Source organism: Myodes glareolus, chromosome 4, assembly GCF_982192425.1.
Source record: "Myodes glareolus chromosome 4, mMyoGla1.1, whole genome shotgun sequence".
Lineage (NCBI taxonomy): Eukaryota > Metazoa > Chordata > Mammalia > Rodentia > Cricetidae > Myodes > Myodes glareolus.
In genome coordinates, this window is record NC_142029.1 from 69,635,946 (window position 1) to 69,924,303 (window position 288,358).

The 288,358-nt window shown below is 45.8% G+C and overlaps 1 protein-coding gene across 2 annotated transcripts; it reads right to left on the minus strand.

The window, feature by feature from the left end:
- Positions 1 to 9,602: 9,602 nt before the first annotated feature.
- Positions 9,603 to 153,466, minus strand: Ubash3b (ubiquitin associated and SH3 domain containing B). 2 transcript variants are annotated; one of them, XM_048416799.3, is made up of 14 exons: positions 152,998 to 153,466; positions 47,342 to 47,395; positions 46,384 to 46,570; positions 43,235 to 43,433; positions 40,229 to 40,398; positions 33,547 to 33,755; positions 27,689 to 27,821; positions 26,118 to 26,238; positions 24,427 to 24,549; positions 22,139 to 22,231; positions 19,271 to 19,415; positions 14,520 to 14,626; positions 12,656 to 12,765; positions 9,603 to 10,940 (listed from the first exon to the last, which is right to left on the minus strand). In XM_048416799.3, exons 1-14 carry the CDS (start codon positions 153,123 to 153,125, stop codon positions 10,803 to 10,805), a joined length of 1,917 nt encoding a protein of 638 aa, XP_048272756.2. In that variant the 5' UTR covers positions 153,126 to 153,466; the 3' UTR covers positions 9,603 to 10,802. The 2 variants fall into 2 exon arrangements, with proteins under 2 accessions (XP_048272756.2, XP_048272757.1); XM_048416800.3 differs by having other exon boundaries at positions 47,338 to 47,395; positions 152,998 to 153,189.
- Between the last annotated feature and the right edge of the window lie 134,892 nt (positions 153,467 to 288,358).

The window sequence follows — 288,358 nt, forward strand, 5'->3', positions numbered from 1 at the left end:
CAGACTGCGACTGTTCAGTGGGCGGAGAGAAATGAGGAGGGAGGGCCACAGTGGTCATGGTGCCTTTCAACTGTTTTCTAATGGAAGCGTATGTGGTGGCCACCTTGTCGGTGGGAGGCCTCATTAGTGAGAAATAGTTTCCCCATGACTTTTCTAAGTTCTTAGCCGGACCCTAATAACAAAAGACAGCGTAAGAAGAGAAAATAGCTTGCCTCCCTGTGTCCTTCACATGTGCATGGCCATGGGAGACACCAGCGAGGGAGCAGGTCTCACTGGGGTGACTTAGAACTCTAAAATAGCATTTTCAGCAGTGAATAATGGAGTTAAAGAGAAGCTGCAACATAGTATAAAAGGATGGGGGGGCTCAACAGACAGCTGTGGGGTGGGGGCAAATGTGTGGGGAACGAGCTGGTAAGAAATGGCTGGTTAACAAAGCTCTTTATGAAGTTCCTCTGGTGCCCTCTGGAGGCTGGTAAGGGTCTAAACTTGTCACCTGCAAATGACTGGTGTGTTCAGAGCACGGGGGAGGAAGATACCTTAATACTCGATGCTGCGCTTTTTGGCAAAGACGGTGAGGACAGAGACTGCTTAATTTCTCGTTGATTGTTTTTATCTTCTTAGGTGCCTCAGCTCCAAATCACCCTTCTACCAGAGAGGCATGTTTGGAAGGGACATTTTCTGGGGGAAGATCACAGTTCCATGAGAAACACGAAAGGTCAAGAAAAGTGTGTCCACCAGTCTGTAACTGTGGTTTCCATTTCAAGAGATCTTTGTGTTTGGTTTCATTACTCCCAGGGACTAACATGGGATGGTAAGACAAAGAGGGTCAGATTTTAGAGAAGCAGGCATGCTTTCCAGTGCTGGCACATTGTTATCCTGGTGTAACTGTTGGCAGAGGTCAAAGCTAAGAAGGAAGGAACTATTAAAATAGGCCACAGATGGACATCTTAAGGGTCAGAACACACGGGATTTTCCCAGGAGCAGAAGCTACGGGGGTTTTTCTAACAGCTACAGAAGGCCCTTCACATTCATGTTGACCTTTCACGCATGCTCTTGTGGAGAACCCTGGCCTTTCCTGGCCTGACACCGTGGCTCGCCTGTTTCCCAGCAGCAGCGGCTGCTAATTCACACTGGGGGCAGGCTTCTTCAAGGACTGTTGTCAAACTTGCCATGGGGGTTTCTAAGCTAAACCGCCAGCTTTTGAAATCACATATGGATCCATAAAATGTTTCTCATGAGCAGCAGAGGTCGTGAGATGACAGTAGGCGTGAGAGAGATGGAGCCTGCATCCCGACACTCTGCCAATGGCGGTCACATCACCTTAGCATATTTATTGCCTCTTCGAATCAACTTCCCCATCTATAAGACGGAAAGAATAGTCATGGCCCAGGGACTGGGAGATCCAAATTAAACATGGTACCCTGAGCACCTTGTGGTAGAGAGATCTTCAGACCTAGGGGCTGGGGTTGCATCTCAGCAACTACGGCAGGCTGGGTCGGCTTGGAAAAGGGCACTGCCCTCGTTATGGGTAACTGTCAAATTGACACAGCCATCACCCGAAGAGGGAGTCTCAGTGGACAGATTGGCCAAATCAGACTGGTCTGTTGGCCAGTCATGAGGAATTCTTGTTTACTAATCAATGGCAGAGGGCCCCACCCACTGCAGGTAGCACTATTCCCTGTGCGTATGGTCCTGGAATGTGTAAGGAAGCTACCTAGCTAACCATGAGCTTGGGCAAGCTGGGATGCAGAAAACCTCTGTGTTTTCTGCTTCGAGTTTCTACCCTCACTTTGCTCAGTGTAGGCTATGACCTGGAATTGGAAGCCAAATAAATCCCTTCTCATTCTAAGCTGCTTTGGTTGTGGTGTTTGTCATGGCATTGGAGATAAAACTGACAACTAGACTTCTGCCTTTAAGACTTCTGCCTGGAAATTCTGCCCCAAGCTTTCATGGAGGTGGGGGTTTAATTGAATCAAATAGACGATTCTGGAAACAGCCCAAATACGAGTTGATTTTAGAACAAAATTGTCCTGCCTTGAATGTCTAAGGCCCTGACAATCTCTAGTACCTTAGCAAAGAAAAGGAAAAGAAGGTGAGGAAGAAGGCAAGAAGGAGGAGGAGAAGAAGGGGATTGGCTGTAGCTTAAATGAATGACTGTAGGACAGCCAAGGTCACTTCCAGGTCCCAGCTCACAGATAGGTGACTGTTTCCATGTTTTCACCTGTAAATGAGGCTAGAGGCAAGTCATGAATCTCTAACTATGTTCTGAAAGACCCAAGCATCCCACTGGTGCCTCGGGGTTCTGCAATATTCTCATGAAGTTTCTTGAACAGTTTTAGGTGGCCATAGTGGGTGCATGTCTAAAGCCTGCCCTCAAGAGAGAAAGGCAGGAAAACCAGGAGTTTGAGGTCAGCCTGGGCTACATACATAGTTCTGTACCATCCTGGGATACATGAAAGATGCTGTTTCAAAACCAAAACAATCGAGAAACAAACAAAATGAAACAAAAAGATTTAGACTGTGAGTCTGGGCGCCAAGAACCACGCTGACATGATTATTGATTCTCAGCTTTAGGGCTTCTTCATCACGTGACTGTGTCATGTGACCATGGACAAGCTATTAAGTATCTCCAGGATTCAGTTTCCTCTTTCTTACATCAGAATAGCAGTGCTGTCAAGAAGACTGGAGGTGCACAGGTGTTGAGGAGATGGCTCAGTTGGTAAAGTGATTGATGTCACAAACTTGAGGACCTGCGTTTGGTCCCCAGAAGATACTTAGCAGCTAGACATAGACCCTGCACTGAGGAGGCAGACAAGAAGATCCCTGGGGCTTGCTGACAAGCCGGGTTAGTCAAATCAGAGAGCTCTAGGTTCACTGAGAGATCCTGTCTCAAATGAATGTGGAGGGGCCAGACATTGTGGTGTGTTCCTTCACTTCCAGCACTTGAGAGGCACGCTAGTCTCTATGCATTAGAGGCCACCCTGGGCTACATAAAGTTCCAAGCCAGCGAGGATTATGTAGTGGGAGTCTGTGTCAAAAACAAACTGTGGAGTGGCTGGAGGATGGTTCGGAATGTTTAAGGCTACTGGCTGCTTCTGAAGAGGGCAGGAGTTCAATTCCTGACGTCCACATCAGGCAGCTCATAGTCATTTTCCAATTCTAGGGAAGCCAATGCTGTCTTGTAGCCTCTGTGGGCACTCATACACACAGACAGATGCATATCCACACTGAAATAAAAATAAGATGAGGCTGGAAAGATGGGCTGCTCTTCCAGAGGACCTGGGTTCAATTCCCAGCACCCACATGGCAGCTTACAACTGTCTGTATCTCCAATTCTAGGGTAGCTGACACCTTCACACCAATGCACACAAAATAAAGTTAAATAAGTTATAAAAAATAAGGTGAAGAGGGGTTGAGGACAAATCTAACATTGCTCTCTGGCTTCTACACGAATGCGTACATACCTGATCACACATGGACATGTATACACACACATGCACACACACACACATCCACACTAAGCAAATTAGTTAGCAAACAAATAAATGAATGATGCATGTGACAGGGCATGGTAAATACAAATGTTCAATAAATGCTGTCTGTCACTTAGCTAATCCTAGGCAGTGCCATCTCTGAATCTATTATCAGAGTCTGTTTTTGTGCCAGACTCTGTGAGCTTCAGATAACATTCCCATACTTCACTGTGCTGTGCCTTAGCATTTCTCAAACTCTTCTGCAAAGGCCAAAGAGTAAAACCTGAGCCGTTCCTACTATTAAACTCTGCGCTGGGAACTTCCACCAAATATTCCTTGCACAGTCCCTTTGCCATAACCAGCCAGTCTGTTCAACTGTCACCGTCTCAGGGTCTCTGTTTCTGAGCACCCCACCCAAGAGAGCATCTCCTTGTCTGAATCTCTTCCAAAGTCATTCTCCATCCTAGTGGCTGATGGGTCCCCTCAAAGTTTCTATGCAAACTGTGTATTCACAGTCTGTGTCTACTTCATAATGGCCAACACTTGGCTTTCTCCTCTGCTGCTGCAGTTCCAGGGTCCCTACCTTATGAGGAACATGCCACTCAGTGAATCTTGCAGGACAAATGAGTCCATTATATCTTACTGTCTTTTTTAACAAAAATGAACACTTATTTTTACTGCTTATTATAGTTACAATTATCAGCATCATATTATGGGTGAGGGAGGGCTGCATGGCCACAGTTTCTTGGGAGGGCAGAATCGAACTATGAGTTCTCGAGATAAAACTCAGGCTGGCTTTCATGTCCAGCATTTTCCCTACTGGGCCATCTCAATGGTCCTCTTACTTTCTTTCACACAATGACTTCGTAATACCGGGCCTGTTTGCCTTGCAAAATCATTACCAAGGATAAATGAAAGCAATTTAATTATGCCACATCGCATAAAAGGATGGGGTAGATCAGGCAAGCAAAATTTAACCATGTGTGCTGGTGCATGCCTGCAACATTGGTACTCAGAAAGCTGAAGCAGGGGGATAGCATGTTTGAGGCCAGACTAGGCTACATGGTGAGAACCTGCCTCCGACAAACTCCCCAGCCTCAACAACAGGGATGACAGGAAGATCCCCACAGAAGCCAGCCAACACATCAACTTTCACCATTCTTTCTACAGTAGCTCACTCATAGGGAAAAGAAAGAGACAGTATCCATAGGAATGAGGCTTTCATTCCTCACCCCTCACATTCCTGGGCAAGTGGAACATTCCATGAGTTTTATCTTGGCCTTAGAAAAGCAGTTATCTATGTATTAGCACATTGCATTTTGTTATCATTGGCAGAGGGTATCAAGTATTTTATATCTCTTTCCCATTTGATTCTTCAAAGCATGCTGGCAAAAGAAAGAAGGGAGGAAGTGAAAAGGGAGTGATATAAGAAAGGAGAAGGAAGGGAGGAGAAAGGGGGGACATAAGGAAGAATCATTACTGTGCTCACTGATAGGTGAGCTGAGTTGGAAGCATGCAGCAACCAACCCGAGCCAGTGTCATGCCCAGCTTTGACCCTGGCCTGGGAGCACTGCCCTCAGACTTCTTCCCCAGCGATAGGTAGACCTTGTGGACTGCCCCAAGAACACAGGGACAACTAAAAGCTGAATAAACCAGGCTATCTTTTCCTGGAAAGAAGCAAGCAATCTGAGGTTTATGTGTGGATTTCTGGAAGATGTACTATTCTATTTGAGAGGAAGATGTTTTCGGTGGGGGAAAAGTTCCTGACCTAAGGACAAAGCAAACCCTGCACACAGCAACCTGAACCTACACTAACGAGAAGCGCCACATCTTGCTGATGTCAGCCTAAGCAGATGCAAAGCATGCTGACTGATTTTTCTTCTGGATGTGCAGCCAGCTTTTGCACACATCACAAAAGGGCAAAATGAGTTTGGGACTCTTTCAAGCAGAGAAGAGCTAAGAACAAGCCAGAGGGCTAAACATAACCTGATCTTTTGTGCAGGCTCCAACATTAGCTGTTATGTATCCTCAGGAAATGGATTCCACCAGGGTTGAGGATGGCTGTGCTGATGAAAATTTATATCCATGTACTGGACACAAATTTGCTTTCAAAGCTTATTTTAAAATCTTATTAGCTTAACATAAAATTTAGAAATGGAGCCTATGAGTATAGAACGTATCCTTAGCTAGATTTGTGCACCCGTCCCGTGTTGCTGCAATTTTTGCTCGGTGGCTGATGCTTGGTACACCGCACCTTTTTGAAGTGGTCACTGATGCGGAATGATGCCAATGGGGTTCAGAGCTGCCCCCCTCAAATATGTCACTTTGGTATCACTGAGGATTGTAAGATGGAGTTTGAAAATGACAACAAGAAGGTCACTCCATTCTCTCTCAAAGCAGATCATAAAACCTACAAAGGATGTTCCAAGTCCCTCCCTTAAGCAGGACCCAGAATTCTCCTGTGATAGGACTATTACTCCAACAACTGAGAAAAGGGGGCTTTCTTGTCTCTGATGATACAGGGAAACTAAGGAGAAACCAAGAAAGCGGCATGGCTGCTGGCAACTTGTTCCAATTAGATCATATCATTAGATCTATTGTGTTTCTCCACACCCTCCAGTTGCCCTCGAGTTTAGCATTAAAACACTTAGGCTTTATCCCTATATGGTGGTGTGTGTCTGTAATCCCAGCCTTGGTGAGTGGAAATAGGGCATCAGGAATTGAAAGCCATAAAACCAGTTCAAGGCTAGCTTGGGTTATGCGAGTCTCTGTGTCAAAAAACATAATTGACACCAATTATATACAGTTTGTGGTTAGGTTTCAGTGGGTCTTCATTTCCTTATGAAGTGTCCCGTGCTCCATAAAAGTCAAACCTGTCCACTTTTCTCTGGTTAATTTGTATTTGCCACAGGAGCCTTGGCCCTGATCAGTCGCTGGAAAGGTATCCTATGTTCCCTACAGTTTGCTGAGGATAAACTGGAGGCGCCATGGAGAATGCTCTTTCAGTGACTATTGGGTTCTCATCTCTCCATCTGGATGCCTTGCCAGAAAGGACCCGAGGTCCATGGAGTTGCAAAAGGATCCCCCTTTCAATTAGTAGCGAGCATCCCTCTGACTCTCTGTTGGAAGAACCACACCTTTTTTTCCCTCCAAGACAGGGTTTCCCTGTAGCTTTGGGGCCTGTCCTGGAACTTGCTCTGTAGACCAGGCTGGCTTCGAACTCACAGAGATCTTGCCTGCCTCTGCCCCTGAGTACTGGGACTAAAGGTGTGCGCCACCACGGTCCCGCAAGAGTCAGACTCTTAATGGATGCCAGCACAGTCACAGTGACCACAGTTCCATCCCAAGACATGACAGAAAGAGACCACACCACACTCAGGATTTGATTTCCAGTTGCTCTGGATCAACTGAGGACACAGTTTCTTTTTTATTACATCATCTATGGACCAATCCAGTGGATAAGGTCCTGGAATGCGATGACCTGATCACGATGCTGTCACAGCTCTATCAGGAAGATCAGCTTCTCAGCCAGCAAGCACAAATGCCGCGGGTAGGGTACAAGGAATTTGGCGGTACAGCTAGGCGCGGTTTTCTCTCTATTTTCGTAACTACAAACTCCCCCCCCCCAATAAATACACTGGGATCACATAGAAAAGAAGTGACACAAAAGTCTTATAGGTGAGAAAGAAACGGACACGCCTTCCCAACACAGCAGGTTCCGATGGCGTAGGCACAACTCAAAGGCTTTGGGATGCTTCTCTCATCTCAGTGGCAACCAAAGAACCACATACATTGTTTTCATTACACACATGTATCTCCTATGGAGTCCACGAATAGCTGAACAGCCACAAAGTTTCCGTGCAAGTAATGGCGGTTAAGGAGTACCAGGCGAAAACCTGAGAGAACGTACTGTCTATTGTTTGACTACTAATGACTCTAATTTTCAACCTACACACAGCAAACCCAATACTTTACGTATGTAACAGCCCAGTTATTTCGTTTTGCGTTGAGAGGCAATGCCTGTGGTCACGTTCCCAGAAATCAATGGGGAAGTGTTACAAAAGCAAATCCATTTTAGTCGTGTGTTTAAAGATGAAAGGCACCCACCTAGCAACCCCATCCCCATCACTTGCAACATGGACGTTCACCTAAACAGATGCTTAGGTCAGGCTGTCCCCTGCCCTCCTTGCCAGTCTAAACCCCTTTCCCCCTACCCCCTCACTTGGCATGTGTCTGATCACAGTTTAAATGCAAATCTCCAGGAGTCCCATTATCCAACCTTGGGCAAATTTGGTACAGTTGACTGTGCCGACCCTGTGTTGCTTAGGGGGAGGCTCATCTGTATTCTGACACACGAGTAAACTGAGAGTAGATTCAAAAGAGCAGTTCATCATTGCTGTGAAATTAAAGCCAGCGCCTAGGTGACAGAGGAATGCCATTCTCGGAGCACAGAGGCAAACTTTTCTACAAAGGCAGTGAGATAGGAACTTCTCTCCCTGTTGTTCACTGAGTTCCCCATGGCATTAGATAACTGGAAAGAGAGTTCCCATTCTTGCAGGAATACAGCTTGTAGAGTGGAAAAGACACACCCAGGGCAGTGCTGCACACGGCAGGAAGACCATCTACAAGTATTCCAAACAAAACTGGCAAGAGAATGATCAACAATTTACCAAACCCACATGGCTCCAGAAGGCATACTTTTAATTAATTAATTAATTTATTGCAAAATCATCTTTCAAATATTTAAAAATAATTCTTTGGTTAAAATATAATTAAACTAAGAAGTAGAAAATCTCCCAGGCCTTTCACGACAGGGTAAAAAATAACCACCTCTCTCAGCCATCAGATGGCTACTTAATCAGCCATTCAGACTGCATGAATCTGAATGCAAAGGGAAAGACACATTTATCTGAAAGCTATTGTCACCCTGGGGTGAAGCAAAGGGCTCCTCACAGCCAAGCAGCGATGGTGATGAGAGCCTGGGAAAAGGAGAGCCCCAGTGTGTCCATTAACATGCGCCAAGGATTCCCGTTAGTCCACAGAGGAAATCGCAGGGACAAAGTCCTACCTAGGAACGATACTGGAGCATGCACACACTTGTGAAAGCAGGACGCTGTTCAGACAAGTAATACCATAGTAAACCTTTTCCTTACTTTCATCTCCCTTGCTGTATTTCAGATATCAGACAACTTTCAAACACTTACCAAAAATTTCTTTTATTTCTGCCTTGTCCCTGACTCATTCCTTCTCCCAAATATCATCTGAGCTAATAAACATGAGTCGCAGAGCAAAAAGAACTCAGGGTCTGCTGCCCACCTAGAACTTTTGTACTCATATCAAACCCAATACAACACATGTCTCTTTACACGCAGATTCGACGGACTGCTCAGCTGGAGCTGATATTTAATATTTTAAGTAGGTAAGAGTGCAGTAAGATGCCAATTGAATACAGATTACCCAGCCATTCTGATAAATAACTTGGGCAATTAAGCTTTTCTGTACTCAGGAGTTTTCCATTTAAGTTCTTCAGAAACTTTCTTCAGGTTCTGTCATCTTTGATTCTGTCGAAATTGCCCAGGACTGTCTATAGTGGATTAAGGACAATGGGACGTGGCCCAATCAAGAGAATTTCATTTACCTAGATGCTTAAGACCAAGGTAACTGAGAGAGATGGGGGAGAAGCTGGGAGGAACTGTTTTTGAGAAGCACAGACACTGTCTATGGCATTCTTTATAGAGTCAAGGAAATCTGATGCTTTAGTGGGAGCACCCAATCTGGGGAGGTGAACCATGGGGATCCGAGTGAACAGTGGGTTCACAAGAACGAGTGACGGGGACATTACAGTGGCTGCACTGTGACTTCTCCTTTGAGACTTTTAAATCAGAGTCTTTCCTCCAAGGTATTTTAAGGTTACAACATAATTAATGCGTCACCATAGGGTTACATCCATGCCAGAAGCTGGGCCCGGGTTCTTTCCGTACTGGCAAGAATCACAACTTATTTATCAAAATGTGAAGCTGACGACATATTTCTCAAAGTGTCTTACTTGCTACAGAGAGAATGATCTCACACCAGGTTACTGTCTGTGGCTCTAGTGGCTATTCACACAATTAAAAAGACATTGATAAGTGATGTTTAGGCTTGATTGCCATTTATTCTTCCTTTAAATACACACTCTCTCTCTAAATACACGAAGTAGGTGTGATGAGAGTCCACAGGCAGGCTGCGACTCTCAACTCCCTTCAAGCAGCCCTTCCTCCCGTCTATTTTCAATTGTCACAAAGAAGCAAATAAAGAGGACAGCAAAAGGACCTGTGACTGTCATCATTCAAGTCAGTCCCCTGGTTTCCTTAAATAACCTAGGACTGGTTTCGCCTATGGATATTCTGCCACAGCTGCCACAGACTGTGCATGTCCAACTCGACCATCGGTACACCTTCTAAAAACAGCCATATTGCACAGGAGTTTCTTGCTGATCCAAATAATGAATCGGACATACATCTGTCCAGATGTCGATCTCCTTAACTGCTTGACACAGTCCAGAGCCTGGTGGAAAGGCAGATCTTGATTCAGACTGGCTTAGAGGTTTCACAGTTCATGGGGTTACCACAGGGGTAGTTTCAATTTGATTAATATTCTGCAAGTCACCGTACCTCCCATTCAATACATCACACATTTTCTTTATGTCCCCCTGAGTATCTCAAAGTGCTTTGGAGAGCAGAAGTGCTTCTTTCCCCATTTCACAGATAGAAGCATGAAGGACCAGGCTGAATGGTGGAGTCCTTAAGTACGAGCCTTGCACATTAGCGAATGGAGCCTGCTGGGGGTGGAATCTGCTATACGACCCGAGGACTAGTCTTATGGTTTCTAGTAACCACCGAAGCACTCCTTGACATGGCTTTGCCTAACTTGCAAATGGAATACAAAAGACTATCCTATCCCCAGTTGGATTCGAGACACAGTCTTTCCTCTTGCACATCTCTTGAGGGTGGGGGCAGATCTCTGGGAGGAGAGTGAGGCTCTTTAGCCATGCATAGCCTGAAGAAGGGTGGTAGTCTCTGCTGCAGCAGGTGCCCAGTTTAGGAAGACAATTCTCCAAAGCCATGCTAGCTAGGCAAGTCCAGAGAAGATGGATTTTGTTCTCCTTCTGAATCATGCCTTTCTCTCATTGACACACACAGTCTCACTGTAAGACTCCTAAGCATGAAAAGAAATATGCGAAATGATTCTGAACTGTCCAGGTCAAATGCAATATGGGCTTTCTCTCTGCTCCTGGACATCCTGAGGACTCATCTGCAACAGGCCAGTTCTTCCCATCACTCAGGCATTTTATTCCTGCAGCAAGGTCTCTCTCCAGTTGAAGCCCCCAGTGGGTCCATGGGTAAGGGGAAGGATGGGCGGGTCTGTCAGCTGCCATATTCCAGTTTCTCCCAATTCTTCACAGGAACAAAAGCCTAGGTATGGTATCTGCAGTGAGAGCAGCAAGGAAAGGGGAGAGCAGAAGACCAAGAGTTAATTAATGCCTTCACCCTCGTGTAGAAGGAAACAAACTCTCAAGAGTTTCCAGGGCACAGTGGCAGAAATGGAAGTAAAACCTTTCAAGTCAACAAACAATCCTAAATGGATGGGACTGGTAAATCTAAGGCAACAGTGTGAGTTCCTGATCAGCAGGATCTGGTCAACAGTGAGTACCCCTACTTCATGATTACAGATTGCTGGCTAATAGCATTGGAGGAGAGAACAGAAGCATGCATGATGCTGCCTTAACCACAGGGATGCATTCCAGGTTCTAAGCTGATGTCTGAAATTTGAACAGTATCAAACCCGGTGTATGGTTTTTCTCCTATATTTACACATCTATTATAAGGCTTAATCTATAAACTAGACAGAATAAGACCACCACCAATAATAAATAAAACAGAATCGTTTTAACAATATACTATAATATCAGTTATACGAATGTGTTCACCTCCACCCTGCCGGTATCTTACTGTATAATACTGTATTTTCAGACCCAAGTTGACCTCAGACTTGGGGAGAGATTAGAGTAATGCAATTGTACCAAAGATTAAACTCCAAATTGTACATCAAGTTTAAAAGGCATACCAAGAATTTCTCATTTTCTATTTGGCCATAATGGGAAAGAATATTCAAGTTTTTTGAGTTAGGGTCTCAGGTAGTCCAGATGGGCCTTGAACTCATTATGCAGTTAAGAATGACCTTGAAGTCCTGATCATCTGGGATCTATTTCCCAAGCACTGGGATTATAGACATGTGACACCACACCTAGCTGATTATTCAACTTAAAAAAAAATGTGTCACCTTTAATCCCAGCACTCAGGAGGCAGAGGCAGGTTGATCTCTGTGGGATGGAGGTCAGCCTAGTTTATAGAGCTAGTTCTAGGACAGACAGGGTTACACAAAGAAACCTTGTCTTGAAAAAAAAATTAACAAAAAGAAAAAAGAGAAAAAGTGTCAACTTTGTCTGATCTTCTTTGGGGAATCCTGCACAAGCACTTGTGACATTCAGAGAAGAAACCACGGGCTGTCGAGGCAACTCAGAGTTTATCTTTGTGTTCAGTATCCAGCCATAAGCAAGACAGTCAACCCGCCCCAGTAGATTACAGACTGGTGGGATGGATGTATACGTAAGGGAACATTTTTCTTTTTAAATAAGAAAATTGTGATTGAGTTTGAACTCTGTCTGAAGGGAAAGGAGACAGCATCCTTGCGTGAAGCGGCATGGGTGGGGGCTGGGAGGGGGGGATGTGGCTGATGGAAAATACAGGCAAAAGGAAGAATCCAGACCAGAGGGTAAGGTCAGCCTCCTAGACTTCTGTCCTCCCTTGGTCCCGAGCTCATCTTTCAGCCTGGTTGTTTTCACATGCTGCTTCCCCTGGCCTGCCTGCTGGGCCCGCTTTTCAGGCTAAGATCTCGGTTGCATTCGTACTTGCCTCTGCTTACAGTTCTTAGATCCGCCATTAAACCTTTTCCTCTTACACGGTCCTAATCAAATATCCTACAGAGTTCCACTTGCACACATCTTGGCTGAATGAATCAGTAAACGAGTCTTCCCAGCTCAGTGAAAAATTCTGCTTCAGGGAAATTAGCTATCAGCTGGTCACAGAACAGTTACAGAAATGCAAAGTACCACCGGCCCCATGAATGTGAGAGTGAATTACCTTCCGGACCATTTGGACGAAGTCCTTGGAGTTCTGCGGGGACAGGCCTTGGAGCTGGCAGGTACAGGCTTCGAGGGAAGATGCATGGGCCACAATCAGAATGTTATTTCCTAGGAAATGAGACAGGCTCATTACCCCAACCGGCTCACTCACTACACACCACATATACATATGCTGAAATCACAGTGCATGCTATAAATAGTTATGATTATTATAAGCAAATTAAAAATTTTAAAGAAATCTAGGGATAGAGTTCAGTGGTAGACATCTCTGGAGTGCACAATGTCCTGGACATTGCAAAGAAATAGGCAAATTTGGGGGCAGAGACTCTACCAAAACACACCTCTTCTAAAAATGTTCACAATAATATCTAATACCTTGTACAGCATAATAGTATCTAATATACTGTGTGATAATTTAAAAAGAACTGAAAATTATTTTCCAAAGGAAAAAGTAGAAAGAATCACAGATTTATAAGAAGTCATGCCCCCACATACCACCGGAGTAAGGAGGTTCATGTCTCTTCACCCAGCCTCCCCCATGATTCCATGCTTCACGATATAACATTTGACCATCAAAACCATGGATAGAGATGTGGGTACAGTTCACGATTCCAATCTCACCAGGCTCATCAGCACGGTTTTGGGTGTGAGCATACAGTGTTTGGTGACGCCCTCCCATGCATACATAACTATCACCACAAGTGAGACACAAGCTTACTGGTCTCTGTCTGCAGGCTCCCTGTGTCGTGTGATGTTTTACCCTTTATGAGGGGCCCGCCATACATCTATCAATCAATCACACACAGAGGCTTATTCTTAATTAGGAATGCCCAGCCTTTACGTGGCTTATTTCTAGACGGCTTTTCTTAAATTATCCCATCTACCTTCTGCCTCTGGGTGTTTTCCTTTTCTAATTTCTGTACATCTTTCTTTCGCTCTTACTCTGTGGCTGGCCGGGAGGCTCAGTGGCTGGTCCCTGCTGTCCCCCTCCCCTGTTCTCTCGCCGCTCTCCTCTTTGTCTCTATCCTCCTTCTATTTATACTCTCCACCTGAAAGCCCCACCTATCCTTGCTCCTGCCTTGCTATTGGCCATTTATCTCTTTATTAGGCCATCAGGTGTTTTAGACAGGCAAAGAATCACGGCTTCAAAGAGCTAAATAAGGGCAGCATAAACAAAAGCAACACACCTTAAAATAACATTCCCCAGCATCTCTGAGCCAGCCCCTCTAATACAGTTTTAAATGTCGCCACTGCAGAACTGTGAACACTGGAGACCTCACAGCTGAGACCACACCTCAGGTCACTCCATGGCCGTGAGTTATCAGTAATAACAGCAGTGTGGGACCATCCATACTCAGTTGCCCATGACTACCCGCTGTTAACATCTGCATGTACATAGCTGCAATGTTTGCCCTTCGAGTATAAGTGTATTAACTAAAGCTTATGGTGGGCAGATGGTCCCAGGCAGCATCAACTATTTGATCAACTATTCGAGACCCGTCTCTGAGAGGCAAGCAGTGTATGCATTTCTGTGGACGAGTTTGTGTCTACACAACGATCCCCATCCTGGATCCCTGCAGGGAGATGGTACTATTCTAACTGGGCATCCTCCCCATAGGATACATTGCAAAGCCCAGCTTATTTAAAGTAGTAACACCATCTACCGGGTCCCTGTGCAGCACTCACGTTACATGCACACAGGCTATCCCAAATGGAACGTGAAAGGCTCGACAAGAGAGCCTGGGAACATTGTCTTTCCTACTAAATTGGAAAAAGCAAATTCAAAACACCCTCAAACAGCTCATAAATCACAAAGGAGAGATGCCCACCTGTGGAATGGGGTCCCAAACAACTCCACCTACCTTTGCTTTTACATTCGCTTATTATCTCCTTCGTCACTTGGAAACTTCTGCTGATGTAGGTGTCATAGGATTCAGAAATCACTAATTTGCTGACTGGGATGTGAGGTCTACAACGGAAAAGCAAACAAAGGAGAGGAAACATTCTGACGTTTTGATCCCGAGATAAAGGAACATGATATCACTCTATATACTTCCAGATCTCCTGGAAGAGCCCGTGTTTCTATTTCCTCATTTCTCGGGAAAGAAAGGGGTGCAGGGCAGATAATTTCCATCAGGAGGATGCTGAGGCTTAAAAGTTATGGGTGTCACACACAGTGACTCAATGGAAAAGGGAGGCATTCTGTGACTGTCTTACCCACAGGGACACACTTAAGCAGACTGCACACTTTTCCTTGGCATCACTGGTCACTGAGGGTCCTAACCATCTGGCTAATGTGGAGCGAGGTGGAGACTGGTCCCTCTGTACAGATCACCTGGAGGGCTTGAGCTTTCCTTGGCGGCTTTATTCACAAAGAGCTGCAAGGAGCGCTCAGAAAAACCAGTGTGCTGTCCATCTATTTGTGAGTCAGTGAAATCTCCATCAGCCACTTCCCTCCTCTTTGCATCTTATTTTAAACTATGCACCCAGCACCAGGAAAAGCCCGAGAGACATAACAATGAATTTCATTTCTCCACTTGAGAAACTCTCTGTGTGGACCAGGTGGGGATGCTATAGAGGGAAACCATAACTGTGAGACACAATCTACAAGGGCATTTGATAGGAGAATCAAAGTATTCACCATGGTGACCAGTCACCCACGCCCATGGGGAGGGGTCTGGTCCATGAAGTATTTGTCTTATCTATTTCCTATACCTTTTCCATTTTCTTGTGTCTTTAATTGTTGAATGTGTGGTGCCTGGTACAGGTGGTGTTGAGCTAACTTCACAAGGCATCTTGATTATAATTTTGAAATAACTACTGTTAAAATTAGTCCAGAAAATATTTACTAAGAGGCCCCTGGGTGGCAGGGCTCTCTAAAACTGCACAGTCTGCATGCTTCTGGTGGTGCCTTCCCAGCAATACTTGCATACAATCTAAATCTCTAGGTGACAAACTGGCTCTGAGGTGACAGCTGACGCGCTGTGTCGTTAACTTCTCTCAGAGTCCATATTTGAAGCTGAGTCTTAGACGTGCCCTGTGAACTGAACCTCTTACACAGGACAACTTCCGAGAGTGTTCTCTTCGAGATCACCCATCATAGCTGGGCAGGCCGGCACAAAAATGAAATTTAAGCACTCACGGGGCTAAGGCACGAGAACTGCTAATGGGAACTAAAGGCCGGCCTGGGTTACACAGCAAACAGACCAAACAACCAACCAACCAACCAGCCAACCAAACACGTAAATAATTGGTCAACCAACCAATTAAACAACAACAACAATAACAAAACCCCAAAGCCTGTCCATCTGGTGTTCTATTTTACTATCAGGAAATCCAGAGGGAACTTGCTTTTTCTCATCTTCACTCAACAGGCCTTCTTCTCCCAGGAGGAAGCTTCCTGATGCCCACCACTCGACTCTTTCCCAGAGGACACGGACAGGCAAGAGTCACCACCACTTAGGAATGGACATCTTTGTTCTGGAGGATATTCCTCTTCCTGGCCTTCTCTGTCCACGCCCACCTCTGATGCAGTTCCACCATCAGTGATTTTATCCTGTCTCCCAGGAGCTCCTCCCCTACCCCCATGCTGTAACAAAAGGCCACGCTGTCTGGTCAGGGAGTCACTCTGTGGGTGAGACCACACTGTCATGGTATCTTAGGACCTAGCTCTTCATCTGTTCTTGCCTTTGGCTTCTCCCAGCGTCTTGAAGGATGTCCTGATGGCTGTGAGGCAGAGTCCAAGTTTCTCCGATGAGCAGGACCTATCACACTGCTAACTATACCTACAAGGCCCTGCATCACCTTTAGAGTTAGGTCAGCTTCCAACCACTTACTGTACCTGGAACTTGAAGGGTTCCCTGGCAGTTCTCCCAGCATTCTCCCATGGCCACCCTCTTCTCCAACCTGTACTAGTCCAATCTGCAGTGCAGGCTTTGCCCTGAACTGTACTCAAAGCTCAGCCCGCTCGCACGCCGCATCCATGGCCTCCTTCAGTCCCCTGTCCTCCCTGGCCCTCCCACTACAACTGAGTGTCAGGGCCCTGTACTCTGCTAGGAAGTGTTTCCCAGTGGGCAGAATATTTTGTTTTTGTTTTTCCTTCTTGTATTCTTGGCCCAGCTCCCTCACCTGCTTTCTACACATAGCAGCCCACAGGCTGCTATTGCTACCTGTGGATGATGCCTAGCTATATAAGCTATTAGCCTGATGTGGTTTCCTCACTTAGCTCCCAGTCCTTCCCTTCTCTTCTGCATGGCCCTTGTTGCAAGGAGTCAAGACTCTTTCTTTTTATTTTCCTAAAAAATCATTTACTTATTTAATTTTACGTATATGTGGCCGAGTGTATAGAAGTGTACCATGCATGTATGGGAGCATGAAGTGCTTAGAAGAGGCATCAGATTGCCTGGAAATGGAGTTACAGACAGTGGTGAACAGTCACGAGAATGCTGGGAACCAAGCACAGTTCTTCTGCGAGAGCCCATAACCACTGAGCCCTGGAGGCAGGGCTCTGGAAGCGAAGCATGCTTGGCTCTGATTATATTGACTCTTGGGGGAGTTTCTGTGTCACCATGTGAGCTTCATTTACTTGATCCAACTGTCTATTCCAGTGGTTCTCCCCCTTCCTAATGCTGTGACCATTTAACACAGATCCTCACGTTGTGGTGACCTCCAACCATAAAATTATTTTTGTTGCTACTTCATAAATGTAATGTTGCCACTATTATGAATCGTAATGTAAATATCTGTGTTTTCCAATGGTCTTAGCAGACCCTGTGAAAGGTTGTTTGACTCCCAAAGGGTTCTCAACCACAAGTTGAGAACTGCCGGCCTATTCACTTGGTGCCATTCATGACAGTGGTCAACTCTACCACACTGCCTCTCAAATGCTTTACTTTTGGCTTTCTCAACTTCTTCGTGGAATCAGAGGCTTCCTATTCCTACTCAAAACTGGCAGAAAATGTGACGCTCAATTTTAAAATGGAAAAGGAAACCTAGACTAAGGACCATGTTTTGATCTAGCAATTCCCGGGATTCATCCTGCCTGCACAGCTCGTTGGTGTATGACCTGGGTGCACATCTGGAGTGCAGTGGAAAGCTCAGCGGGAGCACATCTGTAGAATTTGTAGGTCATCCTGGGAAACAGCGTGGAACACATGCTCAGAGGAAACTAAAACCCAGTCACCGCACGAGGACTCGGAGAGGGCTGGGTGGAGACAGGGGAGGGCTATTTCACTAGTGCCAGCTGCAACCTGACCTTGTTCCCAGGCAGAAAGGTGACGGTGTTGGCACAGGGACAATAGTCTATTGCTATTTCTCCCAAGTAAGAGAAAAACAGTAGCCAGAGAGTGGACAGAACAACATGTGAGGTGGACTAGTGATGAGTCCAATTTAATGGGATGTGTGAGGAAAGCTAATTCCCTTAAGACAGAGCTGAGTGACTGTGTTATCTTAGCTCCTACCCACAGAGCAGAAGACGGGATATGGAGAAGGAGATTCTCTCCCACCTTGTCCCAGAACTCAATGGATTATTCACAGAAGGAGGCCAACAGAGACCACAGGGAAGAAAATTCTATATGTAATGGTCAGTCTGCCAAATTCTGTCCTAAGAAAGAGGAATTTCATTTCTTACTGAAAATGGTTGTGATTTCTGGTCTTTCCTCAAAGCATTTGGGTGGGTTTTTTGATAGGTACTGCCATTGTATTATTATTGGTTAATTCTTTACCAGGCATGTAGATTGTTTACCTGAGGGCATTGAAAAAACATTCTAGCACAGAGTATGGTCTAATGGAAAGAGCAATAAACAGGACTGGAATGGCTACAAGGCAGAACACACAGAGCCGGAGACACAGAAAAATATTAATAGATGTCAATTTTTTTTTACTACAGTGATGTCATCATTATTATTTCCATGCATGATCACAAGACGTTTTACCATAGGCAAGCCGCTTGGACTGTCATATAGATAAAAATGGCTTTCTGGGCTGGGAACAGGGTTCAGCAGAGTGCTTATATGTCCGTGTGCATGCGGACACACACATCTCAGTTGCTTTCACTTTCCAAGATGATAAGAATAACAAATGAACATAGGAGAATTAAAAATCCAGGAGAAGGTGGATGTGGTGGCCCGTGCCTGTAGTCACAGTCCTTGGGAAACACACTCAGGAAAGTCACGCCTTCCAGGTCAGCCTGGGCGATATAATGAGACCCTGACTCAAGAGGATAAATAAGCAAGTGATTTGGAAGGTCAAAGGTAGAAATGGAAGGTGCTCCACTGTTGCGTCCCAGAGTCCCACATCCACTGAGCTGTTCTGTCCTCACTTCATGTGTTTCCCTAAAATACGAAATGTCTTTACTGCTACACTGATGTAGATATAATAAAGTTAGAAAACCTGAACATAAGAGCGGGTAGGATAAGAAGGCTAATTTATGCTAACATTAAATACAAGGAAACACTGAACTTCCCCAAGTCCTGGTTTCTAAAATTGTAGCTGATTTCTACCACCACGAACAATTCCACGGAGGTCATGTGAGGTCCATCATGTGCTTGATGAACATGGCGTGGTAACAGAGCAGGACACAGGGCACCAGGGAGACAGCAAGTTAGAAAGTTACCTGTAGGTTGTATCAACACTCAGGTTGGCCGCAGCTAACTCTGATGGCGGTATCCACGCCGGTAATGTGCTCCCAGCAACCCACTTTGTCCATTCAAATAAGCCCGGCTCGACCCGAATCTTTAAGTGATTGTCTTGTTGTAAACCTTAGGGATGAAGTAAAATGAAGATGAAGGAAGTCTCACTAGATCGTCAGTGGAAAAGAATGAACCACACGACAAGCTGTCACAAAAATTATAAGGCAGAGCAGGATGTGCCACGCATGCTTCCAAAGGAGGAAAGCAACCAAAAGTCCTACCGGGCTCTTAATGTCTATAACCACAATGATGCTACGCATGGCAGGAAAACCCTAATTGTGTATCAGTGGCATGGTAACCAACAGCACTCTAATTGGACTAAAGACCTGCTCAATGTGAGCAAAATCATGCATGGTACCAGAAACCTAGCCAACTACCTGGGGTTTGTGAAGTCACAGATCTTGGGGGAGATCCTACAACGTTACTAAACCAGCACAATCCCCAGCTACATCCTAAATATTCATCTGTAAACCCCACACAAGTATGGTCATTACCATCTATCAAGGAAACTTCTCTTTGCAACAGTTGAAACACATTACAGAAGACCACAACTAAACAGATGCAGAATTGTGGAGCCCAGTCGTAAAAGATCCATCTACAGAACCCGAACCCTAACCTACATCCCAAACCAACCACTCAGGTGAATCTTGAGAAAGAGGGAACAGGAAGATGGGAAGAAACAGAGGACCAGGGAGTTTATTACAAGAGTGTGTCTCCTAGGACTATCAGAAGATAAAGCCTCACAAACATGACGGGCTAACCATGAGCTCAACAAAGATGACGCCAGCAGACACGATGGTGGAGGGGGATAGGGAAGCCCACGAGGCCTCAACCCTACATAAGGAACTGTGAGCAACGGGGGAGTGTTGAGAATGGGAGAGGTGGTTTGCTCCAGGGAAGAGCATCTCCGATGGCTGTCCAATACTAAAGGGTCAGCCTGAAACCATACATACAGGTAGCACTGTACAAACGGGCCAGGTCGGGCTTACAGATTCAGAAAGACAAATGCACACTAACAGCTGATGAAGAAAGAGGCCATGAGAGAGAGTGGGGGGTGTAGCAAAGGGTTTGGGAGGAGGAAAGGGAGGGGGAGATGGTGTAATGGTACTCAAAATATAAAAAATATTTTAATAACAAGACCACGATTCCTTTCCTATTAGACTATATATCACTTCAGGTGGAAGCATACAGGTTTGGACAAATTTGTAAATTTGTGTTTTACAGTGTAAACCATAAATGTATTCAATAGGTAAACTTTACAGTTACACATAAAGCATGTGCTTAAAAAATAAAATACATTTTTGTTTACCAACAAGTGCATTTTTTTCTTCTTGCTGCACCTCCACCATGTATGCTGGTCATTAGCAGATTGAAGAGAAAGTTTCCCCTCCACAAGTCATTACCCAATCTGTCCAAGCTTCTGACTCCCTTTGTACTCATAGAAACAAAAATCTCGCTGTATACCCTCGGCTGACTTCATATTCTCGATCCTTCTGCTTTGGCTTCCTGTGGAGTGTCGGGATTATAGGTGTGCACCACCACGTCCCTCTCATTTCTACATTGTAATTCTTTCTCTAGTAAATTCCATGACATCATACAGAACAAAACTCAAAGCCTTCAGCTATTCTCGTGGCACCCACGACTGTCCAGTGGCTTATGCTGTACCTGAGCGTCATAAATACTCGCTTTGTCCATCAGGGAACCCAGTTGGACATTTACATGTGGCAGTGCACACGTTCTGTTTTATCGTAGTGTGATTCCCTGGGAATACAAATCTTCCCTTCAGACTCACTCAGCCCTCCTTACACCACCTTTAGTCCAGTTTCTCTGTGCATAGTGAGCACACAGACGCTTCTGTACTGAGAGGAAGGTTTACTTAAGGTTAAAGAACAGAGGACTCAAGTGTTGTGTCAAATTCTTTGCTGGCTTCTTTATTTCTGGCTCATTTGTTTGTCTGGCTCAAGTTCAGTCCAACTCCCCGCCTCCCCAGCCCCCATCTCCTTTCCAACGCGGGGAGAATAGAGATGGCTCGAAAACAAACTTCCATGGGTTTTAGGGTGAGAGCTGAGTACTTTTACAGTGCGGGGGCTTTTAAAGCCTTTCCAGTTTGTGGGGTACAGCGGTGCGCACCTTTAATCCCAGCACTTGGGAGGTAGAGGGAGGTGGATCTCTCTGAGTCTGAGGCCAATCTGGCCAACAAAGTGAGCTCCAGGCCAGTCAAGGCTACACAGTGAGACCGTGCCTCAAAAATAAGTGAATAAGTGAGTCTTTCCAATTAACCGAAGAAAGTAAGATGGCAATGATGTGGAATTTCCAACAGCTCAGCCACTGCTATAAACCAAAGGTAAACAAGAGATTTAACTGCTGAAATGCAGAGAGAGAACCATGTCTATATAAGGTGTAAAGATTTCTGTATAGCTACAATCCAACCAAGACAGCTTAAAATTCTTAGAGAAAAATGATTAGCATCTCCCCTCTATCTGGATGACATCGTTAGGAGTATGACTTTTGTTCAAGGTTTGCCACCTTGTGGAAGAATCCTCAATAAAAGTTCCAGATTTGTGTGAGCCAAGATGACTCAAGCCTGTAATCCTAGCACTCAGGAGACTGAGGCAGGGGGACTGCTGCAGGTTTGAGGGTAACTTCAGTTACACGCTACCTTGAAACCGTTTCAGTAAAACAACAACAACAACAAAAATAAACTTTCAGTTTTTGAAGCTTCATAACTCCGCAGTAAGTGGCAGGAAGCAGTCGGATGAGCTACATAAGCACTGTCGTGCTACAGGTCTTACCTTTCAATATATGATGTGCAGTCTGAACGCAGCGTAGGGATGGAGAGCAATAAACGTGATCAATAACGGTGTTACTTTCTAACAAGGCTTCACCTGCCAAGCAAATCAGCCGAGAATCAACATGACGGAGTCACTTGGGTTTCATCTTGACCCTTGATGGGACCATGCCAAGCAGATCCACACACCTCCCTTCCCCAGCAGCAGCTCACGGAGAGCCAGTAATGTCGACCAGACCCCTCATCAGTGCACCCATGCAAAGAGTGCCCTGAGAGAAGAGGCAAAGCAACACACCTCTTTATGCCTTCTTCTTTCTTTCTAGAGCCAGCATGCAACAAAATGCCCTCTTGGGGAGGCCTACTAGCAGGGTAATGCTCTGACCTCTACTGGGAAGATGCTGAAACCCGTTCTGTGATAACCCGGAGGGGGTTAGTCAGACTTTGTTATAATTCCAGTGTGGGAACCCAAATCTCAGCGGCCAGACTCTTGAACATCAGAGACCCAACTAATGCTTTAATGCTTCCCCATGCAATCCACTGCTTTTCTCTTCTAGGCAAGCCCTAAACATCTTCATGTGGGGTCGGTGTCTTCCAAGGACTTGGCTACCTTGCCAGTCCTTTCTCCTGACCTGACTCAACCTCTGCTCTAGAAATAAGAACAGCTCGCAGCATCCCATGTACTCTTTACTATTATTAGATTACTTCTTTTAGGCTGTTTCAAGTCAGGCTTCTCTGTGTATCCCTGGCTGTCCTGGGACTTGCTCTGTAAACCGAGCTAGCCTCAAACTCACAGAGATCCACCTGCTTCTGCCTCCCAGGTACTGGGATTAAAAGCGTGCACCATCGCCCGGCTTCCCCTGTAATGCTATTCATTTTTTAAAATGTATTTATTGTTGTTGTTGTTGTGTGTGAGGAGGGAGAGAGAGAGAGGAGAGCACATGTACATATGGAAGCCAGAGGTCAACTTTAGTTCCCTCCTCCCACCTTTGTTTAGGTTCTGGGGTGTGGAGGGCCGCAACCACATTCTCCATTGCTTCAAGGAACAAAGGTAGAGATTGACCACTGTGACCTCAAGGTGTGGTAGTACACGCCTTTGGTCCCAAAGCCTGGGAGGCAGAGACAGGCAGACCTCTGTGAGTTCAAGGTGATGTAGCACACGCCTTTAATCCCAGCGCATGTGCTTGGTAACTCTCTACTGCTGCGTCCCCGCCTACTTCCCAGGCATCATCTGGGATAATGGGCAGCGGACCAATCCAAGAGTGACACGTCAGAAGCAAGGACTGTTTCCTTTATAAGGGCTGGGTTCCCCTCATTCTGGGTCTCCGCTTTGGAAGCTGATGCTCTCCCTCTCAAGATGCATTAAAGCTTTACTGCAGAAGAATCCTAAGTGCCCCGCGTCGTTCTTGCTGGCGAGGCCGAGCGCGGGACACTGGGGACTGAACTCGCTCGCCAAGTTTTTGCTGTGTCTTTACTCAGTGAATCGTTAGCCACAGGGATCTCTCGATGTCTAACCTTGCGGTTTTGTTTATAATGTCTTTGATGCCAAAAAAAACCCCCCTCTTTCTTCTGTTCCTTCTTTACAGACGGCTCCTATGTGACCCCGGCTCACCTTGCCTCTTACTCATCCTTTCTTCTCCCTTCTCGGTCCCTCGTTGCTTCCTTCCATCCCTTCTCTTCTATTCTCCTCAGACTCTGTGTGGCTTGTTGTCTGGTCAGCCACACAGTCTGACAGCCACCCACAACACATACATGTGCGTCCATTCACACCTGGGTCCCAGTTACCTCATCCAGGAACTTGCCCCAAAGTAAATGATTGATAAATACGTATTGAATGACTGAGGAGTGCGTGGCATAGTTTCTGCACAGCCAGTACAGAAAACGCTTTCAGGGAACTGAACAGCATCAGTGAGTCACTGGGCCTGTGCAAATTCAGCAATGCCCCCGTACCTCTTCCTCACCTTCAGCACTTCTTACACCTGCTGGCAGATGCTGCTGTCTAGAGCTATCAGCTGACACATGACTAGACCAGTGGCATATGTAAACCAAGCCTGACTTCCCAGCTCTCATTCCTTGTCGGGATCACGTCTGTAACCAGCAGGGGCCTACCTGATATTCTAGGTCATCCTGGTCTTTAAGACCCTGTCTCAAAAAAACCAACAAAACAAATCCACACACACACACACACACACACACACACACACACACGGAAGTTCCAAGAAGTGCGTTTACACACTCATGGTGTGGGTCTGTCGAACGTACCAGGAGATGCTATGTAATCACAGGAGCCCTTACCCACTAGTCTTGCTTGCATACACCCAAACACAGTGATTGGCGCGTCTTTCTCGTAGTCTCGGAAGCCACCGCTCCGCTGAGGTAAGCTATGAGGCATGTTCAGGTTGGTGCGTATGTAGCGGCCTTGTGGGAGAAGAAGAGCAAATAAAGACCACATAGACTTTTTCTTTACTCGAGACATTCCTTGAGGATCCTGACCCCTCCTCCTTCTTGGTCAAAGACACTGAATGGAACTGTCTGAAGCCAATGGAAAACATCGAATCTGACACTTTTTCTTCAGTAAACTGACTTAGAATTCACCTTCCCTTCTGCTGATGAGAGCGATGAGGGAATTTCTCAATGAATATAACAACCAGACTCAGGCAAGGTTCCCATTCTTAAAATGCCACTCGAGTGAGAACCGAACCAGATGGGTCACAGTGATGCCATCGTGGGAACTCCGGTCATAGAATCAGCACGCGTCTCTGAACTGGTTTTGTTGTCTGAACGTGGGCAAGATACAGTGACTCTTTGTTACCTGGTACCTCAGCTTATAGAACGGGGTTACAAACACTTATCTTTTCCCTATAAGTTGGAACAATCAGGAAGGACTCAGAGATTCCAAAAATTTTTTAACTGCATGTACATGATAAGTACATGTACATAAAAGCAGCTTGACTGTGCCCCCTAGAGGCCGTTATGGGTATGCAGTGCTGTGCAGGCCATCAACCACCACTCCTTTGAGACTTGTGATGGATTCCAAGGGCCCCACTAGATGCCTAAAACCATACACAGTGACGAATCCTGAATAGACTACGTTTTTCACTCCCACAAAACACACCTATCATAACATTTAACTTATAAGTCAGCAACAGCAATAAGGAATAATCAAATGATAGACCACAATGCAAGTTACAAGAGATGGCTCGCACAAAACACCGAATTGTGATGCTCTTGGAATTCTTATGAAAGAGTGCTGTAACTACAGGACCGAGTGAAGAGAAACAAATGAGACTGTGACTGCAGATTTTATAACTAAGATGATAGCAGGTGAGAAATGGATAGGTACAATACGCACTGTGGATACATTGGACAAAGGGATGATGACCCAGATGGGACAGACTTGGATAGCCTGAGATTTTATCACATTACTTAGAGTGGAGGGATCATAACATAAAACAAACGGACTGCTTGTGTGCTGGCTAATTTTGCATCAACTTGAGTCATCTGAGAGGAAGGAACCCAAATTGAGAAAATGTTTTCATATGATTGGATTGCAGGCAAGCCTGTAGAACATTTTCTTAATTAGTGATTGATGGGGGAGGGCCCAGCCCATGGTGAGTGGAGCCACCCCTGAGCTGGTGGTCCTGAGTTCTATAGGAAAGCAGACTGAGCAAGCCATGGGGAGCAAGCTAGTAAGCAGCATCCCTCCATGGCTTCTGCATCAGCTCCTGCCTCCAGGTTCTTGTTCTATTTCAGTTCCTGTCCTGTCCTTCCTTCAAATGATGGCTGACAATGTCGAAATGTCAGTCAAATAAGCCCTTCTCTCCCCAGCTTGCTGTTTGGTCATGGTGATTCATCACAGCAGTAGAAACCGAAACGAAGAGAGCTTGTTTGAGACTTTCCACTTACTAGTCTTAGACCATGGTTAACTGTGGCTAGCTGAACCCATAGAGTCAAACTGGATGAATGGAGAGACTACAATCACTCACCTTTGGCATCAAAGCACTGGGATAGCCAGTACTTCCCGAACACAACATCCATCCTCTCCCCATGCCGACACACAAAGAGACAACGCTTCTGGGGCCCAGGCTGGCTGTTGACTCTCAGGGGCTGCAGGGGAAGAAAACAAGGAGTAAGCAGACACACTGTACCAACCCTGATGCCAAGTGAGCGGAGCTCTGGGACAAATGCTGCCAGTATATGACTCTGACAATCTCTCTGACCACCCTGAGTTCAGTTTGGCCTGCCTGTAAAGCGAGGATAGTAAACTACAGCCGTCATAAATTACTCTCAGGTGCCTAAGAGATGCCTGCAGGTGCTTTGAAATAGGAAGGATTGTGTAAGTGCCATGCTCTTTGCTGCCCCCTACTGTAACAGGAGGGTTACTCAAGGCACAGTTCATGGGCCAAACCTGCCCTTAATGTAGAGATGATCATCTAGAAGGGCAGCTATCTCCTCCAAAGAGATATGTCATCAGTTCCTTCTAGGAGGGAGAAATTCCATTGTCACAGGTGTCTGCCTCATGCCTAGTTTATATCCAGTGCCCTGCTGTGCACATTCCTTTTTCTACAATTTTATTATTTATGTCTATGGGTGTTTCGCCTGCATGCATGTATGGGTACCAAGTGTGTGCAGTGTCCACAGAGGCCAGAAGAATACACTAGGGCGGGAATTACAGACAGCTATAAACTGCCATGTGGGTGCTGGAGTTGAACCTGGGTCTTCTGGAAGGGCAGCCAGTGCCCTTACCTGCTTGAGTCCTCTCTCTCTCCAGCCACATTCTGCACATCCCAACCATCATGTGCGCTCTGCTATCTGACTGCATAGATTGGTATTTCTAGAATGGCCTCAGAGGGTTAAGCTGCAGCTTCTCAATGGTGCCTTAGGCAAGTTGAGTCAACTACTGGCTTCCACGGCTGCTAGCGGCACCACACAGATGTTTCCCCATCCTTCCTGCTGATGCGTTCCATGGTCCTGTTGCCTTGAGCTGCCAGGTCCTTGCTGACCACTACTCTCCCACTGGCTTCTTTTTTGCTTTGCCAGGGCTAATGGGTGGACTGGTGCTGTGGACTTTGCCACCTGCTCTCTTGATGTTGTTTAAGTCAAACCCTGGGCTCCAGACAAGTGTATCTCCTCCGTTTTCACCCTTAACACGCTGAATGTTCCACCTGTCTCTGTTTTGCCTGACAGCTCCTACTCCTTCCTCCAGCCTGGCTCCCAAGTGTTATCAATACACTGATGTATTCTCACGTCCACGCTAAGAACCTCACTCTACCGACACAAATATGGGTGTCATCCCTATTCTGAGAGAAAGCCTCCTCTTCCTTCCCTGGGATGGCCTTGCTTCCAAGCTCAGGCCCACATGGCAATGTCCACAGACGGCACCACTCACCCTTCTCTTCCTAGTTCGGGACTACTGTGTGTCTTTTATGACCTTGTGTACTTGTCTCCCCGTAAGGTTAGGGACCCTTGGCAAGAAGCAAGGTCAGTGCTGAGGATGGTCCTCAGAGCATCCCGATTAGATTCGAGGACACGGTGTGACCCCTGTGGTCAGCCTCACCTGCATGGGCTGGCAGATGATAGTGAGAGGTGTCGTCTCCCCGAGTCCTTGGTCCTCATACTGCCGCCTCTCCAATACCCCATCACCAAATGTGAGGGAGCTGGATGACACGGTGTTTAAGATGGAGTATGAACTGCAGAGAAAGGAGAGGAAGGGGTTAACTGCTTTGACCAGGAGTCATCTGCTGTGCTGTTCATGCTGAAGCTCGACAGGAGTATGGGAATTAGCACAAAGGACTGTCTGGTCACATGGTGTTTGGGAACCTGAGCAGGAACACCCATCCCCAGGCAAGAACATCTTGTTTTTGACTGAAGCCTCATAGTTAATAAACAAGGGGCGGACAGTTCTCAGAGCTGAGAACAGATGCACGCATCTCTTTGGGCAGGGATGGGGTCTAGTGATTCTAGGCTTATGAGGATGCCACAGGCAGGGTTGGCAGCAAAGACACGTTAAAGAATAATGAGGTATCAATTATGTACCACTGTTCCAGCTCTTTCTGTCGCTGCACTGAAACAAACAGTTCCCGCTGCCTTTAATCTTTTCCACAGCAATTTCCACCCGAGGGATGCGAGGGGAGACGTCTTCCCAGCACCAGCCGCCTGTGGCTATGAGGCTCAGGAGCAGAGCCTTACCCCTTGCCCCTCAACCTGCCTTCTTCAGCCTCCAGCACTGTGCTCGCCTCCACAGCAACTTCAAGAAGATGATGAAACACTGGGTTACTTCAGAGGAGCTGACTCCTGCCACATGTTTGGAGCTGTGAGCCAGGAGCTCTTATTTCTGACTACGCCACTGTCACTTTGCAGGCCCAGAGACGCTCTGGCTGAGGGCAAGACTGTCCAAACATGCCACACTGAAAATTTCTGCACACAGTACGGCTCTCCAAAGCTTTCTATAATGAGGGCTGCTATTTAAATACGGCCACTGGGCAGATCCAACAAACATCTCCTGGGTCACCGGGCAGTCTCAAAAGGAAGTATTTGAATTTTTAATTTCTCGCTCTTGGAAAGGTCCGCTGTGCTCATTCAAGTCTGGGTTTGTGTCTGTGGACCCTATGATATGTGCAGGCTAGCAAGCACCCACTCTGTAGTATTTGTCTTTAACAAGTATGCATATTAGAATTTTATGTTTGAATTTTTCCCATATTTTCTAAAATCAGTAAGAAAGCTGTTTTTCAGGTTTTTAAAAATTGCCTACCTCTAGTTTTTTGGTTTATTTGTTTTTTTTACATATATTCATTGTACACAGTACTTAGTTTCATAAGGACATTGCCATACAAGTACATAATGTACTTAGATGCTGGGTGTGGTGGCACACCCCTTCGATCACAGCAGTCTGGAGGCGAAGTAGGCAGAACTCTGAGTCTGAAGTCAGCCTGGTCTATATAGCAAGTTCCAGGACAGCCAGGGCTAATCAGAGATTCTGCCTGGTGGTTGTAGTTTGGGGTCACAAATATCTTCTTTCAAAAAAAATGTTGGTAGGCAGGCAGATCTCTGTGAGTTCAAGGCCAACCTGGTTTACAAGAGCTAGTTCCAGGACAGGTTCCAAAGCAACACAGAGAAACCCTATCTCTAAAAAAGAAAAACAACAACAACCAAGAGTTGATAATGTACTTCGACCATCTTTTCTCCCTCTACCCCACCTCCCCACCAGTTCTCTAAACTCCTTTAAACAGTCTTATGACTACGTTCATGTCACACCTATGTTTATATGTACATGTATGTGATTTTATGTCCCTGTATAAAATTCACAAGTAAGAGAAAACATGCAATATTTGCTTTTCTGAGTCTGACTTGATTCATTTAAGATAATAATCTCCTATTGTATCTACTTTCTCACAAGTGACATTATTTCTGCTACATCAAACCCCACTTATATATTGACCACACTCTCTGTATCGCTCCTCTGCTGACAGACACCTAGGCTGGTTTCATCATTTGGCTATTGTGACCAGTACTTCAATCAATGTTACTGTATGTTGCCTTAAAGTCTATGGTAAATACCCATGAGCAATACAGTCAGATCAGAGGTTAGAAGTTGATTGGATTTTTGTTTGTTTCGGTTTTCAGGAAATCCTATGATTTTAGGACTTTGGCACACCTTTTGCCCTTCGTAGTCTCCCATACCCCCGCTTTCCCCCTACAAATGACAAACCAATTTTTGTTTTCCTTTGAGACATGGTTTCATATAGTTAGTTCAGGTTGGCTTCCAACTCTACACACTGCCAAGCCTGGCTTTAAACTCCTGATACCCTGCTTCTACCTCCCAAGGGATGGGATTATAAGCATGCACCGCCATGCTCAGTCTCTATGACGCTGAAGATCAAAGCCCAGGCTTCAGGCGTGTCAGGCAAACACTCTGTCAATGGAGCTACGCCCTCAGTCTGACGGTACGTTCAGGTGAAGGTGTCAGACCCTGAGAGATTCGCAGCCCTGTGCACACCGATGCACGAAGGTGCTCCTGGCTGTACCCTGCTCCCCACAGACTTTCGTCCAGAGCCAAAGAACCAGGGGCCTGTATCTCAACAAGGCGTGTCTATTCAGTATGATGCACAGTCAAATTAAACCTGGTATGGGCAAATTTAAGTAACTATAGCTCAAGGAATCTGAGCCATTCACACACTCTAATAGGCCAGCTGTTCTCCTTTATTTTAAGCCCCCCAATGGCATACAACTGAAGAAGCTTCAGTCTTCCTGTCTGGCTCATCAAAGCTTCAGGCCTTCAACGTCTAGCTGTCTGGAATCCTGCCGACATCTCCCTTGGCCGTGGCTGTGACGTCTTTGCTTTATCACAGCTGGGAAGAAAATGATAGGGCCTTTTCTCTCCCCCCAGTTTCCTTGGTGAGGAGAATGGCAGCTTCCTTGCCGTCTTCAATGTCACTACAGTCAAAGGCCCTGGCTCCCCCTGAGACAGTGCAGGGACAGTGCCAGACCAGGGTGGAGAGGATGCAGGTCTGATACCCAGAACCCCTTCTCAGAGAGCAGGAAGATGCCAGTTCCTACCTAGAACTTGCTAGGCCTGTCTGAAGGCCAGAAACTCACCCTACTGTACAAGACAGTGGGCCAGCATCACCCAGAAGGTAGTTAGGAACAAACGACCACCAGGAAGAGCAGCCATCCAGAAGGGTGGGGAGCACCGGGTGGGGAGAAGTACAAAAGCCACTGACACCCCAAGTCTCTGGACGCTGCATTAACCCTTTCTACAGCTTTTCACGAAGCCAGCCAGGGTCCAGCCAGGTGGCTCACATGTCTCCCCAGGACTGTCCATCTTTGGTTAGGCCCCTGTGAGAAGATCTGTCTTACAGAGCTGAGCTATGCCTCTGTGAGTTATTTTTAGCCCTGGCGGTAAGCATTCAAGTATAGCTCACCTGTCGGGATATTTTTACGGAAGAGACCTTTAGTTTAATGAGGTCTGGTAAACATAGACAGAAAAAAAAATCATCAAAACCCTAGTGGGCGTTCTGTAGGCAGTACTGCAGGACAGTCACCACGAGCCTTGTAAAACTGTCCTTCCCTGGAGCCACCACACCTTCTACTCTCTGTGCAACGATTATCTCCTTCCTGTTGGCCCAGAGAAGTAACTCAGCTTGGGCAAAGTCTGCACCACTGGTACGCGAGAGAGACAGGATTTGGAAAGAAATTCAACTAAAACTCAAGTTCTTAATCACAGAGTCTCAAAGCCTAACCCTGCATTCTGACACTCTTTGCAGAGCCAGCGGTGAACCTGGTAGTTTAACTGAAAGCACAGTTCCCAGGAGATAACATCAACAACTATCTTCACAATAAGAGGTACGCACAGACCTTCCACGGTGTCCTGAGTAAGGTCAGTCAGTTTCCCCCATGGTGGATCCTGAGTTCTAGTTCAGGGAGGAGGGCTACACGGAAAGTCTTTAAGGGTGAGCAGGACTTCATGTGTGTGCTCCCCCACATCTAGCCCCCCTGCTTAAAAACGAGACCCACGAGCTGTGCTTCATCAAGCAAATTCTTCAGTTCTCAGTATGTGCATGAGCCACTTATTGGGGAGATGTTCTGGGAAGTGATTTGTCAGAACAGCAACGAGGTGAGCTTAAACCAAGCTGCTAGCTTGCTGCGTGACAAGATTCAAGGTCCCATCACTGTGTACAAAGTCCACCCCAACCCAAATGCTATGGCAAACATGACATGCGGCTGTAATTTGTTCTACTTGTATGTGTGTATGTGTGTGTCTATGTGTGTGTGTTGGGGGGAGGACACAGGCAACCCTGAATTCCTTAGGCACTGTCCATCTCTTTAAAAATGTATTATTTTATTTTTACTTGTGTGTGTGTGTGTGTATACACAAGTGTCTGTGTGAGGAAATGTGTATGGGCCCTCAATAGCCAGAAGAAGGGATCAGAGAGATTCCTTGGAGCTGGAGTTACAGGTGCTTGTGAGACGCCCTATAGGAGCTAGGATCTGAACACTGGTCCTTACGATTGAGCAGCAAGTGCTCTTAACTGCTGGGTCATCTCTTCAGCCCTCGCTAACATACTTCTAAAACATCTATCTATCTATCTCTCTATCTATCTCTCTCTCTATCTATCTATCTATCTATCTATCTATCTATCTATCTATCTATCTATCTGTGTGGGTGTAGGTCATACAACAACCCTCTGGAGTGGGTGTTTCCTTTCACCATGTTTGAACTTGGGACATTAGGCTCTGTGGCAAGGGTTTTTTTTTAACCTATCCACTAAGTCATATGGTTAGCCTTCACTTTCTTCTTCCTCCTCCTCCTTTTTTTTTTTTTTTTTTGAAGAGTCTCTCACTGACCCGAGACTCACTAAGTAGGTTAGGCTGGTTGAACCCGCCCACCTCCCATCCCCATCTCTACTTTCTTAGAGAAAGTCTCTACTGGAACTTTAAGCTTTACTAGTGTGATTTCTCCCAGACCTTCCTCATTTTCATGGGATAAAATGGTGATTAAAGTCTCAACTTCTATATTTTCAGCTTCAGAAACATTAAAATAAAACAAAACTGGATGTTTGTGGGCATGAGGCATCTGGATGCCTGTGGACTGGGGACAGAGTGGGGTGGGGTGTCACGTGAGGCAGAGGAAGGAAGAGTCTTCTTTCCTATCTTGAGTGTGTGGTTTGTCTGGGGACCTTCTTTGTTCTTTGCCTTCTGACAAAATAGGAGGCAGAAGTCACCCTGGTCTGGTCCCTTCTAATGGGAACAACATTGGGAAGTAAGGACACAAGGCTTTCAGGACTTCTGCCTCTCAGCAACATTGTCACACGGAAGAAACAAAACAGAGGGAAAACCAAACCTGCATGTGAAGCCTGGCGGCTGGATTTGAGCTCCCTGGATTAGGACAGAGAAAGCAGCTTTGTGTTCCTGTTTATAACCGAGACAAAGCTGGTCATACAACGTGATCCATTTTGGACACTGGACCCCAGTGTGGGCTGAGGACAGCAGAGTAGCAAGGGGGCAGGTGGCTATCACCTCAATAAGGAATGTGAGGAATTATGCTTGTTAAGTTCCAACAGGTGCCTGTCACCTTAAACACAGTCTCTGTAGCCTGGGCACATCCGTTCCAGGTCTGAAGACTTGCTTAGGGTGACCTAGCAAATGAGGGCTACATTTAGGGCTCCAGATTTTACAGTCTCTTTCTGCCATTGATCTGGCTGACATAGACGGAATCTGTCTAGCTGCTCTGAGAAGTGCCCCGCCCTCAGAGTAATGGCCCAGGTTGAAGCAGACAGAAGCCCAGAAACAGTCCATGCTTGGCACGAGATGTGGCTATCTTCCAGCCAGAGATGGAGAGCAGCCTCAGGCTGGCTTCCCAGTAGGAAGCCAACCAGGTGGTGTCGCCAACCGGGGCAGGAGAGTGGGTCTACCTACCCATGGAAGATCCAGGTGCTACACTCATCCGCCTTGGTAATGTAATTCTCCGGAAGCAGCCCCGAGCAGCCGGTGGTCAGCGAGGTGCCGTAAATCCAGCCCTCGCTGGTGCTGGTCTGTTCCATGGGAGACATAAAGATGAAGTCCCCAGGGACCAACTCCAGCTCGTCATCGTTCTGAGGGGAGTAGGGGTAGATCACCTGTAATGTCTGCAAAAAGGAGAGGACATGTGAGACCCATCCACCGTCCTCAGTGCACCTCAGGCACTGGACCAGAGTCTACACACACAAGAACCAAGTGTGCTGCGTACAGGAGTCCCTGGGCTCACAGGCTCCGGGTAGATCTGGCTCCTGGTCAGAAAGCACCTTCTCTTACCAGGGTCTTATGGGTAGGTGCCTGGTGCTCTACAACCTTCCAGACCCCCCATCCCTACCCCGCCAAGCCATGCTTTTACTTCATGTCAGGACTCAGAAGTAGGTTTCAGGAACTCATCAGAAACCTGAAAGGTTTTTCTGGGCAATTGCTGGGTATACCGACATTCATTTCCCCTGTTCTATCTGCTGTTCCGAGCACTGGGCAGATGGGAATTTTGCAAAGAAGCAAAGAAACTTGTCTTCTACACATGCTCACAGACAGGTCAGATGGAGAGTCAATTGTATGGCCCTTATTTATTTATTATTTGTGTGTGTGTGTGTGTGTGTCTGTCTGTCTGTCTCTGTGTGTATATATATTCCATGCTCTTGCATGCAGGATCCCTTGCAGGCCAGAAGAGGGCATCAAATCCCCTGGAAGTGGATACTGTATTGTGAGCTGCCTGTGTGGGTACTGGGAACCAAACTCCAGACTTCTGCAGGAGCAGTAAGTGCTTCTAGCTGCTCTGGAAGGATGGCCCTTTCTATGTGATTCATCTGATAGAGTAAAACAAACCCGTAACTTTAAGGTTCTTTAAGCCCTACAACTGTAACAAAGACCTTGAAAGAAAGCTCTTTCTCCCAGACACCAGTGTGTGTATCGGAGGGTAACCAGCTTCCACCAGAGAGCAGATGGAAGCCACATGTCCTTTCTCTGAGCTCAGACAAGACCCCCAGGGCACACATGAGGCCAGGCCATGTGGCTGAGTTAGCCTACTTGGAGGGGCTGCTTCCTTTTTTGGTGTGTAGAAAAGCATACAGCCCAAAGACTTTTTTTAAGCTTTAGACATTTGTTTTGTATTTTTTTAATTACCAGCAAGAGCCCTCAATAGGAAGGAAAATTGTACCCTATTTTATTTGTTTCCGGACAGCCAGAAAGGAGAGGGAGGTTTTCACAGCCTTCCATAAGACCTCAGAGGTGACAGAGACAGGCGTCTGGTTCTCATCTGCTGAGTCTTCAGCTTTGATCTCCACCAATACCTAGACTATGAAAGTTAAATGAGGTGCCCCAAGAAAATGCTGAAGGACTGAGGCATAGGTACTTCTAGGGATCCAGGGTTCCTGGCTCTTGACTGATGGTACTCCTTGCAGCCAGTCATGACCCTGGGGCCTGAGGCCAGCACTGGGTGGCCCTGTGAACTAACCAGCTGCTGACATCAAGGCGAGCCACCAAAACATGTTATAACGAAAGGGCTCTGCTGGTGAGGGGCTGAGATGTACGATCACCCTGAGTCTGAGGTTAGCCTGGTCTATATAGTGAGTCTAGTCAAGTCTGGGCTACAGAGTGAATTCTTATCTTAAAAGAAAACAAAATAAAGCATCAAACAGAACCAAATAAACCATTTTCTTCTGCAAAACTCTAAAGAAAAGAGCCAGGAAAATGGTTTCTCTCAGAGAATGAAGTTGATAATGCATAGGTTGTCTCCCTGGTGTTTCTAATGAGGGTGCGTGCTTCCGTCTCTAATTCTTCAGTTATCTTTAGTTGCTTGCTGGGCTGTCTGTCCTCTGCCCACCTCTGCTCTTCCTCTCCTGCCCCTCTCTGATGATCACGCAAGCCAAGGGCTCTGCTGAATTGTTTTTAAAAATTGTCTTAAGAGACAAAGAATTACTGACTAGACATGTCTTTCACATTCAATTCTGGTCATGAGACGATGCAGGGACTGGCAGCACTGCTGTTCTCGGAACAGGACACGGCCAACCCCCTCAGCTACCTGAGCACAGCTTAGTTCGGGCTCAAAATACCCCTAGCCTGGTAGACCAGCCTTCCCTCTGAAGAGCTCAGAGAAGTACCCCTTAATGCTGAGCATTCTGTCTCAGATATCCCTGGGAACATCAAAGCGTAAGGAGGATCAGAGACAATATATCCTAGACATACATTAGAGAGTCAGTAAATAACTTTGACTGATTGAATTTATAACCTAAAAGTCGAGGGAGTTCATAAAATTTAACGTTATAGCTGGAGGCTGGGCTTGTAACTCAGTAGTGGAGTGTGTGCTTGCGTACTCTGGGTTGGGGTACAGTTCCCAGCACCAATACACAAACGAACAATAACCCAGACTCAAGTACACTCTGCTGTTTTCCAACCCAAAAGTAGATACAAAAACTCAGCCCACGTCTGAGGGACATGAGACCTGGGCCTGACTTGCCCTATATTGTGCTATTTCTTTACTTTATGTTTCATGTCTGTTTCTTAGGATTCTTGAGAAATGGCTCAGCAGCTAACAACATGGGCTGCTCTTCCGGAGGTCCTGGGCTCAGGTCCCAGAACTCACAGGGAGGTTCACCACCAGCTGTAACTCCAATTTCTGGGGATCGGACACCCTCTTCTGGTCTCTATGGGCACAGCACATACATGGTACAAAGACATACATGCAAGCAAAACACCCATTCACATGAAATAAAAACAACAAATATTAAAAAAAAAGATTCTTGAGCCACGCTTAGTTTCCTCCTCCCTTGTTATACCACAGAGACCAACACAAAGGCAGCTGAACGGAGAGAAGCTGCAAGTGTGGGATTTCTTTGTGGTACCTGCCTTGTGCTAGCTGTTAGGGTAACTTCCCGCAGGTCCCCCACATCCTTGCAACAGTCTAGGAAAGATCTCCACCTTAGAGAAGGGAAAACTAAGAACTGGGGAAAATATATGCTTTCTGTGCACCCATGTCGGTGTGTGTAGGTCAGAGGTCGATGTTAAGTGTTTTTCAATTACCTTCTACTTCATTTTAATTGTGTGAGTGTGTATGTGTGTGTTCATGTGTGTCTGTGCATGTGTACCACATGTGTAGATGTCCTTGGAGACAAGAAGAGGACCAGTAGAGGCAGCTGTGAGCCCCCGACACGGGTGCTGGGAACTGAATTTGGGTCCTCTGGAATACAAGTGCTTGTAACTGCTGAGCCCTCTCTATCCCCACTCAGGTATACCTTATTTTTTGAGATAGGATCTCTCACTGAATCTGGGGCTTCCTGATTTGACTAGACTGGCTATGTACTAAACTCCAGGGATCCTCCTGTCTCTGTCTCCCAATACTAAGGTTACAGGTGCTTCCCCAGTACGGATTTTGTTTTCCTTCTGTGAGTGCTGGGGTACTGAATTCTGGCCTTCAGAGTCGGCTCTCTAGCCTACTGTTTGTTCTGCTTTTCAGCTGGTTGGTTGGTTCGATTTTTTTTGTTGTTTGCTTTGTTTCAGTTAAGGACTCAAGTGTCCCAGGCTGGCCCAGAACTCAACTGTGTAGCTGAAGATGACATTTAATTTCCAATCCTCCTGCCTCTGAGAGTACAGGTGTGTACCATCACACCCAGCTTCACACAACTGTGGGAACTGAATCCAGGGATCACACGTTCAAGGCGAGCACTCTACAGACTGAGCTACATTCCTAGCCCGTGAATGACGGAAACCGTAGCTGTGAATCTAACTATGGCTAAAATGAGCAAGCCAGGTTTGAAGCAGAAAATGGAGGCTCCGAAATGTCTGCTTTCTGTTTCTCTTCCCTACATGTCTGTGGCTGGTTGCTCTAAGCGCTTCTGCTCAATGTCGTCACGAACATGGAAGGCCCCATGTGGGCTGCAACCAGGCACCTGTGAGTCTGTACTTGAGAATCTGACACAACAGAAGGATATCACCTCACAGTTTTCCTAAGCAACACAGGCTTTGTTCTGTGTCCTTGCTTAAGTCAGTCTCCTTCTCTGGTCGTCATTTCCCTGGCTAGCACACTCTATCAAGCCTGCCTCCTGGAAACATGGAGGACGAGGGTGGGAGCATCACACACCCAAGGGACTCCAGAAGATCAGAAGACTCCAGAAAGGACCTAGAGGGGAAGTGGATGCCTTATCAGAAAAAAGAGTAATAATTGAGCTTTCACAAATAAGAGATAAAGGGGGCTAAGCTATTTTTAGAAAATAATTCATGTGGGTATTTCTGCCTCTGGCCTGCTGCACAGACTGAGCAGAATGTGCGTCGTGAAGAAGAGCAGTTACCCTTGGAGTTAGCTGGAGGGCGGTGTTCATTAGAAGACAGGCCCTGTAAAATTCCACAGCCACCTTCTCCTCTTACAAAGGTGACTTTTCCCGAGGCCTGGCACAATCACACCCCCTCCCCTCAACCTTTTATTCTGTTTTTGTCCTTGGAAAAAAGAGTCTGATGAGGCACACCTCTCTCTAGTATCCTTTAGGGCTCATTTGAGGTGATCCCAGGAGGTGCCAAAATTCTTAAGATCAGATTTAGTCAGCTTAGTCTGTCTCAGGAGAAACCAACAACCAAGGGTGTTCTCATCAGGAGGGTCAGGCCATGCCTGCCCTCAATACTCCCAAAGCGCCACACCTCGTGCCTGCCATACCTTGTGCCCCGAAGCTTTGGTTTATAGACTGGATCTTAATACTTCCCAAACAATCAGGTTGCCTGGGTGCAGCAAGAGGTTCTGTTTGTTTCTGGTCTCTATTTTTCCATGTTAAGAAAGCATTTAAGAAAAAAAAAAACCTGCCAAAAGGTCATGTATGCTAACAACAACCACAAGAACTTTGTTATTGAAAAGTTGGGGAAAATTGTAACTACAGCTGAAGAAATGTAATTAAATTGGAAGAAAGATCTTCATCTAACTCCAGTAGGTTCTCCACTAACCATGGGTTTCAGTCCAAAACCCAAAGGGTAGGCCTGAAACAGAGAGAGCCAAACATACCCTCTCTGTGCTGTGTAAGCGTTTACTAGAAGTTTGTTTCTATTTATAGCTATGGCCAAACTTAACTTATAGATAGAGGACAATAACCAATGATAAAAGTAGAGGCTCTAATAATACACTGTACTAAAAGCTATCTAAAGGCCATGAATTTGCGTATGTTTATATTGTATACGTTGCATAGGTACGAGTGTGTGTGCAAGTGTACACCCCTGTGTGCTTATACCTGTGTCTGTGCACACGTGGAGTCCACAGAAACAGGCTGGATGTCTTCTTCTACTGCTCTCCTCTTATTCCCATGATCCCGAAGCTCACCATTGCACGGGCGCTAGCTCCTAGGACTCATCTGCCTGCCTCTCAGTGCCGAGTGGACAGGCACGTGGGTCGGCAGGACTATTGGGAATCTGAACTCAGGGTTTCATGTCGGCACGGTAAGTGCTCCGACCCACTGGGCCATCCCCCAAAACATGAAACAATAGCTTCTGATAACTGAAACCATGACAGAAAGGGAAGCAGCAGGCACACAGGTCTGCCGTGTGTGGCCTTTCTTTAGACGGATCACCCACCGCTGTTGGTCAGAAGACCTCGGTTCTGCTTCCTCTCTGGTTCTCAACTGGACTGCTGTTCCAGAGCTGACACCTAACCTGAGTCTCCACTGGGATAAAAAGAAGATAACCGCTTCCCTCCTGACAGACTTATGACTGACTGGAAAGCCACGTTGATTATATTTAAAGAAGGATGCTAGCCTTATACCCATTGGTCTAGTGTAGGATTCCGTCACCCTCACTCACACCTTCCACTGTGACGTCTGCAACCTCTCACAAGGCACCAGGTGAGTTTTCTTTTTATATTTGTCTGCTCTCTCCTTTGCTGAACTCAAAGCTCTTTTGGTATAAATGTAGCCTGTGTGTGTGTGTGTGTGTGTGTGTGTGTGTGTGTGTGTGTGTGTGTGCATTCACTGGAGGTCAGAGATCGACTCTGGTTTCCCCTTCTCCCATGAGGCTTCCAGATGCAAACTCAGGTTGTCAGGCTTGATAGCATGCGCCCTCACCAGTCTCACTGGCCCTTACAACCACACCTCTCATGCTCTAGACATCAGCCTATCATCAAATACCTATGGATTTTGCCTTTGTAGGTTTTAGAGTTTGGTTTATTTTTGTGTTTATGTGTTCGACTCACCTCAGGTCAGGATAATACCTTTTTTCAACATCAAAGGCTTACATAAATATAATATTACATTTTCACTGATATATTTTCTGTCTATCCTCCATTTTATTTCTATGTCTCTCCAATAAGGCTGGCATGGCAGACAGAACATGGGGATGTTATCGAGATGAACCATGTCACACACGCTAAGCCTCTCAGGGAGTCCCCAGAACCTCAATAAAACCTGCCCAGTGACTCCTGGCCAAGCGCTCACCCGCTCCCCTTTAGTCCCTATCTTTCTGTGCTGCTTGGTAACTCCCCTTTGGCTCCCTTTGCCCTGTGTCCCACTGTTACTTCCCCTTGGTCTCCATCTCCCTGTGTTGCCAGCAGCAAGCACTCCTTGTTCTGCTGCTACCCCTGTGCCTGGGGATGTGCGGAGCTACAGGGGAATGTTACCTCATGGTTAGCAAACCGGATATCCCGAGAGAATATGGTGGCCACCCAGTCACACCCAAGCTTGACGTCGATGTTCTGGGCAAGTTTCTCTAGAGTGGGGAGGTGGCTGGCTTGGAAGTGGTATGCCAGGGTCACATGCAGCTGTTTCTTATGAGGCTCCACGTGCACTTCTGAAAAAGAGAAGATAGGGTTTGGGGGTTAGAATGAAGAAATTGCAGCAAAGCAGGAAACAGAAGAAAGGGCACAGAAAGGTGCCCCGAGATGTCCTGTTCCCCATATAACCAAGAAAGGAGGGGCACCAGTGAATTAAAGGGGTGGATCCCAGGCCCCGCTGTTCCAGAGATAAAAAGCCACATGACAGATGGCTTTTCTTCAGGAGCTGTGGATGGATTCCAGTTAATCTTTTAGGCCGACTCCTCCCGGCAGGTTTAGGGTTCATTACCAGCCCCATCATTCAGATGAATAAAAACGGGGACTTAAAGGGCCAAGATGATTACTGTGGAAACACAAGGAGGGTCTTGTAATGGTGTGATTGTCTTCGTCTGGGATCAAGTGTCCTGGATTCTGGAAATGTGGTGGAAAAATGAGGAGGGCAGAGACACTCGCAGTATAACAACACTAATCTGAACAGTTCTTTGTAGGGAGCTATTCTTGCATTATAGAGTGTAGCAGTCTTCCCTGCTTCTACCCACTGAATGCCCCGGGGCATCCCCAATGTCACAGCAACCCAATGCACTCCTCACATTGGCAAATGTCCCCTTGGGGTGACACTGCTCTGGGCTGGGGCCATTTGAAGTATGTATACCATTATTCTAAAATGCTAAAAATAAAGCAGAACAAATTGACTGACATGAGTGACATGTTTTTATCTCCCCTTTCTATGTTACATGAGCAATAATAACTGTCTACTTCCCAGGTAGAATAACGAAGAAAATGCAACAAAAAGAAATTAAGAAATTGGAAGAAACGAAGGAACTATAGCAGAGGAAGCTGATCTTTTGGGTTTGGGCTTTTCCATTATACTCCACGGTGTTTCTGTGGCGTGAGTCCACAAGGCAGGTGTTCGTGTTTTCACTACCCACACTCTGGGTCTTCAGTACTTGCTGAGGAAATGACTGCACATGGCTGAGTCTTCCTGAGCCACCCAGAATGAAGAACGACACTAAAAATACTCGTTGGAGGAATCTGGGTGAACCAGTAATTCTCGACTACACAGGCATTAGTTCTAGGGCAAAGACATAATGACCTACTTTCCACAAAGCTAGACCGGCTGGGTCAGGGCCATGCAGTTCTGCAAATCACCACCAGGGAGCACCACAGGGACAGAGCCGTGAAGTCACCAAGTTCTTAGTGACAGTAGAATCTCAGAGAGGGACTAGCTGTCTCTTTCCTACACGGAAAACAAGCTCTTTGACTGTCTCTGATTCCATACGCACAGTAAGACTCTGCCACAGTCCTGCTCATCTCACGTAAAAGGAATTTGGGGCTCGTGTTAGTTCTTGCAGTGATATAGTGGGCTGACAGTAGCTGGAGGGATTTAAAATAAAAATAAGTCCTTAAGGACAGTGGGGCAGATTTTCTCTTTGTTATTCTATCTCTTTGAAATGTTCCATCTCTCCGTTGACTCTAGTAAACCCAAGGCCAGTCCGTGGGAGAAAGGAGCTCTCAGAAGGGGGCCCCCAAACCACAGCGAGTGTTTTAAGGATCCACAGTCCTTTAAGAGTACATGTACTGTGACCCTGTAGTTCTGCAGTGGCTTCTGATTACACTCTTCCTTGGGCCCAAGCTCTATGTGGGGGCTTCTCCGAAGAAACGCCACACAAACAATATAAACAGCAGCGAGAACCGACACCCTACGGTAAGGTGCTGCTGAAGGCTAGGAGACAAAGGAGTCACTTCTGGGATTTGGCATGGGACTTCCTGTCTCCAGTCATTCCTAAATGTGTGGCTGGGGGGCTGGGGATACCCCCCCCCCCAGCTTTTCATTCAGTACTTGGACTCAGGGGCTGGGGATGCAGCTTAGCTCAATTCCGAGTCTATGCATGAGACCCTAGATTCTATCCCCGGGACCAGGGAAAACCAGACGTGGTGGTACACAACTGGAATCCCAGCACCCAGGAGCTAGACACAGGATTAGAAATCTACGGCCCAGCCTCAGCTATGCATCAAGTTGGAGGCCAGCCCGGGCTACATGAGACCCTATCTCAAAATAAACTGTACAGTAAACTAATCCTCTGAACCAACACTCTTCAACTTGAGGACTTTTTTCACGATCTACTAGAAAGTGGCTCTGCTCCACTGTGCCCTGTGCTGCGGAATGAACGGTCAGACCCAGATAAAAGCATGCAAGGGAAGGAAGCGCCGAGGATGAGAACAGGCTCTCTTAGATCTGGCTGGAGGAGACGGAGACACTACAAAGGGCTACATTTATAGTTCAGTGGGAACAGTTAAGTCCCTGGGAGTCATGACACAAGCCACGGGCAGACTCCTCAGTAGGTTAGCAGGACAGAAAGAAGTGTGACAAGTCACAAGGGACGTGGGGCATTCTTTGCCACACGGGTCCATTTCCACATGATCCCTCCACTTCCCGTCTCCAGCCCGTTCCTCTGCATAAGTTACCATCTGGTCATAAAAGTCCCCATATGTCTTATGTGGAAGGCTTGGTCACCAACCTGTGGTACTACTGGGAGGAGGTGTAATCTTGAAGAGGTGGAGCCTATAGGAAGAACTTGGGTTATTTGGGATGTGCCTTTGAAGAGGACATTGGGACCTCAGCCACTTGTGCTTACTGCAGACTGCCTTCTGGTCTCCTTGCAGTTAGCAGGTTTGTTCTACTATGCCACCCTACCATGACATTCTGCCTCAACCCAGGCGCAACCACCACTGGTAGAGAACTGTGGGACCGTGAGCCAAAACAAATCCTTTTCTCTTTGTAGGGTGATTGCCAGACAACCATTCCCATGTCTGCCCTTTTGACCTCTGACCTTGGGAACCGTGGGCGCTTACCAGTTTTGGACGCGGCCTCCGCAGCAAAGTCAGCAGCAAACTTCTTGAGGACCTCTGCGCTGTCTTCCTTGACGAAGAGCCCGATGAAGTTGGAGGAGGTGTAGAGCTCCAGGGGCAGCGGGGCAGAGAACTTACACTTCCAACGGCTGACAGTAGTCTGCAGGGCTTCCCCCAGTGCATCCACCTTGCTGTCCTCGCACTAGGCATGGAAAACAAGCAGGCTTCGTTACAGTCCAGGACAGAGAGAAGCCTGCCGCTGCCCCTTGGCACTGAGCACTCTGTCTGCCCCCAGAGAGCTGAGGCTGATCGTGCCATTACTTAACCAGCACTGCTGTCCACCAGGGAGGGAAGAGCTGCAGGCTCTCAATGATCCAGACACTGGTTATCCTTGGGCAAATGGAGCTAAGGGGTGCATCATGACATCTCTGCCCACTCCCCTTGCTCTACAGTGGCTCCTGCGAACCTTGCCAGAATGACATCTGATTGGTTAATCAGAAAATGAAAGGCAGGGTTGGGGTTGAGGTGTCGGTTGAAGGAAACACAATTTCAGAGGGGTAAATGGGAGCCTGGTAACAAAAGTTAGAAGCGATGTGCTGTGTACTAGGAAACTGCTAAAAGGTAGATTTTAGGGTTGAAAATAGGGTGCAGTGTTGAGAGGTCTTTCCTAGTATGCAAGAGGCCCTGAGCTCAATCCACAGAACCCAAAGGAAAACAAGAAGAGGAAGGCAGGAGCTAGTCAAGTTCTTACCACAGGTAAACAACGAGGATGGGTAATGTATATAGGACCAGCTCAATCAACATTCTATAACAAATGCATATATTCAACAGTCATGCTATATACTATAATATGTCAAATAAAAAGTTCTTGGGCTGGAGAGATGGCTCAGAGGTTAAGAGCACTTGTTGCTCTTGCAGAGGACCTACATTTGGGTCCCAGCACCCACATGGTGGTTCACAACAGCCTATAAGGCCAGGTCCAGGGAATCCAACACCCTACTCTGGCCTCTGTGTGCACCAGGCATGAAAGCGGTGCACAGACATACACATAGGCAAAGCACCTATAAACATAAAATAAAATGTATAAAAAACCCTAGCGGTTAGAGCAGAGGACATAGCTTAGACATACTTAGGTAGAGTGCTTGCCTGGTAGTAGGGAAGCCGAGGAATAGCTTAAAACTGGGTGGGAGGGCGGGGAATAAACTGGATGTTGAGGTCACATCTGAAAACCCAGCACCGAGAAAGGGAAGAATAGTGTAAGGTAATCCTCAGCTATATTGAGTTCTAGGTTAACCTGGAATACCTGAGACCTTGACTCCTGACCTTGAAAAAAAAAACACCCAAGACAGAGCTAGGGAAACAACCCAGTGTGAAAGAGTGCTTACTCTGCAAACATGAGGACCTGAGTTCAAATCCCCAGGACCCACATAAAAAGTCAGGCATGCTGGACGTACTCATAAGCCCAACACAGGGAGGCTGAGCTACCCCGAGTCTGATAGCTGGCTACCCAACCAGCCTACCTCTCCCGCCCCCAAGCGAGTTCCAGATCAGCAAGAGACCCTTTTGCAGGGAGTAAGGCAGAGGTAGATAGAGGAAGATGCCTGAGAGTCAAAGGAGGAGGAGTGTGTGAGAGTGGAGGGTGGCGGGGGGGGGCAACAAGCAAAGACAGGAACACAGCCTCCAGCGCTCTTTCTGCTGCTCCTTAGACAACTGCTGTCTCCACCTCCACTTCCACGATCATGGGGAAAAAGGAAGATTAAGTCTGGGAGTGGTGATGTCAGCCACCTACCCTCTTTGGAGGGCTGAGAGAAAGAATGAGTCTCTAAAACTCTGAATGCTTTTCTGCAAGATCCTGGCATGACTAAGAGGAAGTGACAGTTGATTTAATTCTCAGAGTGAGCTGCTAGAAACAAGGGGTTAGGAACATGTCTTCTACCTGAGACACACACGAACGGAGGCTACATTCGGAAAAAAACAAAGCAAAATGTACTTTGAAAAGGCTACCATCCTGTTTCGTGTGGAACACGTGTGGGTAGGTCAACCCCATTTCCATGAGAGTGGAAGTAGATGACGTGGACTTCAGACTTCAGGGGATGGAGGATTGATTTAGCCCCTAAATAAGCTTCTCCATAGACAGAGTGTGGATGAGGAACTGTGGCAGGCGAGGGTTATCTTTCAGTCTCTAGAAAACTCTAGTAAGACCCTGTGGTGCAGTCCACATGGGTGGAGAGGCTTTTCTTGTCTGTAACCCACTTATCTAGTGCCCCCCTCTCTGTTTCTTCCCCTCCCTGCTCTGAGAGCTGGCCAGTCACGGTGTCATATGCCCATAACCACAGCACCCAGGAGAATGAGGCAGGAGGATCAGGAATTCAAAGACCAGGGGTTTCAGGTCATCCTCTGTGATGCTGCAAGTCTGAAGCTGAACTATATGAGACACTGTCTCAAAACAACAGAAAGGAAAGAAAATAGCTCATGAGGAGTACATGCCACGTAAGCATGAGGATGTGGAGTTTCATTGCCAGAACTACATAAAAAAACTGGGTGGGGCAGCACGGGCGGTAATCCCAGCATCAGGGAGGCAGAGACAGGAGAAGCTCTGGGACTTATTGGCCAGCCAGCCAGCCTAGACTCCTTAATGAATTCCAGATTAGACTACAAGGTGGATGGATGGCTTCTGAGAAATGGCACTTGAGGTGGATCTCTGGAACACACACACACACGAGAGAGAGAGAGAGAGAGAGAGAGAGAGAGAGAGAGAGAGAGAGAGAGAGAGAGAGAGACTGTGACTCCCATCCTAAGCTAAGAGTGGACCGAGTAGACAGAAAGCATGTATAAAATTATGTCAATGGCTGCTCAGGTGCCAGGCCAGAGTGCTACCCACAAAGGCTCAGACTTGTCCTTCAGGTTGTGGAAGCGCATGGTTGTCCTGATGCACTAAACCCGGATGCTCCAAGCCTCAGCAGATGTCAGGAGTGAGCAACTAAGGTGAGGTCCTCGCTATGGACCACACTGACCCCTGGGGGGTCCACCCAGTGCTGAAAGCTCTTGAACATTTCCTTAGTCTTCTCGAACAGCTCCTATCTTCAGTCCAGGTCCCCGGGGCTGTCTGGGACACTGGGGGTGAGGGTAGGGAGAGATGCAACGTAGCTCACCATGAAGAACTGGCAGAGGGTGATGTGGGGGAAGATGTTGTGGGCCTTGTTCTTCCCACAGATCTGCTTGGACTGCTGCCAGAAGTCGGAAAGCTTCTGGGCTAATGGGCCAGTTGGGCGGAGGTAGAGGACGTACTCTCGTGGCAGGGGGTCATCCAGGAAGGGGTCACCAACATGGGAGAACAACCTGTGAGAGAAAGCCAAGAAAGCCTCACTGGAGAACAGTGCATAAGGAAGATCAGAAAAGGCAGGCCCATCCCTCTCCATGCTTCCAACCCCCAGGACTACACGGACAAGGATTTCCATTTGTGCTGGAAAGATCCACCCTTCGAAGCTTACACTCCCAACCAACTCTCAGATGGAGAGAGATGTCTGTTCTCCAGAGAGTGGTACGCTTCCTCATCCCACAACTCCCTAAAAAAACAAAAAACAAAAAACAAAAAAAACCCAAAAAACAAAACCCAAAGCTGCTCTCCAGGTTGCATCCTTGGGCTAACTTCAAATCCTGGCCCCACAGTGTTTTCACTGCACACCCTCTGTCCTTCAGCTTCCTCTATGCTGGAGCTCCTGAACCTCCAAAGCAAGAGGTAGCTCCAGGAAGGTGACCTGCGGGCTTCTCTTGGGAGTGACATCCTGGCAAACGCCTAAGTAGGACAGCTTTCTAATTGGCCAGCCTGGCCTCCACACATGGATAGTGAATCTTGAAGAGACTGGCAGGGCTTAGATAATGTGAGCCTCTATCTGGGACGATTTTGAAAGCCTTTAAACAGATCCAAGGAGATACACACACCCTGGGGCCAGGGCAGAGGAGGCAGGCCACTTGACAAACGGGCCTGTCACATTGGGCTCATCCCCCTCCTGGAAGGGTCCATTAGAAAAAGATTGCACAGCCGCACTCCTCACAGACATTCGCAGTTAATTACATGCTATTTTCTCAATTTATTTATTTCATACCAACCAGTCACATGCTGCTTGAACGCTTCTTCCTCCTGTGGATGCCAGAGCTTTTTGTCTGCAGAGAGAAATCAAATATCTATTGTTGGTATTTTTAGCCTTTCTCTCAGTTTCTCTCACTGGGGAGGAGTGGGCAGGGGGCGACATCAGAGTTTGTGTTCCCAGCACTGCTAGGTGGCATAGGAAAGACGCCTGAAGCAGCGGCTCCCCATGGGTCACAGGAAGGCAGATGGAAGTTAGGGCTCGTCATTAATTTCCACGTAATTAGCATCGGATTTGCATGCAGCCTGACATCCCTTACCGTCTATTTTCAGTTTCCACATTAGGGTTTTATTTTCGCTTCCCCAAAAGTTGTCATGTCTGCACTTCTCCTCCTCAATTTTCACCCACTCCTTTCCAATGACCTAGATCCCCCCCTCCACAGAGCAGAGTCTCACAGTCCTTGAGGGATGGGTGAGGAGGCGGAGCCTATGGACCCGGAGAGGTGGAGCTAAACATTTCTGAGGACACTTGGATAAACTCACTTCCTCCTTTTCCATGCCCCAACCACCCAGGTGGCTCCATCATCTCCAATTTTACAGACATCTTTGGGGACCAATGATATTGGATGAAATAGAGATGGCGGAATACCATTGGTTACTTCTGGAGAGACTGCTCATGGCCCTCCTGATGGTGGGCTAGCATCTACAAGAGACACACAGTAATGAAGCCCTGCACACAAGTTTTCCAGGAACACGGCAAGGCCAGGTCAGCCAGAGTCACAGAGTTCTGGGTTCAGAGCTGGCTTTGATGCTGACCTACGCTTCCATGGATTCATGCACACAGGCTTACAAGTTGCTACTCACTGCCAACGTTTTCATCAGCACCCTTTTGGGTGCTGGGAACCAGATTTACATGGTCCCTGTCCCCAAGGAATTCAGCCAAGCAGGCAGGAAGACAGGAGTAGTAAGCTAACTATCTGATTGCACTGGGGGCAAGAGGAATGGAGGGGGCTGGGTACAGTGGTGCACACCTTTGATTCAGCACTGGGGGAGGCAGAGCTCAGCTTGGTTTTCATAGTGAATTCCAGGCTACCTAGGGCTACATGGTGAGATCTTCTTTCAATAGTAGTAGTAGTAGTAACAGTAACAGCAATAGCAAGAGCAATGCAGGGAAAACCTGAGAACCTTGACAACACACAGAGTCAAATGACTGCTCCAAAGAGGGGCATTGTGAGCTGGAGAATATTGACTCCTGGGGAAGAGAGCGGTGGCTGCCATGGCGGAAGACACTGAGTGCCTCTACTCCGTCGTGGAATGTAAGCGGACTGATGTACATGGAGCCTTGGGCAGTGCTGACACATCACAGGTGGCCAGTCATTTTCAAAAGGAGTCCTCAATAAGTGATCATTTTCGTCCCCCTTCCAGTACACTGACTTGGGGTCCTCGGGAGAAGGGAAGGAATTCAAGGGGAACTGTTGCTCTTTCCGGGTATCCTTCTCCTGTTTGCCTGCGGCACCTGGGTCTTCCTTTCTCTCGAGACCCCTCTGTGGAGCACTTAGGACAATGAATACTGTGAGAGTCTCTGGGTCAGGCTGGGAGGGGCCTGAGACATCATTTGAGAGCCCAGTTTCTTCAGTCTACCAAGGGAAGCTCCAGTGGAGAGAAGTGGAGAAATCTCTTTCCAAAGCATCCTCCCTGCAGAGCACAGGGCCTAGAATTCTGTTAGCAGCTGAGAGCTAAGTCAGGCCTGGCTTTCCTCCCAGCCTGGCTCGCCTGTGGTCAGCTACCTGGGTGAGCACTGTGAAAGACAGGCCTACTCACTAAGAGGAAGTCCCCAAGAAAGGAAGCTGGCCAAAAGGCTGGCAGCCTCTTACCCTCACCACCTTTGAAAGGTACTCCCCAGGCCGAGACCCCTGCCTCCCTATTTTAGATAGACAAGCCACCTATACACAAAAGCCCACCAGTTGTGGGGAGCTGAAGGCTAGAAACTCAAAAGGATTTAATGTCCCCCAAAGGACTCATTGTCCCCAAAACAATCAGAATAAGGAAAATTCATTTTCAGCCCCAGACAATGTGCTATTTATATAAAGAATCCAATTTCTTTTTCTTGCACCCTTCCCCCCCGTGAAATATATCTGACTGAAATTTAATTTATTTCTTTGGAGGAGCCACGAGAATCCTCTGGAAATGAGAGATCTAATTAAGTTACGGTTTCCCTAACTTAAAAGGCTTGTTTTGGAGAAGGTTCAAAGGGAAAGAGTGGAGCGAGATAATGGAAGGTTTGAGTGTGATAAGTCTGCGAGAAAGGTTAAGGAAACCCCAACAGTTCTTTCTGGAGGGGACAAGAGGGAAGGCTTTCATTCTGTGGAAGGCATCACACTTAACACACCCTCTCTAGCGAGGGTCAGCTGTGTTGACTACAGCACAAAGGGCTGTGGGCCACGAGAGAGAGAGAACTTTCTAGAAGAAATACGTGTTTAACCTTTTAAAACCTTTCTGTTTAGATTTATTTTTACTTCATGTGTACGTTTTATCTGCATGCATGTATATGTGCTACGTTCTCGCCTGGTACCTGCAGAAATCGGAAGACTGCATTGGATCCCACAGAACTGGAGTTATGGGTGACTGTGAGCCAGCATAGAAACTAAGAAGCATCTAGTCCTCTGGGAGGGCAGTAAATGCTTTTACCTGCCCAGCGACCTCTCCGGCTCCCCCTCAGAAGGCAACTTGCAGGGGTTGGTGCTCTCCTTCCGTAAGGATTAAACTCAACTTGTCAGGCTTCGTAGAGAACACTGGTCCTGAAATGTATTTCTAAAGGTTTCTAGAAAGTATTTATATGCCTGAAACAGAGGAGTGAAATTCCCTAGGAAGGGAAAACCCCATTCCTACGGAGCCTAGAGGCCCAAAGCAACCTGGTTACAATTCGGATTGAGCCTGTTCCCAGAACTCTGCCCACAGAACAGACAGACACGGAACAGTGGCAGAAGCCTTCCAGCTCTGCTCAGCTGCAGAGCGAGTTGCCATAGAGCGCCACCCCCACAGCCCACCTCCCTGGGGCCAGCGCCAAGGGCAAGTGGGAGTGTGCCGAGTACAGTCAAGCATCTGCTCCCCTCAGAGCAACCCAGAGGCTGCAGAAGGTTGAGACCTCAGCAGAGAGAGAGAGCCGCCCCTTCAGCCTGGAGAGTCCAGTCCCGCCATAGAGTCTCAGCGGAGCACTGCTGTAGGGTGGCCTCACCTGAGACCAATTAAGTGGGAGAAAACCCATGAGTTCCTGACCTTCTGTCACATGGTACATTCCGGTCCTAACTGACATCTAGCCTTCCTTTGTAGCTGACTATGAAAGACAGCACCAAATCTCTGACTACTAAGGAAAGAGATGAACTCAGGCAACACAGAAGCAAAGACTGATGGACAGGTCCAGCAGGAGGAGGGCCCTAGTCACTGGGAGGAGCCAGTAGTGTCACCAACCAAACACCTAGGTTTGCTCCCTTTCTGCCCAAAGTCCTTCAGCTGCTCCCAGCTCCCAGGACCTTCAGATCTTTGGGTGTGGAGGTTATGCCCCAAAGTCATGCTTTAGAAAAAGGTTCATAAAGTACCTTTCCCACTGGCTTGCTTGTGGCAAACAGCGACAGCCTCTCTCTCCCTTCTTCTTCCCCCTACCTTCCTCACCTCAGTTCTTCTCTTTCTCCCAGGCCCTTCCCTTTTTCCTTTTCGTTGTCTCCCCACAGCTCCAACCTCCTACCTGGAACTCTGCAGGGAATCCAATGAAAGTGGAAGCCAAGCCAGTGCTGCCTTCTGATTGGTGGGCCTCCTTCAGGGCCCACAACCTCTGGTTTCCTTGAGCAAGAACTAGGCTGGTGTTATTTCCAGACACCACAAGATACCCTGCTCTCAAGTCCCTCCCAGACTACATTACTCCGAGCCAATGGTTCTTAACCTTCCTAACGCTGTGACCCTAACACAGTTCCTCATGCTGTGGTGACCCCCAACCATAAAATTACTTCGCTGCTGCTCCATAACTGCAATTTGGCTACTGTTATGAATTATGATGTAAATATCGATGATGCAGTAATCTGATATTTGATCTACAGGCTGAGAACGGCTGCAAAGGCACCATGCTAAGCTGGAAAAGCAACCATGAGAGCTCTTGGTGGTTTGAGGGAAGCAGCAATCTTCTCCCACCCTTGGGCACGATGTTTGCTACAAGCTCAAGCAGCATAATCACTGGGACTTGACTGGGATCCCCTACTTTCTTGCCCTTCGCATGGACCCCTCAGTTGCTACCCTGGTTCTGTGGAGTGCCGCGGGCTGAGACCCTCCTGCTGGTTCAGGTCCCTTGAACGGAACACCTATCAGGGTCTGCAGGATGTGCAGAGGAAGAAAGCAATGGTCTTGTTGGCAGACGGTTCACACATCGAGAGACATGCAAAAAGAAAAACAAAATCAAAAACCAAACAAAAGAAGAGGACCCACAAATGGTTTCTCAGAGGGGAACATGAACGGCTGTGACTGAGGAGGGCACAGTGCCAAAGAGCTCAGATAAGGGGGAGCCTGCCTCTCCAGTGGGGAGTCACGGATTTAGGCTACCCTAGGATAGGGTAAACTAGCCTTAAACTCAGAGATGCCAGGGGCTGTTTTAACGTGCTTCGAGGAAAACAGCGACGGTCTTCATTCACTGGACACCACACAAGCTGCCAGCTTAAGGCAGCCACACTCTGAGCATCGGCTGTGCCATGTTCCTTCAGCCTTCACTCTGTGCAACTGGAGTTCTGACAATTGTATAAGACAGAGTGAGGACGAAACTAAGAACCACCAGGATGTGACAACAGAAGAGGCCAGAGCATCGTGCAGTGCTTAATGGATCCTATTTCCCATCAGTGCCCCAACCAGTCTGAGTTCCGTAGAGGCCTCATGGACAGATTAGCAGGACGGAAAGGGTGTTTGAGGTGCTTCGCAAAGCTGTCTTGCCATTGCAAGACACTGAATGCTGAGGCCGTGGTGGAGACAGCTCTGAGGGAGAACACAGGACAGAATTCTGACAGCTTTGGGGCAAGGATGATGGGCCAGGAATTCAGGGTGTATTCTAAGATGATAGCCAGGCCAGGGGTCACGAACAGAAAGGCTGTGGAGTCTGCCGTTAGATATCCAGTACCTGAAACTTTGCTTCTCAGTTTGACTGTGACTTCTCTCTGTCTGTCTTTTGAATTACAACTGACATTTAATTTCCTGTCCAGGGATGATTTTCTGTTATTAACTGAGTGACAATGAAGGTTAATAAACACTGAACACACCCTTAACACAGGAGACAGGTTGGCCCGGACCTGAGGTCCCCTGTGGTAAGCCATGCCTTCAGAGGTAGGGCTAATGACTCAGCTGCCTGACACCTATAGCAAACCCAGCAAGAAATACGCAGAACGCATTTTTTTACTCAAAAGAGTAAAACCTTGATTCAGTGAACACAAAACGAATTCACTGAATTTCCCAACTGCAGACTAAGTCATCCTTATCCAAAATGCTGGGGGACCAGAAGTGTTTCCGATTCTGTGGCATTTTGGCTTTGAGGGTCCTTGCATAGACTAATGGTTGAGCATCAGAAAGCTGAAGAAGACCTGGAAGCAAAATGGTTGAAGACGCAAAGCATCATGATACTCAGAGGGGTGCAGAATTTGTTTAGAGCCTTTTGGATTTCAGATGTGGGGCTTAGAGACACTTTTCCTTGCTGTACCATAGACCACTCTGAGTAGCTCTCAGACAGAAATACAGTCTCAGCCCCTGCCCCCACCCCCCATTCTTTGTGCTCCAGTTGACTCTGTTCAAAAGACCTATTTGTAAAGAAAAGAGAAGACACAAGGGCAAGTACAGAATCCTCCTAGTGGATAAAATGCCCTATATAACCAGAATTAAATGAATTATATCTCTTCTCCATGTTGCCAAGACAACCGTACATTTTAGAAATATTTAATATGAACTCTAAGATGTAAAAAAAAAATTCTCAACCTGCAGGATAGCAATTGTTAAGTTTTTTTTCACACCTAACACATTTAATTGAATTAAAATATGACCCAATTAATCAGATGACTCTTTGCTCAAAATCAGTTTAACAGCCTGTGCCATTCTGGGCAAACATAGGTGGAGTCAATTCTGTTTTTCAGGAGAGTCCAGACATACAGTGAAGCCCCTGGTGCTGTAAGGGACAATGGAGAGATACTTTCAGAGCACTGTCTGTGTGAAACAATGGTTTTCCTGAGGACAGGGCCTCATTTAGCCCAGGCTGGTCTTAAAACTAACTGTGCAGCCAAGGATGACTTTGAACTTTGATGCTCTTGGCTCGTCTTTCCTGATGGTGAGAGTTTAGGATGTGCCATCAAGCAGGTTTTATGTATGTGTGTATAGTTTTTTTTGCCTGTGTGTACATAGGTGTACCATATGCATGCCTGGTGACCACAGAGGCCAGAGGAAGGAATCAGATGCCCAGGAACTGGAGTTACAGATGGTTATGAGCTACCACGTGGCTGTGGGAATCCATTTGTGGGGTACTGGGCCTGGAATCCAGGGCTTTGTGCATACAAGGCAAACTCACAGCCACAAGGAAACCTTTTTAATTTGGAGGTGGCTTTTGGGTAGAATTGTCAGGGGCATGGAGGAACTGTGGGCTTAGCTGAGCATCTGTGCAGGACCCGGGCAGCTTAGCATTGTGCCTGAGGCTGACAGTCACCTTGAGAGCAGAGGACTCAGGCTGATCTTCCAATTTTTTTTTCTCTCTCTGGTAGAAAAGTAGGATTGAGGAAGTGGGAAAGACTTTGCATACCAGGCACTGAGTACTTGTTACAACCTGCTGACAAACTACAGGTTGTCTGCCCCTTCTGATATAGGAGAGAGGAAGTTGCCCCAGCACAGTGAAGGGACCATTGCTATCCCGAAGCTCACCAGCCACACTGGGGGCTCAAGACAGGAACCTTCATACGTCAGACGAAGTCTTAGTTGCTGTAACGTGCTGAGCAGATGATGTCTGAGGTGGTGACAACGACAGCTGAGCTTGGTCGCCTTGTAAGTTGCTAAGTGAGGGGCTTGGGTGGTAGTGTAGTTAGTCCTTGTAGCATGAGTGTAAAGGCTCAAAGTAGAACCCTAGAATCCACGTTTAAAAACAAACAAACAGGGCTGGAGAGATGGCTCAGAGGTTAAGGACACTGACTGTTCTTCCAGAGGTCCTGAGTTCAATTCCCAGCAACCACATGGTGGCTCACAACCATCTGTAATGAGATCTGGTGCCCTCTTCTGGCTTGCAGGAAGACATGCAAGTGGAACACTGTATATATAATAAATAAATCTTACAAAAAAAAATCAAGCAACCCCCCCCCCAACACACACACACAAAAAGGCCAGCCATAGTGCTGCCTGTCCTGCCTGAGCTGCGGAACACAGACAGCTGAAACCTTGGGATTCCCTGGGCAGCCAGCCTAGCCTACTCAGTGAGTTCCAGGCCAATCAGAGGCACTGTCTCAATAAACAAGATGGATGGCTCCTTAGAAACGACACATGAGGTTGACCTCTCCTCGTCACATGTGTGTATACATATTCTACACATATTCTACAAACACACACCTACATGTATGTACACACACATACATACACACAAACCAGGGGCTGTCCAGATCAATGTATTAACACCACAATCCTTACCCAAGGGCACCCTGGTGGACAGAGCCAGGATTTGAAGCTGTAGGAGTGCCTGCTGGGGAGGCTTACTTGTGATTTGTACTGTAGAGACAAGGCCTACAAGTGGAAACTGTAGTTGCTCAGCCGGCTGCAATGGAATAATCTAGTGGTTGCCACAGTGGTCAGTGAATTAACAGACACTTTTAGTCTGTTAAACTTCCTCTTGCAAGGTACAACTCGCCGCAAGAACAAAATGGTCACTCTTCCAAAAACACAGGTGGAAGCATCCCTTATCACAAACTGCCAGATTTCAGAGGTGTTTTTCGGTTTGGGGGATGGTTCTTTGCACAAACATGGCTGGGTTCCTGCTGTGTTCATGGCTCTGTTTTGCTAGGAACAACCCCTGCCCAGCTGAGCACACATTCCCGTTGTTAATCATTGAAACTAGCAGCCCAGTGTTGGTTTACCCGAAACTTCCCTAATCTCTCGCCTTTCTGTGTGCAAATCAGTAGGCGGTCAGTTATCGCTTGTCATTTGCCATTCCCTTACACAGATAAAAGGGGGTGAAAGGTTGTGCGGAGTTACGATGGCCTTTCAGGACTCTACCCTAATATCTTTTCTGGCCTATTGGGTTACCAAGCATCTTTATCTCTTTTTCCTTTGAGACAGGGTATCACTGTGTAGCCCTGGCTGTCCTGGAACTCACTGTGGAGACCAGGCTGGCCTTGAACTCAAAGATCTGCCTGACTCTTCCTCCTGAGTGCTGGGATTAAAGGTCCCTAATCAAAACATTTGCAGTCCAAAATGTTCCAAAACTCCCAAATTTTGTGTATTATGTCAAAGCTTAAGAAAGTTGGAATTTGCTGGGCAGTGATGGCACACACCTTTAATCCCAGCACTCAGGAAGCAGAGGCAGGCAGAGCTCTGTGAGTTCAAGGCCAGCCTGGTCTACAAGAGTTAGTTCCAGGACAGGCTCCAAAGCTACAGAGAAACCCTGTCTCAAAAAAGAAAAACAAACAAACAACAACAATAAAAAACCCCAAAACAAAAAGTTGGAATTTTAGCATCTCTTAGGTTTCAGGTTTTGCAGATTAAGGCATGTGATCAACACCTCCTGAGATTGGAATTGCACAGTCTAATCAAGTAGCCTCGACAACTCTCCTCTTCCTGTCTGTCACCTACCCAAAGGACTTGCCTGAGCTGGCACCTTCAGGTCAAAGCAGGAACCCCACTCACTGGTATGGGTGACCTGAGGCCCAGCCTGGGGAAGGGTCTTGGCTGGTGGGTTACTAGTTCTGTTCCCTTTGTAGACTCATGGAAAAGTGATCGAAGATCTTCTCATTAGCCCAAGCTTGTCTAGACCTGCTCCAGGCTCCAGCTGTATTCCAGGCTCCATGGAGCTTGGCCACAGAGAGGGTGTCGACATGGGGAACTTCAGAGTCAGTTTCTCTGGGTCTAAGCCAGGCGGTTACCTTACAGCATCAGCCAAGGCTCTCCCTCCTCCCTGTCAAAACTGTGAGCACAGCCAAACCTCTTCTCAGTAGGAACAATGGGCATGACAAAGACATCTGAGGGGCTGGAGAGATGGCCCAGCAGTTTCTAGCACTTCTTGCTCTTGCAGAGGATCCGGGACCAGAGGTCTCAGAACCCACATGGTAGTTCACAAACCATCTGCAACTCCAATTCCAGGGGATCCAGTGCCTTCTTCTAGTCTTCCTGGGGACCAGGCACACACATGGCACATATATGTAATACAAGCAAAAACACTCAAACACACAAAAAAAATAAACAAAAAATAAAATAAGTAAATCTTTCTTTAAAAAGGTTTTTATGACTCCACACATAAAAAAAACACAAAACAAAACAAAAAACCCTGCTTATCTAAAGGGGAGGAGCATCCAGGAACTATTCATTGTCTCTGTCTCTCTGTGTCATCTCTGTCTCTCTTTCTCTGTGTCTCCCCCAACTCCATCCCCCTTTGTTTCTTTCTCCTTCTTCTTCCCCTCCTTCCCCCATCTCCCTCATGAGAATTGATTGCTTTTGCTTAATATTCATTTCTTTTGGACTGTACTCTTAATGAAGGCTCAATCCCACCACAAACCACAACCAGCCCGCTTCCCCTCTCTTCTTTTGTCTTAGGATGGCTCCAAGGCTGGGCAGAGCACATGAATGTGGGAATGGGAAGATGGATGTAAACCACACAGTCAAGATGACTGCAGGCACTTCAACAGCCAGACCCAGCATGCTCCCAGAACAACCAACTTTTATGTAACCCCTGACCTCACCACCCCTGACCTCCCAGGCTCAGGGTCTCTCAGAATCACTGCCCATCAACGGAGACATCTGTTATCCTACCAGCTACAGTAAGAACTCTAGAGATCCAGCCTCTTCTTCAGTTGGTAGTCAGAGGTCAAAGGAGCCTGAGGCAGTTGCTGGTGATCAGCTAAGAGCTATGCCCACCAAGAGCGGGCAGCAGTGGTGTTAGCAAGGCCACCTGGGGAAGTTCAGGGACCGGCCACGTTATTTCTGTTGTGAAGGAAAGTACAAGCAACCAACACTGATTTGCAACTGTCCTTTCCCCAGTCTGGTGTTTAATTTTAATGCTTTCAAGTGTGTGTGTGTGTGTGTGTGTGTGTGTGTGTGTGTGTGTGTGTATGAGAGAGAGAGAGAGAGAGATGAACAAGCCCATAGGAAAGTTGACAAAGAAAAGAATAATGTTTTCAAGGTATTTTGAGGTCCCCCCAGCCACCTAAGTGATGGTGACCCCTTGCCTGCAGGGAACTTGCCCTTGCTGCACCCTTTCCTTGACTTCTGAGGGAATAGTCTTTTCTATTAGGAGGGCCATTTCCTGGCTGTCCAATGGCATATGCACTCAGAAAGTTTGTCCGTGAGTCCAACCTCGTGAACTCACTATTCTCAAACTGATCCTGCCCTTCTGTACCTGGTCTCTCTTTCCTACCCAATAAAAAACGTTTATATTTATCACATTCACCTAAGGGAGTCCAACTACTTGCTAAGAACAGAGGTAGCTCAACCATACAAGCTCATCCCCGAGTCTTGGCACATGTCCCTGTGGGGTTTCCCCAGGGGGCTTTGAGAGGCCAGGAGAGAGGCCTGTCAATAAGCATCAACTGTAATGGGCAGACCCATTTCCGTCAGAGGAAATGCACCTAATGGAAGAAGATGTATTGATCCTGACGGCCTGTGTCAAAGTCAGGCTCCCAGTGGAGAGCCCTTTCAGTCAGCCCGGGTTAATGGCCTGACTGGATCTAATAATGCAATGGCAAGACTTTGGTTGTTGCCTACGAGGCTAGCTAACGGGGAGGAAAATGCACTGAACTTTTTCATAAAACTCATCAGAGAAAGAAAAAAGATGAGCTATTTGGGGAATTAGGTATGCAGGCCCTCCCTAGAGAATTCCAGAGAGGTGAGACTTCTCCATCCACATGCCCTCCATCAGGCAGCCTTCTCAGGGGGTGGTTAGCAGGAAAAATGTTGTTTAGGTTTCCAGGATGTTTATGTGGCAGAGCCCAGCCGCCCAGATGGGAGGCCTTGTTCTGTTCTTGCTAAAAAGAGCCGGGAGCTGTGTGGCCTCTGCTTCAGGGAGGCAGTGGTTTGCAGTTGGGAAACCAGCCATTAGCCCATGGGTGGCAATGTCACAACCGCACTTCCCCACGCTTTTAGGTGTCTCCAGCAGTGTCTTTTCCCCCACATGATGGGGGTGGGGTCGTACACAGGCTCAGGTGTGCTTGTCTGTTGTGTAAAAAAGGCTTGTTACGGGGAACCAAATTCTTCCTAGCTGGAAGACGACAGAAGGCAAGTTATTTCTCCCCAAGACTCAATTTCTGGATTTCTTAAGTCGGGGTAACTCTGCCCACTTCTTCAGGAAGGCTCACGGTTAAGATCAGGTAAGGCATTTGAAGAGCTCTGCGTGGTGTCTTGCATATATTAGACACTGAACAAAAATACCATCTGCACACAACGCCCGTGCCTATGAGCCCATCAATCTTCCCAGTTTTCCAAGGATAAAGGGAAGTTCCACGCTAAGAGAAAGAAGCATTTCAAGGTCAGGTGCTCGGTGACCCAGATTCTTTCTCAGCTGAAACCATCTATAACTTCAGGAAAGGTCTTGAGAGTGTTACAGATTTGGCAAGAGAGAAAAGCTTTCTAGATAGCCCAAGGCAAGGGGCCACGGTGGAAACCAAACCGTGCTGAAGAACGTGACAGAAAGTCTGCTAAGAGGATGGATGCTATGGCCTGGAGTGGCATTTAGATTCGGTAGAAAAGGGAGGAGTCACTGAGAGGCTGTGAGTGGGGTAAGGACAGGGGACAGTAAAGTGGCCCACCCCCTCCATCATCCAGGACAGCACTGCAGGTGGAGGTGTGTCCAAGGACAGTTCTAAAGAGAGGCTTGGGGGGACTGGGGAGATGTTCAGTGGGTAAAGTGACTGCTACACAGCATGGGATCTGGGTTTGAACCCCGTGCACCCACATAAAAGGCAGGCAGTGTGACAAGTGTCTCCTGTCCCAGCACAGGGAAACAGAGATAGGATGATTCTGTGGGCTCACTGGCCAGGAAGGTGAGTTGATCCGTGAACTTCAGGTTCAGCAAGAGACTATATATCCAAGACTAAGGGTAGATTTGACAGAGGAAGATGCTTGGTGTTGGCCCGTGGCTTCTACATGTGCAGTCACGCTGCACGCATGCGAGCACACACACCTTGGATCTCCAGTCACTACAGCCCTCCTTACAGGGTCCTTACTTATCACTCTGCTCACCGGAATAGCTTCTTAGAAAGAAGATGAGGGTTTCTAAAGTTCAGTTGCACAAGTTAAAGTAGTATTATCTATCCCCCAGGGAACCCGAGGCTCAGAAACAACTGCTGTCTTGCGCCAAGGAAGCCAGAGGCGCCATGACCCAGGAATGAGATGACAGATATTGCCATTCAGTCCAGTACCCTGCCCACAGCAGGTGCCCAGTAATATACGGCCACAGTTCCCACTTTGTGACTCTGTTCGCTATAGGGATTGGCTATTTCTGCAGGCTTTCCAATGCTTTTTTGTGGAGGGGTTTCTGAGTGTAAGATGGAGGTTAATTTTTAACCAGCCCCCTGGACTCAAGGTCACACTTAAGGTGTCTATCTTTGAAGTCTCATCAGTAAAGGTAGCCACCTCTTTTTTCAGGTTCTATAGAACATCACGGAGACCAGGCTATCCCAGAGGAACTGTGTCTGTTCTGAGAGTCATGCCAACCCTACAGAGGACAGCCAAGCTGATCTGGGAGGGAAATTTCACTGAATAATAAAGACTGTACTGCCCTCCAAGGTGCTGTGGAGAACGGGGTGGAGGGGGATGGTGGGGGTGGTGAATGTGGAATCACAGAGAGTTCCCAGAGTAATTCAGGCTGGCAGCCCTGAGCAGGGGCTCTCAGGGAAGATGCAGAGAACCCCTCAGGCAGGAAAAGGATAGAGCCAGGGAACACGTCACCCCAACACTGGGGTGAGGTCAAAACTGTGCTAGCGTTGTTTCCATAATCATTTCTGGGGTCTTCCTAAAAGTCCCATAGTTCGAGAGCAGCCGGCCATTCTAAGTTCATAATTTCATACAAAGGAAGGCAACAGGGAGGTGAACAGACATGCCAAGAACTACTCATTAGTTCAAGGAAAAGGCAAGATTAGAACCCACTCCTTCCTGGGTGGGGTCTAAGGTATGACTGGAGCTCAGAGTCAAAGTGCAAGAGGGTTATGGAAGCTGGGATTGCAAGCAGAGAGAAGTCCCCCCCCCACCCCGCCATCTCACACCGCCAGTCCCTGGAGGAACAGTGAACCGGGGTCATTTCAGGTTGCAGATGACAACAGACACTAACTTCTCTTCTCCTCCCCTCCCCACCTCCTCATTCTCTAACCACTAGAATCAGCTAAAAATACTTCCGCGGGGATGGAGTAAGTCCTCCCGAAATGGTTTCATCCCAGAGCTGCTGAAGAGACCGTGACTCACAGCTGCACTGGGTCAGAGGCACGCAGACTAGACTAGTCCTGGTCGTCTTTCTAGGACGCCTATGGGTTAGTCACCTTCAGTTAAGCTGTGGAGCTCATGGGGGTGGGGGGGGAGCAGGCGTTCTACAGACCATTTCCCGCATAAACAGTCGCACCAAACCCCTCCCCTGCCTCCAGGCCTGGTACTCTAAGGTTTCACAGAACTGGGAGGAGAAGTGAGGTTTGAGGAGATGGGATAACTTGGCTGGGTCACACAGATGACAAGAGGGGGTGGTGTCACTGCAGAGTCCTCCAGGAAGCAGGGTCGGTGATGGGGGTCGGGACCAAGGGCAAGTGCTGTGTTTCTGGGTATGGCAGTGCAAAGCAAACCATGCCCGAAAATGGACTTTCTACCAGACACCGTGGTGTTGCTTTAACATTCCATCATTTGTCTGCCCATTCATTCATCCAAACAACCCCTGACAAGCAAGTATTCAGCAGAATTCTGTCACCAGATGCTGTGTTAAGGACCGTGAATACACCAACTGGGAAACAAGGCTTCTGCGCTTGGGGAGACCATCTCAGCCACAAGTAGGTATAAGGAAGGGGAGGAGTTAGCGCTAATGGAGTGTTCGTTATACAATGTACAGGCATTGCTTCATGCAATCCTTAAGTCTTCTCTCTCTCCTTCCCTTTTAAAGAATATATTTATTCTTTGACAATTTCATGTCTTCATATATCTCGATCATATTCAACTCAAGTCCCTTCTCCCACTGTCCCCTTTCTTTCATCTCTTTTTCCTCGTCCTTCTCCTCCTCCTCCTCCTCCTCCTCATATAATCTCCTTTTAAAAATAAACCACTGAAGTCAGGTGGTGGTGGCTCACACCTTTAATCCCAGCACTCGGGAGGCAGAGGTAGGTGGAGTCTGTGAGTTCGAGGTCAGCCTGGTTTACAGAGCGAGTTTCAGGACAGGCTCCAAAACAACACAGAGAAACCCTGTCTCAAAAAAAAAAAAAAACCAAAACCAAAACAAACAAAACCCCCCATGGAATCCAGTTCTTGCTGTCTGTATGGGTGTGCATGCAGAACCACCCACTGGAGCGTGGGCAACCTGCCAGGAGCCATAAGCCCGAAGAAAAATGACTCCCCATCCCCCAGCAGTTACCAATTGCCAATAACTCCTCAGCTAGCAATGGAACATCATCAGCCCCTCTTCCATCAGTTCATCTAATTAATAAGCCATTTTTGATTCAATGGGTCACCTTCTACATGCTAAAAATCTGTAGGTAGAAAAGATACAGAAGGGCTTCAAGGCACAGTGCTTCATCGGGACAGTGTTCGACTTCCAAGCATGCCTGTGACTTCAGTTTCCAGAATCCACAGGAAAGTGCAGGGTGTGGTGCATGTGTCTGTGATCCCAGAGATGGGGAGGAGGAGACAGGCAGATTCAGCTAACCTAATTGGCTTCAGGCCAATGAGATGAACATTTTCTGAGGATGACTCCTGAGGTTGTCTCCAGCCTCCACACACATGCATGTGGTCCACACACACATCTGCACACACAGGAGCATGCACACACATACATACACAGTTTTTTTTTTAAATGAAAAGACAGTTAACGAAGGATCTAGAATCAATCCAAGCCATCTGTCATGGCTCTTATGAGCATGTGAAAAGCGAGTCTGGGTTTGGAGAATTTCTCTAAGGCTTCCCAGGAGGATGTTTCTATCATGACCTTGGAGATGTCTCTGCAGAGAAGCCAACTTCTGTCACCTCAGTGCTGCCAGCTGACACCCTGGGGAAGATGGGAAACCTTTTAACCACAAACTACCAGTCAAGCTCTACCAGAGAAGAGTGCCATGGTGCAACCAAATCTCACTCCGCTGGTCACTTATTTCAAGAGGCATCCATGGAGATCGAAGGCCAGCTAGTCAAAGGGCAAACCAACCTTGGGGTACGGCAAGACTTGTTACTGCAGACTTATAACCAGTACAACATACAGAATTCTAAATACAGAAGACCAAGCAACTCACTCTCCTGCTAGCTCCAGAGTAGGAACTGCCTAAAGGGAGAAGCACAGGGCACGTTTTAGGTGGCCTCCAGGACTTGCAAGTGGCTTACAGTCAACATAAGCCAAGAGGCTGGGCTCCTTCCTCAGTCCCACAGGCAAAGGGAAGTGAATTCTGCCAGCAGCAGAAGCAGCTTGGAGAAGGTTCCCGTACAGGCTTCCAGGTGAGAACACCCTGTAAAAGAAACGCTAAGCGCAGAGACACTAGCCGAGCAGTTCCGGACTCACAGTGTCCCGCAGACGCTATGAAAGAACACAGTGTGTTCGAAGCTGCTGAGATTTAAGGCTCGGTAAAAGAAAATGAAAACATCCAGCCTTTCAGATGGAGGACAGTAGGCATGAAAAGAACACTGAGCGATGTCTGGCTGTTATCAACACAAGAATGTGGAATTGCATGCATGACATAGGGGATATAGATCCTAGATCTTAGGAAAACTGCGGCCCCAATACCTCCTAGCAAGAGCACATCTCACCCCATCCCTAGCACCAGTGAAAACTCAATGTGGGTCTTTCTAGACCAAGGGTTGACAGAGTGGGACCTCAGCAGGAGGGAGCTGAGCCGTCACGATGTGAACTTCATAACCAGACAGATCTCTACCCTCTGGAGCCTCATCCCTGCCTGTGCAAACTAAAGCTTGTAGCATCTATTTGTCTGTGTGGAACGTAGGCAAGAGGCACAAGCTCAGAGACAGCATGGAGTCTGTGCTGTCTCCCAGACAGACTGCCAGCCGCCACCGCTACGTCTTCTTCTGTTTTGCCTGGTTAGGGCTATGCCTTCTTTGGGATTCTCTTGGACAGGATCTTTTGGCAATGTAGTTCTCTGCAGGGGCTCACAAGGTCCACGCTGTAGCCCAAATCCTAGGAAATTCTAACTGGTCTGTTGTAACTGTTCAGCAGCTCAGGGAGGCCAGGCACTGCTTCCTGAAATGATTTACTGTTTCCTCCTCTATGGGAATACTTGGCATTTCTAAGCGGGGACTTACAAAACCCACCAGGAAGTGAGAAGGGCCCCAAACTCTCCAGGCAACCAATAGTCTGCTTGGCCTAACTCCATGCTCCCCTCCCCCTACCAAGTCTTCCCTCTTTTGAGACTCAGCTTCCAGAGCTCAGGGACTGAGAAATCTCAAACCCTGGGGTACAGTAAACAGACCAGTGCTTTCTGAAGACTGGGGACCCTCAAGGAAGCCTTGCACAAAGGAGAGATTCCTAACGAATCTTACTTCCTACTGGGCTTCTGACTGCTCAGAGCCCTTTACTGTACAAGTCTTCCTCTCTGGATGCCTTAGTGGAGCAAGAAGCAGGGGCCAGGCGGTACTTATGAGTTTTATATTATGGACAGAGACCAAACAGCACATTTGTCTAATACTGCATGGCTTTGGTTATCTAGATCTGAGAGATGCATACTCTCCTGGTGTAGGCTGTGATAACTGTGTCCTGCTGCCCGAGGTGGCTGATAAAGAACAGAAATTTACGTGTCACAGTCGTAGAGTCTGAAAGTCTAAGGTCAGGGCCAGCCTGACTGGGGTCTGATGTGGTTCTCTTCCAGGGTGACGGAAGGGGAGTGAAGGAGCGTACTCTAGACATTCACCTATTATATCGCAGGAGTCAAATCCATGAACTCCTACACGACACTCAAGTAGTACTCTACACTCAGAATCCTGAACAGCTAAGTCACTTGTTCTAAATCACTTGTCCTAAATCACTTGTCCCATCCATGAGGGGTTTGCCTCTATGCCCCTATCATTTCCCAAAAGGAAATACTCAGTATATAGCAACCACAGAGTCTCTAAGTACAACATACATAATATAATACATGTGTGGACAAAGATAAGTAAATTCTTATTTTAGGATTCAATAGTGTGTGTGTGTGTCTCTCTCTCTCTCTCTCTCTCTCTCTGTGTGTGTGTGTGTGTGTGTGTGTGTGTGTAGTGGTATTTCATTTGTATTTTAATGAATAAAGCTTGCCTGAAGATCAGAGAGTAAAACTGCCCCACTGGTCAGTCTTATAGACCAGGCAGTGGTAACACACACCCAGTAGACCCTCTAGTTGCCATAGAAACCTGGCAGTGCATTCCTTTAATCCCAGTGGTGCATGCTTTTAATCCCAGCCCTAGAGAAGATTATAAAATGGGAGGAGACAGCTCTCAGCCTCAGTTTCATTCTGAGATTCCTGGAGGTAGGACTGTAATTTTCAGAATGAGGTAGAGGTGCGAGCCAGAGGCTGGCTGCTTTACTTTTCGGATCTTCAGGTTAAACCCCAATTTCTCTCTCTGAGTTTTTATTTATCATGCTTTATGTGTTTATTATTTGGATCAGACATGGTGGCACATGCCTGTAAGACCAGAGCTGATGAGGAGAACCACAAGTTTGAGGCCAATTTGGGACTACAATGTGAGAGACACTGTCCCAAAAAGAAGTGGGGAGGGAAAAGTAGGGAGGTAAAAAAGAAAGGAAAGAAAAAAAAGAAAGAAAAGAAAAGGTATGATATTTGGGAGCCAGTGCCCTCAAAATGTCAGGCCTCAGAGGCTATGGCCTACAGTGTTTCAAATGGAACAGAGACCCGCAGAGGTAAACAGTCTAGTGACAGGCAGTCAGGTGTCTCAGGTTCCCAACTGCTCTCTTGCACATTGACACTATGAGTCTTTTCCACCCAGAAGGGGCCGCTTGCTTTCCTTTTGACTTAGTCAACCCTTTGAGCTCCTGGGCAAGTACTAGTCTACTGGAAGGTGCTGCTACAACCTTGGCAGGAGGCAGAGGAAGCAGACCCTCAGCTTGCCTTTGGTCCTGCTGTGTGGCCACACAGGTTGAGGGACTGTTCCTCCATCTGAAGCTCTGCCCTCCCTAGGGCCCAGCTTCCTCCTTGGATTGCTTCCAGCTCTCCAGGCCTGGCCTTAGTTCTCCACAGTGAGGCACCACAGCAGCTGGGACCATTCAAGATGAGAGACAAAAGAGACAGGAGTCTTTAGGTAGCTCAAAACAGGCTCTACTCTAGACCTTAGGACCATGGCACTGGAGATAATGGGGGGGGGCAGAGGTTGGGGAAACAGCTCAACTTCCTTCTTTGGTAGGTGGAAGAAGAGAACCACAGCATAGACATTCAGAGCTTGGTAGAACAGGAAGTGTCCTGAGACGTCCCAAGTCCCCTTTCCTCTTTCATGATGCTCAGAAGGCTCAAAGAAGAAGACTATGAGGGCAGGATGGTGGTCTACACCGTGCTAGGCACGTCTGCTCATGTCACAGTATTGAGTTAATTCTCTGGGCAGGGCATTGAGACAATAAATAAGTAAGAAACAAACAGGTCTGGTATATCTAGCAATTCTCCTGCTTCAAGTGCTGGGATTACAAGCATGCACCACCATGTCTGGCTAAAGGGGGGAAAAAAACAAAGATAAGAAAACAGAGTCCTAGCAAGCAAGAGAGAGGCAGTTTACATGTGGAAGCTCCAGCTAGCTACTGGCTCACCTGCCAGGACAAGCTCTCCTGTTCTGGAGCAGGAAGAGGGGTTGACTTAGCTCTGAGTGGCTCTGCATGCATTTCAAGGCCAGATGCCCTCAAGTGTTTCCCCATGGTTTATTCTGACTGCTACATTCAAATGCTGCCCCCAAACGTGGTCAGCCTTGATTCCTGCTAGGTCAACATGTGGTATTGCTTATGCCGACATGGGGCCTAATTCCTTTTGTCCTAACTAATCAACTTTCCTCCTTAACCAGTTAACAAATTGCCCCAGGACGTCTGTGTCCAGTGTCCTCTGTAGAGAAGCAACATGGGCATTGTCATGCTTGGATACAAGACTCCACAATGAACTCCAAGTTCCAGGAAACAATTATATTAGTTAGGCTGTGAGTACCAGAAGGGAAGTAGAGGCTAGCCCGTGATCTGTGGCTCTAACAGCTGTCTTTAGCCAGGACATTTTTAGGAGAGTTTTCTCTCTCTCTCTCTCTGTCTCTCTCTCTCTCTGTGTATGTGCGTGCGCGCGCGTGTGTGTATGTTGTGTGTGTGTGTGTGTCTGTCTGTTTACTTGCCTCTCTCTCTCTCTCTCTCTCTCTCTCTCTCTCTCTCTCTCTCTCTCTCTCCTTTTCCCTCTCCCTCTCTATCTCCTGAATATAATTCAGCCAGGCTTACAGAGATAGGGCTGTGACTCTGAGTTGACAAAATACACTTCTGCACCCAGTTAGAGGAGGATCTTATGAGTCACTTCCCCTGCTTGACTTCCTCTTTCACTGATACAGTATCCCCGGTGGAGTGGGAGGGAGAGATAACCAGATCAGGGCTGGGACCTCTTTGGTGCTGTGTAAAAGCAGAGGGTGTGTGCTTGTGTGTTCCTTTCTTGCCAGCAGCTGCTCCTTCATTGCCCCGCTCCCTCCCCAATCAAAAACCCGATCTTCACTCTCCTTTACAAAAGGTTCCTGTCCTTCCCATGACAGGAGTTTAAAAAAAAACCCAAAACAAAACAAAACAAAACAACAACAACAAACCCTAATTGCACTCTAGATCAGGCGGGATGTGGAGAAGCCGAGAGGGGACAGAAGGGCAGTTCTCCAGTATTAAGAATCATGGCAGTGTGCAGTGAGCAGTAGGTATTGACTCTCATCAGTGTCACTCAGAGCCATGGCTTCAGCGATGTACACAGAGATGCAGAAGTACTGGATCGCATAATGTATCTTTCTCATCACACAGAGCTGGGAGCGGTGTCTGTGTGCAGTGGGGAGGGCACTGACCTATCTTCAAGGTCAAGTGAAGTCAAGGCACAGCCTGCTCACTGACCTAAGACCTGCAGATCGGCATTAGCTGCACCTGCATCCTTTCCGCCATCCTTTTGATGAACTCCTGTGCAGGTGGACAGAAAGGGGATGCTAGCGAGAGTCTAGTACCAGCAATATTGTTATGTGACCTTTGGCGTATCCTCCAGTCTTCTGGAGCTTATAGAAAATGGAAGGGGCTCATGGAGATCTCAGGCCTTCTCCAGTTCTAGTAGCTTATGTGTTTTTTCTGTGCTGTGGAGTCTCTTTCACCCACAAGGGGAGGAAGTGGGACTGTGGTTTCCTTAACCTTGAGCTGAAATGAGTAGATAAAACAGAGGTACGGGCTGCAGGGAAGGAAGGGGCATGAAGAATCCTCACTGGAAACTGGTATTAGATATCAAAGCAAGAGTCACGCTTACAATACTGAATGCTAGATAAAGCAGCCCCCACAAACTCTGGCCCCTTCCCCATGGGTGGAAGCTATAGGTATTTCTCTGCTCCTTCACTGTAGAAGGGACCATACAGTCTCTCTCCGAGCCACATAACATGGTCTGACACTTCCAGTTGCTGTCTGAGATGTAAACCAGATTGGGTTTCCCCAAAGACATCATTCCACTGGTTTCCTCAGAGGACTGGTTCTGAGACCCCCATCCTCCACACCCAATACACAGATGCTACAATAAATGCAGAGGCCTCTTGCAGAAAACGGCATGAGGACCCATGAGCGTCCTCCCCAATGCTTTATTTTCATTTTTTTGGTTGTTTTTTTGTTTTTAGACAGGTTCTCTCTATGTAGTCCTGGCTCCCCAAAACTTTACATAATCTCTAATGCTGATAAGGTCAAATGCAATGTATAATTACTATACTTTTATCATGTAGAGAATGCTAGGCAAAAAATCTGCATAAGCAGTTCAGACACACATTTTTCAATACTTCTGATCTGTGATTGATTCAATAATACACATGGACAAAGAGGGCTAAATGTATTGTTTTGTGTTCAGTAGTAAAAACCATAGGAAAGACTCAGAGAGAGCAATTCTTTAGAGCAAATGAGGAACCAGATTTTGCTTATTAAGAGTTTGGGGGCTGGAGAGATAGCTCAATGGTTCAAAGCACTTGTTGCTCTTGTAGAGGATCGGGGTTCACTTCCCAGCACGTACATGGCAGCTCACAACCATCACAACTAGAAGGTTCCAAGGGTTTCAAAGCCTTCTTCTGACCTCCCCAGGTGTCAGGCACACACATGGCACATATATAAACAAGCAGGTAAAATACCCATACACAGAAAATAAGTCCATCCTGTGCCTCGTTTGACTAGGACATTATTTCAGATGATCAGACAGGACTTGACTGAAGTAAGAGAGTTTGATTCTGTTTGTTACATATATACTCCGACTTGGTCCAGCTTGTTCCCCTCCCATCCCTCCAAACCAAATCTCTCCCCTTGAGTTCACCTGGTCTGTTGCTGCAGTCCCAATCACCCTGGCATTCTTTTATATTTATTCTTACATGCCTAGGTGTTTTGCTCGCATGTATGTCTATGCACCATGTGTGTGCAGTGCCCAAGAAGGCCAGGTGTTGACCCTGGAACCAGAGCCACAGAAGGTTGGGAGCTACCATGTGGGTGCTGAGGATGGAACCCCTGTCCTCTGGAAGAGCAGCCAGTGCTTGTAACTAAAGCAGTGTTTCTAACCTTCCTAACGCTGTGACCCTTTCATACAGTTCCTCGTGTGGTAGTGACCCCCAACCATAATGTTATTTTTGTTGCCACTTTGTAACAGTTATAAATCGTAATGCAAATATCTGTGCTTGCCAATGATCTTAGGTGACCCCGTCAAAGGGTCATTCAACCCCTGAAGGAGTCATGACCCACAGGTTGAGAACCACTGCTCCAAAGGCTGCTCTCACTGGAGGTGATGGAGCTAAGCTAAGGTGCCCTAGTGGTGGCTCTAGGGTGGAGGTCAGGGACTTGGCAACGGCTTTCCGGAGAGACTGGGAGCACCATTTGCAGTCATGAGCACCTGGAAGATGGTTAGCGGCTGCCGCAGGCCTATGTGTGTGGTCTCCACTCCTTCCTCTCCATAATGAGCACCATCTTCCAGCAGAGCAAGGCTGCAGCCGGGCAGCACTGCCTGTGTGAGGCCCCAGTCAGCACAACAGCTCTGGCAGAGTCTAAACAAATCACCCAATCAAAACACCTAATTACGGGGCAGGCTGGAGCCAGGAGGTGGGCCTTGTTGGTGGCCCTGATGCTTAGCAGTTAGGCTGAAGGCATCTCGGAGACCAGCCACAGCTGATCCCAGCTCCTAATCATCCACAGCTGATCCAGATCAGAATGATGTGGGTGCATTCTAAAGGCTGAGGGGGACAGAGAGAGCACAGCAGGCTCCTCCTCGCTGCTCCTGGGGCAGCAGAAGCAACTCCAGGAAGACAATGGAGGGAAGATGGTCCTCCGGGTTTGGGGTCTGCTGTTGGGGACCCAGCTGCCTCGTCTATGCAGAGACACCGCATCATTCCCACGATTGTACAGGGTGACTGCTGCCACACAACTTTAAAATTCTTCACTATTAGTCAAGCACCAAACAGGGAAACACGGTGAACAACGCACCTGCAAATCCAGGCTTCCCATACAGAGTTCCTGTCTTTAGGTGGTTCCCTACCCCTACCACCCTCATACCCCTCCCCTCATGTTCCTTCAAGTCTATGCAGTTATCACATATATGCCTAGTGCTCGGGCAACTTCCTTAGTGATATTCCTGTAAAACCAGTTTCCAACTGAGAAGCGAATCTCAGTGAGGCATTGGCTACACTAGTTGGCCTGTGGACGTGCATGGGGGGGTGGGGGTGGAGGGCACTGTTCTGGCTGCTGACATAGGAATACCTAGGGATTGGCTAGATTGGGTTGGCCTGTGAACATGCTTGGGGGTGAGGTGCAGGGCACTGTTCTGGCTGCCTTGATTGATATGGGAATACCTAGGCTGAAAGCAGGCAGCGCCATTCCCTGGCTTTCAGTCCTGGATTGTACAAGAACAGAGAAAGGTAGCTAGCTGAGCACCAGGCATGCACGCATTCATTCCTCCCTACTTCCTCCCTATTCCTGACTGTAGACATGATGTGACTAGCTGTTTAAGGTTCTTGCCTTGCCTTCCTCATTATGGAGGACTGCAATCTGGAATGGAAAGCTGAATAAACCCTTTCTCTTTTATAGATGCTTTGCTAGAGTACTCAACCCCAGCAGGACAAACGTAACTAGCACCCCGAAGATCTCCAAGGTTTGGTGTGTGTGTGTGTGTGTGTGTGTGTGTGTGTGTGTGTGTGTGTGTGTGTTTGGTTTTGGTTTTAGTTTTCATTTTTCAAGACTGGATTTCTCTGTGGAGCCCTGATGTCCTGGAACTAACTCTGTGGACCTGGTTGGCCTTGACTTCCGAGATCTGCATGCCTCTGCCTCCCAAGTGCTGGGATTAAAGGTGTGTGTAGCCATGAGCATGTAGAGTCTTACTGATGGGTCACAGGAGACTATGTTTAGTGAGGGTGCTCACTAAGATGGCAGTGGAAGAGTTTTGGTTGGGTCCTGAAAACTCAAGCAAAGAAGCATTTCCCCTGGAAGCCCCCTAGTTGAATCTCAAGGCTCTGCTGAGAGTGGACATTTTAGCAACGCTGAGTTGAGCTGGCAACCGCGAGGCGAATTCAGTGGAGTCCAGGCTCTCAGTTTCTCCAGAGTCAGTTCACAGGATGCCCTGGAGAAGAATGGTTTCTCACTGGCTGTGTTACGGAAGGATGGGTGGATTTAGCCCCTTGCCCCTTGAATGGCGTTACTGTGGATAAAAGTGTCTTAGTGCACACAGTACTGGCTGGGTGGAGGATTTGGCAGCACTGAGAGTTTAGATTAAAACTGCACAACTTGGGGGGGGGTATAACTGAGGATGTCATACGTGTGAGAAGAATGTCCAACATGTCTGATGGACATGCCAGACAGAGAGGAAAGGCTGTCATCTTCCATCGGGGCTCAGCCTATCAAAGGACCTGCACTGGAAATCCTTCTTTAGGTCAGACAGGCTGTCTTTGAGACACTGTACTCATTAATAAGCACACTGAATACAAATCCCATAACTTCAAGTCAAGACTGATATTTACTAGAGATTTAGGGAAACCTTTGTGAATACTTTGTGGATACTGAGATCTCACCATAAAGTAGAATGATATGGTCTGGGCTACTGGAGTAGTGAGACCCTGCCCCACCACCTATCCACCCCCCCACAAAGTGTGGGATAATAATTATGACCTCACTAATAAGGTGAAGTAGTATAACTTGGGGAGCTGAGTTTGAATGATATCCACTGTTGAGTATCGGGCAGCCTTTGGGTACTCTTCACAGTGCAGCAACCCTACTTCCTCACTGATCACACAGGATGTAATACCACACGGAGTTGTTTCGGGGGAGGTTTTACTCACACAGCACCTGATGTACATGGACACTCAGTGAATGTCCTCTGTTAATATTCTAAAGGCTCCAGGCAATGCCCAATGCAAATAACTGTGATTATCTTTCTAGGCAAGTGCTGCCAATACACAGAGTGCCTTCATATAGCAATAATTATCAGCTACACACAATTACAGCATTCACAGAGGCAGCTCCACTCTGGGATTCAGCTGGGAGATTAGTATCATTTGCAATGACTACATTCCAGGCTGCCAGCCTCACAAATTAGAGACCAACTGGAGACAGGCAGTACATGAATCAGCTGCTTCCCCGGGGAGGGTTTCAGATGGCAGCCAAAGCCACAAGGGATCCAACCTGAGAGCTTTCGATGTGTCAGCAGACGGCTCTTCCTCTCACAATGACAATAACCATCCTGTTACGCTGTCACGTGCAGTCTAGGGTGTGCACGGGGCAGGGACCACTCTGGGACAAAGAGAACACGCGATCATCCCAGCTGTCAGCCATGAAGATGTTCTCCATGGAAACACAGCCACCTTTGAGGACTTGCCTACTTTTCACCCACCCACTCTTCCTGACACTCACCAAGAAGCTTAAGGGGCAAGACAGCATTAAACAATCACGTGTTCAACAGGTTCAGGGATTGGTACACAGCTCAGAGCCGCTTAAGAGCTTGAGTGGCGACTGGGCCTTACCTTTTCCTCATATATCTGATCCTTAGACTGACCCTGGACAAGGTTCTTATTTCTTGTTCTGGGTTCAAAATCAAGTGTGGCAAGGAAACAGAAGCATTCAGAGAAGACCCAAGGAGAAGATAAGAGTGCTGTGCCGTGCTCCACACTGCCACACAGACAAACGAGTTAGCTCCAGAGAAGAAACTAGACTGTGGTTAGATGAAAATGAGCAGGCTGCTCTCCATCTTCACAGAAAAAAACAAGGAAGAACTTTTTTCTTTTTTCCTCAATTCTGAGCCACTGGGTGAGGTAGCTCTGTTTCTGTGTCTCTGCATCTCTGAAAGCCTGCAGCAGATAGGCCTGCTCTCCGTTTTACGGGATGGGGGAGGAGACATCCCGTCCTGGTTTCAAAGCTCAGGCCGGGTGTTTCTCCAGTCACATGTTGTTCTGTGCCCTTTCCCAGCTTTGTGTCACGCAGTCCTTTCGACAGTTAGGCCGCTATTCTGCCAGCTCATCTACACATGTCACCAGCTCATTGTCACCATCCCCGCTGCACAAAGGGGGAAACTGAGGGCTGGAGAGGGCAAACAGTATGTGCAAGGCAATATGTTTTGCAGAGACAAGATTTGAACCCAGGGAGTCTGACTGAAGGAAGTGTGTTCTGGGCTGCAAATTCTCAGCTGTCGTGGTATTTTTTTTGTTCTACCCAGGCTAAATAGCTCTACCAATTTTATTTGTGTCTCTATAAAGAGAAAAAAGTTCCAGCATCATTGTGACCTCAGGGCCCCTCTCTGGCCCTCCCCAGATTGGTTTTCTAATCTTCTGACGGCAGCAACTTAAAACCAACTAATATCACCGCAGGTGCTGACCCTATTGTTTGTGAAGAAACTAAAACACAGGTTATCTTGTTTTCTCTTCTCTATAGCCCTCATGGGGCTGACTGGGTGGGGAAAGACCACTTCAGCAGAATAGACAACTGTTGAAAGTCACAGAGCTACCACCTAAACTCGGGACCCAGTAACCTGGCCCTTTTCTCTCTTCCAGTATGTATTTTTCCCCTTTCTTTATTTATTTCTTTTTGGTTTTCAGAGACAAGATCTTGCTAGATAGACCAGGCTGGCTTTAAACTCTCCATCCTTCAGCCCCAGCTTTCTGAGTACTGGGATTACAGATAGACACCACCATGCCTGGCCTGGCTTCCCTTCCTGTCTGAGTTGTCGCAGCATGGTTCTCACGGCAGAGGACACTCCCCAGGCATTGGCTGCTGTCATCAAGTTAGCTCGCTCTGCTCATTCTGAGTGCATGCAATTATTCATTCGTTTTGCTCCCGAAGTGTGTGCTCTTGGAGTGGCTTCAGAAGTCTCTCAGCTACTGGTTCATGTAGCAGGCATGGTCGATCAATAAAATAACCAGACCAATTCTATATAAAGATTTGGCTTTTAATTAAAAGGGGAAAACTTACAAGACCCAAGATCCCACGGACACCAATGGAGCCGTAAAACCGATAAGGGGAAGGGGGAGGGGGCAAGGCACTTCGATCTTTTATAGCCCGAATGGCCACACCTTAAGCAGAATGGGATTGGCTGAGATTCCCCATCATCTCCCTCTTTGTCTAAACAAGATTGAACTAAACCCAACTCAACTATATATAGTAGGAACAGATATCAAATATAAAAAATTACAAATAACAAACAGTATAAAGCAAGAAACATATAACAAAAGTTTTACTAAACATTCTATTTCAAGGAGTCTAGATAATGTAGAGGGTAACTACAACTATCTAATCTTCAACTCCATCAAAGATCTGAGAAGGGAAATAATTATACTCAAGCAGCCCGGAAGTACAAGCGAGAAACTTCCGAAATGTGCAACAAATGACTGAGACAACTGATTACCTGGACAATTACCCAAAGTCTCGTTTGTAATGTTGAGTCAACCAACTTTGGCTACGACCTAACTAACTGACATGTCATTTTTCAAAGGCAAGGAACCTTTTAGAACTCTCTTACCCTGTCTTGGCAAGATAAGACAGTCCTGTTTTTATCCATTTATGGATATTCTATAATTCTGTCAGTGGTCAAGGTATGGGCTTTTTCTTTGCCCAAAGGCCAGTTCTGCCAGGAAGAAGACAATCTCCAAGTGGAGTGTCTTTGGTGCTCAACGTTCTCTCGGGAGTAGAGTGGTGATGCCAGGAGTGATTGTGTCTCGTTAGTATGAAATTTTAAGTTAAATTAAAGACCATTTTTTCACAGCTCTTCGAAGAGGTTGAAGATTATACTATCTATACTAAATGTAATCTCTATGTATCTAAGGAACCTGACTAGTCTAAATATAAGTGTGATAAACATATATGACTATTGATTTATAATTCTCGATATCTATCTAACTTGAAGACTAAGAGAAACTCCCCCAAGCCCAGTCCTCCCTTTGATAATATTACTCTGGATCATGACACTGTCCTACCTCACATTGCTCAGAGTTGCCACATCCCTGCCTGCTTCTCCTGCCCCTGCTAACATGGAGCCTGGGAAGCCGCCTCATTGTCCACGCATGTCCTGCAGTTTTCTGTGGGGCCCCGGTCCACTTTGCTCCTCTACTGGGGTGTTCATACCCTCTTAACTGAACTTGTTAAGACCCAGCTAAGGCTTAACCTAAGAGTCAGGAAATTTTCCAGAACTTTCTTTCAGAATCGCAAATCTCTCCTGGCAACTCTCACAGGTTCCTGATCTAGATTCCCCCAGAGCACTGTACAGTCCTTAGGGATAAGGCTCCGTGTCTTGTCTTAGCTTTGTCTTCTAACGGAGCACACATTGGATGCCGTGGCAATGCATAAAATAAGAAAGATAATGCATAAAGTCAGAACGAGGGAGCTGGTGAGAGCATGCTATTCCTCAGAGAGTAATCATGCTTGCTGCCCATGCCTGATGACCCGAGTTCAAGGCCTGGAAACCACATGGTGCAAGGAAAGGACAAATTCCTCAAGTTTTCCTGGGACTTCTGCACATTCAAGCACGCGTGCATGTGTGTGCACACACACACCACAAAATTAAAATACTAAAAACATTTTTAAACGAATGGAATGAATGAACCCTCTCCTACTGTGTGCTAGCCTTTTAGGTCCCATCTCAATCAGTTCCTTCCACATCCATTTTTTACGTTACATTGTGAACATTTCACTCCTGACACTCTGAGGCACAACGTAATATGTGCCCAGGGAGGAAGCACAACCCCCCGGGCACACAGTCCAGTCCTGGCAGGAGTCCTCGGCCAGCTTCCACCTCAGGTGAATTCTGTCATAACAAAATGTTTTGACTTCATGTGATCTGGAGCCGCTGTCTGTTTCTCTTCCACTTGCATGAGATCTTCCTTAGGGCAATTCTAGGCATGGAACCTTAAGAAAGAGCTCTGGAGCTGTCCACCCTCCATCTGCTCAGCCTTCTAGTGAGTGCTGAGTGTCTCAGAAGGACATGGCTTTGCGCTTGATACTGGCAGATTCAGCAAGAAACCAGAGTCTCTGCCCTCCAGGAGCTCAACTGAGAGCAAAGAAGAAAATCCCAACCCTTATACACACGTTCCCCTGCCACTTAAAACATGGTAAGGAGGAAAGATGAACTCGACCCATAGACAGCAACTCATCCGAGCAGAGGCCGCGAGGATCCATGCAATGTTGTCATCCAGGCAAAAAGAGAGGAGGGACCTAAGATGCTAGAGGCCACAAGGTCACTGACAAGTGGTAAGGGAACACTGGGCAGGAGAAAGCTGACAGCATTTTCTCAATAAGGGAATTTCTTTGTTCTCAAAAGCCTGTGCAGGTTGGCAAGATGGTCTAGGGAGTAAAGGTGCCTACCGGCAAACCTCAGGATCTGAGTGGCTTCTCTGGGACACACATGGTAGGAGGTGACAATGCATGACAGTTGTCCTCAGACTGCACAGGTATATGCCCAACCCAAGTAAAAAAATAATTTTTTTTAAAAGCCTGTTTTATAAAGCTCTATTCCTTTTTGAAATGAAGAAAAGTTATGACCTTCCTCTATTAACAACAGGAAAAAGTCCAGTCTCATATAAATAGTGCTGGAAAGACCCCTAAATGACCCCATTGTCACCCAGTAGTAACTATATCTGATACAATTTCAGGTATGCATGTGTGTATGCATGCATGCATACATGGGATTGGGGTTGTCTTCCCCCAACACTGTAAACTATCTGAGGTCAAAGATTTCGCTTGAATCGTAAGGACCTTAATCAGTCTGGGGTCCATGGAAATAGGCATGCAGACACTTGCTGAATGAACTGGCTGGACTCTGCTCCCTGCCAGGAACTGTCACATACCAAAGATAAAGAAATGACCTAGACCTTCAAGCTAGTAGGCTTGGGATCTATTCTGTGCTGTGATCTTATTTCTAACAAAGCCATTTTTGAAGTGGTAGGAAACTTTCTGTTTCAAAGATTGGGAAACAAAGACCTTAGACAGGCTGAGGAGTGAGCTTTTTAGACCGCTGGGCAGGAATGTCCCTGGTAAGGCAAAACTGCTGCCACCCTCCCAGCTAATCTAGCATCATCTCCAGTAGAAGCCCCAGCTGGCCTTCTGCAGAACAGTGACACACCCACTGTCATACACGATGCACAGGCTCACATGAAAAACACACAGGCTCATGTGATAGCACTCATACAATGCACAGCAAAACCCACAGCTGCACACAGAGTTATAGATCAGTTAGTAGAGTGATTGCCAGGCCCTGAGTCAACCCCCAGTGCTATCAAACAAGTGTACCAACAAAACAAGAGCCTCTAAGACAAGTGTGTAGCACCTGTAATCTTAGCACTTGGGAGGTGAAAGCAGGAAGATCAGGAGTTCAAGGCTAGCCTGGTCTATAAGAGACACTGTCTCAAAAACAAACAAGCAAACACCCAAACAAATAAACAAAGCAATCACACACAACACACAGTCTGGCATACTTTAATCACATAATTCCCGGCACACAGCTAGTCATGCATGTTCAAATAAACACCATGAAACACAACACAAGAAGAGAGCACCACTACACATGCTTAACTGCACACATCTATGCCCACGTACTCACCCATCACACACTGGCACGCATTCAGCCACATGCACACATAAACACACACACAGGCATGCATTCAGCCACATGCACACATAAACACACACATATACACACACTGGCATGCATTTACCCACATGCGCACCTAAACACACACACACACACACACACAGGCATGCATTCACCCACATGCATATCTAATCAAACACACACACAACCTTACCTACACTCAAACTCGCCTTCCTACTAAACACTCATGAATGCACACAGCACAAGCTCCCATGCTTACACTCTCACACGCCCAGCCTCAGCTGTTAAAGTGGTAGCACCCACATTTTCCGTCTGTTTCAAAACAGGAAACCTGCCGGGGGCAGGGGGTGTTGGTGATGAGAGAGTTGCCAAGAAGGGTCCAGGTGCAGGGCTAGACTCCGAAGGACACCATCTCTTATCTCCTTCCCAGACAGGAAAGCTGAGCTGGATAAAGTCCCGACTTGGCCCAGGTCCCACACAGGATCAGTCCTGGCTACAAAGGCTCTCAACAGCTCACCCGTGGAGCCACCCAAGTCACACAGTGTTTGCCCCTTGGCCAGCATCTTGAATTTGAGGCCAGATCATCTGGGAGGTTATCATGTGCCCATTTTACAGATGAGGAACTGAGAACAGAGCTTAAGTTTCTTGTTCCAAGGTCCCAAAACAGACTGGTCACCCAACTGTCAGGACGGTTACAAGTCTCCCATCCTGGTTCTGAACACAAGAGCTGGGCTTAGACGGCCAGGCATGGGAAGGAAAGAGAACAGCTGCAGGACCACCTCACCTCATGGCTCACATGACTACTTAGTGCACTGTACTCGCGAGGCTACACATGCTCACACTCTCTCTCTCTCTCTCTCTCTCTCTCTCTCTCTCTCTCTCACACACACACACACACACACACACACACACACACACGCACACCCTCCCTTTCATACAACACTCTCACATGCATTCTCTCTCTCTCACACACACATTCATACAACACATACATGTAATCTTTCTCATACACATTCAAATGTACTCTTTCAACAACACTCACATATACTCTGTCACACACATACTCTCTGTCTCTTTCACACACACACACACACACACACATCTACACATTCATACAAGCATAAGAAGCCATAGGAAAGTAATTATTTATATAGGTGAATGATCTTTGTGGATCTCTCTCTTTCCCCTCAGACAGAACAAATGTAGCCCAGGCTGGCCAGAAACTCCTTGTGTAGCCAGGGAAGACCTTGAACTTTTGATTCTCCTTTCTGAGTGCTGAGATTACAGGATGGCTCCACTACTCAAGGGTTAGTTAAGGGTTCTGGGGATGGAGCCCAGAGCTTTATGTGTGCTAGGCAAGCACTCTACCACCCCCAGCCCTTCCCTTGTCTATCTGAAAAAAAAATCATGAAAAGCATTTTCCTCAGCATCAGCCCTGTAGTGGGCATGGGCCTCCATGGTCTGGAAGCAGAGGTCCTTTGCTGTTTTCTATACACAGGGTGCTGGAGGGTGCAGTGAACGGTCTCAGGTGGCCTCCAGACCAGCCCTGGAGACTAGATCCAGAGATACCAGGCATTCGACTGGAAGGGGATAAAATGGAACTGAAGAAAAGGACCAGACCAGACCACACTCCTCCAAGACAGCCTTGTCATATGTGACATCTTTCACAGTCATCTTTGTTTCCAATCTCACATTCTGAACAACTGGGCTCTGCAGAGAGGAACAGCAGAGATCACAGGAAAGAGGATGGGCTGCTCTCAGGGGAAGGCCTGGAATTTTCTCTTCTGGAAACCTTCAGGATGGAGCATAGAGACACTGCACTTGGAGACTCTTGCCCTTCTCTTTGGCTCGCCTTGCTCGCCCTGTCTGGAACATTGTTCAAATCTCTCCTCCTTTCTCCAAGTCCCACCCTTTTCTTCCAAGCCCCTGCTGAGCCTTCCAGGCTTGACCATTCCCAGAGGCCAGACTATGGATGGTAACGTCATGCTGTTGGCCGTGTGAGGAAGCATCTAGCAGGGATACTAGATGCCTGAGATGACCTTGGAGGCCATCCAGCTTGTGTTGCTCTTTGTTGTGCTGTGTGAACAGAGAGGCGGGGACAGGATCATTTGGATCTGAGGCCACCACTGGGCTAGTTGGGCTGGATCTTGGTGGGCCAGGTTCCCGCTGAGTGCAGGAGAGCTGTCCCTGGGGAGCTGACCTGCTGAGGTTGGATGAAGCACCGAGGGCTTGTTCAAGGCTGGTTTCCATGGTCAGCAAAAAGGTTCAGGAAGCAGAACCCATGGAAGGAAGAGGGGAGGAGCTGAATGGGGCTGCCGACTCTGACGCTGCCAGGCCACCCAAGTTCAGGGAGTCCATGTCTGTGGGGCCTTAAAAGAGGGAAGAGGAGTGGCCCACTCCTGGCTATGGGTCTGTGCTGTTCCAAATAGAGGCTCTGGGACTTCCTACTCCTAAGAAACCAATCTTCTTCCCAGAGGATGCTGCATTTGAGGGATTTCTCATAGTGTGTGGATTCTTTAGGATGGATAACCACTCCTGGGACTGCCTTGAGTAGAGGGCTTGGCATGGAGTAGACAGGTCTGTCACACTCACCGTGCCAAAGTTCATTTACTAGTAAACAACACTGTCAAGCCTTGGTTGTAGGACTGTGTCTTTGTTTGGGTTTCTTTCTGCTGGTTGAACTATATCCTACAGATGTTGGTACGAGGGTCAAATAGAACATATTTTACAATTTGACGTTAGAGAAAGCACAGAATATAAAAGCCAGAGAAATTAAGATTTTACTCTGTCTGAGTTCCTACAGAATCTGAATCAAGTGACCATGTCAGTTTATAAATCAGCCCCGGGTAATGTCAATCTGCGGTACTTTCATATGTGTGACAGAAAGGGGGGCTTCTGGGCTTGGAGAGATGACTCAGTGGTTAAAGGCACCTGGTTCCAGGTCTACCCAGCTGAGTTTAACTCCCAATATCCTCCCGGTGGAAGGAGCCCGGCTACAAATTAACTACAAATTAACACATCATAGTTACATTGTGTCAGGCATTATAGATACCCAAGAGAAGATCTGAGGTGTATGGGAGGGCAAGTCTAGGTTACAAGCAAACACTAAATTGTACAGAAGGCACATGAGCATCCTTGGACTTTGGTCTCGGTTTGGCATGTGGATCCCATCCCTGGTGGGTACTGAGGAGAGACTGCGTTCCTCCTAGTAAGCAGTGACTAGTGTCTTGTGCTAATACTACAGCTACAGCTATGAGTGTCTCACCCTGTTTAGAGATACCTGGTCTATTATTATTTTGGATGTGTGTGCATGTAGACACTTGAGGTACAGATGTGTGTGTGTACCACAGCCCTCATGTGGAGGACAGAGGATAGTTTATGGGAGTTGGTTTTCTTCTTCCACCATGTGGGTTCTGGGAATCAAACTCAGATCCTCAGGCTCTGTAGCAAGCACTTTTCATCACTGAGCCATCTTACAACCCCAACCAGGCTTTTCCAAGTGCACGCTGCCTCATCAGACTACAGAAAAAAACAAAAACAAAAACAACCCATCTCTTTTTCTTTACTTGAGAAAACCCAGCTCCCATTCTGAGACTCAGTTCAAATGCCAGATTTGCAGTGAGTTTTTCTTGTGCCCACCCAACCTACTTTAAAGCCAGGTAGCTCCTATAACACCTGGCCACAACCTACTAAAATTATGTCTCTAGGACTCCAGAAAATATGGACTTGGTCCTAAAATATGGGAGCATTTTGAGTGCAATGCTAGGCATTGCTCTTCTCCACACCATAGATGTCATGCACTGAGCAGACACCCAATAAACAGTGACCGAGTGAGTAGAACAAAATAGGATCAAATGGTTTATGTGCACATGCCAAACATAAAGAGCATCCGACTCTACAGAAATATACCTGGGTTATTGCTTTTCAGAGGGTGGAAAGAAATTTACCCAAACCAGCTATCATGGAATACTGTGTGAAAGAATGCTGGAGAAGTAGCTTCCCATTCCTTGTGGGTCAAGACCTAAAAGTGTCCTGGGCATCTGATTCTTTTTCTCCCAGGACCCATCCCTAAGCACAAAAGGTCCAGCACTGAGACAATGTAGTGCGCAGAAGATAATCATCTCAGTTCGCCAAGCAGGGGGCAGGCAGAGATGCACTTCCTACCTCATCCTTGCTGCAGGGTCTCTGTCTGACAGCCTGAAACTCACTCCATAGTCCAGACTGGTCTCAAAGTCTCTCTCCCCAACCTGTCTTGCTGGGATTACAGGCATCTGCAGCCTTACCCTGCTATACTTAACTTTTCTTAGTCTTTTTTTTCTTTTTAAAAAGACAAGATTGCTGTTTTCCTCTAGTATAGCAAACTTGGGAAATCAATTTACAAGTGTTTACATGTATGTGTGTGGGTGTATTTGTGTTCTCATGTGTGGGGGCTCATGTGTGAGGGCACATGTGTGTGCATGTGTGTTAAGGCTGGAGGTTGCTGTTCGGTGTCTTTTTTTGATTGCCTTCCATTTTGCGGTGTCTTGCGGAACTCAGAATTCACTTATTTGCTACTCCGGTCACTAAGCTTTCCCCAAGACGCTCTGACGCTGCCCCGTGAGCACTGGAATAACGGGCAGGCTGCCACAGTCGCCTGGCATCTATATGGGTCCTAGTGATCTGCACTCTAGCCTGCACCCTTGTGGGGTAATAGGTTTGCTTTTCTTGGCCTTCAATGTACTTGTCTTAAAAACAGAGGGAAGCAAGACAGGGTGGAAAGGTAATGGTTAAAATGCTTCCTATGTGCCCAGTACTACCTTAGGTACTTTAGGTACTTAATATAAATGCCTAAGAAATTTTTCTTTTCTTTATTTTTTCTCCTCCTCCTCCCCCTCCTCCTCCTCCTTCTCCTCCTTCTCTTTCTCCCTCTTCCCCTTCCCCTTCCTCTTTTTCTTCTTCTGCCCAGCCTAAAATATTTTTTAAAATAAAATATAACTCAAAAGAGCCTCAGTGATAAACATTATTATCCTCATTTTGTTGATGAGGAAACTGAGTCAATGAGGTATGTTACCTAGCCAAGGTTAAAAGGCTGCAGGTATATTGCTTTAGTTCAATGCTAAAGTTCTATCAGCAACCACACAGCTCGCTCCTCCCCAGGATCCATTCTTCTTCCCACTACTATGACTAATTTTCTTTACGCAAGCCGAGTTGACCACTCGACTTCTTTAAAACTGCAAGCGTCTCCCCTGCATGCACAGAGGAATAGTTCATACTCAAGTAGCAAGGCCAGCATTCAACCACTGAGCCGCACCCCTGGTTTCACACTCTTTGGTACAATGCTTTGCTGCTGTTTTTCAGACAGGGTCTTGTGTAGTCCAGGCTAGCCTCAAACTCCCACTGCACCTAAGGGTGACCCCACCACAGCTCGTCCAGTCTCTTTTGAGTCATCACCTAACATTCTCTCTAATTCCGGTTTCCTCAGTTTGTGCCTCACCGTTGGGTGGAGTTCTGTCTCATTCCCACCAAAAAACCAAGGCATGGTCTCTTCCTCCAAAGAACTTCTCCTTTGCTTTTAAAAAGCCTCCCCTAAATCCTCAACCTCGCTTTTTTCTCTAGGGCTGGAGAAAGGACTCAGTGTGAGAAGTGCTTGCTGCAGAAACAAAGACTTGAGTTCTGATCGATCACTGTAGCCCACCCAGGAGGGTGGGGTGAGCAGATGCGAGCAGACGCAAGGGACGAAAGGCGGAAAGCAATAGAGGAACTCACCCACTTCCAGCCACACAAGCACACAGGGACTCAGACACCACCACGCACAGACAAAATAACGAAAACAGGATGACCACGGTAGCACACATATTTAGCCCCAGCATTCAAGAGGAAGAGGCAGGAGGATCTCTGTGAATTCTAGACCAGTCAGAGCTATAAAGTGAGACCCTGTCTTGATAATAAACAAACACATAAATAAACAGAATGAAGCCATTCTAACGTGACACTTCCCTAACACTGTCTCCTTCCCCTTAAGTTCTGAAATGGTCTTCCGGATCTCTGGATAATAATGGCTACCATTACTGAATATTTGGCTGCTGTCTAAATTGCACACAAGCATTCCAATTTATAGAGCTCGGTGTAAAATTAACAAGCTGTCCAAGGTTACTGAGGGAGGAGCCACGAGAGGAGGACTCACCGCACCCCATGTGATGGGCTCTATGAAGGTCACCTGACCTCTTCCCAGCGCTCCCCATCACGGACGTGCCTCCCCCTCTTTTACTTCCCAGACCCTGGTCTCCTTTGCTTTTTCTTCTGCTTTCTCTTCCGGCTCCATCTCACTTGCTCATATCTCCAGACACTTTCGTTGCCGATATTCCTTGTGGATCTGCCCATCTTCCTCTTTACCAGCCACACACTCTGCAGAAACCTGAGCCACTTCCTCTTGACATCCTAATCTTCAAATCCCATCCATTCTTTTCTCTCAAATTTTCAGCTTCCAGGGCAAGCTCCTCACTGAAAACTCCCCTTAAATACTTTGCCTACATAAAATCTCAGGGCTCAAAATAGGACTCATTATTTTTTCCCCTCCAAAGCTGCCTCTCTCCTACTTGCTCTGGTTAATGCCAGGCGATCTACCTGCATAATCAAGTTAGAAACCTCAGGTCCAGCCGGGCAGTGTTGGCGCATGCCTTTAATCCCAGCACTCAGGAGGCAGAGGCAGGTAGATCTCTGTGAGTTTAAGGCCAGCCTCCTCTATAGAGTGAGTTCCAGGACAGTTTGGGCTACACAGAGAAACCCTGTCTCAAAAAAAAAAATAAAAAAAAAAATTAAAAAAAAAAGGAACCTCTGGTTCATCCTTGGCTTCTCCCTGTCTCTCATGCCTTACTCTCCGACTATTCCAGCACTTAACAGATTCCCTGCCTCGAGTTTTGCCCTTTCCAACCAGCGACACCATCACCGACATGATTCTCTATCTCAGGAGCTCCCTGGTTCAGTCAGGATACACTTCTGCAACTGAGACACAGTGGCCAAGCCCCAGGCATCTATTTTCTGGCAGACTCATCTGCCTTTGGCTGTTTCTCCTCCCTAGTATGTGCCAGTCACATGAGACTATTTCTCGGGTTTTTCAGCATGCCACATTTGCTCGCTATGGGCTAGTAAACTCATAGTCTGTCTTCAGGACTGTCCCACGCCGGCGTCTCTGTCCACCTTTTCCATCCCACCGTCAGTCTTCTCCATGGCTTTGTCTGCCTCTGCATTCACTCCCGGTTCTCATGCCACCCTGTCTCTGTTTCACGGTACAGTGTTTGTCTTCTCGTGAATCTGGAGGAAAAGACTGTGTCCTCATTCTGAATGCCTTATCTTCCCGAATGATGTCAGTGATGTTTACTGGATTAAAATAGAAGGAGGCCAAGACACGTAAAGGCCAAGTTCTTGGACTTCAAAATATGAGGTTGTAGATTGACACTGTATGCCAAAACCAAAACCCAAAACCCCCAAACGAAAAACAAAGCTCCAGGGATAAGTAACACATTTCTGATGGGAAGGAGTGGAACACTTAGCAGAAGGAAGAACTGTGTTGTAGCAGTGGGTATTTTTTTTTTAACTAGGCATTTTGGAAATGGTTCACAATGCTGACGCAAGTGGGTATCAGGCAGACAGTACTATCAATGCCCCTATCTTCCTAAAGGCATTTTTCTTCCTGTCACGCACTGTGGTGGTCTGAATAAAAATGATCCCCATAGACTCATAGGGACTGTTATTATTAAAAGGTGTGTTCTTGTTGGAGTAGGTGTGGCCTTGTTGGAGGAAGTGCGTCACTGTAGGTGGGCTTTGAAGTTTCAAATGCTCAGGCCAGGCCCAGTGTCACTTTCTCTTCCTGCTGTCTGCCCGTCTGGATGTAGATCTCTCAGCAACCTCTCCAGCACCATGTCTGCCTTTTGCTGCCATGCTTCCTGTCATGATGGTGATGGACAAAACCTCTGATCTGGAAACCAGCCCCAGTTAAAGGTTTTTCTTTATAAGAGTTGCTGTGGTCATAGAGTCTCTTCACAGCAATAGAAGCAATCACTAAGACAGAAGTTGGTACCAGGAGTGGGTATTGCTGTGATAGGCTGGACCATGTTTTTGTTTGGAGGAACATGGAACACTTTGGGACTTTGGGCTAGACAAGCAACTGGACATTTTAAGTGGGGCTTAATGGGCCATCCTAGTACAAGTACAGAACACGGTGGTGCTGAGGGTGATTTGTGCTGTGGGAGCCTGGATCAAGAGGTTTCAGAAGAGAAGAATGTCAGGATGTGGCCTAGAAACCAGTTGTGTGAAATTTTGATGAAGAATGTGGCTGCTTTTGCCCTTGTCTGCGAAGGCTGCCTGAGATTAAATTGAAGAACTCTGAATTAATGGTATTTGCAGAGGCGATTTCAAAACAGCCCGGTGTTAACTGTGTTACTCCGGCCCGATTTTTTCAGATCTGTAATAAAAAGGAGCAAGCCAGTAAACAGCCCCCTTCAAAAGCCTCTGCATCAGCTCCTGCCTCCAGGTTCCTTCCCTGATTGAGTTGCTCTCCTGACTTCCTTAAGTGATGAACACCAATGAGGAAGGATAAGCTGAAAAAAATACCTTCCTCCCCATACTTTTTTTTTTTTATTTTGGTCATAGTGTTTCATTATAGCAATAGAGACCCTAATTAAGACAGGTAGCAAAGCACTGGAAAGGAAGGTGAAGTGCGCTGCCTTGGCTCCCACATGAGCCTCCGTGTACCTTCCTTTTCCTCTATCAGGTCTGCTCCGTGGCCTTACCGTCTTTCTCCTTTCAAACACACTGTCTACACTGTTGTCGGTGATTTTTCTAGAATGCAGGTTCAACTGCATCATTTGTGATTACCCCCTCAGGAACATCCTGCCATCCACAGATAAAATCCTTTCCACAGGTCATTCGGGGTGTTTCATGACGGTGCCCAAATTTATCCTTCTAGGCTCAACCCTGCTATTTCCCTTCCACACCTCCTCCAACTCCCCACAAACCTGACCTGGATACACTGATTCCTTCCCTGTCTTTGTATATGCCGAGTCCTGGGCCTAGAACATGGCTTCCCCATTCCCACACAGGAATGCCTTCTGTCTAGTTTCCTGTGGCTGAAGCAAATATGTCTCGATTGGTATTGCTGGCTTAACCTGCTGCTGGGGCTCTCAGAGCTGCACAGACAGTTGCCAGTCTTGCTTTTCTTTATTGAATCCAAGAAAGACCAGGTCCTTTGGTTTGCTTCTTTGACTCTGAAACCTACTGCATATCGGGTGCCACATAAGGAATGTGTGAAGCTCAGGTCACATGAGTGGTGAAGCAGGGCTGACCTTTGCTTCACTTTGTTTCCTCCTTTAGTGAGAAGACTGCTCCACTGACCTGTCTCTGGAAGTTGTTCTTGTCCAAGAGTTGAACAGAGGTGTGGGGATGTAGCTCAGTCGGAACAGTACCTGCCTAGCAGGCACGAAGCCCTGGGTCACATCACAGTATTGTTAAAAAAAAAAAAAAACCACAACCACAAACTGGGTTTGGAGACTCAGGGCTGAAATCCCAGTGCTCTAGAGCTGAGATGAGAAGGAGCAGATGATCAAGGTCACCTTGGCGGCAAAGGGGATTCTAGCCTAGCCTGAGAGCCAGGAGGCACTGCCAGGCAAAGATGGAACAAAGGGAAGGAAGGAGGAGAGGGGGAGGAAAAAGGCAAGCCTCACTTCTTTTCTGTCACGTGTTGTTCGGTTTTCTCTGTAAATTCTTTTGCCCGATTATCACACGCATAGTAATTGCAAATAACACAGTTGAGTAGGCTAAAAATAAGTGCATGCCAAGGGCAAATAAACAAAGGAGGACTGAAGGCCGCCGGGCCGGGCCCAGGTGACCGCCCTAATGGCAATCTGCTCCTAATGTATGCCGTGGCTCTTCGCTGCTCAGCCCTGTAAGTGCAAATAATTGCAGGCTGTCTGCACATTTGAAATCTCTAGAACCTTCAAGTGCGCCGTGAAGAAGACATAGAAAGAGCACTGGCCTCAAAGGGGTAAAAAAAAAAACCTCAATCCTGAATGGCTTAAGGAAAGGACAAATGAGTTTATATAAAGCTTGCTAAGGAAACAGGAACTCAGGAACTCAGAAAAAACGGTGACAAGGAAGGCCACAAAGAGAAATGCTGACCCAGAAAAGATGGACATGAAATCTGAAAGGGAAACTTTGGATACACACGTACGACCATCACTGATGGAAGAGTTTTTTGGTTTTTTTTTTAATTTTGTTTTTTGATTTTTAAGCCATTGCTAAAAAAGTTAGAGCTGAACTCATTGTGATTCTGTAAGACAAGCTTGCCTGATTGGGCAGGGGCATGATTATTCGTTCTACTGGAATTGCTTTAATGGGGCCTCCTTGATGAAAACAACATCTTAAAATACTCGCCCAGTAATGAGAAGTTATTTCAAGATGTGAACCAAGGCCACAGTTGCGGTGGGGTTAGCGTGCAAAGTATGCCTTCTTCTCTAGCCTGTTCAGCTGAGCTGGATGAACTACAGGCTGACAATTGCCCCTACCAGCCTGTCTGGACAGCTGGGACCCCAGAAGCACACTGGACCCCATAGGCAACTAGCAAATCTATGAACGGCAACCAGGTTCAAGGGTGGAGTCAGAGCACCGGGAGCTGCTCTGGAGCCTTGGCCTTGGCCACAACCACCCCCTGGCTCAGACAGAGTGCTTTCCTCTACTCCACCACGCCAAGCCCTTTCCAGGTCCTTCTCTTTTCCTTGAAGCTTGTTGACATGGCCCAAGTTGGTCACCAGTCCATGAAAACTAAACCCTTGAAGGACAACTCACAAGACAGCGATAAAGCATTTAAACCAGTCAATTCAGCTGTTCCTTATCCAAGATCCACCTCAATTGTCCCCTCCTTTGAGTTCCTTTACTGAATTCTCCAGGGCAGCCAAACACCACTTATTCTGAGTCTAAACAGTGCTTCTGATGTTCATTATCACACAGTTTTCTTCTTATTACTATAATCATTTGTTATATACCCGCAGGTACCTATTAAGCAAGGACTTCAGAGCTACTTCCTATTTTTATGGAATAGGTGCAGGAGGATTGTGGGAAATAAAACTTGTCTGTGGACATCCATTAAGAGACAAAAGCCAGACATATTGAATGGCAGGAGTCACTGATGTGAATCTTGGATTTGGGCCGAGCCTGGGTGACCACATAAACAGGCAGGCTGGATGGCTGGATTTTGCTTCTAGTGGCTTATCGCTGACATACTTGTTGATATTAAAACTCCCACTGCAAAGTCAATACCCTCACCCAGTCGTTGCCAGACATCTCTTGAAGCATGTATTAAACTGGCCACCAGGGAGCTGCAGAATTAATGGAGTTGAAGAAAGCATTTTGCATTTGTGATGATCTGGATTAAAATTTAATTGGTGTTTGAGATGGGATGTGTGGGAAGTTACTAAGGTTAGTATTCTACAACGAAGGAGAAACGCATATTCTGTCGTGTATGAAGCCACCTATTTGTTTACGCAGATTTACATCCACTCCCTTTATCCAGACTCACTTTGTATTTCCTATGTAGCACACGGAGGGGTTTTGAGTCTTTAAGGAGAACCAGGGCTGGGAAGATGGCTCAGCGGGAAAAAACCTGCTGTGTAAGCATGAGGACCCAAGTTCAGATCCCAAGCTCCCATGTAAAAAGTCGCATGCAGCATGGCATGTACCCAAAACCCCAAGCTGAGGATTTGGAGACAGGTCCAGGAACAGTGGGAAGGCAATCTACCTAGTCACTGATCTCTGGGTTCAGTGAAAGACTCTGTCTTGAAGAACACTGTGGAAAGGTAAGCATAGTTAAAGGCACATGCCTTTAACCCTGGCACTCAGTAGACAGAGGCAGGCAGATCTCTAAGTTCGAGGCCAGCCTGGTCTACACAGAGAGTACCAGGCCTGCCACCGATACAAAGAGAAACCCTGTCTCAGAAGAGAAGAGGAGGAAGTGGAGGAGGAGGAGAAATAGGTGGTGGAGAGCAATTGAGAAAGACACTGGACACCCAGCTCTGGCCTCCAAGCATGGACATGTGTACTCAAGTACAAACCAGTGCACACAAGATGAATGACACATGGGGGGGGGGCCCACTAATTACATAATTAACACTATGCCCTGATATCCCAACAAGCCCTCAGAATTGTGCTTGACGTTGCACGTGATGAACCCTCACCACAGGGAATTTCAGGAGGAGTTATGGTAACACGCAGTTGTCCCTCACTTATGACTACTGCAAAGAAAATGGTTAGCCTGGTAGTAAGAGCTCTTAGAGACGAGGAGATGAAATAACAGAGTGTGGCTTCTTCTCCACATCACAGGTGTGACAGCAATGCTTTAGAAGCTGCGATTGATGAGTTGCAGGAAAGACCATGGAACACACAAGCCTTTCTTCAGGTGACAGGAAGCACAGCTGAGAGCAAAGTCCTGAGTCTTAGGTGGGAAACAGAACACCAGGAATGCCCAGAGTAATGTGTATGCTGTATGTGTCTGTGTGAGCGTCTGTGTGTACAATTGCATGACATGGCCAGAAGAGGGCATCCAATTCCTTGGTGCTGGAGCCACAAGCTGTTAGGAGCTGCTCCATGTGGGTGCTGGGAACTGAACTCGGTTCCTCTGCAAGCACGGTGTGTGCTCCTAACTACTGTGTCACCTTTCCACCCCAGCGGCCCACATTCTTACTGTCTAAATGTTTAAAAGTCACAAGTCAAGCTGACTAACTGGTGAGTTAAACATATCCTACTTTCTTGCCTTCCACACCATATAGGCAGAGTGTGGTCAAAGCACTTCAGCGCTTGGGTGTTCTGTGCCAGAGCATGACATCTCAGGAAGAACAGAAATGTCTGCCCCCATGCACCTGTGATCTCCTCTGGACACTTTCTGCACCCAAGTGTCTGGATATACCAGAAGCAGGTCAAAGTTCTGCCCACGCTTCTACAGAAACTGTTCTTCTGGTCATCCTAGCAGATAGAAGCATCTATGTCCAGGAGGCTGGAGATGGGAAAGATGCAAGAAGTTGGTACCTAATATTCAGAGCAGGGATTTCTGTGGCACCAGGAGTGAGAAACAGAGGAACAGAGGCTCCAAGGAAATAAGCCTCCTGGGCCTAGGGCAGGCTCACAGAAGGACCAACATGGATGCCCTAGTCTAAGGGAAGAAACATGTACAAAAATTCTAAGTGAAACTAACAGAATAAAAAGTGACAGGAACCAACCCTGACAGCTCTCCTCCCTCACAGAGGACATGGTGACTGCAGACTCTTCTACTGAATCATGGCAGGGTAGATTGAGTGACAAGTTTCTGGGGTGGAGAGGACAGAGGGCTACAGACAGAGAGAGAGGGACACCGACAGGGCAATGCAAGCATTTGCATCATGGTGGGCTGGAGAGCTATTCTGTGCTGTCCAGAGATGTGAGGTGTGCCAGCATGTTGTGTCACAGTGAGGCAAAGGGGCTGACTTAGGATGGGGCCTCCCTGGGAGAATCTGGGGCTGCTGACCTAAAGCTTAGAGGAACCAGCGCTCCGGAAAAAAAAATACAGAGAACGTCTACGGGTTCATGTGGCTTCCATGGACTCATCAGGGACGAAATAATGGAGATCTGGGCGACACAACACAGACTTTGAGCAAACGCACTCCCATGCGGCACCCAGACTGCTTACACGTCCTCCTCCCTCCCAGATCTGCCGCTGGGTTCACACCTCCACCCTGACCCAAAGGGTTTCTGAGCTCCTTGCCCTATTTTTGAGCCTTTTTAGACTTTTCAAGCCCATAGAAAAATGGAGCGTATGTGATAGTAAACGTCATTGTACTCATCCTTGCTTCAATAACTACAAGATGTTGCTGAATTATTCATATAGCCAACTTGTCTTTCCTATAACATTTTAAGTGAATCCTAACCAACATGCTCTCTTACTCCAAAACACATAATGGGCTTTTGTTTGGTTTTTTAAAAATTGCATTGTGTGTGTGTGTGTGTGTGTGTGTGTGTGTGTGTGTGTGTATTACATGTAGAGGTCACAGAACAGCTTGCTGGAATCTTCTCTCCTACCATGTGGGTTCTGGGGAACTGAAATCGGGTGGTCAGGTAGCAGCAGGCACTTATACTGATCGAACCATCTTTGTGGCTGCTCTCTAGAGACATTTAAAGCCCACATACACATCAGCATCTCTGGCTGCTAAGCCTATTTCCGCCCTTCCCTTCCATCATCATATCTAACACCATGTCTCGGCATCACTGAGTATTAAGTCCACATTTATGTCCCCCTGATCATCCAAACCTTCTCTCTTAAGACTCAGTTACTTGGAATCAAGGTCAGTGAGGCTCCGACCTAATTCTGGCGGGAGGGAAAGCAAGGACAGAACCTGTATGGTTCAAATGTCAGGAGCTCTTACTAGCCTCGTGTTAAGTAGTCAGAGTCACAAGGTCAAAGCGATGCGGCTTGGACTGCTGGGAGTCTGGTCTCTGGTGAATCAAGTCCCAGGGAGAGCTGTGGGCAGCCAGGCCCCTGCTGCACAGACGGCTGAGAGTCACAGTCCTGAACTTTCCAGGACACCCAGGATTTGGGTCACTGAGCCACTGCAGACCTGTGATGAAAGCAGCTCCCTCCTTTCTGGCACTGCCTTCGCCCTTCCTGATTTGATCTTTTCGGTTTGGAAGGCCTGACACAGGCTGTGTGTGGTGAAAGAGCAGAGAGTTGAGACTGCATGCTGTCTGTCTCCACCTGGCTGGGGGGCTCGGGGCAAGGTCTTGTCTGTTTCCAAAGAGGAGGAACTCAGATATCAGCTCTGACATGTTATGGCTCCCAGTTCAAAAGTTGAGGGTAGCCACAGGCTGTTCTGCCAGGCTGCTAGGATCACTGTCTTTCAAACCCACCAGATTCTAACATGGTGGGAACCACACTGTCAGCACCTACCAAACACTGCTGGGTGACTCTCCAAGGCAGTCACCAAAGAGCATCCATCCCCCAGTGATCCAGGAACATTGCCATTCCAGGGGCCACAAGTCTCTCTCTGGACAGGCTACATTTTAAGCAAAGCTGCGGGGTGCAGAGGGAAGTTCTCCAACGTAAGAGAAGTGGTTATGGGTTCTAACGGTTCAGATCTGAGATAAAAACATGGGGCTGGAAGCTGCAATCCATGGTTTCCTGCTTCTCTACTTGAACCTTACACCAGTTAAGCCTAATTGCCAATCCCCACAACTTTCCCAACAGCAATGCTACAGGCAGATCTATGCCTATGCCAAGTCACCAAGGAGAGCATGTCCCAGATAGCACCTGAAGCTCTTTTGAGGGTCGGGGCTCCCCAAGGGAAGTTCACAGACGGGATAATGACCTCTACTTGTACTTCATGAACTCAGTGAACGGTTCCTGAAGACAGCTATAGATCCAACCAGCACAGCCTCACAGCACAGCGTGTCCACACGCCAAGGTCACAGGCTGGAAGGCGGGTCCCTTCTTCCCTTCCAGCTGTTTTTACTCCAGGTAAGAGCTGGGAGCCTTCAGGCTGGGACATTCCGCCAGAGGTTGTTGTCCTCTGCCTGGCTGGGTTGTGACCAAGGTCTCTTTGAGTCCTCGGCTAGGACAAGGCTTTCTTGACCTCACAGAACTGGAAAGGTTTTGAATCACAGCCCAGAATTTAGCAATTCAATCCCAAGCTCACAGCTGGGAGAAAATGGTTTTGCCTACTACCTAAGGACCAACGTAAACACACGGCTTCAAAACAAAGCAAAAGAAAACAAAACAACAACAAAACACTTCCAGGTAGTTTCCCAGGTAAACAAAATCCAAAGCCCTGTCTAAACAGTCAAGTAAAACCGAGGTCCTTTCTTTTCCATGGTGCACCTCAAGCCAACTGCACAGGCTAGGCAGTCCCCAAGGATGTCACCAATGTGTAAGTTTAGAGCTGAAGGAATCCTGGAGATCATCCAGCCTGGGCCCCCTCCCCCCACCCATTTCCTTCCTCTGAGCCTCTCTAGTGACCCTTGGAGAATGCAGGAAATTCTCTATCATAAGCAGAGATACCGGCTCTTTATGATCAGGGGGTGCTGGCAACTCAAGCTAATTGCACCCAGGCCTGGCTCACAGCTGGGATTTGGAGTCTTAATGCTTCCGTGTGGCTCTGCACATGTGGTGGAAACCAAAAAAGGAAAAAAAAAAAGTTTGCAACCAATTCCGGAGAGGCACTGGCAGCCACATGCAGCAGCAGGACTCCCCGGCAGAACTCAAGGCTCAAATCAGACACACATGGCCCTGGTAGACACCAGGGAGGCCAATTAAGGCTCAGAGGCCTTGACAGGAAGAGCTGGAGGGAAGGGGAATGAGGGAAGCAACAATAACCAACAACTTGTTAATAATTAGCAATCTAAAAAAAAATTTAGAAAATAAAGTCCTAGGACCAGTGAACACAAGGGAGGCTCCTGGCTGAGGAACCACGGCACAGGCACAGTTCCGACAATCCCTTGTACCACAAAGGGCCAAGTGGCTGGCGAATGTGAAATTCTAACTCTCCTGATGAACAGACAGATGTTGCCTCTGTTTTACAGAACTGGGAAGCAGAGGTGTCAAAGACGTTGCTTTTATCAGTTACATCCTAGGAAGGATACATCACGATAGAAACCGCCGTGAACGTACTTTTATTTTTTAAAGGCCTAGTTAATATGCTGGATACTTACTCCAAAAGTGCCCATCCTGTCTGTATCTGCTCACCCTATCTCATGTGCTCAGTTATACAATGAACTGTTGAAAATACGGGCAGGAAACTACTCAGAGCAATCTCCTGTGGAAGGGTCGCAGGCCAGCACGGTGGGGGAGCACTAGGTAGGGGAATGAATGTACAACTTTAATTTGTCCTGTGCGAGCCATGAAAATGCAAGCATTCAACAATCCAAACTATTGTGAAGCTACTCAGCTGAGCCTCCCATCTTGGTCCTCACCCCGCTGGGTTTCAGGGCAACGACCTAAGGTTTAGATGTGGAGACAGCGTGAGCCCCACTGCAAGTCTGGACACATGAGGGGCCTCTCTCAAGTTCACTGAGAATGCCAGGACCAACACCGGCATCACACACTTGTCTCTTGACCACAGATAGTGTCTGGGTTCTCTCCAAAGTGATGGATGACCTGGATTCAGATTTAATGGAGATGGGAGACAAGCTACCAGTCTCAGTAATTTCCTCCCTCCTTTCCTGTTCCTCAGGGCAAAAGCCTGAGTGCCCATCCTCTGCATAAGTCCTGTCCATCACTCAAACGATCCTTCCCATGATGCTGGCTGAGGTCTTTTCCTCACCTTTCACCCCCTGTCCACATTCACCTTGTATCACTTCCTGCCCAGAGTTTTCATGATGGTGGCCCTGCGTGTGCTGTCCCCTCTCTCAGGAATGCCTTTCTCTTCTGTTTCATCTGGGAAATTCTGCCTGACCCTTTAAGATCAAATGCCACCAACTCTTCAAGTCTCCTCTGCAGAGCATGGCCAGCCTGCTGCCTGCAGTCCCAAGGCCTTCTGGATACTTCTCTACCACAGTCCTTTCCATGACACCCTGCAGCTTTAAGTCGACGACGGCCAATGAGAGCAGTTTCCACATTCGCTTCCTTCTTAGCTCTGAACTCCTCAAGGCAGAGCCGCCACACCATGCTATCTTCTCTCCCACTGTTCTGCACACTCCACACAGAATTCAGCGAACCTCTACCAAACTCGAGGGAGCAGACACTCCTGTCATTTCACACAGCGACACACACTGAGCCTCAGACATAGAAGTTGCAAAGATGGGGCAAACATGGGGCACTGAAACCAGGGAGCTGCCTGCAGAGCCCAGGCTTTTTAAAGGTGAGCAATAATGTCTATAAATCAACTGATGGATAGACAAGCAGGGTCATATCGTGAAGGTAAAGGTCCTCTAGGTTGCCATTTCTAAAATCTCCAACGAATGGCCACGGGGGAACTATGAGCTGAGGGAGGCTGCTTTCAGAACCCGACACAAATGTATCAATTCCAGGAGCCCTCATGGCACAGAACCCACTGGAACAAAAGAACCAGAGAGACATGCGTTCATCCTGATGCCTAGAAGATCCATTTTCCCAGAGCCTCCCCAGGGCCACCCAGCAGCACTCATTCTGAAGTCTGTCCTGACTCTCTAACTCTAAACTGCAACCCATAGGAAAGAGGGAAGATTTCTCCCCAGCATGCCCTGTCTGTGGTCTGTGGCTTCAGCTCCAGGTTAGACAGTTTCCTGGAACTGGGTGAAAACAGCCACCCAGCCACGAAGGCTGTCTGGCCTGTAGTCTCCATGTTTCTGAAGGCAGAAGGCCTCGCCTGCTCTAGGTGACCCTGAGTCTGACTGTCACCGCTGGCTGATGGGCCCGGATACTGGGGCACACTAAGGCAGTCTGCAATAGCCCCCCGGAGCCTCTCTTCCCCCTCTTTTCCCAAACCTGCTCATGGTTCTCGGGGAGGAGCAACAAACTCTGGTCCTTCAGTGGGAAGCAAAAAAGGAAGAGGGGGGGAATCTACGTACACCTCAGGGTAACTGAGGAGGAGAACAGTCTCCAGGGAGACCGCAGTGGAAGTAGACGGGTTCAGGAACAAAGGCCTCAGTGCCACTGACTAACTTAGTGATGCAGAGCAAGTTATTTACTGTCTTTGAATCACATCTGCAGAGGAGTTTAACAGCTTCCTCATGTGCCGAGGGGAACAAATGAAGTATTATGTACAAAAGGGTTTAGTAATCTAAACAGTGTTTCCAGCCTGGTTCATTGTCAAAACTGCCAAAGGGTTTGTTTCTTTAATTTAATTATAGATGGCTGGATTCGTCTTAAGAGCTTGCTCAATTAAAATCTCCGGAGAAGGGCTTCAGGAACTCGTGTTTCAGAAACGTCCTGGGCGCTCCGGAGAAACTGTCACAACTAAAACACTGCACAGAGTCGACACCGATGGAATTCTGTGGTGAATTCAGAGGCCCGAGCAGCACGCGTGGAGGGCAGCACCCAGGGCTGTGTGACTGACGAGGAGAGCACTTCTGAAGGAGGCAACGTTCTGGTGCTCATGGAGAAAAGAAGCCCCCTGGCCTGGGAACACAGATAAAGAACTGCACAGGTGGCTCTACTGCCAGTGTGTATTCTAGGCAAAGAACACACACCATTCTCCTACCCCCACCACCCCGAGCCCAGCAGATGCAGAAGAGTCAGAAGCAAGACATCAACGCAGAAAAGGCCTCCCCAGGCAAAGACAATCACCAAGCCTTTGAATGCAGTCCTTATGCTCCTGGCATGCAGGAGGGAACACATACCAGCGGTCAAGGGAAACCTAAATAAGAAATGAAAGCCCCACAAGGTCAAGAAATGAGAGCAAGTGTCTTGCGCGAGAGATCCTCTGGGGTTGCCAGGCGACAGCAGGCTTCAGCTCGTCCCAGCTTTCACTGCCCCTCTGACGTCATCTGTAAAATGTTGGCGAAGCTTGTCTACCACAGGAAGCTTCCAGAGCAAAGGAAATAAGAGCTATGAAGGTTGCAGGACACTGGCAAAGGCCACGCACACACAACGCAACAGTATGTGCGTGTGTGTGTGCTCTTTCTATTTGTGCCGCAGGTGGGCATTTGGTACGTGTGCACACGTGTGGAATTCTGAAGTTGATGTTGTCTTCTTGGATTGCTCTCCCTCTTATGGTGTTGGGTCTGAGCCTGGAGTTTGCCATTTTAACTACTTCAGCTAGACAACTTGTTCCAATGCAGCCAGTGTGGGCTAGTTCCAAAGAGCCCCGACCTCTGCTTCTCAAGCACCAAGACCTCAGGTGAGCCACCACAACCACCAGCTGTGACCCAGAAGGGGGCTGGGGATCTGAACTCTGGTTCCTGACCTTGCACTGGAAGCACTTTACTTACTAGGCGGTCTCCCCAGCTCCACAATGCAACCTTCTGCTCTCTAAAAGTGTGTCGGCTGTGCTCGTGAGATGACTCAGTCAGCAGTGGGGCTTGCCTACCATATGTGAAGGTCCGGATTGGACCCTTGGGGCTCCATAAACCCAACATGGCTCCAAATGCTTTTAATACCAGCAATGAGGAAACAGAAGCAGGACGAACAAAAGCGCAAGTTTGTCCCTGGCATCGTAGTGAGCTCCAGGCTACAGGACACCCTGCCTCACTAACAAAAATAAATGCAAAGTGTGATGAGCGATGCACCATAACCCAGAAAAAAAGAAAAAAAGCTTCTCCAAGAAATGAAAAGGCAGCAACTTGCCTGTCCACACTGAACAATGTAAGGGTGCCATTCTGTGGCTCCCCAAGGGAAGTCTCCTTAAGACATCCTAAAGAGGTGAGAAGCATACCTCCAAATGTCTCCCAGAATAGATGAAGTATGCTCTGAGATCTGCAAACGTACCACTGAGTCTAAGAGGTTATGCTGTGTAATTTGGAAAAGGGTTTACGGGGCACAAATTGACTGGGGTAGGAAGGGAGACATTGTGGAAGGCCTCTCCAAACCACTAAGTAGCAAAACGTAGTTCCCGCCTCCCACCCATGCACCGCTGGAAATAACTTTAAGTAACATACATGAGAATGTCTGCTGAGCAGGAGATCTGGATCTGGGTCTTTTAAAGGAATGGTGGCCCAATGAGGACCCTTTCAGGGCAATCATCTTGGGACCCATTGAACTCTCAGGCCAGTTCACCCTGCCAAACATCCTTCGGTAGTTCTGAGCTACAGCAAAACCCTGCCACGGTAAATATTATCACCTGGAAGAGTCATTTAGGACACACAAAAAGGCCTAGAACTGCCCAGCCACCCAACTCCCCCACTTCTGCTTTTAAAAGAGTGTGGAAGATTCACTGACTGTATGTTAACAAAACACGATAAAGGGCTTGCCTGGTTATTTGGAACCTGTCTAGATCATTGAAGCTGACCCTAGGATACTGGAGATACAGCTCCATGGAGCGCTTGCCCGGCATGCACAAAGCCCTGGTTTGTCCTCAGGAACACACAAACTGGATGTGGCGACTCATGCCTGTAACCCCAGCACTTGAGAGACAGAGGCAGCAGAGTCAGAAGTTCAGGGTCAATGACCTTCAGCTGCATAGGAAATTCAAGGCCAGTCTGGACGACATGAAAGAGAGAAAAAGAAATCCCCTGAAACAAACAAAAAACAACTCCTCTGGAGCCATGCTCCCCCTTGTCAGACAGCTGGACACCTACCATGGACCAAATACTATTCTAGTCTTGAGGTTTTAGGAGTGAGCATGACTGGCGAATCTCTTTGGCCCCATATCAGAGGAAAGAGTGCACACAATAAATAATGTATGCATCTTACAGTAAGCATTCTCGAAAGGAATAAAGCAGAAAGGACGGGAAGAGACTTCTAGCTGACACAGAAAGGTCAGGTAGGCTAATAAATGACTTGGAAGCCATGTGGATTCCATAGGAACGCTCTTGGCAGGGGGACCAGAAGACATCAGAGGCCTGGAGCAGCAGCATCCTTAGAGAATTTATAAAATGATGCATACACATAAATTTAAATAAAAAAGACAGAGATCAGTTGCTTCAACACTGAATGAGCAAACAAAAGGAAGGCAGAAGACGGGATCCACAGAGTTAGCAAGGAACACTCTAGAAGAGATTTAAGGTTTTATTTTATTTTCTGGTTTGGGGAGGACAAGGTCTAATGCATCCCCAGGCTGGTTTTGAACTTACAATGTTGTTAAGTTGTCTTTGACCTTTCAACTCCTGATCTTCCTGCCTCCACCTGCCAAGTACTGGGAATACAGATATGTTCCATCACACCTGGTTTTATGCCATGTTGGGCATCAAACCCAGGGCTTTGTTCATATTGGGCAAACACTCTATGAACTGAAGTAGATTCACCCAGTATCTGTGTTTTAACAAGAACAGACTAGAACAACAAAATGACCACTTCCGAGATGTGGTCACTAGAATCCAAACACCAACATGGCAACACTTGTAACCTGGGCAGTGTGCAAGCAGTGTGGCTTGCAGATTTGACTGACATCTGGAAAAATGACTCACGGGGGCCCAAGGTGTAAGACTTGACCATCTTTGAGATAGGCACTGTTCTACTTGGCGATGGCAAACCCGAGGGGAGAGCTATGTTTGAGATGCCAGTCTGGCATTCCTATGATGTTAATCCTAGGAGTCAGGAGAGAGGATCAGGCTGGGTTGGGAGATCAGGACAGGAATTACCAATAAAATGGAAACTAAAGCCAGGAATCTGAATGAAACCAAGATGTTAATGGTTGGGGATGCCGGTCAATTGGCAGAGTACTTGCCTAGCACACACACAATGCCCTCAGCTGGATTCACAGCACCACATCAACCAGGTGTGTCGGTCCATGACTATAATCCCAGAATTTGGGAGGTGAAGGCAGGAGGAAGCAGGAGCTGAAGGTCACCCTCATTTATAAAGCAAGTTTGAAGGCCATGGTTTTCAGGCGAGACTCTTCCATCATTTAGAATGGGAGACGAATAACTCACAAAAAATCTGTGCAGAAGCAATTAAAGGAGTATATGGTCAGAGAGAGGACCCCTGGAAGATAACTGTGTTTAACAAAAATGTGAAGGAGGAAGGGTTCAGTCATCTTTATCTCCTGCTGGAGATGGAGGACGCAGCTGACCGTGGACAGGGCAATGCTGCGGGCACCAGTGCCCTTAGCAAGAAAGGAGATGATGGAAAACGGTCTAGAGTGTAGACAACGTTCTGAGAAGTGTTACTGTTAAAGAACGTGCCTTGATACATTAGGTTTGGCCAGAAAGGAAGCCGTAGATATGAGCTCTCAGTCGAAGCCCAGCTGTTCCCACCGCTGGAAAATTCTCGGCGGACAAGAGAGACCAGTGCTGATGATGTCATGGGGCATACGCTAGGCTTCTTACTCTTGCGGACAGGTAAAGAAGAAAAGGCAGAAGGAAGCAGTAAGACAGGAACGCAAGAGGACATCTAAGGCAGCAGAGGTTGGGTCCTCTTGATTTCTGTTCCATTGCAGCCTTCACAAATGTTAATGCCGCAATTCTCACACGCCCCCAAAAGTTTCCCAGTGAAGTCAGCAGGATTACTGGGTGTGAGTGGACATCTAAGCGGATGCTCTGACGTTCAGAGTGGGGAACTGGCTTCCCGAACTTCTCACTTAATAGCTGTGGTCTTCAACAAATGACTTTGACTTCTCTTAAATGGGCAGCTGGGATGGTGGACCTGACGTGAGATCATCATTCTGAGGAATTTTAGGACAGTACTGACACAAAGCCAGTGTTACTTCTGCTCTGTGTTTCCATTGCCCAAACTACTCAGAAGATTTGGGTCAGATGGCTGTAAGAGGCACATTCAACCTTCCAAATGTCTCAAAACACAGGCTCCAAGACATAGCTAGCTTTATATTTCTAGCTTCTTTTTTTTGCTTTTGGTTTTTTTTGTCAAGACAGGGTTTCTCTGCATGGCAACTCTGGCTGTCCTGGAACTCACTATGTAGACCAGACTGGCCTCAAACTCACAGAGATCCAACTGCCTCTGGCTCCTGAGTGCTGGGATTAAAGGTGTGTGGCCACCACCACCCGGCTTTAGTTCTAGCTTTCTGTTACCTTTTCACTGGTCCCAGTCTAACTATTTTCACAACAATAACAACAAAAGAATATGGTCATAGGCTGGGCGTGTTATTCACTAAGAAAGCCCTGGGTAACTTGCACACAGCCCTGAATTAAAAACCCCAGTGTTGCAATGCTTTCCCCCTGTACCCTACTATTACTCTCGATATAAACAGTATTTTATTGAGAGTCTGCTGGATGCTGTATTCATTTGTTTGTACTTTGGTCATGATACTAAATCCTTGTACAGTCCCATGAGGCACACGAGTGACTCCATTTCAAGGACCAGAAGGCTAGTCCTCCAAAGTTGAAGGAGTTGTCCAAGGCCAAAAGACCAGACATGGCAGAGCCCAGAGTCAAGCCTAAGCGTGTAGACACGGCAGCTCTCCCTAATTCCTCTCAGTACTATAAGTACATGCTATGAACTGTCACAGAGACCAGGCAGGACTCCACAGCTCTGGAAACACATCAGGGACTTTATTACAGGTTGTTCGGAACAAGGATAGTGACATCTGAAGTAGGCTGGGTATAGGGGCATCTCTTCTCTTGGGTGGCTTTAAATCCTGGGTGAGAAATACCCTTAGAGTTGAGCTTCTCCCCATGCAATGGTGGCCTAATGTCAGGGGAATGATGTCGGGGTGGGGGATGGGAGAAGGAAACCGGAAATCATTTGCTGATGCTTGACCAGGTCCTGTGAGACTTCGCAAAAGCTGCAGAACTGCCACCAACAGCCACAGCAGTTCCTGGAGAACGAGCTGCTCTGGGCAACTTCAGGGCACCTGTGCTGACACCACGGGGTGCAGCAGTGGAAAATAAGACACACTTCAAGGGGTGGTTTCCCCTCTGTTGAACACAGGGTACTCCAGAAGCTAATTATAGCCACTGTCTCCCCACCCCCACCGACAGCAGTCCTGGGCTGTTTGCAGTGATTCAACCATGCCTAATGCTTGTGGTGGGGACCTCAGGTTCCAGACTGCCTGGGTGTGGCCAGGGCATGCTTCTCCCCACACACCTGACCACTACCAGGAAATCTTTCTTGGGACTACAGGTTCATTATGCCCTGATTGTCTTGAGAGGCCCTAGAGTAGGATCACTTTTGGAAGCAGAGAGGGGGCCTACATCAAACTGTCTAGAATTTTCTACTCACAAGAAGGACAATGCAACATGGCAGAAAGTTCCCCTCCAAGTCTGCTCACCATAGTCTCTGAGATTTCAGTAATGGGGGGGGGTCCTGAGTAGTTCCTGAGATGATCAATCGAGATCTAGAAAGAGATCAAAAAGAGACAAGAAAGACAGAATCTTTCCTTGTCCTTCCTCTGCAACACTAGGGAATCCGCAGATAATCTGAGAAAAATATTGAGACCTAGAAACAGGGCCTCTGATACTGGGAGGCAGCTCCAAAGGAGCCCTCTGGAAGTCCCACGAGAGTGGCCTGGAATCTGAGTTTGCCCAAGGTTTGTTTAGCTCACTGTACCAAGGCTTCGGCTGTGTTGGAGGAAACTCAGGCTCGGAGTCTGTGTCAATCCAAGACAGAAAGGACAGGGATGACTATCAGTGAGTCACTCTACGGTGCAGAAACTGCAAGGCTGAGGCAGCCATGTCCAGGTCTTCTTCTAGGAGAAAAGTGGAGACAACCTTTTTCTCTCCCTTCCAGCGAGCTCTCCAGGATTCTGCCCTGTAGCCTGACTAGAATCTCCAATTGGACAATATTGAGGTTGTCATTCTCCTGGGGGTAGAGGGCACTCATGTCTGTAACCCACACTTCCTTTTAGAGCAGACCAGACTAAAAACTCTAAGCAGCTTCCTAGAGGCAACCTGGCCCCAGAAGATCAAAGGGCATGCAATGGACCAAGCACCAGAGGGGACAGAGATACCCACTCCAGGATGTCCACATCCCTACCTGTGCCCCAAGTTTTCCTTTCATCCTGGTTCTCAACAGTGTCCTCCCACCGATTCCTTGATAAAACTGTCTACTCTAGAGAGGACAAGGAGGCACAATCGAGAACTCCTGTCTAAGTTTTTCCGCAGGGTCTGTCCCTGAAAGAAGCTGCTGGGATGGTTAGCAGGAGGGGAGCACTAGACTCTCCCATTTCTGGAGCATTCCCAAGACAGGAAGATGCGACTTTGGTTAGAAGCTGAGTGGGGTTCATGGCATCCTGATCACAGAGTGAATGGCCCTAGAATCAGAGGTCCCTGGTAGCGGCTGAAGAATTCACCCTGCAGATTGAGAGCTTAGCTGGAAAGTCATGTGCTCAAACATAAACTGCTGCTGCCTGTTTAGATTTGAGTTTTGTAATTATCCCTCGATGAGAGAAGAGGCAAAAGCTGTGTACATCAATATGATGACTTTGGAGGATACAGAGAAGCAGAGGGGCAGAGGTGAGCAGAGAGGAGGGGCCCAGTAGTCATCACTGTGGACTTCCTCCTTCTAATGGCTCTCTACATCAGTAATCCACCCAAGAGGAGAGCTTTCCTAAGGCCACAGTCGTCAGAGAGGGTCTGCTGACCCAAAAGCTTACTGGACGGTGTCTTTAGACACTTTAAACGTAGCAAGTGAAAGACGTCATTCTCAGTGGCTATTGGCAGGGATGCTACGGAAACTCTTGACACAGTAAGTACAACACCTCATTCTCCCCGGACACTGACAGTGCTTCTGCATGAGGCAACCAGCTCTCATCAGTGGTGGCCATGCAAGGACCGTTCTGACTACAGAGTTTTACCTATCAGTAACAGTAAGCAGTAACGTTTCTTGGGTGTTATTTCTGTGTCAAGTGCCATGGCAGCATTTAGCACATCTAATACAGTTTTCAAGCAACTGTGACATAGGCATTAATTAGTATTGTCCCACACCACACATGAGCAACGGCGAAGTAGAACAGCCTGTACAAGGTTGTATGGACAATTGGTCCAAAGCCGCTCAGTTCAATGGCAGCACAGCCAGTATCCAGGGCCAGCGATGAGGTTCATCTTGTGTTGCCCCCATTTCATCTCAGGGTCTCTAGACAAAGCCTCTGGAGTGAAGGGTCCAAGTGACAATCAACTCCTTCTGAAGGAAAGGCAGGCCAGGGAGTTTTGGAGTTCCTGTCCAGTCTTAATGCTCAAATAAGGTGATTTAGCTCCAGGTTTTCATTAGCAAGGCTCAGCATGTAGATGGTTCACAGGAGGAAGATCAGGGTTATCCGGCTTTCTGGGTCTCAGCTCCAAAGTACAGGACCCCGTACCACTATTGTTCCTTCACCCTGGAGAGAAATCCACTTCTGGAGATGTAACTGCTTCTAAAAAGCCACATCTGTAGTAAGTGGGGGTAGTCTATGGCTGGGATTTGGGCCAAGAAAGTGTGTGGGAAGCCCACCAAGTCTTCCCCTGGCTTCTCAGAAGAACACTCAGGTTCTTCTGTTGAAGGTACTTTCTCCAGCAGGAAATTCCTTCACCTCCCTTGGTGGTCTTCCAGTGCGCAATAAGGATGCAGAATGTAAGAGAAAGTTAGACCCTCATGGTGCAAAACAGTCCATCCCTCGGGGGCAGGATGGAAGGGAGCAGGAGAGCATTGGAGTCCCTCTCATGTGACCTTCCATTCCCTCTGAGGAAATATCCAAATATACCCTGGGTGTCTATCGATCCAGCAAGCTCTTTGGGAGTGGGAGTGAACTGACCTCACAGTTCTCCCCCCAAAACTTCTCACCAGCCACCACCCCCTGGGGCACTTGAAGGACGACTAGGCCATCTGGTTCCTCTGTACTTTCCACATCCGAATAGTGAACATAAATTTATCTCCCAGTGCCTTCCAAACACACACAGCTGAATTCCACTGCTGACTTTGGCACTTGCTGCTGGTATCTGAGAAGAACAGATTCCACTAGAAAGGAAGGAGCAGATGCTGCAAATCGCTCCTCACTTCCACACACACACTCCCCGCCCCACACCGTGCCCTACATTAGCTGACAGTGAACAGCAAAGTAGGGGGACATCTGGCATGACTACTTCCACCTCGGCTCCAAACCAAGGGGAAGCTGTGGGTTCCCCTCTCTAGGTGGTCATTTGCCTGGGATGGGTATTGTGTAGACATCTCAAGCGGGGATAGAAAGGTGGATGACAAGAACCACGGGACTTGCCCTAACTTCAGAATCTTTCCAAACACTTGTCCTCGCAGTATGTCTGTGACAAGATGCATCATCAAGGGGGCAGCAATGGGACAATGGATATACATATATCCATTATACATATACATTGGGCTCATGTAATCCAGGCTGATCTTGAACTGGCAATCCTTCTGCCTCTACCTTCCAAAGTGCTGGACCTTACAAGAGGGTATTAACACTTCTGGCACTATTCCCATTTTAGAGGTGGAAAAATGAAGGCATAGGAGAGCAGTCAGTTTGCCTAATCGTAAATATAAGTTGGGTAGAGGCACAAACTACAGAAAGACCAATGACTCCTGACAGAGCAGGGTTGTAGGGCCCGTCTTCTCAGAGCAAGCAGGGCGGCAGCAGTTACCCGCCAGTTCACAGACCACTGGGTGGATGCCCAGGCGACAGTCCTAGGAACTTGGAATTTATGAACTAATGCATTTTGAAAACGTGTCGGCAGTGTGCTCACAGATCATACGGATTTGCTAACTTTTTATTCTCTCTAATAAAACCAGTCTCCAGTGACCCTCAGTCCACTGGAAAGGGGTGCTTAAGCAGCCAACGGTAAGACAGTCATCCAGAAACTTCTCGCCAGTCCCCTTCTATAAGTCATTTCTACACAGACTAAAGACAGTGTTGGCAGGATTCGGGACCCAAGTCATGGCTGGAGAGCATGACCCATCCACGCACAAAGACACAGAGACGAGCCACTGTCCTTGGCCTAGAGATACTGCAATCTGTCACTTGGCATGCATGTGATGCTCTACAGAGGCCCCACACCTGATACTCTCTATCTCACATCTTTTAATATGCCCAAGCTTCACGTTGTCATTTCTAGTGTACATGTATGTAAAATTATAATCAAGAATTTCAGTTCCTTCAAAGGTCTTCTGTTCTTTATATTTCAACATTTGGAGACAGATAAACCTCAACTAGCCCACGACACAATCTCTGGAATCAGTAACTACTGGAGGAGTCCTGTATCCAGGGTACCAGAGCAAACTGCAGAACGTCCCGTAGCCTGAGAGCATGATCTGTTAGTAACAGAGCCCCTTCCTCGGACCTTGTGGGAGGAGTTTCTCACAGCCAACAGATGTGCAAACAGACCTCTGACCACCCTTCAGTGTGCTGATAACCGAAGCCCTTATAAGGGCATGGTAAGGAGAGGACTGTTGAGTCTATTCTAAAAGGAGGTGATTTCTTACAAGCCATGCACACTTTCAAACAATGTTTTCATTATGTGTGTGTGTGTGTGTAGGGGGTATACATATGTTTGGGCATCATATGCTGCGGTGCACATGTGGAGGGCAGAGGACAACTTGCAAGTGTGATTCTCTCTCTCTAGAAGGTGGGTCCCAGGGATCAAACTCAGATCTTCAAACTTGGTGGCAAAGGCCTTCTACCCACTGAGCTATTTCATAAGCTCAGGGCATACTTTTTAAAATCCTATGCCACAGATCTGAATCCAGGGGTATCATTAGAACTAACGTTTCGGCCTTATGTAGCCCATTTATTGAGACCCTTTCTCAAACAAACAAGCCTACAAAACAAGGAAGTAAGTTTTATCAAATCAGGGAGTATGTACTTACTTATTCATTTAAAGAGGATCTCATGATATTGTTCAGGATGGCCTCAAACTCAACATCCCTTGAGCATACACCAGGGATTTAAAGAAAATAAAAATCTCCTTTCACGCTGAATAATTTGAACCCTTAAGAAGAGACACCAGGGTATCAGTTGTCTGATATTATAGACAGTCCACCATGTAGGTGTCTCTGTGCTTCAGTGGGAGCTACAGGAATTGATGCAACACCTGGGAAGCACAGGAATCAAGGACAGTTGACTCCATTCTTAGCAGAAGAACCAATTAACCCTCCAAGGATTCAGTAAGGCAGAGCAAGGTGAAAAAAACATCGTTGATGACATTGGAAGGTAGAGATGGAAGGCCAAAGAATTCATTTGTAGTCAATACTTACCTACTCACAAGAGTACCCAAACGGCCATACTGGCTACTCAGGTACTTCATAACAGGAGGGGATGCTCTGTGGTAAACGGGAACCTCCAGGGCCCCAGTGAAGAAGCAGCAGAATAATGACCATGTGAAGATTGTTCACTGGGGCAAAGGAAAGCAAGTGTCCATAGGCAGTTGACTGTGGACTCCGGGCTGATGGCCACTCACCTCTCTTTGTGATGCATGGGTCTGGGTGGCAAGTAGAACGCAGTTTATGTGTATGGACAAGTTGAGATCTAATCCAGACATAATTTTGACTAACTGGCACTTGCAACCTTCTACACCTGAAGTTATTGGTTTGGAACCCTAAACCAAATCATTTAACCGCAGGCCTTCATGTATGTGGCCTTCTTTTCTTTTTTAACTCCCAAACCTAATAAAACATAAAGACAATTGACTAGTTTTGATCATTGATATGCCTCAAAATTTTGGTCTGTTAAGAATTCTAGGCATCATGGTTGAAATGTATGATTTTAAGACTCAGGAGGCGGTGGCAGGTGCTGTAGAATATTATTTTAAGGTGTGTTACATCTATTTGTGCTCTAGAATATTTGTTTAATGATGCAAAATGTGTTGCATTCTTTTATGTTGTATTTGTTTAAATCTGTGAAGCTGTGTTACTGGGCCTGTCTAAAACATGGTCTAACAAAGAGCTGAATGGCCAGTAGCAATGCAGGAGAAAAGATAGGTGGGGCTGGCAGACAGAAAGAATAAACAGGAAAAATCTGGGAAGAGAGAAGAACATCAGGGGACAGTCATTCAGCTACACCGCAAGTCACAAAGTAAGAAGTAAAGGAAGGAATACAGAAATAGAAAAAAGCAGAAGCCCAAAGGCAAAAGGTAGATGGACTAATTTAAGTTTGTGTGTGTGTGTGTGTGTGTGTGTGTATGTGTGTGTGTTTAAAGCTGACTAGAAACAAGCCAATCTAAGGACAAGGAATTTATAAATAAGAAAAAAAATCTCCTGTGTGTTTTATTTGGGAGTTGGATGGCGGGCTCCCAAAGAGTTGAAAGCCCAAAGAGTAAAAACAACCAACCAACAACAGGCAGGCAAATTCCCACAAGTTCGAGACTAGGCTGGTCTACATAACTAGTTACAGGACAGCCAGGGCTATACAGTGAACCCGTCTCAAACAAAACAAAATAAAAGAGAAGGAACTAAATCCAGGAATTAAGTTCCTTACTTAATTAAAGTAATGGTTTCCAGAGTCGGTCATTCAGAATGTCTCATGGGAAAATGGTCTTGATGCTACACCCCTGCGACTGCCCCTATTTCTGTGTTCAGGTCTGCCTTGCTGGCCTCTATGACATTTTAAAAGGCCATCTACACCCAAGTGAAGAATGGAAAGTGTTTTCAAAGCTGAGAAATGTGAGCTCCCGATGCAGTCTGAGAAGTAGGTGTCGGGAACCTGTGATTCAGACATTCCACAGGACCCCATCACCCACTGGTAGCCTTCGAGCCAAGGACTCAGCCATAAGCAAACCGTCAACAGCTGTGGGTTCTCGAAGGTTCTGCACAGCCTGCGGAGGACTTGTTGCTGCTGGCAAAACTTGGCTTTGGCCTCTACGAGATCTGCCGTTACAGGCACCTGGGGCATGTCAGCTGGTTTCTGAGTTGGGCAGAGTCAAGTTTGAAGCCATTACTTTTGGCTTAGAGAGTAGAGCAAGTGTCTTGCAGGCAGGAGATCCTCTCATCTACCAGGATAAGGAGGGACAACCGCTAGTGAGCCTGCAGGGTGGGGTTACCAGGTCCCTAGAGTGCATTTCTCACATCATCCTTCCTACCCCAGAAAAGTGTACTTACAAGTTTGAGGAGCTGAGTTTGAATCCCAAGAAGCACACACAGCCAGGGTGGTGCTGCATATCTCTAACCCTTTGTCTTACAGAAGGATGGGAAGTGAACATAGGAGAAACCAAAGCTTGAAGGCCAGCTAACATGGCATGCACTGATATAGGTAATGAAAAGAGAGACCCTGTCTCAGACAAGGTCGAGGGGTGAGGCCAACACTTGAGGCTGCCCTCTGACCTCTTTTTGCAAGGCAACACTTACATGAAAACACACACACACACACACACACACACACACACACACGGAAAAACAATCTGCTTTGCTGCCCCACCATGAAACTAAAACCAGGTCACCATATTTGAAAAACCCAGATATAATTTCCTCTGTCATGAAAGGCTAGGTGACTGTTTACACAGCAAATGGCTCAGAAGAATGAAGCCAGGCACAGGGGCCCGTCCCTCCAGCACTTGAGAAGCAGAGGCAGGCAATTCTGTTAGAGGCCAGCCTGGTCTCCACAATGAGTTCCAGGTCATCTATGATTACATAGTGAAACCTTAAAAAGAGAGAGAGAGAGAGAGAGAGAGAGAGAGAGAGAGAGAGAGAGAGAGAAGAAAAACAAATATAAGAATAAATAAATGAATGAATGCAAACTCAGAATTTGGGGCCAATTTTAACAATTCCTGTCCTTCGTTTAACTATGTTAGTACAAGGCTTTTTCTTCTTAAGTTAAAATCTAATAAATTTGCTTCCTGCTTATTGTGTTTGCCCCCAAACCTAACTTCTGATAAAACGTCTGAAGTCTTTGTGACTTTCAGTGACCAGGGAAAGGGATCTCTGTGCTTAGGGGAGGACAGAAGAGTCCTGTGTTCCTCTCCACGACCACATAAGGTCTGCCTCGTCCTTCCTTTAGGTCCTCACAAAGCATCTCTATTCTCGATGCACAGACAGGTACTTTCCTGTCTGGGTGCTTTGGCGAGCACCCCCTCTTGCGGAGCATCCTCACCTATTACCTGTTGGTACCAAGAGAGGTATAAGAAGTAAAGACCCCATCACAGAGAGAAGGGGGATTCCTGATGGGGATCAAGGATTAGACATGGCAGCACAGGGCCTCAAACGTAAGGGCCTACGTACGCCTGGGAGAAAGCTGTCAGAACAGGAGTTCAACTGAGGCAGGGGCATCTTCAGGTCTAGGAGAGTCCGAAGGGAGGGTTGGGTCTAGTCTAAGTCCATCATCCCTACAGACCCTAAATACCCTCAGTTTCCTGAGGGCCAACGTACTGAGTGATTCGACCTTGGCCTTGAGCAGACTTCTGCAGCGCGCCTAAGGTCAGTGGAAGAACAGCACACTTTGGAAAGCCCAAAGCCATCGGAAACAGTGAGCACTGCACCAAGAGGAGGTTTGGAAAGGCTGCTCAGCAGAACCTGTTGCTGCGAGAGTCTCGCGCTCACTACCAAGGGCTCGCTTTATTATTTCCACGCCATGTCATTTCCCCGTCGACTTTTACCCTGGAACATTCAGCTCTGTGCCCTTCATATTCAGTACCCCAGGGGACATCGGGCCACGGTACAGTGGTTTAGTACTTATCCCGGTGAAGCATCCCTCACCTGTCAGTAATCACTTCTGCCTATCACATCCCAAACTGTCTGCATTAGGATCTGAAGCAAACGACGGTGTGAGCAAAACAGACAGGTTGAACTTGAAGTTGAAAGGGGAGAGGGAGAGGAGGAGGAGGAGGAGGAGAAAACTGTTAACATTCAGGTGTGTCTATCAAACTGCAAGACATAAAAAGAATTTTAAGTTTGGAAGTATGTGTTGTTTGTAGGGCTGAGCCTCTGTTTTATTTATTTGTTCAGAGACAAGGTCTCAGACTGTAGCCCTGGCTACCCTTGGAGGTAATGAGCCTCCTGCTTCCACCTTCAGATGCTGGGGTCCTAAGCGTGCACCACCATACTTAGCTCCAAGGAGGTGATTTTTGTCTAAAAATGCCCTCGCTGTCTGCAACTTGGATGAGAGCTCAAAGCCAGAGAGACGAAGCTCTCAGTGGATGTGAAGTCACTATCCTGGGGACTCCCATGAGTTTAAAGCCCTGGGAATCTGGATCTTGAAGGGAGAGTAGGAAGAGTAACTTCTCCACCTCTCCTCCTTCTTACTCTTACAGCCGGGCTGCTCCAAGGTGGGGTGACAGCTGCCTTAGCGGCCCCTGTTCCGAAACATGCCCACATACAGCATGTTGGCACTTCCCATCCAGCACCTGACTGCTCATCGCACACACCTGCGAGCCCAGGTGCATGAGGCTGCCTACCGACAGGAATCAACCAACAACTCTGCCTCCGGTCTGTGGGTGCTGCTGGTCTGTGGGCAATCATTATCGATTCCTCAATTGATTTCCAAAGTTCAATCATGGCATGTTCTTAAAGCACCACCGGTAAAATAATCTGAGATTTGTTAGTAAACGTGGGAAGCAAATGCTTATATTTATGGGCACTTCAGGCAAGAGAGAATGGGGGAGAGGGGTTGAAGGACATGCCAAGGACATGCTGGAGGCTGCTGGACAGGATGTAACCTTGGTTCTGTGTGACTCTGTACCATCTCTTCTGAGTTGGGAGTTCTTGAATTCAGTGATCCTAAGATGTTCACTGCTGTTAAGATGCCAAAGGGAGCCGGGTGGTGGAGGTGCATGCCTTTAATCCCAGTATTTGGGAACCAGAGGCAGGAGGATCTCTGTGTGTTTGAGGCCAGTCTGGTCTATAGAGAGACAGATTCACAGAGACAGATTCACAGAGAAACCCTGTCTTGGAAAACAAAACAAGCAAGCAAGCAAACAAAAAATTCCAAAAGGGAGAGGCTTGGTGCAGCTGAGGGAGACAGTGAGAGCTGTAGGCAGAAAGCCCTGTTTTGATCCTGGCCTGCTCATTGCTACCTGGACCACCTGCCTGCTCATTTTCGACCCTTGACATCTTTGCTTCTGTAAAATGAGACTAACACTTATCTCACAATGCACTGCAAGGGTTAAATGAATCATCTGACCAGGCGACGGTGGCACACATTTTTAATCCCAGCACTTGGGAGGCAAAGTCAGGCAGACCTCTGTGACTTTGAAGTCAGCCTGGTGCATATAGTGAGTTCCAGGACTACACAGAGAAACCCCTTCTCGAAAAACAAGCAAAACAAAACAAACAAAAAAGAATAATCTGTGGATAGCAGGCACCTGCTGGAGCCTTGCCACCATTTTACCCAGCATGCCTCTTGGTCAGAGACCAAGATGGAGAATCAATCCCAGCATACTGTTTGCATACACTACACATTTACACACTGGACTTCAGGTAAAGACGAGCATCAGTAGCTGAGGACGGTGACATAGAATCTGTGACCTCAGCACTTGAGAGGCTAAGGCAGCAGAACTGTGATTTCAAGACCAGCCTGGGCTACACAGTGAGAAGGGAAATGGAGGGGGTAAAAGAAGGGGAAGAAGAGGAAGGAGAGAGGAAAAGAAAGAAGAAAAAAGGAAAGAAGAAAGGGAGATAATGACAGAGAGCAAAGACTGCCTAAAAGCAAACATCTCCAAAGGGGTGAAGGAGAGTCTGAATATGAGGAAGATGTGGATGAGGTTTGGGGTACATGGTGGGTTTAGGAGGCTGTTGTATATTCTGGCTGCTGTAGTAGAACAGCGAGCCCCCAAATGGTACCCACTATGTTCTGTGACCCGAGGTCTTGTTCCCTCCCAGCGGGTACCGCCCTAGCGTACTTCACACTCTCCCATACCGTAAGTTTGTTTTTTTTACTACTTGATTGCCTCTCTCTTCTTTCTCTCCTTGAGCTTTATACAACAATCCTGTTTTCCCATAATCCTATAGTCTCCTAAGCGGTCCCCATACACCTATTCAAAGAAAATGAACAAATGAAATTGGTCCAAATGAGGTGACTTGTGATCAGCTTTCACGAGGCTAAGTAGAACTTTCCACTCTAGAATATGGCACCTCAGTGTCTCGATGACCAACACTTAGGGAGGGCACTGTAAGCACGTACAGAAATGGAGATGTGTCATTGTGTTACCCGGTGTCACACAGGTACACGGCATCATGAAGGACAGAGATGAACATTTACTGAGCAAACAGCTAACACCTGGTTGGGATCTTCAGCGACCTGGTGATGCAAGGGTGTAGATATTGATGTCTCCTCATTAAAGTTTCAAATTCCCGCTGGAGACACAATTGTTTATCCCCAGTGGACTGCTGAGAAATAGAACTTGGAGGTGTAAGGGAACTGGTCTAGACCGGCATGGTGAGTGGGTGCTGGAGCCTGAACTGGAATCTAGGTCTCCATGATTATAAAGCAGCCCAGTCCAACCCTGACATTCTGCTGAGGAGAGAACCAGAATGGCAGGACGGCTACTCCATCGCACGTCAGGTCAAGGGCAAGGCTAGATTTGAGCAGTGTAATTCCAGTGTACCTGGCAGAGCTCACCTCAGAGGCAGGATTCCTCTCAGTCCTGTTGGTGGTCAATGGCCTCCTTTCTGCCCACCTCATCCCTAGAGTCGTGCCAACTTTCAGTCACAGTTCAGATCCGTCATGGCTTTCTGCCTCTTATTGCTCCCCGCCTTCCAGAAGTGTCCATGACCCTCCTCTTGTTAACACACTCCCAAAAGAGCTACGCCTGGTTTTGCTTTGATATGAACAAATTATTCCATGCAACTTGGGGGGAGTCGCCAACTGCAAGCGGCCTGATCGTTACGTGAAAAACACCACAATAAACCACTCGTCTTATTTTAACAGCTAGCACGGAGCAGGGCAGAGGAACCCCCACCCACGCTTGCACGTGGTGCAGCAATCGCGCAGCTACCGATGTGAAAACAAGATAAGGAGAAAGCCTGTCAACACTCAGACCTCCCCTACAGCAAGCGGGGCAACTGTGTGTGTTCTGCATGGAAGGGAAGCGACAGGCCAGAGGGCCACCTGGATGTTTCCCTAATGTGGCTGAGGCACCAAGCATGGCTCACAGGAGGCTGGCCAGCAGCGCGGGTACATAGGCAAGTTTCTCATTTTAGAAGTTAGCTGAAGTCTTTTAAAGTGTGTGCGTGTGTAGTGACTTGGTGCCTTGCGGAAACCAGTCTGCCTGCTTAGAACTGGAAAATCAAAACCCACTGAGGTTGGCTGTATCTAGGAACTTCCCAGCAGCTTTCTACACAAGTAGCTGGACACGAGATGCGCACTCCATTTGAAATTCTTTCTGGCGCAGCTGAGATGCAGGAAGCAGTGAGCCAGTGCAAAAACCACCGCAAGCATCTTTCCCTGTCTGTCCGGAGCATCACCCATCTACTAGGGAATGAGGCTCTGTGTAAACGACTGCCCAGACAACACACCCCGGGTACTAAGAGAATCACTAGGCACAAAACATGGCATTGCAGAAACGTTTGCAAATGGTGTAGAAAAGTAACAATGGAAGAAGGAGCAGAAGGGGTGGGGGAAGGGAAACAGCAAGTATAGTCACATATACGCATAAAAATATCATCATGAAACTCAGTATTTTGCATAATAAGCTAAACATTAATAGCAATCAAATTGAAAACAGAGAAAACCCCACCCATTGTCTTAAGAGCAAACGGAAGGCAACAGTATCAGAGGAGTGGGAATGTTCATCATCTCCCTCATCTGTCAGAGAATAATGGGGTCACTACCACATGACCCAGGGAGACATTCTGAGTGCAGGTTGAAACATTATTAAAAACCCACCATTGGGGCAGTGGACATAATTCAGTTCCCACTTGCCTAGCATGCATGAAGCCCAGGGTTCTATTCCCAGGAGCACATAAATCAGGTTTGGTGGGGCACATCTATAATTCTACCACTCTTAGGAAGTGGAGTCAGAGGAGGATCGTAAGTTTGAGGCCAACCTCAACTACATAAGGTTCTCAGGACAGCCTGGGCTACATGGCACCCTGTCTCACACAAAAATACATCCAAGTGAAGAGAAGTTGGCACGGTTACAGAAAAGAGGCATCCGTGACCACCAGGCTGCCGTACCCAGTACAGAAAGTACTACAGCTAGGTCTCTCAGAGCCACATTTTCTACCTCCTTCTAAACTCCCCCAGAAGATGACAAGGGTTAAGAGAAGGAGTAAGTGCAGGGTTCCAGTTTGTTCCTCTTTTCTGAGACAAGATCTTACTCGGTAGGCCAGGCTACCGAACTTGCTAGGTAGACCAGGCTAGAGTCAAACTCAAGAGAGATCCACCTGCCACTGCCTCTTACGTGCTGGGATCAAAGGTGTGTGCATCATCAAACCTGGCTAAGGTTTCACATTTTAAAGCAGATCAATTGCTGGGCTGGGTGTGTGGCTCAGTCAGCACAGGCACTTGCCTAGCATGCACAGAATGCTAGGTGTGATTCGAAGCATCTCATAAAACCAGACGTGGCTGTAAAACATCTGCAATCCCACAGCTCTAGGAGCTGAGTCAGGCACAACCCTGTGAGTTCTAGGCCAGCTAGGGCTACGTGGAGAGGCCATGTTCCTAAAACCAAACAAGCAGCTCAGCTGTAAATAACACACACGGAGCGAGACAGCCTATGTTAAGCATGTGCTGAGGGGCCAGTTCTGGCAAGGAAACAAAAATCTCTTGATGTCAAAAATCAAGAGAACCCAGGAACTTTGGCACTCAGGGAAGCCACAGTGTAGGCAGCTTCTTGGTCCCTGTGCATTATTACACCTGCTCTCTATGGCTTTCTCCTCCACGGCCCCACACCCTAGAAGTTGACTGATAAATCTACTATATATGGATCTGTAATTTATTTTAATATTTTTATTAAAAATAACCCATTCATCTTTACTCATTGACAAAAAAAAAGCTTACATGGGCACTACACAACAGAACACTGATATGACATAACAAAGCAAAACCAGGTACATTGGAATACACCTGTAAGCCAGCAATCAAAAGGCTGAAGCAGGAGGATTAAGAGTTTGAGGTCAGTCAGGGCTACATAGTAAATCCATGCAACAGAAACACAAAGCAAAACCAAAACCAAAACAGGGCCAGTGAGATGGCTGAGCCCGAGATCGGGTACTCCAGACCAGCTAGCTCTCCCCTCCTCTCTGCTGTGTTGGCACTGCTTTCCTAGTGTCACACAGCGTACCCCTAAATCAAGCCATGGTTCAGTACCACACGTGCTCCCCAAGCCACCACAGCACCTCAGATTCTAGGGTACCATACAGGGAAGCTGCAGGAACCTAGAACCTAGCCACTGAACGTATGACTGCCTGAAGGAATGTATGAGTGACTGATTGAAGGCAGAGTTTGGCCTCGTCATTCTTTTCGGTTTGGTTTAGTTTCTTGTTAGTTTTCAGGCATCTGTACTGGCCTGTCCTTGGGGTAGACATCCTCAGCTGTAGCCACTGAGAGCAGCTCCTGTGCGCATTCATTGTGTTCCCTCTTAAAGGGCTCTGTCCACCGTCCCCCCCCCCCCCCCGCCTCTCTCTTCTCTTCTGCCGCTCCTATCCCCAGAGGCCACTCTCTCCTCTCCCCTCCCCCCTTTCCCATACACTCCCCCCCCTCCAACAAAAACCTCCCCACCTGAGCTCTGTCACACAACGTCTTTCTCTCAGGCACCACTTTTATTTTTTTTTAATTGCAACACATCTCATCTGGCCCAGGCTGGCCTCGAACTTGTGATCCTCCTGCTTTCACTTCCCAAGTTCTGAGATTACAGGTGTGAGCCCTCCTAGGATCTGTGCTCATCATCCCTCCGTGCCTCTGATTGGGTCATTGTCCCGCTGTCTCTTTAGATGGACAATAGGGATTTTCTGTTGTGATTTCAGTGTACTGCATGATTTGGGGTGTGGTGGGAACAGGGTCTCATGTAGCCCAGGCTGGCCTCAAACTATGTAACCAGGGCTGACCTTGAAACCCTGATCCCCGTTTCCACCTCCCCAGAAGATTACAGGTGTGTACCATTCACCCAGCTTGTGCACCTATCACGTGAGTCCCTGGATTACAGCGCTTATCAGCAGCAATTCGTTTGGCCTTTCCTTTGCTACCAGTTTCAACACTTCTTGAGGGGGGAAAAAATGTTTGTTTCCCTGTCTCTTTCAATAGTGTCTGGTATTAGTTGTGACTCCATAGGTGTACGTAAAAGGAAAGAGACTCCAGCTATTTCCCTACACTCTGCCCTTCCTTTTTCTGAGTGTTTTCGAATACTGTGTCTTTGCAGGAATGCCCTTGACAGTATTCAAACCCCCTCGTACACTTCTTCTGAGAAGACTGTATGTCTGAGACAGAGACTGGGCACCCCCTTCTTGTGTTCCAGAGGTCTAGCCAGAGCCTGGCATAGAGACAGCAATCAATACATGCACACTATCCAAAAGAAGAAAGAAGGACTTCACAGCAAAACACTTTCTTATTCTCCTATCTTATTTTATGAGTCCCCCAGCCTCCTTCTGGTAATTCAGCATAACCGCAAGAACATGAAATGGATTTGGACATTCAAAGAGTGCCTGCTGCCTGTTAGGTGCTTTGTGAAAATCCCTTAGTTGTCCCCACTTTGAAGGATGCCAGAGCACAGGTGGGGAAATCTGGCTTAAGACGACTCACGCAGTCAGTATTACACAGATTATATCATAGAACATGGACCCAGGTCCAAGTACATCCATAGAGTTTAACTACCCTCTGACCTAGCCTGGGATTTTTCTACCAAACCTGTGACCCTCTTTCTTTCTGTTTTTTGCTTGTTGGTTGGTTGGTTGGTTGTTGTTGGTTTTTTTTTTTTTCCTATTTTGGTTTTTCAAGACAGGGTTTCTCTGTGTAGCTTTGGAGCCTGTCCTGGAACTCGCTCTGTAGACCAGGGTGATCTCAAACTCACAGAGATCTGCCTGCCTCTGCCTCGTGACTGCTGGGATTAAAGGCACTCGTCACCACTGCCCAGCTATGACCCTATTTCATTATCAGAAACAAAGTTCTCGACAGATGCCCCGTGGGGACTACTGACTGTATACCTGTCCTCGGAGCAGTACCATGAAGTCACAAAGCAAGTCTTGCTGTAAGTCCAGGACCTGCCACAAATAGCCACTAAGGCATCTTGCTTCAGTCAGACTGACTCAGCAAGACCACGGGCCCCACAGTCACCAGCAGAAGGCGAGTCAAGGCAAGCTTTTTATTAATTCCCAAAGTATCTCCTTTTCATTTTAAAATATCCCAATTTGACATTTGGGGATTTTCCTACAAGCAGTGGGTGGCTACAGTAGTAACAAGCAAACCACTGTCCTTGAAAGTGGAATAAAAACACTCTCCCCATAAAGGTTGTAAGCCGTAAACTGACTGCACAGCTATGGGAGAACCCAGCAGAAGCCCTGCAGGGAGGGTCGATGCCCCCGGACATGGTCTAACTTGCAGTCCAGTGTCAAAAGCATCCGGAGCAAGAGAGGCCACTTTTCTTTCATTTGTGCCCAAGAAAGTAAGAAAAACACCACCGGCTGGATGGCAGGAGTCTCTGTCCATAAAGGAGCAATTTTCTCCTCCGAAAGCTAGCTCCAACATTTGTGTGAATTCAGGAAGGGAACGGTTATGCGCTTAGCTGGCTGAGGAATGAGCACTGTCTTGTGCATGCTAGATAAGCCCTCTTTACCACTGAGCTGCCTCCCAAGCCTACTTCCTGTTTCTCGGTGATGTTTCCAGAACAATCTGCATGGAAGGCCTAGCCAGGCCCAGGGCAGGTCATGTGGCCATGTGGTTTCGCTTTTCCAGTGATGAACTTCTCTGGAGCAGCACCCGTTTCAGAGAGAGAGGGGCGAACATATCCAGACAACTTCTTAGCCATGACCCTATATTTGCTTCAGATGATCATGGTCCAGGTGATGGGAGAAATCCCTGGGGTGGGGGTAGGGGACCAGAAGACCTGGGATTTTTGTCCTTGAATTGCCACATATTCACGGCTTTGGACAAATCCTTTAAATGTTCTCTGAGCTTCCTCTTTTGACAGAAGGGAGGGATTGGGCACAATGCCCAGAGATTTCCTCTTTGCTCTGAAATCCTGTGATAGTAATAGCACATACAGAGGGAAGACAGGAGTCTTGACCCACTCCCCCAGGGGTCACCACCTCAGACAAATTCTGTCTCGGGAACACAGGTGATTAGCTGAGGCTGGTATCGCCCACCTGCAGTTCCTACCAACAAGGGTATATGATGCAAAATACAGAAGCAAGGTAGAGTTTTGGAAGAAGGGACCAGGTCTAGGCCACAGCTTTCTCTCTGGATCTCACAGGTCTGTATCTAACTTTAGCTGTGGCTGGGCGTGCAGTACAGAGGATCTGGTCCCAGAGGTCTTGGGCAGGATGCTGGGATGACCACAGTAGGTCTGTCTGCTGTCTGTGGTCTCCAGTCAACTTATCTAGTTGGTTTAGGCAGTGGCTGAGCTGAACCATCTCACCAGCTTCCTGGTTCGCCCAACCCTGGTGGAGGCCAGCATAGTCCAACCACATACATTTTAAATGCCAAGAGAATATAACTCTACTTCCTAGCATCTCACTTAAGAAAACAACCAGACCTACAGGAAGCTAGCCCACAGTAGCTGTAGTTTCCGCGGGGCTGATTCTGCTCGAGGCAGTGTGCTTCTCCAGGCCTGCGGATAATCATCTGTAATCCTCCGTGCAGGGCTCTGGGCGTTTCGTTTCCAGTATTCTAAAGCCTTTATCTGTCTGGACTGTTCAGGACACAAGACTGCATATGTAAGTATGTTGATCTCAACAAAATCACCCATTATTTCTGAAAACTATGGAGCCGATTAAGTGGTATGACATACAATGGCAGAAATCAGATGAGAAGACCATTCGCTATGGAAAAGTTGCTCTAACTGTCTAACCTGTATGTAATTATATGTGATAACGTGAAGAACAGCATGACTGCTGGGGTGGCAGAGGCAAATCAACACTTGGCTAAGGGCTGCGTACCTCTTACTAATTGGCGCAGCCATTTACACCCCCAAAACAGGAAAGCAGGGGCCCCAAAATGAAACCACCTGCACTTGCAGGTATCCAACATATCTCTCAGACTGTGTCACTACGGGCCAGTGGGGGGAACCTTTAGGATGCAGGTCCTACCGAGAAGTTTGGTTGCTGGAGGGAATATCTTTGAAGGGGGCAATGGGGCTCCAACCCTAACCTCTCCCCCTTTGTTTCCTGACCACTGTGAGGTAAGATTTGCTCACACTCTTGCTACTGTGCTGGGCTGCAGGTCCAAAGAAGCAGAGCCAACTTACTATGAACTGAAACCTAGGAAACATGAACCAAATAAAATCTTCTTCCTTATAAGCCGACAGACTCAGGCATTTGGTAAGGGAACTTACATGCTACTTAATAAAAACCACCGTTCCTGTATGTTCTTGGTCTCTGCTGTGTATTACTAGTGCTCTCATTATTGCTATTAGATATTTAAGCGAGGGGCTTGAATCAGGGTACAGGGTACAAACAGCACAGAGCTGGCTTCATGACTTGACATCTTCTCCCACCTGGAGACACTAGAGAGCTTGGGCAGGAACCAGTCGAGAAATGCGGAAGACTCTGTGTCGGTGGGAAGTGCGTGTTGGGTTTCAGGCCCACCCGGGTTCAAAGTTGACCTTCCCTCCTGACAAATACTGTGGAAGTTAACTTTCTCAGCTATGAAATAAGTATCAGAGGTTTGTCCACTTTCCCAAGGCTGGGGATCGGAACCAGGACTTCACACATGCTAGGCAAGTGCTCTACCCTGGGTCACTCCCCAGTCCTCAGAGGGTTGTTGAGACTGGTAAGGATGACCTCAGAAAGCACAAAGCACACAGGGATCATAGAGTAGGTGCTGCCTACCCCAAATCCACTCCCCACTTCTGCTACTGTGACAAAATAGTTGAGAAAAATCAACTCAGCAGAGCAAAGAGTGCAGGGATGAAGTGTGACCTTGTATGAATGAGCATTTGTAACACGGGTAAGGCCAATGTCAAGAACCCTAAGGCCTTAGGAACCATGGAATGGCAAAAACTTCCCCGTTCCTAGTATGTATATTGACCATGCGTGCAGAAAGCATGAGCCACAGCCTCCCCCTCCCTGTACCCTCGAAGGCTCCTCCTCAGAGACCCCTACTGCTATTACCTAGCTTACCTCCTGCTTTAGCGTAAACAGCTGAGTTTCTGGGCTGCCCGTGCCTCTCCATCAGAACACATCACCTACCCAATCCTAGCTTTTCTGTAGGTGTTTTGTGTCTCTCTGTCATTTCCTCATTCCCAGCCACCCAAATCAGGTCAAATCTATACAGGTCACAGAAAAAAAATAGGTGTGATGGCAGGCACCTAAAATCCCAACACCTGAAGGTGGAGGCAGGGGTTTCAAGAGTTCAAGACCAGCCTCCACCATATATTGAGTTTGATGCTAGTCTGAGTTATATTAGATCCTATTTCAATAAATTGAATTAAACTTTAAAAAAAATAGGAAACAATTTTCTTTTGTTTATAATTTCAGAGACTTTAGTTTGTGGTCATGTGGCTCTGCTGCTTTGGGCCTGATTGCACAGTGCATCCTGGCAGCAGGAGGACAGGGAAACCAGAAAGCAAAGCAAAGGGACTAGAGTGATACATAACTCCATAGTTATAGTCTAGACTAGAGTCTTATATTCCTCCAGAGGCATGTTCCCAACAACTAACTTCCTTCCAACGGGTCTGTGACGGTCACTTGACAATTATCAATTGTCAACTTGACAAAAGTTGGAATGACCTGGGAGGTGGGCCTCTGAGCATGTCTGTCTGTGGGGATTACCTTGATTACATTAACTGAGATGGGAGGACCTGCTGTTGTGGGTGGCATCATTCCCTAGGCAGCGGATCTACGCCTGTAAGAGTGGAGGATGCGAGCTGGGCACTATCCAGGATGCATTTATTACTCTCGTCTGACTTCAGATGTAAATGTGACCAGATGCTTTAATTCCTTGACTTTACTTCCACTGTGGACTATAACCTGGAACTGTGAACTGGAATAAACACTTTTTTCCCTAAGTTGTTCAGTCAGAACATCTTATCCCAATAACCAGAACAAAACTCAAGACAAGGCCTCACCTACAATAAGTTCCTCTCCCTCCTTTAGTAGAATAAGGTAGAAAAGACCAATTATTAGCTATTGATTTAATTAAAGCACTGTGTGTACTGCCTATTTCGCCAAGCATGACTTCACTTGCTACCTAAAACAGAATGACATGGAGAAATAGCTAAAACAATGGATCATTGCTCTAAACAACTTAATGGTTGCCATGTAAGCTTCTGTAAAATCTTGCTTGTTTGCCCACCTTATAGTTTTAGAGTATAAAATGAGAATACAAACTGAAGCCCTTGGGAGCTGTCCTTCCCGGCTTTTGTCCACCGGTGACATCTCCTCTCTTCCACTCTCATTGACATCAGGGTGTTCCTCCCAAAACAAATCCTACAACACTCCCAACAGGATCACAGGCTGGAGACCAAGTTGTTATACATGCGCCTTCAGGGGCCATTAAAGAGCAACAATGCTCTTCCCAAACCAACACACCAGCTCACCCTCCTTCTCAAGGGCTAAAGCGTTCCATTTTTCAGGCTAGGCAGCATAATACTTCCCATCTGAAGGTCAGTATTTTGAGCAAACATCTCAAGTAGAGGTTTTGCATCATGTCGAGTCAGTTGATCCATCACTGTTGCTCGATTGGGATCATCCAAGGCTCTAAACACCTTTCGCATATCTTAGATGCTACTTCTGACGTTTGTAAACTGATGGAATTTTTTTTAAAAAAAAAATGTTTACCTTTTGTTTTTGTTTTTTGGGACAAAGCCATGCAGCCCGATCTGGGCCTTGAACTCGTTGCATGGGTCAGATTAGCCACACGTTCTGGTCCTTCTGCAAGATCCCTCCTCCCTCCAGCATGCTGGAATTACAGGCGGCCATAACGACCTCTGTTCTGTCTACATCTGTGCAGCTTGCAATAAACCTTCAACTTCTCATACACGTTACATCTCACTTCACCGGAGGTGTGAAGATAATAGCAATGACCTCATTTTACTTAGAGACAAACAGGAATCACAGACATCGATTTGTCTGAGAGCAGTTGCACGTGGGAGTGGATGTGGGAAAAGGAGATGGGGAGAGTAGGAACGCTGCTAAATGCATTTGTAGTCTAGGCTCCCTCCTCCTCCCACCCCGCCAGCTCCTCTCAGGGGCCTTTCTTTAGGGTCTTGTTCTTTCCTTAAAAACAACGGCCAAGAGACTTACTCACTCTGCCCAGATTCAGTCCCCAGACGTTTATGGTTGTTTTCATAACATTTCAGAGCATCTGAGCATCAACCTTTCCTGTAAAGCAACCCTTCCACAGCTAACAGTGTGGTCTCTGTTGCTCGGGGAGATAGCTACCACCCGCTCCCAGCCCACAGACCTGGATTCAAGTCTGCTGATCTATACCCATGGCCACGCATCCCTTGGCTCACTCCTGCCCTTTTTTTTTCACTGACATCTGTCTGTTTCAACTCACTGGAGAAGAAAGCTATTTGTCAAGGGTCCCGGGCTGCATCTGGTAGTCTCTGCTGGGTCTTGAAGCAACCTCTAATATGTCCTCCCTAAAGGCTTCTGCATCGTTTCAGACCCCAGCTGGAGCAGACCTCAGAGAGCTCCCCAAGTGAGCTGTAAGGAAATCTACTCCACTTCATGCTCCAGGAGCAGAGAGAAGAGGACATAGCTACCCCGGGCCGAGCCTGGTTTCTAGTATACCCCACACTGTGGAACCCAGTGAGACCCACTTAGCTTCTCTACGCCTACCTTTCTCATCAATCAATAGCAAACATGCTCTATTTAGGGTTCACCCTAAGAGCTATGTGATGTCAAGGAAGACTATGAACATGGAAAGGCTTTGCCAGCTGCAATGGACTAGGGAAACAAACACATTGCTAATATAGCACGGATGTTTTGCGCTGTATATTGTAAAACATTCATCTTGGCCTATAAACTGGCTGTATTTGCTCTTTGCTAACCGTGGGGAAATAGCTGAGGCAGCTACTAATAAAGAAGAGAGGCTTATTTAACTCAAGCTGTGGAGATGGCAAATGAAAGCAGTGTAATGCCATCTGGGTGTCACTTTAGCTGGACAACCTTGTGCTAAAGGGTTCCACGGCGGGATTGCGTGGGACCGAAAGCTCAAATCACCATCCAGGAAAAAGTTAGGGATCGAGCCTGCTCTTCGATTACCTACCTACTCTCACTAACAATACGACTCTGACTACTGAGGCAGAAGTTTGAAATTTTCTGCTACATTTAAAACACACACACACACACACACACACACACACACACACACAATAGTTTATTAACATCCCAGTCTGTTCCTATTCACTGGTGAATTTCACAGAGCAGGTTGGCCCATAAGTCTTAGTGCAGCAGCATCCTCTCAGCAGGTAAGGGGCAGCAGCATCCCAGAGCCGGGCTACTGTAGATCTTCCAGGACACACCCTGTTCGTGGTGTCTGGGCTGTCAATCAGAAACAGATATGCATGCCAGGAAGTGGTGGCACGCCCCTTTAATCCCAGCACTCAGAAGGCACAGGCAGTCAGATCTCAGGGTTTAGGGCCAGCCTAGACTACAAAGCAAGTTCCAGGATAGCCAGGGTTACACAGGGAAAACAAAAAAAAGTAAGTGATCCATACCTGAGGCTCCAGGAACTAAAGGAAGTGGAAAAGGGAAAGGAGGTTTGGAAAGAGATTTTTGTTTGTTTGGTTGGTTTTGTTTTCTTGAGACAGGATGTCACTCTGTAGCCCAGGAGGGTCAGATTGGCTACACAGGCTAGCCTAGCTGGTTTTTTGTTGCTGTGATAAACACCATGACCAAAAACTACTTGGAGAAGAATGTGTTTATTTCAGCTTATACTTCCAGGGCATCCTTCATCATTGAAGTCAGGGCAAGGGTTCAAGCAGCAACTGGAGCAGAAGCCAAAGAGAAGTACTGCCCACTGGCTTTCTTTCACAGCCCGGACCCACCTCCCAGGAGTGGGACAGCCCACGGTGCCCCGGGCCCTCACGGACCACTAAACAACAAGACAGTTCCTGGCATACATAGACACATTGTGATCTGGACAATCCTTCGTTGACACTCCATCTTCTCAGGTGACTCTTAGTCATATCAAGCTAACAATAAAAACTAAGAGGGACATAATCCAAGCTGGCTTCAAACACATAGCAATCCTCCTGCTTCCGCTACCAAGTGCTCTGATTACTGAATTTAAAAGAAAAAAAGATCCAGCCTATTTCTCAACTTTTCATAGGAAATAATAAAAGCTGGGTTGGGCATGGTGGTAAAGGCCTCTAATTCCAAATTTTGACAGGCAGAATTCAGAGTTTTTGACGTCAGGGCTGTGTGTGGAAGCATGGGCCATAACATGCATAAGGCCGTCAGAGGACTTGGTTCTCTCTTTCCACTGTGTGGGTCCAAGGAACCACCCAGGAGTCAGAAGCAAGTCCTTCTGCCTGCCTCTCTGCAGCCCAGGGGCTGTTAAGCAGCTCTGTGGCAGAACAGACGCACATTTAGGCCAATCCTGAGTTCAGTCTCCAGTGCCAGGAAAAGAAGGCACGGGGCGGGGCTCAGAGAAGGCAGACTGGAAGGAAAAAAAGGATTTTCAAGGCTAGGGCCCAGTCCTTGCTCCTCACCTGGGACAAACGAACTACCCTGTACCTCTCTCTCTGTTTGTTTACAACTCAGGGATGTTACCAGTGTCTGCCTCACAGAACCATGAAGGCGGGGTACGTCTTTCAAGTGAAGGCAACAGTCTGCACGGAGCTGGGATGGGCGTCTGACAGCACCGGTGGCTCTGCTGGGCCAGCCACAGAGTCAGCTACTAAATAAATGAAAACGGCTATGATTAATTATTTAGAAAAAAATCCAATTTGTGCCAGGCCTCAAAGTGACTCAGCAGGGCTCTTCTTAGGAGGACAATATGCCACCCCACCCCCACCCCTCAAGCCCATTGAGCTTTCTGAGTGGTTCCATGAGGACAGGTGATTCACAAGCCATGGCTTTTTTTTTTTTCTTTTTTGACAAAGCAGGGCAAACGGGGTGGGGGAGGGAAATGAGGGGAGGCACAGGCCAATCTGGTCCTGACAGCTGGGCCACCCTGGATGGCAGAGATGAGTCAGCTCACTGCTGCTATGCTCAACACAAGGCTCCCGATCCTAGGCAGGGCATTTCAAATCACAGATGCCCAGAAGGATGAAGACTGTGTGTGATAATAGTCAAAGGCTTCTCTCTGCATCTCCTCCTCAAGGGCATAACAGGCTTTTCTCAGTCTCTGAGTAGATGTGTGTGTGTGTGTGTATGTATGTGTGTGTGTTTACATTACAAATACATACAGGTACCTGGAGGCCAGAGGTTAACTTGGATATCTTCCTTAGTCCTTCTCCACCTTAATTTTTGAGACAGGGTCCTTCACTCCCTCCCTCCTTCCCTGGCCCCCCTCCCCTTCGACCTGGAACCTGTTGATTCAGGTTGCCTGTCTAGCTGTCCAGCAAGCCCCAAGGATATGCACTCTGCACAACGGAAGAGTGCACGGGAACCTGCATCTGTTGCCTCACAGGGCAGAGTACTAGCTAGGTGTCCAGTAGAAGAACAAAGACCAGGACACCCAAACAATGGATGAGTAAGCTCCCGTGTGTCAAGACCTGGTGCTTCATTCGAGGGCAACTGGTACACATCCATAGTGACGTCCTTGGATCTGATTTCAGAAGCCGCCATTCCCTCTGCCTTGCCCAGAACCTACGCTATCAACCTCAGCATTATCCTTTTGTGTACAAAAAGCAAAGAAGCAGAAGTGGAAGAGGGCAAAACTCCATTTCCTCTGTGAGCCACTGCTTCTGTCTGCCTGGGAACTTGGACCGGAACTCAGAAAGAGATAAAGCTGACAATCTGTACTTCAGAAGAGGTGGACTTTCTGGTTGATTTCTTTTATTTTAGTCAGTCTTGAGTGTTGCTACAGAAAGGATTACTAAGAGCCTGAGGCAGAAAACTCAGGAGTTTGCATTCATTCTGGGCTACTAATGAGTTCCAGGTCAGCCTGGGCTACGTAAGCAGACCCTGACTGAGAAAACAAAACAAAAAGGTCACTCCAGTGTGCTGCCAATCTGGGTGAGAGAACACAGAAAACAATTCATACTATTAGTCTTTTTAAATAACCTTTACAATAAATGATCACTACTCTGAACAGCAAGATTTCAATAAACATAGATGTTTAAATGAAATAATTTATAGCCAAACTTTGGGAAGGATATAACACTTAACCTAGCCTTCATTTTGCTTCATTTAGCAGGGTGTGGGAGTTAGTGTTCATCACCCAACTCTAGAGACGCTGACATAAGAGGTTGCCACAAGTTCAAAGACAACCTAGGCTACATAGGGAGAGGCAGACCAGTCAGGGCTATATAGCAAGGCCCTGCCTCAGATACATGTATTTGAACATTCACATGTTATTTCAGGTGCTAAAATTCCTTGCCCTACGCAATGTATTTTCCCAAGACTGGCTGCTAACTATATTTGACATTGACAAAGCAACCCTAACGCTGCACAGCCCGTAAGCAGTCATTTGTAACATGTCAGAAAGGCAGTTAATTTTGCCTTTTAAGCTCCGCTCTCCTTTCAAATCAACTCTGCTTGGAATTCAGCTGCCAGTTTCAGTCCTAGCGGGGTAGGGGCCAGTTGCCCATGAGCCAGTCACATTCCGGTTCTGGGCCTCCATTTCCTTACCTGAAAAATACAGGTTTGGTGTGGGGACCTTCCCAATTTATTTGACTTTCACAGTCTCTCTGAAGTATCTACGCCAGGAGGTATTATTTGAAAACTGAAGGTCTGGAATTTTCTAGATAGGGGTCAGCAAACAATAGCCCTTGGCCAAACCCAACTCACCACTTGCTTTTCAGGGCCTTGCTTTTCTCCCCAGTCCCTATGAACAGTTTTTACATTTTATTTTATTTTTTGAAGAATAAAACTTCATACTACATAAAACTTACATTAAACCAGACTCAATAAGCTTACCTACCAGAGCCCGGCACAGGTTGCTCGCTCGTGCGCATGTGTTTGTGTGTGTTTGTGTGTGTGTGCGTATTGTCTCTGTTCTTGTTTTGTAACAGCAGCATTGAGCTGACACCAAAAAGACCACCTGACTCATGGGGCCTAGAATATTCTCTCTGCTTCTTCATAAAGTTTGCTATCCCTTAGTATAGAGCAGCAATTCTCAATTAGGGGATTCCAACTCCTTCTGGGGTCGCAGATCAGATATTTACATTACAATTTATAACAGTTGCAGGATTAGTTATGAGGCAGCAGTGGAAGAATTTTATGGTTGGGGGAACTGTATTAAAGGGTCACCGCGCTCGGAAGGCTGGGAACAACTGGTGTGGAGCAGGTGTCTGGAACGTGCACAAACAGCTGTGTCCGAGGGCAACTGCCCTGCTCCAGGACCAGCTACAGATGCCCAGGCCACAAGAGCTCAGTCTACTCACAGGTGCTTTGTATCTGCAGCATCCCACACAGCCTCCCTACACCTTCTATCGTTCTAGAATATTTATGAAAAATAGAAGTGTTACGTCAACAGTTGATTACACAATAATGATAAGAAAACAATCCTTTATGTTCAGACCTGAGGATTTTTTTTTAAGGCAGGGTCTCACCTAGGTAGCACCTATGACCCTTCGCATCCCAAGTGCTGGGATTATGGGCATGCACCACCATGCCTTGTTTGTTTCTGTTTGTGACACTGGGGATGACATAGGGCTTTCCACACGCCACACAAATGTGCTAATAATTGAACTATACCCATGACTTGCACTGATTTAGAATATTTTTAATACAAAGTTGTTGGTTCAATCCAGGGATATGAACCCTTCAGCTATACAATGCTTACGGTGAATGCCAGTCCTCAGGAGAATTTACTAAAGTGACAGCTCTCATTTAGCAGATTTGGAATGGAGTTGGAACTTGACACTTTTAACAGGGGTGGAACCTCTCAGGCAGATCTGGCAGACCATGAACTTGCTCAGCAACCTTCAGTGTGTTTGGAAGGCTTAGCACAAATGTGATTCTTTCTGTCTTCCTAGCTTCACTGCCTGTCACATACCCCATGAATGCACGTCTGGGCTGTGTGCATGTGCCTTATCCATCTTACCTGTGTGCACAATGACTGCCTTCTCAGTCTACCCTGCCATATTCAACACACACAATTGCCTACCATCTTGTCCTCTCAAGCGCCTTGGCCTAAGCACCTCTTTGGAGCTCTTTCCTCAGTTCCTCAGTGGGCTGAGTGGGTCTCTTAGCTAGTACCACGCAGTCCCCTTCATAGTCCGAGTCATGTGTTTAGGACTTTGAGGTATCTGAGGACAGAGGTCTGGTTTATTCCCATGTACCCACTCGCCAAGTCGCTCTTGGTATACAGTAAGACTATAATGTGTGCTGTCTGAAACAGAACAGACAAATTGCTCAGCACTACCCAGTCCACAAGTGAAAAGCAGGGGCTACAGCTTAACCTTCTGAGTCCCCGTGTGTGGGAACTTTTCCTCAGACCACACCCCACAAATGGACACTCTCCGCACTCACTCATGGTGGATTGCGTTCTACTCTATTTCATTAGGAGTCTCAGGTTCTACACTGAAGTGGTGGAGCAGAGCAGAGCAGACCCCTCCCCTGCTGGTCACTGCATGGAGCACTGAGAATTTCTGATCCCAGGCATTCAGTGGTCCTGAAGGTCACTCTCGGCCTCAAGGAAGCAGGTCCTGGGAGCTGCTGGTGGTTATGGCAAAAAGCCGCCACCCACAACGGTGAGTGACAAGCGAAGGAGCATAGCCAGTGTAGGATATGTAGTGAGAAGGACTGGAAAGTGATTTGGTCTTTGCCGCCAGTCCTCCAGGCTGCAGGCATTTCCCTCTCATTTTGGGGCTTTCTGTTTCCTTATTGGTCACCTGGGCCCAGAGGAATGTGGTACAGCCAGACATCTGTAGGCTGATTGCAGCCACAATGGAAAGGAGAAAGAAAAAAAGTGTGGTGAGCACTGGACACTGGCCTCCAGCTAGTGAGAGGGATAAGGTGGGGGTGAGGGGTGGGGGCAGATACTGAGGAAGCCATATCTGTGCCCACACCTTCACTATAGCGTCCTTCCCAGGTTTTCCTATCTGCTCTCAAATTCCTATCATTAAATTCACAGGAGTACTCTTAAGAAGGTCATTTGGCTGTTACAGTCAACAAGGAAACAAAACTCTTTTTCCTTAGAACCGCTAGACTGAGAGGTGGAACCAGAGAATCAGGAATCCAAAACCAACCCAAATCCAAGTCTAACCGGGCTAGAAAGATGATTCAGTGGTCAAGAGCATTTACTGTCCTTCCAAAAGTCCTGGGTTTGGTTCCCAGGACCCATACCAGGCAAGTCGCAGCCATCTATAACTCCAGTTCCAGGGGAACTGATGCCCTCTGGCCTCTGTGATCATCTGTCAAGAATGCAATGCACATAAATTCACACAGGCATGTGCACATGCGTGCACATACGTGCGCGCTCCCACACACACAGACACAAATGTGCACATGCGCAAAGAAAGAAATCTTTTAAATAAGTAAATAACAAATTCACAATGTGTATGTGTGTGTGTGTGTGTGTGTGTGTGTGTATGTGCACGTGCACATGAATACAACGCCTCAGCTCATAGTATATACACCAGACCACACCCCTTTCCAGAATACTCGCAGGTGGCTTATGTCAGTTTCCAAGACTGGACTGTAATCCCGGAGAACAACATCTCAGAGTTTTCTGTTTCCCTAACTGATCACATGGGACATTACTCTCCGTGATTACACAAACACGCACAGCATCTAGCAAGGACCGTGGAGAGAGGAAGGTGGAGAAGTGTGAAATGAGTGTCACCACCTGAGAAATTGTCTCAAAAGCAAAGTATCTGAAAGGCTCGGATAAGATCATACCTAGCTAACCAGGGTGTGGTGTCACAGGTCTGTAATCCTGTCAGTGGGGAGCCTAAGGCAAAAGGATCACAAGCTTGACGTTAGCCTGGTCTACATAGTGACCTATGTAGACCTATTATGTAGGTCTATTATGTAACTCAAAAGCAAAGCAAATGAACAGAGGTCTCAACAAAGAGAGAAAAATGCACCCAGAAAGAAGACATTCATTATTTTAGCAACAAGTTGGTGTAGGGTCCTGAAGTGCAGAAGAGCAAGCCCATGAGTTGGCAAAGGTAGCTAAGCTGTCCTGCCCGCGTGACAGTGACGCAAGCTGGGTGCACAGGAGCTGCAAAGGCGAGTGGTGGCCAGACTGTGATTAACTCCGGATTGACAGCCAGTTCAGAACCACAGAAGGGAGCCCCAGGGGAAGGAAGGGAACACAATTTAATAGCAAGGAATGTGGCATGCAAAAGATTCAGGGAGCTGTCAGGGCAGGGTGAGGCAGAGTATGGAATAACAAACAGTAACACATAATGAAGACATCTAAAACCAGAGCACACTTCCTAGCTGGATACCTTTGCACACGTCAGGCTGGTTTGCTTCACTTGCAGGACAAGAATGCTAGTTATTCCTTGGCTCAGGATTGCTAAAAGCATAAAGCAGCCCACAGTAGAAACACGACAAGCATGAGCCGTCACCTGTCTGTATTTAACAAGCTATAGAGTCTCTGTGATCCAAGAGGAAAACTAGAGAAGGGTCCCCTTTCAGCAGGCACCCCTTGTTTCACAACAGCCCTGTCTCTGGGATCGACTGAGGCAGAAGCACCCTACTCATCTCTGAGTGGGTGGAAGGGTCTGCGCGACACTGAGCGCTCCAGAGGCGCTATCTGCAGCTCTGGAGAACGTGTCACACAGATGGGCAACCCAGACATAAACTGTCTTACCCAGAGTCAGAGGAGGCTCGAGAACTCTGACCTCACAGCTCACGAACTTCATAAACTGCATGGTTTCACACCACACAGAACAAAGGCCCTGGGCTCGTCTCGATACACAAATCCCCCAGCACCTGAGGGCTGCCACATAACATTGAGCATCCACGTCACCTTCTTCTTTCTCAGAAGCGGCATGCACACTTCTGCATGGAGGAGCAGACACAACACTCAAAACAACTCTTAGAACACTTCCCTGCAATGTGGTCTCTAAACACAGGAAACAGCAGCTGGCTGTGTTGCCAGGAAGGTTTGTTTGCCAGTGAGTAAGCATGTGGGAGCTCGCTGTGTGAGTTTAAAGCTGTGATCCAGGAACAGAAATAAACCAGCCAAGCCAAAACCAAAGCCCTATAACCATAGGTGTAAGGAAACATTCAGAGCCGAGAAAATTCAGGTTAGAGACCAGGGATGCCCCTAAACCCACAGGGCATGCCCAACAGCCCCTTTGAGTTCCACTTCCTCATTTGTAAATGGGGTCATCAACACTGATGGGCTGGGTTTAAAGGGTGCTGATGATGCTGGGGAATGGAGCACAAGAGCTGCTGCTATGGAAAGTGGAGCTCAGCAGTGAAGGGTTTGCTTAGCATGCATGAGGCCATGAGCTATAAACACACACACACACACACACACACACACACACACACACTTCCAATACCATTCAGAAATCAGTAAGAGTTTGATTTTACCATTTTGGGAGAAATCAAGACCCTACCACCACCTTTCTAGCTCCCGAATGACCCTACAGCTCTGTTTCCATCTGTTTCCAAGCACTGAGCAGAGTGCCAGCTAATTATTCTCTCTTCTCTCTTCTGTGTTTTAAATCTTTTCTTCTTCCCACCTGGCTGGGAGTGTGAAGAAGGCAGAGGGCAGTGTGTATTTATATCTCTCAGATCCTAGTACTGTATACATGCAATAAACGTGTGTTAAAAACAAACAAAAACAACAACCAAGGAAAACTACAGCAGGAAATTATCAGAAGAGGAAGAACATTCTGGACACCTGACATCAAGTATCTACGAGACAGTGCTCCAGGCTCAGATGCTAGAGGCCTTGTCTGGTGCATAAAGCACAAGGTTCAATTCCCAGCCCTGGGAATGGTGTTACACTCTATATTCTTAGCATTCATTGGAGGCAGAGGTAGCCAGCTCCGATGTTCAAGGTCATCCTTGGCTCCCTGAAGTCAGTTAGGACTGCCTGAGACCCTGCCTCAGAAAAGACATAAAATGAGGCTCTGTGCTGTGCTAAGGATCCAGGAGGAAGCTGAGAAGGCTGCAGGACCCTGATGGAGACCTTTGCACCTTCATCCTGATCTTTCCTTGTCTGACTGAGGAGGTAGCTCCCTGTAGAAAAAGAGCAACTCTAGAGCCAAGAGAGCCAAACAAAGAAAGAGTCTTGGATTTGTTACTAAAAATAAACGCTGTAATACAGGTCAACCCCTTCCTCAGAAACTATAGTGACAACTTTGACCCTTCTAGAATTTTCTCTCTTAAGGAGTTCAAGGCTGATTTACAACACACACACACACACACACACACACACACACACACACACACACACACACCAGTCCTATTAGGAGTTCCAAGCCATCCTTGGGAATCTTGAGGAAATGCACTCCCATTCTCATCAGCTTAACAGTTCCTTTCTTCCTCCTCGGGGCTGCACTTGTGCCCTGGCTCAGTCACACTGGATTTTCTTGCCACCTCTTTCATTGCTGCCTCTGAGAAGCTGCCATACCCGCTCTCTACCTCCAACACGCTGGTCCCCACTCCCCATCACGTGTGTAGAGAGCAGTCACAACAATTCCATGAGGAATTGTTCAGCAAGCAGATGCTTAAAGCCTAAAGCCGTCCTCTTTTGAGGCCCTGGCTGGTCTCCATCAGCTCATGGTTGTACATGCTTTATCCTGTGCAGACAATCTTTCTAAACATCCCTGGGACATGTTCACGAGGAAGAAGCCACCTGGACTGACTCCTAAAGGGGACCCTCGTCTCTACAGGCCTTACAACCCAGGGTAGCCTAGCGTGGTCCCCACAACTTGTTTCTAAGTCCAAGTGAATATCAGTCAGAAAGTCAGCCATGTTCAGTAGAAACCAAAGCATTGGAGCATGGGGCCTTAAGGGGCAGAATGTGTCATGGGACCACTGGTTTCTCAAGGTTGTATGTCCTTGTGAACTAAGACCTGATTCTGCCCCTAACAAAGATAACCTCCCTAGGAAAGTTCCCCATAAGCCTCCGGACTTCCCGAGGCAGCCCGCAGATTAGAGGGTAGATACGCTCCCCTCCCTCGATCTAATCACATAACAAAGTCATATGCTTCTTGCCATCAGAGGCCAGGTCTTGCTCCTCTCTGGAGTAATGCTACCAAAACAACAAAATCTTGGGTACCTGTCAGAACCACAGTTTAGTGAATCTTTGTTGCTCTAACCTGACTTTACATTGGGCCTCTTCCTTATCTTGTCAAGCATCCTCCAAATTAAATATCTGTAGCCCAGCACTACTACTTCAAGATGACATGGAAAAAGCAAGGGGCAGTTTCCCTGGCTACAGAAGATGGAAAGGGAAAGAATTGTTTTAAAAAAGTACAACTTCGTGTTCTAAGATGCAACCTCTGTCTCCAGGGTGGACTGCCTGTCACCGCGCAAACTTCCCTGCGACTCCAGGTCTCCTGAAGCTCAAAGCACTGGGACCCTTCACACCGGTAGAGAACCAACTCCTGCCTGGGCTACCCTACCCACTACCTTGCTCCTACACATACAGCCCCCTGCCATGATTGACAGATGAAATGAGGTTAGGAACTTTGCCCTGCCTCAGAGGCAAAGAAGGCAGCGCTGGTAAGATTATGACCTTCCACTGAAATGAGAACTTCCTGAGGCATGAAGGGCACTTCAGGCCTGAGATCTCTGGGAGGTTGATGTTTACGGCCCAGCTGATTTTCCAGTCCTACCTACAAGCTGGTTCCTATGAGCCTCCTGTGTTACTATCACAACCCAGCCAACCTGTGGTGGGTTCTGGTTTTGTTATTGTTGCTCCCTTGTTTTTGATAAACTGGAGATCAAACCCAGGACCCTGTGCACTTTAGGCAAGAGCTCTATCACAAAGCTACACTCCCAGCCCTTGTTTTGTTTGTTTTGTTGAGATAGGACCTCCCCAGGTAGCACAGGCTGACCTTAAACTCACCTTTCTTTTGCTGTGGCATCCTTTATGCTGGGATTACAGGTCTGTGCTAGTGGGCTCAGTTTTACGGGTCTATTTCTTTTATTTATTTTGTTGTTGCTATTGCTTTGTTCTTAGGTACGGTCTCAGTCTCCTGTATTCTAGGCTGGGCTTCAATTCACTGTGTAGCCAAGGATGGCCTTGAACTTCTGATCCTCTGGGTCTCCAAAGTGCTGGGATTCCAGGCCTGTGCTATCACCCCTGACCACAGATTCTTCTTGGTAAAGAAGGTCACCAGTTCTGTGCACATGGGAAGGCTAGCTAGAGCGGTGGTGTGGCTCCTGTGGTCTTTAGAAGAGAGCCTTTCCACATTCCAAAGGCAGATTCCTTTACCTTCTAGTCCCTCCCCAGAATCCAGGTGGTCACCTGTTTCACAGAGGGCTATTCGAGTTAGCTGCAGGCCTTCCATCTTCAAGCAGTGGAGGGAGAGGAAGACTTACAATCTCTTAAGAAAGACTTGGAGTGACTTGTTAGCTTCACTTGGCCTGGTGTGGTGGGTCTCGCCCATAGCTCCAACAACGGAGAGACTGAGGCCAGAGAATCTAGAACTTCAGGAGCAGGGTAGGCAGCAAAAAGAAACCAAAATGTGCCACGCAACTTGGTGCGTGCTTGAGTGTATTCTTAGCACTCCAAGGAGGGGAGAAATTAAAGGTCTTCCTTGCTACACAGTGAGTTGGAGGCCAGTCCGGGTTACATGAGACTCAGACTCAAAACAATCACCCAAACAAAGAGAAAAATTCCATCTGTACTCAGAACTCCCTTCTGCACGTCTCTCAATGCTGTGGTTCTAAAGACAGGCCCCTTCCCTGACCGTCACCCACTGTACACTTGCCATTGGACCCAGGTGTTTCACACTGACCCCACCTAGACGCACTCTTTCCTTTCATCATTACTGTGATTCTTTGGGGTGGATGCCATCCCCTACATTTAAGAGACTCATGGGGATTTTGTTAACTTTCCCAAACAGAGTAGGGATTAGAACCTGCATCAGTCTGACCACAAATTCAGTCCCAGACAAGCACAACACGCTCTGTCCAGGGAGTCCCTGGGTGAAGCCACAGGAATAAGGGTGTGCCTGCTTTTTCTACCACCATCACTCCTCATCCAGGGTCAGCAGCACAGAGAAGCAGGCACTGGGTGACCTGTGACTCCAGGAACTAACTACCCACTGCCTATCCTCCCCTAACACTCTCTCTCTCTCTCTCTCTCTCTCTCTCTCTCTCTCTTTCTCTCTTCCATAAGGGAGAGAACAAGCAGCATTGTCAGTCCAATCTACATCACTAGACAGTCAACCACAAGGCAACTGGTGGGACCCAGAAAAAAAACAAACCAAGGGGCCAACCAGGCTGCCCTCATAACCTCAGTCCTGTGTAATCTAGGGATATCACCTCATTTATTTGGAACTCGAGTTTCCTGCCTCCTGTTAGTCACCAAACCTCACACACCACCAGCCAGAGGCCAACACCCTGGGTTCTGAAGTCTCATTCAGTCATTTCCCTCCTTGGGGAGACAGTCAACAGCAGCTCCCCAGGAGACACGGGCAAGAAATAAGGCTGGGTGAACATTGGCCGTCCCTATACCAACCAGGGCCGATCTGGAACCAAAGGCTGAACCCTCGTGTTTCCCCAATACAAAGAACATAGTGTAATGGTCTGTCCTGTCCTTTTAAGAGACAAATCCTGCCCACTACCCCCTTGGTCCACTGAGGCAGGCAGATCTTCTTTTCTGCTTGCAGCCCAAGTCTCTTCTGTCTCTCTATCGAAGAGGCAGCTTCTGTCTCTCCCTTCTACCCTTCCCCCCTCTGTTTCTCTCTCTCTCTCTCTCTCTCTATCTCTCTCTCTCTCTCTCTCTCTCTCTCTCTCTCTCTCTCTCACACACACACACACACACACACATACACACACACCTCTTCTCCCCTTCTCCCCTTCCCCCTCCATAACCCATTAAATAAATATCCAACCTCACTCTGCATGACATGCCTAACCATCTCCGTCTCTCACCTGCTGGGGCTGTGGCTGCCTGCCTGGAACTATCTGCCCCTTGTGACCCACTGCAGCCACTTGGGGAACTGCTCCATCCCTGCCTAGGACTGGCTGCTCTTGGAACCCATTGCCTGCTGCCTGTCACCACTTTGGGGGACCTGAGGCATGGTCTCATGGCCCACTGCCCACTGCAGCCACTCAGGGACCTGAAGCATTTTTACTTAAACCATAACACATAGGCTTCATTAGGTAGGACTAAATGGCCTTCTAAGAATGGATTATTCAAGAACATTTACCCAGTGAAAGGATCATGCTAGCTCTTTGCACATAAAAATATACAAATAAATACTATTATACAGACTGAGCATGTTGCACCTATGTATTTAGGAATATACATGTGCATGTGTGTGTGTGTGTGTATGTGTGTGTGTGTGTAACAATGAATAAAAAAGAAAGCCATGAATTTGAAAAAGAGCAAGGAGGGATACATGGGAGAACTTTGAGGGTGGAAGGAGAAGGTAAAATAATATAACTATAATATAATCTCAAAAAAAACATCTTTTTTTTTAAAAAAAATTAGGACTGGTGAGACAGCTCTCATGCAAATACACAAATAAATAAACAAATGTTAAACTTTTTTTTTTTTTAAAGAAGGCTTGGGACGTAGCTCAGTGGTTAAATGTTTACCTAGTAAGTGTGAGGTTCAATCCCCCAGAACTATGAAACAAGCAAACAAGGGGCAGTCAGTAGGCCACCCGGCTTCTGTACCCCGGTTTCACTGATTGCTGGCTGTGCTCTCACCTGTAAAACAGGGGAGCCGTTCCCGCCTCATGGGCACAAAAAGATGCTGTGTGAGTGTTTAAAAGATGCCCCACCAGTAGACACTCAGCAAATGTTGATTGCAGATATCAAGGTTAGGAATTAAAATTAAGAATAATACACTGGGTGTGGTTAGTTCCAGCACTCGGGAAGAAGAGGCAGGCAGATCTCTGTGAGTTTGAGGCCATGACAGCCAGGGCTGCACAGGAAAATCCAAAAAAAGAAGAAAAAAAAGTAATAAAGCAGCAAATGAGGGTTAGTGATATCAGAGAAAAATGTGACAAGTGTCACGGGGTAGGGAGACATGCAGAGCACAGGCCGCAGCTAGCTGGCGGAGCAAGGGCCTTCCGAAGCTGCTCCACCTGGGACGCCACCTCTACTCCACAGGAGACTTGACAGGGGTGGTTAAGCTAAGTTTCCTAACCTGGGGAGGTGCGATCACAGCAGTACTTAGAAGGGAAAGAGTGAGGCAGGAGCGTCAGAGGCAGGGGAAGAGAAATAATGATGGGTCATAGGGCAGATGTTGAACCAATGGGTTTTGAGGGTGGTGCCACTAGCCCTAGAATGAAGGCAATTCTACGGGAGGGCTGGGCCTCCCAGAGCAACACCTGTTTGTCTGCACTTTGATGGAAGCCGGTAAGACACCCTTTGGAGCCAGGTGTGGTGGCACATGCCTGTAATCCCAACATCAGGAGGCAGAGGCAAACCTGCTATAAGGTGGCCCAGCTACGTAGCCAGCCCCTGCTGTGAAAAACAAAACCCGAGCAAGAGAAAAACCCCTTAACTCATTTTGGACTCCTGACCCCCAAACTGTTAGATTAACACTGGGTGTTCAAAGCTGTTCCACGTGTGGTAAGTTCTGACAGCAGCTGACAGAAGCAACGGTACGTACCTTTCGCTGTACATGCTGTGTCATAAAATGTGCTTCACAAAAGCCACTCGCCAGCGCCTTATGACTCACATCCCCACTTTCCAAAAGGGATGAAATAAAAAGGGAAGCCTCCAAGAGGAAGGATTCCTTTGGGCCGAAGCAGTCCCCAGCTCCAGCTGTCCTCACCGTGTGCTGCTGTCCTCTGAAACAAGGGAGCTTGGGGAGGGACACAGGCACCAGAGCCCAGAGTACTAAGTCTAACTAATGATGATGATGAATAAGAAGCATTTTGTATATCATGACTTTTATGCAGATGGCTTTTTGTGGCTTTCACCTAGGTATCCATTGCCTCGACCCAACCTACAGAAATAACTTGTCCAAAACCTCTTGTGGAAGTTTCCTCGGAGATTCAAACATTCTATCTCTCAGGGAAGCTCCTTAAACCAGAAGCTAAACAGTTCAAAATAGCTTCAGGAAGTCCCTGAAACTGACCAGATTCACTGGGCCCTTCCCAGCCAGAGTAAGCAATAAAAGTTGAGCAGCGAAGAAGACTCTGAGACCATACCAGCTGCCTGGAAGAAATTTAAACCAACCGAGGCACCTAGGAAGGACACTCTCCGACCTGCTGAGCAGCCTGCAGACTGTGTAGTGAGCTCCAGGTTCCCAGCTTTCTGAGCTGTCACCCATGCTGGGGAGGGCTTTTGTGATGCAGCTGTCTTTGAGTCATTTCTGTCGCTGTAAGCAACCCCTCGCCCATGTTCCTGTAAGCAACCCTAATAAAACTCATTGGTTCACCACATTGGACTTTGGTGGTATCTGTACTTTGGTCTGTCATGGGTTTCCTATCTTGAGTGAGTAGACCTGGGTTGCGTCTCCCCAGAAAAGTTCTGTCATACGATAAAACCACATCCTCGGAAAGCAACAGAGCCAGGTCTCGAACTTGGTCATTCATCTCGAAAGCCCATTTTCAGCCCCTGGGAGAATATACTTTGTTCTCACCTTCGTGGGTGGGTAGTGACACATCTCTGGTTCTTCTCGCTCTCCACTGGCAGCATGTCCCGTCCCCACCCAGTCTCTCCCTCCTCCTTAGGGGGTGTCATTCCCACAGGCCTAAGCAAATGGCACTTGTCTTCTCTAGGGCGAGATGCAAACAGCAGCAGCAGGGAACCCTAGCAAAAGAAAAGATGCCAGGCTGGGCAGAATGGTGAGGCCTGGAATCCCAGCACCCAGGAGGCAGAGGCAGAAGGACTGTGGGACCAGCCTTGGCTACAGAGTGAGAACTTGACTCAAAGTAAAAAATAAAAAGGAAGGGAGGCTGGAGAGGAAAAGGAGAGAGATCTCATGCAGCTAATCCAGAGAATGCTCCAGTCGCGCCTCTTAAAACAGAGGCAAACCTTAAAACACAGGCAACCTTATTTCTTAGAGCCTGAGTTTGGGCAAGTACCAGGAAGGAGAAGACAGCAGACCTTGTGGTCTAGACAGGTGGTCAATCAGCCTAAGACTTGTTACTGTCACAGGCGACCTGTTAAGATACTGACAGTCACGGGCGACCTGCTGTTAGATACTGACAGCCATGGGAGACCTGTTAGATGCGGACAGTCACTGGTGATCTGTTAGATACTGACAGTCACGGGCGACCTATTGTTAGATATCGACAATCTCGGGAGACCTGCTGTTATATACTGACAATCACAGGCAAACTGTTAGATACTGACAGTCATGGGAGACCTGTTAGATGCTCACAGCCATGGGCGACCTGTTAGATGCTGACGGGCTCACTTCCCTTACTGTTCTTACTTCTCTTCAGTTTGATCTGAGGGTTTGGGTGAGTTTAGCTGTGCTAGCTCTCCCAGCTATCCACTTCTGAGCTTTTCTTCTCCCTCTGGAGGATTTTCCCACAACCTGGATCTCACAATACGTCCAGTTCTGCCATCTGTTACCCGAAATGCTGGGACCAGGAGAACCTCACATTCCACACACTTTCAGTTTGGGATAACCGCACATACATCAGATGAGATTTCTCGGGGAGGGGACCCAGATCTAAACATGAAATACACGTATGCTGTACACCGCACACGCACACCCTGCAGGTCACTGCACGGATTTTGGGTGCCTCTCTGTACTGAGGTCAGGCATGACATCTGCCATGTGAGGCATCATGTTTATGCTCAGAGTCACACACGTTAGGGCGCTTCAGAATTTGGGGTCTCAGGTCAGAAATGCCCCACTTGTAATATAAAATCTTTCGAACTCCTGCCCCTCCCGAAGAAGACCATATCTTGATCCTGTTGTATCTGCATCTCAAACTCACGTTTTCTTCTTTGCTCAGCTGTTCATATCACCCTCCTCCTGTCCAGTGTAGTCCAGGCTAACCTCAGCGTTGCTATGTATCTGAGGATGATCTTAAACTTCTGATCCTTCTCTGCCTCCATCTCCCAAGTGCTAGAATTACAGGTATGCATCAACGTTTCTCATTGACATAGTTCTGGGGGTTGAGTCCAGGGCTATGCTAGCCAAGCACTCTGCTAACAGATCTCCATCCCCAGCCCACAGATGTGTCTTTTATCCCTGGTACTGCATGTACCACATGATCCTAAGTTTCTTTCTTTCACACGAGTGTGCCAGTGTCCCAGGGAAAGAGAGATTATATCTAATTATATCTGTCCTCCCAGCTCCTATTATAATAAGCTTCCACAGCTGCTACAAAGACGCAAGACAGTGTCTATACTTTCTGCTTTTCTGAAAAATCACATCACACAGGAAACATCTCATTAAAAAGCCATTAGAGGACCTTGGGCAGCTTACTCTGTGTCCTCGGAAGGGGATATAGGGATCCCCCTTTGCCTGACTTGTTTCATGGGTCATGTTTAACAAGGCTTCGGGGAGAGGGAAGAGGAAAGGAAGAGCGGTGAAGTGGGCCACAGCTGCACTGTCAGAAATGAACCAAAGGTAACCAGACAAAGAGGAGAAGGAATGGGCAGGCAGGCAGGCATGGCCACAAGAGGCAGAGTGAGACGCGAGTCTGTAGACAGCAGGGGTTGGGGACTCCAGCTGACCCTGCAGGGCTCTGCACATGGCTCTGTGGCTGAATGCACTGTATACAACAGCAGCTATGGAAACACACTTCCTTCCTGCTCTCCAAGTGCTTCCTTCCCAGGACCAGAGAGTAAACATTTAGAGAGTGAATGCTCTCGGTAAATATTTCTGAATGGGACACAGGCTCCAAGGCAGCAGGGTTCTAAACAACTCAGCTACCTAATTCCCAGACAAGCTCCCTCCAGCCACACACCTACACCTGAGAGCATGCAGCTGCCACTGTCCCTCGGCCTGTGCCCTCGGCCTGCCCCAGGCATTCTGCAGACTCAGGCTGGTGACTCTTTCAGCTTCTCACCCCTGCACAGAAACAGCCCTAGTCCTGAGAGAGTTTGCTGCCAAGGTTGCTTTATACACAAGAATATTTATGCTTCCACAGGAGCCAGGAAACACACTGGAAAGCATTATATAAACACACGGCAACTCGGCCGAAGGGAAGATGTCCCCGGAAGTGAAAAGGTGTCCCTGAGTCATTTGTTCACCCCAGGGGCCAGACTGCAGGCACGACCTCCTCTCTTATTTAACCAGCACTCTGGTTGTATTTTGCAGGAAAGCAAGCACATTTCGTACCAATTGGAAAATTACACTAATGCATACTCATTAAATGACTCCCCATGGCTGTAATTGCCTCATATCTTTCTTTCTTTCCATTTATTTACTCTCTAGAATATCAACAGTCCTAAAGAGCTTGTGTGTAAGTGCGTGTGTGTGTATGTGTGTGTGTGTGTGTGTGTGCGTGTGTGTTCATATGCGGTGTTCACATACGTGTGCATATGGAAGCCAGAAGATAACCTCACATGTAATCCCTCAGCAGCCATACACTTTGTGTCTTGACAGGGGTCTCCCTGGAAACTGGAAACTGGCCCATGATTGGGAGAGGCTGGCCAGCAAGCTCCATGGATCCACTTGTCTCTGCCTCCTAGGACTGTGACTATAAGTGTGTATCACCACTGATAGCTTTATATGTGGGTGCTGAGGGTGGAACTCTGGTTCTCTTGCTTACAAAGCAGGCGCTTCACCAACTGAGCCATTCCCCTATGCCCTGAAGAATGCTCTTTGACAATAAAGCGTTGAGGAAAAGGAAAAAAAAAGTGAAGGTCCAAATCCAAGTGCCCCGGAGTAGAAACGAAGTCACGAAAATGTCCCTGTGACGTTGAAACACACTTGTCCAAGTCACCTTGGAGCCAGATTGCAAACGGAGAAATGGCTGAATTCAATGTCCTTCATAGTCGGAACCACTGAGGCACAGGAAGGCAAAGGACACAAGTTTAAAATGCCAAAAAAGCCAGTTTTGTTTGGGTTAGAATGGCAAACCTGCCTGCTTGCACCGTGTGTCCCTACTGATCTACTCATGTGGTGAGAGCCCAAAGCCCCTGGACATGTGCTCTAGTCTAGAAGACATTCACCCGCCGCCCCAGAGGTGATGGAAACCGTCTGCAGTCGGCCATGTCAAACAGCTTCTTGCAGTGCTCAGTGGTGAAAATGACATCTGCTGCTTCCTCCACCCCCCCCCAGAACTTAGTGGGACACTGTGGGCACAGGAGGGGGTCATCCAGGACACCTTCCTCTCATAAATAGTAGGAGGCAAAGAAGATAATGCAAGTTACCAGGGAAGAGGGTGTTGGAAAAATGGACCGGAACACTAGGCAGACTGAGGCAGGAGGATAAAGAGTTAAATGTCAGCCAGGACTCAGAATAAATAAATAAATAGAGGGGGCGGGAGGAAGAAAGGATCACACTCATGTGACCTTGGGAGATGACCCAGAGGGTTCTAGCCAACACATCCACCCACCCAGCCCCCAAGCAAACACAAGGAGCAAAAGATTCTCCCAGAAGTGTTTGGGCAAATTCCCAGTGGTTCCTGAGAGGCTCCGCCTTAAAAAAGACAAGGGCTTTTAGTCCTCGCAGGCACTGCTAGCACCCTTCTCCTGGCACTGACTCTGTGCCCTGCTTGGGGCTGTGCCCGTCCAGTGCAGAAAGACACAGGAGACCTGCTCTTGAGTCAGCCCTTCTCTCACCCCCACCTCCCGGACCTCAAGTCTGATTCCATTTGAGAGGAATCAGTAGACAGCCATATGGTACCCCATCAGATCCATGAGCCTGGGCATCAATCACAGCCAGCCGCTTGGGCGGTTCTGGCTCTCCTCTGTCTCTGCTGCTACTTGGCCTGGCACCGCTCAGACCCTCTGGAGGGAGCCAGGCACGAGGGAGCAGACTGCAGTACTGAGAAACACCACTGGCCTCTGTCCATCTACTACTGTGCAGCCCAGCTCACAGAGGGGGCAAGCAGACATAAAGGCACAGGGTAGCCAGGCATCCAGGCTGTACCAGCACCATGAAGAATAAAGAATACGGTCACTGTCTCATTACAGAGGGCTGAGGGAATGCCAGGCACTCTCCCACTGTTTGAACGGATCGGCACTTCTTTCGTTACTGCCAGAATTTTACCATCAGAGCTGGGCTTGGGTGGCACACACCTATATTTCCAGCTATTCAGAAGGCTGAGGCAGGAAGACGGCCTGAGAGGAAGAGGTTTAGATGGCAGTGTTTGTGTGTGTATGTGTATATGTGTGTGTGTGGGGGGGGGATAGTACAGACAGGAAAACCGAGGCTTGGTGTGTTCAGAAATTCACTCCAAGTTCACTGGGTGGTAAGGGGCAGACCTAGGACTCAAACCCAGGCATGCTTTTATACTGCACACCAAGGCAGGGGAAAGGAGGTGATTAGAAACAGGGTCTCTCTGGTTCCCAGATGCTAACAGAAGGCAAACGTCCTATGGGCAATACCTGCTGAGTATGTGGAGACAGATAAAGACAGTTGTCTGATACCCACACAGAGGGAAAGCCCCCTACACACACACACACACACACACACACACACACACACACACACACACACATGCACACACGCGGTGCCTGCTGGGACGGCAGAGGCTACCACAGAGTCACCATCTTAGCCGGCGTGACTGTGGTGGGAGACAAGGCAAAGCCTTTAGCTCCAAGAACGACTGGCCAGAGGCAGCTGGAGGTTTAGGTGGCCAGGTGATGGCACAGGCACACCCCACACAGTGAGGCACGGTGCGTGTCCATTTCCATAGCGCTTAAAGGCTTCAAAGCCTGTTGCCTCATCGAATTTCCAATTTCTGAGACGTAAAAGTGTTTACGTTTGAGAATCTGCTGTGTCATTGCCACTGTGGTCTAAATGCCTAACGTGTAATTAGAAATGAGGGCGAATGGGGAATTTTCATAGAAGCTGTGTTCCGGGGTTATGATTAGGTCAGCAGCCTGTTCACACACCTCAAGGTCAAGCAAAAGAAACTGACTATATGATCACACTCACGATCACTATACTATGAAGATCCAATCAAAACTAGCCTCGGCTACACTTGAGGCCAGCATACATGGGGCCCTATCTCAGGAAACCTTAAGTGCGCTCTCTCTCTCTCTCTCTCTCTCTCTCTCTCTCTCTCTCTCACACACACACACACACACACACACACACACACACACATCTCTCTCTCTCTCTCTCTCTCACACACACACACACACACACCTCTCCCTCTCTCTCTCTCTCTCTCTCTCTCTCACACACACACACACACACACACCTCTCTCCCTCTCTCTCTCTCTCTCTCACACACACACACACACACACACACACACACATCTCTCTCTCTCTCACACACACAAACATCTCTCTCTTTCACACACACACACACATCTCTCTTTCTTTCTCTCTCTCTCACACACACAAACATCTCTCTCACACACACACACACGCACGCACGCATGCACACGCACGCACACACACACTCATTCGAAACTCAAGAAAAGAAGCTGAGTACAACCGTACATATTGCACGCTACCACTTACGAGCAAGTCTAGAAAATGCCAACTAAATCAACGAGCTGATCAGAAGTTGCCGGGGACTTGGAGGAAGAACTCAGGACAATTGAAAAACGACACAAGAAAACTTCCATACTGTCAAAAGAAAACCTTCTGGAGTTGTTCTCTCCTTCTACCCTGTAGGTCCCAGGATTGAACACGGGGTGTCAGACCTCGCCTACCAATCCATCTTGGTGATCCAGCATGCGAAAACTTGAAGAGGCACATGATATACTTACTGCTCTCACCAGTCCAAAGGCACCATCTTTAACAGTTTACCACTCCTCAGCAGGCTAAAAAGACGGCCTGCCAACGTCCTTTTAAATTGCAGTCTCTGTGTACACAGAATGTTCACTGAACTTCAAGGTTGAGGTCCATACAGCAATAGGGACCCCCTCCCCCCAAAACTAACTGTGTGATCATAGGCAAGTCCCAGAGGCCTCCAGTTTCCTCATTTCAAACCAAGGCCTATATCCCTGGCTTTAGCCTCAGAGTTGTTATTCAGTGCACATGCAAGCGTTTTTTAAAATGGCACCATTCAGACACACATTATAAGAGAAGGTTGCACAAGCCATAAATAGAGCTAAGAAGAGGCTTCCCTGCCCTGCCACCTGTAAGAGCCCTTCAGCAGCATGTGGACCACGACTGTATTTTTCTATCCAAGATGCAGGAGAAACAGCTCCGGCCCCCAGGTTAGAATTGGCTACATGTCGGAGATGCTTGGTTGGCCAAGTGCTTTCAGGGGATCCAGTGTCAACCTACAGGTAAACGAGAGAGCCAGAGAAACTAGATACTTTAATGCATGGCCCTGCCGGCTGCCCCTCCACTGCTCAGGGAGCCACTTTGGGCTGCCTTTATCTTTGAGCAGTGAGGTGCAGCTAAATCAACTTGCCTCCTGAAGCCAGGTCCCAGGTGCTCACTCCAGCCTTCTGCCACCGTCTCGCTCTTTAATTAGACATAGCTCAAATACTCTCAACTGAGAAAAACAAGCCCATCCTACCCAGCTATCCTCGCCTGTAGTTCCACCAACACCCCTCACCTCAGTCACCTTCCAGTCTAACACAAAATTACCAAAATTATAATGAATGTCTAGACTCCGCATTTTCCAAGTCCTTCCCATTACTCCACCGGCCCATGTTAACAAGGCAGGTACTGCCGTGCACAAGATCTGATCACAATGTTGCGGGGAGAAAGAGTCAATGGGAATGTAGATGGTTCAAGTGTCAGGTAGACTCTGGACTAGAATCTGGGATATGGCACTTCTGCCGGGTTCCTTCTAAGACTATTGTGTTTTGTTAATTGTCTGTTTGTTTAGTAGTGGTGGTGACTGAACCCAGAGCTGTGAAAACTAGGCAAGTGCTCTACCAATGGCCTACACTGCCAGTCTCATGGCCTCTCTCTTTCTTTCAATCATTAGGAAAAAATACAAACCATTTTATTTTGTAAACAAAAAATGATCTAGCCACAGGCAACCTTTAAAAAACAAAAATGAGGCAAGGGTAGTGGTGTCTGCTTGTGATCCCAGCACTCAGGAAGTGGGGGAAGTTGGACAAAGAGTTCAAGGATAACCTTAGCTACACAGTCTGTTTGAGGCCAGCCTGGGCTACCTGTTTCAAAATTAAAATAAATAAATAAATGAAATAAAAATAAAAACGCAGCACAGGTTTGTATGAGCAGAGCCCTTAGATGAACTCAGTGACTCAGTGACCTGCTCCAAGGCACACAGTTGGCCTAGAGACAAGCTGAGAGCATCTATCCCTTGAAGCCGGAAGGAGCAACATACAGTGACACTCTTGACTGAAGTGCGCTCAGCTACAGGCCGCTCCCATTCTTCTCAGGTCCACTCGGGTATCCACCTCAGGCCTTTGCCCGAGCGATCACTCTTCCTGTTCCTTCAGACCAACCTCACTGGCCTGGAGGAAGCTAGGTTTCTATTTTTAGAACATTTGGGCCAGTGCAGAGCTAATGAGTATAAAAAGAAAAAGGAAGGGACAAGCTAACCAGACTCTGAAAGATTCCTTCCCCAGTCCCTAACTCATCCCCACCTCACTGGCTCCCTTTTGGTTCCACCCCCCCACACACACAAAACCACCCAGGAGAGCACAAACAGATCCCTCTCCAGTAGTGTTCAGGTTGAACTGAAGCGTATGTGGGGTGACAAGCTCCTGACAGTAGTGAGGAGCCAGAGAGAACATGTCCCTGAGGTCACCCTGGGTGGCCCAACTTGACAGTATGCCACTTTCAGCTCTGACAAGCACTTACAGGCCTGTGCTCATTAAGATCACTCCCCTGGGAAGGCTTCCGAAAGGCCCTGGAGGGTTAAGTCAGCTTCAGGATCATAGCCTGGCACAGCACAGATCAGAATGGAACCTGGACCTGCTCCCCTGCCAACCTGCCGTCTCTGGAGCCACCCAGAGTCCAGCCCCTGTCCCAGGAGGACAACAGATACAGGTATACCAGGGGAGCCTGGCTAGTAACTCGACTTCAGCTAGTCTCTCCAGAAGGGTGGCTGGTTTTCTTTCTATATGTTCCACCAAGGTTCGCTCTTCCGGGACCCCAGGGATGACAATGTTCATTCCTTCCTCCAATGCTCAGTGAAATCATGCAATCTTCCTCCTTAGCTCTCCACAGGAGTTTAAAGTCTGCCTTCCAAAATCTGAAACAGCTCTTACTGACCCAAGTGAACCAACTAAGGAGACTCCCAGACACTGGTGCTTTTAGGGAAGGATAGGGACCACGATTCAAGCCTTGGGGCCCTGTGTGTGGCACATGCCTATTATCCCAGCACTGTGGAGGTAGAAGCAGGAGGGTCAGGAGTTCAAGGCCAGTTTCAGTGATGTAATGAATTTGAGGCCAGCCTGGACAATAAGAGACCCTGTGAAAAAACAAAAAGTAAAACAAAACAAAGTCTGCTCAGGGCACTGAATCTGATCAGGTGACTCCGAGAACACCACTCCCTTTTAGGAGCAATTTAGCAATAAACCCAAGCTCCATCCCTCAAACCTTCTGTTTTTATTCTCTGGTACAGAAAGGCAATGCCAGAAACAATACAATATGTGTGGTAGGGCTAAGCCATGACTCTCCCGAACGCTATCCATGTCTTTTTCTTTTTGTCCTTCTAGTTTTTTGAGGCAGGGTTTTTCTGTGTAGCCCTAGCTGCCCAGAAACTTCTCTATAGACCAGGCTGACCTCGAACTCACAGAGATCCTCCTGTCTCTGCCTCCCAAGTGCTGGGATTAAAGGTGTGCACTACCTCCTACGAACTGGTATCTATGCCTTTATTCCAAAGACCTGTAAACACTATTTTACATGGCAAAGAAAAGACTCTGCAAGAATGATGTGATGAAGTTCAGGAATGACTTTGACATAGGTAATTACTCTGGAGTACCAAGACCATAGGACAGTCACAGGCGTTCGTGGAACACTTTAAGCCATAAAAAGAACAGAATCCTGCCATTTGCTAAGGACAGGGGTGGAGCTGGAGATGATTATACCAAGTGCATGCCATCAAGCTTGATGTCCTGAGTTTGAGCCTTGAGACCCATGTGGTGGAAAGAGAGAGTTAAACTCTTAGACGTTGTCCCGTGACCTCCACATGCACACGCGGATTGACACGCGCAAGGAAATGAGTGCAATTAAATTCTTTAGATTTGTTTATTTTATGCATAAAGTGCTTTACCTGCATGTACGTCTGTGCACCACATGTGTGCTTGGTACCTGAGGCAGGCAGAGGAGAGCAGTAACTGGAATTACAAGCAGTTCTGAGCTGCTTGTGGGTGCTGGGAATTGAACCTGGGTCCTCTGCATGAAGAAGTGTTCTTAACCACCAAGCCATCCCTCTAGTCCTGCATTTAAGCTTTTGGATTTTACTTAAAAGTAAGAAAAAATTTTTGAAAGTTTGTATCATTGAAAAATAAAAAGATAAGGCAGGTAACACACATATTTATTTGGGATGGTGAAGCAGGAGGCTAAGAAATTTGATGCCAACTTGGACTACACAGAAAGACCTTGTCTCAATAGGGAAAAAAAACTGAAGAAGGAAGAAGGGAGGTAGAAAGGAAGGAAGGAGTGAAGAAAGAAAGGGAGAGAGGGAGGGAAGGAGGGAAGGAGGGAAGGAGGGAATGTTATATATTTGAAGAAATGTTCAGTCCAATCTCAACATTACACAGTGTGAACATGTATGGGACACCATTTATGCACAGTTTATGTAACGATTAGCCATGATTTACCAGAGGCTGGGGAGATGGCTCAGTGGGCAAAGTGCTCACAGCTCAAGCATCTGAGTCTGGAGCCTCGGCACCTTTGGGTGAGGTGTAGCACTGGCAAGCTGTGAGCACTGGCAAGCACCCGTGACCTCAGCACTGGGTGCGGTGTAGACAGGTGGATTGTGGGGGCTTCCTAGCCAGCTAGTCCAGCCAAAACAACAAGCTCTAGATCACTGAGACCCTGTTCAAAATATAAGGTGGAGAGCAATAGGGGGAGACACGCGAGGTCAACCTCTGTCCTACACACAGGGATGTATGGGAGAATGAACCTCTACATGGGCATGCACACATACACAGACACTCACACAGACAAACACAGACACATGCAAGCATGCTTGCATATTTCCTATATGTATCATAAGAGACACCAGAGGGAAATTTGGTGCAAAGAGAAAACAAAGGTACAGACTGGGTGGCATGAAATAGCCACAACCTTACACAATGCCCATCAGTCAGCAGAAACTGGACGAATGGGATGGATTCTCCCCTAGAGCCTCCAGGGGGAGCACAACCTCATCATCACAGTTTGAACCCAAGGATACCAACTTGGAACATCTGTCCTCCAGAATATGGAGAGGATACATTTCTGTTGCCTTAAGACACCCAGCCTGTGGCCACTTGTTCCAGCAGCTGAGAGAAACAAATAGGGCAGAACCACTTAGTGCCATTGAGTGTATTCAGAGAACTGCTGAGCACAGCACCTCATCCACATGGACTCCCATAGCTTGTCCTGTGAGGTCTTGCAGTGCAGACAGGAGGCCAGGGTTTGAATCGGTTTCCCCTCCCTAACAACTGCCACCCTAAGTATGCTGTATAACCTCTGCAAGCCCTGGCTTCCCTGGTCATAAGACAGGCATGGGCTATGTCTTTACTGAGCAGCTAGGAGGATAAATGGGTAATGAAAGTAAAATCTTTCCGACCGTCAATAACAGTCAGTAACCTAGCTATTGGGCCACCCCAGGAATTAAGTGGAAACAAAGTGGGCCAGCCTCCTAGTCTGCCATGACCTGGACAAGGCCTCTGAGGTCCACTGCAGGAAATAGATTGTTCCTTTAAAGCCCACTGAATATCAGATGTGAAAATCTAAATGAGTCCAGGGAAGCACTTCTCCTTTAATTAAGCAATGTGGGTCCTTGACGCTGGTCTCGCTTCAGAAATGGCAGCTGTCTGGAACTATGAAAGTTCTACAGCACATTTAGACTCTCAGGTTCTCACAAGGCCCTACAGAATGCCATTCGTCCTCGGGGCTTTCTGGGGGAGGGCCCTCACCTAGCACTCCCTGTAAAACCCTTCACATCACTCTCTGGGTTTCCAAAGCAGCAGGAAGCAGAAATCTTGGTTCACTTTGTGGCCTTTCACCGACTGGGCCGAACAGCACTTGAGCCTGTCCTAGCAGGCTGGGTAGGATGATACATTCAGGAGTCTGCTTTATTTAGACTGCAGCTAAGTGAGTAAAGAACCAAGGCTCCCAGGAAAGACACCTAGAGTTCTCGCCTGAATGAAAGCTTAGAGAAAGAAGGAACTTACTGATAAAGTTCGCCCAACTCCAGTTGAGGTGATGTAATCGAAAGAATAAGAGAGCAGCACCTGCCACCATCCCGGACTTTGTGTCCCCACCAAGGAAACCAGCAAGGCAGGAATTAAACAGAAAGACCCCCACCCCGAACGCCCTCTCCCGGGCCAACGGGCGCCTACTTTCCCTCAAGCGAGGCTCCAACCCCTTGCGCTGGAGTGCACCCGCTCCAGGGGACTCCTGCTGTTGCTGCTGGACGCTGGCAACCCCGCTCTTTCCTGAAGGCTGCAGCGACAGTCACCTGCGCTCTCTGCCCTCCCCGAGCCCACCCTCGGAAAGGAAGGAGGAGGCAGGAGGGCAAACTGCACCCTCCCGCCCCGTACTTTGCAGCACCCACAGTTTTCTGCTCTGCCGTCACCATTGACGAGAACCCTAGTCCCCTGGAGGAATCGCTTCTTCTTCCCATTCCATCCTCTCCATCAATGAACACGCAGCGACACCCACGCTCCCGCTCCTCCCACTCCGGAGGGAGCCGGAGCTCAAGAGCGACATCCGGAGTTGGAAGCCGCTGCAGCTGGGGTGCCGGCCACCCTGCCCCGCTGCTCCTCACCTTTTCCTAGCCACCAGAAGACACCCCCCCCCGAAACGTGCCACCCCAAGTTGGCTCAGTACTCCAAAAGGATAAGGGATCCGAGTCCTCCGAGGAATCCGCCTCTCCCCAAGCATAGCAAAAGAGACCTCGCGCGCGCAAACCGCCCAGGGCCACCCGCGGAGTCCGGGTTTCGAACCAGCTGCCCTAGCCACCCAGCATCCCCAAGCAAGTCCTTAGCCCAGCACTCCTGCTGCCCGCTTGCCCACTGTGTCCCCCCAAGCAGGTCTCGGGCAGCTCCAGGATGGCGAGCCGGAGCGAAGCCGAGGGTTGCGGGGCCCGGGCGGGTTACTTACGCTCGGGCGCGGGGGAAGCCCATGGACAGGAGTACGTCCAGCGCCGACCCATGCTTGACTGTGCCCGGGCGCTGCAGGCGGTCCCTGCGCGGGGTGACTTTGCTGTACAGCTCCTCGCGTGCGGCCATGCCGAGGGCTGGGGTCGCGGTGCCGAGTGTCCGCTCAGCGGCCGCCCATCGCCAGCGCCTCGGAGCTGGGGGTCCCGGGAAGACGGCGGGGGCGGTGCTCCCAGCTCCCCGAGCGGAGACTGACGCTTCCTGGAGAGGCCCCGGGAGCTCGGCGCGGGCCGGCGGCTTCTGCGGGACCGATCTCAGCCCGCTGTGCCGGGGAGTCCCAACACTGAGCCGCTGCAGCCTTCTCTGTCCTCCGCCCCCCGGCTTCTCCTTCCCGAGCTGTCCGGGAATTTGCAATGAGTAATTTTTGAATGGATCAAAAAGGAAAAGCAGCCTTGTGGGCAGGCCCTGCCTCGCCTGTGCCGGGCCCCGCCCCTCTCTTAAAGCGGCCGCGCGGGCCCAAGCCCTGCTGGCTGGATTCCAGCTGTAGTAGGCATTGCTTCTAGACAGAAGGTCCCCCAGCAACGAACTAGGCCAGTGTGCTTCGGTTCTCAGAAACCCAGATCTGCCCTTGGCTTGCACACCGACCCATCTGGGTCTCGAGGCTTCGGAATAGCCCATTTCACGTTTCATTTGATCATTGGCAAGGTCAGTAATGGAAACCTACCGCATGCATGGATGAGAGACCAGAAGTCTAAGCCACAGTGAGGCCCGCGGAAAGGTATCACTTCAGATCGATCCTGCAACAGTTACAAAAAGTTGTTACATCTCTGCCATAGTCCGCAGTGACTAGAGAACGACTTTCGGAAAAGGGCCTCTGACTCTTGGAAGTGGTAGGATAGGACCTGAGAGGGCAGAGGCCAAGGAAGAAGGGACAAGAGAAAGGGAAAGAAAAAAGGGAGGAGAAGCAGAGAGAAACGAGGGGCTAGGAGGTAGAAGGAGAAGAAAAAGAGAAAGGGCACTAATTATAGCACTTCCTAATGGAATGAGCTGACTTTCATGAGGGAGTGTGTGCACCCTGTCAATAAAGGGGTTCAGCACAGGAGCCATAATTTGAACCCCACCACAGTTGGACCATTACTACCAATGCCCCGTCTCACACCATGAACTTTGCTGAGGAATTAAAGCTTGGTGACCTGGAAACAAAGCCATGTCCTCAATTGGAAACAGAGCCCGTTTGGTGTAATAGAAGAGGAGGCATAGCTCTTCTTTGGGGGTAATAATGATACCGAACATTTATTGGACCCATTTGTGTGTCCATGATTGTGTTAAGCATAATGGTTGAGTTAACTCATGGACCATTTACAATGCCCTGGAGGGTGCCTACCTGTATAGCCTGGGTTAATAGATGAGAAAACTCAGCTCCGAGGGGGCAGAGGAACACGAAAGAGCTCACAAGGGAAGAGACGGAGCTTTGACTCACTGTGGTGTCCTGAACAAGTTACTTCTGTCCCCAGCAACCTTGTAGTCCCATCTGTACAGTAGTAGTCATCTAATCACACACACACACACACACACACACATCTAATCACACACACACACACACACACACACACACACACACACACACACCAGGTTATCCAAAAACTACAGTGATCTCTTGCTTCCCTGCTCAGGGTGTAGGGGAGGGATGTAGATTTAAATGTTGCTTTATAGGGCACCAGGGAAAATTATAGCTTAATTCCCTGACCTCTCATCTCACTGGTTTTTTTCCCCATTTTTATTTTAATTCAAAGTACCAGTGGCATTTGGAAGTGGGGAGATGGGACGGGGGAAGCATGGGTAACAATTTGCATATTTCTGCCTGGTGTTATGAAAGAGACCAGGGACAGTTCACACTTTCTGAGTGGGGGAGTTTCTTCTTCCCAGCAGAGGGAATGCTTGGCTGAGGCAGAGGTTGGAGAGCTGGGAAAACCATCATCCACAGACCAGCCTCCTTGAGGTGTCCAGTAAAGTCTACTGGACAGGACCCAGCATCCTAAATCTTTTCCAAATACCTGGGCTGGAGCCAGATGATCTGGATTCCAATCAAGAGAAAATACTGTCGGTGGCACCACTTTGTGCACTCAGAGCCCTGCAGCAACAGCAGCTCAAATTTAATGAGCCCTTACCAAGGCTGGTGCTGCCCTTAGTGTCTGACACAGTGGCTCACTCAATTCTTTGACCAGACTGTAAGGTCACTTTCTCTTGTGAAGCTGGAACCCATGTCTTAGGTATGTACTGTCGTTTGCTATGTACTTACCTCTTTCGATGCAAGAGCTTAAAGCTACATTGCAATATTTTTCTCTTTTACATTTTATTTATTTCTGTGTGAGTGTGTGCGTGTGTTTACCCAAGCCCAGCAGCATAGATGTGGAAGGCAGAAGACAATTTGTAGGAGTCAGTTCTCTCTGTTTATTGTGTGGATCCCAAGGACTGAACTCGGACCATCATCAATGCCTCTATCCGTTGAGCCAACACACTAGTCAAAGTATTTTCTTAAGAAGTTCCAACTTTTGGGGACTGAAGAGATGCTCATCGGTTAAGAGAGCATTTGTTGCTATTGTAGAGGATCCAGGTTCAATTTCCAACACCTTCATGGTAGTTCATAACCATCTGTAGCTTCAGTTCTAGGGGGTCTGATGCCCTCTACTGACCTCCATGGACACCAAGCATGCATGTGGTACACAAACATCTATGTGGGCAAAACACACATAAAATAAAATGAACATATACGATTAAAATAAACTTTTCATATTAAGCCAGCAACCACCACTGTTATAATGGCAAAAAGGATGTCAAACTTGAAGACAGTTGATTCTGACTGTCTTTTGTTTGTCTTTTATTTGTGGCAGTCTTCCTATGTAGTCCAGGATAACCTCAGACTCAGAATCGTCCTGCTTCAGCCTCCTTCCAAGTGCTGGATTGCAGACTTATGCTACCCGTGCACCACGTGATTGCCTTCTGTGCCTCTTGCCTTGGTTTGTTGGAACTCTGTTTCTCTGGAAAGGTAATTTAGCTGTCTTTCCCCTGCCTCTGGAGAACTGTGGGATGGGCTGGGGGTAATGATTGGTAGAAAAACAGTTGTAGAGATCCTGCAAAGGACACTATGGAAAACCAGGCATGGTCAATGCAAATTATTTTCTGTTGTGTCTAGGGCAGTTTTTGCCAGCCTGGCTCCTACCCTTCCTCAGCCCAGTGCCCATGCTTGTTTTAATTGGAACGGCTGCCATTTGCTCTGCACAGGGCTGGGGGCTGGCAATTAAGACGCATTGTGCTTTAATTGTATTGACTTTGAAAGGCGAGGAGAAGCTTTATAAACATCCATATTGTTATATTACAAAGGAGGAAGGAGAAAGCGTGTTCGTCTGACAGTGTATCTTATAGCTGTGGGGAAGAAGTAGGCGGAGGAGGGCTTGCACAATGGTGGAGCTGACACATCACCATTAAGCTGCCTTTCCCTCAGAGGAAAAGCAAGTTGCCATGTCCCTGTGCCCGGTCATGTCAGAATCCACCCAGCTCACAAAGCTCTTTTGTTTATGTGAACACCGTTTTCACTTTGTGTCACTGGCTCCCAGTCACTTTCTTGGATAGAAATCCCTCCACAGTGGCCATAGAGATGCCAAGGTGGGATCAGTTGACTTCATTTCCTCCTCTTCCTCTTCCTCCTTCACGTTCCCCTCTTCCTCTTTTTCCTCCTCCACTTTCTCTTCCTTCTCATCCTCCTATTCCTCCTCCTCTTTCTTACTTCCTCTTCCTTCTCCTTTTCCCATCCCTCCTCCTCCCTCCTCCTGAAACAGTGTCTCACTATGCCACCAGACTTGGGACTGACTGATCCTCCTGCCTCTGTCTCCTGGGTCCTAGGATTACAGGCAACATACCAGCCTGCACTTGCCCTTTCAGAGGCCTCTTCTGTCTTTCCCCTCCCCTCTTGGGCCAGAAGAAAAGGTCAGCAATTGCATCAGAACAGTAGGGAAAGACCGAAGACTGCTTCAGTTCTGAGGGCTGAGTGTAGTCTTGGCGGATGAACGCAGGTTTTGAGCCTATGGGGATGACTTTTGCTCCTGAACTTCAGGGGGGTTTCTCATGCGTACAAAGCCATGTGCTGCTGCTCGCTCTCTGGGCTCAGTCTCCTCACCTATCAAATGCGGAGCTTCGCTGAGGCTGCCATCCCAGATCACTGCTACTCAGGAGCTCTTAGAGGGTAGGGGTAGGGTTACCCAACTGGACTGTGGGCGGATGAAACATGACGTCCGGCCTTCCTCTTTCAGTGCAAAGAAACTCCATCAGCTTTACATTGTGGGGAGTTTTATGAAGGTTTCCTATGAGAAAGAGTTTGGAAACGTTTTTAATACGTTTGAAAGCACAGAGCAAAAGTTTTGGTTTGGTTTATGGTTTGAGGTTTGTGTGTCTTTGTCTGTGTACATACGTGTGAGAGGGTGCATGAGCCCATGTGCATGTTGGTTTGGTTTGGTTCATGGTTTGGTGTGCGTGTGTGTGTGTGTGTGTACATGTGTGTCAGAAGGTGCATGAGACCATGTGCACATGGGACTCCCAGGTTGATATCGGGAGTCCTTCTTAATCGCTCTTCCCCTTGTTTTTGAGGTTAGGTCTCTCAGTTGAACCCAGAGCTTGCAGATAAGGAAAGTCTGGCTAGCCAGCTATCTCTGGGGATGGCCTGTCTCTACCCTTCTACCTTCTGATACTGAAATTACAAAGAGACCACCATGCCCACCCAGCTCTTAATGTGCATACTGGGATTCAAACTCTGGTCCTGTCAGTTTTATGGTGTCTAAAGTACCTCAGTGTGCTGGATAGTTTATGTCAACAAGCTAGAATCATTGGAGAGGAGGGGGACCTCAATTGAGAAAATACCTCCCCAGGATAGGGCTGTAAGTAAACCTGTCGGGTATTTTCTTAGTGATTAATGGGGAAGGACCCAGTCCATTGTGGGTGGTGCTATATCTCCGGGCTGCTGATCCGGGGCTCTATAAGTAAGGTTGAGCAAACCATGGAGGAGCAAACCAGTAAGCAGCTCCCTTCCATGGCCTCTGCATCTAGGCATGCTTGAGCTCCTGCCCTGACTTCCTTCAGTGATGGACTGTTGTGGAGGAAGTGAGATAAACCCTTTCCTCCCCAACTTGCTTATAGTCATGATGTTTTATATCACAGTAATAAAAACCCTAATTAAAATACCCAAGGTGACCTCAAAATTGCTATGTACTGGAGGCTGCTCTTGAACGCCCTATGTTCCTTTCTCTACATTCCGGATACATCTCCTTCAGGATTATAGGTATGTGCCACCATGCTCAACATCAGAACTAGATCATTTTTAACACTGGGTTTAGTTTTGGTAGTCTGCAGCCAAGTAAACAGTTAGCGAGGCAGACAGGAGTAGGATGGGTTTTATGAGGAAGAGCCAGACAAATGGGAAGTGGGCTAGGGATGAAGAGTAAAGAAAACAGGGACATACAGTATGAATGATGGAGAGAAACGCATTGCTACAAGGTCCAGTCAGTCCTCCCTGTCCCTCCATAGGGGTTAGCCTGCCCTTGCTCCTGTTCACTAAGTGACCTACCTGAAATCTCTTTCCTCCACTGAGCTCTTTTATTGTTGTCCTTCTGTTCACTTGGAGGCCAGAAGCTACCCTTCCAGTGAGCTGGTGTGAACCGGATAAATCTATAACAGTGGGCACAGTGGCTGATAGTTAACCTCTGACTTTATCATAATAGCATCCGGTTGCTGATTGGTGCCCTCTTCGAAGACAGGTCCAGACTGTCATGTTGACGTGGGAAAGAACCACAAAAGGAAAAATAAATAAATAAAAGGATGGTGCTCAAAATCCTGGAAAATTTCAACCCATTCCCAGAAGACCATTATTCGTTCTTTTTTTTTTAAAAAAAAATTATTTATTTATATTTTGCATACATTGGTGTTTTGCCATGAGTATTGGGTCTCCTGGAACTAGAATTACAGACTGTTGTGAGCTGCCATGTGGGTGCTGGGAATTGAACCCCGATCCTCTGAAAGAGCAGTCAGTGCTCTTAACCACTGAGCCATCTCCCTAGCCCCCTCTTCGCTCTTATTATCCTATCCTTACCCCCATTTACATATAACCTCCTGACCCTGTGGCTTTAGTCAACAGGTTTGGGAGCAACTACAAGCTCACTTTTTTTTTTTAAAATGTCTCACTCTGTAGCTGAAGTAGACTTGGAACTCAATCCATAGCACAGACTGGCCTTGAACTCACAATGACCATCTTGCCCCCATCTCCTAAATGCTGGGATCCTGAGCATGTGCCATCAAATCTGGTTTAGCTGTATCAAGAATTCTTGACTCCAAGCCAAGAGATGATTGTGCAAACTTTTAATCCCAGCACTCAAGAGGCAGAGGCAGGTGGGTCTGTGTGAGTTCGAGGCCACCCTAGTCTACAGAGCAAGTGCCAGGACAGCCAAGGCTATACAGAGAAACCCTCTCCTTGAAAATAAAACAAACAAACAATCAAAAAACAGAATTGTAGAACGAAATACCAAGATCAAGTCTCTTTTATTCTTCGTCATGGATCAGAAAGGAACCGGAAGTAGTGGCCCATACCTGAAATCTCATCTGTCTAGAGGTGGGGGCAGCATGGGTGTCCTGCATTCAGGACGTAGAGAGCTGTAGGCCAGCTTGGTCAATGTGACACCCTGTCTCAAACAACAAAGAAGGGGAGTGGGGGCGGAGTACAGCAGATCAGGTCTGCAATCTCAGCACTTGGGAGGCTAGAGGCTGCCTCCTTTGAGTTTGAGGCCAGATTGGTGTGCCTAGCAAGTTCCATGCCAGCCAGAGCCAAACGGAGAGACTCTGTCTCACAAACAAACAAACCAAGAATCAATAGTACAACTAGACCATATCAAAGAACCTAGAGATGGCTGGCTACTTCTTCATCTTCAAGTTGTTTCTCACAGTACCGAATACATAAGAAAAAAAATCTGCCACAGCATGTATTTGATTCCAGATTGTTGTTTAACATGTAAAGTCAGGTTACAGAGCAGGAAAGGCAAGGGGTAGGTAGACATGTGGACCATCTGTCCAAACCAATAGAAAGTCTACATTGCTTTCTGAAAAAAAATTATTTGCTGGGCGGTGGTGGTGCACACCTTTAATCCCAGCACTCAGGAGGCAGAGGCAGGTGGATCTCTGTGAGTTCGAGACCAGCCTGATCTACAAGAGCTGGTTTCGGGACAGGCTCCAAAGCTACAGTGAAACCCTGTCTCTAAAAACCAAAAAAAAAATATTCATTTATTTTTGTGGGTATATGCGTCTGTCCATGTGAATGATGGTGCAGATGAGTGTGCAGGTGCACTCCCGTGTGTGCATGTGTGTGCGTGTGTGTGTGTGTGTGTGTGTGTGTGTGTGTGTGCGTGTGTGTGTGTAGCCAGCAGAGGGCATTCAGTCTCCTCTCTACTCTCCACCTGTTCCTCTGAGACAAAGTGTCTCTCTCCAGACCTAGGGTTCACAATTTCTAAGTCAGACAACAAGCTAGCGCCCCAGTAATCCTCCTGTTTCACCCTCCTTGGCACTGGGGTCCAGGCCTTTGTGAGACACCAGGCTCCTTGCGTGGAAACTAGGATCCAAATTCCGGTGTCATGATTATGCAGCAAACACTCAACCACTAAGCCATGTCTTCAGCCTCAGAAAACTTATATTTGTTTATAAAAATAATTTAAGATAATTTCCTAGACTGCACTAGGAAGCTGTTTTCATTATTCATTTGCTTTGTTGCAGTTTTTGCCTGTTTTGGGGATTCTATTCTGAATCCTCACCGAAGACTGCATGTATCTCTCCCTGATCCTCCCAAGGGACAAGGATGCTGCCTTAGCATCCCTGTCCTCAATTTGCTGTGTAATAAAAAATATGTTGTGAAAGGAACAGAACAAGGCAGGAAGATGTCGAGTTTGAGGCCAAAGTGGGCCTCAGCTGTCTCAAATAAGCAAATACGCAGGTCAAACACGAGCAAAACCAAACATGTTTGCTTCTGACCCTAATTTTTTGTTTGTTTGTTTTGGATTTTTTGTTTGTTTTGTTTTTTCTTCTTTTTGAGACAGGGCTTCTCTGTGTGTAGTCCCGGCTGTCCTGGTACTCACTCTGTAGACCAGGCTGGCCTCAAACTCAAAGGGATTCGCTAACCTCTGCCTCCCAAGTGCTGGGGTTAAAGATGTGTGCCACCACACACACACACACACACACACACACACACACACACACACACACCTGACAGTGTTTGCATCCCTTTCCTAGCTCTCTCATTTACACTGTGTGAACCTCTTCATCACCGGCCTCAGATAAGGGGGACTAACCCTGACACACGTTTTGAGTGTCGGCTGCATGTTGGGGCTCTTAATTACTATTTCATCCCACCAGCCGCACTGCCACACAGACACCCATACAAACCATTCACCAAAACCCCTCTGCCTCAGAGAATCGCTGCAGCTTACCAGAAGTCACATGCCTTCCACTTGGTAGAACAAACATTAGAGACCACGATGTCTGAACTCAGGTTGAGAGCAGAACACTACAGTGGACCTTTAATGATTAGTATTGATTTGAAATATTGTCATAGACAAATCGTGTCAGTAGATTATTCCACTCGTTGTGAACTACAGGGTTGTTTGAACTCGTGGGTCAATCAACACTGCAGAAGGCAGACATGTATAAAAGATTTCAGCAGGGTCTGGAGAGAAGGCGTAGTGGTTAAGAACATTGGTTGTTCTTCCAGAGGACCCAGATTTAATTCTCAGCATCCACATGACAGCTTCTAACTGTCTGTAACTCCAGTTCCAGGGAATCCAATACCCTCACACAGACATGCACACAGGCAAAACACCAATCAATGCTTACACAATAAGTAAATAAATTTTAAAATGGGTTTTAGAAAACAAGACAGAGAAGTAAATGTTACTAAACTCATTAATGATAAACAGGTTTGATCCCCATCCCCCTGGGCCTACTGTCTGTCCACAATGACTGAATAAATACTATCTCTGGACACAGGCTCACAGATCTGTGTGACTTCAAGGAATACAATGTCTAACAGGAGACAAAAGAGACCAGGACACAGCAGCACAGGATGTGTAAGAGACACAGTGATTTGTCTAGATAGATCTAGTGGCAGTGTGGGAGGATGACAGAGGCCCATGTCTCCAGGGAAAAGGAGGTCACTGGATGAGGAACAGGGTAGCGGAGGAGGGCAAGACGGGAGAAAGGAAAGGAAAGAGAGGGTGCTCACTGGGCATAATGGTGGATGCCTGGAATCTAGCACTCATGGGGCAGAGGCAGGAGGATCACTACAAGTTTGAGGTCAGAACAGTCTATATAGAAAGTTCCTAGCTAGCTAGCCAGGGCTACATAGTATGACCTTGTGTCAAAAATTGTAAAAAAAAAAAAAACCCACATACTATTTATGAAGTATAACCAATGGAGAAAGTGTCTTGAAGACTTTCTCCCTTGAAGACCTGAGTGACAGAAACCTGAGGAGTGGGAACAGGGAAGCCCCTGGTTCAGATGCCACATATGCCAGGCTACAGAATTTGTAGAATTTGGGCTGCTATAGTGTCAGACTTCGTGATCTGTAGTACTTCTGCGGCAGGAGTTTGGCCAGCAAGGCCACCCTGTGAAAAACTGCAGGCCTGCTCAACTTGAACCACTTGGCTCCTGGGGAAAATTAGTTACTTCAAAAATACCGTCCAGTCTTTACTACCCAGCTAAATCCAACAATTTCCAGGAAATCTTCCAAGCTCCTCGGCTACTAAGAACTTGTATTTAATTTTTTTAAATTTATTATTATTATTGCTATTATTATTTTGGGTTTTTGAGGCAGGGTTTTTCTGTGAAGCTCTGGCTGTCCTCAAACTCACTCTGTAGACCAGGCTGGCCTTGAACTCACAGAGATCTGCTTATCTCTGCCTCCCAAGTGCTGGGATTAAAGGAGTGCTAATTTGTTTTAAGTGTGAGTGTTTGGTTGTAGGTGTGTGTGTGTGTGTGTGTGTGTGTGTGTGTGTGTGTGTGTCCCCTGGAGCAGGAGTTACGGATGTCTGTGAACTGCCTGCCATTTGGGTGGTTGGGAATTGGATCCAAAAGAACTAATGAATAAATAATAGGAGACATTTTGGGGAGACTGAGGGATTTGAACGTGAACTGCATGTTAGCTGTTGTTGTCGTGATGTTGGTTTTTTTTTTTTTTTTTTTTGTGGTGGTGACTCTGTCAGAAAGTGAGCTTGTCCTCTGGAGATGCAGACTGACATTTCTAAGGGCGAGGTGGCACAATATGACAGGCTAACCTCCAGATGGTTTAGCTGAAGACAAGTCCAAGTGCCAGTCTAGAGAGAGCAAAGGAAGTCTGCGTATGTGTGAGCGCTTGCCAGTTGCTGTGTCTGCCTGAATGGATGCACGGACATTCACTGTACTCTTCTTTTCTTTCTCCCTGAGTTCGATACTGTTCAGAAAACTTTTTAAATCAACAAATTGTAGTTAAGGGGGTGGTGGTTTAGGCCATTTGGTTGAGTGTTTATCTAGCATTCAGAAGGTCCCTGGGTTTGATCCACAGTGCCCTATGAACAGACCTGGTGGCTCACACCTATAATCCCAGCACTCCAGAGAGAGAGAAGATGGAGGATCAGAAATCCAAAGTCATACTTGGCTAGTTTGATGCTAGCCTGTGTGGCCCTGAGACCCTGTGTCAAAGAAAGAGAGAAGAGGGGGTGGGGGGGGGAGGCGAATTGCAGAAGTATAGCTATGTTTCAAAAAGTTGCTGGTTTTTCTGCAAGAGCTGTGATGCATTTGTGAGAAAGATATAAGATATGAAGAAGGAGCAGGGGCAGTCTTGACCGCCTGACAGAGTTAGCAAATCTAGGGTTGGTACGAGGATTCAGGTCTTCTCCCTAGGAGTGCACCCAGAACGGACAACAAGTACCTGATACCCAGAGCCATCAGGCAGCTTGGCCTCTGCTTCCTGGCTTTTTCCACTCCCCTCTTCTGTGGAACCACACAGATAAGTATAATGACACAGACAGCATTCACTAGGAGGGCTATCAACATGGTTGACTTTCAAAACTAAGCGAAGTGGCTCTTCTCAGACTGCTCACAGTGAAAGCAAGCTTCCTATGACACCCTCTCCAGGACATGTCTCCCTGCCGGGTTTGCCTTATTACAACCACCTCATCCCCCAAGAGCTAGTATTTCAACCTGTCTCTAGACAAAAAGAATGCCCTAGATATTTACAATTCTATTTCTGGTCCCCTGCGTTCAGGAATACCGCTATCCCTAGCCTCCTGTGACTAATGCGCGCCGTCCCCGGGAGCCAATACACTTCTCCATTTACAAAGTGGCTGGTGGTGAAGTTGGCCACAAGTGCTCTGAGCTTCTCTGGAAAAAGTTCTGGGCAGCGGAGTGACACTTGATCCAGAGCTGAATGGCCACTCTGTGCAGGGGTGCTCGCGCTGGGGTTGGGCTCTTATCCACCGCTCTGTTTTGAAAAGAGTCACTCATTCACTTATTCAGGATGAGTAACAGTCGGTGGTGATGGATAGATAGCAGATTGCTGATTTCATTTCCTGCCCATGGTTTCTGCACAGGGGTCTGAAGGGCAGAGAGGCATTTCAAAAATGTTCATGCAAACAGCACTGCTGGGCAAAGTGGGCAGTTCCCTAAAATGGACTGCTGTGCCCAGCATCCTTCATCTCATAGTCTACATTCCAATGCAGTAACTCCTGGCAGCTCCTGCTATTGATCCCCTTTATTTTGCAATCACATCTTATATGTGGAATAGTACATAATACTTAACAAGGGATAGAGGGGGAGATTAAAGTCCATTTACCACCAAGTATACATCAGGTATTTTTATTGATCTCTCAATTTTATTTATTTATTTATTATTGATCTACGGCATTGATCTCTCTCTCGCACGCTCGCTCTGTCTCTCTCACGCGTGCGCTCTTGCTCTCTTTCAGTATTTTTCAAGATAGGATTTCTCTGTGTAGCCCTGGCTGTTCTGAAACTCACTCCATAGACAAGGCTGGTCTTGAACTCAAAGATGTGTCTGCCTCTGCCTCCTTGATGTTGGGTTTAAAAGCATGCACCACCACCCAGCTTGCTGGCTTTCTTTAGAAGATTAATTTTATTATTAATAATGTATCTGTGTGCATCTCTGTGTGGGTATGTACTCATGAATGCAGAAGGAAGCCTGTAAAGGGCGTCAGATTCCCTGGAACTGGAGTTATAGGCAGTTGTGAGTTGTCTGACATGGGTGAACTTGGGTCCTCTGCAAGAGCAGGAAGCATCTAACTGTTGAGCGAGCTCCTTAGCCCCAGCATCAGGTGATTTACACACCGTTTCCTTGAATCCTTATGACACTCCTGTAAGTAACGTTTTCCCCACCTCATTTCACAGATGCAGAGAGCAAAATCCAGCGAGCTGGAATCTAACCCACATTCTGCTTTATGTGCAGATGCTGAAATCCAAGCTCCTCTCACTTGGGTTATCTCCAAGAACTCACCATCCACTCTGTCATTTGATAGATAGCCATTTGGCTTTAGGTTACTCATTGCCCTTCATTTCCAATGCACATCTTCTCCTCACATTGCTGAGATGATCTTCACTAAACACTCTTGAGAAGAATGAGAACATGTATTTTCAAGACAGATATTAATGAAGACCAAGTGCCCTTCCCCTCCATTAGCCTGAAAAGCCGTGGATCATTGCTCATTGCATTGCAACCATTCATTATGTCACAAACACCGGCAATTCCCAGTCCTTCTGATTCTGATAGGTACACGGACATTACAAATTTTCTTAGGAGATATTATAGTTAAGAGTTAATTCTGAAAATAATAGTTAAATTAGTATATATTTAACCTCTAGTTCTGTTTGATTTTGTTGTGTTTTCTCTTGCTTTGGCTGTCCTGGAGCTTGCTTTGTAGACCAGGCTGGTCTTGAACTCATAATAACCTCTAGATTATGTACTGTGTTTAGCACAACATAAATATAACTGGGCTTTTAAGACAACAGCCTGGGTTTTTTGTCCCAATTGGAACAGACCAAGCAGGCTAGGTTTAGCCATCATCTTTGTTTCCTCTGAAACATTGGAGAGATTCTATCCATCGGGGAAGCTCCTTAAACAGAAGGTGAACTCAGAATAGCTTCAGTAAGTCCATGAAACTGATCAGATTCACTAGGCTTTTCCCTGCCAGAGTACAAAATAAAAATTTAACTGCAAAGAAGACTCTGGGATCACAGAAGCTGCTTAGAAGAAGCAGAAACCAGCAGAGTTGCTTTGAAGAGGTTTGGATCAACTGAGGCACCTGGAAAGGGTATCCTTGAACCTGTTGAACAGCCTGAGGGATGTGCAGTGTTCAACTTTGTGGGTGGTCCCCCATGCTGGAGTAGGTTCTGAGTCATTTACTTGAGTCCTTTTGGATGCTGTAAATAACCTTCATCCATAGTCTTATAAGTAACCCCAATAAAACCCATTGGTTCACCACACTGGACTTTGGTAGCAGTATCTGTGCTTTGATTTGTCATGGGATCTCTATCTGGAGTGTGTGTGTGTGTGTGTGTGTGTGTGTGTGTGTGTGTGTGTGTGTGTGTTATGTCTCTCCAGGAAAAGAATTTGTCATACAATACGATTAAACATGCCAATTAAAGAGACTTATAATAGTGAAGAACAGGAAGAGGAGATTTAATCCATGTGGACTCATGGGTAAGAACATGGGATCAGGGATCAGCCTTCAGGTTAGTGACAGGAGCTTCAGGCTGGAGAAGGGGAGAATTGACACAGGGCAAGAGGTCCGAGTAACCAAGCAGCTGTGGTCAAGACACTGGTCTAGTTGGCCATTGTCCCAGTTTCAGTTTGCCAGGTGGCCTGGCGAAGCTGTTACCAACACAATTGTCAGGCTTGAGGAGATCGATCGCTTCTGCTCCAGGGCACCCTCACAGATAATTGCCCTCATCATCAGGGTGGGAAGGTCGTCTGCATTGTGAGGCTTTTGCTATTTCTGGAATCCAAGATGACTTCAGGTTGTCTTTGTCCTCATGTGAGGGGTTAGTGCTTTTTAGAAAAAACAAAACAAAACAAAAACAGTTTCCAAGCTCCTGTTGCACAGAGAGACCTGCACCCTTCTACTCAGGGTGACTGCTGCTTCTGTGTAAACAAGGAAGATAATTTAAGCCCCATAAACTTCAGTTTTTGCACAGGTTCAATAAAGATAAAATTGTACTGTGTTAATGAACGATGGGGGTCAAATTCAGTACAGAGCTCGGCCTACAGAACAGTTTTTACAGGCACAAACATGGCAGTGCTAAATCAGGTCATGTCAAACCGTGGTAATGCTAAATGAGATGCAGAAAATAAAACCTGCAAATGGGGAAGAATGAAGAAGTGTGGGGCGTGGTGTGGCAGGGCAGGGCAGGGCAGTGAAGCTGGCAGCGAGGAGATGATGCTCAGACTGAGACCTGAACACTCACTAGGAAGCAAATAAACTGGATAGGAACGATGATGCTGCCAGGTATAGCTGAAGGCCTGAGTTCAAGCTCTCAGACTTGAAATCTAACTGTGTTACTGCTGAAAGGTCCGGATCTGCGCTACAAAAACCTTTTACAAAGCATACCGTATAAGGGATGCGAAGGTTAAAATGAAGTAGGAAATCCATTAAAATGTAGGCTTTCCAGCCCTACCTATAAGAAGTAAGTTATTATATAAATGTAACCCCGTGAAGGTTGAAGAGAGAGATTCCATCTATTCCCATACTCTCCCATTCATGCGTTCTTCTGTTTCTTTGCTCATCCATCAGGGTTGATGAAGTCCTCCAGAGAGCCTGGTTCCTGGTTTAGGAGCAACCCTCATTTACACAGGATTTTCCACGGGCCACATTTGTGTCTCACAATAGTGCTAGGAAGTCAGAAGGGCGGTCACCCTCCCACGGAGGAGGACCTTAGGAATCACCTTCAATGGCATGCCTCATACAGTCTTTTTTATATTCTAGACGATTTCCCAGATCCACCTGTCAGGGCTAGGATGTCAGTCATAAAGGTTAAACTATGGTTCTTCATCAAGGTATCCCAGCTCTCTAAAACTCCTGCAGGCTCCTAATGGGTGCAACTGAGATGAAGACTCAGAGGAAACCGTCAGACTGACTTTCTTCCCCCAAGAAATGTCTGCTGGGAATCAGGCCTTACAAGGCCCTTGGAGACAGTGACCATGTCTTTTGAACCTAATGCCAACTCTATGACCTGAGTGTCATATACAGTATTTAAAGTCATCCCACCTTTAAGGGATTGACCTCAATTGTCAACCTGGCATACCTGGGAAAAGGGAACCTCCATTTAGGAATTGCTTCTGTCAGATCAGCCTGTAGGTGTGTCTTAATGGTTAACTGATGTATGTGGGCCCAGCCCACTGTAAGTAGTACCATCCCTGGACAGGTGGTCTTGAGTTACTTAAGAAGGTGGCTGAGCAAGCCCAAGGCAGCAAGCCAGTAAGCCACATTATGCCTTTGCTTTTTCTTCAGTTCCCTCCTCTACATTCCCACCTAGCGGATCCGCCCTTGCTTCCCTCCATAATCGACTGTGTCCTGTAAGATGTGATAAACTGTTCTTTTTGCTAATGGTATTATCACAGCTACATAGAAACAAGCTAGACCCAGGGGTATAAGGTTGTTGACCTCCAGTAATAATGGGGATAGGTGGGAGAGAGTGCTAAAGGGGGAGGTGGTTCAGGGACAGAGTCAAACCAAGCGAAGACTCCGCCAGCTCTGAATTTGTGAGGTTTCCTGTCTCCAGGCATTGACACCTGGGGAAGATGGCTCTTGCCTGCGCGTAACAACTGCAGAAAGAGAGTTGGAACTGCTTTTGCAGGCGTGATCTGTAAGGAAGGGAAATAAGAAAAGGTCTTGAAATGCCTGGAAACTTCCAATCTCCTGGGCCCATGAGAAAGGATACAGATTAGTCCAGCCCCCACTGGGGGCCATTTGTCCTCTGCTTCACCTTTGAGGGGGTTAAAAGTCTTGCTATACTGATGAGGCATGGATGGAGGAGGGACTTGGGAGGAAGGCAGAGGCAGGAAGGAGAAGAGACTCAGGGAGGGAGAGGCAGGGCCAGGGCTCCTCTTGCTGTTTCCCTTTGTGGCAGGGGGTTTGGGCTTGTAGGTCAAAGACAGGATGTGAAGTGGGAAGTGTGCTGTGGTCACAAGGGCTGCAGCTGATGGGGGGGGGGGGAACGGCGTGATGGTGTGGGTCCAGGGATACTCTGCAGGGAGACTGCAGGGGCTGGGAGAGGGAGTGAAAGGGCTAAGGGGGTGGGGGGATGAATAAGGTAGACCACCTTCCCTTCCCATTAGGCCACTTTCCTGAACCCCACATCCTACCAGGGCTCATGGTTTGGTGTCTGACAATAGCCGCTTTGTTTGGTGTCTGGTTTGGGTTTATTCCTGCCATATAGTGTGACCGTGGGCAGGTATCTTGCCCACTGGTCCTCAGCTTCATCGCTTGTGAGTCAGAGGTGGCGCAAACGGGAACAGAACTTTGTTGGAAAGAAATGAAATGCCTTGCACATTGCAGCAAGCACATGGGAAAACGAGAGAGAGAGAGAGAGAGAGAGAGAGAGAGAGAGAGAGGAGGAAGAGAGAGAGAGAGAGAGAGACTCTTATTCAGGAAGTCCACATCAACTCTATAGTTTTGAGTCATTTCCCACTGGAGTGCTCACCCCTGCAGGCTGGTTTCTCTATCCTTTGTCACTTGACAGCACGGGGAGAAGCATCATTTCAGTTTCCAGGCATCATTCAGGCGAGGCTAAAGTGGGAGGGAGGCAAAGAGGGACAAAGAAAGGGCTGGTGCCTCCACTTATCTTGGATTTGGTCTCTGCTCTGCTCATCTCTTTATTTGAGGTGATGGGTACCAAACATAGGCATTTCTGTGATAGACAAGCACTCGACCACTGAGCGACATTCCCAGGCCTGTTGCTTTGAGACAGGTGGTCACTATGTAATTCAGGCCACCCTGGAACTCACTGTTCTCCTGTCTCAGCCTTTAGGGTGTTGGGATCAGCTACTCAGCTTAGCTCCTTTCTCACTATACTCTCTAATCCTGAGTGGCTCGGGATCTTTTTATTTACTTCAGCTCCATTCACTCAGCTTTGTTATATGAGCTGCATACACATGAGCTGTGTACACACAGAGGAGAGAACAAGGAAGAAACAAGACTTCCGAAGCCTTTGGGTGCTATGTTGCTGATCACAGATTTGTCTCATGGCCATAGGTCATATAATCCTCCCAGAAGGGTTCCTACTATAGGTACTTTATCTTATATCTAGGAATGGCTGTGCATTGTGGTACACACACACACACACACACACACACACACACACACACACACACACAGAGAGAGAGAGAGAGAGAGAGAGAGAGAGAGAGAGAGAGAGGAGATACCCCATAAAACTGGGGCCCAGAGCTTAGGTTTTCTTCCTCTCTTCTGTGTCTGCTTCAGGTGAGGTAGACATGGTGAGGTTACTCAGGGGTCAATGGGAACAGTTCTCTGAGAACTAGAAAAAGAACTATCTATGAAATATTGAGAGTTTCTATAGAAAGAAAGTTGAGTCTTTCTATTAACTCCAACCCAACCCAACCCAGCCATTGCCTTTTGTTTCTCAAGTGAATTCAGAATCACCCTGTTGGAAAAAAAATTACAATTTTTCCCCAGTGCTTGGGGAACTAAAGTTGACATTTAAAAAAATCACTCATGCAGTTAAATGCAAGAGTATGGAGACACTTAGGTCTCTGCTATTATAGTGACTTCTCTTCTTGCAGATGTGAGAACAGAACTGAGAAATGTCACCACATGACTTGAATGCAAAATAGCGTGTGCTCACTTATCCACAAGGCAGACATTGCATTGCCTCTGCACTAAAGGTAATCGGACTGTCTTACCTGGGGTTTCTATTCCTGGAGAGGCATCATGACCACAACAGTTCTTATAAGGGTAAATATTTAACTGGGATGGGCTTACAGTTCAGAGATTTAGTCCATTATCATCATGGCAGGAAGCATGGCAGTGTGCAGGCAGACATGGTGCTGGAGAAGAAGCTAAGAGTTTTACATCTGGATCAGCAGGCAACAGGAAGACAGAGTGGGCCACTGGGCCTGGTCTGAGTGTCTGAAACCTCAAAACCCAGTGACATACTTCCTCCAACAAGGCCACACCCACTCCAACAAAACCACACCTCCTAATAGTGTCACTTCCTGTGGGCCTATGGGAGCCATTTTCGCTCAAACCACCACACAGACTAGGAGTTCAGCGTGAAAGGCTGTTAAAGTTATGTCAAGGATAGACCTGTAGGTGATAGTGTCTGTATAAAGGATGCTCAACTGAGAGCTGAATAGTGAAAAAAATGAGTATAATACAAGGCTACAGAGATAACAGAGGTGGTGTCTTGCTGTCTTCTCTTTAATTGTCTGCCTTTTTTAACTATAGCTATCCAAGTCAGTAACTGCAACTCCGCCACTACCAAACAGTGGCTAGGCCGCAAGAGCCTGCAGCCTGAAGAAAGTCTGTTCCCTCAGGCACCAACCTTGCAAAACCACTAAGAGAATTTATCTTACATCTCTGTCTCACTAAAGAATTCAAGATCCGAAGGTTGAGGAAGAATCCTGCTTCCTAGAGAGGCTGAATAGCAAGCAGCTCACCCAGCTTGTTTGCTCATGTCTCTCCAGAAGTCCTCATGCCATTTCTTGCCTCTCTCTTTCTCTTTTTCCTTTTTCTTTCTTTTTTATTTTTTTGAGACAGGATTTCTCTGTGTAGCTTTGGAGCCTGAACTGGCACTTGCTCTGTAGACTAGGATGGGCCTTGAACTCACAGAGATCCGCCTGCCTCTGCCTCCCGAGTGCTGGGATAAAAGGTGTGCGCCACCACTGCCTGACTGTTCACCCCTCTTTATAAAATCTTCTCCACCTGGCTCCTCCCTGATACTTCCACTTAGCTAGTTACTGACTCCAGACCACAGGCGAATTTTATTTAATCAAATATATCTTTGCATCATTAAACAAATGTTCCAGAGCATAAACAAAAGTAACACACCTTAAAATAATACTGTACAACACTGTCTTAGTTAGAGTTTCTATTTCTGTGAAGAGACACCATGACCTTGGCAACTCTTATAAAAGAAAACATTTAGCTGGGGCTGGCTTACAGTTCAGAGGTTTAGTCCATTATAGTCATGGCAGGAAGCAAGGCAGCATGCAGGCAGACATGGTGCTAGAGAAGGAGCTGAGAATTCTTACATCTTGACTTACAGGCAACAGGAAGTGGTCTGAGACACTGGGCGTGACTTGAGCATATATGATACCTCAAATCAAATGATGCCTCCACAGTGACATATTTTCTCCAACAAGGCCATATCTTCTCCAACAAAGCTACACTTCTTAATAGTGCCACTCCCTTTGGGGGGCATTTTCTTTCAAATGCCATGAGATGTTGACATCTTGATTCACAAGACAAGGGCTCTCGATGAAAGTGGGCCCACCAAGACCTCCAAACTTGGCCTAGATATAACAAATTATTTTCTCTTGTCTAAGGACAAAATCTTGAAGGCATGCACAGGTACACACATCTGAGATCCCAGCACCCAGGAGTCTGGGGCAGGAGAATTGAATTGTGGGACCAGCCTAAGTGAGCTACATAGTAAGAAAAGAGTGTGTGTGTGTGTGTGTGTGTGTGTGTGTGTGGTGTGTGATTGTGTGTGTGGGCGCACGTGTGTGTATGTGTGTGTGTGTGTGTGTGAGAGAGAGAGAGAGAGAGGGAGAGAGAGAGAGAGAGGAGGAAGAAAAGAGGAGAGAGGGAGAGAGGGGAGAGACAGAAAAGGAGACAGAGAGAGAGAAAGGGAGGGAGACTGTGAGGGAGGAAGAGAGAGAGAGAGAGAGAGAGAGAGAGAGAGAGAGAGAGAGAGAGAGAATACCTTTTTAATACTAATCATACCATGGATTATACCATGGATTCCCATTTCCTCACTGAGAAAACTCTTCTCTGAGCCCCAGAGTCATTTCTTTAGCACTGCACAGATCCCCCATGTGGAGGTCCATGCCCGCCAGGCGTGAGTGACTAGCTGTAACTAAAATGGGAGTTAAGTCTGAGGTCCTGGTCCCAGACCATGACCTTTACTTCTACTTCCTTCCTTGGAAGAACTAATTTACAGTCTATAACCCATGACCACATCAGTTATGTAACTGTTACCACAAGGACCTAGGGACCCAAAGCTGTCCTGTTTGGCAATAGGTCAAGGATCAGAAGAGATCTAGAATGTACAGTGACCCCAAGGGATTAGTGAAGATGGTAACTATGGGGCCAGAGAAAAAATAGTGTTGATCTTCTTTGTTCATTTTCTGGAGGGAGAATACATTTTCTTTTTCGGAAACTCTTTTAATTCCTTTGCATTTGTTTAGTATGTCTTGTGTGTCTGTGTACATAAGCCAGAGCATGCATATAGAGGTTTATCAGCAGGTGCCTTTACCTACTGAGCTGTCTCGCCGTCCTTGATAAAAGACATTTTATAAAATCAGACCTGAACTAGGCCTAGTTGTTCAAGCCTGGAATAGCATCAGTGTCCCAAGAGGCTAAGGTGGAAGGACCACAAATTCAAGACCTATCTGGGATACAGTGAGTTCAAGACTAGCCTAGGCAATCTAATGAGACCCTATCTCAAAGAGTGAAAAGAGGACCAGGGTAGAGGACTCAGTCAGAGAATATTTGCTTAGCATGTACAAGACCCCAGGCGTGTACACACACACACACACACACACACACACACACACACACACACACTTTGTAAATGGAGTTGTGCCCATATCAAGTTAAGAACTCAAGTGGTTTTTTGCTGGCTTTAGAGTGAAGTCATTGTCCTTGACAGTTCTCAGGGCTCTCTCCCTCTCTTTGTGTCACGTGGTCCTTCTCAGCCTCAACATGCACCTGTGCTCTCAATATAGACTGGAGACGGGGAATCACAGTGCTGGGAGAGACGTGCCTGTAGCAAGAGGGTCTTGGTTTTGTGGGAACCCATGAGCAGGCATCTCTCCGCGTATGTAGATGAAGGATGGCTTTCTGAAAGGGGGGTATCTAGGGCAAAAGCTACAGCATCATAAGGGATCAAGAGGGGCAGGGGAGAAGTTTCTGCAGAAGAAATGAAATATGCAAATACTGGAGAAAATAAGAACTAGAAGTTCATGAATCAAAGTAAGAAAGGTTTTGATGAACCTTTCTAGAAGGTCTTATGGAGTGTATGCTGTTCCGGTGAGGACTTTTGTTTGGTTTTTTCGTTTGGAAACAGGGTCCTGTCACGTTGTTCAGCCTGGGCTTCAACTCTTGATCCCATGTCTGAGTTCCAAATGCTTGGATTATAGATGCGAGCCATTGCATCTACCTCCAGTGAAGGTAAACAGGGAACTGTGTGTGTATGTGGTGTGTGTGTGTGTGTGTGTGTGTGTGTGTGTGTGTGTGTGTGTGTGAGAGAGAGAGAGAGAGAGAGAGAGAGAGAGAGAGAGAGAGAGAGAGAGAATGTGCCCTGCAGTGGTCTGAATGCATTCCTAAACATTGATATGTTAGAAACTTAGTCCCTAGTTGCTTCTTGGAAACTTAGACTTTATCTAAGATTAACTGTAGTAGTTTCCAATGTAGCAGTACATGGAGGTGGAACCTGATAGACAGTGGTTAGTTTACAGGGACACTGCCCCCATTAGTTGATCAGTGATAATATTAAAAGGCCTTACAAGTATAGAATCTACCTGAATATCTGTCTGTCTGTCTGTTTACCTATCCATCCATGTATCATCTCTCTCTCTTTCTCCCCTTATTTACTTCACTGCACCCCCTTTCTCCTTTTCCTTCTCCTCTTCCTCTTCCTTCTACTCCTTCTTCTTTTTAGGTTTTTGAGACGGTCTCATGAAATCCAGGCTGGCCTCAAACTCTCTGTGTATGGACTCACTGTACAGCTGAGGTTGACCTTGAACTTTTGATTTTCCTGCCTCTACATCCCAAGTGTTGGGATCACAGGCTTATGCCAACATGCAGATTTGAAGCAGTGCCATGACTAAACCCGGGGTCCCATGCAGGCTCCAAAAGTATTCTACCAACTGAGCTACAGCCCCATCCCAGGCTGTGTTTTGTTTTGAGACTTGGTCTTCTTACAGAAGCCTAGGTTCATTCAAACTGGTGGCAATTCTCCTACCTCTGTCTTTAAAGTGCCACCGTGTTCAGCTAATATTCACACGTTTTCCCTCCTCAAGGGCTAGAGACTAAACCCAGGACCTTATACATGCTAGGCAAGAGCCCAACCCCAGCCCTTATTCGTTCGCATAAGGGGATGCAATATCCATCCTTGTCTACTTTTCCATCATATGAAGATGCCACAGAATGGGTCTCAGCAGACTCTAGAGGCCAGGGCCTTGACCTTGGACCTCTTGTCCTCCATCACTGCAAGATAAACATTTTGTTCTTTGTAAATGTCCAAGTTTGCCAGGTTTGGCAGTGCCTGAGGACTGTGACTGCAAGGATAGCCTGTGCTATGAAGTTAAATCTCACCTCAGGAGAAACTCAACCAACCCCTACCCCCTGCTGCCTGCCACACATCAAAACAAACAGAAAAGTTCAATTTGTGGTACAACATCAGTACAGTCACATATATTGACTACAGCCGGCCCCAGAGGACAACTGAAGAATTTAGATTGAATTTAGCAAACATTGGTGAGCATGCTGAGCACTTGACCATTAATGGGTGTGGTGGAACACCCCTGCAACTTCAGCACTCCAGAGGCAGGTGGCATTTGGGAGGCAGAAGCAGGCAGATCTCTGAATTCGAGGCCAGCCTGCTCTACAAAGTGAGTACCAGGATATCCAAGGGCTGCATAGAGAAACCCTGCCTTGAAAAGCAATGAAACAACAAAATGATTTATTTTAAATTGTGTGAAGGTCTATGTGTCTGGGCGGGGGATGTGCACATGAGTGCAGGTGCCCTTGGAGGCCAGAAGAGGGCATCAGATCCCCTGAACTGGAGTTGCAAGTGGTTATGGATTATTTGATACGGGTGCTGGGACTTGAACTTGAGTCCTCTGCAGCAGCCGTGCACACTGTTAACCACTGAGCCATTTCACTACTAGCAGCCCTTCTTTTGTATTTTGTTTTTTTGGTTTGAGACAGTCTCACTCTGTGACCCACGCTGGTCTCACCGTCAGGAAGGCGCTGGCCTCAACTCCCTGAGTGCTGGAAGAACTGCTGCGTTTAGAAAGAATAATTTGGAATCTCCAAAATTTCAGGTGGAATAGTGCTTGAACAGGATGCTGACTACGGTTTTGAACATGAACAATTAGATTCTGGAGAGGAATTGGAATCTGTACCTTCTGGAGGGTGAGAAAAGATTTAGATAGGGCAACAGAGTGAAACAGTGAGCCTAGAGGCCAAAGCCGCTGTCGTGCCGTTCTCAGAAATGGGTTATTAGAGGAGCGAGACTTAGGGCAAGAGGAGAGCATTGGGTGTGTCACGGTCGGAGCAAATGGCCTGAAAACAAACTGGGAACTTGAAGCTGGAACACACGTGTGGTAAGAGTTCCTGTCCTCAGCCAAGAGCACAGCTATAATCCCAGTGCTCAGGGGATCTCTGTGAGTTCGAGGCCAGCCTAGTCTACAGAGGGGGTTCCAGGACACTCAGAGCTACACAGTGAAACCTTGTCTCAAAAGAAGAAAAAATCCAAACCAAAACACAAACGAGTTCCTGCCCTCATAACCAGACCATCTTCCTACTCCACGCAGGACCTGTGGGTCTCTGTGCTTGTCACTCTGCTGACAGGGTTGAGTGTGATAGTCACACACGAAATTCCCATCAAGCCTGAGTCACCAGGGACCAGAGACTTTCCAAATCAGCCTGGAACCAAGGCCTCCACCACCAGGCAGTGAGGTAGTTGAGCAAAGGGCTCCACCCGAGGCTCCGAGCCAGAGGCTACTGCTGGCTTGACTCCAGCTGTGCTTTGAGAGTTGTTACATGAAGTCAGTTATGTGTCTCCTGGTTTTGGTTCAGATTACAATCAACAATCAACCAGCTTCCCAAAATCAAAAACACAGTTCCGGTTTGGAATCGGAGCCCATCTGTTCTTCATTTTATTCCAGGTCTCCGAAGACTGAATTGCTTCTACGCTTCCTCTGCCCCCCACCCCCTCACACACATCTTAAGAACATACATCAGCTGGATGCAAAGTGACCTTACTTGACTACCTTTGTCAAAGTGATAATGATGTGTATTGTGGGGATTATGTGGGAATTTCTTTGTCTCTATACAGAACAGGTATCTGACTTAAAAATTTTTTTCCTGAAATTTAAGTTTCTGTATTTAACCCCACCTAAGAAAACCACATAGATATAAGTAAAAGAGTACGTAAGACCCTGTCTAATTAAGTGGGAGGCAATCGATATCTGGATCCTATGTCCCATGACAGAAGGATAGCAGTTGACTTCGGGTCAGCCGAGGATGACATCTCGGAGGCTGCAGTGTTGCCATCGTTTCTCTCCTGGGATTCAGGAGTAGAGAGCTTTCTCTAGAAGCCAGGTCTATGCCCCCTTGTGTCAAAGGACCTTCTTGTGTTGCTTATAAAGATTGTCTTGCTTCTTCTCCCTGAAGAATGAGAACCAATTTGGCAAGATCATCAGCCTTGCACCTAGTGTTCTGCTCGTCCTTCATACCACCATCACCACCTCCACCACCACCACCATCACCACCTCCACCACCACCATCTCCACCATCTCCACCACCTCCACCACCATCACCACCTCCACCACCACCACCACCATCTCCACCACCATCACCATCACCACCTCCACCACCTCTACCACCACCACCATCACCACCACCACCACCATCTCCACCACCTCCACCACTACCACCACCACCACCACCTCCACCACCACCACCACCATCTCCACCACCATCACCATCACCACCTCCACCACCTCTACCACCACCACCATCACCACCACCACCACCATCTCCACCATCTCCACCACCTCCACCACTACCACCACCACCACCACCACCATCACCACCACCACCATCTCCACCACCTCCACCACCACCACCATCACCACCTCCATCACCTCCACCACCTCCATCACCATCTCCAACATCATCACCACCTCCACCACTACCACCACCACCACCACCACCACCACCATTATCACCATCTCCACCACCATCACCACCTCCACCACCACCACCATTATCACCATCTCCACCACCATCACCACTTCCACCACCACCACCATTATCACCATCTCCACCACCATCACCACCTCCACCACCACCACCATTATCACCACCATCACTACCTCCTCCTCCACCACCACCACCACCACCATCACCACCTCCACCACCACCACCATCACCACCTCCTCCTCCACCACCACCACCACCATCATCACCACCACCACCACCATCTCTATCACTATCACTATAATCTTACCACCTGACTATCAGCATCTAATGTGAGTGTGGAAAGTCATAATGGAAAAACCATATTTAAAACCATGTGCTGGAGTAGTTCAGTTGAGAGAGTGCTTGCCTAGCATGCACAAAGCCCTGGGCTCAGTCTCCAAAAGCATGAACACTGGTGTGGAGGCATACCCAGCACTCAGGAGGTGGAGGCAGGCAGGTAAGACGTTGATGTCAGTCTTAGCTACCTACTTAGCTGGAGACCTTGTTTCATGAGTAAACCATTTGTCAGATAGATGTGACTTTGATTTCTTCACTGTGTTCTCTTAGACAAGTTACTCCTTTGTATGTCAGTTTTTACATTGATTATGTGGAGGTGACAATAATGTTCACATGATTCAGATGAAAAAAAGGGGGGAAACATATAAATTGTCTGCTGGTGAACTGAAAAAAAAATCTGACACAGGATGTTACTATCAAACCACAGCTGGCTTGGAACTCACTATGTGGATCCCGAAGGCACTGACATTTCTGTGATCATCCTGTCTCTTGGCTGAAAAAGTCACAGGTGTGCACCACTATGCCCAATTCAGTATCTGTTCTTCACACAGTTCTTCTTCAGACATTCTTACAGAGGATAAAGCCGTAGTTGAGGCAAACTGGAGGTGCTGTGAATGGATGTAAGGGCTGAGCTGTCGGTAGGCTATGTGGGTATTGAAGCCAATAACTACAAAGTGAAAAACAAGTCAGTAAGATGGTTTAGCTTGAATTTATGTCCCAAGTGAAATTATGTTTGCTTCTCTTCTACTTTTGCTGTTGTCCCGCTGCACCTTCCCTTTGTGGCAGCATCTTGCTGAGTAGCTCAGTTGATCTGAACTTCAGCTGTTCCTGCCCCACCTTCCTAAGTGCAGCACTTCCCTGGGCTGCCTGCCCATTTCCCCATCTTCTGCAGCCGAAGCCCCTGACCCATCCCCTGCAAGCTGAAACCTAGGTACCGGCTTCTTCAGTTCCTGAAGCCTGACTGCAGTGAATTCTCAAGTCGAAAGGCGAGCATGTGACTGATGCTCTTCAGGAGAGGTGTGTGTCAAAAGCATTAGGAATGATACACAATTATGGTCCTGAACAATAGAAAGGACTTTCTTCTCTGAGTTCCCATAAAACGGTGAGCAGTCTGTGTGCAGGACTTTCATTTGGTATTTGGTACCACTTTACAGTTCATTTTCCTGTCTTGATAGATGCATTACAGGGCTCTTGGGGATGGCCAGATTTGTCTGAGTTCCTATAGACATGCAGAGAACTTACCACAAAATAAGCTCTAATAAATAGCTATAGAGTAAGGTGAGTGTGTGCTTGTTTTTCCTGAGGATGCTGGAGATGTTTCAGAGAGAATACTGTTCCGTGTGTTTTCTACCCAGCCCATTCTACACCTCACTTGCACATTCAGAAGATGGTTCAGGGTATACACTATTCACGGCCAGCAGTTGAGTAAAGCAGGTAAGGCGCTCGATGCCACAAGAGACCTCTGCAATTACCCAGCCTGGGTCCAAATTTCCTAACAGCTCTGCCAGAGGTGGTCAAGCTTCTCTGACCAGAGAGAGCAACTCCCACCCTGGAAAACATTGTCTTCCAAGGCAGGCATTTGGACAGGAAGTACTTAGCACAGTCCTCTGACTGTGTTTCTGCAAGCTTTCATCTGCTACAATAAACAAACAAACAAAACAAATCTATGCAGGACTGGTGGAATGGCTTAGCAGGTAAAGGCATCTGCCACCAAGCCAAACAGTCCGAGTTTGATCCCCAGAGCTCACATGGTAGAAGGAGAGACTTTGTCCTCTGACCTCCACACTTTCACTGTTGTGCACACCTTCCCCTCCATTAAATAGATAAAAATATAATGAAGAAAAGTTTGTTTAAAAAAATCTATGCATTTGAGATAGATTTAAAATAGATTTGAGACAGAGTTGAAATATAACCCTTTTCCCTTTAAGATAAAACTTTGCTATATAGCCCAGGCTGATCTGTATTTTGTGGTTCATCTCTTTCAGCCTTCGGAGAGCTGGGATACATGGATACACCATCATAGATGGCTAAAACTTTTAATCACACTTTCTGCTCGGGAGCTTGTCGTATTTGAAGCGAGGTCTCAGAGAGCCTTCGTCTGTAATGAACGTTTAGTACACCGTGACATGACTAGCATCCGGTGCTCCTGGTCTCTCTGTCAGGGGTTCCTCACTCGGACCGTAATATGATTCCTGTTGCTTAGGAGATGACTGTGTGCTGGGCACTGGGAAGAGTTACTTTCATGTGTCATCTCCTTAAACTTCCCAAAACTCATGAGGCGAGTGTCATTGCCAAGGCCAGGCAAGCAAGGATAACTAACTGGGCAGAGCAGCAAACAACAGTGCTGGGACTGGAATTCAGGACTGCCCAGTGCTCAGGGCCACCTTTATATCCTCCAGCTTGCCTCCTACCTGAGCTACACTGTATCAGTTCTTTCCCCTGAGTGTGTTTACTGCCTGGGCTGGACCCTTTCCTGTCTTCCTCAAATTCCATTCCTATCTCACACTGATTGATTTTGTAGAGATTCTTCATTCTTTTGGTGTAAGACCATTTTTCCCTGTTTTTAGGGGTGTATGTGTATGGGGATACATTATGTAGCCCCGACTGGCCCCAAACTCTCTCTGTGTAGTCCTGGATGTCCTGGGCTTGACTTGAGGTCCTTCTGTCTGCCTCTGCCTCCCAAATTGCTGTGTCATTATTTCTGGTTTCTGATTCCTCTGTAATATTTTTTTATATTGGGTTTTTATGTAACCAAGGCTGGCCTCTGACTTGCTACATTCCAAGGATAACCTCGATTTCCTGATCTTCATGCCTTTATTCCCAAGTGCTGCAATTACATGTGTGCCTCTGGGAGGAATTTACATGTGTGCACCTGGGATCACATGTGTACAGCTAGGATCACATGTGTGCATCTGGGATCACATGTGTTTATCTGGGATTACATGTGTTCATCTGGGATCAAATGTGTGCAATACTATACCTACTTTTTCAGCAGTTTGGGTGATCAAACCCAGCGCCTTGTGAAGGTTAGACAAACGCTCTACCAACTGAGGTCCACCTCCAACCTCACTGTGTTCCTTAGATTTAACAAATATTCTGTTTTCGAGATGGCGTAGTGACATGTCTCAGTGGTCAGTCACTTTTAGACACATTTTGGACTACTATCCTTGCCATATGATCGACCAGGCAGAAACAAGTTCATACACAAGCAATAATAAATTCACATCCATGCAGTGTGAACCTACGGTTGGTTGGGCTGATGTGCTGTTACCTTGGCAACAAGGAAAATAATCTGTGTTCTCAGAAATACTCTCCTAGAAGCAATAGAAAAATTCCATTTGTTACCATCAATTTTTTTTCCTCTTGAATTAAACCTTTCAGTGAAACTTGTTGAAAACTGTGTTTCAGTCAGTTTTCTTCTACCTATGGTGACCACGGAGCATAGTAGTTCCAAGGGAAGAAAAAACCAGTTTCAACATTAAGTCAGGAAATTATCCTCACTGTGTCTTGTGTGGACTGAAAAACACCCCGAGGGAACTGAGGCAAGAACAGGAAGAAAGAGACATGGCTTCCTCACTTTTTAACTGTCCCATCGCTCCAAGTTCCCAACTGAAGTTATTACATGTAGTACCCAGTTCTGAGCTTCGGTATAATGCAAATTAGATTTAAAAAATACAGAGAAAATAAAGGCTGGAGATTCAGATCAACTGTCCAGCAATCACCTACAATGCTCAAAGCCCAGGTTTGACCTACAGTGTCCAAAAAGTAAAGTAAAAATTAAAGACACCGGGCAGTGACACATTTGGTTTCTGCACTTATGAAGCAGAGGCAGAGAGAGCAAAAGTTGGAGGCCAACCTGGGCTACATAAGTTTGAGGCCAGTCTAGGATACAGAGGAAGACCTTGTCTCAAAGGAGAGAAGAGAAAGGAAGGATGGAGGGAGAGAGGAAGGAGAAAAAAATAAGATTGTTTGTGGTTTTTTTTGTGACAGATCCTTTTTTATGTAGATCAGGCTAGCCTCCAACTCACAGAGATCTACCAGCATCTGTCTTGAGTGCAGGCTGAGATTAAAGGCGTGTGCCACACCAGCTGGCTCAGATTCACTTCCTTTTGATTATGTGTACGTTTGTGTACGGATGTATGTGTGAGTGCAGATGTCCACAGAGAGCAGAGGCCTGGGTCGCTTGAAGCTGGGGTTACAGGGGGCTGCAGGACACTGAGTGTGGGTGCTGGGATCTGGGTCCTCTGTGAGACTGGCACACGCTCTTAACCCCTGAGATACCTTGTCAGCGACCAAAGTGCAGAGAGTAAGCTTCCATGGAGTGTGTGGCCACAGACATCTGTCACACCGCTTCCTCACAAGGCCCATGGGCAGAAAGACTGGAAGAGCCAGAGGCCAAGGGCTGGAGTGGCACAAGGTCTTCTGGAAAGATCAGGACAGGGGCACTTATGGCCTCAGCAGCTATGGATGTCTGTGCAGGAGCGAGTCAATAAACCGTCCAGCTTGGTAGGGGGAGGGGCACCTGAATCCTCACCCCTGGCTGAGGAGGTCTTGCAGTTGATGACCTCTGCAGAAGGGTCAGCTTTCATTAAGGCTGTGGCTCCAGGCAGGTGGACCACACTCCAGTAGATGGCCCCGCGTTGGTGTTTAAGGACAAGGGCAAAGCAAATTGGACCTAGTAGATTATGTTCAAAAAGGCCATAAATTTTGGAGGGAGTGAAGAGGAGGGTGGGGCGCATATGATTAAAATACAAAGAATGCATGTATGGAATTATCATTAAAATGTTACATTTTTCTTTTGGGGGGCATTGGGACAGGGTCTCTCTCTGTGTGTAGTCCTGGATGTCCTTTAATTCTCTGTAGACCAGGCTGAACTTGAACTCACAGAGATGCACTTGTCTCTGCCTCCCCGAGTGCTGGCATTAAAGATGTGTGCCACCACCACATGGCACATTTTTTATTTAAAAGGCAGGCTATGGCCAGGTGCTCCTATAACTCAAGTACTGGAGAATGTAGGGACAGGAGGATCCTTGGGACTTGCTTGACACTAGCCTAATTGAAAACACAGGGAGCTCCAGGTCCAGAGGGAAGTCCTCTCAAGAGAATAGAAACGGATAGAACAGGACAGTCAACAATCTTCTCTGGCTTCCTCATAAGGGCACATGGGCATGAATACACTCACACACACACACACACACACACACACACACACACACACATACAAATACAGCAGACACACATACATATAAAGAAATAAATGGTCAAAATGGGAACTATTATGATATGTGTATTTTACTAATAATTCAGAATGTGGCACTTGTTTGAAACTTTGGGGACTTTTGTTTTGGTCTGGTTTAGGTTTTTGTGATAGGGTATCTCAGGTAGCCTTGAACTTCTAATCCTCCTGACTCTGCCTCCAAAGTGTTGGAATTACATGTATATGCCATTGCACCTTGGCACTTATTTGATAAGTCTCTCTCTCTTCCTCTCTCCCTCCCTACCTTCTTCTCCTTTTCTCTCACCTGAAATTCCCCATTAATTTCCCCATTAATTTTGACATCTGGGGCTCTTGGCATGCCTTGATCACAGAGACTTTGTCTGGTATGTTTGAGGGCCTGGGCTCTATTTCCTGGCCTGCCTTTGCCACCTTGACCTGCCTTTGCCACCTTGACCACTAGATTTAGTTAAAGACATCACTATAAAGAAAAAGAAGAAGAAGAAGAAGAAGAAGAAGAAGAAGAAGAAGAAGAAGAAGAAGAAGAAGAAGAAGAAGAAGAAGAAGCAGCAGCAGCTGCCTGTTGGGCCCCGGTATTTGTGAAGCTGCAACCCAATGGCAAACTTGATGGCATTCATTTCTTGGAGAAGTGTGACGTCAGCCCACATCCCGGCACAGGAGCACACTGCTCTGCCAACTGAAGCAGTTGTATTGAAACATTAATTATTTGTGCAAACATCTCAGATTAGCTCTGGAGGGCTAGACATCTGTGATAAAAATCGGTCAAAAATAGAAACAAGGGCAGGGGATGTAGCGCAGAGGTAGACCACTTGCCTAGCAAGTGTGAGGCTTTAGCTTCAATATCCAACACAATAAAAAATAAATACAAAGATAACACTGGCTCCCATCTGTGTCTTGACTTGCTCCTTACCTTTAGATCAAGCAGACCTGAATGGAGCCTCCTGTCCCTTGAGACGGTCTCTTTGCTGCCTTTCTTGTGCACAGTCCCTCTTCCCGGGCTCTCACTCTGATCTGCCACACACCCTATGCCAACGATTCCAGTCTTTCTGAATGTGAATTTCATCCTCATATGTCACCAGCCCAGTGGCTATTAACATTGGCATCACCTCTATGGCTCTGGCATTGCTTTGGTTTACTTTGGTTTTTACCTCTTTAACCACAACTTAATTTTTCCCAATCTTTGGTCACTGCAGTTTGTTCCTTGAGGTTGTGCCAGGGAGCTCGCAGGCCACAGCTTGGCAGACACCTTCTCACCTCTTACATCTCCCTGGCTGTCACTATATCAGGATTCTCCCCGGCTTCCCCAGGGGCTCTGTTAAGCAGTGGGCATTGGAGATGTGTAATAATCAAGACATCTCCTCATCATGCTTGCCTTCTAGTGAGAGAGAATGACATTATTGTATGACTTAGGGAAGAGTGTGCACCAAGGTCCGGGTTTGAACTCTGGCACCACTCAAAGCTGGGCATGATAGTCTTTACTATATCTGTAACCCCAGAGCTTGCAGATAGAGGCAGAAGGGTCAAGAGTTCAAGGCCCACCTTGGCCACACAGCAGGTTTGAGGTCAATTGAGCGACTTGAGATTCTGTCTCAAAAAAAACCAAAGCGACAAAAACCGACGGGTGGGAACAACTGTTTGTTCATGATTCTGTAGTTCACACAGTGCTTTGTTGGTTGGGTATGGATCATTTGTAACAGTAATATCTGCTGGGGCAGCTCACCTAAGACTCTCGGATCCAAGCCGGTCCCACTCACGACTGCTGCCTCAGCTGGTCCGGCTCAAAGATGCCGGGGCTCCCCGGGCCTCCTCTTTTTCTTTCATCCCCCAGTACACTGCTCATTGCACATAGCCTCTTTGTTTAGACTACTGCACCATGGTGGCGGCCATCCAAGAAGATGAAAGTGGAGACTGCCAGGCTCTGGGAGGTCTGGGGCCAAGTGCTATGGTGTCATTTGGTAGTTGTCATTCGGGGATTTCCTACTGGGCACAGCAGGTCACACGACCAGCATAGATTAAAGGGAATGAGCACACACTCTGTGCCTTTATGGGTTAGCAGGACATTGTTGTGGCCTCTGTTCTGGATACTGCAGCAGGAAGAAGAACACGGTTAGATTTCTTTCTTGAAAGCGTTAATCGGCTAGCCACAAAGAGAGTCAGACCCAGGCTTTGAGCAGACTGATCAATCCCTGGGCTCCGGAGCCTGCTTCAGTGAGGGGAATGTAAGATATGACACTTCTGTGTACCCTGTGTCACTGAGGGGCAACTCCTGGTTACTCAGTATTAGCTCTCAGTGAGACAGAACCCACCTTTGGAATGTTGTGTCTGTCTCCTTGTAGAACTTGAATTCAGGGCACAAAAATAAATCCAAACCAAAGTCTGTTCTCTGTCAGTTTGCTTATAAGGGCTAGTTGTTAGTATGTGTGTATGTATATGTATGCACGCGTGCATGTAAGTATGCATGTATTGATGTGTGTATGTATGTAAGTATGCATATACCGATGTGTATGCATATGTATATGTGTATATATGTATGCATGCGTATGTATAGATGTATGTAAGTATGTGTATATTTTGAAATAGGGCCTTACTCTATGCCAGGCTCCAGTTATCATCTTAACTGTATAACCTGGGTTGGCCCTTGGCTTTGTGGTAGTCTGGCCTCAGCCTCCTAAACCCTGGGGTTGCAGATATAAGCCAGCATGCTCAGCTTGTTAACTGTGTGTGTGTGTGTGTGTGTGTGTGTGTGTGTGTGTGTCACTCCAGGCTCTTTTCATCTGGTAGCAAAGACACAGAATGGTGGCTAATTTTCTCCTTGGAAGGCAGCTCTGCCAGCAACTACACTTCCATTCTATTATCAGTCTGCTTCTTCAGACTTACTCAGCAGCTGTTGTAAGAGGTGCACATCTAAACTGATTTTGATCAGCTTACGGTAAATAGCCTCCCATCTTAACATCTGCAGGAGCAATCTCTAGCAGCCTGCTTCCCTCTCCGAGAACAAGGGGTGTATTTGGTCTTAAATTGGATCACACCTGTGCTCCAAGCACCTCCTTGTGGCTAGATGCAAGCACTGCATCTTGAGGAGCTCAGCCTTGGATTCCTGTCCCTGGAGCATGCCTCTCTCCCAGCGCATGACGACACCAGTGTGTTGGAGGTCTATACCGAAAAGAACAGTCTGTTTGCCAAAGGAATGTGTCTATGCAAAACATATAGCTCAGCGCGCTGCTGCACGGAGAGGAAAATCCTAGCGTCTGCCAGCTCCCGAAGCTCCTCACAGCTTCCCCGGCAACCCCTCCCTTCTAGCACCAGCCGCTAGGCCGGCTCCAATTGCAGCTACGGATTTTTCTTTTGGAAAAGGAAAGAATAAGGTTGCAGAAAAAGCTCGCTGATCTAAGATCTGATTTTCACTTGAGAAGTAGATGAAAAATACTTTCACTACGTGAGGGTGTCAGAAACAGGGAGAAAACTTTTAACATTGTTTATCATCCAGTTTTTGAGACAGAGTCTCATGTAACCAGTCTGGCCTCCACCTGTCTTTGTAGTCAAGGATGACATGAACTCTTGACCCTCTTCCTTCACCTCCCCAAAGCGCTGGGGTCGCAGGGCTGTGGCATCACACCTGGTTTACTCGGTACTGGAGATTGAACTCAGGGCTTCAAGAAGCCTAGGCAAGCACGTAGCTGATGGAGTTACATCTTCAGCCTTCAAATATAGTCTCCTAAACCGGCTCCGATCCAGGTGCAGGTGTTTGTACTGAAGACTTTCTCAGAGCCCAGGACACATACAGAGAGGTTCTCAGGAAGGAGCAGACAGCACAGGCATCTTGTTTTTCAGTTTCACGGAGCCATTAACACCCCCTCCACTCCCACCAACAGTGACTCATATGTTCTGTGGCAATACTATCCAGAGTGTATTCTGTTAAGTTTAAAAATATTTTTATTTTTCAAGCAATTCATTTTTATTTTATGGTACAAAAACATTAGCTTATGGTACATTGGAAAAAAAATAAAATCGGTTATTTTCCTGGACAGCTGGAAGGGCCCTGCTCTATTGAACTTTGGAATAGCATGTAAATATGTATGACAAACATTTTTCTCTTTTTAAAACTATCTTCTTGTAAATGCTAGGTAAGAAAAGGGAAAATCCGATAGTGCAATGAAATTAGTGTATCAGCCATCTTCAAACCAAAGCTTCTTTGTCAAGCCCAATTTTAAAATTAAGGAAGACCAACAATTCTACCCAGTGCAGCCACTAAACCTCATGCTCTTACACCAAGAGTAGACAGTAGAAGAGACCTGGGCTTTCCTTCATCCATATCCCACTCAGCAGAGCAAGCACCCACTATTGTTTCTCACTAGGACTTACTGCACAGAGCTCACTGGGGTCCAAGATGCCCTGTTCATTGTTGTTGGCAGCTGGCACGGGATGAAGGACATCAGTGTTGATTCAGGGGAGGCACGAGGTTCCTCAGTTTGAGTCCAGGGACAGGAAAGGTGGCCAAGAGACACCATCAGGACATTGCTCAGAACTGTACATTTGAAAAGAATGGCAGAAACAAAAGCAAACTGACTTAGGTCAGTTTCCAGGTGTGTGGGCTACCTTCTGTCAACTTGACACAAGCTGGAGTCATCGGAAAGGAAGGAACCTCAGTTGAGAAAATGTCTCCAGAAAGTCTGGCTGCAGGCAAGCCCGTAGAGCGTTTCTTTAGAGGCCACAGCCCTGGGCTCCTGGTCCTGGGCGCTGTGAGAAAGTAGGCTGTGTAAGTCCTGGGAGCAAGCCAGGAAGCAGCATTCCTCTGATATCTCTGCCTTAGCTCTTGTTTCAGGGCTCCTGCTTGAGTTCCTGCCCTGAGTTCCCTGGATGATGGACTGTGATATGGAACTGGAAGCAAAGTAAACCCTTTCATCCCCAAGTTGTTTTGTTTATGGCATTTGTCATGGCAGTAGAAACCTTTTTAAAAAAAATTATTTGAAAGTTGTTTCCATTTTACATACCAACAGTTCCCCCTCTCTCCTCACCTCCCTCTCCTCCCTCACCTTCCCCCCACCCAACTCTCCATCCACTCTTCAGAAAGGGTTAGGCCCCCCGTGGGGAGTCAACAAAACCCAGCATATCAAGTTGAGACAAGACCAAGACCCTTACCCCCATATTGAGGCTGAGCAAGATATTCCTCCATAGGGAATGGACTCCAAAAACTCAGGTCATGCACTAGGGATAAATCCTGGACCCACTGCCAGCGGCCCTACCAACTGCCCAGACACAGAACTCTCAGCCATATTCAGAGGGCCTAGTTTGGTCCTATGGAGGTTCCCCAGCTCAGGTCAGTTGTGTCTGTGGGTTTCCCCATCATGACCTTGATCCCTTCGTTCATATAAACCCTCCCCCCACTCTTCAACTGGACTCTGAGAGCTTGGCCCAGTGCTTAGCTGTGGATTTCTGTATCTGCTTCCATTAGTTACTGGGTGAAGGTTCTATAATGATAATTAGGGTGGTTGTCAATCTGATTACAGGGGAACGCCAGTTCAGGCACCTTCTCCATTATTGCTTGGAGTCTTAGCTGGGGTCATCCTGGTGGATTCCTGGGAGTTTCCCTAGCACCAGATTTCTTCCTAACCTCATAATGGCTCCCTCTATCAAGATATCTCTTTCCTTGCTCTTCCTCTCTATCCCTCCCCCAACTCAATCATCCCATTTCCTAATGTTCTCTTCCTTCTCCCTTGCTCTTCACCCATTACTCCCCTCTTCCCATCCATGCTCCCAATCTACTCAGGAGATCTTATTTATTTCCCCTTCCCAGGGGCATTTATGCCTGTCCCTCTTCGGGTCCTCCTTGTTAGCTAGCTTCTCAGGGGTTGTGTGATTGTAGGCTTGTATCCTTTTCTTCACACCTAATATCAACTTAGTAGTGAGTACATACCATGTTTGCCTTTTTGAGTCTGGATTACCTCACTCAGGATGTTTTTTTTTTCCTAGTTCCATCCATTTGACTGCAAACTTCAAGATGCCATTGGTTTTTGCTTTTAAGTAATGTGTAAATGTACCACATTTTATTTATCAATTCTTTGGTTGAGGGGCATCTAGGTTGTTTCCAGGTTCGGGCTATTATGAATAATGCTGCTATAAACTTAGTTGAGCAATTGTCCTTGTGGTATGAATGTATATCCTTTGGATATATGTCCAGGAATGGTGTTGTTGGGTCTTGGAATAGATTGATTCCAAATTTTCTGAGAAACTGCCAAAGTGACAGTACAAGTTTGCACTCCTACCAGCAGTGGGAGAGTGTTCCCCTTACTCTACATCCTCTCCAGCATAAGTTTCATCAGTGTTTTGAGTCTTAGTCATTCTGATAGGTGTAATCTAGTATTTCAGAGTTGTTTTGATTTTCATTTTCCTGATGCTTAAGGAAGTTGACCAATTCCTTAAATGTCTTTTGGCCATTTGAGATTCTTCTGTTGAGAATTCTCTGTTTAGAACTGTACTCCACTTTTAAATTGGATTATTTGGTATTTTGATTTTTAGTTTCTTGAGTTCTTTATATATTTTGGAGATCAACCCTGTCAAATGTGGGGTTGGTGAAGATCTTTTCCCATTCTGTAGGCTGTCGTTTTGTCTTATTGACTGTGTCCTTTGCCTTACAGAAGCTTCTTAGTTTCAGGAGGTCCCATTTTTTAATTGTTTCTCTCAGTGTCTGTGCTACTGGTGTTATATTCAGGAAGTGGTCCCCTGTGCCAATGCATTTGAGACTACTTCCCACTCTCTCTTCTATCAGATTCAGTGTGTTGGTTTTACGTTGAGGCCTTTGATCCACTTGGACTTGAATTTTGTGCATGGTGATAGATATGAATCTATTTGCAACCTTCTACATGTCAACACCCAGTTATGCCAGCACCATTTGTTGAATATGCTTCCGTTTTTCCTTTGTACAGTTTGTCAAAAGCTGTCAAAAATTAGGTGTTCATAGGTGTGTGGGTTAATGTCAGTGTTTTTGATTCAATTCCATTGGGCCACCTATCTGTTTTTATATCAATACTAAGCTGTTTTCATTACTGTATCTCTACAATAGAACTTGAAGTCAGAAATGTTGATGTCTTCTAAGGTTCCTTTATTGTACAGGATTGTTTTGGCTAGCCTGTTTTTTTATTTATTTTTTCCACATGAAGTTGATTATTGTTCTTTTGAGGTCTATGAAGAATTGTGATGGGATTTTGATGGGGATTATACTGAATTTATAGATTAGTTTTGGTAAGATTGCCTTTTTACTATGTTGATACACCTATTCAGGAGCATGGGATATCTTTCAATTTTCTGATATTTTCTTCAATTTCTTTCTTCAAAGACTTAAAGTTCTTGTTATACAGGCCTTTCACTTGTTTGTTTAGAGTAACTCCGAGATATTTTATGTTATTTGTGGCTATCGTAAATGGTACTATTTCCCTGATTTCTTTTTCAGCCCATTTATCCTTTGTGTATAGGAGGGTTACTGATTTTTTTGAGTTAATTTTGCATCCTGCCACATTACTGAAGGCATTTATCAGCTGTGACAGTTCCCTGGTAGAATTTTTTGGTCACTTATGTATACCATCATATTACCTGCAAGTAGGAAAAGTTTGACTTCTTGCTTTCCAATTTGTATCCCTTTGATCTCCTTTTGTTGTCTTACTGCTCTAGTTAGAATTTTGAGTACGATATTAAATAGATATGGAGAGAATGGACAGCCTTGTCTTGTTCCTGATTTAAGTGCAATCGCTTTGAGTTTCTCTCCATTTAGTTTGATGTTGACTGATGGCTTGTTTTATATTGCCTTTATTATGTTTAGGTATATTCCTTGTATCCCTAATCTCTCCAAGACATTTATCATGAAGGGGTGTTGGATTTTGTTGAAGGATTTTTCAACATCTAGTGAGATGATCATGTGATTTATTTTCTTTGAGTTTGTTTATATGGTGGATTACGTTGACAGATTTTCATATGTTGACCCGTCCCTGCATCTCTGGGATGAAGAGAGGGCAGGAAAGGTGCAGAGTCCAGCCACAGGCTTTCCTAGTCCAAGGTTTAACCACCTTGTAGCACCTGCTTTCTTCTTATGACTTATTTATTTCAATATTGATTTATTTATTTTTATTTGTTGTTGTTTTTCAGACAGGATTTCTTTATGTAGCCCTAGCTGTCTTGAGATTTACCCCATACATCTGGCTGGTCTAGAACTCAGAGATCTGCCTGCCTCTGCCCACTGAGTGCTGGGATGAAAGGCATGTGGCACCATACTTTGCTGATTTCTTTATTTTATACATTTGCTTCTTCTTTATATAGATTTATTTGTGTGTGTGTATGTGTGTGTGTGCCTGTGCACGCGTATATATGTATAAGTATTACACCACATGAATGCAGTGTCCTCAGAGAACAGATCTCCCTGGAATTTGACTTAGAAGCATCTCTGAGCCATTTGACATGGGTGCTGGGAACTGAGCCCGTTTCTTTACAAGAGCAGTGAGCACTCTCTCTCCAGCTCTAGTTTTTTGAAGTACAGTTTTATACTGTTTCATTATAGGAATGAACAGTGCCTAATATGTGTTTTTCTTTAGCAGAATCTGTCAAGTTGGGCTCATTTCTTTATATGAATGGGGCCATTAATGAACATTCACAAGTGACATCTAAGACCAGAAGAATGCACAAGACAGAAAATGTTATAGATGAATTGTTCTTCTGCATAAAGTCTATTCAAATAACATCAGCTTGGAGGCCCTTTCCCTGCTCCTGGAAACACATCATTGTGGGAAACAGAACAGTAGCCCTTCCTCATGTCTACATCCTAAACTCCAGAACTTGTGATGATCTTTATCTGGCAAAAGAGGCATTGTAAGTGCAAAACCTAGAAGCTAAAACAGGGGAAAGGTGCAGGTGTCTTTGTGGAGAGACAGGAGGAGCATCCAGGTGGAAATGTGATGAGGGAAATTCCATGAGATTTCCAGAGCTGAAGAACGGGTGGCCAAGAGCCAAGGCATGCAGAGGATCTCTTTAAGATGCAAGGAAGCAGAGTCTTCTGCCACTTTCTCAAATGTCTTGATTTTAGTCCATGAGAGACAGCTCTGTCCTCTGACCTCTGAGACCAACAAGACGTAAGAAATGATAACACACATTTTGAGTGTCTTTTCTGATTCCTTTAGCTTCATCTGCATGCAGGACTGGGCTGCCCAATTCCCACAGCTCAGGATGACCATAGATGCTTGTTTGCTCCCTCCACCCACTTCCAATGTCCAGCTCTAGTCTATATTTCCAGTCTTAGAGAAAATACCCAACCCCAGGATACAGGGCTGGAAAACTTGGAGGTCCTCATAGCATCATGTGACACATTTTGCCTCAGCCTCATGAGTGCTGGAGTTTCAGGGTGCCACATTGAATACAGGGTTTGAGAAGAATTGGGAGACTGTGAGAAAGGCCAGGTATAGTTTCTCTTCATTTTTTTTTTAAAGATAGGGTTTCTCTGTAGTAACAGTCCTGGCTGTCCTGGAGCTCGCTTTGTAGACCAGGCTGGCCTTGAACTCACTGTGATCCTCCGGCCTTTCTTTGCCTCCCAAGCATTGGGATTAAAGGTGTGCGCCACCTCCTCCTGGCTAGTTTCTCTCCTTTGAGAGATCATGAGCTGCTCATTGACAGAACGTCTATCAGGAGGTGGAAGGGAACCAGGAAAGTCAGCTCTCCCATACGTTTCCCTGCACATCTTCCCATCACAGAGAATGGACACAGTAGCAAAAGCCCCTTGTCATCCGTTTGGTTGTTAACAGCAGCCGGAGGGTCAATGCCTTCAATCTCTCCTCCGCACTCTTTCACTTTTTTTTTTCATGACTTACATTTTCCATTAAAAAATGGAGGGCTTGGCTTTGTTGTCTGGAGAACCAACACTAATCACTGCCATGGATACAGCAGAATGTCTGAGACATTCTCAGAAATATTTTTTTGTGTGTGTATATAAAGATGAGTATATGGAGAGGTAAGTCTCAATTTTATGTGCATATCAGAAGAGGGTGCCATTTCCCCTGGAACTGGAATTATAGATGCCTGTGAGCTGCCATATGGGTGCTGGGAATTGAACCTTCATCCTCTGGAAGAGCAGCCAGTGCTCTTGAATGCTTAGCCATTTCTCCAGCCCCCAAATATGTTCTTTAAAAAAATGTCATCTTTTCGTTTCTTTCTGAGCCTAGAGGAGTCCTGTGGGCTTGCCAGTTTTGTTTCCTCTTTCTCCACTTAGGAATTCATTGCCACATATATGTGTAGTCACAGAGCCAGACCCTATTGTAAGTGCTGTATATATGTGGAGTGACCACCCACATCTAAAAGAGTGGGATAGGATAGATTAGACTAAATTCCCTTCCAGTTAGTGACAGTCAACACAGCAAGCAGACCTTGACCAGTCCTTCCCTTGGCAAGATGTTGTGGCTCCAGATACCACACCTTTGCATCCCTTCAGATGAAGGCAGAAGGTTCAATAAGAAGCACCCACCTAACAGAAGAGGCCAGGGGATGGAGGGTTCCAGCATTGTCCATGACCTCCTTACCTGTCTGCAAATCCTTGTCCTGTTCTTGCTCCTTTCCTGTGCCCACAACTGGGCTACCAGTTCAGATGATGCATCTCCCACTTTGGTTCCTTTAAAGGCAGGCTGAGAATTCCATGATGTGGTGTTTGAAAGAACCCCCAAAGGGAGTGACACTATTTGGAGGTGTGGCTTTGCTGAAGTAGGCGTGGCCTTGTTGGAGAAAGTGTGTCACTGTGGGGGTGGGCTTTGAGGTCTCCTTTGCTCAAGATACACTCAGTGTGGTATCAGTTCACTTCCTGCTGCCTGTGGATAAAGACACAGAACCCTCAGCTTCCTCTCCAGCACCATGTCTGCCTGCACACCCCTGGGCTTTCCACCATGATGATAATGGAGTAAGCCTCTGAAAACTCTAAGCTAATCTCCAATGAAATGTTTTCTTCGTAAGAGTTGCCATGGTCCTCGAGTCTCTTCACAGGAATAGAAATTCTAATTAAGTCACATAGCATGGAGAGTAATTGCAGACCCCTGAAGATCACTTTCAGGATCTTGTGGAACAAAGTGACACTCTGTGTCTTCTACAACCTTTTGTGCAGCAGATGCTGGAGGCCTCAGGTCCTTGGCATGGAGCTGCCCCACACTGTTTCACACTCAGACTTGCATTTCCTGGGTCACCATCTCTCCTCCAATACCACCATCTCTGTGAGACTTCCATGGTTCCGTATTTAAAGTGACCTTTCTCTTCTCTGTTTCTGAAGCAGGTAGATGGCCTTCATTTTTTCTCTCATCCTGCCTTATTTTGTGGTTATCTGTTTGTTTCTCTGCCTTGAGGAAATGGTTTTTATTTCTTCCCTTTTAATGTCATTTTTGACTGCTGTCAAAAGTCGACTTTCATGAAGGAGGACCAGTGAAGGAAGGCTGTCAGGTCTACTTGGAGTCCACGGATGAAGGCAAAGACTTCATAGCATCTTCTTGGGTACCACATGAACATGCGGAGGAATCCTCTGAAATCAGTATCGTGTTCTAAGTCAGAACCTAGGTATGAAATGCTGCTCAAAACTGAACTGAAAAAGCTTCACTTTTTCCTAAAGCTGTCAAAAGAGATACTGAGCACATCAGAAGGGAGGGAGATCCCTGGGCACCCTCATGCAGGCCCACTGAAGATCACAGCTGAAACTAACCATGGCCTAGGCCAATTGCCTCAGCAAAGATAATAGGCTTCCTTCATGCTGGGGATGTGGTTCAGTGCTGAAGCTCTTAGTATTCTTGAAGCCTTGGTCTCATACTCAACAGAAGTTACTTATATTTGGAATTCTATCATCTGTTTGTAGTGCATATGTGAACTCAAAATAAATCAAAGTAAACTAGACCAAAATAGATTTTATGTACAAGGCCGGAGATACAACTCAATGATTCAGTGCTTGCCTAGCACATGCGAGCCCTTGGCTCCATCCCCAGCACCATTGAAGCCAAACAAACAGAAAGCTTGCCCAGGAATATCTCAGCAATACTAAGGCTTCAGTTCACAACCACCTGTAATGCTAGCTCTAAGGTGATCCATTGCTCTCTCCTGTTCTCTTCAGGTGCCTGCACATACATGGTGAACACACACACACACACACACACACACACACACACACGCACACACACTAAATTAATCTATTTTTTTTTAAAAAAAGTTATATTCTGGGCCAATGAGGCTACTCAGAGGGCAAAGCCATTTGCCATGCATACTTTATGACCTGAATTCAGTAGCTAGACCCTAAAGTGCAGGTACAGAACCAGTTCTGGAAAGCTGAAGTTATTCTGTGCCTGCACTTCCCTTGTACTGCAGCATGTTAGCACAGGCATGTGCACATACCACATACACACATACACACAAAGACACCATATTACATGCACAGATGACACCATACCCCCACATACCATACTACACACACACACACACACACACACACACACATACACACACCATACCACACACAAGACACCATACCACACACATATACCATACTGCACACACACACACTACACTAAAACATGATTAATAAAAACCCAGAGACAAATATTGGGGTTCAACCTGAAGACCAGAAAAGCAAAGCAATCAGTCACTGACTCTTACTTGGACCTCAGTCTGAAAATAGTGATCCTGCCTCTAGGAGATCTCAGAATGAGACTGAGACCGAGAGCTGTCTCTTCCCATTTTATAATTCTCTCTAGTTCTGGTATTAAGCGCATGCACCACTGCCGCCTGGTTTCTAAGGTAAGACAGTGTGGTTACTGGGATTAAAGGTGTGTGTCATTGCTTCCTGGTTTGTAAGACTGGCCATTGTGGCTGTTTTACTTTCCTGTTCCTCAAGCAAGCTTTATTTATTAAATATAAATGAAATGCCACTAAATTACACACACATTCACACACACCATACCACACACACACAATACCACCCCCCATACACACACACACCCCACGCACAAGTTATATTTCACACTATTTAATTTAAAAAAAAGCGTTTCCTCCTCTGGACTCTTGCTCTCTGTGTTTGTGGTTTTTCTGTAGCTTTTTATCTGAAGTAAGCAGTATATATACACATACACATATATGTGTATATATGTATATGTATATACATTGATTAATTAAAAGATACTTCACGGTTGAAAAGTGTTAATGATCATCTGATCTATAGGAAAAATGGTGTCTGTGAACTTGCTTCATTTAGGGTTGACAGACACCTTCAATTTGTAAGAAATTTGCAGAATGTGCAAAATACCATGAAGAGAAGCCATACATGGAGAAATACACCAGCCATCTCAGAACCGGGAGGCTGAGACATGAGGATCATGTGTTCCAGGCTAGCCTGGGCTACAGAGTGAGATCTTGACTGGAAAACAGAACAAGTCAAAAGTATAATAAAACAACGTACACCTATGTCTCTTACTTTTTGCTGTAGAGAATGGAACCACCTTCAGGTACACCTGTCACTCAAGAGCTAACTTGGCTGCAGTGTCCTTCCCTAGAAGAATAACAGCAGAGGTGGAAGTGAAAGGTGGCCCTACTGTGTCCTCAGAGACAGCATAGAACAATGGAACAAGGCACAGTTCCCAACATTCAAAGAGGCAGTGCTTCCAAGCCACCCCTATTCATGAGGAGAGCTTAAATTCTTACTTAACTAGTGTAATAACAGGGTCATATGTCATATATTTGAGAAGATTCCTACCCAGTAAGTGAGAAGTCTGGCTGAGCTCTCACTCAGCAGTAAGGGCACTGCCTGTTGTGGTATGAAGTTTTGCGTTTGGTCTCTAGCATTGAAAAATAGTTGAATGAATGAATGAATGAGCAAATGAACACATACATCACTAATATGTGTTGAAAGAACTCCTTCATCCAATTGTCTTTAAGATACTGGCCCACTTTGGACATGGTCTCATGTACTGTAAATGCAGAGGATAAACATGAGTAGGTCTCTTTTCCTGCTGGATTCGGTTCCAGTTTCCAGCACACACAGAGGACCGGGTTGCTATGTTTACTGTGAGTTTATCCCCAAATAAACAAACCCTCGTTATACTCCATTCCAGGCTACTGTGGAACTCTTTGGTATGACTACAAATTGGCACCCAATGTGGCCTGATTTCATGCCCTTACCCAGGCCTCCTCCCCCCGCATGCAGCTAAGCTAGTCCTCCGACACATCTGCGCACACGGTTTGGCGCAGTTGGCCTGCTGCGCGACTTAGCAATTTCTACCAGGCCGTGCCTACGTGATTAGATTTAACTGCATGGCCCTACTATGTGTCTGAGTTACATGCTGCCACCCATGGCTTCATGCCACAACTCCTCGGTGACTTCTCTGGCCAAAGGACCATGTGGCACACTGCTGCTACCCAAGCTAGAATCTGCTTCTGAGGTCCAGCTGCTGTCAGGCTGAGTTCTGACCCTGGGAGTTCTAACCCTGCACCTGGAACACAGGCTTGCAGTCCCAAGCACAGTTTAGATCCACAAGTGCCCACTCCGGCCGGTAACCTTGTGGCTCGCGACTGTCTGCAAGCTCTGGGTTCCTTGACCTACCATATGCTGGTGTGCTGCCAAATTTGTTAGTAATTGACTAAGTCTCAGGTAATTCAGGTACTGATCTAGGATCTGCCTTACTACTGCAACTGCGACACCTGCTGGCCAATCAAGATTATTACACCTGCAACAATTTTCTGAAAATTATAACGGAAGTAAATTAATTTAATTAATAAATAAACAAATAAATAAAATTGAAAATTGTAAACCAACTCAAGATAATTGCAGACAATATCACCACCCTGGAATTTAACAACTTTTTTGTTAATGAGCTATATGACCTAACCTGATACATTTTTTGTGGTCATGACGGCTACTAGTTTTGTTCTTCATATTATATCCTTAAAGAAATGGTTTAATAACAGAGTCAAAAATGAGAGACTTTTAGAAATGATACGGTCTTTATAGACTGGTAATGAGAAGTAATCAGAAAGGATTCATACTGTTGAAACTGACAATCAAAACTTGTTAAAAAGTTATGATAAGCTAGCAGATAGAATATCCCTCCAGGAAGTAATCTACATGCCATCCAAATAATACCTAAGGATGAGAAGATATCATTAATGAAAAAATGTAAAATCTTGGAGCCATATGTGCAGAATGAGAACCAGAAATTAATTGATTTGATGAAATCATTAGAAATATTTGCAGGTCAAGGGATTTTTTAAAAAGACAGTGAAAAATATTTGAATTGATTGAGGAACTTGTCAGAAATGATAAGCAAGGAGAGGCGGCAAAGGACAATAGTAATGATTTAGCATCACCAGTACCTCTCAGAGTCAGAGATGACTTACAGGAGTTTTAGCTATTTACCCTGTCATTACCTCTGAAAAAATCAGCAAAAATTCAATACTCAGAAAGATACACAGAATATAAATGGGAACCGATATGCATGAAAGATCTAAAAGATATTAAACAAACAGTAGTATCTTATGGCATGCATTCACCATACACTAGGGAGCTGGTAAAGATATGGGTTTCAAGAAATAAGGTTACCTCACATGATCAGATTCAATTAGTCTCAGCTGTGCTAGAAGATGGGCCACAGCTACAGTGGAAGTGCTATTGGAGAGAGGAGGCTAAAGTCCTGGGACATCAAGGTAGAGCTAGAGGATTTGAGGCCTCCTAAGATCAAATTCTTGGTGAGGGCCATTATGCTGAGTCAGATAGTCAAGCTTTATACAATGAACACATCTTGTCCCTATGCCATACAGCTGCTTTGAATGCTTGGAACAAGTTTCAAGAACTAGAAAGAAGAATTGAATTATATAATAAGATCACCAAGAGAACCCTTTAGTGAGTTTTTACAAAAATTAACTAAAACTGTACAAATAGAGTTAACAGATCCAGAGGCTATATGAGTACTTATTAAATCTCTGTCTTTTGAAAATGCCAACTTATAATGCAAAAAGATACTTGGATCTTTAAAGTCAGATCAACACCAGTAGATGAATGGATCCTGCACACAGCCAATGTTGAGTCATTTGACTATAATACTGAGGCTTGAGTAGGAGAAGCAATTTCCAAAGATGTGAAGAGACATCAAAATACCAAATGTCTTAATTGCAGTAGAATAGGCCGTTTGAGAAGAGATTACAGACAGGGAATTCCTAGAAATAATGTTTCTCCTGGAATCACCCAAATAGAAGGCCCCAACCTTCTGGATTATGCAGAAGATGCAGCAAAAGATGACACTGAACCAATGATTATAGATCATCAAGACATAAACAAGGTAACTTGTTATCATCAGGAAACTCCTTGGGGAGACCTCTTGTAGGCAGGCCCCCAGGTCAAATGTGGTCCAGTCATTCCCAGTCACTGTGGAGGACATGCCTCCCCAGGAAAATTAGAAAATCCAGTGACTGCTATAAAAACAACCATATGCTATAATCATGGAAGGTGAATTAAAAATTCTAGTAGAAAATAGAAAACACTTATTTTGGCAGACTTCTATGAATAATCAAAGACCAAAGTTGAGAGTACAAATAAATAACGTAGTAACTGAATGACTATTGAACATGGGTGTGAATATGACTATTATTACTCCAGCATCTTGACATCTAAATTGGCCTTTGCAGGAGGCAGATGTTCAGTTCCTAGGAACAGGAACCCTATCTCAGGTAAAACAAAACATGAGATGGATTCAATACATAGGGCCAGAAGGAAGGCTGAGGACATATGTGACTAATATAGCAGTGAATCTATGGGGTTATGATCTGTTGTAACAATGGAACACCCAGATAAACATTCCTGAAGTCTCAGAAATGGTACATAAACTAACTCATATTTCTGTAAAGGATATTATAAGATACTATAAAAAATAGTCACTAACCATTCAGGCTGTGCAAAAACAGCTAGCAAGCTTTTGGAGTTTCCAATAGCCCTGTCTTTAAAATGGTTAACTAAGAAACCTATACGGGTTAAGCGATGGCCTTTAACAATAGAGAAACTGCATGCTTTAGAACAATTGGTTTAGGAGCAACTAGATTCTCAATACATTGAAGAATCAACCAGTCCTTGGAATTCTCCTGTATATCCAAGAAGAAATTGTTAAGAAGAAATCTGGAAAAATGGAGGATGGTAACAGATCTAAGAGCTGTTAACAAGGTGATTCAACCAACGGACCCTCTACAGTCTGGAATTCCTTTGCCTTTCCTATTACCTCGAGTATGGCCTCTCATAGTTATTGATTTATAAGATTGTTTCCTCACTATACCTTTGCAAGAAAAAGACAGAGAAAAATTTGCCTTCACAGTGCCTACTTATAGTAATTCTCCGCCTACTAAATACATCAATGGAAAATTCTTACACAGGGAATGTAAAATATCCCCACCCTGTGCCAATATTTTGCAAGTCAGCCTTTGGAAATAATATGTGATCAATTTTCTGAATCTATAGTTTATCTTTACATGGAAGACATTTTACTATCTTATTCAAATGTAAATACTTTAGAAAGGATGTTTGAAGAAACAAAGAAAGTTTTTGTCTTATTAGGGATTATGAATTCTTTATGAGAAAATATAAAGAGGAGAATCTCTCAGTCATCAAGGTTATAGAGTAGGTTTACGGAAAATTAGAACACAAAAAGCGCAAATTCGGGGAGATCGATTGCAGACTCTTAATGACTTCCAATGATGGCTAGGAGACAGTTCCGATATACTGCCCACCTCTAGAATAACACCTGATCAAATAATTCATTTGAACAAAATTTTGGATGGTGACAAAGACTTAGATAGTCCCAGGGAATTATCAAGTGAAGCTGAGAGAGAACTGACTTTGATTGAAGAGAAATTACAGGAGGCACATATGGATTGTGTGGATTGAAATCTCAACTACATTCTGGTCATATTGCCCTTCAAATGTTGTCCTACAGGAATTTAAATGCAAAGGGAAGATATTATCTTAGAATGGATCTTTTAACCACATGGACAGAGTAAAAAATTAAAACCTTATGTGGAAATGGTGTCTGAATTAATTATAAGAGGAAAATTGAGACTTTACCAATTAACAGAAATAGACCCAGCAGAAATTATAGTATTTTTTGCTACTGGTAAATTTTTTTTAAAAAAATTATGGAAAGAAAATGAACCCTGAAAAAGAGCTTGTAGTAATTTTTGGGAGAGATTAACAACAACTGCCCCAAATGATAGATAATTCGACTTATAAAGAGAACTAGTTGTATCTTTCTTCACATTGTGTGGTACACACCAATAATTGGAGATCCTACAGTCTTTACTAATGCAAATAAATCAGGAAAAGCAGGTTAGAAATCAGAAAATTTGAGTAAAGTGGAACAAAGTCCTTATGTCTCCATATGAGAATCCGAATTATATGCTACTCTCATGGTACTAAGGAATTTTAAAGAATTACTCAACATAGTTACCAATTCTCAATATGCAGAAAGAGTTGTTTTGCATATTGAAACCACTGAATTCAGACCAGATGATACAGAATTGTATTATGTTTATTTATTTATTTATTCATGTTCAATTACGATCAGGAATAGACTTCATCCCATATACCTAACACACATCCAATCCCATGCAGGTCTGCTAGGTCCTCTAGCGCTAGGTAATGCAGAAATTGATTATTGATTTGAAATGTGCTGAAGGCCTCAGAATCTCATAAAAAATAATGTTAATAGTAAAGGTTTAAAAAAGGACTTGTATGCTACATGGCAACAAGCCAAGAAGATTGTGAGGAGATGTCCTACTTATTCTTTATATAACCAAACACCACTATCTGCAGGAAGTAACCCAAAGGATACTCAAAGGAATGAAATATGGCAGATGGACGTGTTCTACTTTGTAGAATTTGGAAAATTAAAATGTGTATACCATACCACTGATACTTATTTAAGTTTTTAATGGGCAATGCTTTGAGTTTGGAAAAGACTAATTCAGTAATCACACCTTTTCTAGAAATTATGGCTATTATGGGTATCCCTGCACATATAAAGATAGACAATGGTCTAGCATATCACTCTAAGAAAATGAAACAGTTTTTGCTTATTAAAATATAAATCATATTACAGGTATATCACATAATCACACAGGTCAGTCAGTTATAGAAAGATCAAATGGAACTATAAAGTATATGTTAAACAAATAGAAAGAGAAGATAAGTACCCCCAGAAATAGATTGCAAAATTCTTTATTAATGTTGAATTTTCTTAACACCAATGAGAAAGGAACAATGGCTACAGAGTGACATTGTATAATAGAAATAACTTCTGAATTAAATCAGCCAGTGTATTTCAAGGATGTGTTGATCTTATAATGGAAACCAGGAGATGTCTTATATTGGGGAAGGGATTTTGTTCTTCTTTCCACAGGAGAAGAAAAGCTATGGATACAATCCAAATTAAGCAAGATTTGGTTTGAAAGGAGAAATCTCTTGATAAAGAGAAATGACAGCTCACCCACAGGTCAATGTCAATGACAATCCACAGATTGTAAGGAAACCTCATAAGGGTTGAGGCAGGGTTCTGTTTTTGTCTTTACAAGAAAATACTATCTTCAAAAAGTCAAGAGACCTTGGTCATCTAGATACTTAAAGAAGAAAAAATAGCTATCCAGAAAGAATCACCAAGCAGAGAGAAATCCGACTTATGATACCAATATTCTCTGCAGGGTAATATATTATTTACATACATATAATGGTTGCCAATTATTAAAAATCAAAGCTGGGTTTGGAGTTGGACTGTGGTTATCCTTCTCTAAATCCAAGTATGCCGTTAAAAGAAAAATTCAGAGTTTCTTTCTTGATGTGGGATTCCCTCTGTATGCTGTGAATACCATTGGTTAATAAAAAAGCTGGTTTGGGTCTGCACAGGGCAGAATAGAGCTAGGTGAGTAAAACAAAACTAAATGCTGGGAGAAAGAAGGCAGAGTCAGTGAGAAGTCACGTAGCTCCATTGAAGACAGACATACTGAAACCTTGTTGGTAAGCCACAGCCACATGGCAAATAACACAGATTGATAGAAATGGGTTAATTTAAGATATAAGAGTTAGCCAAGAATACACTTAAGCTATTGGCCAAACAGTATTGCAAATGATATAGTTTCTGAGTGATTATTTCAGGGCTGACAGCCTGGAACAAACAGCTTCCTCCAATACTGTCTCACATAAGGAGCCACCTGATGTGGTACAGAAGGAAGATAAAAATCTCCACACTACTGTCATCAAACTCTGTTTTCAAAAAATTTTATTTTTCCCCATACCTATTTTTGTCTCTATGATAATATATGTCTATAGAAATTCAAACTTTCCATTTTGCTATGAATAATGTTTCAGTTTTCTACAATGAACAATACATTTTCATGCAGTAATCTTTGAAGTCTCCAGGAAGAAGATGGGGCCCCACAACAATGAATCTATCTGGTTGATATGATGCCATTATGCCGATAACACCACTTTAAGATCAGTTTTGGGTTACAAACTTGGCTAGCTGAGCTGGCGCAAATTCTTACATTTTGATCAGAGCTTCAGATAAAAATTTCAGAAAAACCCTACTGACTACTCAGAGACTATCTGCAATTGTACCAGACAGTAATTTTGAAACTTAAGCATCACTTTAGTTTTTGCAGGATCCCATAGAAATAGCATCACCCCTATGACAACTGGAAGTAATTCTAGAAAACTACGTCTCCTCTTCCAACAAAGTTTGTCTTCAAGGTCAGAGACATCTATTAGGGGTTGGCTATAAGTAGTATAGCATTGGGGGTGGAAATGAAGTAGGCTCAAGGATCTCTTCTGAAAAAAAAGTAAGGATTGAATGGGGTGGGATAACAGGTAGATTAGTGTGATTGCTTGTAAACTATTATTTATAGACAATTTACATTGGCATATATTGTTGCATATTGATATAAAATCAAATTATATTTGTTATATTGAATATGCTCCTATTTCTGTTTACAATATTTGTCCAACTATGTAAAGTTATTTTGTCATATTATATGCATGTATGTTTCTACTTCTGCTTAAGATATTTTGTACATTTATGCAATTTTAAGGTATATTTATCACATTGCACTATACATTTCTACCTCTGATCAAGATAGTTATACATTGTTTACATTTTGAGGTCATTGGCCTCATTTGCTTCATATTTGTTTAAAGATTGTTTAATTTTTTAATATGAAGCCTTAGTCTTTAAGCTAGATAGGTATTAAGAATTACAGGTCAATAGCCATCCATGTTTGTCCTACTTATATGTAGTCAGAGGCTGCTTGTTCTTTTTCTGGCCACCCAGACCTGAAATAATCACACAGAAATTAAAGCACTGGTCAATAGCTTAAGCATATTTCTAGCTAGCTCTTATGTTTTAAATGACCCATTTCTGTTAATCTGTGCATCACTGTGAAGTTATGGCCTACTAGCAAGATTCCGGTAGGCTTCCATGGGTATCTTTCTCCTTTGGTGGTTATATGGCATCTCTCTTTGACTCTGCCTACTCTCTCTATATCTCTTCCAGTCTGACTATATTCTGCCCTGCTATAGACTGAAGCAAGTTCTTTTATTAACCAATGGTAAAAAAACACATTCATACCATACACCCTATATCCGATAGGAATCCCATATCACCTATAGTTAGACTAGGCAGGTTCTTTAGATGCATAGATATTGTATTCCACATAGATAGATAATCTTAAAGCACTTCAAAAAACTGTAGAATATGGCATTTAAATAACTTAGGATTCTGTTGATATGAGATACAATTGGTCCTGGCAGCACCGATCTATTCCTGAGAGAATGTTAAGCATCAAAGACACTTCACTTGGAGCTTGTTTTCTTCTTGGCAAAACTGGCCTTTGGGCAAAGAACTGCCCCTGCCTCGGCTACTGACAAAATTCATGGTGTCCAAACTGGACAAGCAAGATATAAGCAAAGATGCTGCCAAATCTTGCCAAGACAGGGTAAGACAGATTTTCAAATTTTCCTGCCTCTGAAAATGATCTGTCAGATACTGTGGACTTAGCCAAAATTGGTTGCCCCAACACAGCAAAGGAGACTTTGGATGATTGCCCAGGTAGCCAATTGTCTCTGTCATTTCCTGCACCTTTTGGAAGTTGCTTGATTGCACTTCTTGATTACTCAGGTAATATTATTTCCCTTCTCAGGTCTTTGATGGCGTTGAAGACTAGATAGTCATAGTTACTTTCCTCTCATGACTTAGTCAAGCTATTTTTAATATAAAATTTAGACTCCTTAAGATAGGATAACTATTGAAACATTTAGCATGTGCCCTTAGCTCTGCCCTTTAACCACCCAAACAATATTTCTTGTTTGATGTTGTTCATGTTGGTTGTAACTCTAATCTTTATGTATGTTTTTGCCTGTTCTTTCCCCTGGATAATACTTGTTATTTGTTCTTATTCTATATAGTTTTATATTAGATTTAGAACTCTCTTATTTAGATAAAAGGAGGAGGTGTTGTGGAACCTCCTTCAGCCAGTAGCCTTTAAGATACCAACCCACTTTGGACATGGTCTCATGTACTACCAGTACAGAAGAAAAGAGGATGTGACCTTCTTTTCCTGCTGGATTTAATTGCAGTTCCCAGCACACATAGAGGACTGCAGATTGCTACCCTTACTGTGAGCTTATCCCAAATAAATAAACCTTTGTCATACTCCATTCTGGACTGTTTAGGGCACTTGCCTGTTGTGGTATGAAATTTTGGGTTTGGTCTCTAGTATTGAAAAATAATGAATGAATGAATAAATAAATGAACAAATGAACATATACGTAAATAATATGTACACACATCATCATGATTGTTGTGATGTATGCATGACACTCACTAAGAATGGTCGTGTGTGTGTGTGTGTGTATTTGTTTCTTATTTTAATCTTTTTTTTTCAAGACAGAATTTCTCTGTGTAGCCCTAGTTGTCCTGGAACTTGCTCTGTAGACAAGACTGACCTCAAATTCACAGAGATCTGCCTGTCTCTGCCTCCTAAGTCTTGCTTTAATTTTGAAATGAACATTCACATGGTCCATACTGGCTTCTAACTTACTCTTCAACCAGCAGCACCTTGAATACCTCATCCTTCTGCCTCCACCTTCTGAGTGTTGGGACCACAGGCATGATTCCTTTAGTCATTTTTGAGAAAAGGTGTTTCTGTGTAGCTCTGGCTAACCAGAGACTCCCTAGGGAAACTAGGCTGGGTTTGAACTTGCAGTGACCCTCCTGTCTCCATCTCCTGAGCACTGACAAAACAGTCCAATCCCTGCACCAGTTTTAAGATAGTTTAAAGAGAAAAGCATTTTATCCCCATTTCTCATCCATATGAAGATGCCCATAGGTCACAGTGTCTTCTAACCCTCATAAACTTCCCACACATGCTTCCTTCCTCCTTGTCTCTTCCATCTCTGTCTCTTCCAGGTTTTCTTCTTTTTGGCTCTTCGTATTTTCTTGCAACTCACTACCATAAAATGTGCTAGGTCTGGCTCAGTCTCTCAAGGATCCTCCTGAGCCAGAATCTTCAAGAAGTGTGTGGGAGTTGGGGAGGAGGGACACAATACCTTACAAAGGGACATATTTCATTTATGCTTGCTTAATAATTTTTGCTTGTTTTTTAAATATAATGTTACCTTTCCTATTGTCTTTTTGAAGATTTAGGTATTCTATAAATACTGTTGATGTGGGGGTATATGGGTCAGTGGTAGAGTGTTTGCCTGGCATGTCCAAGGCTCTAAATTCAGTTCCTGATTCCACTTCCATCTCTAACTGCTTTGAGATTTTTCCATTTTTTCTATCTTATTGGGATTGACTTTCTTGGCTCCTCATTCCTAGGCATAGAGTTTCCTCACATTCTTTGGAAAATAGTCAACAAAAGCTAGTGTTTAGAGACTGATTTCACATTTTATACAGTGGGATTGAAGGAGAATCAGAGCATGGCTTGACTGGGTAGGTATCTAGATAGGAATGCTCCCTTCTCTGTTGATGGTCATCTCATACTGCCTCTGTGACTGGCTTCCCTTAGCTCCCCTTAACCTCAGCCTCTCTTTTGGCTTATCTGACTTTTCTTCGGGTGCCTTTCATGTTAGCTGTAGCCCCAGGTGGCATTTCCAGTGTTTCAGCCCCCTTGGCCTGCTGGGCCTGGCTGTGGTGCATGTGTGTGTATCTGCCTATGTACATGTGCCTCTGGGTGTCTGTAGGGGTCATGAAAGATCATTGGATTGTGAGTTGCAGGCAGTTTTGTTGACTGATGTGGTTGTTGAGAACTATTATGCCCAAATCCACAAAGTCCCCCCAAACCCAAAAAGGAGACTGAGTCCCATATGCAAAAGTAAAGAGCCTTTATTTTAAGGAAGTTTGCAAACTCGGTCTCTCAGCATGTCCAATGTACTGGAATAAATGAAGAGCCCTGATCTCAGTTAGAGTTGGGTTTTTATAGTGGTAAAGATGGGGGTGAGGTGTTTCTAAGGCTCAGGACCCCTGATTGACTGACATTTGTCTAGGGGTGTCCTGGTGAGTGTGCTGGCAGGTGATCCTCTATACAAAGGTTGGAACTTTAGGCATTTCCTTTGAATGACATGTTCTTGGGTGGTGCTCAGGTAATCTCAGTTTGTGGTTCTTCCTGCAACCAGGTATTGCTTCAGGGTAAACTACTGAGACTCATGTCTCCATTAAACTTATCAATGGCTGAGTCCTACTCTGGCAGGTGATAATGGTTGGAAGTAAAGAACTTGGTTTGAGTGGTCTGTTTTTATTAGCTTATCATGGATGCTCCTACCCTCACTGTAATGGTAAAAATAAAATGCTGAGGATCCCCAAGCTGCCTCTTTGGGGGAGAGATAGAAAAAGAAGGGACTCAGGCTGGAACATGAAGATCAGCTTGCCTTGGTGGACAGGGAAGGAGTAGGTGTGGCTTGTCTCTTAAAGGGACAGAGCATTACACTCACTCCTGTCCTTTGTGAGAGTCTCTTAAGTCCTCATTATCCCACTGCCACTTCTCTATTTCTAGACCTCGAGCCAGAAGTCCTTGGCTTCAGGCCCTGTACAGAATAACATGTAATGAATATTTATTGAACAAATAAATTAATCTGATTTTTAATAGCAGCTATGTTTCTTTTTTAGTTAGGTTTTTTTTTTTGAAAGAGTCTCATGATGTAGCCCAGCCTAGTCTCAAACTTACTGTGTATCTGAGGAACTCCCTCTGTAAACCAGGCTGGCCTGAAACTCAGAGATCTGCCTGCCTCTGCCTCCCCAATGCTGTTGAGCCATTTGCCCAGCCCTTCCCTAATGACTTACCTGTTCCTTTACTTACATAGGGTGGGGTAGACTGAGAAGGATGGGTGAAGAACACAAACTTAACCTAATAGCTTCAGATACAGGGCACAAGGAAGGCAATATCCCTGTATCTCCTGAGCCATAATGAAACTCATGACATCATAATCACAGGAATTGTAAACAAACACAGATACCATCCAGGAAACCTCTTCCACATGTTGGATGGACCTGGATATTTGAAGGATGGAAAGCTTACTGCTCCCAGGCCAAAAGCACAACTTCCCCAAATTTCCACCCAGTCGCCTGAAAACAACCCCCTTTCTAGGTGAAGTCATGCCCGTGCATTTTCTGTTCCATGCAACATACTCCCCAGTTTCTTGGGCAGCATGGAGTAGTGATCCAGAGAACACTCTGCGGTTGTTTATCTGGAATAAACGACACAGTTTATTTATTACTTCTTCAGCAGATGTCTTCAGCACGGGGCCAGACAGAGTACAGGGCACACACTCTCTGCTGCAGCTACTGTTGTTTCTCTGCCAGCTTCCACTTCCTCCAGCCAGTTCCCTGCAGTTACTGTAGCCCGAAATTGTTACTATTTACTTAGCTTCTTAAAGAGGAAGTCCATATCTTCATAACCTTTGTTATAGCTAGGATTGTTTTTATTTATATAAAATATATTATTACTGTTACTCTGTTTTATTAGTAGTAACTCATTTTGACCTCTTTAGGCGACTGATTTATAAATGAGTTACTTCTGTAGGTATATTCTGAGAGGAATAAAACCATAGCATATATAGTATTCTCAGGGTTAGGACTCAGTTGAGGTCTTGAAACAGATGCCCTACTGATAATGTAGAAGTGTGGGGCTCTACTACACTCCATTCTATAGTTTTAGCACAAACTTGCTAAACTTGGCTGATGTGTATGCTGGTCGCTGTGTGCCTGTGAACCTTTATTGACAAGCAGGGGTAGACTTGGGTTTTAAAAAGTGGGAGTTCGTTTATCCCTAACTTAGCCAGTTCCTGTCCCCTCATGGTTCTAGATTTTTTTCTCATTCTGCTTGTTCTGGAGGGACCACAGTGCAGATGCGGGTGACCAATACCCTGCACAATAGGCCTCTTGCTCACAGGGGACGCAGCCAGATAGAGAATGAAAGCACAGTGGAGTAGGTCAGTACACAGACAATTCCATGCCAGAGAATTCTGGCTCAGCTGAGCACCATCTGTGTGTCCTTAAGCAGGGGCTCAGGATAAGGTGAGCTTGGCTTCTGCCTTCTTCCAGCAAATTTACTCCTGAGAACCCTCCAGCGCCCTTTTGCAGATGAAAAATGAAGCTTGAGATGTTCTCCAGCCCAGGGCTGGGCACTTGGAAGCTGCAGACGTTGCTGTTTTAAATGACGATATTTCTTTCAATTCTAATGCGACTGACCTTTTGGAGACCCACACGGAGTAGTGACTCTGTTTAAAATTAGGTTTTGACCATCAGTTTCTGCCCTGTTTGCTCTGTTCCCTCCACCCTTTGAGTTTCCACCTGTTACCCAATTAACTCCCCACTATCCTGAACACCTGCACGGAAGCCAAGAGTGGGAGCCTTTCCAAGCTCTTGCTGTTGCTCCCCAACTTAGAGTCTCGGGCCACTGCCAGGCCGCACAGGTGTTTGCCTGCAGGAAACTTTCAGGTTTACTGAGCTTTCCCTGGGATGGAGGATTAGAGTGGTAATTAATCCAGATCTCTTTGCTGGAAGCATCTCTCCTGGGCCTGGATCTGAAGAGGACCCGCTTTTGCCTTTCTTTAACTTTGAAAGCACAATTTTGTTGAAAGAGAGAGACAGAGAGACAGAAATACACACACACACACACACACACACACACACAAAGAGAGAGACAGGGAGACAGAGAGACAGAAACAGAGAGAGACAGAGACAGAGAGACAGAAACACACACACAGAGAAAGAGAGAGACAGAGACAGACAGAGACAGAGAGAGACACACAGAGAGACAGACAGACATACACACAGAGATACAGAAAGAGAGACAGAGGCAGACAGAGGTAGAGAGTTGGGGACGGGAGAACAAATTGAGAAGGAAGAGAAACAGGGAGGTGAGAGAGAAACACAAAAATAGCAGCAGGAGTTTCTGAGGGAGAAAGAGCCTCCTCCGGGCTGTGATCCAGGCAGTGAAGGGGAGGCTCAATGTCACCAACTTTAGGCTCCATGCTCTTCACCTTAATGTTTAAGTTCAGGAAAGTGAGGAAGCCTGGGAGCTCAGGATCCTGCCTACAAAGTGAGAACCAGCGACTTTCTAAGTGGTGGCAGGCAGCTCGCAGGGCGCACTGTGGTTGTCACTGTGGCTTTTCCTGATGTGTACACTGGGTGCCCAAGAGACTGAGAGTTTGCTTCTTCCCTCACTTGTACAAATCTCTCATCCAGTTGTATGAACAGGAAGTTGCACCCTCGAGAATGAAGGGGTGGTGTAGGAGGTTCTGTCTATGTGTTACTTTCATTGGTCAAATAAAGAAACTGCCTTGGCCTTTTGATAGGACAGCAGCTTAGATAGGTGGAGCAGACAGAACAGAATGCTGGGAGAAAGACAGCAGAGTCAGGCAGACGCCATGACTCTCCTCTCCAAGATGTATGCTGGTTAGATTCATGCTGATAAGCCACAGTCAAGTGGCAGTACACATTAATGGAAATGGGTTAATTAAGATGTGAGAGTTAGCCAAGAAGAGGCTAGATATAATGTGCCAGGTAGTGTCTAAATGAATACAGTTTCCATGTAATTATTTCGGGTAAAGCTAGTGGGAAGCCGGTTGGAAGAAAACGGCCTGCTGCTCCTTTTACAACAAAGGGAAGTTCAGAGCAGTGCTTCTTAGGCTTAGCTTTGCATGGACACCGACCAGGAGGTCGTTGTTAAGATGCATATGCATTTGAACCAGCTACCACATGACCTGTGCTACCGACCACACATCTATAGACAATGACTGGGCAAAGGAGAAGACTCAGATGGTCAACTGCTTGCCCCAAAAGCATGGAGACCTGAGTTTGGTCCCCAAGAATACACGTAAAAAAGGCAGGTGTAGAGAGGTGTGTGTGTAGTCTCAGTGCCAAAGAGGAGGACAGAAACAGGGATCCTTGGGGTTCCTGGCCAGCTTCCTAGCCATACTGTAAAAAAAAAGACTGAGAAAAACACTCAGTGTCAACCTCTGACGGTTACACCTACATGCAGGCACCAGCAAACACACACACACACACACACACACACACACACACACACACACACAAATAAACCATTTCCACTTTGAGTCAGTCTGAAGGACTACTGCTTCTAACACCACTTTTGCCAGACTTTTCTTAGCCATGGCTATGTTGAATTAGAGGTTCACAGAGTTGTCCCTGGACCTGGGTGGTCACTGGCACACTGAGCCTGCTCCCTGCGTCCAAGTGAAATTCTGAACCTTTTACTATCATCTGGGAAGCACTGATCACAGTCATGAGCCAATATTTGATCATTAGCTCATCCCAAGGAGCCATTTTCATACCCACCCCATCACTCAGAGACCCTAAATCAAACGACAGCTTATTTTCCTCAGGACAGAATCTGACCTTGTTCTGAACTAAACACGAACAAGAAATTAACCTAGAAGATGAAAGTTGAATCAGTCAGGGAGTGATTGGTTTATTAAATATTCATTATTAAAATATTTAACCTGGATGAGATTAAATATTTTTGTAAAGCAGGATAAAGTTTGTCCTCCCTATTTTGAAGGAGTAAGAAAGTGTTCCCCACCCCAATTTACACGTGAAGATCATGTGTGGGACAGGAATCCACAAAGCTGTAGTGTTTTCCAACAGAATGGATGGACTTTCACTCCACCAGACTCCAACCAAAGGCGACACGTGCACACTGCTCCACAGAAGTCAAAGACGAGTGGGGGAATCTGAGGGGCTTGTATAGGTCTGGAGAGGTTTGCTGGTAGTCTGGTTTTTCCTGTCTAATTATCAGGGTTTACAGTGGACAAGTATTTTTGAGGTCGATGAAACTGGATGGTTGAGACCTGAAGTGTCTTGGAAAGTCTGAACGTTTGTTTTCTCCGTGATTGCATTACCTCTCTGCTTCCACCTCAGGAAGTTTCTCGGGTTAAGGTTATGGTGCTCCAGGGAGTTGCGCCTTTCGGAGATGGCCTGGCTCTGGAGCTAGCTGCAGAGCTGTTCTCTGAGTCAGAGTATGAAATCCATGAATCTGAGAGCCAGAAGGGTCCTCTGGGACAATCCAGCCCAAGATCTCTCTCTCTTTTTCGTAGATGAGACACTGGTGTGGCTAGCCAAGACCACACTGCCTGTCAGTAGAGAGCCAGGGCTGGGTGTTCTGGCTTTGGATTATGACCCAGTATCTTCCTATGCATCAGGCTTTTGAAACTTAGGGGTAACTCCTGAGGAGGATTTTTCCTTCTGGGCAGTTGATTTGTGATTGAAAACAAAAGGTTACTACTTCAGTGGCCTAACTCGGGGACCACCCAGTCATCAAACTACTGCAGCACTTCCCAGCAAAAAGCTGCAGGTGTCATCACCAGGAAGTTCAATCAGAGACTCCAGGAGGGTGGTAGAGATAAGGGCAGTGAAGCACAGGGGCTGGGGTCCAGAATTCAGTACTATTTATTTGTTTGTGGACAGCAACATAAATCATCGTTGCAAGCACTGTTGGCAATAAGTAGTATTCATGTAGCAATAATAATAATGTTAGCTCCCTGCCAGGAATGACTTAGCAATTTTTTTTTCTTTTGAGACGGGGTTTTTCTGTGTAACAGTTCTGGATGTCTTGGAACTAGTTCTGTAGATGAGGATAGCCTTGAATTCATGGAGGCCTGCCTACCTCTGCCTCCCAAATGCTGGGATTAAAGGCACGTACCACCATCACCCAGCCCGATTTAGTAATTTTAAGGTGTGTATGTGTGTATGAAGCATTTAGTAGACCAGAACTGATATAAAAAAGTTTGAGTAAAGAAAGTTTGTTGCAGCAAAGACAAAACTGTGGGAGGTAAATTCTTAGAGGACCCCTCACCTTCCAGAAATGGAAGTTTTTTTTTTAATAATAGTCAAAAGATGTTACTTTTTCTTCTCTTAACACTTCTCTTATTGGCCACCTATGTGTGATTCATAGCTAGATAGGTAGGCAGACATCCCTCTGATCTTGTTAAATAGAAAATTTGTGGTCTTTGCCTTCTCCCCCATGACAGAGTTTCTCTCTGTAACCCAGTGCTAAGAGTGGGGTGTGGCTGTGATAGACCTGGTGATGCTTTTGTTTGGAGGGATTTGAACTTTGGGAGTTTGGATTAGAGAGGCTGTGGAAGTGCTGCTTAACAGACCATCGTATCAGAGACACGGTAGACAGTGGTGCTGAGGGTGATCTAAACTGTGGGGGCCTGGCTCAAGATTTTTCAGAGGAGAAGACTTTTAGTATGTTGCCTAGAGATCCTCCTTGTGATATTTTGGTGAAGAATGTGGCTGCTTTTTGCCCTTGTCTGAAGAGTCTGTCTGATGCTAATGTGAAGAAATTTGGATTAATTCTGTTGGCAGAGGAAATTTCAAAACAGCCTAGGATAGACTCTGTCATGTGATTATTAGGGTTAACTCTGATGAAGATTTATGATGAAAAGGAGCAAGCTGAGCAAGGAAAAATACAAAATGCACAGTTTGAGGAAAAAAAAGACTACCAGGAAGTGGATAGAGCAAAGTCCTCTGTTTGAGGATATAAACAGATTAAGAAATGAAATAAAGGGTATGGTGACCTTAGAGTAAGATCCCACCCAGCTAAGTTTCCAACTTGTGAAAAGGAAATCTTAGAACTGTTCATAGCAGCATTGCTTATCATAGCCAGAACCTGGAAACTACCTAAATGCCCCTTCAGTGAAGAATGGATAAGGAAAATGTGGTACATTTACACAATGGAGTACTACACAGCAGAAAAAATAACAGCATCTTGAATTTTGCAGGAAAATGGATGGAGCTAGAAAACATCATATTGAGTGAGGTAACCCAGATCCAGAAAGACAATTATCACATGTACTCACTCATAAGTAGTTTTTAAACATAAAGCAAAGAAAATCAGCCAATAAATCACAATCCCAGAGAACCTAAACAATAATGAGGACCCTAAGAGAGACATACACCGATCTAATCTACATGGGAAGTAGAAAAAGACAAGATCTCCTGAGTAAATTGGGAGCATGGGAACCATAGGAGAGGGTTGAAGGGGAGGGGAAAGACAAGGAGGGGAGCAGAGAAAAATGTAGAGCTCAATAAAATCAAAGGAAAAAAAGAAATAAATAGAAAAGCTTAGAGTCAGGTGGTACATGCCTTTAATCCTAGCACTCTAGAGACAGAGGCAGGCAGACCTCCTAGTTTGAGGGCAGTCTGGTCTACAGATTCAGTTTCAGACAGTCAAGCTTAGGCAGTGAAGGAAACCATGGAAAACAGAAAGCTAGTGAAGATGTAATTGAATGAGGGGGTCATGTTCCAAACACAGCAAGAACTTGGCAGCTTCAACCACTTGGTTCTGGTGTTAGAGTCAAGGATAGAAGAAAGGGGTTATGGAATCTTCCTCTGAGTCTAAGGTAAGCTGCTGAGGCCACAAATGAGTCAGGAGTGTCCTTGAACGGAGGCCGAGAGAGGCCACTGTAGAAACTGGGAAGGTGAAACATGGATTTCCTTGGAGACCCCAAGATGTTGAAGATGCCAGAGCCATGGGATACCTACTGAGGAAAGCTTCTAAGAGGGAGTGGAACCTGCCCAAGAGAAAGAAGTGTGTTGCAGTCCGCAAAGCTGAGAGGATTTTGACGTCAGACACGGAAATGAAGCGTTTGGAGTTTGCCCTGCTGGTTTTTGGTCTTGCTTTGGTCCAGTATTTCCTCACTACCCTCCCTTTACTCCATTTTTAAATGGCAATGTATATCCTGTGCCATTTTTTTTTTGTTTGTTGAAATTATGTGATTGATCTGCTTTTTATTTTTCAGGGGATTTCAGTTAAGAGATTACATCAGTCTCAGAAAAGACTTTGAACTTTAGACTTTTAAATAAGTTTGAGACTTGCAGAATATGGAAACCTTTGAAGTTGGACTGAATGCATTTTTGCATTCTGATATGGCTACAAGCCTATGGGGGCCAGGGAGTGGAATATGATGGTTTCAGAGAAAACGGCCCGCAAGGGGAGTGGCACTATTAAGAAACGTGGCCTTGTTGGAATAGGTGTGGTCTTGTTGGAGGAAGTGTGTCACTGTGGGGGTCGACTTTGAGGTCTCTTATACTCAAGCTTTGCCCATTGACACAGTTGCTTCTGCTTCCTGTAGATCAAGATGTAGAATTCTCAGTTCTTTCTCAGTACCATGTCTGCCTGCATGTTGCCATGTTTCCCACCAAGACGATAATGGACTAAACCTCTGAAAATGTGAGCATCCCCAATTAAATTTTTTCCTTTATAAGAGTTACCTTGGTCATGGTGTCACAGCAATAGAAATCTGAACTAAGACACCCTGACTGTCTTGGAACTTATTCTGTAGACCAGGCTGGTCTCACTCTGCCTGCCTCTGCCTCCCGAGTGCTGAGATTAAAGGTATGTGCCGCCACTGCCCAGCGCCAGTGGTCTTTCAAAAGATGGGCTGTTTGAAGAAAGCCTGTGGATGATGAGGAATTAGGTGTAGGGCTGGGGAGATAGTTTGGTGGGTAAAGTGCTTGACTTGCAAGCAGAAGTGCCTGAGTTGAGTTCTGAGAACCCAAGTCAAAACGCCAGGCATGACGGTACTGTGAATCCCAGGACGGGGGAGGTGGAAACGGTGGATCCCTAGAACTCACTGATAAGCAAGGCTAACTCAATTTGTGGGTTTTAGGTAGATCTGCCACCATTTTCTCGAAAAGGAATGTGGGCAACACTGGTTTGAGTGGTGATCGTAACAGGTGACGTTCAGACTGTGATGTCACTTGGAGGTGGTGCTGGCTACTTTTCTGTTGCAGTAATAAAATGCTGTGACAAAAAGCACTTATGGGAGAGTTTATTTTAGCTTATAGTTCCAGAGGGATGGAGTGCATGTGAGGCATCAGGAGCTGTAGGCCAGCCTGCCAGGGAGCAGCGGATCACATTTCACCCACAGCAGGAAGCAGAGGGGGCAGGACAGGAAGTAGAATGAGGCTACTAACCCTCAAAGCCTGCACTTAGTGATATACCCCCTCAAGCAAGGCCCTGCCTCCATAACCGCCCCAAACAGCGCCACCATCTGGGGACCAAGTGTTCAAACACATTACCCCACAGAGACATTTCTCATTCAAACAACTACAGAGGTCAAGAGGTCTTTGGTGCTGATGCTGATGGCGTCTGTTGATAGCCTGAGCCAGTGTCCCTTGGGATTAAATGGTCTGCAATCTGGAAGATGCAGGTATGCCCGCAGGTTAAGGAAGGACTAAAATGGAGAAGAATTATGCTGGTAAGTGAACTCAGGACTGTTTGTAACCAGGAAAACCAGCCAATGCATCTAAGAGCTATCCCTCCAAGGGACTTAACCAGGGGTCCTGCCTTCTTAGTCTTTTAGTTGTATCTCACAGTATCTTTGCATGGCTATAGCATCCTTCCAGGAACAGGCAGGTGCCCCTTGGGTTGGTCGCAAGCATGATGAGAGCATGGTGGTTTTGGAGTATTACTGAAGCAAGAGAATCAGCTGGTCTTGGAAGTCCTTGAGGGTCACTGAGCTGTGAGGTAGTCTCATTGATGTATTTGGCTGACAAGGTATAAGCATACGAAATCAGTTTCACTCTGCTTACTCTGGAACCCACTCTTACGATTTCTTGTCCTATTAGCAGGATTATCAGCCAAAGGGATATCTCTTAGGTAGAATGGGCCTCAAAAGGGTCACTGAGTACAGCTGGTTGTCAAGGGTAATTTGGATATGGGCAGTAATGAAGGCAATGGTACAGGTGTCTGGAATTATCCGGAAGACACTAAGACTCTTTAGGGCAGTGGTTCTCAACCTTCCTAATGCTTTGGCCCTTTAATACAGTTCCTCACATTTTGGTGACCCCCAACCATAAAATTATTTTGTTGCTACTTCATAAAGGCGATTTCATTACTGTTAATAATTGTATTGTAAATATCTGATAAATAGGACATCTGATATAAGACTCCGGTTAAAGTGTTATTTGCCCCCCCCCAAGGGTTTGTGAACCAAAAGTTAAGAAACACTCCTCTAGCCCACACAGAAGGAAGACCCTGAAGACTTAAGGCATCCAGTAATATCTAAGCAGAAAAAAAGGGTAGTTATATTTTTTTCCAATTTTTACTTGTATGGTTTTTCACTTGAATATCTGTGCACCATATGCATGCCTGGTACCTACAGAGGCCATTCAAGGGCCTTGGGGAATTACAGATGATTGTGAGCTGCCATGTGAATGCTGGGAATTGAACTCAGGTACTCTGGAAAAGCAGTCAACGCTCTTAACCACTGATCCATCTCTCCAGTCTTGGTGGTTGGTCAGTTTAGAGAAAGATGTTGTTGAGACATGAGCAGAATAAGAAACCAAAATCATTCAAAAGAAAGGCTGAAGCTGGAGGACTTGATTTGGGGTGGTGAGGGGCTTTTATCTTCCTAGTCCAGGCAGAACATTTAGGGGGTCATTAAGGTCCTCTGTAGCTCACTATAGAGCGGGAATCTGAAGGGATTTCAAAGAAGAGGTAAAGTCTCATCTAGGAGACAAGTCAGGACTAGTAAAGTATGATTTATTAAATTGAATTTTTATTTAGATGTTCTTCAGACATGCCAAGAGCGCCTCAGATGAAGTTCATATGTTACCTTGGAATTGGGTTTTTTTGAGGCAGCATTTTTGTCTAACAAGTGGGTGAAATTGTATGATGAAAATGTGCCTACAGTAGGCTTTTGTCAGTGGGCAGTGGCCTGACTAAGAGGAAGCCACGGAGATATGAATAAGGGAAATATGCATTTATATTTGGCCTTGAGAGTGATGGCAGTGATCCTAAACCCAGCAAGAAGAGGGTTCCATTGGGAACGTAAACGGGTGGAGATTCTGGATTGAGTCCGTTTGAATAGTGTGGGTGGGTAGGTGCTGCCAGTCCAATGCAGAGTTAAGGGCAAGCAGAGCTGGTGGTCTTCTGCAGTGGCTGATTGTGTTTTTAAGACTGAGTGTTAGTTCCCTCTAGGGCAGCAGCCTGCCTGGGCCGCCACCGAGGCAGTTACATCATCACCGGTTGCCAAATGAACCCCTTAAAAGTGTCGGTGCCTTTCTTCTCTCTTACTCCTCTTGCTTTCCTGGCTGTCACTCCTTCTGTCTGCCCGTTTCTTGTCTCTTTGTCTGCCTGTCTGCCTTTCCCACATCCCCACTCCGAGACAGCCTCTCATTCTTTGACTCCCCCCTTTTTCACTCCTCCAGCAAACCTCTTTGCGATCTCTGTGCCGTCACTGGGTGATTTGGGGAAGATGGGTAAGAGGTATGGACTGTATCAGAAAGGCGGCTGAAGATGAGCCCGGAGTCAAGCCAGGGCAGCGTCCCTTCCTTGGTTTCTGCTTCAGTTGGACCTGCAGCTTCTGTCCTGGCTTTGCTTGGTGATGGGATGTAACCTATAAGTTAAAGGAAACCCTTTTCCTTCCCAGGTTGCTTTTGTTCTTGGTGTTTGTCACAGCGGCAGAAGGCAAAGCAGGGCACTGGCCTGCGCTTTCAGAGGAGAAACCATGTTTCTGCGTGAGGCCAGCTTTTGAAGAAGTTTGGACAGCGTTTTGCTCTAAAGTGAGTTTAGGTTACAGGTTAATAACTCATTTGGTATATAGAAGGACAATAGGATGATAGACCTTTGGCTAATGCCCGTCTATAGAGGTGGGCTATCCCAAGAGTCCTGTGGGAAATTGATTCTGATAGACGGCTGGGTAATCTGGGCAGAGGAGCTGTTTCCCAGCTTTGACCTAATCCTTTTGGGTTTATTTGTTCTTATTTTAACCCCCGTTAGCTCTGCTCTTGTCTTTCTGAGACAGCGTATCCTGGTTTTAGCCCACACTGGTCTCATAATTGATCTTAAAGCCCCAGCATCCCACGCACTGGGATTATAGTTAAGTTACGGTCATGCCAGGCAACCTGGTGATTTCAATAAATAGCAAATTTGTGAGTCACTGAAATGGGAGGAAAGTCCATGTCATAAGGCATGGTAGAGCAGTGTTGCTGGGTTTCCTTTCGCTTCTGTTTAGATTAATTTCCGAGAATAAAGAGCGAGAAAGCTATGCAAGGTACGCATTGGAGAAAGCAGAAGGAAGAAAATGGCTAATGTTAGGGAATGTCCATGCAGGAGGAAGTGAGAGGGGAGAAGGGAAGGGAAACAGAGAAGGGGAGAACTCTAAAGGTGTACTTCACTAGCGAATACTTTCCCTTCTGAGCAGAAGGGCTTGGGATACCCCAGAAGATGGTGGGGCATTAGGATGGGAACAGCACTCTCCGACGTTTCGCTGAGGGTGGGGAGAGACAAAAATATCAACTGCGTTGCAGGGCTCTCCTGGGGGATATTTCTGTGGTGCAGGCTCGTTCTTTGTAAATAACTAAGGGAAGAGAACCCTTTCTGCTCTTCTGTCAGATGGGATTCATACGCTGAGTCCATGTATCCTTTTACTGTCACATAAACCCAATTCCAAGCATCCAGTCTGTGTGACTGTGTCCCCCCTTGTGCCGCCCTCGCCTAGAGAAGCCGTGGGAGCTTTCTTCTTCAAAGCTTTTCCACTTGGACTCTCCTGCTGGAGGACTAGTGACTGGTACGCGCTCTGGTGAGATTACCCCAGGCTGCCCGGGATGGCTTCAGGAGAGCTTCCTTGTCGGGGGCGAGAGGAGGCCTTGAACCAGACACAGACAGCCCCTACATCTGGGTGCCGGGGGAATAGACTCCCTGTGGCACAAGGGACACTCTGTGTCAGTGCTGGTGACACACTGGGACTAGGAAGCATCAAGTCCATCCAGAGGATGCTTGGACCAATTTCACAGGCAGGAGATGAAGACCTGGCGCCACTGGGTGGCAGTGCCGAGCCAGCAGTTGCTGCTCTCGAGGCGGCATGCCACTCCTTGTGCGTCTACCGACACATTCTGAGCCCTGTGTGCGCATGCGTGTGTCTCGGTCTGGCGGTGGTGACGACTTTCAAGATGTCTTCTTTCTTCACAACGTTTATCTGTCCCTCTAAATAGCTGGATTAGGGCTTTGTGCTCTTAATATATATTATGAAAATCATTTAAAAACCTACCCGAACAGTTACTATAGAAAGTCATTTTTAGGATGAGATGTAAAATATTTTGGCTCAAAATATTCTTAGGAAGAATCAAAAAATTTTTTCATTTTGTTTTGAAAGACCATCTGGGCGTTTTATGTAAGACAAACGCTGAGACCGCAAAGGTGAAAGTTATGGTAGCGCTGCTCTGCCATCTGGTGGGCAAAGTGGTACCTGCAGCCTTTAACAGCTTTGTATTATGAATTACACGCAGACAAACAAGAAAATACCACAAAACACCAATGAATACATCAATGCATGATTGTCAACTTTATTTTTGCTGCAGTTTTTTCGTGTTACATATTCTGGTTCCAATTTCCCCTCCCACAACTGCTCTCAGGTCCTCTGGCTCTCCCCCTTCCCATATCACATACCCAACCATAAGAACTTTCTTTCTCTCTTAAAAACAAACTGGTAACAACAACAGCAAAATAAAAAAGTAGAACACAAGAAACACACCCCCACTCCAAAATCCATAAAATCACAGCGTCAGAAACCATAAAACCATACAAGCAAAAGGCCAGTAAGAAAAAAAGTTTACAAAAATACCTATACGTTTGCATTGTCTTGGTCATCTACTGCTGGGTAGGAACTGGTCCTTAAGTGTGATAAATACACCCAGTGAGACTCCATTGGAGAAAACCAACTTTTCCTTTGTGAGCAGATACCGATTGGAGATAGTTTCTTGGTTAGGAACGGGAGCCTATGTCCGCTTCCCTGTCTCTGTGCGGGGACCCCACGCCTGCCTTGAGCCTCTGCAGGCCCTGTGCAGGCCCTGCGTGTGCTGCCGCAGTCTCTGTGAGGTCACATGTGCGACATATGTTGTACCCGGAGATACGGTTTCCTTGGAGTCTGCAGTGGTAGGGCCTTAGCAGCAGCAGTTTGTGAAGGGCATTCAATAACCTGAAATGTTTAGGGGTTTCTTTGGGGTCCCTTTGGCTAATGATACAATGAGATATAACCCATTCTTGCTTAGTACTGGAGGATTAACTTTGGGGGTAAAAGATGTCTAGTTGGAGCATTGTTTCTTCCATTATTTGGTAATTCTATTTAGACTTTAGCTTGGGGACTCCATGCATACATTTTAAGAAGCTTATACGGTGGTAGGCTTCCATATGACCCCTTAACTGGCCCTTTGCCTCTCTTTCATCCTCCTCCTTGTATAGTTCTCCAGCTCTGGTCTCCCACTGTCCCTCCCTAACTATATATTCTAGTTCCCCTTCCTTGGGAGGTCCCCATCCCCAGTCCCTTACTCTATACCTAACCTCTGTGGCTATAAGGATTATAGCATACCTATCGAAAGCTTAAAAGCTGGCATCCACATGTAAGAGAATACATACGATATTTGTCTTTTGGGGTCTGGGTTACCTCTCTTGGCATTATTTTTTTCTAGCTCCGTTCATTTACCAGCACATTCCATTCTTTTTCAAAAGCTGCATAGTATTCCATTGTGTGAATGCACCACATTTCAATATCCACTCACCTGCTGATGAACATCTGGTTTCTGTCTATTATGAATGGAACAGCAATGAACTTGGAGGAATAAGTATCTCTGTAGTAGGTTCCCAGGTAAAGAGCGCCTCCAGGTCTTGGTGCTGGATTACCTCACTCAACCCTGATGCTCAGTCCTGCCTCAACTTGATTGCCATGCTTTGCACAAGTCCATGGGAAGCCTGCCCCTTACTGAATGGAGGCTGAGGAGGAGTGGAAGTAGGGAAGTGGGAGGAGAGGAGGGAGGGGAAACTGCGGTAGGTATGTAAAATAAATGAAGAAAAATGTTATTTAAATAAAATAAAAAATAAAGGAGAAAATGAAACAGAATAAAACAGAATAATAAAAAAAAAAGGGATGGAGTGTTGTAAGGAGGCTGCTTGTTTGTTCCTGGTTGCACAGACCTGAAATAATCACACAGAAATGATATTATCTTCAATACTGTTTGGTCAATAGTTTAAGTGTATTTCTGGCTAACTCGTATCTTAAATTAACCCATCTCCATTAATCTTTGTATTGTCACAAGGCTCTGACTTACAGGGTAAAGTTCGAGCGTCTGTCTCCAGTGGCGCTACATAGTTTCTCTCTGACTCTGCCTTCTTTCTCCCAGCACGCAGTTTAGTGTTCCCCACCTAGCTAACTTCTGCCTTGCTATAGGCCAAAGCAGTTTCTTTATTCATTAATCAATAAAAGCAACACATAGACAGAAGAACCCCCCACACCAATGGGGTGAGGGAGGAAGGCTGGGTCTACAGATTCTCCAGGGAATAGAGCCAGAGGGGGAAGACAGGCCCCTTCAGGCAGCCTGCTACAGGTCTGGGGATGAGGAGGATGGGAACTCTTGATGAGAAAATGCTTTCTCGTGGAAAAACAATGGATGGCCCGAGAAATGGCATATTGAGCTTTGTGGAGCAGTCACTAAGTTCTTATTTGTATAGCTTTGTTACAAAGGGGTGAACAATTCACCAAAGTTTGACTCTTGGGGTTGATATTTGAGATACATTAGTCTAAAACGTCATATTTCATACATATCTGAAGACTTTTAAATGTTTCATCATGGAGTCTGGGATCTAAAATATCATTCAAAGTTATTTTTCTTATCCATCTCCTATTGAATATCTTTTATTTATTTGTTCGGTTTTTTTTGTGTGTGTGTCAGTGTTTTGCCAGCATGAATGTCTGGACTCCCTATATGTGCCTGATGCCCACTGAGAATAGAAGACAAGATTATATCCCTTGGGACTGGAGTTATAGTCGGTTGTGAGCCACCATGTGTGTGCCAGGAATTGAACCTGTGTCCTTTGGAAGATCAGCCCATGCTCTTAACTGTCGAGCTGTCTCTTCAGGCCTCAAACACATTCTTAAAAATTGTCACAATCCCATTTTTCTCTGAGTCTTGGGGGGTCCTGTGGGCTTGCCACCTTTGTTCCCTTTACTCTGTTTAGGAAGGAATGTTTCATATGGGCATAGTTACAGCATTTTCCTGGGGTGCGTGCTTCTTGGGGGAAGTTATCTCTAGAGGCTGATTGGGCAAATCCAGTTTGAGTGTAGGTCATTTGATATATGATTGCAGCCAGGCTGGCTTTGACCTCATAGAGACCCACCTACCTCTGGCTTCTGATGTCAGGATTAAGGTGAGCACCACCACACCCGGCCTGGTTACACTCTGCCTTCTGATGTCTGGATTACAGGTGTGCACCACCACACCCCACCTGGTTACACTCTGCTTTCTGATGTCAGGATACAGGTGTGCACCATCACACCCCGCCTGGTTACACTCTGCCTTCTGAGTGTCGGAATTACAGGTGTGCACCACCACATCCCGCCTGGTTACTTGTTTCTGAGGCATGGCCACACTGTACTGTCATGGATGATCTTGAGCTCACGGCTCTCCTGTCTTACTTCTCCCTGTTTATTTATGAAATGTGCACCAAGGATATTATAAATCATTTGTAAACCAGAAGTTGTTTGTCTTAGGGTTTCCAATGCTGGAAAATACTGTGACCAAAGCAACTTGGGAAGAAAAGGGTTTATATTTGTCTTACAGCTTATAGTCCATCATTCAGGGACATCAGGGCAAGAACTCAAGGCAGGAACCTGGAGGCAGGAGCTGATGCAGAGGATGTAGCGTGGTGCTGCTTACTGACTTGGTCCTCATAGCTTACTCATCCTGCTTTCTTACATCCCCAGGACCACCTGCCCAGGGGTGGCACCACCCACAGTGAGCTGGGCCCTTCTGCATCACTAATAATCAAGACAATATCCCACAGACTTGTCTACAGCCAGCTCTTATGGAGGCATTTTCTCAACTGAGAGTCCCTCTTTCCTAATGACTCTTGCTTGTGTTTTGTTTGTTGACAAACACAAAACAAAATCAAAAACCAACCAAACAAAACCCACAAAACCCAAACAAACAAACAAGCAAAAACAAAACTAGCAAGCTCAACCTTCAAATACAAAAATAAAAACTCAAACAGAAGTTCTGCTTAGCTCCCTCTCTGCTCTGTCCCCCTGAAGAGCCTCACCATGCCATTTGGGACTCCTTCTCTGGTCCCACTAACTATGGCCTAACATACACTCACATTTACTATATATAGCTAGTCTTATTGTTTGCTTTGACACTCCTTATCTGATTCCATTGGTCCATTACATACTTATATTTTCTCACTCTTCTGCTCAAAATTTATGAATAGCTTTCTTATATGGAGATCTCATTCTATAACATGGCACTTTAGAACCTGTGTGAGATGGGGCACATAAACATCTAACCATGGATGAAGGGTTAATTGTATACTATCTCTTCATGCCGATGGAGATCACACTGAATCTGTAAGTCACTTCCAGTAATTTAACCACTCTCCCAATATTAGCTTTGCCCATCTGTGAGCAGGTGAGGACTACCTTTTAGCATCTTCTTCAGTTTCTCCAGTGTTCTTTAGAAGTTTGCAGTTTCTTACTTCATTTGCTCCTTGCTTGTGTCTTCTTTGAGGTCATTTTTGCAAATGACATTTTGAGTTCTTTCCCTGAGACTTCTCTCATCTCGGTATCTTTGGACTCACTAGTTGAGGAGTTATGACATTCTGGAGGAGTCGTGCCAGCCTGGGCTACACAGTAAGTTTCAGGTGGCTTGGCCTTGGTATAGACAGTCTTAAAAATAAAATGAACTAAAAGAAATAGCTGGTGTTCTCTCTCTCTCTCTCTCTCTCTCTCTCTCTCTCTCTCTATCTATCTCTCTCTCTGAATATGTGTGTGTGTTAGACTGTGGGTTGAGCATTATGAGGCCATGCATTGAATCTCAAAAATACACACCCAAACAAAAACAAAAAGAAGAAAAATAAAGAAAAAGCTATCATGGTTTTGTTTTTGTTTTTTTTGCAAATTCAAGTTTAAGACTTTCTGCTTAAAATGAAACTTTCCTGAGCGGTAGTAATGTGTTCTCTATGGAAGGAAGGCATCCTTATCTAACAACCTTGGGAACACTTGCTTTATACCAAGTGGATTTAGGCCAAGTCAGACCGGTAACTTGTGCTGCACTTCGAGGGTTTGAGAGGAGGCTACTCGAGGAGGAGTGTGTCTCAAGTCAAGGTCAGTTTCAAGTCTACGAATTTTCAGTTCTCTAACTTTCCAGTTTCCTCAGAAACATGCTCATGCTTCCGAATGCTCCTGCATCCTTTGTCTAACACTGCAGTGTAGACGAATAATAAAAATCCAGAGACAGATATGGGAGTTAAAGCTGAAGATCAGAGAAGCAGAGCCGTAAGCCACTGGAGAGACGTTTTTACCTGTACTGATGCTCAGACCGAAGGGGCGATCCTCAGACTGTCTAGACCGCACTGTGTATTCATCAAACCTCAGGCTCCACACTCCAGTGAGTTCCTGTCTCTTCACCTTTGTATTCCTCTCTCTACCCAGCCACACTTCTTTCTGTCTCCACCTCCCTAGTGCTGGGATTAAAGGTGTGTGGTTCCCAAACACTGGGATTAAAGATGTGAGCCACTACCACCTGGATCTGTTTTTGAACTGATTTTGTGTAACCTAGGGTAGCCTTGATCTCACAGAGATCTGTCTGCCTCTGTCTCTTGAGTCCTAGGATTAAAGGTGTGTGCCACCGTTCCCTGGCCTCTAGTGACTTAGTTTTGCACTCTGCTCTTCAGGCAAGTTTTATTTATTAAAATACAAATAAAAAGCTGGGCGGTGGTGGTGCATGCCTTTAATCCCAGCACTCGGGAGGCAGAGGCAGGCAAATCTCTGTGAGTTTGAGACAAGCCTGGTCTACAAGAGCTAGTTCCAGGACTGACTCCAAAGCTACACAGAGAAACCCTGTCTCAACCCCCCAAACAACAATAACAACAACAAAAATACAAATAAAATATCACTCCACTGCAGTGTAATTTTGCTATGTAGTTACTCCACCAAGAAACCAGATAAAATATAAACACTGATAATCTCACTTGTCTTTTGAAAGAGCTAACCCACCCTGTTTCGGCTAGTTTTTTTGGGGGGTATAGGGAGGGTAGTTAACTAGCTCAAGATCACAGAAGTTATAACCACTCTGTGCCCAGATTCAAAGCGATATGGGGTGAGTTTTCAGGCTCTACTCTGTGAGCTTGTTCAGATCTCCGTGTCTCCATGACAGGTGACATGTGAAAAACATATGAAGAAAAGTAAGCAACCACAACAATGTTTTAAAAGATTTGATGGAACTATGAAACCACACCCAATAATAAGTGCAACTAATACTTATTAATACAAGTTTAAATATTTGAAAGCATTTTCTTTTTATTTATTTTGTTGTTTTTATTGAGCTATTTTTCTCTACTCCCCTTCCTCTAACCCCCTCCCCCAGTGTCCTCTCCCGTGATCCCCACGCTCCCAATTTGCTCAGGAGATCTTGTCTTCTTCCCATGTAGATTAGATCCATGTATGTCTCTTAGGGTCCTCTTTGTTGTCGAGGTTCTCTGGAATTGTGAATTGTAGGTTGCTTTTATTTTCATTTTAACAGTGGTACTGAAAGACCCCCGGTGTGGGGAGACTATCACTCAAGTCTCGGGATAACACGACCCCCCCCCCCCACCCAGTAACTCACGAGAGACCATCCTTGCTGCAATCACACGAGGTTTGTTGACAGGACAGGAACCAGTGCACTGGGGCCAAGACTCATAACCCACGCAGGGGAGGAGTTTGACCCCAAGTAACTAGGAGAAGGGGTTTTTAAGGGAAGAAACCACAGCCCAGTAATCCAAAGGGGGTAGAGAGGGCATCATAGAAAATTCTGAAAGTCCAGTGATGATCACAAGGGGGCAACTCCCTGTTTCTCAAGATTATTCTCAAGATTATAATCTGCTAGTTCCTGAAACAGAGTATTCCAAAAATACCAATGATAACCACAAGGGGCGAACTCCCTGTTTAGATTTTTGGCTCTATTTTTTCCTGCTGCTGGATCTGAATTTATCCAGGTCTTTCAGTACTTAATTTTCCTCCTCCTCTTCTTCCTTGTTTTCCTTTGTCTGATGGGGACTGAACCCAGGACTTACACATGGCAAACACACACTCCAACATTGTGCTACATCTCAGCCCCAGGAGTTAGGAGACTGAGGCACTGCCTGTTACCCTAACCAGAAGGTTCCATTTAGCCCAGTATTCAAATTTTACAAATCAATGGAGTCATTCGTGTCAATAATCAAAACACAGTAATGAACATTTGGTACAAAGTCTTTCTCCACTTCTGTTCCCTAGTTCCTGTGTTTGGAAGCAAATAGAACTATAAATCTGCCAATCTCTTATTGTTCTATAGAAACCATTATGAAATGCCTGAGTGGAGGTTTTGATATTTTCCTTCTTCTAAGATTTTTCAGACAAGTAGTGTAAGAGTAGAACTATTCTTGCATGAGTGTTTGATTAATGACGTGTCTAGAAATCCATCCCATACTAACATGGGCCAGGCTTCTTCATTCTTCGTTGATGGATGCTAAATACTCCAATGGCTACATATACATTAATTAAACCAGCATCCTATTTGCTAGACTTGTTGTGTGAAACATTTTGCTACTTCAGACGCTTTGTAATATACAACTTTGTGATTTTGTCATACTCACACGTAGAGAATAAATGATAGTCTTCAGGAGGGTTTTAAAGTTTTCTGCAGTGATTGTACAAACTTCTTGTTCTTTGGGTATTAAAATTAAACTCTGAAGTATATATTTTTCTACCCTCTTATTTTATTATGTTCTTTGTTTTTTTAAATATTGGGAAATGTGTTCAATGTCTTGAACATGCCAGGTAACTGCCCCACCAGTAAGCTATATTCCCTGAATGCTAATATGTGTGTGTATAGTGTGTGTGTGTATAGTATGTGTGTGTGTGCATATGTTTTAGCACCATTAAGGTCTGTGTTCTAGTTGTGTACTCATGCATCTTTCTAAGATTTATAATATTGGTTATAACTTCTTAGATGATTCTTTTGATCTTTATAGATGCATATCATATTATCTACAGAAAGTAAAGTCCTCACCTTACTTTCCCCATATTTCTACTTCTTATTTTCTCTATCCTTGTTAGTATTAGCCAGAAACTCTGAGCTAGAGGCAGCTGAGTAGTAGGCCTAGCCTGTCATCTATACCTATAGAGAGCCAGAGGATCAGAGCACAGCTGACGTGGGAGGTGACGTATGCTGTGAATATGTTTTATTGCCATTGGTTAATAAAGAAGCTGCTTTTCGCCAATGACTTAACAGAGTAATGCCATGCTGAAAGAGAGATATAGAGAGAGTGGGTGGAGTCAGGAAGAAGTCATGTAGCCGCTGCCAGGAACAGATGTCTCTGCTGGAGACCGCTGAAACCTTGCCAGTAGGCCATGAACTCATGGTGATGCACAGACTAATGGAGATGGGTTAGCTTAGGATATAAAAGCTAGCTAGCAATACAGTTAAGCTATTGGCCAAACAGTATTGAAAATAATATAATTTCTGTGTGATTATTTCGGGTCTATGCAGCTGGGCATGAATGAGCAGTCTCCTACAACACACAGTCATTGTGATTTTGGATTATTTGTGCTTGTGCAAAACAGAGGCATCGAAGCTTATAAAGCCTTGACTACACTAGAATGCCATCAGATATTCCATTTTCGGTGTCAAAATATGGTCATCATAACTAACAGTGGCCCTCCTTGCTTTGTTTCTGACTGTAATGTGAATATTTATATTACTGTTGGTTCCTGCTTACTAAATATGATCTCATGGGGTTGTTTAAGACATATTTGCAAAGTGACACTGTCCCTGTAAGAGGTACAGAATATGCAGCATCCTTTTGCATTTCAATAGACCTTTAATGGCCAACTTAAGAAAATCCTCTTATTTTTCTTAACCAGCTTAGAAAATGGTATACTTGTTACTCTTTTCTGGAATACTCACCTTGGATGCCTTTACTATCCTCAGAGAACGGAATTCTGAGGTCCTTCCAAGGAAACTTCACATTGGACGAGATGTCCTGGAGTCCCAGATGTTGCAATTACAGGTGTTTCAATAGCTACAGTATTGGTTGCTATACACTGTGATGAAAAAGTCTTGGCAAATGTTCCCAAACCCAGCCACTGATGACCGACAGAGACTTTGCTACTGAAGCTCAGGGAAATTCTAGATTGGGAGCAAAGCAAATAATTGTTATTGTTTTAAAGTCACTATTTTTTTTTAAAATGGTTTGTTATATAGCAACAGAGAAACAAAATGCTGAGTTTTCTGTAGAGTTATGTGTGACATAAAATTGAGGAGGACTCCTGTTAGTAACGAGTTTTCGGGGAGAACTCAGATAGTCAGGCACAGTAGCCCTCACTTTTACCTGCTGAGCAACTTCACCTGCCCTATAGTAAGGGAATTTATAAGCTCTATTGTACTCAGTAGAGTTCTGTTTGAAAACATTTTGCTTAGGATTATGAACATCAGTGTTCATAAGTGTAGTGTTGGAGCCCACAAGTGTTATATAGTGAAGGTACAGCTGACAGACCAAAAGACAGATCCATAGAAAGTGTACATACGCTCCATAAGGAGAACCCGTTACAGAGCTTTGGGAACACTCGTCTTGTGGATAGTGACTGTTGGTCCTGAAAAAAATATTGTGAGAACATGACGTTTCTCCCTTCCATTGTATCCCAGCAGTGTATAAATCATTTTTAAATCTGACTTTTCCTGTACAGGCAACTGGTTAACTTTTCCTACACTGTGAAGCCTTGGTGTGAAAGCAATCACTCAGCCAAACCTCTGTTCTAATAGCCAAATATACATAAGCCAGTCCTCCACAACTACCTTTGCTAATAGACCGTGCGGGAATTTCAAAAAGTTAGGAAGACAGCGTGCCTGCCCTTACCGGAAAACAGGTCTGGTCTTCCCAAAACCGGTTGTCACAGCAGAGACTGGGGTGAGGGGAGCGGAGTTCAGGGACGTCTAGTAACCTTATCTAATAGTTTGGATTGTCAGGAATTTCCCCTTGGATGCTGCCCTTCCTGGGTGGTGCCACCTTTTCCTGGAGTGCTGCTTTGTGTGTGTGTGTGTGTGTGTGTGTGTGTGTGTGTGTGTGTATGATTCTGAAATGCATGTTGATATCATTGTTTTTGACTATAAAATTTTAAAAATTATGTCTGTAAAACCCAAAAACCTGGTGGAGAACGCCACTTCTCTCTGTTTCTTCACCCAGAGAATAAAGAATGTGCAGAGGGAACGTGCTTGAGTTAATTTATTTCCTTTACCCTCAGACCTTAGGAGTCAGAGTTTTGTTTGCTATTGGCGTCCTGCTCTGAGCCCAGAGAGGTGCTGAGGCTGGTACTGGAGGGCTCTGATAGCATAAATTTTAATTGTTTTGCTCTTTAACATTTTGGTGATATTTCATTGCATTTTAATAAATAAAGCTTGCTTGAAGTTCAGAGAGCAAAAGAGCCACACTGATCAACCTTACAGACCAGGCACTAGGGACAGACACCTTTAATCCCAGCAGCCACACCAGTTTGCCATAGAAAATGTGCGGTAGTGGTGCACGTCTTTATTCCCAGCACTAGAGAGGCCATAAGACGGGAGGACACAGGTCCCACTCACATTCTCCTTCTGAGATCCCTGGAGACAGGATCGCCATTTAGAACTGAGGTAGAGGTAAGAGCCTGTGGTTGGCTGACCCCAATTTCTGTCTCTGGGTTTTTATTAACTGTGCTACAGATATTTATTTATTTACTTATTTTAGTGTGCGCATGTATGTGTGTGTGTGTGTGTGTGTGTGTGTGCATATGTGTGTGTGCGTGTGCACATGTGGAGATCAGAAGACAACCTGTGAGAGCCAGTTTTCTCCTTCTGCGTGTGGATTCTGGGAACCAAATCAGGTTGTCAGGCTTCGCATCCGAGTTTTGTTTCACAAGCAACAGAGTTAGGTTTTAAACAGCCTGGCATTTGTATCATTTGAGAAGTATTCTAAGAGAAAGAAAATAAAACTAAGAACATAAATTTTTTAAACCAAGTCTTTGGAACGAGTCATTGGCCAGTGAGGAACGCAGAGATGCAATCTTCTTTGGTTTTTATTAAAAACCAAAAGCTGTGGCAGTTCTTGTCCGCGCAGAGGCACTTCAGAAGCAGTCTGTTTTCATTGACTCCAGAATGTCAATCACGTCAGAGACGTGCTACCAGGAACTGTGGCTCAGTAGCAAAACACAGAGTATGTGTTTCATGGCACAGAGTCAGCGACAAACCCACGCACCTTTGTAAGGCTGTGGGATGCACACTGTCAGGGATGAAAGAGCATGACCCCATCAAGGGACACAAGCGGGCCTTTTCCTGAATGGGTGGGACAGCTGGGAGGGAGGGGGAAAATGAAAGGCTTTCTGAGGGGTCAGCATCCTATTAAGTCAAGTCTTCTTAGCTAAAAGTCACAGTGTACTCCAAGGGCACCTTGGTGTCCTTCAGTCCTTCCGTAAGACGTAGTTGGTAAAGACCTCAGAAGTATCCAGCCCAGCACAACCTGTCTCAGTGGCAGGAAGTCAGACAGCCGCTCTGTGTAATATTGTAGAAAATTGAGGCTTAAGCTGGAGGGCACAGTCAGAGCTGTGGAGAGGTGTGGGGAAGGACAGGGCATGGTGGCTCAACCTGGCACTCCAAATACTTCTGCTTCAAGGCTGCTTCAACCTCCACAGTCCTTTTTTGTTTTGTTTTGTTTTATAGAAACATTTCAGTAGAGTCTAAAATGAGGAGCCACTTCATCAGGCCAAAGCTGAGCGTTTGCTCTGATCCTGTATAGATCTGTGTTTCCCAGAGCTGCCATGAGTTGTGGAGGGTCCAGTGATATTTCCTGTGGTTCGTTCTTATGCACTCAGTTGGTAGGTGTGCTATGATATGGAGGCTTTGAACTAGGGAGGCCCGGGCACTTTACAACCACATGGTTCTGACTCAGTTTCCTCATCTGAAGCATCAGACGTAGTCAGTGTGAATGCACACGGGTACGAGTGTCTTACAGCTATGTTGAAAGCCCATGTTTTTTAGTCTTCAATCTTGGGGATTAGAGGAGTGAGACTTGATGACCTAGTAATGTTCTGGGGGTACACTCTGCTCCACTAAACCACCTAAGGCCAAACAGCTTCAGGTTCATTTCATCTAATCTCGCTTCTAGGGACTAGACTAAAACAGAGCCATACTGAGCAGAGACAATCCTTCCTGTGCCCTGGAGCCTATCCACTGTGCTCCTGCCCCCGCCTCACTGGCACATGCTTTGTGCTTTAGTAGGAAGGTTTCTTGACATGCTGGCCACCTGACTTCTAGGGACTCTGCTCAGAAAAACTGAGGATCCAGGGATTGTGTGGAATTCAGTGTCGCAGAAAGGCCCGGGAGCAAATGGAGATGCAGCTGCACTGGGCAGCTAAGGAACTTGCCATCGCCAATGCAGTACAATACGCATCCAGTGGTGGCCTAGAAATTTCTCATGTCCAGCCTTCCCCCACCCAGTTGGTTTTAGGAATGCTGAAACCAATTGCCTCTGGCATACTACTTTAGATTATTGTTGTAATAACTATCTCAGCCGTGATCCCTCTGACCTGCAAAGCACGCAATACCAGCCTGACTGTAACCATTAAGGTACGTGTGGGATGAACAAGGCAGAACTTTGGGTTTCCGAGACAAGGTCTCACTTCATACACCAGTCAAGTCCAGAACTCACAATGCTGCTTCAGCCTTCTGAATGGTTAAATTATTGGTGCGTAGCACCAGATCTGGCAAGATAGGCTCTTTTATGCCCAGTAGCTAAGATGCAAGTCAGTGGTTCGTCTGAGCGAAGCAGAGATTGCATGCCAGGCTCTGCCCCAGGTCCTGAGGAGGTACTGTGTTAGTTAGCACTCTCCATCACGCCACACGAGGGCAGTTTAATTAAGGCTTGCCAGTTGAGAAACTCAAGTTGCAGGGACACTGAGAGAGTCAAATGGAAGTCACACAGTTGTCTGGACAAGGGGCAGATCCGTGGTTGGAGCACAGGACTAAAAATCCTGTGCTATCTCCACCTTCTTCCTTTTTTACAGGAGGGGGCCTGTCTTTGCTCCAACTGTGTCCAAATTGGAGCACGTGTGGCGGCCGGTTGTTGAGTCCGAAATAAATAGCTCATTTCAGACTGTTGAGACAGCCAAATGCTTTCAATATGCTCCCAAGGTTGGTGACGGGGTCTCAATAGGAGCCAGATGTTCGGAATTCCAGAATTATTTCCTTGCATACTCGTTCTTACTCTCCCAACCCCCCAGTCCTCCATTCAAGAGAGAAGGAAGGGAAGCTGAGACCGGACCTATTTTGCTTCTCCCGTCTTTCTTTATAGAGAATAGTTGAGGTGGTAGCTGGGCTGGAGTGGGCTGTGACTTGGGGTGGGAGGGAGAGAGAAAGGAAAAAAGGGCCCTGTGCTGCCTGATCCTTTTGTATTCCTTCACAGTTGACAGCCTGGGCTCAGCTTCCCGCTAGGAGGAAGTACCCTGCCGTTAGCCTGTTGATTGCTAAAACAGAACCAAGGCAGCTCTGTCAGCTCTGCATCCTCCATGCGTGTTGGCAGATTTTTTTTTTTTTTTAAAAAAAGGTTCTTGTTTTATTACTGTTTGTCAGACTAGGGAACCTTTGAAGTTCTTTACAGATCCGACTTTTATTAGAGAATGTAGGAGTTGGGGGGTGGTGGGTGGGATGGATGCAGCCCATCAAAACACTCTGCTGTTCATCCAGCTAACTCACGCCCTGCCACCCTGTCTTTGTCTGAAAAGGTTTTTGACATGGTGTTTCTATACGTGGCCTGCCTTCCAGATGAGAGAGTGACATCTATTGTCGTAATAGAGGGAGGGAATTATGATTACTTAATGATAGCGTGTCACAGCTTGTCGGGTCTTTATTTTCCTTTTAAATCGTTGCTGTGACAGCAACACACAATTGGCCTTCAATCCTGGGACTGAGCTGGGGCCTCGTGTGGTACAAGGTGGTACAAGGGAAGCAACAAAAATGTTGCGGTCTGCCTTGGCTCCCTCCTCCTCTTGACTGGTGTAGGCAGATGCTTCACTAAAGTGTGGCCCGTGCTTTGTATACGGGACCTGAAAGTCAGAGTCTAAGCTCCACAAAGATGCCTGAAGGCTCCCAGATCTTCACGGTCAGCACTCCTTGCCTGAATCTGAAAAACATTGCTCACAGAAACAGGGGTTGAAGGTGAGAGCAAAGCCAAGTCTCACCTGGCTGGTGGACGGCTTCATTCTCTTCTCTCATCTGACATAGCTTTCTGAGTCATGGAATGGATTCAGTGCTGATTGACCATCAACTGTGCGTTCCTTTATCCAAGTAAGAAATACAGAATACTCATTGGATATGTAACATATTTCATTCCCAAACTGGCCAGTGTCTAACAAGATCCACCTCTCAGCCACCTTGAATGCTCTGTCCCAGTCATTTCATTAAAAAGGAGTGCCTGTCATCTATCTGTCTATCTGTTTGTCTATCTATGTATCTATCTATGTATCTATCCATGTATCTATCTATGTATCTATCTGTCTGTCTATCTATCTATCTATCTATCTATCTATCTATCTATCTATGTATCTATCCATCCATCCATTCATCTAGTGATTATGTGACGAGTGTGCTTGGAATGTGATATGTGTGTGTCAGGGGTACCTGGGCCAAGTGTGGTTCTTGGAGGCCAGAGGAGGACATTGGGTATCCAGCTCCATCACTCTCCACCCAATTCCCTTGAGAAAGCACCTTCTACTCAATCTACAGCTAGTCTGACAGTCAGCAGGCCCCAGGCACCCTGTCTCTGATGTCTGCGGTGCTATGGTTACTGGTACATCTGGAAATTTGAACTCAGGACCTCAGGGTTGTGCAGCAAGCACCTTAACCCTATCACTCATCTCTCCATCCCCAACCCTCTTCTCCATTAGTTTTTGAGACAGGGTCTCATATAGCCCAGGCTAGTCTTGAACTGGCTAAGTAGTAGAGGTTGACTTTGTACTCCTGATCCTCCTGCACCCTACCTCAGTGCTGGGATTACAAACATGCTACACTATGAGTGGCTTTAATGTTGTGGAATAGCCTACCTGTACACAATAAAGATGCGTCTTTTCCAAGGCACCTTCTGATTGGTTTAATAAAGAGCTGAAATGGCCAATAGCTAGGCAGGAAGTAGTTAGGTGGGACTTCTAGAAAGAGAGAGAGAGAGAGAGAGAGAGAGAGAGAGAGAGAGAGAGAGAGAGAGAAGATGGATCTAGGTGCTGGAGAGATGCAGGGGACACAGAGAGGAAACAGGAGATGCAAGATGGAAGAGAGGCAAAAAGCAATGAGGCAAAATATAGATTACTTGAAATGGTTTGATTTTAGTTAGAAGAGCTAGTGGGACAAGCCTAAGCTATAGACTGAGCTTTTATAACTTATAAGTGTCCTTGTCATTTTCTGTGAGCTGGCAGTACAAAGAAAGGCTCTCTACAGCTTAAAAAGTAGTTTAAGTCATAGAATATTTGTGATATTGGAAAGACCTAGATACTTATGACCCTATAACTCATGACCCTATGCTCATGACACTATAATAATCTGACTAAATCTAGGAAATATAATCAGTGTGAAAAGAAAATTGAAAGCTAAATATGGTGAGATATGACTCACATAACTTAAAGCATACAAAGCCCATGCTGTCTCTCCTTCACAGGTGTTTATTACATGTTGCAGTCCAGTTCAACTATACATGCCACTCCCTCGCTCCAGTCCCTGACTTACTGAGCAGAGTAATGGCTTCTCTTGGGGACTTCTGATCACTCTCTGATGTGGCTGCTTCAAGGATGACTATTTCTGTTTTACATGGCTTTTCTCACTGTGTCCTGAGCCCTTAAAGACAGCAGCTGAGTTACATTTAGCTTTGGATAAGTAGGGATAAGAAGTTACAAGAGTTTCAGGAAACCTTAGACTAAAATGTCATTAAAAGTCAATAACTTGATCTAACCGTGGGCACAATAGTGAACACGGTAGCAACTAGTTCTTAAGTTTTTGGGGAAGTTAAACTCTTTGCTTTCTAGTTCATCAATATTATTACTTTGTTGTCAGTATCACACCACTGCCTTTCGGAGCTGGAGATCTGGATATTAAACCCAGGGACTTGAACATGCAAGGCAAATGCTCTATTTCTGAGCCAACCTCTACCCCCTGCTTCCTTATAGTACGTGTGTTGTTGTTCACTTTTTAGACAAGGTCTCTTTATAGAGCCCTGGCTGTCCCGGATTAAAAGCGTCAATCACCACTCCCTGCCACTCTTATAGAAATTTGAAATATGTTGTGCAGAGAGCACTGACATTACATGAAAGAGCACTTGATTCAGAGAGATTAAATGGCTTGTTTATGACTTCATAGGTCCTAAGGTTGACTTCCAAAACAATACTTTGTATGTGTGTGTACATCTATGGTACATGTACATGTTCATGTGCATCTCTGTATGTACATATGCATGGGCATGTGAACACATATACAAGTGTACGTGAAAGTCAGAGGTCAACACTGAGTTTTTTCCTTAATTATTTTCCACTTTATTTTATTTTATTTTTTTGTGGGGTGTACATGGCTTTTTTCATTGAACCTGGAGCTCAACAATTTGGCTAGACTGTCTGGCCAATGACTTTCAAGAATCCTAACACCCTTCATCGCTCCACTCCCATCCAGGGTTAGGATTACAGATGCTTATCAGCAAGCCTAGCTTTTTATACCCATGCTAGGGATTCAAACTCAGATCCTCACGCTTGGGCCACAAGCACTTTACTGACTAACGGAACCACCTCCAAGTCCCAAGATCATGCTTTTCTATTGTGACTTTTTGAATTACAATAAATTCCCAAATCAGTTCATCCTTCCTTTCCTTCATTTCTGCTGCTCTTCTCCCCTCTTTCTCCTCATTTACTCCTTCATGTAGCAAGGATAAATTGAACACGATTTTTTTTGTGCATTCTATTATCCACAAGGGCTAAAATAATAAGTAAAACTTCCCAGCTGTGGCACCTGCGTAGGTAGCAGTCCTTTGGAGAAAACCCGAAATCCTTCTCAATGATGCACAGCACACGAGCTGGTAAATGTTTGGTGACTTCTTGCTAAGATGCGTCATGCTAGAATAGCGATAGTAAGATGAAATGTTTCCTGGGACTTTGACGGAGTTCTCCTCACTTGGAGATTTTTTCTGAAGCTAATTGGGAAGGGTGGGGACGGCTAATTCACTTTGTTTAGTTCTTAAGAGCTCTTCCCTGTGTAGTGAATTGCCTAATGGTGGAGGCTTTGATGCAGGCAGGTACTTTTAGTAGAGTATGACTGCTATTGCCCTCTTCTGCCACCTACACTGTTGTGTGGGCAGAAACCAATTAGACCTAAATTAATTAGCAAGAAAATGATGGGCCCACTTGCTGAGACATTCACAACAGCCTGTGAGGAACAGCCTTTGTAGGATGCTACAGGCTTCTGCTGAAGCCTAGTGATTGAAGTACTTCCAAGCATGGAAGTAAATTCAAGCAGTTGCTGGAGTAAGTGGTTTACTTCTTTTAACCCATGGAAGTCCTTAATTCAGAGGCAAAGCACAGGACTTGGGACCTCTTGGTTCTTTGCGAAGCTTTGGGATTGACAGACTTATCAGACAGGCAGAACCATTATGTTGTTTCACCTTTCATGGCCCTCAAGAGCTGATGGCTGAAAATCACACAGGGGCCAGTATTCAGATAGAGAAGAGTCAATATTGAAACAAGGACAGCATCCCACTGAGTCGGCTGCAGGGCAAGCCCACTCTGTGTGGTCTCTGCAGACTCCTTGCTGATGCCTCTTCCTCTGCCTTTTTCTTTACCGGAGTTCTTAGTCCCAGGGTTCTGATCTCAACTAATGGCTCCTCTGTGGCCCCTCATCTTCCCTGACATCGTGTCCAACATTAACCACTTCCCAATAAAGACCACACAAATTTCATCCTGAATCCCAGCTGTTCACAGTTCTTGTCCTGGGTACCACACTTGCATTTTACACATAGGAACATTGTGTGGTCAGATGGGTAGTCACATAGGAAATTAATAACGCATACCAGGTCTGTGGCTGTGTGGATGTTTCCAGAGAGGATTCACTAAGAGGGAAGACTCACTAAGAGGGAGGACTCACTAAGAAGGAGGACTCACTAAGAGGGAGGACTCACTTTAATTTGGGGACCAGGTGAAATAAAAGGAAGAGAAAGAAGAAGCCAGAACAGGTTCATGCTCTCTGCTTCCTGACTGCTACGAACAAGCACTTTTCTTGGTTCCCTTCTGCCGTGATGCCCAGCCTCATTGCCGCCCCAGAAACACAGACCTGACCAGTGAGCGAAACCTTTGAAACAACCTCGTGCTACAATAAACCGTTCCTCCAATGAAAAAGTATCTGTCAGATGTTTTGTCACAGCAACGGAAAGCCCAGCTTCTGCTCTCCGTATCCTCCGACGTAGAAACTCCATTAAACCCTTCTTCTCTCTATTCCACTGTTACTGTATTAACAGAGGGGACTAGCCTCTTTTCTGAATTTTTTTCAAAAACCACTTTTGTGGTGATATTGCATATTGTTTTGTAATTTTTTGGGGGGAAGAATGATGGGAATTGAGCCAATGCCTGGTTCTCCTAAGCTAAGCTATACCATTTCCAAATCCTGTTTGTGATGAATCTTCTAATTCATGTTTATGTGGTCAGATTGATCTTTCAAGAGGGACTTTCAGGGTGGTCATTGCCACTCTCAAATCTTAAGGTATTCATGGCTCTGCAAAGCTAAAGGATGGTGTCTAACTTCCAACTTTAGCCTGGCAAGATCCTTCACGATCCTGACTTTGCCATAGTCTGACTCCAGCTCTGGCCGCTTCTGTTGGGATGCTCTGTTCTGGCTTTTCTGAGTTGCTTTTCCTGTATATTGTTTCAACCTGCAGCTGATGGCAGATCCGTCCAATACAGACTCATCTGTCAAACCCTGAACATGGAAGCCTCATTATGCAATGTGACTACCTGTTACTTGTCTGTCTTTTACACAAATGGGGTAGTGTCTTGTTCATTACTGTGTTTCCAGAGAAGGCAGAGGGGAGTGGGTGATTTTAAATTTGAATCGAGTTGTCTTGTAGACTTTCCTCCCCTAAGACTCAGCCTACTTTAACTTGTCTTCCGTACTGCTCAGGGGTGATTTTTCTGAAATGCAAATGAATCCATGCTGCTCCCGATGAATCTTCTAGCAACTCCCCACTATTTGAGAGAAAGTGGCCGGGCTCTTTGTCATGGTCCTCTGTTGCTTTTGCCACACAGCATCCATTTATACAACTTTTGCCCAACTACGTTTTCATTTCGTCTTGGTCTTTGACTCTGAGACTCAGACACGATTTTAGTCTTCAGTGTCTGTGCTATTTATGTTTTTCATAAAATTTGGGGGAAAAAATGAAGAACATTGGGACCAGGGCCATAGCAAATCCACAGCAAATGAGTGTCTTCAGTGTCTGTGGGTCTTCGGTACTGCTTGTAACCTTTCTGTGTATTTCTGGTCAACAACTTCCTTTTGCCCTTTCAGCTGTTATTTCAGACCTTTGCTTTTCCATCCAATGTCTATCATCTAGCTCTCAACTGAATCACTTAGTAATAAATAGGTGTGCATTGAGAGCTTGCTATGTAATAGATCTCTGCTGGGGAAGGGCGACAGTGGACTAGGCTGGAATGTAACCCGGGAACATAAACTGTCTGGAAGGAGGTCTGACAGGACTTTAAGTGATATATCATCGTGAAGAACATATTCCAGGTGATGGTGAGAGAGTGTGGGAGCTCAATGGGGGAGAATTGACAATAATCCAGAGCCCAGAGCTCAGGGGGCAGGAAGTAGAATGTGGCCCTTCCCTCTGACACTCTCTCCACCTTCTTCCGTTGTCCCCCTTTCCCCCCACCCCGTCTTTCCTTTGGAATCAGCAGTGCTGTGGAATATTCCCTAAGGAGCCTCCAAAGATGTCAATGGCAGGGGAGGGGGAGACACAGCTCCAAGCTGCTGCCACAGCGCCCCCTGGAGTTCGTCATAGGAATTTCCGCTCAAGTGAAGCCAGGGTTCTTAACTTAGAAGTGGAAAAGACTGAATTTGTATTTTATTAAGGAAAGGTTTTTAGGTCGAGTGTGGTCGCGCTTGCCTCTAATCATTGCACTTGGCGGGCAGAGGCAACGGGAACTCTTTGTGAGTTCCAGCCTAGCCTGGTTAATGTAGTGAGTTCCCGGACAGCCAGGTCTACATGAAGAGACTGTCTCAACAAACAAGGTAACTAACAAAAACAAGCAAACAAATAAATGAAAAAGCAAAGGTTTTAATGGTCGTGCCATCAGATTGCCTGCTGAATATATCCATTGGCCTGGGCTGGTCTCAACCTTAGTCAGAAACACTTCTTTCTTTTGGTGGGCAACCGTTATTGCGGAGGTCCGTGACTGGTCAAAATGTTGAGAGTAAGAGCTCAGCCCTAAATGCCCTAAATGCCACACCTGCATTAACCGCCCACAACCAAGGCACAGGGACGATGGCAGAAGAGGAGGGGAAGAATGTCAGAGCTGGAGGATGGATCTGTGAAATGCTGTCTTCTGGACGTGACGTGGTTACCACACCCACGAACCCACAGTAGCTGTGCTCACACACAAGCCAGCCCCGATCCCAGCATAGATGGAGGAACTGGCCTTCAGGTCCCACCTCTTACTGAGGAACTTTTGCATTGAAGTGCTTGCTGGGCAAGGAGGGACCACCATGGAAAGTTTTCCATGTTTCAGTTGGTGGTCCCACACTTATGCACGTGTGGACATTAATAACTGGACTTAATGGCTTATTAAAAACAGAAAAGGAATTAAAAAGGACATGAAGTTGGGGGAGGCATATTAAGAGGGAGTGGGGAGTTCAAAATTGGGAAAGAGGAGTAAATAGGATTGCATTTCACTGTAAACATGTATGAAATTCTAAAAAAAAAAAAATCCTGAACAACCTATTTCTGAATAAGAGCTTCTGAGTAGAAGAAAAAGGTGTTTTTACAATTTATGGATCTGTATACATGTGCCTGTGTTAGTGAATGCCACGTGTGTACAGGTGTGCAGAGGCCTCAAAGGGCACTGAGTCTCTTGGAACTGGAGTTATAGGTGGTTGTGAGCTGCCTGATGCGGGAGCTGGGACCTGAACTTGGGTCCCGTGGAAGTAAGTATTCTAAAACATTGATCCGTTTCTCATTTCTCCATCCCCAAGCAAAGGGTTTAACATAGATTAATCATTAAGGGAGAAAAAGAGGAAGAAACGGAGGGAAAGAAGGGAGAGAGAGAGAGAGAGAGAGAACTTAGGGAAAGGGTAGTATGTACTAAGCAAAGATCCGAGGGGTCTCAAGAGTCCTCCATAATTTCCTCCTCTCCCTACAACCCGGTCTTTATCTTAAATCCCCGATGTCACAGCGTGGCATCTCCAGGACCAAGTTAGTCACTGATGTGTTGTGCTCTTTCCTCATTCTGTGCCCTCGTCAACACTTTGATTGCTGATTGGTGTTCAGAGTCGATGGGACCCTCACCCGGATTTTTATAAAGGTCCCCCATCATCTTCTAGTGCTTTTACGAAGCCTCCTGTACACGGCCATCCAAATAGTAGTGCTGACATTCAAATCTGCCTGCGTTGATGGATGCTGAGAATCGTTCAGACACTCCTACTAGGTTCAAGTGAAGTTCAAACTCTTGACATCCCATATTAGTCACGTTCATGAAGTAAACAACTCCCAGGAAGAAAGGTATTTCCTGGATTTAAGTTCAGCTGGTCTTGCCGCTGTGGGCCCGAGTTGGAGGCGACACTGAAAAATTATGGCAGGAAGCAGGTAGAGGGAGAGCTGGGGAGCAGGGGAAGACAGAGAGAAGGCACAGCCTCAGCAGTTCCCATCCTCTAATCGGCCTCAGCTTCGTGATTCACACCTCCTCCCAGCAGCCCATTCGGTGTGGATTACAGTAGAGTAGCTCATGGTAGTTAGTGCGCGCATGGTCCGCGCTCATGGTCCCATGGTCCAATTAGCTCTCAGTATTGCTGACAGCTTCTAATCAGGATGCCCGGAGGTCTAGCTCTTGCCTTCCTCTCTATGCTCAGTCTCCACCCTCGCTATGTTCTTTCTGCCTCTGTGGACATGCTGTTTCCATCCAGGTTTCTGGGCCAGGTTTGTTCTTGAACATTCTGCAAGACTCAGCCCAGGCCTTATCTTTTTAAATAAAGTTTTCTTGATCGCCTCCAACAGAAGGAGATCCCTCCCCCCCCCCCCAACAAACTTCTCCAACTCCCTGACCTTGGGACTCTCTGTAGGTTCACAGTGATGTGCCAGGCCTGAGATCTTTACAAGCCAGCCAAGGGCTCCTAATGTCTGTGTCATGCCCAAGACAGGGAGATGTGCAGGCTGCCTTTGTCAAATGAATCCCTACTGTAGCTTATTCCACGTGCAGGTCTGGGATGACATACAGCCCAGTCTTGAATGCTTTCTCTAAATCATACTATAAACATTTCACGTGTCCTAGAATTGCGACTCGTTTATAAAATCACTCATCCACTACTTCAAACCACCTAGACCTTGGTCTTTTTCCCGTGACAGAGGACTCCGCCGGCGAAGCAGCCTGCTCACAGTTCTACCCGTTCTCTGTGCTTATGGTGTATAACAGGAGAGACCCGCTCTAGTCTCTGATTTCTGTGGCTTTTGTTCTATTTATGTGCTCACCGTTTCAGAGAACGGAGCAGAGGAGATGAGTTATCGAGCCGTCCTTAGCTGTGTTGTTTCTGAAGCTTTTGTTCTCCTTACCTCTATCTAAGTCAGGCTTCAGAGCAGCGCACGAAAAACAAATTAGAATGAAAGGAAGCAGATTTGACAAATGTCTGCTGAATTTCCTCTGTCTTTCAGACTGGTGGATGCTGCTTGCTGCGGTTCACGCCGCCCTACTCTGTAGACCATCCTTTATTAAACACATGCTCCAACTCTGCTAATATGCTTTCTGCATCTTAATGTACACAAGAAACCTGTGAAGAATTAGTGCATGAAAGCATTTGAAAACCAGAGAGGGCTGGACTTATTGTGGGAGCATGGGAGAGGGAAGGGGGCTGAGGGAAGCCGGAGACCCCTGCAGATGCCGTGCCGTAACAGTCCCGTGTACCAACTCCAGCAGTCTGGGCTTTTCTCCAACAGTGGTGAAATGTCATAAGCCTGTGACCTGTCAGATGTGGGCTTTGTACAAGAACTCTAGCTGCCCAGCGGAGAGTGAGGCAGTGCGACCAGTTCGGGTAGTCCAGTCATTGAAGTCAATCACAAGAGTGGCTGAAACCAAGTGGTGGGAACATAGGTTTAAGAGACACCAGGCAAAGAGGCAAGAATGTAATAGAATAAGACAGTGGATCCCTGGTGTGAGTGTCCCTGGCAGCTTCTCAGAGTGTGATCCTGTAGGCATCTAAAGCATCTTGCTAGCAGCATCCTCATCTACAAAATGGAGTTGATGGCAGTAACCATCTCTCAGCAGCCTGGAATGAATGAGGAGGTAGTGTGTGCAGTGGGAGTCAGATTACTGGACTCCCCAAGTGTATCCACACCCTACTCTTCAGAAGTTCGGAATCGGTGCTATCTTAGGAATAGAAGATGCTTTGCTGTCGTGAATAAGGTGAATCAAAGACCAGAGAGATTATTTCTGATTATTCAGGTGGACCAGTCCAACTATGCAAGCTCCGAGTAGAAGACCATCTTTGAAGAACCTTTGCTGGCTATAGCCAGAAGAAGATGTGGCATTGGAACACGTGCAATAATTACACTGGTGGAATAAATTACAGTTATTATACTGATGGCATTGGAGATGAAGGAAGGAGACCATGAGCCAAGAAATGTGAGTTTCCTTTAAGAAAAGACATGGAAATAGATTTGTCCCAACCTGTACCCTTTGAACTTCCCGAATAGGCAGTAGTCCTGGCAGAATTCTAATTTTAGCCAGCAAGGCTTGGGGTATTGGCCTGAAGAACTCCAGGACAATAAGTATATGCTATTTCAAGCCTAAAATTTTGTAGTCATTTCCTTCAGAAATATTGGAAAGCTAATGGGTGTGTAGAGGGCTCAGCCTAGAGGCGATACACTGAAGAGGTACTGGGGAAAGTGAGTCAGTGAGACTTGGGGTGGAGGAGCAAGGGAGGGGAATCCAGCATCCACACTGTGGCCAGGGCTAACTTGGGATATTCAGGCTTCTAGTTCAGTTGTTGGATATGGGATGTGGAACACAGGAGATCTGGTGGCCACCGGCATTGTAGAATTATCATCACAGAGTAAGTGCAATTGCTTCACTCCATCAAAGCTAGTGGACATTTGAGAGAAGCAGTCTTCTCGGGGTCTCTGGTATCTCAAGCTGACTTCCATATCCTTGAGGCCAGACAAGTGCAACCATACTGACCACTTGGGGTTAAAATCAGTGTCTTAAATGTTGTCATCTAACCCAGGAGGAGCCATGATTAGATGTTACTCTCCATCCTTGAAGCTACAAAATCAAAATGGGACTTTTCATATGTGCCACTAGCAGGTGGCTGATTCTAGGTGGGTGCTCAGACTGATTTATAAGGAACTGAGCAGCTCATTCAGCTGCCAGCAACCTTGACTAAGAGTTAGTATCTGCTTTAAAATTTTTTTATGTGATCCTGACAGTCCTGTGGGCTAGGTCTTTGCACTTGCCCTGGTTGTCATAATGTTGTAGAATTCCCTCATGGGTTTCTTTGTCCCGGACTGCAGCAGCAACACATTGTTGAATGGGGACAGCCGTTGCTCTCCATGGATGCCACTGCATACCCAGAAAGGCCTTGCACTGCTGAGCTGGGTGTAAGCCTTCATCTACGCAGTCTCAACGCAGTGTAAAGCTCTCCAGCCAGGCCAAGGCCGTCCAGTTCTGATTCTCGCATTTGTTGGATAAGACCGTCTACTGTGCGGGTGAGATGGCTCAGCAGGGGGAGATCATCTACCGTAACTGCTGGGGTGGGTGGTCGCTCAAAGTCCCCCGAGAGAAGGCACATGCTGCTGTCATTGCCACAGCTGGTGCTTGTTGGAGGCTGTGTTTGCTAGGTCTTTTTTTATTGCTAACTTGACACAGGGTAAGGTCATCGGGAAAAGAGACAACCTCAACAAAGAAAACGCCTCCTTCAAACTGACCTGTATGCAAGCCTTCGAGGGCATTTTCTTGATCAACGATTGATATAGGAGGGTCCAGCTCACTGTGGGCAGTAGCACCCCAAGGCAGTTGGTCCCAGGTTTTATATATTTAAAAAAAAAAAAAAACAAGCTGAGCAAGTCATGGGAGCAAACCAGTGAGCAATGTTCCTCTATGGCCTCTGCTCCAATTACCGCTTCTAGGCTCCTGCCTTGAGCTTCTGTTTTTACTTCTCTACATGAGGATTGTGATCAAGGTGCAGAAGTTAAAGAAACCCTTTCCTCCTCAAGTCGCTTTCGGTCATGGCATTTATCACAGCCTCAGAGAGCAAACTAGATAGGGGTTCGTTATACTATAGCTATCACCATGGGCTCCCTTTATACACAGAGCTCCTAGACACCTTCGAGAGCTAGAGAACACCTTAGAGAACTCAAGCGAGTTGCTCAGGCTAATGGACTGGCACAGCCAGAATTCAAAATCACTTGATCTGTTTCCCCAATTCTCAGTCTTTCTAGCACGCATGCTAGCAGCATTAATAGGAAGATAAAGGGGCACGTCTGAGGAAAGGAATGCTATGGTACTCCTATCCAGCATCTCCAGGAACTTTCTAGCTCCTCATCCTTGAGGAGCTTACTGTTCTCTGATTCAGCCAGGGCTTGTTGAGTGCTGAGTCCAGACACTGTGCTGGGTGAGGCTCCTCAGGGAGATCACTTTCTAATGGGGCGACTGTATCAGTACACAGATAGGTTCCCCCCTGCTGTTTAACTATCGCTGTGCAGATGAGCAACTCTCGCTGGGGTCCTCGATGGAGATCCTTGTTCCCTCTTCAGCAGGTTGCCTACTTCTCTCACACCGTGTATGACCTGCAGATAGATTTCCTGCATTCCTGAGATTATACTGATGCACAGCTTCGTGGCTTAGGCCATTGTCCATCTCAGCTATCAGTGAGCCCCGTCAGGGGACATATATCTCTTCATTCATGATAAGTTATCCCGAAGGGTCAGATTCCAGCAAATCCAGCCAGTATTTATTATCCAAGGCTGAAAAACAAACAGACTGTCATTTCCTAGCTGCTCAGAACACATGTTTAAATGGAGTGTGGGGCTCCACTGGTCCCTCGAAGACTTCTGGGATCTCAGAGCTAGACCTTCTGAGCATCTTCATTGGATCTCCTCTCAGCAATGAGGACGTTAAAAAATCAGTCATGATTCAACAAGATGCCATTCACAAAGATTCTGTTTGACATCTCCATTCTCCTATTGGGCCATCTCATTTCCTGTAATGCTGACAGTTGTCTCCATTCACAACTGCAGCTGGGTGGCTGTCCCTCTTGTGTTTTTGTCTTCTGCTTTATGGCTGGCCTGTTTGGTCACTGGCTTAATGACTTGGTTTCATCGCAGTGGGTGAGATTCAACCAACCCATACCCCTGTGTATCTGAGGACCACTGATTTTTGATTTTGGCTTGTGCTGCATGTCACTCTAGCTTATGCACGAGTTTATTCACCCTAAATATTGCTTCAGGTCAGTAGTCATTGAAGACTCTGATTACAGAGCCAACAGTTTGGAAAATCTCCTCCCCTGGTCTCAGTTGTGGTCCAGCCTTCTACCTCTAGGCTGTGCAACATCCAATGATAAATAACCCAGCCAGTGTGGGTCAGTGTGGGTGGTCCTTGTCTCCACACACTCACTTCTAGATAGTTGTTTCAAGTCACAAATGGGCATCATTCCTTTTTTTTCCATCTTAAACCATTTTACCTGCCTCATTAACTCCTATTCAACCCTCAAAGGCCCATCCAGAGCCTGTCCATTTATTCTGACAGAGTCTCTGCGGTTTTTGGAAGACCAGAGTGATGACTCCCTCTTGAGACAAATATAGTATTCCTTACCACGCTTGTTGGCAGTTGTTTCTCTGTGCACACCCTACTAGTCTGCAGCATTCAGAACTCAGTAATTAGGATTATTTGCATGTGAAGGGTACCCCATATCAAGGCTCATGTGGTAAGGCCTCCATCCTCAATGCAAATTCAATAGTCGAGCTTTGGGGAAACAATTGGCTCACGAGGGCTCTGACCTAATCTGTAGGTCAGTCCATCCATGCACTCATAATTGGATGGTATTATTGGGAGTTGGTATAAATTAAGAAGTAGGGCCTCACTGGAGGAAGCAGGCCACTGTGAACATCTATTAGGAGGATGTATCTTATCTCTGTTGGGTTCTTCCCATCTCCACCTCCAGTCTGTCATGAGGGGGGCCACTTGGCTCTTTGCCCCAATGTTCTGCCTCACCACACACTAGCTCAGAAGCAACAGATACCAATGACAGTGGGCTTAAAAATCTAAATCTGTGAACTTCTAGCCAAATAGATACAAAAAACCCTTCCTTTCTTATGCCTTGTCCTTGGGTGTTTTGTTCCAGTGCTGAAAATGTGACTGACATTCCATACCTCGTTCATCCTTTACCTAGAACCCAGAGCACAGCAAATCCCTATCACGGTGCCGCCATATCATATTGCTTATTAAGACAAATGCATACAACAGTATTGATGTCCTTGATACTCTATGTTCTGAAGACAAAATTAATTCTGCTAGGAGGGACAGCATGAATGTGCTCCCAAATGACATCATCCCAAAATTTTTATCGGACAGAGAACTGAAGAGGTCATTTCTAACAGAGGAATTAACGCCAGCCACTTGGGAATGGGGAGGGGATCTGGAGTGGATTAAAAAGTGAGGAAGTCGTATCAAATGATAAGCAGTGGTGCCCAGTTCCTTCGAGCCCCATGGGCACTGTGGACTGGAGACTTTTTACTGACCGCACCTGCGTTTCTTAGATTCAGCAACTCTGGGGTCCATCGTCGCCATTGCTGATTTTTTAGATGCTGTATACAGGATTTCTAAGAAATCCTCCTCACATTGTAGACTGTCTTCGAAGGAGGACTGGATTGTTCTGAGACACGGCTGATATTTTTTTGTCTCCTAGCTCGGCCACTGGAGGTCACTGTTGTACCATCGATATAAGGACGAAGCCCCGCCTGATGCCCTTTTGAAGTTGGCTTTGCGTTGGTGAATACAATACCACCTGGGTAGCTAGGAAGTCCCGAGATGCAGGCCTCTCCCTCGGTCTGTGGAAAAGTGGCCTGGTGACCTGTAAAACACTGACTTCGGAAGAGCGATGTCCGTCTGGAGAGGGGCCACGGGGTGGAAGAGCTGTGCGGGAGGGAGACGTCTGTATCGTATTAGCTGGAGTCTGGCGGGGAGGGGCTGGAGGCCCCTGTGGGTCAAGGCAAAGGCTCCCCTGCTGTTTTCTGGCGCGAATCTGGTAGTGATTAGAGAAGGTTATTGTCTTGGAAGTCTACAGAGATCCAGGGCAACGCAGCTTTAAGCGTTTCAGACCCCAACTTCGAGGGATATGTGGAGATTGGAAGAGGCCTCTCCCACGCCTCCTCTGCTGGGCTCTGACCACATAGCTGCTTGGCAAGAAGGACAGGGAAACTGAGGCCTGTTCTTAAGCACACCTACTCCAGGAGGAGCACAGCAAAGCATTCATACATCCCTACAGAGGAACTCTAAGCTCTCTATTTTTCTCACCCACTCTTCCTGATCACATAAATCCGTAGGGGTGAATGTCGTTTGCTCCATTTGTTATGCGGAGAAACAAGGCTTGGAACTGACATTCGAGAACCCAAGTCTCTTGAAATATAAAGAGAATGGATGGTCAAACGACTGCATGTGGTTCCTGGCTAAACATTCTGTCCTTGAAAACTTGGGAAAGAGCCCCTTACTGTGCGGCCTCGACAATAAATCATTTCAAAGCAGGCTGAGACGAGAGTGCGTTCTTGCAGAGCAAAATAACTTTTATCCCCTCTTCTTTTCCTTCTCTTTCTCCACATCTCTTCCCCTGGGTTTCACTGTGTAACTCTGGCTGACCTCAAACCCTCAATTCTCCTCTCTCTCCACCCGGCTCCCAAGTGCTGGGATCTCAGGATTGGGCCACTTCTAGATCAGAGTGGCTTTCTAATAAGTCATAACCAGTTTAGAGTCATTCATAAAAGCAAAGTGCTTCTGCACATACGTTAACTAATTTGGCCCTTATAATAACTGTCTTATCCCGATAGCTGAAGGAACTAATTTGCCCAAGGTGGTACAGTCAATGATGAAATTCAACTTCAGATTTTGCTGTAAGTGCAGCACCCGTTGACAGATAGCAGTTAGTGTCCAGGTAAACCTTGGATGAAGGAGTGACTTAAAGCATAACCTAGTTTGTGATAAACTGTATTTATAGTTTAGGTAGTATCGCATTTTACCCCTGAAGACGAGGCTTCAACTCAGGAGGATTACACTGGAGACCCTGTGACAACAAGATGGGTGATGCCTAAAAGTACGTGATACGGTATTTAAACACACACACACACACACACACACACGCACGCACGCACACACGCACACACGCACACACACACACATGCATACACACACATTCATTGTGTGCATTTGTATATGAGTGCACACATGTCTTGGCTGGTGTACAGAGGTCAGAGGACAGTTTCCCAGAGTCTATTCCCTCCTTCCACCCTGTGGCTCCCAGGTCATCAGACGTGGCAGCAGGTCCCTTTACCTGCTGAAACCATGTAACTGGACTCAAAAATAAACTTTGAAGAATTTTCAAGAAGACAAAGATTACAACTTCATTTTAATTTGTTTATTTTTGCTGAAGTTCATCAATCTCTGGGGTGAATAGTGCATTGTCTTCCTATAGCAGAGGAGCCAGATTTAGCAGGTAAGAACCCAGAACTACTAGAAACAGATTTCTTGAGACAATTACACTAAGAAAAGCCAACTGTTTATCTGAAATGTAAATTTAACTGACCACCCTTGTGGTTCATCTGTCAACTCTATTCTACGTCCAAAAAGAGAAAACTAAGTTTGATGGTCTTTTTTTTTTTTTTTTTTGAGCATGCTTGAATTTTGAAATGAAGGTTTCTTTTCAAGGTCAATTTGAAAACACCCTACCAATGTGCAAAGAATTTTCATATTCTTTATTGCAGTTTTGCCTACAACCCGCTGGACTATGCTTTTTCCCTGGTATCCCCTAATGGGATCATTTTTAAGTGTATCCTAAGGAACTGCACAATGGCGAAGCAGTTTGAAAACACAAAGGGTTTCAGGACAATTGTGAGAGGAAGCAGAGCAGTTCATTGGACCAACTACCCCAGGGAAGCTGCATCATGGTAAGAAATCCCCGAGGAGGGCCGGGTGGAAGAGCCTTCCTAGGCACACCTTTAATCAAACTTCAAAAGGAAGACAGCTCATTCCCTTTGGAAGCCATTATGTAATGAAGCCAATCCTGCTTTCTACTCCCAAACTAATTACTGGATTTATTCTTCTTACTCAATCTATTTCCAGGTATTTGGACTAAAAAAATGCTACCCTTTATTACTTCACTAAGACAAACAGCAACATAAATAATGTCAGTTTGTCCTGACTAGGTGTACGCATGCTAATTTTAGAGCTGGCATTCAGAATTTGCATATCAAGGAATCATCACATTTCTTAAATAAAATCCATTGTTGCACATAGAAAGGGTTTCTTACTCTAGCACACATCAAAGTGAACCCAGGTCTCATAAAGAAAGATGAGTGTATTCTAGAAAAACAAGGCCATGGCTCTGCTGAGACAAAGTCTTACTTTGTACCTCAGGTTAGCCAGGGACTCACTAGGTAACCTTGACTAGTCTTGACTATGCAGCAATCCACCTGCCTCAGCTTCCTAAGGACTATGATTACAGATCTGACTTACGACATCCATCTTGGATGGTTAGGTCTTGAAGTCTTAAAGCCAAACACTGAAAAGTAGTCAGTACATGTCTACACATTAATGAACTATCAGCTAGTGCCTGTTAGGATGGGTATAACTAAACACATATCATAGAAGTATTGGTGATGTGGCGAGAAGACCCTGTGCATGGCTAATGGGAAAGGTCCATCTGAGTTTGTAGCCAAAGGGAATGAAATGAGTACCTTTTTTTTTTTCTGTAGCTTTAGAGCCTGTCCTGGAACTTGCACTGTAGACCAGCCTAGCCTTAGACTCACAGAGATAAACCTGCCTCTGCCTCCTGAGTGCTGAGATTAAAGGTGTGCTCCACCACTGTCTGGCAAAATAAGTATCTCAAAGAGGTGTTTGTGCCCTGGTGTTTGTTGTAGCAACATTAATAAAAACTACAATGTAGAATCAATAGCTGGATAAACAAATAAAATGTGATACGGACATATGTATATATCTATATCCTTATAAAGATGGATTACTATCCAGCTTTCAAAGAATGGGGGATTCCTATCACTTGCGAGACGTTGCACCATGAATGAGCCTGGAGAACTCTCTAGTATGTGAAATGTGAGACACAGAAAGTCAATCCTGCATGATCCCATTGACATGTAGAGTTGAAAAATATTGACCTTGTAGAGAAGTACAGAGTACAGTGATGGCTTCCAGTGCTTGGAGTTGGAAGAAAGGGAGCATGTTGGCCAAAGAACAGTTATGCAGGATGAATCAATTCTGTAAATCTAATACACAGTCTGGTGACTATATTAATAGCAATGTAATACACACTCAGAATTTGTTAAGAGAATCACAGGAATTTTGATCAGTTATATAAAGAGTTAACTGAAGTAATAAACACATTAATTAGGTCTACCATGGAGAGAATTTCACAATGTATACATACCTCAAACTTCATCATATACATCTTAAATATATACAATTTCCATCTGTCAAATATTCTTGAATACGGCTGGGTTGTATTTCAGATGGTAATCTGGTTGGTTGCTTGGTTTGCATAAAACCCTGGATTTGCTCTTCAGCATAGCACAAACCAGATGTTGTGGCACATACCTGGGATTCCAGCAGGTCTGAGATGAAGACAGGAGGATTGGAAGTTCAGTATCGTCCTCAACTACATAGCAAGTTTGAGGTGAGGCTGAGATAAATGAGATTCTATTTAAAAAAAAAATACACATTTCAGTGAAGGGGAAAAATAGCTTTTGTATTCCTTACTACTGCATAGAGACTGTCACCCTGACAGCTGGACAGGTGGCAAGCAATAGTACTCGCCATGCGAACATGTGGAACTGTTTGATCCCTAGAAAGCATGTAGAAAGAACCCAGGGTCAACCAGATGTCTCAGTTTGCAAGGTGTTTTCTGCCAGGCTTGACATGAGTTTGATCCCCAGAACCTATGTGGCAGAAGGAGAGCTGACTCCTACTAATTGTTCACTATGTGTGTGATGTGATAGGATACATATTACACACATACATGTGCATACACACAAACAGACAGATAAACAATTAATCAATGATTTAAAAAACGAAAATGTTAAAAAAAATAAAGGAGCCCAGTGTGATGGTGTGTATTTATAATCCCATCACGGGGGAGAAGGAGGCAGGTGGGTCCCTGTGCTCTCTGGATTAGTAATCTCAGCCTATTTGACCTCCAGGCCAGTGCAAAGACCTTGTCCTCCCAAACAAGGTGGATGTAACCTGAGGAACAACAACAGGCGATTGACCTCTGATCAACACAGGCACACATGTGCAGAGATGAAAGTCACAGTCCGGTCCTCAGTATGCTCACAGCTGGAGTGGGGAGAGCTACACACATAAGCAGGGCCAGGGGCGTTAGTAAGTGCAGAAGCATAGGTGAGAAAGCAATCAACTCTGCCTGGAGGAGATGAGGGATATTAGATCAGGCAGAAGAAACAATGTTTACAAAGCAGGGGCCTGTGACACATTGGTGAAGGACAACAGCGTATGCTGCAGGTGGAGGAAATGGCACAGGGTCAGAAGCTAGCTAGGGTCTATCTCAAAGTGATCTCTGTGTGCCAAATGGAGGAATTTGGATTTAATGAGAAGTCACTGGAAACCTTTCGCAGGGAATAAATGCAGTCAATAGGATTTGGAGAGGAAGGCGAGTGAAGACAGCAGGGCAGGGTAAGTCGGAGTGGGAAAGACTAGAGACATTGCTTCCAGTTAGCATGTTAGTATGTTCTTGGGCTCGAGGGAAGGGAGGCAGGAAGGCATGTTGTCTTTGTTCTTATTCTACCTTTGCTGTTGGCCTCTTGCCTCTTGTTACCCTTGAGTTCTGTAGAACTCAGAGTTGAAGTTGAATCAAATCGTGTAAATCTGCTTCAGTTAGTAGAAGTATTTACTACAGGGGAGGCCTGGGACTGCTCATAGGGAGCTCACAGAAGGCAATCAGGGACGATATCTGGTAACGTCAGTCTAAGCCCAGCCTTTAGCGTACATTTTACAGTCATCCAAGGATAGAACCTGTGTTCAAGTGTGTATGCTGGAGAACTGGAAGGAATAGAAACTACACTACAGTGTAACTATAATTCAAAACTAAATTCCAAACAGATATCTAAAATATTACAATATCGTATACATTTTCTGAGATAGACTGTAGTAAGCATAAAGTTCTGCAGTTTGATAAAAGAACGTAATTGGAGAGCGGCAGAAATCCGTTTATCCTTAGTATAATAGTGTAGAACTCCGCATTTCAGTAGCATGGCATAACTGGGGTTTATTTCTGACTTGCGTATCCAATGACGTGTTCCTTGTCTTGTGTGAAGATTCAGGTCCAAGTTTTCTTTTGGCCTGATGGGTCAGCTTTGGCCTCGCTGATGCAGATGAAAGTGTAAAGAAGGAATTATTCAAGAGAACTACGGCCCAGACTATTATGTATCACTTCCTATCTCCTTCATAGTAAGGGAGGCTAGGCCGGCAGATAGTGACAGGTCATCTCCTGAAGCTGGGTCACATGTTCTGATGACTTTTTCTGCCATTCCTGCCTCTGTGCCATTCAGAATGGAGACAATAGTCTTTAGTAATGGTGAGCACGTGAGATTTGGGCTGATAACAATAGCAAGCAAAGTGAACTGGGTAGAGGATGCAAAACAGAAGATTTGCCAGTCGCTAGAAGAGAGGAGCATGCTAGCTGTGCCAGGCCCTTGGGAACACCTTCAGTGTGCCTTGTTGTGTTTAGTGCCTGGCATCTCTCAGGTCGTACTTAATACATTTGTAACTATTTATTTAGATATTGGGTTTATCACTTTAACCTAGAATTTCCTACAAACCGCAGACTCTTATCTAGTGACTAACGATTCATTTTTTATGATGTCTTTTTAAAGTTCCAACACATTTAACAAATCCAGCCTCAATTCACAGCAGAATTTCTAACCTGTCGTATGAACAGTTATCAGCATCAACAAGGAACCACCTTGGATCTGATACCTGCCCTGTGACCTCTACCTCTGCCCAGACTCTCAGTTTCAACTAGTAACTTTTATTTGCCCTTAAAAACCCACTTCCAGCCTTGCCTTAGTTATCGTTCACTCAGTAAAGTGTTTATCTCACAAAGATGAGGATCTACGTTTGATCCCAAGAATCCTTGTAAAAAGCCAGGTGTGATAGTGGGTACCTGTAATCTCACTCCTGGGGAGGAAGAGACAGGTGGGTACCTGGAACTAGCTGTTCAGCCAGACTAAACTATGAATGACTATGGTGAATGTCAGGCCAGTGAGAGACCTGTTTGAAAAAAACCCAAGTGGATGACAACTGAGGAATGGTGCCTGAGATTATCCTCTGGCTTCGACTTTACATGCACTTCTTCCACACAAGTGTTCAGCACATACACAGACACACAGACAGGCCCAGAGAGACACAGACAGACAGACAGACAGACAGACAGACAGACAGACACACACACACACACATAGACTTGTGTTTGTGTGTTAGGTACAACTGAACACTTTCTGAGTATGTGATACAAGTATTTCCCATACTATGTCTCTAAAACAATGGCTGGCCTGCCTGCCTGCCTGCCTGCCTGCCTTCCTTCCTCCCTTCTATCTTCTCTCCCTCCCTCCCTTCCTCCCTTCTTTCTTCCCTCCCTCCCTCCCTTCCTCCCTTCTTCCTTCCCTCCCTCCCTCCCTTCCTCCCTTCCTTTCTTTCTTCCCCCCTTCCTTTCTTTCTTCCCCCCTTTCTTCCCCAGTATCTAGCCCAGTCAGTGTGTGGCATGCAAGCAATAAGTATCTGTGACATGAGCCATCATGTGGAAGAGGGAACAGATTCTTGTCTTTCCTGAGATGAAAACTCACACAGTACAGAGTATCAGTAGTCTTTGACCTTAGGTGGTAATGCATCGGAGTGGACGGACTCAGACATCAGGAACTTTCTGCTCCTTTGGGGCACTTGAGTTCTTGCTGGAATAGTCACCTGGTCAGGCTCCACAGTAGGAAGTTAAGCAACTCTTCACAGGCTGGTTTTATTCTGTAGCATCCCAGTAAGCCATTGCTGTCCATGACTGTAGGTCTCACATTCACCGTATTTATAAAGCAAGTGCATTTTAATCACTTATTTATAAGCTATGCTGTGAGGGATATTAACAGTCTCGGAAGGCCTTAGAAAACCTGGTCTGAGTAAAACGACGCATATTCTAGTGGACTTTGGAAAACTAGTCGCCTTTTAACAGATGCAGCCCCTTTCCCTTCTTGTGTACTCACGATATTCCCATAGAAGACCCAGAAAAAGGCATTAAGGTCCGGCAGTTGGGATATTTCAATGAGTACCTACAATTCTGTTGTGTTACCTTCTTCTGTTCCTCAAATATTGATGCATGTAAATCCTTAGGAAGAGTATCAGAAATGAGGACATGACTAATTGGGATATCATGAACCTGTCTTCAAAGGCCCCAGCTATAGTATTGACTTTTGCCCCTATTTCAAAGAATTAGAACCTTTTTTTGATGTGACCCTAAATTGTGAATCATTTTGTCTGGTGTCTCTGGGACAAACGTTAGAATCAAAACATTAGCTATATAAAGTGGAAGTGGTTTGTCTACAGGAAAAAGATCTTTTCTACATTTGCTTCCCAGGACAAACTTTGTATACAAAGATGCAACTCACGAAGCGTGGTCTTTCATGACATGACCTTTAAGCTCCCAGAAAACTGCCCTTGGGATATCCAGGAGGCATATTTTCCCATCAGTTATTAAGAAGGCACCCCATTTTTCTCACAGTGGTGTGTGTGTGTGTGTTTTACACTTCTCTTGCATGAGAAGCAGTTTAGTCAGCCATGTGTGTAAGCTCTTTGAGGGGAAGTGTGTCGTTTATTATTCAATGAAGAGTCTGACGTAACAGGAGCGATATCAGTGTCTGATCTGAATAGTAGGTGCTCCATCTGAACTGTAGACTCTTGGCCACTGTCACTAGGGGGCTTTGTCTAGATCAGCAGTTCTTAACCTGTGGGTCTTGACCCCTTGTGGGTCCAAAGACTTTTTCATAGGGGTCTCCTAAGACGATTGGAAAACACAGATATTTACATGATGATCCCTAACGGGAGCAACATTACAATTTTGAAGTCACAATGGAAATAGTGTTATGATTGGGGGTCACCACAAATGAGGAACTGTGTTAAAGCGTTAGGAAGGTTGAGAACCACTGCTCTAGATCCAGAAATGAGGTCCCTAGGCAAAACTATCTTTACACCCTTTCTGACGGAAGACTCTCTCTGTCCTGGGAGTCTAGATATTCCCTCATCAGTAGCTGGTGCTTTCTCATCAGCTTTGACGCGCTTGAAGAACGTGACTTAGACCTATTTGAAGCTCAAATCGGGATTGTCACCTACACGTTGTGCCAAGGAACTCTTCCTGAGTCACAATGCTGTGCACCCCACACACTCCTCCCTCCACCAAACCTCCCAGTACAAGAGCGGCCTGCTAACGACTGCTCAGTGCAGGCACGGGCTTCTCTCTGTCACGGCTCCTTCCAGCATCCCAGCCTCTCGCTGGCTCTTTTCTGCTCCCAGTTATCCTACAAATATCACAGATTCAATTTTCCTCCTGACTTCCTTCCATTCATGTGCTCAGGAAGCCATGTGAGCTCCCTATCAATTCCAGAATAAACTCACAGCCCTGTACGTGATATTCAGGGCGACCCAGGACGGCCTCAGTGTCTCTTTCAAGTTTACCCCTCAAAATTCTCTGTGCTCAAAATCTCTGCCACCTGGAGTTTTGTTATTGCACTAGAATTGGGGCATGAGGCATCTTTTGGCGTGCTTTTGCTTATATTGGTTTGAAGCTCAGATTTCCTTTTCTTTTTTATTTTATTTTCTCAGAATATAAATCTTTTTTTCTTTTTGAGGCAGGGTTTCTCTGTGTAGTCCTGACTGTTCTGGAACTCACTCTGTAGACCAGGCAGGCCACAAGCTCCCAGAGTTCCTCCTGCCTCTGCCTCTAGAGTGCTGGGATTAAAAGCATCTGCCACCACCACCTGGCATAAATTTGCTTTTGTAGGCAGCTCAAATCTCTTTCTTTGCTTATGTCTCTATATTTATTGTTGCTGTGACAAAATGCTTGACGACATAACTTCAGGAAGGAAGAAGGGTTCATTTGAGCTCAACTTGAGGAGACAGTCCATGATGGTAGAGGAGGCATGGTGGCCAGCTTGCTTTGTCTGCGGAGCTAGGAGCTCCTACGTAGTCAGGACACAGAGAGGAGCGAGTCTGGGGAAGCTCAGCTGCATTCACCGTCTTAATCCACCCAAGACTCCTGTTCACGGGACACTGCCATCCACAATCAGGATAGACCTTCTCTCCTCTTTCTGAAGTACCTGTTACCACACTATTGTCCCCACAGCCCACCACGTTAAGTTCATAAGCACCACCAACACAGAGTCCTGGCTATTTCAACTAATTATACACTTGGCTCTCACCAAATATGGCTTCTAAGTAAGCAGATGCATTTATTGTTTCCCCATCAGAATGAAAACCCCTTGAGAGAAAGGACGGTGTTTTAGGGACACTTGGATCCTCATTGCTTAATAGTCTATGTTTCCATATTGTTCCGAACAAACTGCTAGGTAGGTATTGATTGTATGATTCCCTGGTTATTTATATTTCTGTCTTCACAGGTAAGTTATGAGTTTCTGATTGAAACAAACCCTTTCTGCTTCTCTCTGGGCCATCCTCAGGGCCCGGGGTAGGGTAGATGCTTCCTAGGTGCTTGCTGAAGAGCGAGAGCAGAGTTGGCTCTACCGGAAAGAGCTGACTCTGAACAAAACTGAGAAGTTGAACTATGCTGTGATCAGTCTGAAGCAGAAGGTGACTGCCTCCAAAATGCTTCCTTTCTCCGCCTCCGAGATGCTTCCTTTCTCCGTTGGCATGTTCTCTCTTCGGAATGAAACCTGAGCAAATAAAACGGGACTCCAGCTTGAATCCACAAATGACCCTGAGCCTGAAATGATGCTGAGCTTGGAAGCGATTTAGTTCACTTGCATTTTATTTGGAGGATAATGTTTTCCTTCTGGGAAGAGAAACATTAAGAAAAAAAAAAAAAGGATCACCTCCTGACTGTAATATATAAGTAACAGGAATTTGGCCAGAAATCCGATCTTATGAAAACTCTCCAAGCAAAGCTTCTCAGGCCCCTGTCTATGCCTCTGGATTGACATTCCCATGTTTGCCTTTCTCTGGTTTCCCGAGATCGGGCTGGAGAGAGGCGCCAGGGTAACAAGCCAAATAGGCCTATTATGGGATGTCATGCTCACTGGGCATGAGTGCTGTCTCCTAGGACGTTTATAGCTCTTATTACTCAGCCCAACTTTAATAACACATGGACAAGCCTGGGGCAATCTGTAAAGAATCCAGAAAGTTTTTTCTTTTCTTTTTTTCTTTTTTTTTGTTATAACTGTCTGTATTATAAAATTAGTGAGTCTTGGGATTGGACTGGATTGGAAAGATGATCTCATCAGAGGGGCCTCAACTTTACTGGAGAAGAGCTGTTTTCAATACCCCAGCCTTCTGACTGGGCACGGCACTGGGGGTGCGTCTGTAAGAGCAAGTTGGCAGATGGTAACTGTTAAGTGGTAAGACAGAATGGAAATGGAAGTACCACACCCCTCTAAGTCATGGAGATGAGGCAGGGCAGGAGTGACCAGCTGTCCTAAACATTTTGCTGAGACTCATGGAGTTAAGAATGTGCTGCAAGACTGCGGTATAAGAAAAAAAAATCTTGTACATAGATGCTTTTCAAACCTTAATATTCACCAGCTGACCTGGAAAGCAAGGTGAAGATCATATCCAGTGGGGAGCCCGATGCTCTGCATCTCCAGCTCCCAGGTGAGGCTGTGGCTGCGGACACACGAGCCACACCTCGAGCATCAAGATTTTAGAGTGTGCCACAGCGATTACAGATGGAAACAAAGTCAGATGTTAACCATCCCCAACACAGAGAAGTGAACTCTTAGCCAAGAATGCTGGAAACTCAGTAATTAGCAACCCTCAGAGCTGAAACAGGTCTCAAGTCATCCAGTTCTTAGTTTCCAAACCTTCACTTTTGTTGCTTAAGAAAATTTTCTTAAAATCTGCTTTAAAATTACGTGTGTGTGTGTGTGTGTGTGTGTGTGTGTGTGTGTGTGTGTGTGTCCACTTGTGCTCATGGGCCATGTTGGTGTGTGGAGACTGGAACCTGTTCTGTGTGGAGGTTGGAGCCTATCCTTTCATTTTACCATGTGAGCCCCAGAGATCAAACTCAGGTTGTCAGACTTGCAGCAAGTGATTTCCCCCTGCTGAGCCATCTCACCAGCCCAGAAAACGCCGCCTAAAAGTCAAATTATATTTATACCCTCAATGTAGGAAAAAAATAAAACCTACAAAGAAATCTGAACAGATAGCACGGAGCCGAATCCTCCACTCCCTACGCCCCTAAAAGATTCTGAAGCTATTTTCTTAGAGCATCAGCTTTCTGGGTAGCACTATTAGGAAGTCAGTAACTTTATTTAATGCACTAGAAAATAAGGGAAAGAGGCCTAGCACTCTGGAGAACAAGACAAGGCGATGCTGAGTTGGAAGATGGTCTGGGCTACATAACTAGATCTTTTTGTTGTTGTTGTTGGTGGTGGTGGTTTTTTGTTTCTCAAGATGGAGTTCCATATGTACTCCAGGCTGTTCTGGAACTCATTCTGTAGATGATCCTGGCTTCAAACTCAAGGAGATCTGCAGGGTTCTGCCTCCCAAGAATTAAAGGCATGTGACACTACTGCCCAGCAATTAGACCCTGCTTTTTTTTATTGTTTTTATTGAGCTATATATTTTTCTTCACTCCCCTCTCTTGTCCTCCCCTCCCCTTCTACACTCTTCCCTGATCCTCATGTTCCCAATTTACTCAGGAGATCTTGTCTTTTTCTACTTCTTATGTAGATTAGATCCATGTGTATCTCTCTTAGGGCCTTCTTTGTTGTCTTGGTTCTCTGGAATTGTGAATTGTAGCCTGATTTTTCTTTGCTTTACACCTAAAAGCCACTTATGAGTGAGTACATATTATATTTGTCTTTCTGGATCTGGGTCACCTCATTCAATATGATGTTTTCTAGATCCGTCCATTTGCCCACAAATTTCAAGATGTCATTACTTTTTTTTTTTTAACCGCTGTGTAGTACTCCATTGTGTAAATGTACCACATCTTCTTTATCAGTTGAGGGGCTTTAAGTTGTTTCCAGGTTCTGGCTATGACAAATAATTCTGCTAAGAACATAGTTGAGCACATGTCCTTGTGGTACGATACAGCATCATTTGGGTATATACAGCTGGATATACTGTAAACCCCATTTTAAGAGGTATAGAATGGAAATAGAACTGCACTCTAACCATTCGGGCTGATCGTCTACTGTTTCTTCTAGCATGAGATTTATTCACAGCGCTGTGATTTATTCTTTATTTTTGTTTGGAAGCTGCATGTTGCTGATGTGAGCAACCTCTGGTCACTGGGCTTTGGCCAGTTTCTACTGCAATGCACCACTTGTACCTAGCACTAACTACGTGGACTTGAGAAAACCATCTAATCTTTTCGAGTCTCTGATTTCTGATTTGCACAAGAAAGATCATTTATAATGTTTTGCAAATGTGCTGCGGGAAGAGTGTGCAGCCCGTCATCACGGGGGCTCAGTGAACACACACTGAGCACTGTACAAATGACAGCAGGGATTGTATCTTCCACAGCTACCATTGTCATCCCCACAAAGGCCTTGCCTGTGCCCACCATGAACAAGTACTCGTTAGGTATCTGTAAAATAAGCAGTATCTGTTGCTGGTGACATTAGAGGCAGGAGAGCATTTTGAGCTGGCAGGTGTTACTAACATGCGAGGAATCATTAGCATTGCCCTTCTAACCCATTGCACTCCAAGGCTCTCAGCTATCTGCGGGTTTCTGCTGAGGACTGCCAGAAAGATTCCCTGCTGCCTCTGTCTCTGGCATCTCCTTTGCAACTTGCAACAAACAGCAACGAAACACATACAGGGCCTAGTAACGAACAGAACACAACCGTATGAAACAGACTCAGAAAGGAAGTACTTCACATAATCTGCAGACATGGGAAATGTATTTTAGACTGAAGACCAAAGGTGAGTGTATTTTGTGGGGTGGAAAGTGAAGACAGTAGTCACGTTTACTTTATTTTATTTTATTTTTCAAAGGAGGCAAGGCAAAGAGTGCTAAAGATTTTGTTAGCACTCTTTCAAGGAAACAGAAACGGCATCACGAATGAAGAGAAATTCTCAGAAGTTTGCTGTTTTCACCTCTTTAAGTACCAGGCTAAAATGTCTACGTAAAGGGACGCCAACTGCTTCCATTCTTCGTTTCCGGTCGACAGCCAGGGATGGCAGGCGATCACACTCCACCTGGAGAAATGCATAGCACTGGCAGACACCCTCTGTCTCCCTGTCACGCTGTTCACTTCGGCGGAGAGCGGGAGAGTTGGGTCACAATGCACAGATGTGATCCTCTGTGAGGTTAGCACGCTGTAGCAGGCACACGGGCTCTGAGCAACAGAACCCGGATCCTCGCCGCACACATCCGCTGGTCCTGCTGGAGAAAAGAGACTTCCTGAGACATGATGTCATTCTTGCAAAGGGGAAGCACATGCTGAGTCCTGCAGTACAAAACAATATCGAGGTGCTGATAGCTGGGCTGTCAGTCACATGACAGGACACAGCCATAACCAGGCAGCACTCAGGAGTTCTTGGAGTGTGGTATTGGGGGGAAGCAGGCAAGAGTCTCCGAGTTTCTATGAACCCCGGGAGAAGCTTCTCTCTTTTAGATGTAACTATCTCCTTCCTCATAATACTCGTCCCTCAAGCTCCCTTTCTGCTCAGAAGCAGAAGGGACGTGTGAGATCACTGGAAAGAAAGAGCTCCACAAATCTACCTCTTAACATTCAGCAAAATAAGTGTCGATTTTATCAGTAGTGTCACTTTCTTCCCGGTTATAGAATAATATCATCTAAGTTTCAGAGGCTGGAGACATGGCTCCGGGTTTAAGAGCACTTGCTGTTCTTGCAGAGGGTGAGTTCAGTTTCCAGCACTCACACAGGACCACCCATAACCACCTGTAACTGTAGCTTGAAGGGATCTGATGCCCTCTGTTGGCCTCTGCAGGCACCCACACGCCTGTACATACACCAGCATACAGACATACATGTATTCATAATTAAGAAGATAAATACATTTGAAAAAATATGGATGTTTCAGAGCAATGAGCTTGCTACATTGGCATAAGAGCCTCAAAGAGACTTTAGGTTTTATTTTTCTTAAAACAATTAAAAATTGGATGCATATCTATAAATGTCAAGGGATGAAAAGTCAAGGCTTGACTAAGACTCAGTTAGCAGGATAGCCCTGTGTTAGATGCTATGAAAGTTACAAAGGTAGAGTCTAGTAAGAGAGAGGACACGAACTTCATCATATCTTAACTAGACTGCTTGCTAAAAATGCAATTTCCAGGCGATTCATAAGCGCGTTCAAGTTTGAGAAATACTGGTATGAACGACATATTATGGGAACCTAAAAGAAGAAATTACTCCTGGAAGGCTGACAATGGGAGACTTCAGGAGACATGAACTCTGAGATGGGCCTTCCCAACGGGCAGCTGGAGCGATGTGTAAGAGCTTGGAAGCGACACAATAGGGGATCAGAAAAAGAGGAGCAGTGCAGAGGCAAACTGCGTTCTGGGTGAATGAATTTTCAGATAAATTTTAAAGGTCCCTTTGAAAAGGTCACCATATTAGAAGATTAGAATTTTCTATTAAGTCACATAAACACACAATCCCTTCATGTGTAAATTATAATAACTGAGTCATAAGAACAGTAAAATAAAAAATAAGGTTTCTTAATTAAGATCAATATTTTGTTAAATTCTATGAATACATGTGTAGTAAGGTTTTTTTCTTTGTTGAGTTAAGTTCTCTCTGCAGAGTCCTGGCTGTCCTGAAATTCTCTGTATAGACTACACACAGGCCTCAGACTCATAGAGAGCAGCCTGTCTCTGCCTTCTGAGTGCTGGGAATCAGAGTGCATGCCACCATACCCAACTTAGCATGGTCTATTTTCATACTCTTTAAGAGACAGATTCATGAAAAAGTAAGGAAAGGCTTTATTTTAGCTACACAACGCTGCCTTTAATTGTCATTTTTCCTTGATTTAGTTTCGTGTACCCTCTCATTTTAGGATATATAAAGTCATTTTTCTCCTTTGTGTGCTTTGCTGCTTTTATTTAAGATAAGGTGTCTTGTAGCCTAGGCTGTCCGTGAATTTGCGGTGTAGCTGAGGATGACCTCCTGATCCTCCCGTGTGTCCTTCTCAAGCAATGAGATTACAGATTGCATCTTTGATTTCTTTATTCATTTGTGTATGTTTTCTTTTAAGGCAAGGCTTAGTAAGCTATGACTTAAGAGCCAAATCAAGCCAACTGCTTGCTTTTGTGTGCAACTTGTGAGTTAAAAGTAGTTTTTAATTTATAAGGAAGGAAGACAGATAGATAGACAGAATAACATGAAAGGATGCTTATTTTGTCCCAGAAAGCTTAAAATGTTTACTATTTGGTTACTTATCAAAATGTTTTTGTAATCTCTATTTTTGTCTTTGATTTTAATGAGTATTTCTGAATGTGTGTTTTCAAGGGATATGTGTGTGTGTGTGTGTGTGTGTGTGTGTGTGTGTGTGTGTGTGTGTGTGCGTGCATGCGTGCATGTGTGTATCCTTATCTGGCTTTGGTATCAGGGTAGTTATGGGTTTGTGACACTTGTCACAATCTCTCTACTTTATAGGATAGCTTGAGAAACATTGGTGGTATTTATTTATTTTTTTTAATGATCTGGTAGAATTTAGTGGTAAAACCACTTAGGCCTGGGATTTGTCTTTTTCCTGGAAGATTTTTTTGAGTAATTCTTGCTCCTTTTCATAACTTGTTATTGTTCTAAGTTGTTTATATCCTTTTGTTTATATATATTGGTAGGTAATATTGTAACAAGGCCCCAGACCTTAGCACAACTGACTCCGTGATGGAAATGCCATTCAGACTGTAAACCTCAGCACACAGACAGCGCCCCCTGCCAAAAATGAAAACAAAGACCTAATCCATCCAAGTCCGTAAGTATGGGAACGACTCTGAATGTCCTAACCTTGCCTTTTTGGCTTCTTTTGTTTTGTTTGTTTGTTTGGTTTTTTTTTTTTTTTGTTTTTAAGACAGGGTTTCTTTTTGTAACTTTGGAGCTTGTCCTGGAACTTGCTCCATAGACCAAGCTGGCCTCAAATTCCCAAGAGATCTGCCTGCCTCTGCCTCAGAGTGTTGGGATTAAAGGTGTGTGCAACCAACACCTGCTGCCTTTTGGCTTCTCTAGTTCTGCTTCTGGCTAATAGTTCTTGTTAACTGTAGCACACAACCCAGAACGTGGTTTTTGTGCTTCAAAGCTCACGCTGAGAAAGGCTCGGGCTACACTGATATCCTGAACACCAATGCAGTTGCTGGTCACTAATAAAGACTTTCTGTTGACTTAGACCCATGTCTGAGCAGTCTTCTCTGGTGAATATCCCACAGCAATACATATCTAGAAATTTAACTATGTCTTCCAGAGTTTCAGTTTTTTTTTTCAAATATAGGTTTTCGTGCAATGATCTGATGAATTTCATTGATGTTTCTTGTAATAGCTATTCTTTTAGTCTAATTCTGTTAACTTGGGTTTTCTTTTTCCTTTGTGTTGGCTAATAATTTGCCAATCATGCTTCTAGTTTGTAAGAACTGGCTTTGTTTCATTGATTTTTTTTGTACCCTTTTCATTTCTATTTCATTGCTTTCTACCCTGATTTTTGTTAGTTCTTTCTGTTTACTGAGTTTTGATTTGGCTTGTTCTCATTTTTACTAAGACAATAATAAGTTGAATCATTGAGGTATTTATTTAGAATATTTAAGATTTTTAAATGTAGGTTTTAGTAGCTATGAACTTCCCACAGATTTGTTACATTTTCATTTTCATTTGATTTTAGGAATAGAAAAGATTTGCCTTCTGATTTCTTTAATAATCCATTAGTTATTCAACAGTATGTTCAATCTCTATGAAGTTTTATACATTATGCAGGTTTTTTGCTGTTGTTTCTACTTTAATTCCATTGTAAACAGATTAGATAGAATCAACTAATTTAATTTTCTCATACTTGTAAAGATTTAATTGATGTCATAAAATGTTCAAGTTCCATAGGCAGGATAGAAGAATCTATATTTTACTGTGTTTCAGTATTCTGTAGATGTTTGTTAAATTCATTTTAATCTATAATATCATTTATTTATTTCAGTGGTTCTCAACCTGTGTGTTGTGATCCCTTTAACAGGGGTTACTTAAGACCACTGGAATACAGATATTTACATTATGATTTACAACAGTAGCAAAAAAAAAGACAGTTATAAAGTAGCAATGAAAATAAATTTATGTTTGAGGTCACCACCACATAAGGAACTCTACTAAAGGGTTGCAACATTATGAAGGTTGAGAACTACTGATTTGTTTATGTGTATATCTATGAGTGTGTGTTATATGTACACATATGCAAGCTCGTGTGTGTGTGTGTGTGTGTGTGTGTGTGTGTGACAATCAGAGATTGATACTGTCTTTGTCAATCGTTTTCCACCTGAATTTTTGAGAGAGGGCCTCACTCATCCCAAAGCCTGTGGATTTGGCTAGAGTGGCTGGCCAGTGATCTGTAGAGAGCTTCCAATCTCTGCCCTCCCAGTGCTGGGATTACAGATGCATCTTTCAGTTCTTTATTTTTGTTGTTCTTTTAGTCTTGTTTTTTAAGACAGAGTTTCTTTATGTACAGTCTTGACTGTCGTAGAACTTACTTTGCAGACCAGGCTGACCTTGAAATCACAGAGACCTACCTGATGATATTAAAGATGTGCACTATCACCACCCTGCCCATATGCTGCTGCTTTGTTTGCGGGGTCTAAGGATCTAAACTGGGATCTTTGTGCTTGTGAGGCAGGAATGATATTGACTGAGCCATCTTCCCAGCTGGTATTTGATGCTTCCTTAATCCTCTTAATTTCCTTATTTGTTGTTTTAGTGCAGTTTCTCCATTCCTGAGTCCTCATGGATGTGTGTACGCCGAGATTTTCATCAGGATGGCCAACTCCCCAAATAACCACACAGAGACTTATAAGTGCTCAGTGGATAGCTTAGATTTGTTGCTGACTAGCTCTTTCAACTCAAATTAGCCCATCTTTCTTATCTATGCATCTGACTGGTGATTCTGCCCTCCTTTTTCTCTGCATTCTCTTAGTCTGGCTCTCCCACCTAAACTTTTTCTGCCTAGCTATTGGCCAGTTGACTCTTTATTAGACCAATGACAGGAATACATATTCACAGTGTACAAAAGGATTATTCCACAGTAGACATGTTCATCCCTGTAAACAAGTTCTCCAAGTGTCTTTTATAGCATTGGCTTAGTGACTGTGAGTTTCTCTAGGTTCTATTTATCATGGATGGTCTCTCTTCTTCAGTTAGAAAGATCAGCTTTGGTGAGTCTAATAATCTGTATTGGCAATGATTGTCTTTTAGAGTTTGACTCCATCATTCTGTGTCCTTCTGGGTTTTAGAGTCCCTAAAACTTCAGAGCTGAGGAATTTACTGTTGCTCTGGTGAGATCATGTTTGCATGTGACTTTGTGTCTTTTCCCTTCCAGATTTTATTAGAGTTTTTCTTTGTTGGACATGCTTAATATTTTCACTATAGTATGACATGGAGTGTCCTTTTCATGGTCGTGCCTTTCGAATGTTCTAAGTGCTTTCTCCATCTGGTTGGTCCATCTCTTCCTCCAGATTGGGAAAATTTCTGCTATGATTTTATTAGCTCTATCTCCTGCCCTTTTAGCTTCAATGCCTCCCTGCTTCTATGCCCATGGCACACAGAGCTGGTCTTTAAATGGTATCCTATATATCTCGAACATTCTGTTGCTATGCTCTCATTTCTTTTGTCTCTGTTATCAACTGAATGTCTTAATTTGGGTACCTTGTCTTCAAGCCCTGATATTCCGTCTCCCACTTCTATGTCACTGGTGAAATTTTCCATTGAGTTTTAAATTTTAAGCTACCTATTTCCAAAATTGGGTTTTCTGAGTACTTCTGCCTTTGGATTGAGTTTTCCTCTCACAGTCTATGTCAGCCTTCATATTTCCTCTAGCCGTTTGTGTGTGCTCTTGGATTTATTCAGGAGTTCTTCTTGTCCTTTTCAATTCTGTTGACTATTTTCATAATCACTTTATAAAGTTCTTTACTGGAGTTTTTCCTAATTTACTGTCATTGAAGTCAGTGGATTCATCAATTTTAGAGAAGTCATGCCACTTGAATTTTCAAGTTTCTTGGTTTTCTTCATTGGGACTTGTGTATCAAGGCTGAGGATATTGGTTTTCTCTTTTCATCTGTATTTCCAGTGGATTTTTTTTTGCAACCTTCAGGAGGGACTATATTGTCATATAGTTGAGGTGATGTTTCTTCTCACTGTACCAGAGCTCAGTGTCTAAAACCCTTCGCACACACCCTTGGGACAGTGGGATCAATCTCCAGTGGTACTCTGATGGTCAACGACTCTCTGATGAGGTGACCACAAGTGATGGCTGGTCCTCTAGAGCAATGCTGTAAGAACCAATTTAAAAACCATTACCTCATCATCTCCAATAATTTTGGAGCAGTGAAGGAGAAAGGATAGTACAGTTTGTATTAAGGTACTAATTAGTAAGGAACTGAGCAGAGTAAGATAAGTGATCACTATTAGGGCAGGGGAGAAAAAAATTCAAGAGGAAAAGATGAACCGGGATGGGGTTGGGCCTCTGAGTTGAACTTGGTGTCAAGAAAGAAAAATACAAAAACTAAGGAAGGGGACTGGGTGGGGGTACAGACTCTACATGTAACCCCTCACTTGGGTATGGTAGCTAGGCAGCTCTCAGAATGACCTCATCTTTCATGCCTCTGTGTCGTCCCTTGTGTGCACGTGCATGCATGCCGTTGTGTCGGGCTCAAATCAGATTTCCACCCCATAGTGTACTGCTAACTTGGAGTTTCCCCATCTCTCTAGAGGTGTTCAGCAGCCCAGGTCTCTGACTATTGTCCTACAGCATTTGCCCTGTACCATAGGTCCTCATGGTAAGGAGGAACCTCAATCTCCAGAACTGCCTCCCTGGTGGCTCAGTAGGTGTCTTTTAAAATGGCTTCTTGCCTGGTGGTGGTGCATGCCTTTAATCCCAGCACTCGGGAAGCAGAGGCAGGCAGATCTCTGTGAGTTTGAAGTTAGCCTGGTTTATAAGAGTTTGTTCCAGGACAGGCACTAAACCTACAGAGAAACCTTGTCTTGAAAAATAAAAGCAATAAAACAAAACAAAACCGCAATAACAACAACAAACAATAAAAACAAAAGGCTTCTTTCCATTGTTAATGCGTAGTGCTACGAAGAGTATTTCCCCAGCAAGGCCTCTTCCTCTATGCATGCAACTGCTCCATGTATGAGTCTCCCCTTTCTTCGTCTTTTAGATGGTTTGTTCCTAAATGTGCAATGAACAATTTCTGAGGCTCTCTGTTTGCCTCTAGTCACAGGTTGCTCCCTCTGCAGTTACTCTCCTGCCGGGAGGAGCGCAGCATCCCTTGGGGGTCAAGTCCTGGAGATCAGCTCTGGATTCTCTCTTCTGTCCTGGGCTCCAGTTGTCTTTCTTCCGTTGCTATTGATAGCAGAGCATTTTCCCACAGTCGCCCCTTATAGGACGATTGCTCCCTATCTCTGGTTTACTCTCTAGAGATGCTAGCAGTGGTGCATGGCTGTGACCAACCATCTTCCTGAGCTCAGACAGAAAACAAATCATAATGAAACAGTAAGATATCTTGTCACTGAAGCAGTCAGCAGTACCGGCAAGAGTCGTTTTTCACACTTTCTGTCCACTAGAGATCCTTTCGTTGTGTCTTAGGTTCTGTCCCCCTTGGGGCGGGAAAAGGCCGGGGGTTAACTCACCCTTTTGTATTTTTATGTTGCTTTCCAAAAGACCACTGGGAATGTTTGTGGCTAGAGTTAGTTGGAAAACCTTTTGGCTCCCCCCTTGGTGACAGGAGCAAATGTGGCACGCAAAGCTCCCAGGCAGAAATCTATTCCCAAGATGATTGCTCTGCACACTCAGGGCTGAGCTGTTGTACTGTGATGTGTTTGGGTCCCTGGCACCCTTTGTGAAGCCCAGCTGGAGGGTGGTGAGGGGTTATGAAGCTGCACTTGGTGGGCATGTGTGGCGTGGTGGCGGACAGTGATGGTCTGTGTAGCTCATCTCCCATGATTTCCGTGTTGGAAACTTAGTTCTCATACGTGTGCCTACTTATTCTTTGAGCTCCTGAAGCAGGCTTCCTGAGCTGTTCAGACAGTTATTTTTTTAAAAAATTAGTTTAAATTATGTGTCTGTGTGGGGTTTCTGCACGTGTGCCCAGAGGCCTTTGGACTTCCTGGAACTTGAGCTACACGTAGCAGTACCTGCTGCAGTGGCTGGGAACTGAACCTGGGTCCTCTGGAAGATCAGTACAGGTTCTAAACCACCGAACCGTCTCTCCAGCTCTGCTGCTGTGATCTTAAAAGGAGGTGAGTTCCGAGTCCTTGCGTGTTGCAGCCCGGTCTCCCACAACATAGTTCTCAGTGGGTTAGTTTTGGTGGCACCCTCTGCACCGAATTGGGGCCTATTTCCTATCAGCTCTGTTTTGTATCAGCACAGGCATGGCTAACACACATAGAAAAGCTCTCATCCCAGAGATCACATGCATAAAACAGACAAACACCAAAAAAGACACCTTTGTGTTGAATGTGCTACAGAAAAGGCAAAACTGTCAGTTAGGATTGGCTTGGGTCAAACACCACATAATGGCAAAGCATATGCTACCGTTTAGGATAAGTGGGTTGCTTCCTTACTGGGAATTAGGTTAGGTTACTCTGTATTCTGCCAATAATTGCTTCCACTGGCATAGCCCTAATTGCGGTTTCTTCCCACTCTACCACTTTGTTCCCATCACAGAGGTGCTTCAATCAGACCAACTCCACCTTTTCCATCATCTGTGACTCCCAGATGGTCCAGGCAGGAGACGCCTGCATGTCCTAGACAGGACACCAGAATAAATGCCGAGTCAGCGTGTTGAGGATGGAGCCGAATAAGACATGTATACCAAAGGGATATCTGGCCCAGGCTAAGACTACAGCATCAGCAGAGAATGTTCTACTCTTGCTGGTGCCTTGGGAGCTCAGGACGGACACCCTCTTGCGCTGGGACTCAGACATTTGAGAAGGTACTGGCTAACAGATGCCACGGAGTCCTGTGGGGCTGTGAAAAACCCAGATTCTGGAGCAGTTGTAATCAGAATTAACTGCTTCTGCTGCTGAGCTGAGAAAGCACTGAGAGAAACAGCAAATAATTTGGAAGAAAAGGGTGCCTTGCATGAGCCGTATAGCCAGTTGGGATCCACTGGTGATGAAGAGACACAGTTGCATGAATCTTTACCCCAGCATTATGTATCAAAGTGGTGAAGGGCTTATCTGAAGCTAAGAATCAATAACTTAAAACTCAGCATATGAGGCTTTGTGCATAGTGTACGTGGTCCTATGACCTCCTCCTTATCTCCTTGGCTCTGAATTTGAGATTCGTTTATGTTTACAAGTTCCCTTCCACACTAGAATAGTCCTTGGGCGCCATGCATACAGCTGTCATCTTTGGGATTTTCTCTTTGATGGGATTTTCTCTTTGATTTTCTTAGATGCATGCAAGAGAAGGGCAGCCTGATGTAATGCATGCAGGAAGGGGTCCTGTGCAGACGGCCATACAGTGTAGGGTAAGGGAACAAGAACACTTGAGGGCTTCTTCCTGAATCTGCTCTAGGGTTTTTTTTTTTTTTAATGTTTTCTGGTTCTTGCATATTGTAGCATTTTTCTTGTGTGTGTTACACGGAAGCCTGATCTCAGAGGTTCATCACTGTGTATTAACAAAGAACAGTGTTTTCTCTTTCTTAGCCTTATAGTGAACAATTGCAAGTGATTCTGATTGGCCGGCTTTGTCCTGAGTCCTGTCATTACGCCAGAAGATTAGGCAATGTGCTATAGTTTAGCTTAACTCTTATGTCCACTCCTATGAATTGGTGTGACCTGAAACAAACAAACAAGCAACAACAAGAAAACATGAAAAAAATCAGCATTTATGTATGATACTGTCTATCCACTGTAGTGGTTTGAGAAAGAGTAGCCCCCACAGGCTCATAGATTTAAGTACTTGGTCTTTAGGGAGTGGTGCTACTTGACAGGGATTAGAAGGTATGGCTTTGTGAGAGTAGGTGTGGCCTTGTTGGAGAAAGTGTGTCACTGGGGGTGGGCTTTGGAGTTTCAGATACCCAAATCAGGCCCAGTATCTCTCTCTTTCTGCTACCTGTCAATCTGGATATAAAACTTTTAGCTACCTCTTTGACACATGTCTGGCTGCATGCCACCATGCTCCCTGCCATGACAGTGAGGGACTAGACCTCTGAACTGTAAGCTAGCACCAATAAAATGTTTTCCTTTATAAGAGTTGCCATGGTCAAAGTGTCTCTTCACAGCAATAGAACATTGACTAGACACCCATGTAACATTGAGGGCCTGCTTGTTGGAGTTTCCGTCCCGCCTGGTACCCAACAGCCGGCAAGTCCCAAAGAAAATCACACAAAAATCTCCATAAGTTATAAAACTGATTGGCCCATTAGCTCAGGCTACTTATTAGCTCTCGTTGCTTATACTAACCCATTGTTCTTATCTATGCTAGTCACATGGCTCAGTACTTTACTCAGTCGGGCAGGTCACATCTTGCTTCTCAGTGATTTGGGCAGGAATGGGAGGAATGGGCTTCCTCCTTCCCAGCATTCTCCTGTTCTCATCGCCCCACCTCTACTTCCTGTCTGGTTAACCTGCCTATACTTCCTGCCTGGCCAATCAGCACTTATTCAAAATAAACAGATTGACAGAATACAGACAATTCTTCCACACCACACCCACTTACACAATTATAGACAAAAGCTCCTGGATCATGCATATAAAGCTGGGTAGATAGAGTTTATACATAGATAAGGCTACTGGAGGTAGTGTCTTGTCTCCATTGCCACAGTTGTAGATACCACAAAACCAAAAGAGAAGATCAGATCACATTGTGGCACATTGTCTAAGAACCCTAATGCTGCATATTTGAAAGATAATATTCTTTCTCTCTCTCTCTCTCTCTCTCTCTCTCTCTCTCTCTCTCTCTCGTGTACAAATGTGTGTGTGTGTGTGTGTGTGTGTGTGTGTGTGTGTATTCTAAACTCACAGGGGATACCTAATCAGTCTTTTTAAATCTTCCATATTAAAGGATGGGGCGCAGGTAAGGAATAGCAAGTTCTCAAGGGAAGAACTTGGGACAGTATGTCAGACATAATACAAGATTGCCAAAGAGATATGGAATATGTAGGCTTAGTCTCTCATAGGGAAATGATATAACTGAGAAGATAAAATCAACACACTGTTTACTTATTTATTGAGCGATCTCCCACTGGTGGTTCTAAGTTACCCCATCTCTGAGTCCTCAGGGTTGCTTATTCTTTTTCCTTCCTTTCTTCCTTCCTTCCTTCTTTCCTTCCTTCCTTCCTTCCTTCTTTCCTTCCTTCCTTTTTTCCTTCCTTCCTCCCTCCCTCCCTCCTTCCTTCCTCCCTTCCTTCATCTCTTTGCTCTTTTCTTCTTTTGCCTTCTGCCTTCAGTAACAACAATGACTATTAGGTTCATCCAGAGAAACAGAGCCAGGAGAAGATGCTAAAAAGTGTAAGAAAATATTCTATAGTAGTGCGATGATTGGTTAGGCAAGCCTGAAACCCACAGGGCAGACGGGGGATTGAATAAAGAAGAGTCCAGTCATTCTTGCCTCACATAACTTGCTCTCAGGACCACTTTTCTCTGTGTGTTCCTTCAGGTTTCCTTCATTAAACACTGGGACAGCCTTTGCTGCATCCCGCTTTCCTGTGTCCTGTGTGAGTTAGTGCTCAGGGTGACTGTTCTTTCTTCCTAGCAGTTCTTACAATGCCGATTCCTTTCCCTACTTCCTTCCACATCTCTACAGTAAACCTTCATCTCTGATTCCTACATGAGATTTTAAGCTTCTATGAGGAGGTGTTTGTCATTCCCCATTATTCTTCCTTTATAATGTTGTGTGGTTAGTCATAAAATGCTATTTTTATGAAGACACTTTTTAAACAAGATTATTCTCTAGCTTTGAACGATGTATTGATGCAAACGTACATCATAGTTTCAGGCTGAAGCATCACATCACAGAATATCATGTTTAATAATGTTCTATGCTTTAGTGACTGACATCTCTGTATTTGGGGACACCTGTGCATGGCTTCATGAGCACAGAAGTTGCGATGGACAAGGACATACACTGAGCCATCCCCACTGCTCTATTGACCATCTTGGGCAGTGGTTCTCAATCCTGAGTTCACTTTAGAATCGACTGAAGAGCTTTAAAATTGGCTACAACAAGAGTAGGATTAGCCTTGACTGGAAAAAAAAAAGACCTTTATTTCAGTGTTGAGAAGCCCTGACCTGACATCATGCTGTACGAAGTGATTCAGAAGTGTGCTTTATGTTTAAGAAACCACGCACTCAAATGCACTCCAAGCCACATAATCTAAATGTGCTTCTGACATTACTTAATTGTGTAAGTAGAGAAAAATGGTAACTTAGCTGAGAAATGTATTTCAGATGATCTGTACTAGTAAATAGATAGAAGTTACATATGTATATACTATGTATAATCTATATGTGTTACACAGTGATATACATGCATACAAATGTATATGTTTGATATATGGGTGTAGTATTTCTATAAGGACCATATATGGTTATTTTGAAGGGAAGTCAGTTTATATTAATAATGCCTTTGCCTGTATTTTATACCTTTCATTTGCTTTTTCTAAACAAAAGGCATTGGCCAGAAGTCAACAGCCAGGGCATGTTTCTCTGGTATGGATCAGAAGGAGGAGGTCTTAGAATTTGCCTCTGGCTGGGACACAAGCTCTGGTGATGAGGATGTGGGCAAGCGTCATCTGGTCATAGCTAAGTCATATTACAGGTTCCTGGAATTTCCTCTCCTCAAAGTCTAAAAGATAGATAAGGACCTCTCAAGAGGCAAACTTGAAGCATATTATACAAGAATAAAATTAAAGTGAACTAGCCAAGGAGCAATTGGCCTTGTTCTGGTAAACCTAGCAACAAAGACTTATGACTATGAGGGCTCAAAGTTACCGAGAATAGCTAAGGCTGAGAGGCCAAAGGCATATTCCCTCCTCAGTCCAAGTTTACGTAGATTCGTCTGCTTTGGTCTGGTTACTGCATCTGACAGAGAAGCCCAACAGTGGGTGAAACATGATAGTTCGACGGTAACACCTGGGTAAGGTCAACTGCCCGAGAGTCAAGTGGTGGCAGACACTGGGTGAGCACACGTGATCTGGGTTTCATTTAGTTAATTAATTTTTGAGACAGAGCTTTTACTATGTAGGCTTGGCTGGGCTGGAGCTCTCTATGTAGACCAGACTGACATAGAACTCACAGAGATCAGCCTGCCACGGCCTCCAGCGCATTGGGATCAAAGGCATGTACCCAGCTAGCACAAGCTGCCTGTGTGGATGGGTAGGCTGGCTCCTTCAGTTTCTAGACTCTCCTCCTCACTTCACTTTCAGAATTTATTCCTGCCATTATCATTATCATTATTAAGAATCAGATTGCTTGGATGTATTTAGTGATGAGCTGGGGTTGACTCATAATGGCGCCTAGGAATTGTCTGTCAAATTTTAGGGATTCTGCCCATCATTTGTTAAATATGGCCCTTCTTTAAAAATTAGATGTGTGTACACTCACAGTGTTACAAGGACCAAAATGATAGTGCTGGTGAGATGGATCAGAAGGTAAAGGAACCAGCCACCAAGCCTGATGACCTGAGTTTGATCCCCAGAGCTCACATGATGTCCTCTGACTTCCATACAGGTGCACACATCAATAACTGTCCCTCAGGTATCATTTCCTATTAATTTTGTTACATTTCACTATTCCCTGTGTGCTTGAAGTTGCTTTTACAGAACAGTGTAGCGTAGAGATTACTCAAGTTCTCCCACATTCGTTTTCAGAAATAATCACATTAGCAGCCAGAGACTGGCCATTCTGGGCCGGACGGCAGCGTGTCAGGCTCACAAGGAGGCTGGCATGCAGGGAGTTTGCCTGTGGCCAAGCAGCTCAGACTGGCAGCTGAACTACTGCTTGTGATAAGCTGCAGGCAGGCCATTTCCCCCTCATTTTCACACTGCGTGTACAGGCTTAGCAGTGTATAAGGCTAGTCACAAATATGGCTCAGGGTCATGCAGGCTCGTACACCAGAAAGGATGTGCAGGAGTGGATGCCTAGAGCCCAGATTGGCCTGACTCTTCTTATAGAAAAAAAGGACAAGAGTTTGGTAAAATCTATAAATAAGCTCATGCTGAGCATCAGGGGCTATATAAATTATTATGATAAACAGTATTATATTATTATTTGTACTATGCACAAGAATAGATTTACACATTATTTGTACTATTATATTACTATTTGTAAATAGTTCACTATATTATAGCCTTTGTGTCAGTAACATTTTTATAGACCTTTATCTTCTATCCTCTACCCTATTATCAATTTATCTATCTATCTATCTATCTATCTATCTATCTATCTATCTATCTATCTATCTTCTATATCCACATACCCATCTAAATACCTCTATTTAAAAATCTGTTAAACATTTATCAGGACACTACGGATGCCTTCCATTATAGAGTTTCTTGCTCACAAGGTAGCCTGGAGTGCAGCGAGAGAATGAAGAAAAGACAGACTGTCTCAGTGGGTTCTACCCTGTGAGTGCCGCAGACTTCAAAGGAAAAGAGGAGCTGCATGTGTGATTCAGGGACTCAGTGCAAGACAATATAAGCTCATTAGCCTGTTGGAAGGCAATCTGAGGTACACTCACTTCGTACCTTTAATTTCCCTACCCAGAGAGGAAATCTCTGAGCGTTAACACAGGCTCTACCCGAGAAGCATGAGTTGCCAGGAGCAGCAGCTATGGGGAGGAACAAGGGATTGGAAATGAAAGCAGAGTCCCCCTTGGCTTTCCCCCCTCTCTTTCCTGCAAAGTATCTAATTTACTTGTTAGAGCCAACCACACATTGTTCGTCCACACTGTCTATTTTTTAGTCTTAATTGATACTAATTAAAATCAAAATAAAATTACGGCTGTAACACTGGGCTGGGGACTTGATCTGCTGCCAGCGTGCCTGAAACCAATGTGGGTTCCTACATAAGCACTCGCGTTTGGAAACTCCAGGTATTTTAGCAGTGATTGCACATCCAAAAAAAGAAAAAGAAAAAAAAGGTGGCATGCCTACTCTCTAACTCTTCCCAAGCTTGTATTCTGAAACATAACAAAAATAAGGTTTAATTTTTTTATTAGGATGTAAATGCTTTCATTCATTCACAATCAAAGGTATACTTGGTACACGTGAATGAACATGAATAGGGACCTAGGACGGAAACTAATTGTTTATCTGTTGCGCTAATGAGGCCAGGCTCCTGGGTTCTGCACACCCATAAGCTGACTATCTGGAGAGAAACTCTGACGCATGATTACAGAGGGGAGACAATGGGTGGGAGTACCTTGCAGCTTTGGTAATTACTCATTTGGGGATAGGGAAAGAGTGTATGAATGACTCAAAGCAAATTAGTCCTTGCCATTCCTGGAAGATAACTCTAAGGGTTTTTTTTTTTTTTGAGGTTAGTTCTTAAGTATCTCCTTTACTGTGTTACAACACAGCTTAAGATAGCTCTGAACTGGATAAAGCTAAACAGCTTAAATCTCACCCAAAGGAGCTGGATGATCGAGTATCTAACTATATAGGGCGAGGTCATGAGCTAACAAAGAGGTGGCATTCTGAGTTAGATGCAGGGGTTCAACCACGATGTAAGAGTTAATACTCATTACTGCATGTTAGATAAAATGCTAAATGCTTTGCATTCTCTCACAAAATCTTCATAAAAGCCTATGAGGTAGGGAATGCCAGGAGTGCCCCCATTTGGCATCTATAGTCTGTAGCAGAAATTTCCCTACTTTGTTGTAAACTACCCACCTGATGTTTCCACCAATGTATTTTAAAAGTGTCCTGACTCATGATTTTCTCTATCTTGTTACTATATAAAATTGTTGAAATGACTACTACATCAGAACATGAAATTTGAAGTGACCTAAGCCTATATTCCTGAGCCATGGTCACTTAGGCTTGATCTGGAATAGAGTATCTTTTATCCATTTATGCTGTCACCCAAGGGTCATAATATGATCTACTGATAAAGGAGCCTAGTGGTAGAATAGTATTCCCACTGTTGGACTGTTTAAAACTATTATTATTGAGAACTTCATGCATGAGTGTATTCATGCCAGATCTACCCACACTCTATCCTCTAACTCCTTCTCTATTACCTGCTCCCATGTTCTCTCACCTCGTGGCCTTTTCTTCCTTAATTACTGCATATATAAGTAGATATACTCACATATGTGTACGTAAGCCCAATTGCTGTGCCCATTTAGTGTTGCTGATATGTGTATGTGTTTAGCACTGACCCCTTGAGATTTGATAACCCACTGGGAGCTCATTTTCAGAAAACACTGGTTTCCTCCTCTCGCCAGCTTCGCTTGTCGCTCTCCTCTAAGGGTGGAGACTTTTGCGAGCTCCCCTGTTCACGCTGGCGTGCCCACTGGTGTTGTCATTACGCAGGTTAAGTCGATTCTGTCACCAACATTTCAGTGTCCTTGTCACGTATAGACTCCCTCGCGTAGTAGATAACCTGATTGTCTGGTTTCCATGGTGTTCCCTGAGCCTTGGGTGGAGGAGTTGTGCCTAGATGTCATCAACTGGAGACAGGCACCCTGCAGCTGGGCGTTCTCTGCATCTTGAGGAGTTGTGGACCTCTGTGGCCATCTCCATCTGCTACAAAAGAAGCTTTTTATATTTAATATTTATTTATTTATTATGTATACTGTGTTCTGTCTGCATGTATTCCTGCAGGCCAGAAGGGGACACCAGATCTCATTACAGATGGTTGTGAGCCACCATGTGGTTGCTGGGAATTGAACTCAGGACCTCCGGAAGAGCAGCCAGTGCTCTTAACCGCTGAGCCATCTCTCTAGCCCAAGAAACTTCTTTGGTGAGGGGTAAGAGCTGCACTTATCTGTGGCTATAAGGACAGGTATTTAGAATGCAGTTGGGAATGATGCTGATTTTGAAAAGTGGCAGTAGTTGATATTCTCCTTGGGTCCATGACCTCACCAGCCACAAGCAATTGTCTAGGTTAACAGTGCCAGGTAGGAATTCCCATCTATTAAAAGGTACTTATACCCAGTTAGATGGCTGTTCATTACTCCCAAGATACAAGTGCCACTCACATATCCTTGGGTATGACTCCCAAATGACATAGGCTGTCTCCACTGCCCTTGTTTGACTCCCAGAACTTGCAGAAGACACCACACTTTAGACACAGGATTTAGAGGAATGGAGCTGGAGCCGATCTAGGCCTCCTGGCTGAGAATTAGCTTTTATGGCATCTGAAAGGGCTGAGTGAGCTTCTGAGGGGGAAAACAACGAGTCCTCCTCAGCTGTGAGGTCTGCGAACCACAGCGTCCAGCACAGCAAGCTAGAGACATTTAAAGCTCATTCCTGCTGCTGCTGCTGTTCTTCCCGGCTTCTGCCTCTAAAAAACAAGACATTTGAGATAAAAGTGTCAGAAAAAGTAAGTTAAGTATTTCAAAGGGCAAACAGGTGGACTTGGATCTGACTTTGAGTCTGCATCATGGAAAAACCCAGCTTCTCCACCAGCGTTCTGTGGGCTAACTCCTTAGCACTGCAAGGAAGATTGCTCACCTTCTCTAGGACTTGTTACTTCCCTTATATGATGCCTATGATGATTCGCTCACTTAAAAGCTGTGAGAGTCAGGAGAGTGTCTAGGAGAAGTATAAAGGCTTGGATAAACGTAAAATATTATCATGCTAGTGATGATATAGGTTATAGGAAGGGTATTATAGATGCAGTGAGTACCAGAAAACACAGATGGAGTCATTTGTTTATAAGCTGATTGAAAAAAAAAACAAAAAAAACAAGGTTTACATTGAGCCGCTTAAACGCCACAAGAGTTGACTTTGGAGTCAATCCTTTTGGAAACTTGTTGTTCTTGTTTTTGCTGTGAGGCAGGATTTCTCTGTAGCCTAGGTTGTCTTCAAACCTACCAACTTCCTTCTTTCACCTCCCAAGTACAGGAAATACAGGTGTGGCCCCTCATGCCTGACTTCTCTTTGAAATTCTGAGCATCATTTCTTAGCCACAGCAATCAGTAGCTGTGGGGATTTGACAAATTATTCAAACTCACAGAGCCCCTATAGCAAGAGCTATTTCGGGAACAGTGGCAAAGGTTAATTAGGATGTAACAGGTGTTCAACAAATACATAAGCTTCTTTGCCTGACCTTGACCCCTTGCTGGGGTATTGTGAAATTTGTGAAACTACTGAGAGACAAATAACACTGTAATTTTAGAATTAGAAGAGACTTCAAGCTCATCTTATCAAAACTTCCGATTTTACAGAATGGAAAAGTGAGGTTCAAAGAGATGGAGTCAAGATCACACAGTCAACTAATCACAGATCTGGAAACAGGCCTTCTAGCCCACAACATTCGGGTTAGTTGTGGTACCATGTAAGCTGGCTTTCCGTCACTGTGATGTAAAGGCTCAACACAATCAGTTTAAAAGTAGGAAGTGGTCACTCATGGTTTGGAGATTTCTGCCCACGGTCAGCTGGCTCTGTGGATTCTAGGCTAGATGAGGCAGCATATCCTTGCAGAGCCCACGATGGAGAAAAATTTGTCTACCACGAGGCACCTGGGAAGTGTAGAGAGAAAGAGAATGGCAGGCCAGAGTCCCCTCTGGGGTACATGCTCAGTGGTTTTTCTTCAAGCTCCCTCTACGCCCCAACTCTTTAAAGTTTCTACCACCTGTCCCTCGGAGGACCAAGCCTTCATAGCGGGCATCTCAGATGCAGAAAGTGCAACCTTCTTATCCCATCCCAAAACACAGACACAGGACTTTCTAGTAAGGTGGTTTGGAGATGTAATAGTGAGACTTTTTGGAACCCGCACAGGTGACTCCAGAGCCATTTCTAGTTGGAATGACATATATGAATGATTCACCTTGCCAAATATGCTTTATTTATCTCTCAAGTACTCAAAATCTTGAGTCTTATTTTCAAAGAACTTCCTCGAGTTTTGAAGGAAAAATATGAGCACATGAAAAAGTTGGAGCATCCAGAATCAGCTGCCAGGCAAAGGATATGGAGAACTGTGAAGTGTCTCAAAGAGATGGCCATGTCTGCACGGGTATCTCTGGAGGGTGGGGAATGCATTTTAGGTTTTAAGAATATGTGTTCTGCCTGAGCTAATGGGAGCTCTCGGACTATGGACTGACAGCTGGGAAACTTTCATGGGACCGAACTAGACCCTCTGAATGGGGGTGACAGTTATGTGGCTTGATCAGTTGGGGAAAGGCCCTGGCAGTGGCACCAGGACCAATCCCAGATGCATGAGCTGGATTTTTCGAGCCCATTCCCTACTGCGGGATACCTTGCTCAGTCTTGATACAGGGTGTGGGGAATGGGTTTAGTCCTGCCTCAAGTTGGTATGCCAGACTTTGTTGACTCCCCAAGGAAGGCCTTATGTCCTCTGAGGAGTGGAAAGGGGAGGGGTAGGAGAAGGGAAGGAAGGGGGAACTGGGGTTGGTATGCAAAATGAAAAGTAAATTTTTTAATAAAAAAAGAAAAAAGGAATATGTTTTCTGTTTGTATGGACGTGTGAGTGCAGGCACACACATGACAAGGAATGTATGGAGCCAGAGGGACAGACTTCTACGTTGTATGAGGGAAGAATTTGTGTATGCTAGGTTAGCTTGCCCACAAGCTTCTGGGTGGGTAGTCTCCTGTCTCCACCTCCCATGTTGGTCTATGACTGCAGGGATCACAGACTCACTACAGAGCCTGGTTTCTCGTGGATCTTGGAGATTTGAACTGAGGTCTCTATGCTTGCAGGCCAGGGCTTTATTCAGTTCTGGATGTGAAATTCTCAGAAGTAAGAAAAAGGAAGGGCTTTCCATACAGGGATAGGAGTATATAGGATACATGAAGTAACAAATGCAAGAGAGGGCTGGAGAGATGACTTAAGAGCACTGACTGCTCTTCCAGAGGTCCTGAGTTCAATTCCCAGCAACCATATGGTGGCTCACAGCCATCTGTAATGAGATCTGGTGCCCTCTTCTGGCCAGCAAGCATACAGACAGAACATTGTATACATAATAAATAAATAAATCTTTTAAAAAAAAAAACAAATGCAAGAGAGTGTTGGGGACAAAGGTAAGGACCATTATTTTGGGCCATTTGGAAATTAGGTAGGAGAAGTAGATTGGGACATTACAGAAGGCTTTGAATATTGTATAGGATTTGTGTTTGTCCTACAGAGAGTGGTGACCTTCTCAAATGTTATCAGCAGGGGAACACCAAGGATATAGAAGGAAAATTTCTCTGGGGGTGCTGTTGGAGAAAGGCTGCAGCGAGGACATGTTAGATCTGATTCGAGTAAGCTGCTAGGAAGAAGGGCAAGAGTGAAGCCCTTGAGGGATATGAGAAGGAAGATATAGAATCCCCGGTGAGTTACAGACCAGGAAGACTCACGGGTGATTTGTCAAGTGGGGGGCGACAAGACAAGCCACAGTTCTTTGATGAAAACAGATCACAGCGAAGGGATGTGATGGGAGGAGATGGTGGGGGCTTTGGAAAGATGACCTTCTAGACATGATGTTTAATGTGTTGGCAAAGTGGAGAAGTCCAGGAGGGTGACAGATACAGAGATGCCAACTACAGACCCTTTGGTGCCAGCTTGAAATGCAAAACTCAGAGATTCTGAATAATTTAGAACCCAAACACTCTAACGTATAAAATCCTACCTGTCACTAAATTATTCAGATTTGATTTTCCTCTCATGATGAACTGAGCAAAGAATCTGCTTCCTCACTTATTTTTACAAGTGAGAAAAATAATGGGTTCAAAAGTATCATCGATTTCTAAATGTGCCTGGTAGATGTTTTATAAAGTGAGGAATATCACACACTGTAAAGTATAGCATCTAATGGCATCGCTTTATACATAGTTACTCATGTATACACCACCCAGATCTGGGTCTAGAACTTTCCAATATCTCACAAATCCCCTAGAAAGCTTTTTCCCATGCCACACCCCAAAGATGGCCCCTCATCTATATAGATCATTTTTTTTGCCTATTTTGAATTTTGTATGAATTGGATAAAATAAAATATACTTGTTTCTTTTGACCAAAATTGTTATAGCTGAGCGTAATGTTACACACTTTTAATCCTAGCATTCAGGAGGCAGAAGCAAGTGAAATTTTTAGTTCAAGGCCAGCCTGGTAAGCATAGTGACGTCCAGGACAGGCATGACTACCTAGCAAGAACCTGTCTCAAAAATACCCCCTCAAAAGTAAATAAAAATTAATAAATAATTGTCTTATTTTCTCAATGAAGGAATTTTGCATGTAAGTGGAAATAGCTTTAGAATGAGCATGCACACATTTATGCTCAGATTCTGCCATTAGCATTTTACTATAGGGGATCCTCTTTGGAGCCTATTTTGTATTTACTTTTTTGAGCATCTCATACATGAGTATTGTATTTACCTCATTTCTACCTCAAACTTTACCCCTCTAGCTCCTCCTGTGTCCCCCTCCCCACTCCCTCTCAAGTTCATGGCCTCTTCTTCAGTTATTACTCTTCAGAGTTAGCATCTCATCTTTACTTTTGATTCATTCTTCTCTTCTTTACCTTTCCTTCCTTGTAAACTGACATCTTTATAGTTATTTATTTGTCTGTATTCTACTCCGGCTCTACTACTTTTTTTTTATAAGCTACATGGGTTTATCTTAACAATCTTCTGCTTATTAAGTGCACACTTAAGCACTAGGAAATCACCTCGTGTGTACCGTGGGACTTTCCCAATAGCACGCGTTGCTGTCTCTCCTCCTGCCCTCTGTGTTCCGGACATTGCACCTTTTATTTTTGTGCTATGAACATGCTGTTATAACTTTAAAGAGCCAGTAACTTTTGCAAGAGATTTGTCATTAGTTCTAAAGTGTGATTTATTGTCGCGTGCATGTGTGGCCATTTTTAGCTGTTTCCTCCTTTGTGGGAGTCACGTTTGGCCCTAGTGTTCTCACTCTTCTCAGAGGACTTTCTGCTCATCTCACTTGGTTGGCAAGAAAGGAACCATTTTCTTCCTTTTTTGTTTGTTTCAAAACTGTGCTCGTTTTCCTTTCATTTCTTAGAATTGAAATGTGAAGGATATGTTTGCTAGGTATAGAATTTTTGGTTGTTAGTTCTTCTCATTTGTATCCCTCTGCGTTGTCTCTCACCTGCTTGATTTCTCATAAGTGTGCTATCAAATTTCCCCTTGTCCTTGCTTGTAATGCTTCCTTTAGAATTTGATGCTATAACAATACTTTTCAAGTCGTCTCTGGTCTTCAGCAATTTGACTGTGATAGGATTCTACGTGTGTGTTTCTTCTTTCTTCAAATTAAAAAATTTAAGCTTCTTTATTGGAAAAAGTTCAGGGTTTTCTCAATTTTGGAAAAATTCCTGTCATTAGTTCTTCAATATTATCATGTTCGCTAACCTTCTCCCATAACTCCCCAGCGTTTCCTGAGACTCCAGTTACCCGTGTGCAGAGCCACACTGTCCATGCTTCTCAGGGTTGTTCTTTTCTGTGTAGCTGCCCCTACTTCTGTCTTCAACCTCACTCATCTCTTCCCCTTTCTCGTTCAGCGTATTTCAATTTCAGACATTTGATATTCAACTCTAGACGTTCATGCCAGTTCTTCACATCTTCTGTTTCTCAATTCATCACAGCAACATGTACATGTTGAACATCCTGAACATGTACATGCTGCATGCTGATTCTATCCTGTGTACCACTTTGGGTAGGTTTGTGTTGGTTCTCCAGGTTATAGAAGTGTTTCCTGCTTCCTTCAATACCTGTTCATTTACAGAACATTGTTTTAATTTTGATAAAATATATGCAGACATAAACGTAAGTAATTTGGAGTGCACAGCTGAGTGGTGTTAAACATATTCACAGGGACATGCATTTTCCTGAAGTTTTTCTTCCTTCAACGCTGAAACTTTATGCTGCGTAAAATTCAATTCTTTCTCCTACTCTTTCAGGCCCCAGTAATCACAATTCTATTTTGTATTTCATGACTATGACTACTCTAGATACCTAAGACATCAGACATTTTTTCTTACGTACAATATATTTCATTTGTCTTACTGTTTTGAATACCTATTTGTATGCATGTTTAAAGGCGATTGTTAGTATAGAGTTCAGGTTAGCCTGGGCCTTGTTAAGCTCAGGCTGACCTAAGTGATCCTAATGATAGAAACACAGGCATGAGCCACGGTATCTGATCTCTTTGCTTTTAAAAGCCGAGTAATAATATTCCTTTTAAAGTATACAATAGATTTCACTTGTCCATTAATTCATGGATGGGACTTGGGCTGTTTCCGCCTTTGGCTGTTATAAGCAGCGATTCTGTAAATATAGTCAACTCTTTGAAGGCTACAGCACAAGAATTTCACTTTGCTGGGTGCAAGATTTTTGTTGTATTTCTTTAAAGATGGGAGCTTTCTTCTAATTCGTGTACAAAACCTTGCAATTAGCTTTAAGTTTTTCTTTTCTTACTGGGATGATTCTAATCATTTTCTTGAGATCATTTATTAAGCAGGGAAGAAAAGTTAAAGTGATTGCTTTCTGACTCTGGCAGAAAACAGCGGAAAATGTGTATCCTGCAAGGTGTAATTTTTAAGAGGAGAGAAAAGAGAGGTCAGCGTTAGGATGGGCTAGGATGGGTGGTAAAGAGATAGAAAATGAGGGAGAAGGGGAAGGGGGTGGGAAAAAGAGGGTAGGAGTATTTGTTCCAGAGGGTAACAACGGACAGCCTCTGGATAGAGAGGAGACAGCCATGGCACATAGGAAATGGTTTGTAAATGTAAAGGGGAAAACCCATGTAGGAATGAGGTGTTTATTTCAGTTGTGAATTAGGTGAACCAAAGGGGGCTTTTGGTTGCTGGACTTCACTACTTTGATAGCTAGACCTTGGTAGTCAGCCTCAGGAGGAGGGAGTTTCCAAATAAGGGAACAGACCTTGGTGACTAGCTTTAGGAATGTAATCTTCTGGTTTTTAGCAAGGCAGAGAGAATAGGGGGAAGGATAAGGCCTACCAGAGCCATGTTTGCCAGGCTCAGGCCGGCTAGAGTTCCTTCAGTGGGGATGAAAGGTGTGAACAACCATGCCCAGCCTATGGGAGAGTGTCTTAAGAGCAGTAGTTACTGGAAGGGCAGCTTGTGACCAGACTGGAGCACGTAAACATACCAGGGTGAGTGCTAGCTTGGCCCCACTGGAGAGTCTGAAGGCGAGGACGCAGGAGGCACAGGGAATCTGGGCTTTGCATGGCTGAGTGGGCTGTGTGGGTACTGCTCTGCTCTCCTCTAGGCAGGCAGGCAGTTTTCTCTGTTACAGCTGCTCCCCTGCTTCAAGCAATCTCCTTCCCCTTGCTGTCTGACAACTCAGGTTCCAATCTTCCTTCGGAAGGTGGCTCAAGGTTCATCTTCACCAGGAGACCTATTTGGTGCTTGGTCTGTAAAACAATTTTAATCTGGGTCAAAGATCTGTTAAAGAAAAATGATTCCTCATGCTGGACTAGGGGACTGAGTGCTGAGAGGCCAAAGCAGCATAGGCAGCACCGAGAAACTGGACCAGTGGAGGTCAGATTGGCTACTGTCCAAAAGAAATTGCATGTGGTCGGGTGTCTGTCCTGCCCAGTTTCCGCAGTCGTTAAATCCAAAGAAATCATACAGAGGTCTACATTAGTTATAAACTAATTGGTTTAGTAGCTCAGGCTTCTTATTAACTCTTATAACTTATATTAGCCCATTATTCATGTCTATGTTAGCCATGTGGCTCCGTACCTTATTTGGTGAGGCAGTCACATCTTGCTTCTTCTGTGGCTGGGTCACGACTGCAGACCAAGTTTTTCTCTTCCCAGAATTCTCCTGTTCTCATTGACCTGCCTCTACTTCCTGTCTGGTTATCCTACCTATACTTCCTGCCTGGCTACTGGCCAATCAGCATTCACTTAAAATATAATTGACAGAATACAGACCATTGTCCCAC

Coding starts and splice junctions, on each gene's coding strand:
- Ubash3b (XM_048416799.3), bottom strand. CDS start 153,125: ATGGCCGCACGCGAGGAGCTGTACAGCAAAGTCACCCCGCGCAGGGAC. Junction 43,434..46,383: donor CCCTCTGCCAGTTCTTCATG/GTGAGCTACGTT, acceptor TTCCATGCCTAG/TGCGAGGACAGCAAGGTGGA. Junction 27,822..33,546: donor AGCACCTGGATCTTCCATGG/GTAGGTAGACCC, acceptor CTTTCTCTGCAG/TTCATACTCCATCTTAAACA.